The sequence below is a fragment of the Neoarius graeffei genome, chromosome 24, assembly GCF_027579695.1.
Source record: "Neoarius graeffei isolate fNeoGra1 chromosome 24, fNeoGra1.pri, whole genome shotgun sequence".
NCBI classification, from domain to species: domain Eukaryota; kingdom Metazoa; phylum Chordata; class Actinopteri; order Siluriformes; family Ariidae; genus Neoarius; species Neoarius graeffei.
The window spans coordinates 25486973-25775330 of record NC_083592.1 but is presented as its reverse complement, the minus strand read 5'-3'; positions in this window follow the sequence as shown (position 1 = coordinate 25775330).

Below are 288358 nucleotides of genomic sequence, written 5' to 3'. Positions count from 1 at the left end.
TTATCATGGTGTGAGACAGACAGAACCAGGTCAAGCTTAGAGGCAAAGCTTAGCCTGTTGTTTCTGACTCCCTGCTAAACCTGGGTTCAACACTTTCTAAAGGATTAGCAGAGACAGGATGTACTTGTGTGTGTGTGTGTGTGTGTGTGTGTGTTTCCTCACACTTCCCAATTAAGATGACTCATACTGCTCCCTTGCCTCTCTTCCACTAACACACATACACTTCCTATTGAGCTGAATAAACCTTCAGATGCGAGGGCTTTCCAGCTGACATTTTTTATTTGTTTTTTTCTTCTCAAGCTGGTCAAGTCACTTGATTTGTAGTTTAACACGTCTGTCGACCACAAACACCTTGTCCCAGAGGTATCTAGAGACTGAACAGTGACCCCACAGCCTGGGCTGATCAGTGTGTGCCTTGCCTGTTCTCGCCCCCTTTGCCCAGCTGGTCAGCATCATGCTATCACTTCACACCCTCTGAGTGCTTTCTCTCTGTGTCTGCACTGTGAAGGATGTGAACATATGCTTCACACATTCTTTTACAACTAGGTAACTTGTCAATAATGGCCCTTTTCCACTACCCTTTTTCAGCTCACTTCAGCTCACTTCAGCCCGACACGGCTCGTGTTTCGACTACCTCAGAGCAGCACGGCTCAGCTCGCTTCAGCCCTACTCAGCACCCAAAACTCGCACGGTTTTGGAGTGGGGCTGAAGCGAGCCAAACCGAGCCGAGTGGGGCTAGGGGCATGAGGAGACACTCCCCTGTGCACTGATTGGTGAGGAGGAGTGTCCTCACATGCCCACACACGCCCCGCGAGCACGCTGGGATCTGTAAACACCGTAAACCCGGAAGAAGAAGAATTACGAGAATTTCTGAAGCCTTATGCACCTCGCCTCATCTATACGCTCTTGCCAGTATCTGTTGGCGTTGTCGGTGACAACAAGCCACAGCACCAAGACCAGCAACACTAACGACTCCATGTCCTCCATGTTTATTGTTTACTATCCGGGTCATGAGACTACCACTTAAAAGGTCACTGATGTCACTGTTTGCGCCGCCTAACGACATCACGTGACGTCCACCCACTTTCGCTAACTCCACCCAATGTGTCCACCCACTTCCAGCCAGCACGGTTCAGCGCGGTTGTAGTCGAAATGCAACTCCAACAGCCCCGCTCAGCTCGACTCAGCCCAACTCAGCATGGCACGGCTCAGCCCAACTCAGCCGCGTTGGTAGTGGAAAAGCGGCATAAGTGTGTGTGATATTAACCACAGAAAAAGCTATGAATGATGAAACTTTACTATGACTAATTAACAATGGTACTACTGAAATTGTAAAAAGTTTGCTTTTGGTACAACCAGTGAATACAAGTAAATTCTTTGGAATGAATAGATGTGTTCTCAACAACTACAGATACAAATAGCAGGTGCACTTAAAAAAAATAAAGCTAGCCAAAAATGTCCACAGGGCATTTAATTGAGACTAGAGGTGTATATCAAGGGATGCAACAAGAACTTACTGTAAGACAAGGACAAGACATACCTCTTCCTGAAGTACTTAAATTAGTACTTAAATGCACTCAAAAATTAGAATGCAAATGGCATCAAACAAAATTTGGAGTATTCCAATTAGCATGGAAGGAGAGCCTCTTGAAGTATTGAAAAACTCTTAGTGCTATTTGATTAATGTGTATCTCCACCCTAATAGAAGGTAACAAATATAATTCTAGATTCCTATTTTACACTGTAACAAATTAACATAAGATAAAGCCACCACAGAAACATGCACACCTTCAATATGTAGTAGCAACAACTTCATGCTTTTTTTCAATGGCAAAATTGAAACTACCAGGCAAAAAAAATTCAAACTATTAATTTAAAGCCAGTCAATTTGCTAAGTAAACCTGTAGACAACAATATAACTATCAGGTTGGTGATTAGAATGTTTTACTCTACTTAGAGAAACCTTCCGAACTTCACTAATTTCCTCACCAAAATCTGAGACTTGTGTACCACATCCCTTACTGACATGATTCTTCAAACAGATAATACCAAAAGCAATCAAACTTCTTCTACAAATAACCAATTCTTACCTTAGCACAGGCTATGTACCCAAATACTTTAAACTAGCAGGTATCAGACCCCTGATTAAAAAAGTTGACCTTGACCCCAATCAGCTATCCAATTATATGCTAATATCAACCTCCCCTTTATCTCCAAGATGCTAGAAAAAGCTGTGGCTCAGCCATTATGCTCATACCAACACAGGAATAACATTCATAAAATGTATCAGTCAGGATTTTGACCTCATCATAGCACAGAGACAGTACTGGCTAAAGTAGTAAATGAACTACTACTGGACACTGATGAGGGTTGTGTCTAAGGCCCTGTCCACACGGCAACGGATTCAGGTGACTCTGATACAATTGCTTATCGTTTAGGCCTGACGTCCACACGGCACCGGCGTTTTGGGTGCCCAAAACGCAATCTTTTTGAGAACGGGTTCCAGAGTGGAAAGATCTGGCAACGTTGCCGTTGCGAAGTCGTCTGGATGAGTAGAACGGATTTGTTTATGATGACGTCACAACCACATGACTGTGAGTGCTTCACGCCGGGTAGAAGTGTAACGAACTCGATGCGAGTTGTCAACAAATCCTATAACTTGGTTCATGAAACGCGCTTACAAAATATTTTCACTGTGAATATTTATTGTGTAATGGTGCAAAGTGAGAGAGAGAGACAGAGAGAGACTCTGCCCTTAGGGCAGAGTCAATCCCGCCAGCAAAAATAGGGAAAAAAAGGAGCGATCTCACCTCTTCAGATGTTGATTTAAGTCCTACAATACATTCCTCAAAAAGGGCGTAGAAGAGCAAATTAATCCATCAACGTGTATCATTCAATTTATTCTGGACCATTAAAGACGCCGCCTTCCGCGTAGAATCATACGTCATCCTCGCCGCCATATTGGATAGGTCAAAGCGGAGAATAAAGATTCATGCGCTGCCTTTAACTGTACCAACAGGTTTACCGTCCAAACGAGATCACATGGGATTACCTTTCACAGGTGAGAAACAACAAATTAATCCATCAACGTGTAGCATTCAATTTATTCCGGACCATTAAAGACGCCGCCTTCCGCGTAGAATCATACGTCATCCTCGCCGCCATATTGGATAGGTCAAAGCGGAGAATAAAGATTAGCTGCGTTTAACTGTACCAACAGGTTTGCCGTCCAAACGAGATCACATGGGATTACCTTTCACAGGTGAGACTGGAAAAATACTTTTCATTGTATTTGGTCATTATAATGTAATTTTACGAACAGATTTTCCTGACTTTGTGGCTAATATGAAGTCCCGCGCATAATAGTTTATGCACATGCATCCTTACTTCTTCTATTGTTCTGGTGTCTCCGAAGGGACCGTCTTACAGCGCCCCTAGAGGTGTGGCATGTGTATTGCATCGTTTTCAGGAAGCGTTGCGTTGCCATATGGACCTGATATTTTACTGATCGTTGCCCATTTGGACACGATATATTTTTAAATAACATCTCATTGCCGTTGTCGTGTGGATGTAGCCTAAAATGCATCCAAACTGCATTGGCTCCCAATTAAATTTTGTATTCATTATAAAATACTACTATTGGCTTATAAAGCACTGAATGGTCTTGCACCACAGTACCTGAATGAACTTCTGGTTTTTATGACCTGCCACACTATCAGTAAACCCGTTGAGAACAACAGCAATAACCAGACTACTAACATGGACTCTTTGAACTACAACTCCCAAGAAACATAGCACCCCCTGTCACCAGCTTATTGATGGCAGTTGCCACTCATTTACGACTCATCAGCCATGCTACTTAAGCCTCTCCCACACCCATCTTTAATGAGAAGTATTGTTCTGTGTTTCTCCAGTTCATACTAAGCGGTTCATTCTTCTGACCCTCACTTATTCTCTTCATTTATGTTACCTGTCTTGCCTCTATTACTCTGGTTGCTGATTGAGCAACCCTTACCTGCTTTCTGACTACTCTTCCTGTCTCACAATTTAGCTTTGTCAACAATTTGTGCCCTGCTCTCACCTGCATATACATCTGTAAGTGCCTGCACTCTGACACACATCAACTTAGATCAAAAGGTGTAGGCTATTTATTGGTACCTGAAATAGTGAAGGTTACAGCAGGGGGCAGAGCCTTCTTTTACAAAGCCTGACAATTATGGAACAGCCTTCCAAGTAGTGTTCAGGACTCAGACAGTCTGTGTTTAAGGTGGGGTTTACATTAGACCGTATCAGCGGATCATCAGATTAACGTTTTTAAAACGATTAACATGCACACAGCAACACCAATACACGATTCGCCTGCACACAGCAACGCCAATACACGGATACGCTCGACTCCGCAGGCATCCTGCGCTCCAAATCACTCTGCCCTGAACAGCGAGTGCCCTCTGGAGGGTGCGCACTCCGGCCCTGCGCAGCTCACAGAGTGCGCGAGTGAAGTGCACGAGCAGTAATTCGGGACTGAGCCGCTGTGTGTGTGCTCTCAGTGCATATCGGGTATGCGCGTCACTTACTACTTGCAAGTGGAAGGATGGCAAGCCTAAAGACAATCATAACTACACAATGGGCAGTATTTGCATCAGTATTTGCAGTATTTTCATACTTTTATACTCTAATGAAAGGTGATACAAGGCGGAAGTCCGTGCCGTTTTTCAGCAGTCGCGTCACATGACCAACGCCAGCGAATCAGGAAGGTGGATGTCACAGTGACGTTGTCCAATGACGATGCCAGCTAGAGCTCAGCACAGCGTATCCGCGTATTCTCAATGTTTACACAGCACCGGAGCTGACACGATCTGGATTGAATACGTGGACGCTGGCGGATTCCTGTTTCCCGGCGTTTTAATGTAAACGGACAGCGCATCCGCGAAGAAAACGAGACAGATACGGTCTAATGTAAACTTGGCCTAAGTCTAGGCTGAAAAAGTTCTTGTTAACCTCTCTTGCTCACCCGACCTGCCAGATACATCCTCATGCCATACTTCTGTCTGGAGAATTTGTCACCTCACTCTTGTGGAGGATGGTCCTATACAAACAGTTTTGCTAGGATGGATTAGGACTCCAATTGCAATAATGACTTTAGGACTGCAGTTGTCATGAACGGTTTTGCACTCAAGTCTCTGTCAATAAACAGTTGGCAACTTCAACAAAATAGACTTCATGTTAAAAGTATAATGAATTTCCTGGTTACACAGTTGCACTTTTTAACCATATAGGACATACTTATAGAAGCAAGTTGTTCATACTATCTGTTATCACCCACATGAGGATGGGTTTCCTTTTCAGTCTGGTTCCTCTCAAAGTTTCTTCCTCATGTCATTCCAGGGAGTTTTCCTTTGCCACCATCACCTCAGGCTTGCTCATTAGGGATAAATTTATTAATTCATATGTTTAAAATCTATATTTTTTGTAAAGCTGCTTTGTAACAATGTTTATTGTTAAAAGTGCTGTACCAATACATTGACAAGTAAATTATCACTTTTATCTCATCTCATTATCTCTAGCCGCTTTATCCTGTTCTACAGGGTCGCAGGCAAGCTGGAGCCTATCCCAGCTGACTACGGGCGAAAGGCGGGGTACACCCTGGACAAGTCGCCAGGTCATCACAGGGCTGACACATAGACACAGACAACCATTCACACTCACATTCACACCTACGGTCAATTTAGAGTCACCAGTTAACCTAACCTGCATGTCTTTGGACTGTGGGGGAAACCGGAGCACCTGGAGGAAACCCACGCGGACACGGGGAGAACATGCAAACTCCACACAGAAAGGCCCTCACCGGCCCCGGGGCTCGAACCCGGACCTTCTTGCTGTGAGGCGACAGCACTAACCACTACACCACTGTGCCACCATTATCACTTTTATTTAAAAAAAAAAACTTGTGTTGTCTTTGTGCTTTTCTTGATATTACCTCTTCAACAGTTTTTAGAATGATGCTATTCTTAGTCCATAACCTATGTTAATCAGCATCAGGGCATATTTATCAATAGAGACTTCAAAGCACTTGTGTAAGTTGCTCTGGATAAGGCATCTATCAAATGTCATAAAATTAAACTTAGGTGAGTGGTCCGATATGAAGCTTGTGGGACAAAGAAAGACCATGTCCATTAACATGAATGTGAGTTGCTGCATGCTGGGTTAATTTATTCATGCTTGGTAACTTGCTGGTCAGGGTTGTGGTGGTTTAAATTAGACTGATACACTGTTTATATTTTGTAGCACAACCAAGTAAATTCATTTAAAAATATCACAGGCAGGTACAAGTCAGAATTACGGCACGGTGGAGCAGTGGTTAGCACTGCAAGTGGTTAGCCTCACAGCAAGAAGGTTTCAGCTTCAAACCTCATGGATGACAGGGGCCTTTCTATGTGGTGTTTGCATGTTCTCCCTGTGTCTGCATGGGTTTCCCCTGGGTGCTCCAATTTCCTCCCATAGTTCAAAGACCCAGCCACTTGGGTTGCGTCAGGTATAAAACCTACACCAAATCAAATATGCAGATCATGATGATCCGCTGTGGCGACCCCTAATAGGAGCAGCCAAAAGAAGTAGAAGAGGTACAAATCAGAAATACACAAGCAGGATTAAAAAAACCCTCAGGTTTAGGCAGCACAAAATTTAATTAAATCCAATTGACTAATTTACATTACCCATAACGCTTTGTGCCTTGGGGGGTTACAAAAATATAAACAAACTAAAACATGGCATTGCACACTGACACTAGGCATATCAGATGCTCGCTGGCCATGGTGTGAAAATTGTGCATGCAGACACTCATTTAAGTTTTCAAATCTGTCATTGCATTCAATATTTTCTATCATGAATATCATTAAAAAGCTTATAATTTCTGCTTTCAAAAGAAATGTATCTCATTAAGATCTGTTCAGTACTTTTGGAGTAACGGCAGGTACAATAGAGTAAAAATTCTGCTCACATGATGTCGGGAAACTGCCGGTGCGTTCTAGCCTGGCTAACGCGACTTCAAAGCTCTCTGAGCATTTGGTCTGGCCAAGCTATTAAGCCAAACCGTTTCCCAGAGCCCGTGGTTGACCCGCCTCCCTGAAATGCCTCAGTTTGCTACTGGTCGAAGCCAGAAAAGGCTGTGATGAAGCTTAAAGGATATGGGACATGAAACATAAAAGCACGCTATATCAGTTTCTTTCCATTAAAAATATGAATTAATTGCATCAACAAATACAAAATCATCTATTAAATTCAGCAAAATTGTTATATTCGTGATGATTATATGGCATTTCTACTCGACTTCCGATATGCATTTTTTGCAACCGGAAGAGCCGCTGTCACGTGATCATACGTCACAAAAACTTTCGGGCACAGCACAAGCGGGTAGATGAATGGAGAAGTGGATGACAAGAAAATTGTTTTTATAGTCTTTAAAGTACATTGGACATCATGGTGTATTGTGCTGCTTATGGTTGCAATAATTCCAATGGGAAATGCCCTGGAGTAATTTTTTTTGCATTCCCCAAGGACCAGAAGCTGAGGAAAGTGTGGGCTCACCTGCGCATGCGCAGTAGGCTTCGCGCATGCACAGTAGGCTTGGTAGGACAACTTTACAGAACACCTGTTGAAAAAAACTTTGCACCTACTGTTTCCCACAAACTGTGTTCGGACCATTTCACTGAGGATTCTTTCAACATTAATACTCAGGTACTGAGCGATATTAATTCATGAAACAGGAAGCATAAGGATGAGAAAAAAAAAACAGTTCAAATCGGGAAGCCGCGCACACCTGCGCCAGGCTGCACAAATGCGCGCAGCTTCCTGACCCAAACCGCCTCTCTCTCATCCTTACACTTCATGCCTCATGCTCCATGAACCAACATCGCTATTTTTTTTTTTTAAATCGGATCTGCGCGATTCAGCCGTGAAAAAGGCGGCATCCGCCGAAAGGCGCACTGTTTGCATCCCTGCACGGAGGCCAGGGGACAGGGCAGGAATATTTTTGTTGATACGAGTGATCCGGTGCGATTTCATGACCCCCCTGTTGAAGACCTCTGCGCTAAGCGACTGAAAGCCGAGGTAAGGATTAGTATTATAATTTTGGGTGTATCAATTATTGATTATCATAATTCTGACTCGTTTCGCCATTTTGAATGTTTTCATCTCGGACTCTGGAAGCATTGTATCTCAATCAATCTCGAAAAATATCAGCAAAAAAAAAACTAGCTTGCAACGGACTTTATCTAGATCTATGATGAACTTTCAATGTATGATACAAAAATAATACTTCTTTCAACAGATCATTAGCCTTTGAGCAGAATTGTTTTTAACTTACCAGGAAGTGTTATCGAGCCGACCGCTTTCAGTTTCATGAGGGCTGAATGAACTCTCACTCTCAGAATCATCTGACCCGTCAGAGTAAAGACAAGATCTATGTTCATGTGAATTTCCAGCTATCGGTTCGAATTGATAGGGTCTAACTTCACATCTCTGTGAAACATCGGGAATATCACTGTCGATGGTGTCCATTTCGGTAACCTGTTTACATTAGATACCCAAGCGCTGGCTCCTTGGAAAGTTTTTGTGACGTCACGGGTCATGTGACCACCTAGCTCATTAACGACTCCTTGTTTTACGCTGATGTATAGAAAAACTTGAATAATGTGATGATTTTCACATTTTTGACGCCCTGCAGTGATTTAGATGGCATTTCTTATGTCCTTTATACATAATTATGCCCAGGTAAAAATCCATGTCCCATATCCTTTAAACCAATCACATCACTCTTTCCTCTGACGTATGTGACGCGACGGGGCTAACTGGTAGATTAAACTCTTACCAAAGCCGGTCGGGAGCAAGGCGAAAACGTCCTTCCTTTCAATAAATACCTCCAGGGCTGCTCTTTGCTCCATTTTCAATGAGAACTTCCCGTTGAATGCTTTCAATACAGCATCTACCGCTGTGTTAAAGGCTTGCCGCTGCTCCATGTTCGTGATGTGAATGAAGCGCTTCCGGCATAGATTCTGTAAACAATCTATGGCTTCCGGTCGCAGTTCTACTACGTCACTGCCTTGAACACGCCTCTACCCAGGGCCGTTGGAGATGCTCAAAGTTGATTGGTTCCCGATTTTTCGGGAGCTTGGAAATGCTGTAGATAGCCTGCCTGGCCAGACTAAGCTCGGAACAGGCCCTCGTGTTGTGTCACGCTTAGGATTAGCAGGCCCAGGCTAGGTGCTTTCTGAGTCATGGGAAAGCGGTCAGGCTCTCTCTCTTCTGATCGTTTTCTGACTGGATTACTCATGGATAGCAATCAGATAACTTTTATAGGGATGTCCTCTCACTGTTTCTGATGAAGTATTCAGCAAAATTTTCCATCAGCTAGTTTTGATGTTATGATTCATCGGAGACTTTGAAGTGAGATTTCATAGCTTTACCTACTTATTTTTTCAAATCAAACTGATTCATGTAAATAAATAAGTATTTTAGAATATAACTGGAGTTGTTTTCATGAAAAATATTGAGATCTTAAGTGGTCAGAATGAGATTTAAAAAACTGGAAGTCAGAAACACGAGTATCAATTTCAACTCCGTTAACAGGAGTTGTTTATTGGATGTGGCTCACACAGTTTTTTTTAGGTTAGCCTTGAAAGCTGTGAATATTAATTGAAATAATCATTTATATTCTTTCATATAAACACTAGTAGGCCCTACTTATGAGAAATACAAAGGCACAAAGAGGATATTATAAATAATTTTTTATTACTTTTTTATTTTGATAGTGAATGGTAGATGTGAATGACATTCAATGCTTATTTATGCACATTTTATAATTATATTTGTAATTTGTAATTAACATTGATTTCTTTCTTTGTGATGTATAAATGAGAGTTAAGATCAGCTTTATATTGCACAAATAAAGCCATTTAGTGAAACTTTGAAGAAGTGTACCAATTTTGTTTTACCTAATTAGCATAATTAATACTAATTAAATACTAATTAACATAAGTTGTTTTTCATCTCTCTCTCTCATTATCTCTAGCCGCTTTATCCTTCTACAGGGTCGCAGGCAAGCTGGAGCCTATCCCAGCTGACTACGGGCGAAAGGCGGGGTACACCCTGGACAAGTCGCCAGGTCATCACAGGGCTGACACATAGACACAGACAACCATTCACACTCACAATCACACCTACGGTCAATTTAGAGTCACCAGTTAACCTAACCTGCATGTCTTTGGACTGTGGGGGAAACCGGAGCACACCCACGCGGACACGGGGAGAACATGCAAACTCCACACAGAAAGGCCCTCGCCGGCCCCGGGGCTCGAACCCAGGACCTTCTTGCTGTGAGGCGACAGCACTAACCACTACACCACCGTGCCGCCCTAAGTTGTTTTTGCAAATTTTTTAAACTTTGTATTCAGTATATAACCATCTATGTGCCTGCCCATTTCCATGTAAATATCTTGAAAAATAGAAAAGTTATTAAGAAAAAACATTTGATCTCATTGGTTAATGAGGCCCATTTTGGACCATGTGATCCTCATACAGAATATTACAGGAGTTTTTTAAAAATTAAGCCATTTTTTCAATCTTTGATTTGTAATGTCTCAAGAATGGATAAACATATTTTAATTCTGTAAGAAGTATGTTCATTCAATTCTGAATTCAGTGAGATCAGTTTCAAGCAATTTGGATTGAATTTGACTTTTCACTTGATATACCTACTCACAGTAATCCTTCAAATTTAAATCTCCCTAAAACCGTAAAAGGAGTGTCAAAACTCACTAAACCAAAGGTTAAAGAAATCTGCAAAGCCTTTTCTGTGGACTTTGAGAAATCAATCGGGTAAAAAAGCACTTGTAAATATTGTATCGAATGCTTTGAGCATCTCCACTTTGGGTGACAGTCAGCAGGCTTCTTCATCTGTCAACACGGGGGTTCCAACAATTACTGACCTGCAGAAGGTAAAAGATTGGCAGAAGAGCTTCGAAAGATCAACAGTGATCATAGAAGAATCCACAGTGAAATGGTTTTTGCTGGGTGCTGGTTATGATGAGAAAGCCGTAAGAAAATACAAAATGGTTCGTGCATGAGAACACAAGCAAGGAATTCACTCAGTCAAGTCAGTACTGTAAACACAGCAGGACTGTCTAATTTATTTTTTAAGTTGAAGTTTAATTTGATTTCCTTCACTCTGATTTTCCTTGAGCTCATATGCTACCAGATTACTACAATCTTTGGGCTGTTAGATGAAGCTGTTAGGACTCATCTCATTATCTCTAGCCGCTTTATCCTTCTACAGGGTCGCAGGCAAGCTGGAGCCTATCCCAGCTGACTACGTGTGAAAGGCGGGGTACACCCTGGACAAGTCGCCAGGTCATCACAGGGCTGACACATAGACACAGACAACCATTCACACTCACATTCACACCTACGGTCAATTTAGAGTCACCAGCATGTCTTTGGACTGTGGGGGAAACCGGAGCACCCGGAGGAAACCCACGCGGACACGGGGAGAACATGCAAACTCCACACAGAAGGGCCCTCGCCGGCCCCGGGGCTCAAACCCAGGACCTTCTTGCTGTGAGGCGACAGCGCTAACCACTACACCACCGTGCCGCCCAGCTGTTAGGACTACAGGGTCAAATACTACATTCAATCTACCTACATAAACACTAAAAGCAGAAGTACATGTAAGCTTACTTACACTGTATCATTTGCACTTTGCTTTGGGAGTTGATCCTTCAATAAAGTCGTCCTTTTCAGTTCTTTGACTCATCCTTGTTTTTTGGCTTTCGCACTTTTTATGACTAAACACAAAGACAGAGGGGTTGTAGGCTTTGTGACTTGGATCATCAGACTTTACTCCACCACTGAAGTGTGTAGAACACAGTCGCGTGTTGTCTGTCAGTGCAAAATTTTGATGGCGAATTCTGTTTAACCACACTTTTCAATGCTTAGCTTCTTGAGGGATTCTATACAACTTTAAATCAGGAAAATTAATTTTCCCCCATGTGAATTCGAAGAAATGACTGAGGTTATCTGACTTAATAAAGAAATATAGTACTTGGTTACACCCTGCCCCCCCCCCCCCCCCAGGTGCAAGGCATTATGGGTATGTGAAAGCAAAGAATTACAGATTCACATATGAATATTTGGACCATTAATCAGATACAGGCACACTGCAAAAAATTACATTGTAGCAAGTGGAACTAGTCACTTTATCTAGTATTTCATATTATAAAATTAAAATAAATAAAATATACAATTATTAGACTTCTTTCTAGACATTTTAATAATTTCCAGCTTTAAATTATCTTATTCTATTAGCTTTTTATTAGCTAATTTTGCTTCTTTCTCAAAATAAATGCTTAACACGAACAACATTATTTACCAATTGAACAGCAAAGTAGTAAAAATGTCTATAAGCAGGTTTAATATTTTATAGGTCTTATACAGTCACTGTCTCTAATCAGTTGTCTCAGCAGCCAATCATGTGGCAGCAGTGCAAAGCAAAAAGTCATTTAGATGCAGTTCAAGGGCTTCAGTTAATTTTCACATCAAAGATCAGAATGAAGAAAAGGTGTGATCTCTGTGATTGTGGCATGATTGTTGGTACCAGACAGACTGATTTAAGTAACTGGACAGTTGAATTTTTTTTTTTTTTTTTTTTTTGGGCTGGTATTTTCCAGCCTTCAACCATCCAGTTTCAATGAGTCTATACTCATGGGCAGCATGGTGGTGTAGTGGTTAGCACTGTTGCCTCACAGCGAGAAGGTTCTGGGTTCAAACCCAGCGGCCGGTGAGGGCCTTTCTGTGTGGAGTCTGCATGCTCTCCTCATGTCTGCGTGGGTTTCCTCTGGGTGCTCTAGTTTCCCCCACAATCCAAAGACATGCAGTTAGGTTGACGTGGGGTGGCCTTGGGCTGAGGTGCCCTTGAGCAAGGTACCTGACCCCTGACTGCTCCCCGGGTGCTCTGGTGTGTGTTTTCACTGCTTCAGATGGGTTAAATGCAGAGGATGAATTTCACTGTGCTTGAAGTGTGCATGTGACAAATAAAGGTTTCTTCTTCTGATAGACTCAGATTCCTGCTGTTGGTTGACAGGAGCGGAACCTGATATGGTCTTCTGCTGTTGTTGCTCATCCACCTCAAGGCTTGATGTGGTGTGTGTTCTAAGATGCTTTTCTGCTCACCTGCGTATACAACTTACTATAGGCTTCCTATCAGCTCAGACTAGTCTGGTCATTCTCCTCGTTTTCTCTCTCATCAATAAGGTGTTTCAGCCTACAGACCCTCAGCTCACAGGATGGGTACCCCCACTACCACCATTCTGTGTAAACTCTAGAGACTGTTGAGTGTGAAAACCCCAGGAGATGAGCAGTTTCTGAAATACTCTAACCAGCCCATCTGGCACCAACAACCATGCCATGGTTAAAGTCACAGAGATCATAATTTTTCCCATTCTGATGGTTGTTGTAAACGTTAACTGAAGCTCTTGACCTGTATCTGCATGATTGTATCTGCATGATCATGTTGCATTGTGCTGCTCCAACATGACTGGCTGATTGGATAATTGCATCAATGAGCAGGTATTCAGGTATTCCTATTAAAGTTGAAGGTGTGTTTTTGGTTTGTAATCTTATAATAGGAAATACTAGATATTTTTGGCTATATACTATGTATTTCCACTTGCTAAGGTACCATTTTGCAGTGTATAGTGTCACTGTTGTCCTCCAACATACACAACATTTTTGAAAAATAAATACAAATCAGAAAATATGGACAAATGGATTCATTTGTTTACTCCAGTTGTTTTTTTCCTCATCAATTTATGTCCATTGTACAGTCATGTGTGCTGCTCTGCTCCACTCAGTCAGAATAAGTGCTAATGGCTGCATGTCACTAACACCTGAGCTCATATGCCTGTTTGTTTGGCATACTGTCACTTCAAATCACTGGCAGGAAGCAGGAATACACACTGGCATAATGCCCTGAGGGAAGTAATAAACAGTCTCTCTCTCTCTCACACACACACACACACACACACACAGAGTTAACTCTCCCATTACAATCAGCATGCCACAGCCTCTCAGTGCTTATTGGAGGTCATCGCAGAATGATAGCCGTCACTGCTCCCTGATTGCCCCTGTGCGGGAGGGAATTAAAGACAAATAAACCACTGGTAAAGGGTGTGTGTGTGTAGACAGAGACAGAGAAATGGAGCGAGTTATTTTCATTATGAAATTTTCATTTTCAGTAAATGCAGGACACAATTAATATTAAAATAATAAATTAATAAAACAGTAAACTTATCAAGGGTATTTTTTTTAATTTGAGAACTGATGTTTGCCAACATCACCAAATAATATATATGACATACTGTCATTATAAGGTTTATATAGCTCATTAATTGTTCCATATGATATTTCTATTCTGTCTCAAAGGAGGCTCAACTGCGGAAATACACACCAGGAAGAGTACTTTGGGAATTTTTACATTTCTAACACACATCATTCTGAAAAATGTTGAAAAATCCTGATGACGTTCAACTTAATCTGTGTAACAGTTTATACCTGAAAAACAAAAAGCCTTTCCCTGGTGTCTCTAGTAGGTCTAGATCTGAATGATCCTGAATAATTTTGGTCTGTCCCCATATTACTTCACAGTTATTTTGAAATTATCTAAAATACCTGAGGCTTGTGGGATCTGTGAGGAAAACTGACACAGCCAAGCAAATGGTTGAGGTCATAACTGACTTGAAATTTACTAAGTTGTTCCCTAGATTGTAAATCCTTCCAGAAACATTCATTTTCCATGAAATCATCCATCATTCAGTCTCAGTGAGACATAAAGGTAATTTGAATCATTTTTTCATTCATACTCAAGCAGAAAGCCTAACTTCACTGAAAAAGCTGTATCATATATACTGTACGTCTAGCCAGACCCTTTCCTGCTTCATCGCCCCTTGAATAAAATATGTTTAAAATGGTCCAAAATATGGTCCAAGTAAATCTTTCTTTATTCCTTGGGCATTGTGTCTGTTGTCAAACGGGTTGAAAATCTGAACCGATATTAAAAACACCCATAGAAAATATAATAAAAGAACTTACAACAAGTGTTTTAACCAAAAAAAAAAGAGTTTAGTGTTTAATGGAACGCCAATTAATTCCAAATTAAAACAAACAAACAAATACACACATAAATATGCATATGCATTACATTACATTTACAAGACGCTTTTATCCAAAGCGACTTACAATAGAGGACATAAACATAGCATATAACACTTGCAGATACAATGTGCACAGGAAATATACAGAACAATAGGTGTAATTGCCAACTGGGGTTAGTAGTTTTTTTTTTTTTAAAGTGAATATGAAATAAATGAATATGGCTATGGAATAAATCCTTAAATATGCAAATGAGAAAATAAATATATAAATACATGTAAATATCAAAATATAAATGAGTCAATATATTTCAATAAATAAACAAATACATTAATTTAAATAAATGAGATACATTAAAATAATTTAAACTAAACATAATAAACAAATACATTTAAATACATAAAAGGATTTAAAATTTTGGGCGGCACGGTGGTGTAGTGGTTAGCGCTGTCGCCTCACAGCAAGAAGGTCCTGGGTTCGAGCCCTGGGGCCGGCGAGGGCCTTTCTGTGTGGAGTTTGCATGTTCTCCCCGTGTCCGCGTGGGTTTCCTCCGGGTGCTCCGGTTTCCCCCACAGTCCAAAGACATGCAGGTTAGGTTAACTGGTGACTCTAAATTGACCGTAGGTGTGAATGTGAGTGTGAATGGTTGTCTGTGTCTATGTGTCAGCCCTGTGATGACCTGGCGACTTGTCCAGGGTGTACCCCGCCTTTCGCCCGTAGTCAGCTGGGATGGGCTCCAGCTTGCCTGCGACCCTGTAGAAGGATAAAGCGGCTTGAGATAATGAGATGAGATGAGATTTAAAAATTTTTTATTTTAAAATGACATTTTCCAAAGGACTCATTTCATTTATTTTCGGGGACTTTTATTTCATAATTCTACACTTAATCTAGGGCGGCACGGTGGTGTAGTGGTTAGCGCTGTCACCTCACAGCAAGAAGGTCCTGGGTGGGTTTGAGCCCAGTGGCTGACAGGAGCCTTTCTGTGTGGAGTTTGCATGTTCTCCCCGTGACTGTGTGGGTTTCCTCTGGGTGCTCCGGTTTCCCCCACAGTCCAAAGACATGCAGGTTAGGTTAACTGGTGACTCTAAATTGACTGTAGGTGTGAATGTGAGTGTGAATGGTTGTCTGTGTCTGTGTCAGCCCTGTGATGACCTGGCGACTTGTCCAGGGTGTACCCCGCCTTTCACCCGTAGTCAGCTGGGATAGGCTCCAGCTTGCCTTCGACCCTGTAGAACAGGATAAAGCGGCTAGAGATAATGAGATGAGATGAGATTTTCCAAAGGACTCATTTCACTTATTTTTGGGGACATTTATTTCATAATTCTACACTTAATCTAGGGTGGCACTGTGGTGTAGTGGTTAGCACTGTCACCTCACAGCAAGAAGGTCCTGGGTTTGAGCCCAGTGGCTGACGGGAGCCTTTCTGTGTGGAGTTTGCATGTTCTCCCCGTGTCTGTGTGGGTTTCCTCTGCACTGTAAAAAAAGAATAGTTGAGAATACTTGAAATTTCAAGGCAACAGTCTGCATTAAGTATTTTATGTTTTGCCAATGATGTGCCCATGATAATCCAAACTATGATAAAACTGTTATCTTTATTACGAATTCTTAATTAAGTCAATTTTCAATTCCTCATTCTGCCAACATAGATTTCTCTTTTTGCTGAACAGTGGCATTCACAGTAGTACAAAAAGGCAATTGAGGTTATCAGACTTTTTTGGGGGGCTTTTTTCACCTTTATTTGGATAGGACAGTGTAGAGACAGGAAATGAGCGGGACGGAGCAGGAAATGACTTTGGGTCAGAATCGAACCTGGGTCCCCGGATTTATGGTATGGCGCCTTATCCACCTGAGCCACGACGCCATACCCACAACATGGGTTTTAAAAATTTTTTTAATTGTGTAGAACAATGAAAAAAGGCATGTATAGTTTAATGATAAATTGCGATAACCTTGGGGGTGTCATGGCTCAGGTGGATAAGGCACCTTACCATAAATCCGGGGACCCGGGTTCGGTTCCGACCCGAGGTCATTTCCCGATCCCTCCCCGTCTCTCTCCCGCTCATTTCCTGTCTCTACGCTGTCCTATCCAAATATAGGTGAAAAAAGGCCCCCCCCAAAAATTGTGATAACCTCAATTGCCTTTTTGTACTACTGTGAATGCCACTGTTCAGCAAAAAGAGAAATCTATGTTGGCAGAATGAGGAATTGAAAATTGACTTAATTAAGAATTCGTAATAAAGATAACAGTTTTATCATAGTTTGGATTATCATGGGCACATCGTTGGCAAAACATAAAATTCTTAATGCAGACGGTTGCCTTGAAATTTCAAGTATTCTCAACTATTTTTTTTTACAGTGTGGGTGCTTTGGTGTCCCCCACAATCCAAAGACATGCAGGTTAGGATAACTGGTGGCTCTAAATTGACCGTAGCTGTGAGTGTGAATGGTTGTTTGTCTCTAGGTGTCAGTCCTGCGATGATCTGGCGACGTGTCCAGGGTGTACCCCGCCTCTCGCCCATAGTCAGCGGGGATAGGCTCCAGCTTGCCCGCGACCCTGCACAGGATAAGCGGTTACAGATAATGGAGGGATGGATGGATACGTTTAATCTATTTCAGGGGACTTTTATTTCCTTATGCCACATTTATTCTCCAGCTCTTTAATTTCCATCTGTTATATTCAAATGAATAGGGTGAAGTTATCTCACATTCACTGTGCATTGAATCAGTGTTGCTGATTTACCGAATTTTAGCGACATTTCAGAGAGTCAGTCGTGACTTCTGGTGAGAATTTTTTGGTAACACTACACCGACTCTGTATATGTAAGCTGTTGTGTGGACAATATGGAAGACACATAGGCTCTGAGATATCATGGTATCCTTAGCAGATCAAATTAATCAACATGGTTTATCAGCAAATACTGTTTTGGGTGGTATCGAAGACTTTTTAGAAATATTTTGGCAATATCGCTTGCAGATGAACAATGAACAACCACCATGTAGCCTGCTGTCCTTCCATCTGCCAGAAATTTTCCCGGCCTTCACAGATTTTCAGTGCTGCTGTATATTCAGTCATTTTGTGCAGTTCTGTTGCTGTTGCTTTGGTCTGGATCTGTGAGATAACCACATCCCATCCATATGAATATAACAGATGGAAATAAAAAAAGAGCTGGAAAATAAATGTGGAATTATGAAATAAAAGACCTCTAAAATAAAGTAGTCCTTTGAAAAAAGTCATTTTTAAATAAAATCCTATTTATTTATTCATTGAGCTATACTGACTCATTTAAATATTTATATTTACATTTATTTATATATTTATATTCTCATTTATTTAAATTCAGGATTTATTTCATAGCTTTATTTGTTTGTTTGTTTGTTTATTAACTAACTAACCATTGACTTAAATGGCATTCCACAGTCACACACACACACATCACATTATCTCTAGCCGCTTTATCCTTCTACAGGGTCGCAGGCAAGCTGGAGCCTATCCCAGCTGACTACGGGCGAAAGGCGGGGTACACCCTGGACAAGTCGCCAGGTCATCACAGGGCTGACACATAGACACAGACAACCATTCACACTCACATTCACACCTACGGTCAATTTAGAGTCACCAGTTAACCTAACCTGCATGTCTTTGGACTGTGGGGGAAACCGGAGCACCCGGAGGAAACCCACGCGGGCACGGGGAGAACATGCAAACTCCGCACAGAAAGGCCCTCGCCGGCCCCAGGGCTCGAACCCAGGACCTTCTTGCTGTGAGGCGACAGCGCTAACCACTACACCACCGTGCCGCCCATTCCACAGTCTTTTTCCATATATCCAAATTGCTTGTAATTAACACCAGCTCATAATTTAACATGCATTCATCTAAGTTTTGATTCCTATTTTAAGATCCATTTAACTGTGTCACTGTGTAATATAAAGGTGGTAGATGGATGTAATCACTAGAATATTTTATTAAAAGTGTGCTGGCAAACATCCAAACCACTGATCAAAGGCAAAATCATTAAACAGGCAATGGTCAAGCGAGGCACAGACAGAATATGTCTGTGTACAGAGTCCTTATAAGCTTGCATTGTGATTGCGCTCTAATCAAAAACAGGTGCATATTAATTAGCTCTAATGGTGTTGCATGTGAGTTGCCATGTGCAGTGTGCACTGTGCTCCAAGTGCCTATGCGCACGGACATGACAGAACCCCCCCCAAAGAGCTCCCTTCAGGAACTAAAAACCTCCTTGATCAGCCCCAGGGATGATAACCTGGAGCTGGACGAAGTCCTCTCGGTGCTCCGCTCTGGCTTGTGAAGGACATGGCACCAAAACATGGGCTTAGACAGATGTTTGGGTTCTGGTTGGGCTTTGTATGGGAGCATGGAAGCAGGTGGAGGCTTTGGTTCAGCCTTGGCTTGGTACTGGGCTGTGGATGCAGATGGAGGTTCAGGCATGGATTTCGACATAGACATAGGCCTAAGCATGGTCATGGGCTCAGGCATGGGCATGGACTTGGGCATAGACTTAGGTATAGACATGGGCATGGACATGTGCTTGGGAATGGACCCTGGCATCAGCATGAGCTTCGGCGTGGGCCTGGGCTCTGGTGTAGGCAGGGATTTGGGCTCCGACATGGGCTCAGAGACAGGAATAGTCTTTGTTTGAGTGACAGCATCCTCCCTGAAACCCAGTGGCAGAGCAAAGATCTCTTCCTACCTGAAGCCAGGCAGCAGAGCGAAGATCTTGTCTTCCCTAAATTCTGAAGCAGAGGCCACCCTGTTGGCCTCTGGTGCAAGTGCTGGTGCAAACTTTGGAGAGAAGGCTGCTGTGTCAGCCTCTGGTATGAGCTCTGTAGAAGAGGCCGCCCTGTCAGCCTCAGGAGTGAACTCTGGAGCAAGGTCTGGAGCATAGGCCTCCCCGTCTGCCATTGTGTCAGCTTTCAGAAGTACCAGCCCCCCCCCCCCCCCCCCCCAAAAAAAAAATTTACTTCTCAGGGACTCTCCTTCCCTATAGCTTGGTACAGGCAATTAAGTAAGCCATCAAAAATCATGGGGTCTTGGAGGCATAGGTGCTCAGTGGTAAGCAGATACTCAGCCCACTGGCATGCTGGTCCAGTGAGCTAATAAATCATGTACTCTACCCATAAGTTCTCAGCAGGTTTGGGCTTCACCAGGTCTTCACAGAATAGTCTGCACTGTAATAAAAATCCATTGGGTGGCTTGTTTACTCCATTGTAAGGTGCTGATATATCCAACCCAAGCCACTGGAGGAATCTTACCAATCTCAATTTAGCTACAGTGACTCTGACATGGCATTACTCAGCATGGCTACACTCTCCCACTACATCCATTTGGTCTGCAAAGTATTCGGTCATGTAACTGATGACAGATGGATGTAATTGCTGGAAAATTTTATTTAAAAACACACTGGCAAACAGATCCAAATTAGTGATCAAAGGCAGAGTCCTTACACATGCAATGGTCAAGTGAGGCACAGACATAAAATAAGAGAAAATAAAGGCAAAGTCCAAAATATAGAAGTGAGTCAAAACCAGGAAAGCAATATAAAGAACAAAGGCTTGATAAAATGCGACACAAGGTAGAGCATGTACACTCTGCAAAGTCTATGTGTAGAGAGAGTCCTTATAAGTGTGCACTGTAATTGCACTCTAATCAAGAACAGGTGCATGGCCATTCGCTCTAATGGCGCTCTAATTGAGTTGCAGTTTGTGTTGCACACTCCAAGTGTCTATGCACGTGGACATAACACACTGATTATGAATAGCATTATTTTGATGTTGCCATGAGCTCTGATTTATTACAATTAATCCTACATGCAGTTAAATCTGGACAGAACTGAAAAGTGTTCATCAGCACATAAACACTCTACTGTACTACTCTCATCACACCCTACGGTACCTCTATCACATGACAACTATCAATCAGGGAGGGTGGTGCAAACACATTTCCTCAAAGACACATGAAGCCACTTGCCACATTTTGACATTGGCAGTCTTTTTTCTGAGACCAGAGCAAATTCAAATGTCTCCATCTATGGCGTCTAAGGTCTGCCATTCTGCCTCAAATTGCTTCCCACTTCTCTTCAGTTTCTCCTTCAACCCATTTCTAATCATATAAACACTTTGTTCAGCAACTTTGTGTTTGAAGAGTGGTATTATTGTGCACAGCTAGTAAAAGCACCTCAACACTCAGTTCACCCACCGTTGTTGTTTTAGAAAGCAACATTGGTATACTTGGGGTATTCGTATTTCTGGGGTGCACCACGTTACACGTCACACAAGATCCCGATGCTCCATTGTGTTACATGTCGCACCTCTGGTTGTGGAACAGCAAAACGCTATGTAAATACACACACTGGTGCAGTTTTATGCCACCTTTGTTTGGTTCACTGTAAACAACTAAAGCCAGTATATTTATGGGGTCTTCTTAACGGCAACATTGTGGAACATCTGTGTAAAAGGGGCTCGTGAGAAGGTGAACACCTGTTTCATTGAAACATTGGATTAGATACTCTGATTCCTCAAGGTATGAATGAGTGTGTGAAGGTATGTGTGTATCCATGATGTGTTCCTTATACCCAGCGTAAATCCACTGTGACCTAAGTAGTCAAATAAATAAATGAATAATCCTTTATAGAGCATGAAAATCCTGGTTCTAATCTTTTTTCCTTTTTTCTTTTGGCAGTTGATAGCTGATAGGTGTTGTTATTCTCCAGTTAAATCAATACAAATGTCCAATTGTGGATAATCATAAAAAGTAATAGTACATGTTGAACAGTATGTCCTGATCAATAAGCATGTTTGATGTCAGAAATTAATTCTAGAGTATAATTTGTGGCAGAAATTATTCATTCTCTCTCTCTCTCTCTCTCAGATTGCATGTAATAAGATGCGTCTTATTTCTTATAATTCTTATTATACTTTTCCTAAGCATATATCATTATGAAAAAAAAAAACCCTGTAAAAAATGATGGGCTCATCTCATCTCATTATCTGTAGCCACTTTATCCTGTTCTACAGGGTCACAGGCAAGCTGGAGCCAATCCCAGCTGACTACAGGAGAAAGGCGGGGTACACCCTGGACAAGTCGCCAGGTCATCACAGGGCTGACACATAGACAAAGACAACCATTCACACTCACATTCACACCTACGGTCAATTTAGAGTCACCAGTTAACCTAACCTGCATGCCTTTGGACTGTGGGGGAAACCGGAGCACCCGGAGGAAACCCACGTGGACACGGGGAGAACATGCAAACTCCGCACAGAAAGGCCCTCACCGGCCACGGGGCTCAAACCCAGACCTTCTTGCTGTGAGGCGACAGCGCTAACCACTACACCACTGTGCCGCCCAAAACGATGGGCTGATTTTACTTAAAAAATTAGTGCAATATTTTTGCATCCATAATAGAAAATGCATACATTTTTGAGTCATTTTTACACATGAAATTAAGCTGACTTTACTAAAAAAAATCTGAATTTCACTTCATGTCTTTACTTAAAAATATAGGTTTCTCCAGCCAGTAAAATGAAGCTGTTTCATGTAGATTTTCTTAATATTTTAAGTTGTATATGTGCAATATCTTGGTTAAACATTACCACTACGAAAACTACTATTACTACTATCGCCACTGGCGCCATCTGCGGGGGGCACGGACCTTTTTGACCCCCCAAAGATAAAGTTGGGGGGGCAAAAACACCCCAATAATGAAAAAAGTAGTAAACAGTACAGATGAACTCATGTTAACTGACGATTGAAACCACCTAAACAAATAATAGCCTAGCTTTGAATGCAAAATAAGTAATCTATAGAAACGTCACCTAAAATGTTATGATCGGACATGACCCGCCCCCTTTTTCGCTTGCAATATTCCAATGGTTGGCAGTGAGTGATTGACAGGTTGCACTACGCAAAATGTACACATCCTTTAGTGCTTTGCGCAGACTTAAGACCTACCTCCGGAGCACCATGACTGCTCCGAGACTGAATTACTTGGCTGTTCTTTACACACACAAGGAACATACAGACCACATTGATTTGAAAAAAAAATTACCAATGAGTTCAGCGCTTGTGACAGAAGGAGTGATGTTTTTGCGAAGTTTTAGGGCTGATGGGCTATTAGGGTGAATATGATTTTCTCATGTTCATGAATATGATTTTCTCACTGCCTACTTGTTAATTTCCGTCGCCATGAAAGAGATGTGTTGTTAAAGTTTGTAAGTAAGATTAAAATTAACTTTGTCATATCCATTAACTCTTAACAGAAACTACATTCATGTACGGTTGTCTGCCGAATTCATCTCAAAGAAAATTGCATGAAACTAAATTTGTTTATTGAATAAATTGTGTTTCATACAATGTTTAAAGTCGTGAGATTTTTTTAATGCATCATAATAAGTTATCGTTAAAATGGGCGCTTCCCACTTGCAATGGTGAATAGTAATGAATGAAAATGACTTACAACTGAGTCTTTGATATTCAACTACATACACTGCCGATGTCATGACGTCACGGTGCAAGAACATAATTCTGACCCCTCAATGTTGACATGAAGTTGGCGCCTATGACTATCGCTACTTCTGCAACTGTGAAAATCTATAGCACACAGATTTTCTTATATGATAAATAAATTAACAATCACTGTACAATAACAGAACTTTCAAATCATTGTGTCCAGAAAACTAGATCAACGGTACTGTTAACTAGCAAAAGCACACAGGTGCAAACTTACGGTACGTCAATGACCGACTTCACAATATAAACAAATAAAACCAGAGGAGTTCTAACACAGGCAACACGGTGGTGTAATGGTTAGCGCTGTCGCCTCACAGCAAAAAGGTCCTGGGTTCAAGCCCAGCGGCTGACAAGGGCCTTTCTGTGTGGAGTTTGCATGTTCTCCCCATGTCTGCGTGGGTTTCTTCTGGGTGCTCCAGTTTCCCCCACAAGACATGCAGGTTAGGCTAATTGGTGGCTCTAAATTGGCCGTAGGTGTGAATGGTTGTTTGTCTCTGTGTCAGCCCTGAGATGACCTGGCGACATGTCCAGGGTGTACCCTGCCTCTCGCCCACAGTCAGCTGGGATAGGCTCTAGATTGCCCGCAACCCTGCACAGGATAAGCAGGTACAGATAATGGATGGATAGAGTTCTAACACGGTAGTATTTAAAACATCTCTGATAAAAGACTGAATTAATTATTTGAAAAACTGACCCCACTTATGCCGCTTTTCCACTACAAACGCGGCTGAGCCGTGCCGTGCTGAGTTGGGCTGAGTCGAGCTGAGCGGGGCTGTTGGAGTTGCATTTCGACTACAACCGCACTGAACCGTGCTGGCTGGAAGTGGGTGGACACATTGGGTGGAGTTAGCGAAAGTGGGTGGACGTCACGTGATGTCGTTAAGCAGCGCAAACAGTGACATCAGTGCGCTTTTAAGAGGTAGTCTCACGACCCGAATAGTAAACAATAAACATGGAGGACATGGAGTCGTTAGTGTTGCTGGTCTTGGTTCTGTGGCTTGTTGTCACCGACAACGCCAACAGATACTGGCAAGAGCGTATAGATGAGGCGAGGCGCATAAGGCTTCAGAAATTCTCGTAATTCGTAATTCTTCTTCTTCCGGGTTTACAGTGTTTACAGATCCCAGCGTGCTCGCGGGGCGTGTGTGGGCATGTGAGGACACTCCTCCTCACCAATCAGTGCACAGGGGAGTGTCTGCTCACGCCCCCAGCCTCACTCGGCTCGGTTTGGCTCGCTTCAGCCCTACTCCAAAACTGTGCGAGTTTTAGGGGCTAAGCGGGGCTGAAGCGAGCTGAGTCGTGCTGCTCTTTGGTAGTCGAAACGTGAGCCGTGTCGGGCTGAAGTGAGCTGAAGTGAGCTGAAAAAGGGTAGTGGAAAAGGGCCATTAGATTTTGTCACAGTCCAGTCCAGTCCATCCATGCCTGAGTTTGTGGGACTTCCATGCTGACTCCAGGACGGGAATCCAGTCCTGCCCTGCTGTAGGCCATTTTCCCTGAAGTGGCAGTCCCTGCTACCACTCCTCTCCCATCAGCCAGGGCCTTCTTAAGAGCTGTTTGGAGCTACTGCAGTTGCCAGACTGTTTCTTGCAGACTTTTCTCACCTTACTACAGCCCTTTAGTATTGTGACTTCTTGATTCCCCCTGCCTGTATTGTTCTGTATTGTTGTTTTTTTTTTTGTTTAGTTTTCTGTCCAGTTTTTGCTCCTGTTTACCTGCCTGTTCTTCTGGATTGTGTTTTTTGCTTCCTCTGCCTGGGTTTCCCTTGTCCCTGTTTTCTTCAGTTTTTGTGAAAGGTTTTTCTGTCCTGTTTTTGTCCCTGACCGTGCCTGCCTGCTCTTCTGTGTTTTGACCTCTTGGCCCGTTCTTTGACCACTGACTTTTGCCTGAGCCCTATTGTACCTCTGCCCTCAACTTCATTAAAGAAGTTCTTTTCTATACACTGCCTGTTTTGAGTCTGCTCTTGGGTCCTCACTTCACCTCAGCTTGCCACTTCTGACAAGATCTGCTAATTTATCAGTGCTATCTCCACTTTGCTAGCCGAGGCTGCCTCATGTTCCATGCCTTGCAGTCAAAACACCTTTTGATGTAGATAAACACCCTGTAAAACATTACATGTCAATTGTTTGAAACAAGCCAACAAAAAAAACTCATAACTGTAAATACATAAATTAACAGCCTGATGTGCTCTTACCTATGCAATTCTTCCTTTTGGTGTCATGGCAAACGGTCCAAATGCTTTGAAGTTGACGGAGTACAGTCTAATGGTGTGGCGTCAGAAGATCTCAAAATATTTAGTTCAGTGTTCCCAAATCTCCTGAACGTAGGTATTGCTAAAAATTATAGACAATGTTTATGCCAAATCTTAAAAATGCGTAACACACAAAATAATGAGCTGTACTTATTCTTTTAATTGAGCCAAGTTCAGATAACAGCCTTTTAGGTAAAATCTTCTCTAGTTTATGAGCAATTTTTACTGGGCTGAAGAATAATTTTTTAGAGTGTAGTCTTTTATGAGAATAATCTGACTATTTTATTTACCCCAAAATTGCTAGTCTAATAAGTGATAGTGTGGCTGTTGGTTTCTGTGTTTTCAAGGCTAGTATACTACACAATGTATTTTTTTTTTTTGATTGGTCCAAATTTTATCTTTTTGAAACACCTGCAAGCTTTCCAAGTAAAGTAGAATCCAGTGCTTGCAGTTTAGTTTTGATGGAGAAGAAGGGTATGGCATGTGGATTACCATTTTATTTTTTATATATAGAAATCAAAATGGAGTGGCACAGTGGTGGAGTGGTTAGCACTGTCACCTCACAGCAAGAAGGTCGTGGGTTCGAGCCCAGCAGCTGGCGAGGGCCTTTCTGTGTGGAGTTTGCATGTTCTCCCCGTGTCTGCGTGGGTTTCCTCCAGGTGCTCCGGTTTCCCCCACAGTCCAAAGACATGCAGGTTAGATTAACTGGTGGCTCTAAATTGACCGTAGGTGTGAGTGTGGGTGGTTGTTTGTCTCTGTGTCAGCCCTGCGATAACCTGGTGACTTGTCCAGGGTGTACCCCGCCTCTCACCCATAGTCAGCTGGGATAGGCTCCAGCTTGCCTGCGACCCTGTAGAACAGGATAAGCAACTACAGATAATGGATGGATGGAAATCAAAATGGATCCATTATTAAATTTGCCAAATCTTACTCTTGTAGTTAACAGGAATTGAACGACAGCAACTGAATTAAAATGGTTGAAGAGTCCACATGGATTAACTTATCTTGAGCAACCAGGAGAAATATAGTTCATATACTGTTGCAATGGGCTTTCATCAGGGACTTCTTTTTAGCGTGGCTTGCACTGCAAGTGCACTCTGTGCTTAACACGTGTTCTGGGTGGTTAGCATGCAGGACGGGCACTGTGCCATGGTGACTTCTGACCCCAGTGGAGAGTTGAGTGTTGGCCCCTGAGGGATGGCCAAGCCATAATGGTAATTTTAGTGGGAAATCTGCTCTCTGGAAGAAAGGTCATGGTATCTGCATAAGCCTGCTTGAGCTGGGCTTAAGGTCCTGTCGGCCTTCCAGTGCGGAGCAAACACCCGTTTTGTCTCTGCAAATTCTTCAGCCATCACTTCTGCAACCCTCCCCTCTCCCCATAAACCCAATAGCCAGGCAGTGGAATCAGATGAAGGTCGGAGGTCAGGTGTGTATGAATGTGTGTTTGTGTGTATGCATTGTGGCTGTTGCATGCAAAATCTGAGCACGTTTTTTTACATCCTAAAGGGGCTTACAGTGTGCTTGACTGTCTGGGTGATCAATGTTGTATTTAGCCCCCCCACACACACACATAGTGTCTCAGTGTGCTTCAGTAATGAGCCTGTAGGCTAGAGGCTGGCAGATGGGAGGCCACTGCCACTGCAAATGTCACTCAGCTGTGGCAAGATGTATTAGAGAGGAACAGCTCCTCAAATCACAAGAGAATAAGCATATGTTGTTTATGTCCCTTTGTTTGCTTTTTGACTGGAGACCCCCCCCCCATCCCGCCCCCACTTTTTTTATTTATTTGTAAACTTGCTGTCATGTGCTGGGTCGTCAACAGCTGGCTCTGTTAGAACGATGTGTACTGGGTAAACTCAGCGAAAAGAGTCTGAAACTTTACACAATGCAAAAGAATGACAAGTCTGACCATAAGGGTGGTGGAAATAAGGAACACATTGTGTCTGGGCCTACGATACATACATACTGGTCGATTACTACCTGTGGTCGATTCTGTACAAACAAGCTAATATTTTCTAATATGCTATTGTTTCTATATTAACTACTCAATATAATCTAAGACTAATAATAAAATTATTTTAAAAACACGTTATTTAACAAATAAAAATGGTAATCATTGATTTTTTTAAAATGTTTGGATGGAGTTTCACTTTGTAACTGTCAATATGTTTTGCGTCATGGGAAAGTCTTCAGCAGAGAGTACTTTGTGCTATCTGGTTTCTTGGTAACATGATAGTCTGGTTTTTTTTTGAGAGAGAGAAGATGCTAGTGAGGTAATTACTGTTCCTTCACTTTAGCTGCGATGAGTAACTTGTCTCTTACACATTCCAAATCACTAAATGTAACCAGAAATGGTTAAAAGTGTTGCATGTCAAAAATTAATAAATGAAAATTTGTAATTATGAGCAAATTGAAAGGAATCACTGTCCAAGTGGTAAGAGCAATGCAAGAATTTACTGGTGGTAAGACTTGCTCTGCTTCACATCAGGAGACAGGACACGGCCTTGTTGTTGATTATTTTCCTATAACAGCACAACCCTGAGGTTTTTTTTTATTCCTAACTCCTTATTTGTTACTTATCTATTTTTGTACTCTATGAGAAAGTCTTGCATTGGTACTGACTATAGGTTTTAGTTTAATAAGAACAACACTTTCTCATATGTAATGCAGTATTGTGTTAGTAATAGAAGTATAGTCAGTACTGAAGTTCATCTACACAAGTGCTCCAGAGTTTCAGAGAGACAGATAGAAAGAGGAGGGGGTGTGAAAGAACGAGATAACTATTAATTTCCCCTAGATCGCGTCATTACTTAATCATTCATACTTGACGAGAGCAGTCCCGTTTAACAAGAGCTTGTTTAATTACAGAGAAACATATGTGCTCCTATTTGGCAAGAGCCACCCACAGGAAGCTTGAGAGTGAGAGAGACGAAGAGAAAGGGAGGGGAACCAAATCGTTTCAGCTAGCGTCACAGAGAGCGACAGATTTAAGGGCCATGGTGACTGAGGGAGTCGAGCCCATCTTAAATTGTGTTTTCATAACAAAAATAGTGTCAGGCTTAATTTCCCCCTCTGAAGCCATTTAACAGGGGAGTGTTTTGAAGTGGTACAGAAGGCTGCCACGAAACGTGATCCCAGGAGCATTAACCATATTTTCAAACATGTGGGAACGCTTTCTTTCTGACATAAAAGCCGACCTGTTCCCGAGAGGCCGGGACACGTCCAAACGATGTTCGCTTTGACAACACTCTGTGCTGCTTTGTACGGATTTAGCCTAGAGTCTACGAAGAAACTTTGAAGCCATTGCTTTGTCGTCAGGGGAGAGGCCCTGTAAAGGTCAATACCGCCACTGATTATGGTGCTATTAATGAGAAGTGGTCTGTAAGCCTCTGCTTCAACCCCATTTTAACACTAGTGATGTCTGAAAGGTGTGAAAAGACTTGAACCCTACTTGAACCTTAGCTTTTCATTTGTGAAAGGATGGGTAAACTATGATTAGGTGTGCTTTGGCATCATGTGGCCTGACAACATTACAGTGCAGGATCCTCTGCTTCCTGACATCATTGACCTATTCTTTATGGAACAGGAAGGTTGCTTTATGACTGTTCTTCAAGAAATTACTGAGAATCTATCTATCTATCTATCTATCTATCTATCTATCTATCTATCTATCTATCTATCTATCTATCTATCTATCTATCTATCTATCTATCTATCTATCTATCTATCTATCTTCAACATACTAACACACACACACACACACACACACACACACACACACACACACACACATGCACCAGCCATAAAATTAAAAACACTAGCAGGTGAAGTGAAATACATTGATTATGTTGATACAATGGCACCTGCTAAGGGGTGGGCTAGATTAGGCAGCAAGAGAACAGTCAGTTCTCTAAGTTGATGTGTTGGAAGCAGGAAAAATGGGCAAGTGTAAGGATCTGAGCAACTCTGACAAAGACCAAATTGTGATGGCTAGATGACTGGGTCTGAGCATCTCCAAAATGACACATCTTGTGGGGTGTTTCCAGTATGCACTGGTTATTACCTACCAAAAGTGGTCCAAGGAAGGACAACCGGCAACAGGGTCATGGATGTCAAAGGCTCAATGATTTGCATGGGACACAAAGGCTAGCCTGGATGGTCTAATCCCACAGAAGAGCTACTGTAGCACAAACTGCTGAAAAAGTTAATGCTGACATCTTTCTGTTTTAGCCAGCATGAACTAAAGTCAATGTTAAAGTCACTCAAATCCTTACACTTGCCCATTTTTCCTGCTTTCAACACATTGACTTCGGGAACTGACTCTTCTCTTGCTGCCTAATACAGGGTTAGTCAAAATTATGTCAACACTTAAATGGTAGAAACCATTAATTCACAAAACATACATCATATGTGCAAGATGATTTACAGGACAGTCTCAACTTGTTCGCCATCGTGTTCAACACACAAAAACCAGTGAGCAACAGTACCATTTAACCTGTCACCTCTGGCCTACATCTATCTGCAGGAGAAAAATAATCCATTAGTGTTAACATAATTTTGACTAACCCTGTATATCCCATAGTCTGGTTAACACCAGACCATATCACAAGTGAAATATGGTCTGGAATCCGCCTACTGAATTTCTCGTAGGGGAGGTGTGGTTTACGATTGTCAACGGCCGTTTATTGGACGTTGCGAATGTCTATCATTTGGCGTATACGTAGCCCATGGCCAATCATGGCAGTTGTACCCGGTGACGTAGTTAGAGCGATGAAGAGGCGAAGAAGAGAAGGAAAGAGAAGGCAAAACAAAAATAGGAAAACAATGGCACCGAACGATTACTGCTGTTTGTGCAAGACAAAGCTTGATCGAAAGTTTGGTTCGTATCGCTCGCCGCCATGTTAAATGTGATCCATAAACAGTCCCAAATAAACTACAAGCTTCCGTTTGTCGAGTAGTATGCGTCACCGTCTTTCCACCCCTCCCCACTCTCTGATTGGCTCCCTAACTCAGGCGAGCCTTTAGACCATAGTTTCCATGCTGTCTTTTCAGATCGGAACGATTGTGCAAAGCAGCATGGGATTTCCCAGGCTATATATCCCACCCCTTGACAGGTGCTATTGTAATGAGATAATCTATGTTATTCACTTCACCTGTCAGCGGTTTTAATTTTATGGCTGATCTGTGTGTGTGTGTGTGTATGTGTGTGTATATATATATATATATATATATATATATATATATATATATATATATATATATATATATATATATATTTTCCCCCTCCACAATCATTGGCGCCTTTTGTGAAGATTAGTAAAAAGGGTTAGAAAAAATGAGGAAAAAAAATCAACCTTTTGGTGAAGTTGCTTCATCTCGCACTGAAAAAAGATTAGCAAAATCCAACCTTTAATTGAAATATATGTATTCAGAAAAAAACAAATCCCTCAATAAGAAGTAATTATTTTCAACAAAAACACATGTTCCACTATTATTGGCACTCCTGCATGTAATACTTTGTACACCCTCCCTTTACCAGTAAAACAGCACAGAGTCTCTCCTGTAACATTTTATAAGGTTGGAGATACAGAGCAGGGAATCTGAGCCCGTTCCTCTTTACACACCCTCTCCAGATCATCCAGGGTCCTCGACCCTCTCTTGTGCTCTCTCCTCTTCAGCTCACCCCACAGATTTTCAGTTTTTGTGTTGATTTGGACATATGCTTCAGATCATTGCCCTGCTGAAAGATCCAGTGACGACCCAGTTTTAGTTTCCTAACAGGAGCAGCCAGATTCTGATTTAAAATGTCCTGGTATTTTATGGAGCCCATGATGCTGTGTACCCTAACAAGGTTTCCAGGTCTTTGGAGGAAAAACAATCCCAAAACCATCACAGAACTTCCACGATATTTTACAGTTGGGACTGGGTTCTTTTCATTATAGCCATCCTTGTTTGTTTTTTTTGTTTTTTTTACACCAAACCCACCTTGAGTGTTTATTGCCAAAAGCTCTATTTTTGTTACATCAGACCAGAGAACACAGTTCCAGTCAAAGTTGTAGTTGTGTTTTGCAAACTTCAGGCTCTTATGTTTCTAGTTAACTGACAGAAAAGACTTTTTTTTTCTGGCAAACCTTCCAAATTATTTGCTGGCATGGATGAGGCATCTGATAGTGGTTTTGGAGAATTGGAAACCCCAAGGTTTTACTTTTTCCTTGTAATTCACCAACAGTGATCATTGGGGATTTTTTTTGCCTCTCTCACCCTCCTCCTCACTGTACATGGGGCCAAGTTTATTTTATCGCCATGTATAGCTCGTCCGTTGTAGTTGACAGGCTTATAAGCCATCAGAGAACCCACGATCCCACCAGAAACTAAATGCGATGATGCTGACTGTCATTGTTGACTACAATGGACGAACTATACATGGGGTCAAAATAAACTTGGGCCCTCTTCCAGGCAAGTTTGTAACAGTTCCAGTTGGTGTCCACTTTTTTTTATTATTGCTCTAACAGTAGAAATGGACATTTTCAGACAAGCAGCTATTTTTTATAACCATTCCCTGACTTATGAAGGCCAACACACTTCTCCTGAATTTAGTTTGTATGTTTCTTAACTTTCCCATGTTGATGGATGACTAAAGGGAATTTGGCCTCTGTGTCACCTCATATTTGTATCCCAGTTAATCAGGAAGTCATGGATTACAGTTTGAAAGTTCCTACACACTCCAATCAAGTCAAAAATGTACAATTTAAATGGGAAACATGCTTCAATTACATTGTATTCACTATAATTTCCAGGGGTGCCAATAAAAGTGCCAAATGTGTTTTTGTTGAAAATAATTATTTCTTGATGAGGGACTTGTTTCTCTCTGAATAAATGTATTTATTCATGTAAATGTATCCATTTATGGACCACAATGGCAATAAGTGTTTTCACTTTCTTGTGTCATCCATGTATTTTTATGTATTTACAATTGTATGTATTTACATTGAATTTACTAAATAAAATCAATCAATCATTTCAATTCAAGGTTTGATTTTTCTCAGTTTTTCAGGGTGAGATGAAGCGACTTCACCAAAAGGTGGATTTTTTTCTAACCCTTTTTACTAATCTTTACAGGGGGTGCCAGTAATTGTGGTGGGTACTGTATGTTACTGATGTGCTGTTGTATTAGCTACCAACATTAACTTGATCCATGTGACTAACGTTACCATTTGCCTGTAGATTGGAGTTTGCATGTTCTTTGGAGTTTGCATATTTTTAGAGTTTGCATGTTCTCCCTGTGTCTGCATGGGTTTCCTCTGGGGCTCTGGTTTCCCCCACAGTCCAAAGACATGCAGTTAGGTTAATTGGCTACTCTAAATTGCCTTTAGGTATGAATATCTGAGCTGTGTTCTGAGGTCAGACATGAGTAGTATGGCGGCTGCCAGTGACGCTTTTGTATGCCTTTGATTCAGTCATGTTGAGCTGCGTCCTTCATAATTCAGTTATTCAGCTGCAAGAAAGGATGATTAGCCATCCCAAACTACTTGTAAACCATTAGATTCATAGTTCTCCTGATAAGAATACCAAGGTAAACTTCCTAAACACACTCACATACAAAACACACCACACATGATATTATGGTAGATGGCTTTTTTTTTTTTCATTTCACTGGGTGAATGGAATAAATTCCTTTCTGTTTATGGTTAAAATGGAAGATGTAGCTTGAGGATCATATTTCTTTCACATTAGATAACAGTTCATCTTCATTTGCCTAAGGCAGCCTTTTGACGGCCAAACAAGTTGGCTTGAGCATTTGATGTTAGATGTTGATCTATAGGCTACCACAGTGTGTAAGGAGTGAGTTGTGTCGCTGCAATTTTGATGTTGGAAGTATCACTGCTGTTTCCAGGTTAAAGATATGCACTAGTGATATCATCCAAGATTTGGAGTAGACTGATTTTTTTTTTTTTGCCAGAAAGGTTCACATTGTATCTGGTTAAGTTGAGACTACAGATGCATGTCACATGACCAGGATGTTTACTTTCATGCAGGCAAGTGGTCAGATATTAAACTTGCATGGAAAAATAGGAAACATTAATAATGTGTATTACATTATATTAATAAATGTGAAAATGAACAATATTTTACAGTATTTATTCATTCATCCATTCAGTTTTCATTAGCAATGACCTGGTCAAGGTCAACATGGTTGAAATTTGGCTAATAGTTTGCATAGAAGTAGAATTAACTTTAGCATGTGTGAAGAGGCAGGATACATGTGAATAAACTCAGCATGGTGTTTATTCAGGGCAAACCAATAATCATCATAATTCCAGGGCAATAATAGGCTAAACAGAGAACAAATGAACACCAACCAATGACAAAACAGACAGAAGCAGGAAAGTGAAAACAAAACAAATGCCACTGTAAGAGTCTAAGCAGCACACCTCGCATTGTGAACTATGCTGTTCACTGAAGGGATTGGTGATGGGAAAATATCGCAGACAGGTGCAAACAAAACTAATAACTGTGTGAGTGTGGGGAAAAAAAAGCCCTGGGCACATCTCTAAAAAAAATTGCATTATATAATACCTTCCATTTTAGGCCACACCCACTTTATTTTGAACATGGATACAGATAGAGATATGAATATTTAATGCACAAACAGATACCGTTACTGATTGCATTACACCCCTAATACATAATAAAGGTAGAAAAAAAGATGCACCATCCAAGTGATAAACAACCAAAGCACCATTTGGTACCTTTGTTTATAAGAGTGCATGAAGAAATATAAAACATGTTCCATGGAGTTCAGTGTCTTAACTCTTTGAATATATCACTGTGCATAGCCAAGAAAAGGCTGTCTTCTCATATCACATCTTTAAACACAAGGCAGGAACAATTCAATAAAGCACACTGAGTGAAACATTGCTTGGTATGGAAAAAGTCAATGGGCTCCAAAATCAATGTACTCGTAATGAATGACGATAGATTGCTTGGTTTAATATTACACCTACCGTTTTGGGAGTTACAATACCTCCACAGAATAAATGTTAACCTATAATACCTCCACTAGAATCTGCAGTATTGTTTGCCGCCTGCTCCCTACCCCGATATGTTAACATCGATTGTCTTTTATTGAATGTCCAAATGCCAAATGCAACTAGATTGATCATTACTAATTAAAAGAACCATGAACATATTCTTTTATACAACTAATCATTTCCACTCATATTGTAGTAATACAGAAACAATTTGTAGGAGAGGATGTGAATTAGGCAAAGCATTTCAATTTAATTTGCCATCTCTCATTTATTTTCTTCTCTTAATTTTGCTGAGGCAATGCAGCAGGCTTGACCCCGACCCCTGCTCTCAACCTCTAACCCTTGACCCTGACACATATGACCAGTCACCACTTTCAGGGCAGCAAATTAATAGAAAAGCCGTGCCTTGTTAATTGTCGAAGAGATTGGCTAACTGATTCATCACCTCAGTCATGGCCATTGCTTTGGGTTGACCCCTGTGAGATCCCATAGGTCATCTGTAAGCAAACCCAGCTGTGTTCTTGCCTATAGCAGACTAGCCTCTGCATGTCTGAGCGATAATTATTCAGTATTGGCCCCCTTATTAATCAAACCGATGGCCTGCATTTTAAATGGAAATTGCGGGATTAATATAAGCATTCATTTTGTCAGGGGAAAACGTGATGGGTTTAGCTCTGCTGACCGTATTGGAATAAAAAAGCAAGGCAAGTGGAAGATCTGATTGAATTAAGAACAGACAACCCACCCACCAACACGAGCGCACGCATGCACGCACGCACGCACGCACGCACACACACACACACACACACACACACACACAGTGGTCATATGGCTGTTGGCTATCTCAATCTCCATTCGTAAATAATGAGTTATCTTTTCTTTGCATGATGATGCAGTACGTACCAGTGATGATGATCAGTGCAACTTAGCAAATGAAGAAATCATGCCAATAATGACACACAAAACTTGCCTCATTAACTTATATCTCTCTCTAAATAAACTCTGAGCCAATTAAAGGTTGTGCCAAGATGACAGAATGGTCACACCAATTATCCCTTCGCCTAACCCCAAGATCAACAAAGCAAGGCAGTCATAAACAACATCAACAAAGTAGGACAGCTCACTGAAAGACTGCTGTGTTCCAGATTCAAGGATTCTATTTTCGAGACAGTGAAATCACATGTCAGGATTGGCTCTGCTGGCGTGCAGGTCTCGCAATAAATAAACAGTCTCATTGCATTATGCATTCTGTGATTGATTAGATTATGAACAGGTGGGCATGCATAACATCATTGATTTTCTCATTGTTCACCCCTGACAGCTTTGCCTTGCCACCCCCTAACTCTCTCTTATGACACCCGACAATCTCAAACACACACGCAAACACACAGACCACAGATTGACGGACAGATCAGATCGGACACAGCTGACAGCAGCATGTGCGGTCCTATCTGGTATTTGGAGGCCCTGTTTGCTCAAAATGACAAAGATGCAAAGCACTCCCTGTGTATGAGTTGCCTTCAGTGCAGGGAGATGGGCGATAGCAGGGCTGCCAGCTCTGCAATCCTGCTCTCTGATTACCATCAGGTCGAGCTGAGGTGCTTTTTCAAAGCCTGTCATTTCCTGTCATTTGTTTGTCAAGTGAGGGCAGGCTAACCCCCGCACCATGAGTATCTGTGCGGGAAAACGCATTGAAGTGCATCCCCTCTCTCCTTCTTACTGTTTGTCCTCGTTCAGGTAGCATTTCCTGTACCTGACATGGTATTTGACACTTTGACAGTATTTGGTGGGCAGGAAATACGAAACAGACAGAATTAGAAAACACAGAATTATAAAACAACTTGTTCAAGATGTTGTCTGGTGCCATGGTGTGTCACAAGCTATCACTGAAGTTAGTGTACCCAATGCATTAACAAAAAAAAAAGTTGATATAACAAATAACATATCACAGACTTTACAGTTATACAAAAGTAATCCACACCATGGTATTATGATACCACAACAAAGAGGATTATTTTTGTATACTGGCACAGTCTTGAGTGTGTTTTTTGGCTTATACCACAGTGAATTGTTGATGATTATGATGTTTAATTTATTGATGAATCACAGGTCGTGTCTCTCTCTGAAAAAGAACAGGTTGATATTTTACCATGAAATGGGAAAGTATAAAGTCCTCTGTCCTGAACACTTTCCTGTGCTGGGAAACTTTACAAATGACCTAGACTGTTACAAAGTGCTGGCACCCAAGAATCCTTCCATAAATGTTAAATAAATATATAATAAATATATAATGTAATAAATATATAATAAATACTATTATAGACATACATTTACAGCATTACAGCCAGAACTACTGCCCAAGCTGTGTGGGTACACTTATCAGGAATGTATACCCTGCCTTGACAACTTGACAAACTCCTGGCAGAACCTCCTTCTTCTGAGCAAATTGAAATTATCGAGGGTCTTATCAATAGTGCTATTTGTATGGCCTCAACTGAGACCATTCCTCTTTTACAGAAAGACCGCAACATGAAACCGTAGATTAATGAAGAATTCTTAGCTCTTGTTGAAAAGAGGTGAAAGGCAAGGGATCTCACAACTAGGAAAGAGCTAACCCAACAAATAAACAAATTACAGCTTAAACTTAAAAGTGCCTACTTTAAAGACAAGGCTGATAAGATCAACGTTGCTAGTGAGCAAAGAAATACCGAAGAAAAGTTTCGACTAGCTAAGAACTACACTACAATCTCAAAGCTAAACAGACAATTCATCAAACCTGAAAAACTAGAATACTTTGCCCATCACTTAGGTGAAAGGGAATTCGATAGACAGCCAGAATTATCTAATCCTAGGACTTTCCCACACATTAACACTCCTGGAAACATTGAACCAATTGATGAGTCCCCTCTGATATATCCGAGATAGAAGACTGTATGTCAAAGTTCAAGAACGGCAAATGTCCAGGAACTGATGGAGTCTCTGGTGAACAGTTGAAATATTCTGGCTCCAAGAGGCTTCTCTTCTATCTGGTTTTACTGATGGGGTTAATCTGGGAACTCAAGACTATTTCTAGCACGTGGCTTCTATCCTTTATAACATGTTTCTACAAAAAGGGCCTGAGAAGTTTGGCTGAGAACTATCGTGGGTTGTCAATCATTGCCACAGTTTCCAAACTGCTATCCATGATCATTGTTGAAAGAATATGAATAGTCTATGAATACATTTTACTACCAACACAATTTGGTTTCAGGAAGAATCGTTCCACCTGTGACGCCATTTTTATTATTACAACCCCGATTCCAAAAAAGTTGGGACAAAGTACAAATTGTAAATAAAAACGGAATGCAATGATGTGGAAGTTTCAAAATTCCATATTTTATTCAGAATAGAACATAGATGACATCAAATGTTTAAACTGAGAAAATGTATCATTTAAATAGAAAAATTAGGTGATTTTAAATTTCATGACAACAACACATCTCAAAAAAGTTGGGACAAGGCCATGTTTACCACTGTGAGACATCCCCTTTTCTCTTTACAACAGTCTGTAAACGTCTGGGGACTGAGGAGACAAGTTGCTCAAGTTTAGGGATAGGAATGTTAACCCATTCTTGTCTAATGTAGGATTCTAGTTGCTCAACTGTCTTAGGTCTTTTTTGTCGTATCTTCCGTTTTATGATGCGCCAAATGTTTTCTATGGGTGAAAGATCTGGACTGCAGGCTGGCCAGTTCAGTACCCGGACCCTTCTTCTACGCAGCCATGATGCTGTAATTGATGCAGTATGTGGTTTGGCATTGTCATGTTGGAAAATGCAAGGTCTTCCCTGAAAGAGACGTCATCTGAATGGGAGCATATGTTGCTCTAGAACCTGGATATACCTTTCAGCATTGATGGTGTCTTTCCAGATGTGTAAGCTGCCCATGCCACATGCACTAATGCAACCCCATACCATCAGAGATGCAGGCTTCTGAACTGAGCGCTGATAACAACTTGAGTCGTCCTTCTCCTCTTTAGTCCGAATGACACGGCGTCCCTGATTTCCATAAAGAACTTCAAATTTTGATTCGTCTGACCACAGAACAGTTTTCCACTTTGCCACAGTCCATTTTAAATGAGCCTTGGCCCAGAGAAGACACCTGCGCTTCTGGATCGTGTTTAAATATGGCTTCTTCTTTGAACTATAGAGTTTTAGCTGGCAACGGCGGATGGCATGGTGAATTGTGTTTACAGATACTGTAATGTTCTCTGGAAATATTCCTGAGCCCATTTTGTGATTTCCAATACAGAAGCATGCCTGTATGTGATGCAGTGCCGTCTAAGGGCCCGAAGATCATGGGCACCCAGTATAGTTTTCCGGCGTTGACCCTTACGCACAGAGATTCTTCCAGATTCTCTGAATCTTTTGATGATATTATGCACTGTAGATGATGATGATATGTTCAAACTCTTTGCAATTTACACTGTCAAACTCCTTTCTGATATTGCTCCACTATTTGTCGGCGCAGAATTAGGGGGATTGGTGATCCTCTTCCCATCTTTACTTCTGAGAGCCGCTGCCACTCCAAGATGCTCTTTTTATACCCAGTCATGTTAATGACCTATTGCCAATTGACCTAATGAGTTGCAATTTGGTCCTCCAGCTGTTCCTTTTTTGTACCTTTAACTTTTCCAGCCTCTTATTGCCCCGTCCCAACTTTTTTGAGATGTGTTGCTGTCATGAAATTTCAAATGAGCCAATATTTGGCATGAAATTTCAAAATGTCTCACTTTCGACATTTGATATGTTATGCACAGGTGTCAGTGTTTTGTTTCTTGAAGCACTTCATTCTAGTGCATTCAAAATGTCTCACTTTCGATATTTGTCTATGTTCTATTATGAATACAATATCAGTTTTTGAGATTTGTAAATTATAGCATTCCGTTTTTATTTACAATTTGTACTTTGTCCCAACTTTTTTGGATTCAGGGTTGTAGACACATACTAGAGAAAGAGTGACACCCACTGTTTGTGTGTTTCATTGATTTAAAAGCAGCATATGATTGGAGCCAGGGGTGTCACGGTGGTGTAGTGGTTAGCGCTGTCGCCTCACAGCAAGAAGGTCCGGGTTCGAGCCCCGTGGCCAGCGAGGGCCTTTCTGTGTGGAGTTTGCATGTTCTCCCCGTGTCCGCGTGGGTTTCCTCTGGGTGCTCCGGTTTCCCCCACAGTCCAAAGACATGCAGGTTAGGTTAACTGATGACTCTAAATTGACCGTAGGTGTGAATGTGAGTGTGAATGGTTGTCTGTGTGTCAGCCCTGTGATGACCTGGCGACTTGTCCAGGGTGCACTCCGCCTTTTGCACGTAGTCAGCTGGGATAGGCTCCAGCTTGCCTGTGACCCTGTAGAACAGGATAAAGCGGCTAGAGATAATGAGATGAGATGAGATGATTGGAGCCCACGGGATGCTTCGAGTTCTGGAGATCCGCCTTCGGAGCCCAACACTCATCTCCATACTTAAAGCTTTATATAATGGCACTAAAGCTTGTATAAAGAATTTAGGACATTATTTCAATACGTATATAGGATGCTGACAAGGACCTCTTGAAAGTCCTACTATCTTTAACATCTATTTGGACTTTGTGATGCGTTGCACCAAACTTGAAATATCTTGAGTCTTTCCTGATACTGGAGCACGAATAGAATTCGCTATACCAAACAAAGTATCACCTCATTGCCTCCGTACTAGTATCTCGCATGGCATAATCAGAGTTTCTGAGCTGATGTATGCAGACGAAATTGTGGTGTTTTCTGAAGACCTGGATGAGCTGAGAAGAATATTGGAAATATATGATAATACTTTCAGTAGATTTGGGTTGAAAATGCCTCATCTCATCTCATCTCATTATCTGTAGCCGCTTTATCCTGTTCTACAGGGTCGCAGGCAAGCTGGAGCCTATCCCAGCTGACTATGGGCGAAAGGCGGGGTACACCCTGGATAAGTCGCCAGGTCATCACAGGGCTGACACATAGACACAGACAACCATTCACACTCACATTCACACTTGCGGTCAATTTAGAGTCACCAGTTAACCTAACCTGCATGTCTTTGGACTGTGGGGGAAACCGGAGCACCCGGAGGAAACCCACGCGGACACGGGGAGAACATGCAAACTCCACACAGAAAGGCCCTCGCCGGCCATGGGGCTCGAACCCGGACCTTCTTGCTGTGAGGCGACAGTGCTAACCACTACACCACTGTGCTGCCGGGTTGAAAATGTCCAACAAGAAAACAGAAACTATGGCTTTTAATGTAGATGAGAGCATTAAAGAACAGGACAGCCTACTAGCCATTAATGGAATGTCTATAAAGAATGTGAGAAAATTCAGATATTTGGGATACCTGATCTCCAACCTTAACAATAATTTATCGGATTTCCTGCATATCAGAATAGCATCAGCCTATGAGAAATGGAATGAGTTAAAGGACATCCTCACAGATCGCGAGATATACCTCATTACCCGTATAAAAATCCTAACAGCATGTGTCCGATCTCACTTATTATACAGTGTCCAAGCATGGGAACTGACCACTGTGGAACTTAACAAGATCAATGTGCTCTGGAACAACTTCTTAAGGAAAATGATCTCTGGATGATTTGCCTGGAGGAATGCACCACCATCAAGACAACGGAGAAATGGAGCTGATCCAGAAATTCCAGTGGATGGAGAACCTGATTGGGCATACAATATATCCAATACTAGACTGCATGAGATTTGCCAACACAACCAATATCAGATTTTTGCCGCATACAACATTTAAATTATATTGCACATGTCTGCTGCATGAATAATGATTCCATCCAAAAGCAATTGTTATTTGACAAGAGACAGCAGTGGCATAAGCTTGAGGAGACCCTGTACAAGGACAGGTCACAAGTACTACGTAGTATGATGCACAAAGAGGACTTCACGCGCCTGTTGGGTAATATTTTTCCAGCACCCAAGTGGGCGCACCCCAAGGCCAATCGCGTCCCATGAGGGAAAAACTGATGATGATGATGATGACACTAAAATAATTTACACCTACTGACACTGGAACAAAACACTGACACTGGAATAAAACATGAACAGGGGAACAAAACACTGACACCTGTACAAAATACTGACAATGGAACAAAAACACTAACACTAGAACAAAAACAGTGACTTGTACAAAACACTGACACTGAAACAAAGACACTGACAGTGGAGCAAAACACTGATACTGGAAAAAAAACACTGACACTGGAACAAAAACACTGACACCGGGGGAAAAAATGCTGACAATGGAACAAAATACTGACACTGGGAAAAAATACTCACAGTGGAACAAAAACACTGGCACTGGAACAAAACACAGACACATACAAAACATTGATACTGGAACAAAAACAATGACACCAGAACAAAATACTGATGCTAGAGACTCCTTCCATAAATGTTTAACAAACAACAAGTTTCACGATATATAACCCCAATTCCAAAAAAATGTTGGGATGCTGTGTAAAACATGAATAAAACAGAGTGTGATGATTTGCAAATCATGGGAACCTTATATTTCATTGAAAATAGTACAAAGACAGCATATAAAATGTTGAAACTGAGAAATTGTATTGTTTTTTGAAATATATATGCTCATTTTGAATTTGATGTCAGCAACACATTTCAGAAAAGTTGGGACGGGGCAACAAAAGACTGAAAAAGTTGTGTAATGCTAAAAAAAACCAACCTAATTAACTTTGGTTAATTGACAACAGTTCAGTAACATGATTGGGTATAAAAAGAGCATCCCAGAGAGGCAGAGTCTGTCAGAAGGAAACATGGGGAGGGGTTTTACTTCTGACAGGCTCCATAACCAAAGAGTGAGCCTGAGGCAGCCCCCAAAAGTTCACTGGTTCTACATGCTTGGAGATGCATTCTAGTGCATTTCCTGGCATTTGCAGGCCTCCCTGAAAGTCACTCTTTTTTGGTAATATTAATGAGATTTTTTTTTTTTGCCAAAAGTTGCTGTGATTGTTTTTGATTGAAGACTTACGTATTATAGTTAATATTCAATTATATTTGTGACATATTTATGGAATAAGAATAAAACAACCAGTTGATGTTCACCAGGTGTCAGCTTTATTTTCAGCTTTAGCCATTCAATTACAATACATGACTATCCAGATTTAACTCGGGGACCAGCACGTATGACGTGCATGGCAGGTAAGCGCCTCTTAACACAGAAGACACTTTACTGTGAACACAGCATAAGGAAGGAGGTAAACCAGACTAGCATGATCAGTGTCAATCTCCACACAGAACTACTTGGGCAGCTATGCACTGGGCGCTTACGTGGATGGGGAGTGGAGTATGTCTGAATGTAGAACATTTTCATGCCGGCGCTCCGTCACCGCTGCGTGGGGATAATAAGAGAAAATTCAACAAAAGACCACATTTTCAAGATTGGCAAGTCTTTTTATTAGTGTAGCAGTAACTTTTACAGGCATGTCGGCAATATTGTGGGCGTAGCGGTAAGGAAACATTCCATATCAGACCAATATGCTGAAAAGACCTAGTTAGAACCCTGGCTGTGGTATAAGAGAAACATATTAGACAAGAGGTCAGTCCTTTGCTTTAGAACAAGTGCCTGGATTTGATTACTTGTGTTTACATTAAGTTAAAAACATTTAAAAGTGAAGTTATCTGTTATCTACATATAACTCATGGGGGACGATGACAACATCATACCAATCAATGCTGCATAAGAATGTAGCCTGTGGAGGTTCACTCTGACAAATGTGGGAATCTCTTGGTTTGCAGCACTTTTCTTTCCATGGAAACTCCAAGAGGAGGAATCTAAAAAATATACATATGGATGAGTGTTTGGAGATGTTTTGGCCCAGTTGAAACAGTCTTCCCATAGTTTAGGACTGATAAACAGTTATCTCAGCTTCTTGTCACATCAATCATGTCTTGTTCTGTTTAGATGCTGGTGCTTGTGCACTTGGAGTAAATTGTGTATTACCAAGACAAATGAAGGACATGCTGCATTCAGAGAATGAATATGATGCTTATTTCTGTAAAAAAAAAAAAAAAGCTGGCATGTAGTTCAGCTCTACTGTGGCTGTATGGAAGTCCATGTCTATCAAGGTTGCAATAACAGCACACACCACAAGAGAGAAAATCTGCACAGCTTCACTTCTTACTAATAAACCTGTTCTTGTGCAAATGCTGTAGAGATTTGTAAACAGAGATGGTCAGATTATTTAACCTTGATGTTATGTAGGTTAGTAATTTTTTTGGCTTGGGAAAGAATAGAGTATATTTCAGTGAATCATCAAGAGATATTCAGAAGCTCCTATTGACAGAGTCTTTTCTGAGCACTCCAGCAGAAAGGACTAACCACAGAAATACACATTTATCACAACAATATAACAATAGAATTTCAGACGATGTTATGATGTTTATTATTGCACCTTGTAACTTTTAAATTTGACGGTATAACAAACTTTCTAATGAGTAATTTGGGTTGCATTTGTCATTGAACTTGTCAGCTAATATCACAATATCTATGAAAATAAAGGGAAAACAGAAGAAGAGAATTTACTTTTATTCTTCTTTTTCTTCTTCTTCTGATCATTAGAAAATGTGGATGATGCAATTCCCCATTGTGGAATGTTCCAGATATTTCATAGGGGTGAATGTGTTTTGGTAACAGTCTTGAGTTAATGTTGTAGAACTATAATGTACATTTTGCATAACCTATGGCTCATTTGAATGAAGTAAATGCACATTTTTCACACAAAAGTATATTATTTTTTTTCAAGGTAAAGGACATACCAAGGTATAGCAATGTGGGGCAGCTAAAATGTTTTCTAAGTAGTGTAGAGGGGCTTTTATTAATGTCTTAATCTATTTATCTAATTCATGCACATTTAATTGAAGTTTGCATGTGGAACATAAATGGTTGAGTTCCAGTAATGTAGCTCCTGCAAATTTCCATTTATGCGAAATAGCTGTTTACATCGTTTACAATGTAAGTTCAAGGATGTCAAGGCTTTGTTAAACTGCATTTCAAAAGACTAATCACTGCATGCAATATTTCCAACATAGCACAGGAAGAAAAAGACTCAGAAATGTGTACGCAGCCCCAACACACTTCCTCCTGACAAATGCTGTCATTAATGTCAGACTATCAGTGGACATGACTGAGGAGAAGCTGGGCCTCACAGAACACCCCTTACCAGACAAAAAAAAAAAAAAAAAAGCAAGCTGAGCGAGAGAGAGCAAGTGAAAGAGAACAAATAGTTCTGATTAAAGTCAAGGACATTCCATACAAGTCTTCCGTCGAAAGGCATTTATCATGGGTGATGTTGATCCTCCCAACACTGTCTATCCTGCTCTTGGTGGTTGAGGGGAGAGAGCCTTGTGCTAACAGAGACATAGTGCTGTGCTTATGTGGTCAGTCAGCACGTAGTCCACGCCAGGCCAATTGGAATATATGAATCCCAAGTGGGTGTTTAGAGATGCTAATGGAATGGACGCTGGCGTAGGGTTTCTTCACTGATGTATAGTTTATTGCGGTTTCAGGAATTCCCATGCACTTACTGCACATAGTGAGAGGTGAGATTTAGTAAGCGCCTCATTCAATTACACAGATTATATCTTTATAACTTATTAGAACTGCAGTGACAGTATGGTAATTGACAGGCAGTGATGGCGTACTAACCCTTTCTCAAATAGCATCCAGGAATGTTGTGACAGCACTGATATGCCAGCTGCTACCAACTCAGGAAATTGGGCCTAATAGCTTTATGGCAGTTTTTGTATTATCCAGAAATAGATAGAAAAAGTGCCAAATTCTGCCTTACTGAAAGATTTACCAATTAAGGTTAAGCATAGTATACTCTGCCTGTATACCCTCACTTTTCATCACGCAGGGAATAATAAGCCCTGAGAGTAGTAATATTTTCTCAGTACACAAACACACACACTTACCCTCACTCTGTAGCGATAGCTTTCCATGTCATGCTGTGTAATATTACCCGCAGAGAATCATAAAGAGATAGCCAAAATTGAAATTCTGTCATAGTTTACAAAGTCTAATCCAAACATCTGTTCTAATGATGGGGGATTTGTGGTGGATCTTCGAGGCTATGGGAAAAGCAGGGCACTTCACTCCGCTCACATAGTTTGATCTAAGAGCCAAAAGCTTCCTGCTAATGTAAGCAAGTTTCCTTTGGGATTGCTCGAACTAGAGCCACTCTCTATGACAATTCAGTCTTTCAAACATGGGCTACAGGTCAAGATGAAGAATAACAATCATCCACAAAAGAGCACACACACACACAAAAAATTATATATATATATATATTTTTTTTTGGACATTCCATACAAGTAAATGGGTGTGTTCTTTTGTGGATGATATATCTTTTGTGGATGGATATCCATCCATTATCTGTAGCTGCTTATCCTGTTCAACAGGGTCGCAGGCAAGCTGGAGCCTATACCAGCTGACTATGGGCGAGAGGCAGGGTACACCCTGGACAAGTCGCCAGGTCACTGCAAGGCTGACACAAACAACCATTCACACCTATGGTCAATTTAGAGCCACCAATTAGCCTAACCTGCATGCCTTTGGGGGAAACCAGAGCACCCGGCAGAAACCCACGTGGACATGGGGAGAACATGCAAACTCCACACAGAAAGGCCCTTGTCGGCTGCTGGGCTCAAACCCAGGACCTTCTTGCTGTGAGGCAACAGTGCTAACCACTACACCACTGTGTCACCCCTATATATATATATATATATATATATATATATATATATATATATATACACACACACAGACACACACACCAATAAAGACACCAATAATAATAAACAAGAAGCTAAAAGAGATTCAAGAAAAAAGAGAGTGCTGGCATAACAGATAAACAGATAACAGGACTGAAAATAACATGTTCCTCAAATAAATAAAGTGAAGTGTCTAAAAAGTATCTATGAGTAGCCTCTGCGTTAACAGGAATATGTCTTGCTTATCTACAGTAATATTCTATTTTTACGGAGTCATTATTCCATTCCCAGTTGTAAATCCTCTTTTTAACTTCCAGTGTCACAGAGGGAGAGAGACGTATGTGATTTTAATCAGAGAGGCCTAAAGACTTTCCCACTGCCTCACATCTTCTAGATGTGGATGCCAGACTGGAAAAGGTTTTTACATTGAGTCAGCCATGTCTAACAGAAAGTCAAGTGGGAGATTATTGGGCCACACTCAGTGGTGCTCCTAAACACCCGGCGTGCTCAAATATTTTGACAGTCATAAGAGAGGCAGAATGGATCAGTTACTATGCAAAACCAAAGAAGTGTGTGTGTGTGTGTGTGTGTGTGAGAGAGGGAATGAGTAAGAATGTGTGGTCTATGTCTGCAGAACTTAAATGAGACAGAGGCAAATGAGGTTGTCATTTGTGTAACCGTAACAGTAACATAATGTAGTAAGACCCTGATGTGGGTGGAATACTGAAACACAACATGCGGGAGATGATGTTAACACACAACTTTATTTTTACTTTTTTGTAGCTTTTCAGCTCTATTTTGCTCACTGACAGACACACGCACACACCACACAGACATGTGCTCTGTTTGGGAGAGAACCCCTCTCGTTGCTCTCTACCTCCTTTTCTACCTTCCATCCTCACTGCAAAACACACACAGACACAACATTAATTGACAACAGATGTATTGACTTTGTCACACACCTTCCCTAGCCCCACCCTCCATTTACAAACCAATGCTTGGCCACGCCCCTGCTGCCACATATCCCACAGCCTGACTCAGGCCAGGGACCCGTATGGCCTCCAGCGGACTCCCCCTCCTGACTGGACAGGAAGTCCGCCACCACCATCTGTGCCCCCAGCCTGGGGACCATCTCAAATTTAAATGGCTGGAGGCCAAGATACCAATGGGTGATCCACGTTTTGGCAACCTTCATGTGGTGGAGCCACTGGAGGGGCAAGTGGTCCAAACAGAGGGTGAAAGGGCACCCCAGCAGGTAGTATCGGAAGGTGAGGACTGCCCACTTGATGGCCAGGCACTCCTTCTTGATGGTACTGTACTTACTTTCACGCATTGAGGGCTTGCGACTGATGTACAGCACTAGACATTCCTCGCCCTCCACTTTCTGGGACAGAATGGCTCCCAGCCCTCTGTTCGATATGTCTGTCTGTAAAATAAAAGGGAGTGAGAAGTCAGGGGAGTGTAGAAGTGGCCCCTCACACAGTGCAGCTTTTACCTTGGTGAAGGCCTGTTGGCACTGCTCCATCCACTGGACCAGATCTGGTGCTCCCTTTTTAGCAAGATCAGTCAGCAGGCTGGTGATGTCCAAATAATTAGATATGAACCTGCGATAGTAGCCAACCGGCCCCAGGAACTGTCTCACTCCCTTTTTGGTCTTGGGCCTTGGGCAGGCCACAATCGCTGCAGTCTTGTCAATTTGGGGATGTACCTGCCCGTGACCCATGTAGAACCCCAGATACTGTACTTCCACCCTCCCAATTGCACACTTTTTTGGGTTAACTGTAAGACCTGCATGCCTCAGTGACTCTAGGAGAGACCTAAGGTGTTCTAGGTGCCAAGGCCAATCGTGGAGTGGAGGCCTCCGTCAGTCATAGTCGATTATGGGCACATCTCATCAGTTGCTCTTGGAGCATCTTCGGCAGTGGCTGAAGAGCCCGATCCTGGACTGGCAGGCATGGTTGCAGATGTTGCAGACAAAGGTGGCATCGGTGCATGGTGTCATATGCCTTTCTTTCCTTTGGGCCCACTTGTCCTCAGCAGCATTAGTGAGCTTTTCTTCACCAAGCATGGTTTGCTGTTTCACTGCACCCCTCCAATTGCTGCGGTCAGCCGCCAGCTCTTCCCAGGAGTTTATGTCGATGTCCAAAGCCTTCAGGTCCATCTTGCAGACATCCTTGTACCGCAGTTGGGGGCGGCCAGTTTTCCTTTTGCCAGCTGCGAGTTCACCATAGAGGCTGTCCTTTGGTATGCGACCATCCTCCATGCGCCATACGTGACCCAGCTAATGCAGGCGGCATTGCCTGAGGAGGGTAACCATGCTTGGGAGACCAGCTTGAGATAGGACCTCGGTGTTTGGCACCTTATCTTGCCAGCTGATGTTCAGAATGCAGTGAAGGCAGCATAGGTGAAAGGAGTTCAGTTTCTTCTCCTGCTTGGCATATGTGGTCCATGTCTCACTGCCATATAGTAGTGTACTAAGGACACAGGCATTGTCTACCGCCATCTTGGTCTTTGTAGACAGCTTAGGGTTCTCCCAGACACGACCGGTGAGGCGGGCAAGAGTTGTTGCTGCCTTTCCAATGCGCTTGTTGACCTCTTCGTCCAAAGACAAATTGTCTGTGATGGTGGAGCCCAGGTAAGTGAACTGATGGATGACTTCTAGTAGTCATCGATGGAGATGGAAGGTGGGGCTGCAACATCTTGACCCATCATGTTTGTCTTCTTAAGGCTGATGGTGAGGCCAAAGTCCTTGCATGCCTGGGAGAACCGAGACATGAGTGCCTGAAGCTGCTCCTGTGTGGGTTGCCACTGTGACATCATCAGCAAACAGCATGTCTCTGATGAGGGTTTCTCTCACTTTGGTCTTGGGTCTCAACCTGGCCAGGTTGAAGAGTTTTCCATCTGACCTGGTGTGAAGGAAGATGCCTTCTGTTGCTGTGCCAAAGGCATGGCGTAAGAGCATGGCAAAGAAGATTCCAAAAAGCGTTGGAACTAGAATGCACCCTTGCTTAACTCTACTGTGTATGTCGAAGCTCTCGGAGCAGTTGCTGTTGAACTGCACAGTCCCCTTCATATTGTCATGAGACAGTCATGCTCAACAGCTTTGGTGGGGAGCCTATCATGGGCATTATCTGAAATAGGCCCTCTCTGCTGACTAGGTCAAAGGCTTTGGTGAGGTCTATGAAGGCAACATAGAGTGGCATCTTCTGTTCACGACACTTTTCCTGGAGCTGATGCAGGGAGATCATGTCAACTGTCGACCTCTGGGCACAGAAGCCACACTGTGACTCAGGGTAGACACGATCTGCGAGCTTTTGGAGCCGAGTCAGCAGTACGTGAGCAAAGGCTTTGCCTACTATGCTCACTAGGGAGATGCCCCTGTAGTTGTTGCAGTAGCTCCTGTGTCCTTTGTTTTTGTAAAGGGTGATGATTTTGGCATCGCGCATGTCCTGAGGTATGGCGCCTTCCTGCCAGCACTGACAGAGAAGCTTGTGTAAGGGTTGGAGAAGGGCAGTCTTGCAATGCTGGAGGAGGTCTGGTGATATGCCATCGCTGCCTGGGGCCTTTCCTGTGGTCATGCTGTCAGTGGCTTTACTCAGTTCACCCAGGGTGGGTTCCTCATACAACTCATGCATAGTTAGGTCTTCGATGGCTGATGTAGAGTTCTGAGTAGTGCTCTGTCCATCTGTTTGCTCCTGTCCATAATGACCTCCCCATTGGTGGACTTTAATGGTGCCATCTTGCTCTGGGTGGGTCCTAAGGCTTTCTTTATGCCATCATACATCCTCCTGATGTTGCCTGACAGAGCTGCAGTCTGGATACTCTCGCTGAGCTCTATCCAGTACTCGTTTGCACAGCATCTGACTGTCTGCTGAACCTTGCTTCTTGCAGCCCTCAGGAGCTGTAGTTTGCGCTGGTTTGGCTGATGCTTATACTGGGCTGTAGCGGCCCACTTGGCATCAATGACTGGTGTCAGCTCGCTTGACCTGGCTTCATACCAGTCATTGGTTTTGGAAGATTTCTTCCCGAAGGTGGCCATGGACATGTGGTGTATGACCATCCTCAACTGCTCCCATTTCTCTGTAGCTGTGCCTTTGAGTTCATTATAGTTGAGCTCACTCTCAAAGGACTCCACGAACTGCACCTGAAGATCCTGGTGCTGCATCTTGCTCACATTGATGCGTGGAGCTCCGTTCTGCTTGGTATGGTGGAACTTTGTGGGCTGCATGCAGATCTTACAGCACACTAGAGAGTGGTCTGTGTCGCAGTCTGCACTGTGATAGGAGTGGGTGTGTTGGATGCACTTGAACAAGGAGCGTCTTACCAAGATCAAGTTAAGCTGGTGCAAGTGTTTGGACCAAGGGTGTTTCCAGGAGAAATTTGTGCTGTGGTTTGGAATCAAAGTATGTATTTGTGACACAGAGAGAGTGAAAGGTGCAGAGCTCAAGTAATCGCTGGCCATTGTCGTTGATCTTGCCAATTCTAAAGTGCCTGATGCAACTAGGCCAGGATGTGTTGCCAAAGCCCACTCGTGCATTGAAATCACCCAGAATGATGATTCCTTGCTGGGAATGCTGCTGATAGTGGCTAACAGGCTCTCTTAGAATGCGTCCTTAGCCTCTGGGGTAGAGCAAAGAGTGGGTGTGTAGGCACTGACCAGGGTGACAGGGCCATCAGATGTGTTCAGGCGGAGTGTGAGGAGACGCTCTGAGCCATTGCTGCCTGGTTCTATCATCTTCAGCAGTGCATTGTTCACTGCAAAGCTGACACCATGCTCCCTTGGCTCATTTGGAGGTTTTCCTTGCCAGAAAAAAGTGTAGCCTTTTTCTCTGATGGTAACAGAATCTGATAGCTGTGTTTCCTGAAGACCAGCAATGTCCACCTTTAGCCTGCATAGCTTGCCATTGATAATAGCTGTCTTCCTATGACTACTGATATCCTGAAATTTGTTGTAGAGGCCGGTAAGCATTGTCCGGACATTCCATGTTCCCAGTTTAAGAGCTGGTCTCTTTTTCTTACTGTTGTTGCCTGGTGCACAAATGTCTGCCTGCTGTTTGGATAGCTCCTATCCCTGTGCACCCAACGAGGAAGGCAGGCATGGTGGGATGGCACCTTATTGGCTGGGGGCTGCCCAGCTTGAGGCAGGCGGTAGCTGTCCAGTGGGATCCTAGAATCCCTCCCACCATCAAAAATGGCCCCTGGCGCCCTGCTCTATGCCAATCGAGCAGTCTGGCTTATACCCAGTAGACTGCTGTTTTCCATGTTGTGTCCATGCTGAGGCAAGGCTGAAGTGTCCTCTCCAGTTGAAGATGCTCACTAAGAGCAAAAGATGAGACAAGATCCTGGGCGAAAGAGCTATGGAGGGAATGCTGTTGCCCATGCAGCAGACCCCCCCCACACACACACACACACAGCTGGTGGACCCAAAGGAATGACAAGAGCTGATACGATTTGGTACCAGCAGTGTTGCAGGAGTTGCTAGAGTGAATCTGCATGCAGTGACAGAACTGCCTTAGGGACTCCGACTCCCGATTTGTCTGTCAGGGTTTACTCCCTTAGCCTTTGCCTCTCCCAAAGCACCCACAAGGCAGTGGGACTATTTGCCCATAGCTGGGGGTCTGTTCATAGGCATCAGGGCATGTCCACTTGCCGGTGGGCCTGGCATACCATATGTCTGGGAGCAGACCTCATCCGAGTCCCCTGCAGTTCAGCCTGAGGCCCTAAGGTGCTCAGTTGATGTGTATTGCTGTGTGGAGGCACTGCATAGGGCTTGTTCACTGAGAGACTATAGACTGGCAGGAGAGACTTATGCACTCGGCTCTCTTTTCGCATGGCTAGCCAGCAATGGAGGCTGAAAGCGGAAGGTGACAAGCACACAACACACCTGTGCACCACACTTGGTGCATCAATGAGCCATTTGACACACTGAGGCCAATCGCTGCTATATATAATAATGTCATCGAGGTAGGCTGCAGCATAGGTGGTGTGGGGGCAGAAGATCTTGTCCATGAGCCAGTGGTACGTAGCAGGAGCCTCAAATAACCCCAAAGGAAGCACAACAAATTGGTGTGGAAAAGGCCATTTTCTCTTGGGATAGAGGAGTCAAAGGGATCTGCCAATATCCCTTTCTCAAATCCAGTGCTGAATAAAAGCAAGCAGTGCCTAATCGATTGAGCAACTCATCAGTGCAAGGCATTGGGTATGCGTCAAATTTAGACACCGCGTTGACTTTTCTGTAGTCCACACAGAACTGGATCAACCCGTCGGTCTTGGGAACCAGGACCACCGGGCTGCTCCAGTCACTGTGGGACTCCTCTATTATGCCCATTTCGAGCATGGCCTTGAGTTCATCCTGAACCACCTTTTTTTGTGTTTGGGTAAGCGGTATGGGCAGCTACACACCACCATCCCTGGGGTCATTTCAATGTGGTCTTCTGTGAGGTGGGTGCAGCCTGGAAGGGGTGAGAACACATCAGAAAATTCCTTTTGCAACCTGGGAACCTCTGTGAGTTGGACCAGTGAGAGGTGGTCTCCACAGGGGACCGGAGCAGTTTGAGTAGTTACTTTATTTTTTACCTCGGGCCCTAGCTCCACCTTCTCCGGAACTACCAAAGCCAATGCCACAGGGACCCCTCGTTCTGATGTTTTAGCAGGTTGAGGTGGTATATTTGTAGTGCCCCACCCCTATCTGTTGACCTCACCTCATAGTCGACATCCCTGATTTGCTGCGTGACATTGAAGGGCCCTTGCCACTTGGCAACCAATTTGAAGCTCAAAGTGGGCAATAATACAAGCACTTTATCTCCTGGGGTGAACTCTGTAAGGCATGCGCTCCTGTTGTACAACCAGGCTTGACATTCTTGTGTCTGCCGTAAATCCTCTTGGGTTAAGTGCATGAGGGTGTGGAGCTTTGTGCACAGATCGAGAATGTACTGAATTTTGTTTTAATAGTTGAAGGTCCCCCTCCCAGTTTTCCTACAGCACATCCAAAATGCCGCAAGGCTCATGCCCATATAACAATTTGACCAGTGAAAATCCCATGGAGGCTTGCGGGACCTCTCATACTGCAAATAACAGGGGCTCAAGCCATTTATCCCAGTTACATGCATCTTCGCTTAAAATTTCCGAATTAGATTTTTAAATGTTTGATTGAACTGTTCCACTAAACCATCTGTTTGTGGGTGATAGACACTGGTGTGGATGGATTTAATTCCCAATACAGCTCACGAAGCATTTGTGATATAAACATAGTGCCTTGGTCAGTCAGGATTTCTTTGGGAAATGACACAGAAGAGTGCCTCTGCAATACTCCATGCTGAAATATTGTGGAGAGGCACTACTTCTGGATATCGCGTTGCATAGCCCACCAGGACTAAAATAAAGTGATATCCTCATGCTGACCGATCTAATGGCCCAACGAGATCCATGCCAATTCTCTCGAAGGGGGTCTTGATGAAGGGAAGAGGGTGCAAAGGTACTATTGGGGTGGCCACTGGATTTACTAGTTGGCATTCGCAGCACGCCGCAACCACCAATGGACATCCCCATGAATCCCTGGCCAATAGAACCTGGCCATTATTCAGGCAAGTGTTTTATCCTGACCTAAATGTACAGCCATCAGATTAAAGTGAGCTGTGTGGAATATGAGTTCCCTATGGCTGTTTGGGATTAACAACTGGGTTATGTGTTCACCAGTTTGAGTGTCCTGCATCACCTGGTACAGCCTATCTTTAATAACTGTGAAGTATGGGAAGGAGGGTTTCGCATTTGGCTGGAGGGGTTGACCACTGATTACTCTCACTTGGTTGAATGTATGCTGCAGAGTCTCATCTTGTGTCTGGTCCTATGGGAAATCCTCAGGGGAGTCCCCGAGAAAGGGAAAGGGGGTGGGCTGCTCCCCACCCCACATATCTCCCTGACATAGACGGCTTTGTGACAGCTTCCCCAGTCAATGCCACACTGGGATCCCCTCATGATGTGTTGCTGCAGGACCCACCCACTACTACATGCTCCATTAAACCTCTAAACCCCAGCCAATCAGTTCCCAGAATCAGTGGGTGGGTGAGACGTGGGTTAACATGCTTTTCCCCCCAAAACAGAATGTGGACAGACACTAGTGGATATTTGTGAACATCCCCGTGCACATACAAAACCTTCACCACTTGTACGCTCCCCAATGCCTCACCTTATACCAGACTTTGGTGGATTGAGGTCTGATTACAGCCAGAATCCACCAATGCATGATACCTTTCCCTTTGAACACTCATTAGTATACAGTACGCGCTGGCCCAATTCAAGATCTGGACCACAGCTCCCATCTCCATAGCAGAGCACTGGCTCTGGAGATGCCTGGGCTCCCTGCAGTGCCAGCATACCGGCCCAGGCTTCACTTCTGCACCGGCAATATGGGAGTCACTTATCCGGGGGAGAAGACACAGACACAGAAGGGGAAGATGGGAGGGACACACCATGGGTGCAGTGGGCCAGCTGGGGGGGAGTTGGCCCCCGCCTCTGTGTTGGGGGAATGGGGTGGGGATGGGAAGAGGAGAAAGGGGAGAAAGGAGAAGGAGGAGGAGAGAGATAAAGATAAGAGGAGGAATGTCTGCCTGCCGCTGGAACCACTGCCAAATAAGTCCTCCGGCAACTCGATAGCTTGATCCAGTGACGCCAGGCGGTGGCACTGGACCCACTCCGCTGTTCCTTCTGGAAGTCACACAATAAACTGCTCCAATGTCACCAGGTTGATGATTCCCTTGGCGTCGCAGTTGTCCACCCTCAGCCACCACCAGCAGGTGTCCTGGAACTGTTGGCTAAATGCAAACAGCCAGCCAACTTCCTCCAATGTCAACGTCCAGAAGCACTGGGGATGTTGTTCTGGGGTGCAGCCAACATGCTGCAGGATGGCTCACTTCAGGTCAGCATAGACAAGCCGGCTGTTGGTGGGGAGCTGTTGCATGGCGAGCTGCACCTCTCCTGACAGTAGTGGTAATAGGTGTGCAGCGCATTGCTTGACCGGTCACTCCCACGCTTTGGCCACTTGCTCAAAGAGCACTATGAAGGCCTCTGGATTGTCATGCCGCCACATCTTGGTGAAGGTGACATGGGGATGGTCCGCTGCAGTGGCAGTCGAGGACCCCACTGATGTGAGCAGGTGTCGGAACGCCTAGCAATCTTTATGCTGGGCCAGCAGCAAGGCTTCAAAGTGTTGTTCCTGTTCCTTTTGGAGGGTAATCAGCGCTTGGTGCTGGCTTTGTTGGGTGGCAGCGAGGGCATGGATAAGGTTCTTAAGTGGGGAGGACTCCATGTGTAGTTCCCTTCAGTATCCTAGGTTTCGGCACCACTGTAGTAAGTCCCTGATGTGGGTGGAATACTGAAGTGTGGCAGGTGGGAGATGATGTTAATACACAACTTTATTTTTACTTTTTTTGTAGCTTTTCAGCTCTACTTTGCTCATTGACACATGCGCGCGCACACACACACACACACACACCACAGACAAGTGCTCTGTTTGGGAGAGAACTCCTCTTGTCACGCTCTCCCTCCTTTTCTACCTTCCATCCTCACTGCAAAACACACACAGACACAACATTAATTGACAACAGGTGTACTGACTTTGCCACTCACCTTCTCTGGGCCCGCCCTCCATTCACATACCGACGCTTGGCCATGCCCCTGCTGCCACACATAGCTTTTGTCTCAAAATAGAAAACTTATGTCAGACTTACCAGGCATATAGTGATTTTTTTTTCTGTCTCCATCACATTTGAATTTGCTCATGCTCTGTTCAGTTTAAGCAAAATTATTTTTTTAGAATAACATCTCAAATATATCAATGACTTTACTGAGTATGTAATTCCTGGCTCATCAAAAATTAGTATTTTAAAATTAGTACTACTTAACTTGAAACTGAATGCAAGCATTAAATACAGAACACGGTTATATAAGTATGCCATGTTTTATCTCTAACTTCATTTTCAAAAAATAAAGAATTAAAATTCTGTATTACTCTGATAAATTCATTGAATGATTTGTTTACAGGTGTGCCATAATGTCAGTGACAGTAATGAATGGCAAACGTTGAGGGGAAATAATAGACTTGTCTTTAGATGTGCAGGTGTCATTTATAACGTCACCAGATATCTCTGGGAAAAGAGATTGAGATACTAGTACTAATAAACCTATTTTATTTCACATCGCTGACTCTTGGAAAGGTGTGTTTAGCTTTAATCTTCCTTCTCTGTGTCCTATATAGAAATGAAGGTCCACTGATTAAGTCCAGTGACAAGTAACCAAGCCAAATGATGATTTTATAGCACTGATGTCACAACATTGTATTTTGTTATATTATATTGTAAAAGAGTCTTTTTACCTCAAATATTAGGAAAGTAAATTATTTATAACAGCGCTAAAGCCAAAGGGGATGCCTCCACTGACAACAAATCTAGTCATTCTTGTTACTAATTTTATGACTCAGGCACCCTTAAAATACTGTATACATCAAACTTGAAGAACGCTATTGAAAAAAAAAACTATTTCAGACACTTGACCTTGCTGTGACCTTGATCCTGTTTGGATCAAATCCAAAATGCAATCAGTTCCTCTGCTGGTTACAGAGATAATTCCATATAAATTGTACAAACATCGTACAAACCATACATTCTTGAGATATTGTATTAATGAGAATCTCAGATGGACATGCAAGGCAGGCAATTGTTTGGGGCCCTGAGCTTTGTTGAATCCCTCTGAAGGCTGCATTCAGCTTACCTCAGAAATGGTTAATCAGAACTTGAAATCATGCCAATTTCTGCCTGTTTAGACAATATTACAGATGTAACAAGCGAATAAGTCTGTATGTTGAGCTCAAGCAAGATGGGAAATTCCAAGTTACAACCTTTAGCTGAACGCAGCATTAGTCCATGAAACTGTCAAATCTCAAAGAGCAGAACTCCACCAAACTCTCTGATGAGTAATGTCCAATATCATATCAGGAATACCAATAATGCGACTTGTGCAAGTTTATTTTGAATTGTTGTGCTTTCTAAATGAAGTGAACTTACCTGTTACGGATATCATCTGATACCATAATAAAGATGGCAACTGTAGCCTAAGCCATAAAGTCACGTAACTCTCGTCCAACATCATTTTGGGATGCAAGCGGCTAGCTAAGAGTTGGCACTCGGTTTGGAGCACATAATGCCAATTACTTAACAAGCTTTCTTGGTAGGATTTGTGCTGAAATTGTCTTCATAGCTTTGGTCACTTTACCAAAGGTATTCAGCTGTAGTTTATGGGATGCAATGATGCTTTATCTAATTGTGAAACTTGATGAACCATGGAAAATATAACACTAACACTTAGTCCCTACATTGTCTCCACAGTCATCCCTGCCCACGATGTCATAATAGGGAAAGAAAAACATTTCAGTTCTTGACTCTTGGTTCACATTTAATAAGATCACTTATTAAAAGGACACTTTAACCTGAACAGAATAAACAGATTAAGAAGAAAATTTATACATTATAATACAGTACTTCAAATAACCCTTAGCAAAAAGAAGTTTATTCAAGTGTACTATGAGTATATTGTACTTATTTTTTATTAAAACTGAGGAAGTATACTTGAAGTTGACTTTATATAAACTATATTTTATATACTTAAGAATAGTATAGTGAAGTATACTTGGCTTATACTGAAAAGTATAAACAAAAGTCTAAGACTAAGTACAATAATACTAAAACTTACACTTATACTTTAATACTAAAACTTATACTTTAGTATACATTTTACGTTTTTCTGCCACAAAGTACTAATACTTGGTATATCTTGCTCCAAGTGCATAATAAGGTCAAGTCATTGACTCATGCTTAACATTTAATTTATATATTAATATAATATAATGCTGGAGTTTAAAACTTTACAGTATATAGTATGTGTGCTCAATTGCATTATCTTTATGTACCTTAAAATCATACACAAAAACAGAAAAACTTTTGATTTGACTTTATTGATCAAGAGACCATTATGTTTACATTTTTACATGCAAATGTGCACTTTTTCCTTTCATTTTCTCCAGTAAGGAAGGACTTGATTTCATAGGTCTTTGTTTTTGAAATGTTTGAAATGCCTGAAAATATATCAAACTTGTTTTCAACATTCTGTCTTGTGATTTTGTAAACTGATCACACTCTTGTGCACATACAGTATGAGTAAACTTTAAGAATACTTTAAGGAGTATATTTCCAGTATATAAATAGTAAGCTACAAGTAATATGCCAAGCAAACTTAAAGTATAACAAGTAAACTAGTGAAATAACCAACGTTTATAACAGTATACTTAAAGTATACAATAATAAACTAAAAATAGGGACTTGAAGTATATAACTAGTACAATGGCAGTATATCGATAAGTGTACTTGTGGTATACTTTAAGCATACGAGAGGGATATACCAAGTACATTGATAGTATATAGATGAGTGTACTTGTTGTATACTTTAAAGTGTACTTTTGCAAACTTAAAATGAACTTTAAAGTATACGTTTATAAACTTGAAATGTTCCAATTTAGTCTGAAAAAGTATTAAATTTGTATTCTAGTACACTAAAAGTACATGCTCTGTAGTATACTTGCTGTACTTATACTCATACTGAAGCATACTTAATAAAATGAACTTTAAGTATACTACTTTTTGCTAAGGGAAAGCTCACAGTGAAGTTTCTGTGAATGACTGTTGTTTATTTAGCTTGATCTTTGGATCTAGTATCACCAGTTTATGAAACTTTGTCTTTTTAGAGACCTTAGACTGCAGATAAGCAGGCTTGGGTTAATAAAAGTGCATCCAGATGATATGACATCTAATAAAGTGGAAACTCTGTATTTTAGTGCTAGGTATCAGATCATCAAGTAATCTTCATCACCTCTTTCATCCAGCAAGGAGAGTTAGAAGGATTGGCTGATGGATTGATTGATCTTAATTTTTACTGAAGAAACGTACAACCCCAAAATCAGAAAAAGTTGGGACCATATGTAAAATGTTAACAACAACAACAACAACAACAAAAAGCAGTGATTTCTAAATTTACTTTGACTTGTACTTCATTGCAGACAGTATGGGCCCAAGATATTTCATGTTTTGTCTGGTCAAGTTCATTTTATCTGTGAATATTCCTGTTTCAGGCCTGCAACACGTTCCAAAAAAAGTTGTGATGGGGGCAATTTAGGGCTAGTAATGAGGTAAAACAATTTAATAATGGTGTGATTTGAAACAGGTGATGTCAACAGGTGATTGTAATCATGATTTGGTACAAAATCAGTATTCAGGAAAGGCCTAGTGTTTGAGGAGAAAAGTTGGGCCGAGGATCTCCAGTTTGTCAACAAATGTGTGAGAAAATTATTGAAGTATTTAAAAACAATGTTCCTCAAAGAAAAATAGGAAGAGATTTGGATACATCACCCTTTACACTGCAAAATATCATGAAACAATTCAAGGAATCTGGAGGAAGCTTGGTGCATAAAGGGCAAGGGAGCAAGCCTAAGCTGAACACCCGTGATCTCCGATCCCTCAGACAGCACTGGATCAAGAACTGTTCAAGAACCATCAAGAACCACTGATATGACCGAATGTGCAGATTACTCTGGCAAACCTTTGTCAGCCACTAGAATATGGAGTTACATCCACAAATGGCAGTTAAAACTTTAGTGTGCAAAAAGGAAGCCTTATGTTAACTGTGTCCAGAAGTGCCTTCAATTTCTCTGGGCTCGGAGGCATCTGGGATGGACCATCACACAGTGGAAATGTGTATTGTCTCAGATGAATCAGTATTCCAGGTCTTTTTTCTAAGACATGGACACCATGTGCTCCAGACCAAAAACAGAAAGGGCCATCCAGACTGTTACCAGCAACAAGTCCAAAATCCAGGGTCTGTCATGGTTTGGGGTTGTGTCAGTGCCCTTGGCAAAGGTAACTTACACTTCTGTGATGGCAGCATTAATGCAGAAAAGTATATTGAGATTTTGGAGCAACATGTGCTGCCTTCAAGATGACATGTTTTCCAGGGAGATTTCAGCAAGACAATGCAGAACCACATTATGCTCACATTAGAAAGGCATGGCTGTGGAAGAAGAGGGTGTCTGTCCCCTCTGTCCCCAAAAGAGAATGTGTGGCAAATAGTGAAATGCAAAATATGTCAATGATGACTCTGTACTCTTGCACATCTTTAGACCTGTTTGCAGGAGAAATAACATCTGAAATGCTTCATCACTTGGTGTTGCCAGTCCCTAAATGTCTTTTAAGTGTTGTGAGACAGAATGCCAACATTATAAAATGGTAAATGCTTCACTATCCCAACTTCTTTTGAAATGTATTTCAAGAATCAAAATTGAAATAATTAGTTATTTAAAAAATGTTAGCCCTGTGATGACCTGGCAACTTGTCCAGGGTGTACCCCACCTCTCGCCCATAGTCAGCTGGGATAGGCTCCAGCTTGCCTGCGACCCTGTAGGACAGGATAAGCGGCTACAGATAATGGATGGATGGATGGTTATTAAAAAAACAACAACAATAAAATTCACGAGGTAAAACATCAAATAATGTGGTCCTGTGTTGTTCTCAGTTTAGTCCATATAAAAGATTATTTGCAAATCATTGTTTTCAGTTTTAATTTAATTTAAATTTCAACATACCATCCCAAATTTTTCTGATTTGCAGTTGTAATATCTCACTACATAGAGCAAATTTACAGCATATTAACCAAGACATGTCATACCAATTCCTCACAAACATGAGCAGCTTTGTATTGCAGTTTATTTATTTATTCATTCATTTATTCAATTTTTTACATATGTTTAAATATGTGTATTAGAGAGAGAAAAATAATAAAAAAGTATGAAACAAAGTCATTCTATCTGTAGATTATGTACAGTTTAGTGTTTTTTTTTTAATGACTGCATTTTGAAAAAAAAGTCATTAATCCAGATTATTTCAGAGCATGAGGTCTGATCAGAGGGAAACAGATAACTCAGAAGAAAACCACCCACAGCATCTCTGAACTCTGTGCTGGTGGTCTGAGCATCACTTAATCTACAATAAAACAAGGATGCAGCAGGAGGTAAAGAAGCCCAACCAAATCAAATATCAGCTCTGTTGACTTGCATGACATCATTTAACTTCTAGATGAAAACATTCATATATTCATCGTCAGTTAGTCCTTTTTCCTCGCCATGGTCACACTAAGCCTGTCTTTATCCCTAGAGTCTATCCTGGAAACACTGGAGATGAAGCAGGAGTACGCTATGGATGGGTCATGAGGATGTCAGAGGGTATCATTCACACAGTCATTCAGAAGGGCAGTTTTGTGTAGCAATCCTCCTTTTAATTTCTGGACAGTGGGAGACAAACAAAGAACCAAGAGGAAACCTGTAAGAACATTGTGTAAAATGCATAGAAACGCCACACAGACAATAACTGAAGCGCAGGATCAAACTGGAGACCCTGGAGCTGTGAGGTGGTAATGCTACCTGCTGCAGCAATGTACAACAAATTCAATATTTACTGTATACAGGATACATATACTAAGTTTGCTAATAGTTGCTGTAAAAATATAAAGATATATGAGGCAATCTAAGTCTACTCAATAATATAATTATAAATCAATAAATAAACAAACAGCTTTCTTATGCAGACATGCCCATATCTCTCAAAACATTCTGAACACAATTTAAGAAGAGGTACAGAACCCTAGCCCTGACAACAAGCTCATTACTGAAAGAACAAAATGTCATTATACAAAGAAGTGAAAAAGAAAAATGGTGATACAATGCATATTATCACAAGCACTCAGTCTCTCTCTCTTTCTCTCTCTCTCACTGACAGCCAGTGCTTTTTAATTCAGCAATCCACCCAGACAAGATGTGATAAAAACAGCAGAAGAAGCTGCTCCTTAATTGCTTACTAATGGTTATGACAAATATCTGTCTGTGTTGTTCTCACACACGTATCCACACAGACACACCAACACAGTAACTAGCTGTGAGCATTAAAAACCAAAACAACAACAACAACAAAAAAAAAAACAAGGACACAATGTTTAAGAGTACGTCAAATATTTTCTGACAAATTTGAATTATTTTTGGCAATTTCCTTTCATTCATTTTATACCACAGCACTGTGGCATGCTTGAATTTGATTGGTCAGAAAGTGTCAGTTGCTTTTCTATAATAGCTGCCCTGACAGTAGTGTCAGCTGTAGGACAGATCACAGTTTTATATTAATGTACTCCTTCTGAAACATTATTATAGGAACGAATTTGTGTCATGGACATTCCACAACATTAAATGCAAATATAAAAGGAGAAAACTATAAAGGATTAAATTGTAATGGTATATGAAAAAAATGAAACACTTTAGGACATGCTTTGATAGGAAAATCATCAGTTTGTATTTGATTATTTTCCAGAGCACAATGTGTTTGATTCCTGATAAATACATCAATTGACATTTGTTTCCTTCACTGCAGATGTAATGCAACATCTGTATAATAATATGACAAAAATTATTCTCTGTTTTGTTTATGTGTTTCGTAATCAGGCACAGCAGGGTGATCCTGTGAGCTTTTTCATAAGAAGTATGTCATTATAAGAGCTGCACAAAAATGGAAAAAATACTGGGGAAAAATAATCTCTTTGACATTTCATTTAATCAGTGTTTAAATCAACATAAACAAAGTGAAATCTATTAAACATTTATAATCAGTTACCCAAATGATTTGCCAATTAAAGTAAGTTTCATAGTCTCAAAAAAGCAAATAATTTAATCAAATAATAATCAAGAACAATACTCTCAAGAACAAAATCACACCACTTGGTAAATCTTGGTCAATTTCATTAGCTTTAATAATAACACTAATGCTCACTCCAATAGCTCTCAGAAATTTAAAAGTGTATCATCCTTGTCCAATGGCAAAGATTGTCAGTGAGTATAATGCTGTGCAAAATCAAGCAATTTAAACAGAAGCTAGCACCGAAGAGAATTACAGACGAATCCGTGGAAGTACCACAAGTAGACAAGTCGCCATTACCAGTGCATCTCAAAAAATTAGAATATTGTGAAAAAGTTCAATATTTTCCATCAGTTATTACATATAAACTAAATTGTTTGAAGTCATTTTCTAGTTTAATTTTGATAATTATAGTCAACAGTGCAAAACAACACAAAACAAAAAAATCCCAAAATATGAGAATATTTCATTTCGAGTTTGAGTAAAGCAGTATAAATCCTGTGTATCTCTTGGTCTAGTTCACTACACACAGCTACAATCATGGAAGACTGCTGACTTGACATTTGTCCAGAAGACGATCATCGACACCCTCCACAAGGAGGGTAAGCCACAGAAGGTCATTGCTGAAAAGGCTGGCTGGAAAAGGTGCACAAGCAAGAGGGATGACTGTAGCCTTGAGAGGATTGTCAAGAAAAGTCAATTCAAGGACTTGGGAAAGCTTCACAAGGAGTGGACTGAGGCTGGTGTCAGTGCATCAAGAGCCACCACACACAGATGTCTTCAGGAAAGAGGCTACAACTGTTGCATTCCAAATATCAAGACACTCCTGAACCAGAGACAACTAATGTAATTCGTCTGTAATGGTTAAATGCAACTTGTGAATGATTATGCTAGCTAGCTAGTACAGTGATGTTAGCACAGTATATTCCACTTCATCACAAGAAATGTGGCAGATGGTCAAGTGGTCCATTTTTTCTCTATTTCTGAGTATTATTGTAACTGATTTCTAACTAATATGTAAATTTTGAATAATGTTAAGCTTGCCATCCATATAAGATACCTTCATCAGTTACTGGGGGCCACTTCCTAACATCATCAATGCACCTACCATGCTGCTGTCTCTGTCAACTGGCAGCAACAGACGCACAGTCACTATGACTTTCTACCACAGTAATGGTGGTGCAGAACACACAAATCAGGTGCTGGATTTGTCAAGTCCCTGGACTCACTAAACACAACTATGCAAGAGATGAGCAAATATTGCTTCAACTTTTTTTTTTTTTTACATTAATAATATTACACTGCAACCCCACTATAATAAACTCCTTGGGAGGGATGTTTAAATAGATTGTTATACCAAAAAAGTTTGTAATACTGAAATGGTCCCACTTGCCACAGCAAACACTTATGTTATATATGAAATTTTAGGTACGTTCTCCTTATCACCAGTTTCTCCTTCCGAGTCACTATCACAGTTTACTGACTTAGTTAAAGGATCATGAATGGAGGTGATGATTTCTTCATCTGTTATGGAAATGACAGAGGTTACTGGCGTATTGTTGTCAATATCCACCCACTTACTCACTATTTTCTAAATCTTCATCATTCAGTTCATTCATGTGTTGCAAATCACTGGTTATGTCATTTATGTCACATTGTGAGTAGGGCTGGGTATCACCAGATACCTCACGATACGATACTATGGCGATATTTTGCCCACGATAACGATAATATCACGGTATAGCGATTCTGCGATAATCGATATATTGCAAGAAATTTCAAACACATCACGATATCTGTGTCACTGAAGAAAATCAGAATTTATTGACCACTGTAAAATTACATTTCACATACATAACTACACACTCTTGCCAGACATATATTTGTCTCTATTCCACTGCTGGCAAAACCAAGAGTTGCTTCACTACAACATACAGAAAATTCCCATTTCTGTGCTAGTATTATCAACTTTTCTGTAAGCATGGACACATCAGTGCTGCTTAACAAGCAAAATCAAATTGTTTTATGAAAACTTAAAACTTGCACTGCAGACTGCACATACATTTCAGTGCTAACACTAATATCAATTTGTTCTTTGTAAACTTGAGAACATATACCTGAGAACATTTAACTTGTGCTTATTTTGCAGGAACAACACACTGTCTGAAACACATTGAAAAGTGCAGTGGGCATCTTAGTCTCCCTGAGCACAATAATGAAACAAAGTGCAGTGTGGGTCAGTGTCCACACACTGAAACTGAACTGAAACCTCAGTGAATCACGTTTCTTCTGAACTTAGAGTAAATACTCAAAATAAAATGCAGTGTCTCACACACACTAAAATTGAAAATGCAAGATAAAGTGCAGCTTCTTGCCTTTGACCTTAAATGACAAAATTAAGTTCACAGTTACAGTAAGTCACACATCACTGAAGTAGATGGGAGGACTTTGGCGCTGTCCAGTGTAGTTTGCTTCGGGTTGGGTTTCGGTGGCTCCGGCTGAGCTAATATGTCGGGGTGGTGTCGTGCTAAGTAAGTTCGCAAGTTTGTTGTGTTACCTGAATATCTAATTGGAGCGAAACAGGTTTTGCAGAGTGCATACTCTTTGTCCGGCTCACTGTTTTTTTCTCCTTTCCTTTAGAATCCAAAGTGCCTCCAAACATCTGCCTTAAAGTTCGGCGGCGTCTCTAGGTTTACGTTAACAGCCATGCTTGCTTGTTTTTTTTTCCTCACTGCAACCGCCGGGGAAAAAAGAGAAGATGAAGAGTGCCTTGCAGTGAGGGAGCGGCACAGTGGCACCTCGTGGAGCGGAGGTGCGGAAGTCGTACTGGATTTACAACCTGTCTGAAACATGATTTATTATTTGAAAAAATATCAATATTCAAATTTTGAGTATCGATATTGAATCGGAAGACAAAGTATCGCGATATATCGCCGTATCGATATTTTTGCACACCCCTAATTGTGAGGCTGGGCGGGGGTATAAAAACACTGCAGGTACACTTTAAATAGGTGCTAAGTTTAGCAGTATCAACAGTCATGTGTGACTGCAGTCCTTAAATAGGGTGTGCTGATTACTGAGGATACAGAACAGGTGTGGCCTCAATCAGAACTCGGGAGGGGGAGGGTGCTGTGGTGCTTGGGAGTTTTGAAGGCTGCCACGAACTTATATTATCAGTGACAGATTCCCCTAAGGCGCTCACTCTGGGAGCACTTTCCTTCCTAGGACATCCTTCTGGGTGCTTGCTTTTTGGGATGCTGAGCATGAAATTCCTGCATCAAAAGTGGTTCTAAAATGTCCCTGGCAGGTACCCAACTGCGCTCCTCTGAACCATACTCCTCCCAATCCACCAGATATTCTAGGTTTCCTTGCCTGCAACTAGAGTTGAGTATTTTATTTACTTGGTACATTGATCCTCCTTCCAGCTCCAGAGGTGATGGGTGTTCTGTGGCTGGTGTGTTATCAGCAAGAGGTCCAGGAAAAGCAGGTTTGAGACATGATACATTGAATGTGGGTTATAGGCTGCAGTGTTGTGGTAGTTCCAATCTGTAGGGAACCTCATTGATCTGATGAAGGACTTTGAAGGGACCACTGTACCTGGCACTGAACTTCCTGCATGTGCTGGGATCACACAGGTCCTTGGTGGACACCCAGACTTTGTCCCCTGGTGCATACACAGGTGTCTCCCCTCTGTGCTTGTCTACATACAGCTTATATCTATGGGCTCGAGTCATTGGTGAACACTCTCTCATACCTGTTCACTTCTCTTAAACCAGGCATCGAATGCTAGGAGTGAGTTCTGTGCATACTCTACCAATGGAAAAAACTGGAACCAGTCCTTGGTGTTCTCTAAGCAGAACACCGTCAGGAAGCCCCCAATCTCCTGGTTGGTGCATTCTACTTGACCTTCTGGTCCACAGAAGTCAGACTTGCAGATACTCCAAGTTTGTCCATGAATCTAGCCCATAATCTGGATGAGAATTGAGGTCCCTGATCACTCACTATGCCCTCAGGGATCCCATAGTACCTGAAGACATAGTTGAATATGAGCTCTGCTGTTTCAAGGGCTGTGGGTAGGCTGGGCAAGGGGATGAGTTTTAGTGCTTTGAAAAACCAATCTATAATTACCATGATTACTGTGTTATTTTGTGATTTGGGTAGATCTATGCTGAAGTCAATAGCCAGGTGTGACCATGGTCTCTGGGTTGTGGGTAATGGCATGAGTTTACCAGTGGGCAGAGCTTGGGGCACCTTGGCTCATGCACAAGCAGAACAGGAACTGGTTGATGTTGGATCTCATGTTCTCCCACCAATATTTTGTCCTGATAAGCTGATAAGTGCTTTGGATATTTGGGTGTCCCGTGGCAGGAGACGAATGTGCCCGTGTGATCAGGGGACCTCTGTACTGTGATGGAATGAATGTGAGACCCAGAGGACAGGTTTCAGGTGGGTTGCATGGTTGGTTCTGGGATAGTTTCTTGTTAATGTCCCAGGAGAGAGTGTTCACAAAGCACTTGGGCAGCAGGATGGGCGTAGACTCAAGGTAGCTTGTCATAGATGCATGAATTTGGGACAGCACGTCAGCTTTTGTATTCCAGGATCCAGGACAGTATGCGATGGTGAATTGGAATCCAGTTTAAAAAAAAAGTGCCCAACGTGCCTGTCGTGGGTTCAGACACTTGGCTGACTTGAGGTACTCAAGGTTCTTGTGATCAGTGAAGATGATGAATGGATGTGTGGCCCCCTCCAGCCAATGTCTCCACTCTTCCAATGCCAGCTTAACGACTAGCAGTTCCCAATGTCATAGTTTTGTTCACTGGGCTAAAGTTTCCTCAAAATGAACACCACTGGGTGTAGCTTGGGTTTCTCCCTGAAGTGCTTGGACAGGACTCCTCTGACTCCAGTTTCAGAAGCATCTACTTTTACAGTGAAGGGTTTAGTGGGCTCTGGGTGTTTCAGGATGGGTGCTGTGGCAAACTCTGACTTGAGTTGAGCAAAAGCTTCCCACTTGGTTCCACTGTAGGCACATAGGACCCTTCTTGAGTAGAGCAGTGAGTGGAGTAGCAATGGTGCTGAATTTCTTGATGAAATGTCAGTAGAAGTTTACAACCCCTAGGAAACATTGGAGTTCCTTGTCAGATGTGGGTATGGGCCAGGAGGTGGTGGTGGACACTTTGCTTGAGTCCATACTAACCACTTCAGTACTAATTATGTACCCCAGGAATGAGATTTGGGAGACGTGGAACTTGCACTTTTCAGCTTTTACATGCAACTAGTTTTCCAGGAGTCTAGAGAGTACTAACTTGAAGTGTTCATAGTGAATGGTTTTGTCCGGGGAGTAAATCAGAATGTCATCTATATAGGTGATAACATAGCATACCAGCATGTCCCTGAGCACATCAGTGATCAGGCACTGGAACACACTGGGCATGCAAGCTAGTCCATGTGGCATGACCAGATATTCAAAGTGACCAGAAGTGGTATTGAATGCTGTCTTCCACTCATCCCCTTTATGAATACACACCAGGTTGTAGGCACTCCTGAGGTCAAGTTTAGTGAAGACACGGGCAGATCGTAGCTGTTCCAAGGCAGAGAATACAAGGGGTAATGGATATGGGTATTTCACAGTTATCTGGTTCAATCCTCTATAATCAATGCTGGTCCAGAGGCCTCCTCCCTTCTTTTCCATAAAGAAGAAACCTGTGGATGCTGGAGAGGTGGATGGAAAGATGTAACCTTGTTGTAATGCTTCTTGTACATACTCCTCCATAGCAGATTGCTCCGTAATCAAGATAGGGTAGATACGGCAGCGTGGAGGGGTAGTGGCCAGAAGGAGGTCAATTGTACAGTCATAAGGTCTATGAGGAGGTAGCCCACTGGCCTTTCCTTTACTGAAAGCCTCACTGAGTTCATGGTAGCATGCTGGGACTTGTTCGATGCCCCCAGGAGAGGGACTGTCCACAGATGTGGAAGCCAGAGTGAGTTGGGGCAATTGCGGGAAGTTCTGGTGGCAGGATGGAGACCATTTTAGAATCTCTCTATGTTGTCAGGAAATGAGGGGATCATGAAGCTGTAACCATGGGAATCCTAGAACAATTGCATGATTGGATGTTTGAGTGAAGTACAATGAAATGTGTTCCTTGTGTAGAGCCCCAATCTGAATCTCAAGTGGCATGGTGCGTCTGGTGACCAATCCCTCTCCAATGGGTCTGCCAACTATAGCTTGGAGACTTACTGGTTACTGGAATTCTTCTGTTGGCAACACAAGCCTTTGCACAACCTTGAGGTCAATGAAGTTACTCTCTGCCATGCAGTCTAGTACTGCAGGAAGAACATGGGAAGACTCTGATATGGATAACAAGATATTGAACTGAAGGAATGGGTCAGTAGGAGAAGGTTTGTGACTTACCAGGGTGTTGGAGTGGTCTTCCTGTCTGAGGTGGTTATGCTTCCTGGTGGTCACTGGCTGGATGGGACACTGGGCCAGCAAGTGACCAGGCTCACCACAGTAAAAACACAGTGCTTCCCGGTGAGCAGTTAATGTGAGGAAACCCACCAACATCCCAGAGTTGAAGCTGTTCTGTACGGAGGAATGGGCTAAAATTCCTCCAAACTGGTGTGTAGGACTGATCAACAGTTACCGGAAATGTTTAGTTGCAGTTACCGCTGTACAAGGGGGTCACACCAGATACTGAAAGCAAAGGTTCACATACTTTTGCCACTCACAGATATGTAATATTGGATCATTTTCCTCAATAAATAAATGACCAAGTACACTATTTTTGTCTCATTTGTTTAACTGGGTTCTCTTTATCTACTTTTAGGTCTTGTGTGAAAATCTGATGATGTTTTAGGTCATATTTATGCAGAAATATAGAAAATTCTAAAGGGTTCACAAACTTTCAAGCACCACTGTATCATTGCTCATCTCATCTCATCTCATCTCATCTCATCTCATCTCATCTCATCTCATTATCTCTAGCCGCTTTATCCTGTTCTACAGGGTCGCAGGCAAGCTGGAGCCTATCCCAGCTGACTACAGGCGAAAGGCGGGGTACACCCTGGACAAGTCGCCAGGTCATCACAGGGCTGACACATAGACACAGACAACCGTTCACACTCACATTCACACCTACAGTCAATTTAGAGTCACCAGTCAACCTAACCTGCATGTCTTTGGACTGTGGGGGAAACCGGAGCACCCGGAGGAAACCCACGCGGACACAGGGAGAACATGCAAACTCCGCACAGAAAGGCCCTCACCAGCCATGGGGCTCGAACCCGGACCTTCTTGCTGTGAGGCGACAGCACTAACCACTACACCACCGTGCCGCCCTGTATCATTATTATTCTTATTTATTATATGGACACAACTGTCCCACTACATTTCATGTATGCTGAAGAGCATTCAGCTGAAATTTCTACCTTCACTGAAACATACGTAAATTACACCTGAGTCTACCAATGTCTGCCTAAGATGCAATACTTGGATATTAGGTTGGGAATTGTGCAGTTGACAAGAATTATGAATTTACTTTTAGTCTTCATCACTTAAGGAAAACTGTAGTTATATTTTAGCCCCATTTTAGTCTTTTTTGTTGTTTTTGTTTGAGTCAAGATTTAGTCAGTGGAACTCAGTTTTAATTTTAGTCTAACATTACTCAATGGTTTTTTTTAAATAATTTTCTCAGACAGTTTCATGATACTGGTTGTAAAATGTACTCTATACCTTTAACAGGGGCTATTACAGGAAGGGTACTGTTGGATGTTTCTTTTTTTCCCTCCTTTTTTGGTATGTGACTGTTGTTGTTGCTATATGGAAGTTAGCCACGACACTGTTATTGTTTTGCTCGTTATTTTGTAAAAATGCCTCTTTTTACACTGTGGTGGTGATGACCACTAATTTCAATGAAAAAGGTTACTTCGTTCAGACCAATGTAACCTTTCATTTAAAAATTGAACCTTTAATTGAAATATATTTATTAACAGAAAAACAAATCCCTCATCAAGAAATTATTATTTTCAACAAAAACACATATACCACTATTTTAGGCACCCCTGGAAATGATAGTGGACACAATGTAACCAAAGCACGTTTCCCGTATAAACTGTACATTTTTGAGTTGATTCAAGTGTGTAGTAACTTTCAAGCTGTAATCCATGACTTCCTGATTAACTGGGGTACAAATATGTGGTGACACAGAGGCCAAATTCCCTGAGTCATCGATCAACATGGGAAAGATAAGAAACACACAAACCAAATAAGGAAGAAGTGTGTCGACCTTCATAAGTCAGGGAATGATCACAAAAAATAGCTACTCACCTCAAAATGTCCATTTCTACTGTTAGGGCAATAATTAAAAAAAGTGGACACCAGCCGGATTTGTTACAAACTCAGCTGGAAGAGGACCCAAGGTTATTTTGCCTGATTGTGCAGTGAGCAGGATGGTAAGAGAGGAAAAAAAAAGAAAAGAAAAAGAAAAAATAATAATTAAAAAAATCCCCAATGATCACTGTTGGTGAATTACATGAAAAAGTAAAATCTTGGGGTTTCTAAGTCTCCACAAATCACCATCAGACTCCACCTCCATGCCAACAGATTATTTGGAAGGTTTGCCAGAGAAAAAAGCATTTTGTGCGAGTTAATCACAAACATAAGAGCCTGAAGTTTGTGAAACGCTACTACAACTTTGACTGGGACTGTGTTCTCTGGTCTGATGTAACAAAAATGGGCCTTTATGGCAATAAACACTCAAGGTGGGTTTGGCATAAAAAGAAGGATTGCTATACTGAAAAGGACCCAATCCCAACTGTAAAATATGGTGGAAGTTCTGTGATGTTTTGGGGCTGTTTTTCTTCCAAGGGCCTGGAAACCTTGTTAGGGTACATGGCATCATGGACTCCATGAAATACCAGGACATTTTAAATAAAAATCTGGCTGCTTCTGTCAGGAAACTAAAAATGGGTCATCATTAGATCTTCCAGCAGGACAATGATCTGAAGCATATGTCCAAATCAACACAAAAATGGTTTGCTGATCACAGAATCAAGCTTCTGCCCTGACCATCTCAGTCCCCTGACCTGAACCCCAGTGAAAACCTGTGGGGTGAGCTGAAGAGGAGAGTGCACAGGAGAGGGCTGAGGACCCTGGATGATCTGGAGAGATGGTGTAAAGAGGAATGGGCTCAGATTCCCTGCTCTTTATCTTCAACCTTATAAAATGTCATAGGAGAGACTCAGTGCTGTTTTACTGGCAAAGGGAGGTTGCACAAAGTATTAAATGCAGGGGTGCCAGTAACAGTGGCACATGTGTTTTTGCTGAAAATAATTATTTCTTGATGAGGGATGTTTTTCTCTGTATAAATTCATTTCAATTAAAGGCTGGATTTTTCTCATTTTTTCAGTGTAAAATGAAACTACTTCATTAAAAGGTGGATTTTTTTTCAGACCCTTTTTACAAATCTTTACAAGGGTCGCCAATAATTGTGTAGGGCATTGTACCTGTTAGAAGCCAGGAGCATTGTGAAAGCCATGGGAGAATCTAAGCGGGCAAGCCTAGTGAATCGGATTCCCCTGTTGGCCAACTACAGTCAGGAATGTGAAACAAGGAAGGTAACATACTGGAATGGATTTTGCTGAAGGATATTTCTCCTGGCTTCAAAAATTCCCTTGGGAAGTAAACTAGGTCGTCTGTCCAAATTATTATTATTATTATTATTATTATTATTATTATTATTATCTTTACTAGTCAGGGCATAATGAACAGAGATTTTGATGTAATTTTATTGTCAAATATTTGTTTATTTTCATTTACGGTGTTGGTACACTTTAGTCATGAAATAAAAAGTTGTCAGTGAATACTTGTCAAAATTTTCATTGACAAAATTATCACTGGAATTGTGTTGTGTGTTTTACTGTGTGTGTTGTAAACTGTGTTGAAACATCAAGCATGTTTCAACAGAAAATACAAATACATGTAAATGTATAAGTTCATTTTCTCATGATTTAATTCAAAAAGGTAAACTTTCATGTCTTCTATATTCATTACATGAAAAGTGAAATATTTCAAGCCTTTTTTGTTTTAATTTTGATGATCATGGCTAAAAGCTCATGAAAATCAGAAATCCAGTATCTCAACTCATCTCATTCTCATCTCATTATCTCTAGCCGCTTTATCCTGTTCTACAGGGTCGCAGGCAAGCTGGAGCCTATCCCAGCTGACTACGGGCAAAAGGCGGGGTACACCCTGGACAAGTCACCAGGTCATCGCAGGGCTGACACATAGACACAGACAACCATTCACACTCACATTCACACCTACGGTCAATTTAGAGTCACCAGTTAACCTAACCTGCATGTCTTTGGACTGTGGGGGAAACCGGAGCACCCGGAGGAAACCCACGCGGACACGGGGAGAACATGCAAACTCCACACAGAAAGGCCCTCGCCGGCCACAGGGCTCGAACCTGGACCTTCTTGCTGTGAGGCGACAGCGCTAACCACTACACCACCGTGCCACCTGTATCTCAACTTATTAGAATATTTCCTAAGATCAATCAAAACATTTACATTTACAATACAGAAATGTCCAACTTCTGAAAAGTATGTTCATTTCTACACCTCAGTACTTGATTGGGGCTCCTTTACCATGAATTATTGCATCAATGCGGCGTCCATGGAGGCGATCAGCCTGTGGCTGATTAAAGTCAAAACAATTAATGAGTGAGGATATTGAAAAATATGTCACGGTTGTAGTTCTTGATGTTCTGGATGTAGTTCACATGAAAAATACGAGTATATATATATATATATATATATATATATATATATATATATATATATACACGAGTATGTGTGTGTATATATATATATATATATATATATATATATATATATATATATATTACACACACACACACACACACACACACACACACAGGGTGTTTCAAAAAAATTGATATTATTTGAGATGTAAATATCCCAGAAACTGCATAGTCTAGGCAAATGAAACTGAACAGGCGTAATGTTGAGCAATATAAAATTTATTCCTCAACATCTGAAAAAGAAATTCAAAGGTATGTGGATTCCATGAATGATTTCATAAATTTTCAATATGTGCACCGCCTGAGACACAGACACACACAAACAGCCTTCCTCATTGAACTTTTTGTGCTATGTCCAAATCTGCATTGCAGTTGGTGCATTTTTAGAGAATTCTCTCATAAACGCACGCTGCACAGTTTTGTTCGACTGTGTTCAAGGGTAATCTAACACACAAAACACCTTTTCTTTTCCAGTCAATGGCATTTCTATACCTAAAAAGATTTAAAAAAAAACATTAAACATAAAATTTTGACTTGTTTCCACACATGCTGTTAAAATTTGAGGTCAATTGAATGAGAATTGGCAAAGTTATTAGATTGTGGAATATCAATTTTTTTTAAACACCCTGTACACACACACACACACACGAGGGGTTTTCTGGTAAATACATTCATTTATTTGTGCGACCATGTAATATCCTCAAAATATCTCTGTTCCATCTGTCAAGTTTTCTAGATATTTTAAGAACATTACCAAAACCCAGAAATAATTTCTGCAACATGGCTGCAAAATATTTATTTGTCTAAAAAAAAGGTTTCTTTTTGCCTACCTAAGAATGTCACAGTGTCTGAATTTCCATATTATGTCCTCACTGTGGACATGTACCTCCATTCTGAATATGGTCCTAATTTATGACCTAGCAACAGAGTCAAAAGTGAAAAATAAAATAGCAACACACTTACATTAACCAGAAAATTACACCTTGAGACCTCAAAGCCTTAATGATTTGGTCAGCTTGAAAGCTATGTTGCTTTTAGAAATTTTTCCATCCTTTCCTCATAGCTTATGGAGCCCAAAGTAGGGCACACAAATCACTATTGTCTCACTGTTATTTTGCAAGGATAGCCAGAGAGAGACAGGGAGGGTCACTTTATATTCAGAGTAATAAAGATTTATTTTCTGGCCTTCACAGTTATGGGCCTGTTTGAAAGTTCCGACACAGCAAGCTGACAAATGACACATACTTCTGCCTGACGAGAACACTGTAGCCAAAATGACCTTCTCTGTGAGGACAAGCACCCTGCTCATTCTCTTGCAGTAGGCACATAGATGCTGCAAGTCTGGAGCTTAATAATGAAGAAAACAAATAACCTTCAGTGGCATTGACATTGCCCTTTGCATTCATTGTGTTATAGAAGTTCCTACAAGGTATGATATGTACTTTTGCAACATGGCCGCTAAGTTATTGCTTTTCTCACATGTCAATTCTGATCTATGGTGAGGAATAACTGTTTGGACAATTATTTAAAATACCTCCAGTGCAGGGTGGCATGGTGGTGTAGTGGTTAGCGCTGTCGCCTCACAGCAAGAAGGTCCAGGTTCGAGCCCCGTGGCCGACAAAGGCCTTTCTGTGTGGAGTTTGCATGTTCTCCCCGTGTCCACGTGGGTTTCCTCCGGGTGCTCCGGTTTCCCCCACAGTCCAAAGACATGCAGATTAGGTTAACTGGTGACTCTAAATTGACCATATGTGTGAATGTGAGTGTGAATGGTTGTCTGTGTCTATGCCCATGTTTACATTAGACTGTATCAGCGGATCATCAGATTAACGTTTTTAAAACGATTAGTGTGCACACAGCAACACCAATACACGATTTGCGTGCACACAGCAATACCAATACACGGATACGCTCGGCTCCGCAGGCATCCTGCGCTCCAAATCACTCCGCCCTGAACAGCGAGTGCCCTCTGGAGGGTGCGCACTCCGGCCTTGCACAGCTCACAGAGCACACGAGTGAAGTGAACAAGCTATGATTCGGGACTGAGCCGCTGTGTGTGTGATCCCAGCGCACATCACTTACCACTTGCAAGTGGAAGGATGGCAAGCCTAAAGACAATCATAACTACACAATGGGCAGTATTTGCATCAGTATTTGCAGTATTTTCATACTTTTATACTCTTTAATGAAAGGTGATACAAGGCGGAAGTCCGCGCCGTTTTTCAGCAGTCGCGTCACATGACCAACGCCAGCGAATCAGGAAGGTGGATGTCACAGTGACGTTGTCCAATGAGACGCCAGCTAGAGCTCAGCACAGCATATCCGCGTATTCTCAATGTTTACACAGCACCGGAGCTGACACGATCTGGATTGAATACGTGGACGCTGGCGGATTCCCGTTTCCCGGCGTTTCCAGGCGGTTTAATGTAAACGGACAGTGCATCCGCGAAGAAAACGAGACAGATACAGTCTAATGTAAACATAGCCTATGTGTCAGCCCTGTGATGACCTGGCGACTTGTCCAGGGTGTACCCCGCCTTTCACCCGTAGTCAGCTGGGATAGGCTCCAGCTTGCCTGCGACCCTGTAGAACAGGATAAAGTGGCTACAGATAATGAGATGAGATGAGACAACCACGAACTTAAAAGTTTTTTGTTGAGATTTTATGTGATAGACCAACACAGAGTAGCACATAATTGTGAAATGAAATGAAAATGATAAAAGGTCTTCAAAATTTTAAACAAATAAAAATCTGAAAAATGTAGTGTGCATTAGTATTCAGCCCCCCTGCATCAATACTTTGTAGAGCCACCTTTTGCTGCAATTACAGCTGCAAGTCTTTTGTGGTATGTCTCTACCAGCTTTGCACATCTAGACACTGAAATTTTTGCCCATTCTTCTTTGCAAAATAGCTCAAGCTCAGCCAGATTGGATGGAGAGTGTCTGTGAACAGCAATTTTCAAGTCTTGCCACAGATGCTCAACGGGATTTAGGTCTGGACTTTGACTGGGCCATTCTAACACATGAATATTATTTGATCTAAACCATTCCATTGTAGCTCTGGCTGTATGTTTAGGGTCATTGTCTTGCTGGAAGGTGAATCTCCTTCCCAGTCTCAAGTCCTTTGCAGCCTCCAACAGGTTTTCTTCCAGGATTGCCCTGTATTTAGCTCCATCCATCTTCTCATCAACTCTGACCAGCTTCCCTGTCCCTGCTGAAGAAAAGCATCCCCATAGCATGATGCTGCCACCACCATGTTTCACAGTGGGGATGGTGTGTGCAGGGTGATGAGCAGTGTTAGTTTTCTGCCACACATAGCGCTTTGCATTTAGGCCAAAAAGTTCAACTTTGGTCTCATCTGACCAAAGCACCTTCTTCCACATGTTTGCTGTGCCCCCTACATGGCTTCTGGCAAACTGCAAATGGGACTTCTTATGCCTGTCTTTCAACAATGGCTTTCTTCTTGCCACTCTTCCAAAAAGGCCAGATTTGTGGAGTGTATGACTTATAGTTGTCCTGTGCACAGATTCTCCTACCTGAGCTGTGGATTTCTGCAGCTCCTCCAGAGTGATCATGGGCCTCTTGGCTGCTTCTCTGACCAGTGCTCTCCTTGCTCACTCTGTCAGTTTAGGTGGACGGCCATGTCTTGGTAGGTTTGCAGTTGTGCCATACTTTTTCCATTTTTGAATCATGGATTGAACAGTGCTTCTTGAGATGTTCAGAGCTTGGGGATATTTTTTTTTATAACCTAACCCTGCTTTAAACTTCTCCAGAACTTTATCCCTGACCTGTCTGGTGAGTTCTTTGGTCTTCATGATGCTGTTTGTTCTTCAGTGTTCTCTAACAAACCACCGAAGCCTTCACAGAACAAGTGTATTTATGCTGAGAGTAAATTACACACAGTAGGACTCTATTAACTAATTAGATGACTTCTGAAGGCAATTGATTGCACTGGATTGTATTTAGAGGTAACAGAGTACAGGGGACTGAATACTAATGCACACCATATTTTTCAGATTTTTATTTGTTTAAAATTTTGAAGACCATTTATCATTTTCGTTTCACTTCACAATTATGTGCTACTCTGTGTTGGTCTATCACATAAAATCTCAATAAAAAACTTTTAAGTTCGTGGTTGTAAGGTGGAAAAATGTGAAAAAGTTCAAGGGGTATGAATACTTTTTCACGACACTGTATCCATGTCATATTTCCACACATAATACCTTTTGACTTTGTACTTGTACTACAGGATGTATTCATAAGTAGCAACAAAGATATGTTTAAAGACACAAAATTCATAGGAAAAAGGTATTCAGATACTACAAAATAAGAACATTAGTACTTTGTTGCACAACTGTTTTCTGCAATCACTGCTTTGAAATATCTATGGTAAGAAGTAAGTAGGTTTTTGAAACATTGTGATTGCATTTTGGCCCTTCTTCTTGGCAAACAGTCTTCAGTTCCCCAAGGTTACAAGGGTCCCTCTGATGAACTAGCAGTTTCCTTCATACATCAAGTCAGGACATTGACTTGGCTATTCAAGCACCTTTCCCTTCTTTTTGAGGAACCAGTTTTGAGTTATTCTGGCTGTATGTATGTTTGGGGTCATTGTCTTGTTGAAAGATCCATCTTTTCCAAAGATAAAATTTTCCTCCAGTACATCACTCCATTCATGTTTCCTTTGATGATGTGTAATGCCCCAGCACCTCTTGCAGAGAAGTAGCTCCATATCATGATGCCTCCACCTCTGTACTTCACTGCTGGTATGGTGTTCTCAGGATCATATGTGCAACTTTTTTTTTTTTCAAAACAAGCTGAATTAATTGTCAAAGAGTTCTATTATTTGTTCCAATAGAGTTCTGATTTGTCAACAACCCCAAGTCAGAAAAAGTTGGGATAGTATGGAAAATGCAAATAAAAAAATAGAAAGTAGTGATTTCTAAATTTACTTTGATTTGTTTTTGATTGCAGACAGTATGAACACAAGATATTTCATGTTTTGTCTGGTTAACTTCATTTCATTTGTTAACATGCATCCATTCCTATGTTTCAGGCCTGCAACACATTCCAAAAAAAGTTCAGATGGGGCAATTTAAGGCTAATAAAGAGGTAAAACAATTAAATAATGATGCAGTTTGAAACAGGTGATGTCAACAGGTGATTGTAATCATGATTTGATACAAAATCAGTTTCCAAGAAAGGTCTCATGTTTGAGGAGCAAAGATGGGCTAAGGATTTCCAGTTTGTCAACAAATGTGTGAGAAAAGAATTGAAATGTTTAAAAACAATGTTCCTCAAAGAAAGATGTGAAGGGATTTGGAAAGTTCACCCTCTACACTGCAAAATATCATTAAACAATACGGAGTTACATCTACAAATGCCAGTTAAAATTTTACTGTTCAAAATGGAAGCTTTATATTAACTGTGTCCAGAAACAACTTCTGTGGGCTCAAAGGCATCTGGGATGGACCATCACACAGTGGAAACATGTATTGTGGTCAGATGAATTAGTATTCCAAGTCTTTCTTGTAAGAATTGGACACCATGTGCTTTGGACCAAAGAAGAAAAAGGACCATCCAGACTGTTACCAGCAACAAGTACAAAAGCCAGAGTCTGTCATGGTATGGGGTTGTGTCAGTGCCCTTGGCAAAGGTGACTTACACTTCTGTGATGAAGCATTAATGCAAAAAAGTACATTGAGATTTTGGAGCAACATATGCTGCCTTCAAAATGACATCTTTTCCAGGGAGATTTCAACAATGAACAAAACCACATTCTGCTCACATTACAAAGGCATGGCTGTGGGTGAAGAGGGTGCCTGTCCCCTCTGTCCCCAATAGAGAATGTGTGGAGAATTTTGAAATGAAAAATATGACAACAATGACCCCGTACTGTTGCACACCTTAAGATCTGTTTGCAGGATGACTGGGACAAAATAAACACATGAAATGCTTAATCACTTGGTGTCTTCAGTCCCTATACATTTTTTAAGTGTTATGAGAAGTAATGGCAACATTATAAGGTGGTAAATGCTTTGCCAACCTGACTTTTTTGAAATGTGTTGCAAGAATCAGAATTGAAATGTGTTCATTTGGGGGGAAAAATCATGAGGTAAAACATCAAATAATCTGCTGTTGTACTGTTTTTAGTGCAATACATGTCAAAGATTATTTACAAATCATTGTTTTTGGTTTTAATTTTGATTTCAGCATACCGTCCTAACTTTTTCTGATTTGGGGTTGTAAATGCTTGTTTGCAAAATATGAGTTTTGCATGGGGTTGTAAGAATGCAGATGATTGTAATGCAGTTCATTGCTTATTGTTCTCTGTGTAAGTATTGACCCTGATGCCTTCAAGTTGTCCTGCAACTCTTTTCAAGTGATTTCTGGCTTCTCTCTTACTTTTCTTATCATTAGTCTGAAATCATTTGTGGTGAGCCTGTCCAGGGACAATCAGTTGTGTTTCCATGAATTTTTCACCTGCATATTATTATCAAACCAATTGGCCTGACAGGGACATTTAAGGTTAGAGCATTTTCCATTCCAGTTTTGGTTAATAATGTTTAGAAACTTTAAGAAGCTTTTCCACCTTCACCATGATTGCAGCCTGTTGTATGAAATTTTCCAAAGCAATGGTAACATCTTTTATAGCCATGGCCTAATGGTTAGTGAAGCAGCTTTGGGACTGGTTTGTCGCTGGTTTGATTCCCTGGACCAGCAGGAATGGCTGAAGTACCCTCAAGCGAGGCACCTAATCCCCAACTGCTCCCCAGGCTGCCCTGGTTATATTGTACATCACTCTGGATAAAAGTGTCTGCTAAATGCCATGAATGTAATAATGACACGAGGTGCAATTTGCATGAGCATATTTTTTACAGCATTCACTTTTGGTGTGCCACTTCTGATATAAAACAAGCTTTAAATTCAATTAAGCATATGTTGAGCTCGGTATGTGTTGAGATGGCTGGTGATTCCATACACCTAGAAATATGGATTAGTACAGCAAGCTGCAAACCAGTACTTCCTGGCCTGTGAAAAGTACCTACACTGAAACAGGAACTAAAGAAGTTCATGGAAAAAAAAAATCAGCCCTGTGCCTAAGATGACTCAGACCCTGACAAAGTACCTGGGTTCCTGCAATGGAAAGATATCCTATTTGGGTTTAGAAGATGTACAATAGTTAAGGTAGCAGATGTCAGCGAAAGGAGGCTGTTTCATGAAGCCAATTATTCCACTCCAGGTGCTGCACCATCTTGAAGCTGAATCTTTTTTGCATGACAAAGCATACATAAGGTTTATCCAGACTGCATGTGGTCACCAGGATGAAACAGCACACAAGCTCCTTTAAAGCATTCCCTCATCTTGACCCGTCTACGGCAACCACTCTGAAGAAACAAAACTTGCTCATCTTCAAAGCACTTAAAGCGGTGCCAGCAATGAGACAAGCTGCGATACAAAATTGTAGGAAACCAACAGAGACACCCCCCATCCCCCATTCTTTTTTTTTTTTGAATGCTGAATCAAAACAAGGCACTGCCAACATGGCGTCTCCCAGACGACACCTAAACAACTTCACAGATAATTCAGCATAACAAAAAAAAGAGTGAAAAAAGGAGTCTAAATGAGTCAAGAGATTCCGAGGTCAGTTTTCACTAATCGTTCTCCGTAAAAAAATAAATCAACTGCAAAAGGACGTGACCTTCCCTTGACCCCCACAAAGTCTGCAGAGAAATGGTTTCCTGTAAAGAAGTTTATCCGAGGGTACGCAAGATTAATGAGAATATTTTCATTGGACGCCTTCGTTCCTCGCCTCGCATACTTGGAGGCGATAAGATCAGATTATTTATTGGGCTCTCTTCTCCAGGTCATTTGCTATGTTAATTTTTATGAACTTCATGTTGGCTTTGTCTCTGCATTTGCTCTCTTCTCTGTGCACACCTCAGGCAAAGGCAGGAAGAAAGAAGGATTTGTGTACTTAGCTAACGCTCTGCCAAATTAGTCACCCATGCCGATTATTTCTGCCATTCATGGCTGCTACGCAATGTCTAATTTAAGTTGCACTGTGTGAAATTCAATTCTATTAGCAGAGCCAGGAAAATAAGCACCATGTTTGCAGCACCTTCTGCTTGTTTGTGAGGTGATAATGAATCGTTACTTGTAACAGATCCGTTTGACTTGGGTCCTAAAGGCAGAAGAGGCATTCTCTGGTTAAAGTACTGTATTTGAATCAGTGTGGTTTAAAAGCAATAATTTATAGTGACATGATGTATTATAGTTTAAACCAAAGTAAATACAAAATGGTACTGCTGCTTGTAAAAGAGGTGAAGTTGGCACCTTCTAATGCTTACTAAAGCACAGCGTAGCTGAAAAAAAGGGAACAGTGAGGGAAAGCAGAGTGTCAGTCATCTGGCACAGACAAACCTGTTTAAGAGGATAACTTTAGGATCCAAGCCTTCATGGATAATTCATGGATAATTACAGAAAACTTTCAAACAGGTTTAAATCTTGGTTCCTTTCACTTCTTCACATTCACAAAAAAGACACACACACACACACACACACACACACACACACACACACACACACACACACACACACACCATCATCACAATAGATTAAAAAAAATTGTTTAAGCCAGGGTTTAGGCACCCAGTGCAATTAATAGTGAAAATATTATGAATATAATGAGTCAATTTGAGAATGTAACTCTCTCTCTCTCTCTCTCTCTCCCCCCTGTCTTTTTTATCTTTGTTATTTCTCTTCCCATCGCTTCATGTTCTCTTTTTCTACTTCTTTCTTATCATGTTCATTGTTTTGTTGTATAACTCTTTCATTTGACTTCATTTATTTTCATATTCTCATTCTCTTTTTCTACTTTTGTTCTGTTGGTGGTAAAAGAGAGCAACTGGACTTGCTTGAAGATTCTTGAAGACGTTTCACTTCTCATCTGAAAGGCTTCTTCAGTTCAGCTTTTCGGATGAGAGGTGAAATGTCTTCAAGAATCTTCAAGCAAGTCCAGTTGCTCTCTTTTACCACCCACAGTTTACTATGACCTGGATGACTGAGAATCTTCACAGACATCTTTTGTTCTGTTCTTTTTACCATTTCTTCATCTCTTTTTCTCTCCTTCCTGTCTCTTTTTCCATCTTTGTAAACACACATGCACGCACACACACACACACACCATAATCATTGTACCGCACACTGTTAATTTCAGCCTCATTCACATCATGCCTAATAATCAAGACCATGCAGCGAATTGTGGCGGAGGGATGGGGTGTGTGTGTGTGTTTGAGTGTGCGTGTGGGTGTGTTTACGAGACAAAAGAGGTTTGCCTCAAGGTCAACTACAGGTGAATGTAGGGTCACCCAGAGGTCAGCCAAGCTTCTAGACGGGTCAATAATGTCCCTGTCCTCATATGTGGGTTGCCTTGGCCTCTCATCAATTGGCCAGCCAGCAAAAGTGGCAATAAAAGAAAAACATATACAAAAGAAACAGAGTGAGAAAGGGAATAGGGGGACAGGAGAGAAATGAAAAATGAAAAAAAGAAAGAAATATACAAGATGATTGCACAACAGTGCTGGCTTTCAACTGCTAACTCTTTTTCATGTACATGTCTCTGTCTGACACCTCCTGTGCATCCCTTTCCCTCCTCTGTTTTACAGAGAGAGAGAGAGAGAGAGAGAGAGGAAGGAGCAATGAGCCACTCGTTGGGGTTGGCGAAAGGTCAGAGCTGACAGGCTGCAGGGTTAAACTGCAGACTTAAAATACTGTTCATGACCCAGTACAGCCTCCAACCACATTCCCCCTCTTTTGTGTCACCGTCAGCACCCAGCATCAATATTCTCCCCGTGCAGATTTATTAGACATTGTTGGGCAAGGGAAAAGGGCTCTTTTATGTACAAAAGTCACATTGATGTAATGGCTAATTCAGCTCGGCTGCCAAAACAATCACAAAGCACTGCTGTGCTGTTTCAAATGAGCCTAACTGTGTGATCGTGTGCATAGGCTTGCTCCAGTGGGCAGTGTGTTTATGTAAGGACTGTAAATGCTGTGGTTTGTGTTGTCACAGACCAAGACATAAACAAGAAAAAGCTAATTACAGTGGCATAATATGTGAACATATGTTCCTGCTCCACAAAGGCTTCAGTAAACTGCAGAATTGTTGCATACATTTTTCAGAAATTCAGCAAAAATTATTGCACAAAATAAAAATTACACACAAACATTTAAATTTGATACGAACAGTTGACAAAACTACTTACCTTTCTTCTATCTAATACTATTCTCATGAAAACAACAACAACAAGAAATTAGTATTTCTCCTTAAACATGTATGGCAAAAATAATGACATCCCTAGAGAATCAGGACGATGGAGAGCTGTACTTTTTAAATTAACAATATATCATTTTGCCATGTTTGCCTTAATGAATATGCAATTTGGAGCATTTCTACCTGTAAGTGCAAAATATAGGATGGAGTCAATGCAAATAGATTAATTTAGCACCTGCAATGTTATTTAATAAACCTGATGACCACAACTAGAATGGCAATTAAGTAAGTAAATTAATATGACTGATGATCAGGTATTACATTTGGACAAGCCTGTGTATGCTAGTGTTATCAAAATAAACAGGTTTATTTAAAACAAACAAACAAACAAACAAACAAACAAAACCCTTGTGATTATTTTCAGTATGTGATGGTTTCATATTCAAGGCTCCCATACAGTGCCCTCCACGATTATTGGCACCCCTTGTAAAGATGAGTAAAAACAGTTAGAAAAAATCCATGTTTTGATGAAGTCACTGCATCTCACGCTGAAAAAGTGAGAAAAATCCAACCGTTAATTGAAATAAATTTATTCAGAGAAAAACAAATCCCTCATCAAGAAATAATTATTTTCAACAAAAACACATGCCATTATTATTGGCATCCCTGGAAATGATAGTGAACACAGTGTAACTGAAGCATGTTTCCCATTTAAACTGTACAGTATTTTTGAGTTGATTGGAGTGTGTAGGAATTTTCAAGCTGTAATCAATGACTTCCTGATTAACTGGGGGACAAATATGAGGTGACACAGAGGCCAAATTCCCTTTAGTCATCCATCACCATGGGAAAGATAAGAAACACATAAACCAACTGAGGAGAAGTGTGTTGACCTTCATAAGTCAGGAAATAGTTATAAAAAAATATTCACCTGAAAATGTCCAGTTCTACTGTTAGGGCAATAATAATTAAAAAAAAAAAAAAAAAGAGAACACCAACTGGAACTGTTACAAACTCTCCTGGAAGAGGACCCAAGTTTATTTTGGCCCCATGTACAGTGATGAGGGTAAGAGAGGCAAAAATAAATAAATAAATAAATAAATAAATAAATAAATAAAAAATCCCTAAGGATCACTGTTGGTGAATTACAAGAAAAAGTAAAAACTTGGAGTTTCCAAGTCTCCAAAACCACCATCAGACTCCACCTCGATGCCAACAGATTATTTGGAAGATATGTCAGGAAAAAGCCTTTTCTGTCAGTTAATCCCAAACATAAGAGCCTGAAGTTTATGAAACGCTACTACAATTTTGATTGGAATCGTGTTTTCTGGTCTGATGTAACAAAAACAGAGCTTTTGGCAATAAACACTCAAGGTGGGTTTGGTGTTAAAAGAAGGATGGCTATAATGGAAAGAACCCAATCTCATCTCATTATCTCTAGCCGCTTTATCCTTCTACAGGGTCGCAGGCAAGCTGGAGCCTATCCCAGCTGACTACGGGTGAAAGGCGGGGTACACCCTGGACAAGTCGCCAGGTCATCACAGGGCTGACACATAGACACAGACAACCATTCACACTCACGGTCAATTTAGAGTCACCAGTTAACCTAACCTGCATGTCTTTGGACTGTGGGGGAAACTGGAGCACCCAGAGGAAACCCACGCGGACACGGGGAGAACATGCAAACTCCACACAGAAAGGCCCTCGCCGGCCCCAGGGCTCGAACCCAGGACCTTCTTGCTGTGAGGCGACAGCGCTAACCACTACACCACCGTGCCGCCCCAAGAACCCAATCCCAACTGTAAAATATGGTGAAAGTTCTGTGATGTTTTGTTGCTGTTTTTCCTCCAAAGGCCTATAAACCTTGTTAGGGTACATGGCATCATGGACTCCATGAAATACCAGAACCCCAGTGAAAACCTGTGAGGTGAGCTGAAGAGGAGAGCACACAAGAGAGGGCCGAGGACCCTGGATGATCTGGAGAGATTGTGTAAAGAGGAATGGTGTCAGATGCCCTGTATCTCCAACCTTATAAAATGTTATAGGAGAGACTCAGTGCTGTTTTACTGGTAAAGGGAGGGTTGTACCAAGTATTAAATGCAGAGGTGCCAATAATAGTGGCACATGTGTTTTTATTTATTGATGTATATGTTTTTCTTTGTATAAATTCATTTCAATTAAAGGTTGGATTTTTCTAATTTTTTCAGTGTGAGATGAAGCAACTTCACTAAAAGGTGGATTTTTTTCTAATATTTTTATTGACACTTATAAGGAGTGCTAGTAATTGTGGAGAGTGCTGTAGTTGTACCCTTTTATGCCAGTATGATTAAATTTATAACATGCAGTACATACAGTACTTAAAAGTTTGTACTACTCATTCATCAATTTTTCTGTATTTTGACTATTTTCTACATTGTAGAACAACACTGAAGATCTCAAAACTATGAAATAACATCTGGAACAAAAATATAACTATGTAGTAAACAAAAAAAACTGTCAAAAAACAAAACATGTTTGATATTTTAGATTCTTCCATAGCCAGCATCTACCTTGATGATGCTTTGCACACTATTGGTGTTATCTTGACCAGCTTCATGAGGTAGTCACCTGGAATGCTTTTCAATTAACAGGTATGTTTCATTAAAAGTTAATTAGTGGATGAGTTTCTTGCTTTCTTAACGCGTCATCATCAAACAGTAAATAATAAAAAGACAGTAAATAGCTCTATTCCACAACTGTATTAATCCATATTATGTCAAGAACCACTCAACTTAGTAAAGAGAAATGACATCCATCATTACTTTAAGATATGAAGTGACTTTTAATTCATAAAAATAAAGAAAAAAACACTGAATTAGAAGATATGTCCAAATTTATGACTGGTACTGTACATAATATTTACTTTGTGAACATAATGCACACTCATGTCTACACTATTTAGTTTAATGAGTGTTATACAATTTATACATATTTTAGTTCATTGTCAGAGACCACCAGCTATCAAGAGCACAACAGTCTCATTTACATGATGTTCTGGAGCCAATCCCAGTAACACTGGTTGCATGGTGGGAGAATTCACTTATTATTTTGCTGTGATGTAATTCAACTCATTATTCTTTATAATTCACCCAAAATACACTTACTAATAGCGTATGCAATTTATCCAACTACACACACAAATTAATACTTGTTTATTTGGCCCTCTGTCTCCAAGACCTTTGACCATTTCCTGTTTCCATATGATATAAATATGAGGTTGCACACATCTCAAATCCTTTTGTCTTCGAACATCATGGGGAAAACCAAAAAGTAAAGGTAATGGATATTAACAAAATAACTATAAGCTTTTTACATTCAAGAAAATATTGTTTTAAAACTATAGAATGTCACCATTTTTGTGTAGTTGCATTTGTTAATTGATTCAATATATTTCTAATTTTCAGCAAATTCTGCAGATAATTCTGGATCCATTTGTACGTCCTATAAGTTCTACTCACACTACTGAAATTGAAGCATACATTCATAGGACGATATGGGCATTGAGTATATCTCATCAAAGTGAGAGCATCCCTCTTTCATTAGTCATTACAGCCTCCTAAATAACTGACACATTTAAACACATCCGAGCATGTTCTGGGCAAATTAAAACACTTCTAATTAATGTTATGCAAAACACAGCCCTAAGTTGATTACCTGATTTATCTTTGTTCTACTTTAGAAGGACATAGTCGGCCCAGCAATTCATCTTCTGCTCGCATACTTAAGATTCAGGGTGTGTTTAAATGATTTATTTAAAAAACTAAGTGAATAAATCACCTCAAAGCTAATTTCCCTAATGATATTAGAAATGAGTAACTGTACAAATTGTGCAAAATATGAGCCTCTATTAACCTGTGGCACCTTTCATTTGCTGAGGTCAAGATGGCCATCCGGTTTCATTTTTTTGCAAAAACAAAAACATGATTAAAAAGAAGTGACATTTGACATGATTTTCACAAATATATCATGTTGCCTACCATGGACTTATGCACAGGGCGGAATGTGGATGATGTCGGTAATACAACAAATAACAGGATGTGCTTCATTTAGGTCCAAATGTGGAAGCTGTCCAAATACAAATAAATTGCAATTAATTCAGTTGGCGCAGAGTTTATAACTTTATCTTAAACAGATGACATTAATATCCATTTTAGGTGTTAAGTCCCTTGGGCTCAAGGGAAATAAATGATAGTACTTTAATATTAGGAGATAAACATAATTTCCCAAGCTAGGTCCAATATTCAGTCACCTGACCATGAGTGAGCAGCCGACATGCACTAAAACGTTTCGCATCTGCGCGCATATAGGGGGCATAAATAATTCAGAATTAATCCCTGCAGAGAGAAGGATGATGGGAATCGTAAATTATCCGTGCACAATGCCTTAACGTGGGCACTCTGTGAACCCATGCTAACTAGTCTGCTTCCTCATTACACACTAGACACAAGCCTCTTAACCTCTGAATATTAATTTGGCGACAGCTGCACAAAATAGGTACAATGGGAGTGAAAATGTTGGTAGGAGTGGAGGACGTGTATACATGCTACCTGTGTAATCTGTTTAGATCTGTAAATAGTTTTGTAAAATGCTTTGTGTCTTTGGTTGTCAAAGATAGACAGACATGTCAAGAGCAACTGAAAATGGAATATGTTGTAAATGATATTCTCTGTAAAATATCTTTTAAAAAATACTACTGTTCAATATTAAGGTTTCAAGAGACACAATAAACTGGATACTGCATGTATTGTCTAAAAGGTGTTGTAAAGTGAATCCGGATATAACAAGCAGCAGTACAGAGTGCATTAAATAGGGAAGGATGAAAAGAAAAATCTCATAAATGTACAGAAGTTCATAAATGATTGTGGCATATATGGGTCCCATGATTGCACTAAGAACTTCATTCGTTAAAAGGAAAGTCAGCACTATGTCTACTGATCAAGTAGATGGAAATTGAGCAGGACTAAGGAAAGAGTTCTTGTCCAGGAATATTTTTGAGAAGAAGCCAAAAGAAAGTGTGGACTCACAGGATTTTGTGTTTCATATAAATCTGGTGAATAATCTTTCAAAGGAAAGGGAAGACATTGCAGTTTTTACCTAATAGATCTCTTGTTAATAAGGCAGAAACAATAAAAGTAGTTATTACCATAGACTTATACTATACATGAAGGAATTGGTTCCATATGGTATAACAGTAAATATGTCACACTGTACAGTGAGGGGAGCATTCAGACATTATATATATATATATATATATATATATATATATATATCATATCATATCATATCATTATCTCTAGCCGCTTTATCCTGTTCTACACAGCAAATTCCTCAGTGTTGAATTAACACTTTCAGAGTTAATTTATGTCCAATTGGACCTATATAAACACAGTAGGGTGTTAAATCAACACTCTGGGTGTTAATTCAACACTGGGGATTTTGCTGTGTACAGGGTGGCAGGCAAGCTGGAGCCTATCCCAGCTGACTACGGGCGAAAGGCGGGGTACACCCTGGACAAGTCGCCAGGTCATCACAGGGCTGACACATAGACACAGACAACCATTCACACTCACACCTACGGTCAATTTAGAGTCACCAGTTAACCTAACCTGCATGTCTTTGGACTGTGGGGGAAACCAGAGCATCCGGAGGAAACCCACGCGGACACGGGGAGAACATGCAAACTCCGCACAGAAAGGCCCTCGCCGGCCACGGGGCTCGAACCCAGACCTTCTTGCTGTGAGGCGACAGCGCTAACCACTACACCACCATGCCACCCTGCACTGGAAGTATTTTAAATAATTATCCAAACAGTTATTCCTCACCATAGATCAGAATTGACATGTGAGAAAAGCGCTAACCACTACACCACCGTGCCGTGCTCTCTCTCTCTCTCTCTCTCTCTCTCTCTATATATATATATATATATATATATATATATATATATATATAGCGCCACATTCACTGGATATGAGCAATCGCATGCTGAATACTAGGCTATTAGCTCATATACCATGAGTAGAGAAAAACAAAATGGCAGAGTGTTTTGCTGAACCAATCAAGGACGAAATAAAAACTCTACTTGAAAGCAAAACCCCCCAAAATACAAAAAAGCTACAAAATATAGAATAAAAGTATTTGATGGAAAGAATTTTTTTTCAAGAATTATTATTATAGCATTTTTCACAAATTGCTATTGTCATTTCACTGGTTTGTTTACATTCGAAGTGGAAATGATTTTGCCAGACGTTTTGTATAAAGTTTTTAGTTACTGAATTTACAAAAAATAAAAATTCCCTGTTTCTCAAAATCCAGTAAATGTGGATAGAATAAAACAGGTATTCCAGTCAATTTCATCGTATTACATGCCTCACTGGCTATCAGCTCATGTATCACTCGATTTTGTGGAATAATTGTTATATATATATATATATATATATATATATATATATATATATATATATATATATATATATACAACCCCGATTCCAAAAAAGTTGGGACAAAGTATAAATTATAAATAAAAACGGAATGCAATAATTTACAAATCTCAAAAACTGATATTGTATTCACAATAGAACATAGACAACATATCAAATGTTGAAAGTGAGACATTTTGAAATTTCATGACAAATATTGGCTCATTTGAAATTTCATGACAGCAACACATCTCAAAAAAGTTGGGACAGGGGCAATAAGAGGCTGGAAAAGTTAAAGGTACAAAAAAGGAACAGCTAGAGGACCAAATTGCAACTCATTAGGTCAATTGGCAATAGGTCATTAACATGACTGGGTATAAAAAGAGCATCTTGGAGTGGCAGCGGCTCTCAGAAGTAAAGATGGGAAGAGGATCACCAATCCCCCTAATTCTGCGCCGACAAATAGTGGAGCAATATCAGAAAGGAGTTCGACAGTGTAAAATTGCAAAGAGTTTGAACATATCATCATCTACAGTGCATAATATCATCAAAAGATTCAGAGAATCTGGAAGAATCTCTGTGCGTAAGGGTCAAGGCCGGAAAACCATACTGGGTGCCCGTGATCTTCGGGCCCTTAGACGGCACTGCATCACATACAGGCATGCTTCTGTATTGGAAATCACAAAATGGGCTCAGGAATATTTCCAGAGAACGTTATCTGTGAACACAATTCACCGTGCCATCCGCCGTTGCCAGCTAAAACTCTATAGTTCAAAGAAGAAGCCGTATCTAAACATGATCCAGAAACGCAGACGTCTTCTCTGGGCCAAGGCTCATTGAAAATGGACTGTGGCAAAGTGGAAAACTGTTCTGTGGTCAGACGAATCAAAATTTGAAGTTCTTTATGGAAATCAGGGACGCCGTGTCATTCGGACTAAAGAGGAGAAGGACGACCCAAGTTGTTATCAGCGCTCAGTTCAGAAGCCTGTATCTCTGATAGTATGGGGTTGCATTAGTGCGTGTGGCATGGGCAGCTTACACATCTGGAAAGACACCATCAATGCTGAAAGGTATATCCAGGTTCTGGAGCAGCATATGCTCCCATCCAGATGACGTCTCTTTCAGGGAAGGCCTTGCATTTTCCAACATGACAATGCCAAACCACATACTGCATCAATTACAGCATCATGGCTACGTAGAAGAAGGGTCCGGGTACTGAACTGGCCAGCCTGCAGTCCAGATCTTTCACCCATAGAAAACATTTGGCGCATCATAAAACAGAAGATACAACAAAAAAGACCTAAGACAGTTGAGCAACTAGAATCCTACATTAGACAAGAATGGGTTAACATTCCTATCCCTAAACTTGAGCAACTTGTCTCCTCAGTCCCCAGACGTTTACAGACTGTTGTAAAGAGAAAAGGGGATGTCTCACAGTGGTAAACATGGCCTTGTCCCAACTTTTTTGAGTTGTGTTGTTGTCATGAAATTTAAAATCACCTGATTTTTCTCTTTAAATGATACATTTTCTCAATTTAAACATTTGTTATGTCATCTATGTTCTATTCTGAATAAAATATGGAATTTTGAAACTTCCACATCAATGCATTCCGTTTTTATTTACAATTTGTACTTTGTCCCAACTTTTTTGGAATCGGGGTTGTGTGTGTGTGTGTGTCTGTCTGTGTGTGTGTGTGTGTGTGTGTGTGTGTGTGATTTGCATTCTTATTTATAAATATGAACAAAAAGTATATATTCATAAGCTAAAAAAGAAGATATAAAGTTGATAGAGATAAAGTATTCAAACACCTGTCAGTAAACCTGTAGAAAAGGAATGAACTACAAACATGGACACCTTGAACTAGAGTTCCCATGAAACACAGTGCCCTCTGTCTCCAGCCTAATGAAACTCAGCTGTCTCTCATTTCCTTAATCACCTGTCCCTCTATTTAAGCTCCCCAAATAAACACACCAGTGCGAAGTATTGTTCTGCCAGCTCAGTTCATATCAGGCGTTGTTTCTTTCTGACTGCTTCTTGTATTTCTGACCCTTTGCTATTTCTCTCATGTTTTTGCTCTTTGCCTTCTCTTTCCTACGTTGTTTGTCGATCGCCCAACCCTTGCTAGTTTACCAACTCTAATTCTAGTCTCTCGTCTTGGCTTTGTTGACAGTCTGTATCCCACTCTCCTCTGCGCATACATCTATCACAGGAGGACAGAGGACGGGAAGGAGCAGTAGCCTAGCCTAACAATAAGCAATACTGGACAATGTGCAATATAAAGTGCAATATCTCTCCTGCTGCCCCCCTTCTCCCCTTTCCCCCCTCCTCTCTCTCCCCCCTTCTTCTCTTCCCCATAACTTATTTTTTTTATATTTGTATATGTAAATACTTAATTTATTTTAATTAATCTAGAAGTTTTCTCTATTTTTTTCTCTGTTTATCTGTAATGACGCTGCTGGAATCTTAATTTCCCTGAGGGAACCCTCCCAAAGGGATCAGTAAAGTTTTATCTAATCTAATCTAATCTAATCTAATCTAATCTAATCTAATCTAATCTAATCTAATCTAATCTAATCTATAAGTGCCTGCACTCTAACAGGATACTTCGCCTAGCATGGATGTAGTGGAGGATGTTAAACAGACTGCTCTGAATGTGCATTTGCTAGGAGAACATCAACAGATGCTCGCCGACCTCACCATTCGGATGACACAACTCACAACTGTGATGTCGCAGGCCCTCCTAGCACGCTCTGAGTTTCCTCCTAGCCCAACGCTGCAACTCCCCACACCAGAGAAGTTCGCCAGAGACACCATTGCATGTAAAGGTTTTTTACTTCAATGTTTTATGTATTTCGCCACCACACCTAATCTATCTGATGAGCACAAAATTGCTAAATTCCTATCCTTTCTCACTGGCAAAGCACTCCACTGGGCAACTGCCATTTGGGACAAGGGTGGTGAGCAGACCACGTCATATGAGCAGTTTCTCTCCCTATTCAAGAGTTATTGACCATGAACCAGAGGTGATTGAGGTTGGGGAGAGTCTACTTGCCAGCTCTCAAGGCTTTCGAAGTGTTGCTGAGTATGCCCTGGACTTCAGGACATTAGCGGCTGCCAGTGGATGGAACGACCCAGCCCTGAAAGCAGTTTTTTGCCAAGGTCTGCGCCCTAAGATCATTAGTGAACTGGCCTGTAGAGATGAGAATCTCACTCTGGACTCCCTCATTGACCTAGCTATTCATCTCGACCAACTGTTAAAACACCGACCCTCTATCCACAAAGGTGCCAGGTCTGCTCAGCCTTCTGAGGACAGCTCACCCATGGAGGTGTCATGCACCAGGTTAGCCTGTGCTGAGCATGCTAGACAACGTAAGGAGAGTTTGTGTTTCTACTGCGGGAGCTCCGAGCATAACATCCGGCAATGTCCTATCTGTCCAGCCCGTGTCGCTCCAGCAGAAACACCAGCAAGATCTATGAGTCCAGTGAGAAAATTCAGCTCAAAATCCTTTCAGATTCAAGTCTTACTAAAGGTGGTGTCCTCCACATACATCCTTTCTGCTTTTGTTGATTCAGGGGCAGAGGGGAACTTTATCTGCAGAACCATCGTTCAGAGGCTCAATCTGCCTACCACCCCTCTGCACAGTGCACTCAGCATTAGGACCATCAATGGAGGACCCATAGGTGATGGTCTCATCACCACACTCACCAACCCAGTTCAGATTCAAATGGGAGCATTGCACAAGGAATTAATTTCCCTGTACATGACCACTACAGTTGATCATGACATTATCCTTGGATATCCCTGGCTACAGCTGCACGACCCTCTGATCTCATGGCAAAGTAAGGAAATTATTCAGTGGTCACCCACATGCTTCCAGAGCTGTCTCTCTCATCCTCAGGTCAAAGTATCTTCCACCTCAGTGGAAAGTCCTCAACCAGACTCCATGGACAACGTTCCTGACTGTGACTGGGACCTTTCGGAGGTCTTCAGTAAGGGGAAGGCCTGCAGGCTACCACCTCACCAGCCTTATTACTGTGCAATTGACCTACTGCCAGGTATGTCACCACCATGTGGCCGTATTTATCCTCTATCCCAAAAGGAACACGTTGCCATGGAAGAGTATATTCAGGAGGCCCCCAAGCAAGGATATATCCACCCTTCCAAGTCTCCCGCATCTGCTGGTTTCTTTTTTGTGGAGAAACGGGGAGGTGGACTAAGACCCTGCATCGATTACAGAGGTTTAAACCAGGTCACCGTAAGATACCCTTATCCTCTTCCCCTCATCCCAGCGGCTCTGGAGCAACTCAGATCTGCTCGGATCTTTTCTAAGCTTGACCTACGCAGTGCATATAATCTGATCAGGATAAAGAAGGGCAATGAGTGGAAGACAGCCTTCAGCATGACTGCTGGACACTTCGAGTACCTGGCAATGCCTTATGGCCTTTCTTCAGCACCCAGCATGTTCCAGTGCCTTATCAATGACGTGCTACGGGACATGCTGGGTAAATATGCCATTGCTTACATTGATGATATCCTGATATAGTCCTCAAATATAAGAAGTCACCAGGAACATGTCAGAGCAGTTCTTAAATGTTTACTGGAGAACTATCTCTATGTCAAGGATGAAAAATGTGAGTTTCATCAAAGCCAAATCTCCTTCCTTGGCTATATCATCAGCGTAGAAGGAGTAAGCATGGAGTCATCTAAGGTATCAGCTGTCACTTCCTGGCTGACACCCAAATCTGTAAAGGACCTTCAACGCTTCTTGGGCTTTGCGAACTTTTACCGCTGGTTCATTCGGGGTTTCAGTACTTTGGCAGCTCCCTTAACAGCGTTGCTGAAGAAGGGTCCCAAGTGCCTACAGTAGAACCCAGAGGCAGAAGAAGCCTTCAGTCAGCTCAAGCTTGCCTTCACTTCGGCCCCTAAACTTCAGCATCCCAAGCCTACTAAGCCGTTCATTGTAGAAGTCGACACGCCTAATACAGGAGTAGGGGCAATACTTTCACAAAGCTTTGGGGAGAAACAGAAGCTACACCCAGTTGCTTTCTTTTTGAAGAAGCTATCTTCAGCAGAGAGGAATTATGACGTGAGGACCAGAGAACTGCTCGCCATTAATCTGGCCCTCGAGGAGTCGTGACATTGGTTAGAGGGAGCTATTCACCCCTTCGTAATCCTCACGGATCACAAAAATCTAGAATATCTCAGGAAAGCCAAAAGGTTAAATCCATGTCAGGCCAAGTGGGCACTATTTTTCACCTGATTCAACTTCACAATTTCATTCCATCCAGGTTCCAAGAATAGCAAAGCAGATGCCCTATGCCAGGCTTTCGGTCCATCCCACCAAGATTCAGTTTTTCATTCTATCCTCCCACCACAGTGTTTCGTATGATCCATCACCTGGGAGCTGGACAAGGAAATCAGGAAATCACAGCCTCAAGCCAGCCCCATTCATCTCCCACCTGGGCTTCTCTACGTACCCACGCAGCTTTGCAGCAGACTCATCACCTGGGTGCACGCATCTCCTGCAGTCAATGCACTCACCAAATTTTAAAGAACAAGTACTGGTGGGAGAACATGCTCATGGATATCAACCAGTTCATTGCTTCATGTTCAGAGTGTGCCCAAGTGAAGATTCTTAGACCACCACCCACCCCCGCTGGCAAATTGTGCCCTCTCCCGATTCCTCAAAGACCCTAGTCATACTTAGCCATTGACTTCATCACTGATGCCCTAGTCATACTTAGCCATTGACTTCATCACTGATGCCACCCACAAGGTAACACCACTATAATGGTGACTATTGACTGATTTTCGAAGGCACTTAACCTCATCCTGTTGCCAGGCATCCCCACAGCTTCTCAAACTGCAGAGCTTTTGTTTCAACAAATCTTCAGGTAATATGGCATCCCCGAGGATATAGTCAGTGACTGGGGCTTCCAATTCATTTCACATTTTTAGACAAGTTTCATGGTGAGGTTGGGAGTATCTTTAAGTCTCACATCAAGCTATCACCCCCAGTCTAATAGCCAAGTAGAGAGAGAAAATCAGGAAATCGGTTGTTTCCTGAAGATCTACTGCATGCATAACCAGGGGGACTGGGCATGCTTCCTTCCTTGGGCCGAGTATGCACAGAACTTGCTCAAACACTCAGCTGCCCAGTTAACACTGTTTCAGTGCATACTCGGTTACCAACCACCCCTATTTCCCTGGGACGATGCACCCAGCCAGGTACAAGCTGTAGATGACTGTTTCACACATAATCAAACTATCTGGGAGGAGGTCCATCAGTGCCTAGAATCAGTCAGTGCTAAATATAAAGAATATGTAGATAAACATAGAGGAGAGACTCTGAGCTTTTCCCCTGGTGACAGAGTATGGGTGGCCACAAAGAACCTGAGAGAACCCAACACCTGTAGAAAACTCCAACCATGCTACATTGGGCCATTCAAGGTTTTGCACCACATTAATGAGGTATTGTACCGTCTTGAACTTCCCCCTCACAGCCAAATATCTCCTACCTTCCATGTATCACACCTGAAGCCTGCTATCCTGGGCCCCCTTGCCAGCAACACACCAGTCCAGGAGCACCCTACACTCAATCTCAAGGGAAAGCCCATCTACCAGGTAAATAAAATCTTCGACTCGACTGCTTCTTGTATTTCTGACCCTTTGCTATTTCTCTCACATTTTCGCTCTTTGTCTTCTCTTTCCTACATTGTTCGCCGATCACCCGACCCTTGCTAGTTTACCAACTCTAATTCTAGTCTCTCGTCTTGGCTTTGTTGACAGTCTGTATCCTGCTCTCCTCTGCACATACATCTGTAAGTGCCTGCGTTCTAACAACACCACAGATTACCAAGATTAATCCTTTGTTGCAAAGCTGTTATCAATTACAGCTTTGAGTTTTCAGTAGAAGGAACTAGGCTTAATTAGTTTTGTTTTTGCAGCATTGTGGCTCAATTTTGGCCCATTCTCTTGCCAGGTCCCCAAAGTTACATCTTGGGTCCTTCCAATGCACTCGCAATTTCAAAATCCTCCAAGAAACTCAATAGCATTCACATCATGATGCAAGTACCTTTATTAACTTTGAGGACTTTAGCATGCTCCTTGACCTTACACCATGATTGCTACTTGTTTCATGAAATCTTCCCAACCAATGAGCACAGCTTTTATAATAATACCATAATGATACCAATAACTTTTACACACACACACACACACACACACACACACACACACACACACACACACAATCAAAAAAGTTTGAATACTTATTTCCTCTGTACAGCTGTGGATAAATCAGTAGTCACAATTAAAACTGTAATATTTTTTCTATAGCTGTACATTTGATTTGTGTATCACCATTATAAAGTATGACTCATCTGCACTGATTATCACACCATTTCTTTTAACACACCAGAAAAAAAAATGTATGCACAAAACACAAACCAACCTGAGATATGACGTGAGGAGAGCTTAATGCAAATAAGTAGGTATGCTCTGTTAATACTGCCAATAACACCTCTACTGGCTGTGTGGACTCAAAAGTATGAAATAGCAACACACCACCTACCTAATAATTCAGAGGAAAAATGGCAGCCTATATCAAAGCTCTATTAGATGAGACCTGAAGAAGCAATCCTGCTCGAGAGAGACATGAATACTTAACAGATCCCTGATAAAAAGCCTCAGGCAGCATGAGTGGTATTTGGAAGGAAAAAATATCCGATTTGGAACCTAGTTTGAAATATACATATCAAAGACACACACACAGACCCCAAGATTCCTTTCTCATGTACATCATATCTCCATATTTTATTCCAATGACAGGCACCACCAGTCCATTTCCCAAAAGACGTTGCCTGTTGCAGAGTGGGGGGTAAAGACGAACGATCTGCTTAATATGCGCTCTTCTTTTATAATCCAGAAGTTCTATTAGGAGATTAGGAGCAGGGGAAACTGGAGGTAAGACAGAAAGCAGGGCTGCGTGTGCCAGATGGGACAATGCTGTCTTCAGTCAATGCCACATTCATACAAGGAGAGAGAACATGAAAGTGCCGCAACACAGCTGCTTGTAAGATGAAACTAATACTCGTTCTGTGGTTCACGTGAATGGCTTAGTTTAAAACTAATATTGTCAAACGCATGGAGTGATAGTATAAAATGGCCTACAGATCAATAGTGTATGCTGACACATTATTTATAAAGATGCACTCAGTACGTTCTTTATCTGTCCTGTCTTGTTCATTCTTACTCTCTTATACACTATATCACCACTGAACCTCCTTAAACTTGCCCAAGCTCTGATTTCTAACATGTCAGGGACCAAATATGCAGTGCAACACATTACCCATACACATATTTGCCTATTGCCTATTAGAGATGTAATGGCAATGCTTCACCTTCTGATTTTCTGCAGGAGCAAAAGGATTTGTCAAGGGAGCAGGCAACCGGCTTTATTGCTCCGAATTTCATCACAATAAAAGCTTATGGGAGAGGTGGAATAATCGTCGCACCATATAAATGCCTCTCTGTAGATTACATGCTTCTTGCCTAGCTAATCCTGATAATTGATGAACTCCTATGCCGATGATTTCCTTCATATTATTTGTAATTCGTTTATTAATTAAGAGAAGACTTATTTTGGGACATGAACCAAGTAAACACGATTATGTGCTCGGCAGGGTGAGAGAAAAAAAAAGAGCTTCTCCATGAATCCTCTCACCGTTCCCTGTGTGAGCGAGGTTTCCGGAAGTGCATTCAAATGTACCCTAAACAATGCTAAAAATACACATACTTGATTGGATGAGAAGAGGAATGTTATTGGATTGGCAAATTAAATAAGAGGTGTAAATGACTCCTTGTTGGAGTGGAGAATAAGGAGTTGGGTTTGGTTTATCACTTTTTTTTTCATCTATTGCAGTTTTATAAAGCATATAGAGGAAATTTTAAGCCTAGATGAATCACATTGCCATTTAGTGTGTATACACTCGCAGTTGAAGATTGGTAAAAGACCAGGAAATGTTTTTCCAATCTTCAGCTCTTCAGTTTCAGTAAGCCCATGCTCACTGTTCTTATTCTTGACTGACAGGAATAGAATTCAATGTGGGTTTTGACATGCATTCTGACATGCTTTTCTGATCACCATGGTTGTAAAATAGTGGTTATTTGAGTTACTGTAACCTTCCTATTTGTTTGAACCAGTCTAAGTCTCTCTGTACATTATGTATGTTTCCAGAACTGGATGTTTTTTGTTTTTCGCCCCAGTGTAAACAGTCTAGAGACTGTTATAGATGAAAATCCCAAGAGATCAGCAGTTGCTCAAACTAGCCCATCTGGCACTAACAACCATATCATGGTCAAAGTCACTGAGATAACATTCTCCCCCATTCTGAAGCTCTTGTTCTGTACAGTAGCTGCATGATTTTCTGCATTGTGCTGCTACCACATGATTGGCTGACTGGATGATTGCAAGGAGGCAAGAATGAGCAGGTGTACAGGCTTTCCTGTAAAGTATGAAATAAATAAATAAATAAATAAATAAATAAATAAAGTGGTCAGTGTGTGTATATTAGTAACATCTATCCATCCATTATCCATAACCGGTTATCCTGTGCAGAGTCGTGAGCAAGCTGGAGCCTATCCCAGCTGACTATGGGCGAGAGGCGGGGTACACCCTGGACAAGTTGCCAAATCATTGCGGTGCTGACACATAGAGACAAACAACCATTCTCACACCTACAGTCAATTTAGAGCCACCAATTAGCCTAACCTGCATGTCTTTGGACTGTGGGGGAAACTGGAGCACCTGGAGGAAACCCACGCAGACACGGGGAGAACATGCAAACTCCACACAGAAAGGCCCCTGTCAGCCACTGGGCTCAAACCCAGAACCTTCTTGCTGTGAGGTGACGGTGCTAATCACTACACCACTGTGCCACCCTTATTAGTAACATTGACATTAGTTTTCACCCAGTTTGAAAGGCAATAGTTACTTTTATTATTCTTTTGTAACAAGATTTAAACACACGGTGTGAGTTAAACAGTGGTGGGTTTCCCAAAAGCCTCTTAATACTAAGAGCATCTTAACTAGGAGAGAGGGTGTTCATTGTGCTACTGGCTCTACCATTTAATGATTATCTTTGTGCTACAATGTTTTTGGGAAACTCGGCACAGGTCAGTTAAAAAAAACAAACAAACAAACAAACAAAAAAAAACAAACCAAAAAAACCTTAATGATAGTTTACTGGTAAAGGGAGTTGTAAAAGAGAATACACTTACAGAAAATTCAGCTTTTTACAAAATGCCTGGAATATAAGTGTGTTCACCACATTAGATTAAGGAAACTGTCGACGAATAAATATGTTCACTACATCATCAGTATTCGCACACTATCCATCATATCCACTGTGTTTTAGTAATTTTACAGTAAACTATCTAAATTGTTCATTAAGGACTAAAACTTATAATGAATAACAGTTATAATGGACATGTTAAAGGATTAACAAGGATTCTGGATATTAGGCAAGTGGATAGTATGATCTTTTACACCACAGCACTGTGAATTCTCCAGCAGAAGGTGATGATGATTCATTTTCCATAACAGCAGCTTTGATAGTAGTTGTATCTGCTGTTATTCAAATCACAAGTTTATACTAAACTTGTAACTCCACTTCAGCTCAGCTTGGATAACATCACACCACCCTGATGTTCCAACAGCATGCGCCATTATTTTTTCCCCCCGACATATCCTCATATTTTTGTATTTGATTCAGCTTAGTGTTTCGTTTAGAACATGATTAAGACAACATCTTAATCTGTAATTACTCCTCTTTGGGTCTGCATCTAACAATGTTCTTCCAGGAAGGCTGAGTGGCTGGAACAAGCATCATTACAGCGTCTGGGTGAGATTCTGGAAACAGCTGGAACTCACATGTGACCCCCAACCACTCTGTGGATTTAACTTTGGTCATTGTGATCAAAGACTCTGGACCAGCAGCTGGGACTGGCAATTCAAACACTGTGATTCAACAAATAGGGCTGGTTAGTGTGTGTATGCGTGTGTGTGTGTGTGTGTGTGTGTGTGTGTGTGTGTGTGTAAGTGGAAGTGCAGACAAACCAAGAATAACCCATTATATTCATATGTTAGTAAAGTCTGCGACTCCATTGTAGAAAGTACTTTTGTCTTGGTAGCAAGGGTGGATTTGAAATGGCTTTTTTTTCCCTCCAGATGTGGTGTGCTGTTTTAAGCAGTATTTAAATATTTTATGGCAAGCTAAATGCCAAGTGGAAAGCTTTATGTCTTTGGCGCCGACCTAAACATTTGTACACAAAGAAACATATGTCTATACTTCATTGGAAGCAACATACAGCGTAACCAAAGTATAATTGTATATCTTTTCTTGGCCAGTGTACGGGAGTCATGAAGGGAAGTGGTCAGGGGAAACACTTAGATGTGGAAACGCTGAGGTCAGAGCAAGAAATCAGTGTAGCAAAGAATTTCATCCCCCTCTATAGTTCCCTTTGCTTTGACACTGCACTGTTATCTGAACCTATGTTGAAAAGACTGAAAAAGACCTTTTTTCTAAAGGCATTTTTTTTTTAACCAAAAGCTGAGAAGCTGTTAAATCTCCTGTTTGGTTTGCTGTACCTTGATATACAGTCTTCAAGCCTGCCTATTTGCCCTTACTTCTTTTTTGTTCTTCAGAGCACCAGTGAAAAAGCGAAAGGTCTTGGCCGCATATAAACTAATTTCAAATGTCATGTCTTGTACAGCTTAAATGAAAGGAAACCTCTTGCTCATTTGCCAGGGCCCGACTCAATGAATTTGTCAAAAATTTTATGATAATTCATTCAATTATTCCTCAGACATTTAAATGATGGCGAAGGCATTGAGGTTAGACGAGAGGCAGAGGGAAGCAGACAGCTCTTCTAATAATCCCACTCCTGATATTAGAGTGCCTCCAGAGGGCTTTTAAGAGCTCTATATCTTAGTGAAGACTGCTAAAAGCTCACTCCCTCACATATAATGTGGCAACATGCTCCTCCCCGTAACCAAGGATATGTTTACCCACCTAGCTAGCACACACTCACATCTCACACTAAGTGCATAAGCATTTGGTTACACTTTCTATGACATGCATATCTATTCATAAAGCATTATAAATGCTTTTATACCATTACATGGCATACAGGAATATCTTATAAATTCTCAGAAGTAGCTATAGTTACAGGTATAACATTGAATAATGCATAAGTATATGACTCTATAATGCAAGGTTATATAACACATTATTTGTTATATAGCACATTATCTATTCATAAGAACACGGTATACACTGTTATAATGTGCTATAACATACATATTGGTTTCTGAAACTGGAAATACAGTATATAAAGTATTATAATGAATTATGTCAGGTAATTACAGGTTATTTAATTAAAAATCAAGATTATTTGCTTTTGAGATTAACATGTTAAAGTGTATTTGGAGCACATTTAAAAGCAAGCAAACAAACAATCTAATAAATAAAGTATTAAAAGTAAAAAAAAAAATAAAGTAAATGTGCTAAATAAATAAAAGAAGAAATAAACACATAAATATAGGTGCATAATAAATAAAATAAACAAATCTTAAACAAATGAAGAAACAAACAATACATTTTCCTAAATATATTACACCAGTGCCTGTGTTATGATGCATTGCAACTTTAGTGTCTATGATGTTCTTATAAACAGATTTCAAGCTGCAGTCTTTCATTTGACATTATGAAGTCATACAGTAAGTCATATACTGATACTTTATGCATGTAATTATAACATCAGAAATTACATGCACTTATTTGAGTCATTATTCACATTATGAATACACAATTCTTAAAAAAAAAAGTTTAACCAAACATATCTCCTTGACAGAAACACACTCATATTGAATAAATAAATGAATAAATGAATGAATGAATGAATGAATGAATGTGTCCAAACGTTTGACCCATTTAGAGAGAATGACAATAAGATTGGCTCTCTGTTCTTCTCAGCCCTCTACCTTTGCCCTCTCATCATCCTGGTGCTTGGAGTTGGTGGAGGTCCAGCCTGCTGAGCCCCATTTCAATCCAGTGCAGAGGCTCCTGTGCCATGGCTAAGCTCCCCCTCTAGTGTTCATATGTCTACATTCCTTACAGCTACACACACAGATGCAGCCCTTTGGTGTTCAGCTCAGTCCAGAGCTACAGATTTCCTCGCTCTACTTGCATTTACATTGAACATGCTTCCAAACACCAGCACCTGCTCTGCTTGAAGCTGAAACATGTTTTTTTTTTAATCTTGATAAATAGCAGATGCTGCATTTGCTATTCTTTCTATCCCATTTTTACACATGCCATATCATGTTTTCTGAATGCCTCTCGCGATGCTGGTTATTTCAGATACCAAGCTGGGGGAAAAAACAAAAACAAAACAGAAAAGATAAAGGAAAGTGTGTATGTAGTGTATATATATCAGCATTCACTGCATGTCAGATCACAGCAACAAAATAAATCAGAAGACTAAAAGAAAGAAAATCATACCAAAATATATAGTCTGTCTCCTAGCAAGCTTTGTTACACCAGCTGGGGTGTCAGCTTACTTCCCCTGTCCCTTCTCACCGGCTGCTGTGGTGGAGAGCTTTACAGTGACACACACAAGCTAGCCTGCGGGGTTGCTAATTACGCTTTCACTCTCCAAATTAACCAACTTTCACTGGGACCCAGCCTTCATCTGATGCTCTCGAAGAGAGGGGTGCCAGGGTGGGGGTGAGAGAGAGAGAGAGAGAGAGAGAGAGAGAGAGAGAGAGGCAGGCTAGAAAATAGAAACAAACCAATAATCTTGTACTTTGCCTCTTGAAGGCAAGAGCCCGGCGCCTCTAATGTAGACAAGTCATTTTGTACAAACCACAAGCGCCCATGGGGGACAGAGGAGCACATTGCAGGCCGCCTCATTTCAAAGATCTTTTGCAATCGGCAGCACAATGGAGGCCCTCATTTTATGCTGCTACATCATAAAAGTGGTTCTTTTGTTACATTTCCATCCTTAAAAGGGCCTTAATCCCTTTCTTTTCAGGCAAGTCTATGGCAAATTCCACAGGGACATCCCATTCGCTGCGAGGGCTGGAGTGACCCACTCAGAAAGCAGCATGCGAGGCTTTGAGCTTTTCTTCTGCTGCCACTCTCCTGAGAACATTAAATCGTACTTTTCATTCCCCTCACTGTAGGGGGACGCCCCTTAATGATGACAGAGAAAGAGAAATTCCTCCACTCGGGTCCTATGATACCATTCTGCTGTCAAGCGGGCGTCTCGGTGGACAGAGAATCAAACATGGCTTCCTGCGGGTGGAGCGGCGCTGAAGGTCACGCCACAACCCGAAGGAGCAGGGGGAGAGGCAGCACTTCAGAGGAGCTGCCAGCTTTCCCACACCAAATTAAGTCATCTGTGAAGACGCACAGCTCCTCGGCTTTTTCATCAGCATTAGGGGTTTGTTTCTCCCTTAATTGTTTCTGCTTAGCACAAGTGGGAATTTCATCTTCTTTTGCGCACAATATTTTAGAATCACTGCATACGGCAGCAGGAGGGCCACAGTCTGGCCTCTGTGAATCTCATTAGCCTGCTGTGCTCTGACTCATACCTTATTGCTTGTTATTATTTTTCAATTTCTCTTTTATTTAAACAAAGATTTGGTACAAAAACTCCTTGCTGGTGTGGTTTAGCTTCCAGAGCATTTCTGTTGCTGATTAATCAGTTCAAAAGTGAAACATGCAGCTCCCGTCTGGTCACTCAGTACTGAGTGCTTCAGTAAGAACATTGTACTGATATAAAACATATGTCAATCAAATTGTGCTCTGTGCATCCCAAGATTCTGAAATGCTATAATGAATTGTCAAATAATTCCAGCACATGTGCCTTTCTCTGTGTAGCATGTAACACTAATGATGAATGTCAGATTAATGGTGAACACAGGCCCCATATCCCAAAGCTTCCCATACTTCCTCTAGAAGCAAATTTCATTGCTGTCGGCTCTCGTTTTATGACTGGCATACTGGCCTACACTGCAGAACCCTAAGCACATACATGCTGTTACACACAGTGCTAATTATTTATCTACTACACGGTTCCTAAAGAATTTTTAACTATTACGGGGACCAAACTGGTCTGTGTTGGATGAAAATAGTAAACATGGGTGCATTATGTATTCAGGCCATGGGTAGAGACCCCTAGATGCTTGAGGCGTAATGCAATGGGATTTGACCAGGTGAAAAAGTCAGACAATGTTCCTGCAGCTACTTGAGCAGTGAGCTCAAGACAGTGTGAGCTTAGGGAGCATTTTTGCAACAAGCCTCACTCCTTTGTAATGGGTTTTTTCTGTCTCCTAAGAGTTAGTGAGCAAGACTGAAGGAAACGTGTTACTGTGCATTGTGTTCGCCAAAATGCAATTTCCACATCCTTATTTTGTGATCCCAGCTAGCCGGCAAAGCACAGCCACATGAGAGCCTTACAATATGCTTGCATTAAAAGCGTCCTTGTTTGTCATGGTTTGCAAGTACACTAAGGACTCAGCGACCTTGAACTGAACTTTTTTGCTTGTTGCAATGATGAAAATACAGCAAAGACACCACCATTAGGCTTATCATATCAGCACTGACGCTTAAGTTTATTAAAGGTTAATGAATCATTGATCATAGTTCCACTTTCATTCTAACATCCTTGTGTTGATGTTGCTTCAGCACAATGGTCACAGTGTAGCACTAGCACATGACCACAATGAGCCATTATGCTAGAGATGACCACATCATTTGGCAGGAGAGAGAGAGAGAGAGAGAGAGTAGATTTTTTAATTCACACCTACATGCTGGTGCTAGTGGCCTGCCTCTTCACCCGCCATCACCTCTAGAACTTAAATGGCCATGGCGATCAGTGACAAATGTGATGGATGAGGTGTTGAAACACAAACATCATCCTGCAAATTCATGACACACCCCTTGTAGGTTCATACCAACTGCCAAAGAAGATTTAAGCAGGTCAGATTTTCTCTCTCTGTATGTTTGCCTTATTTTCAACTGACCTGCTTGCACATTTAACAAGCTGTGGTCCATGAAGACAAAGGTCCAAAGATGGAACATTCATTTCAAACCACGCCATCATCATCATCATCATCATCATCATCATCATCAGGTACCATACCCAGACTGAGCTTTGACTGCCATGACCCACACACTCCTTTTTCAGGTCAAGTGGATCAATTAATTGGTGTTCATTCTCTGGCTGCTGTCTCCATCATCATTTGTCTTTAGCTTCCTCTTACTTTCTAACCTTCAGTCTTCCCCATAACTCCCATGCATTCAAGCTCCTCTTTCCTAGTCACATGTCCAGTGAGGTTCTGTTACCTCTTTATGATCTCATACAAATTTTATCTTTTTGTTCTTGCTCTGTTCATTCCCTCATCGTTACATGTTCGTTTCATCCATGATATTCTTTATTAACTACTTATTAACTGAGCATGAGGTCTTTATGAGAAAATATCAGACCAAGGTCTTGACAGTACGGTCCGTACAAAAAGGCTGAGGTCTGATATTTTCCCATAAAGACCAAACAAGCAAGGTTAATAAGGATTTTGTTATACGGATTTTTTATTTCTAAGATTAAAATAGATGGTCATTATAATGAGGTGTGACACTACTTTCAGTCATGTCATATTTGTAACTTAGTTGAGTCACGTTTATAGAATAAACGGCTAGTGGTTTCAAAACTGAATTTCTGTTAGCGGTTAGTGGTTTCTGAATGCTCTTCATTGCTTATTTTTTGAATAACTCGGTGACTCTTGTTTGTCTTTTGTGTTTCAGCCATTTTTGATTCTGTTTTGATTGGATTTCTGTTTTCCAATTAATCTTTTTTGTCATTTTGTTTTTGGTTTTGTTTGTTTTTTGCAACATTGAAAGCTGGCAACTTGGAAAGAAAGTTCATAATCGCCCACTGACATTATGGGAAAATTATGTCTGCCAAGGAGCCAATCAGAAAGCAGAATTTTACCAGAAGTAGCTCGTGCCATATAATAAATCCTCTTAAACACCACATCTCTGCTGCTTCAGTTCATCTCTTCATGTTGCTAGATATCGTCCAACATTCTGACTTGTATAACATAACTGGATAAATGTAACATTTCAATACTCTGAGGTGTGTTGTCATGCCTAGTTTAGTGTTGTTCGTATACTCTTTATTTTCATAAAGGTGTTGTTTACCATCCCTACTCTTCGTCGCACCTGCCATCTGAGGGCACCCAACTTCCTAAGTAGCAAAAGTTCTGTACTTATTTTATATCTTCCCTGTTTATTTTCATCCTGCAGACAGGATAGGATTCACCTTTTTTTTGGATATCACCATACATTCTGTCTTCTTTCAATATTTTTCCACTGTGAGGCACTGAAAAGGGTCAGTATCTTCATTTTTTTGTTGTTGTTCTATAAGCACCCTTCAAACATTCTATTAATACATTTTGGGTGACCCTAAAACAGGTGTGAATAGGCTTAAAGCTGTCTTGGGACACATGTGACCATGTTAGAATTCTAGTATGAAAATTAATGTATCTCTCTCTCTCTCTCGCCATCAAAAGGCTATCTAATCACCAGTGTTGCCAGGTTTGTTGTTTTCACACAGTATAGTCTTTTTTTTCATTGCCCATTCACACTGTTGTGTCTAATACAGTTTTTCAATGGGTTGATTTTTTTTTTTTGTGGTTTCAGTCCAGGCTTGTAGTACTTGAGTCCAGGAGTTGGACTTGAGTTCGACTCATGCCCTAATTTTAAGGACTTGTGACTTGACTTGGACTTGAGCACTGATGACTCGGACTCGTGCATTCACTGCATTCAGTCTCGTAAACTGGAGATGAGAACTCAGATTTTTTCTTTATTTTTTGTAACATGACATAATAATTTGGCATAAGATATTTATATATGCATTAATTTTATACTAATTTCGTGCAAGAGTATGCACATTCACCTGTTCATACGTCATGTTCAGGACCAAACTAACGTTAATGGCGCTAAAATGCCTGGAGAGACGCCCCTAAGATTGTCCACTTTGCTTATTCAGACTTCTCGTGCAGTGGGAAAAAATGCACTGCTATGTGTTCCATATGTAGAAGAACTATCGAGGAGATGACGGGGACAACCTTGAACTTCAATCATCATTTGGTAAGACTCCACCCAGAGAAGGAAGTGACATGCTATGTTCATTGCTCTTTTGATAGCAGGGCTTGCTTGCTGACCGATGAACTAGCTAGTGTTAACCATCTCTCATGTTATTTGCTCTGTTGATAGTGGGGCTTGCTGAGCGATGAACAAGCTTTTTATCTGTAGCCTGTTAACTAAAATGGGGCAGTCAAACAGTAACTTTAGTCCAACACAGTCTATATTTCAAAAAAAAGAAAGAAAGAAAGAAGGTGTAAGTGGTTAGCAGTGTCGCCTCACAGCAAGAAGGTTCTGGGTTTGAGCCCAGTGGCTGACAGGGGCCTTTCTGTGTGGAGTTTGCATGTTCTCCCCGTGTCTCCATGGGTTTCCTCCGGGTGCTCCAGTTTCCTCCACAGTTCAAAGACATGCGGTTAGGTTAACATGGGATGGCCTTGGGCTGAGGTGCCCAAGAGTGGCAGAGCGCACGTATGCAGCAGCTTTTCTCTCCTATGATGAACTAAATTTCGTTGTACATTTGTGCAGTGACAATAAAGGCATTCTGTTCTATTCTAGCAGAGACGGTTTCACATAAAGGCAGCAACAGCCACCATCAAATGGTGCGGTTGGAGTCTTGTTCTTGGACTAGTGGACTCAACTCGGACTCAACTTGAAATTTTCTTTAAGGACTTGGACTTGATTCAGACTTGAACACTGGGGACTCAAGACTGGACTCAGACTCGAGCTTTAGTGACTCGACTACGTTTCAGTCTATATATTAAAACATTTGATAACGGACGTGCAATGTCTCCTGTAACCATTCTCAACATAAGTCCTATTGTATGAATGTAAGGAGTGGTTTGATCCTGAGCTTTGGTTATTGTCCGTGTGGAGCTCCAGATGTTCTTCCCATGTCCATGTGGATTTCTTCTGGGTTCTTCAGTTTCCTCCCACCTGCCAAAAATATGTGTGTGTGTGTGTGTGTGTGTGTGTGTGTGTGTGTGTGTGTGTGTGTGTGTGTGTTACTTTATGATGGATTGATGGACTGCAGTCCCATCCAGGGTCTACTCCTGTCTGACACCCAGAGATCCCACAATAGGTTCCAGATTCAATAAAACCCTGAGCAGGATTATAGGGTGACTAAAGATAAATGAAGGAATGTATTTGTGTCACTGAGTTGCTCTTCATTTTCATTCTCATGTTAGTAATAGAATTATAATATAGCTAGAATAACACAAGATCAATTTATCACCTATAACTATTGAAGGATTTTCAAGGACGTACTCACTCCTGCTCCATTAAGAAATAATGGCACTATTTTTTATATATTACAAGCTATTTTGCTATGTTGGTCTTCCATCTGGCAAAATTACTGCCTGACATTTTAATTGAAATGCCTAAATATTAACTTCATATATAAGCAGGATTACAGTACTATTGTAACAACACATCATCAGTAGGGTAAAACTAACCTGTCTCACAACAGTCTAATATACTTCAGTGCCAAACTGTACTTTTTATATAATTTGGTATGGGCTAGTATTTTGAAGCTCATTTAGAAATAAGATCAGATTGATTGATTGTTTTTTTTTTTTGTGGGTGTGTGATTTAGCAACAAGACTCCTGACAAAATGTGAAGTGCTCAATGATGATGCTTTAAAGACACATGAACATACCATGTGTGAATGGATGTCTACTGTGATTGGATTACCTGAGACACAAACGTATAAATACCAAGTCTGAATAAATCCTGAGAACAGTCTCTCCTTGCTTACTCATCCCAGCTTTCCTTTCTTTTTAAAGAAAAAAAAACTATGTTTGGATGCTCTTGTTTATTCATAATAATGTTAATGCTCTCTTGTAGGTCAGACGCTCTATCGAGCTGCCGCAGATGCCAGCTCATTTTCCATACCGTCTTCTTCATTTTATTTTCCTACAATTTATTAAGCAATTAAAATTCTCCTATTACACACCTTTTATGCTGTCTTTTTTTTACCAGGCAGAAATTATGACACCAAATTGTGCCGTAATTATCATAACATTACACTAATTCCCAAAGAAGTATTTAAATTATATGGTTGGTTGATTGCGTGATGAATTAAGGAACCGTTCATGAGGAATGCTGAGAAAGAGGTTCATACAATTCAAATATGGATTAGACCTTAAAACAGAGGAAAGGAACAAGGCCGGCTTTGCACAATGAAGTGGGCTATAAAGTAATAGTCTTTAAAGGCAGTGTTTCATTAAAAAGGCCTCAAAATGACACACAAACATTAGTGGCTATTATTTCAAATGACTAAACTAAGTGTCCTTTCCAATAATTGTCCATTTCACTCAACTTGCAGTTAAAAAGAGGATGATAATGTCCTCATCTCTACATCTGAGAGTGTCATCAACTCCATTTTGCTCTGATTGCTCTGATGTCCAAGTACTAATAGGGAGAATTTCATTCAGAAAACACAGGCTACATCCACATGACAACGGCAACGAGATTTAAAAAAAAAATATCGCGTCCACATGGGCAACGGATCAGTAAAATATCAGGTACATACGGCAACGCAATGCTTGCTGAAAATGATGCAATACACATGCCACACCTCTAGGTGCGCTGTAAGACGGTCCCATCGGAGACACCAGAACATTAGAAGTAGTAAGGACGCATGCACATAAACTATTATGCGCAAGACTTCATATTAGCCACAAAGTCAGAAAAATCTGTTCGTAAAATTACGTTATAATGACCAAATACAATGAAAAGTATTTTTCCAGTCTCACCTGTTAAAGGTAATCCCATGTGATCTCGTTTGGATGGTAAACCTGTTGGTACAGTTAAACACAGCACATGAATGAGGCATCTTTATTCTCCGCTTTGACCCATCCAATATGGCGGTGAGGATGACGTGTGATTCTACGCGGAAGGCGGCGTCTTTAATGGTCCGGAATAAATTGAATGCTACACATTGATGGATTAATTTGTTCTTCTACGCCCTTTTTGAGGAATGTATTGTAGGACTTAAACCAACATCTGAAGAGGTGAGATCGCTCCTTTTTTTTTTCCTATTTTTGCTGGCGGAATTGACTCTGCCCTAAGGGCTATTCTCTCACACACTCTCTCTCTCTCTGTCTCTCTGCACCATTACACAATAAATATTCACAGTGAAAATATTTTGTAAGCGCGTTTCATGAACCAAGTTATAGGATTTGTTGACAACTCGCATCGAGTTCGTTACACTTCTACCCGGCGTGAAGCACATGTGGTTGTGACGTCATCGTAAACAAATCCGTTCTACTCATCCAGACGACTTCGCAACGGCGCCGTTGCTAGATCTTTCCACTCTGGAACCCGTTCTCAAATGATTTCGTTTTGGGGCACCCAAAACGCCGGTGCCGTGTGGACACCAGGCCGAAACGATAAACAATTTTATCAGATTCACCTGAATCCGTTGCCGTGTGGACAGGGCCACAGAGTATTTGCTCACTTTGCACTGAAGCTGTGTTGTCGTAAAGATCTAATTACTCTTGCCTTATACAGGGAAAGATTTCCTCTAGATGTCCCAGTCAATACCATCAAACCTAGAGCACTGGAAATCTGAATACTTATATTCTCAAAGTTCTTATAAGCACACTTTACATGCTTTTTTACATGCACAATTTTTTACGTTTTACAAGTAAAACAACAACAAATGCTTAGAAATCACTTTGCACAGGGCAATCTAAACTCTGTTTTATATTACAATCATAGTTAAGAGGAATAAATGTATGTAGAAGGAAACACAGTCCAAATACACCCTTAATGCAGACAATGTCCAAAATACAGGAAAGAAAGAAGCATTCTTAATATATTACAGTCTGATTAAGGACTTGCTGTGCTCACCATAAGAGATTTTGATCAAATAATTAGTCATTATTTAAGGTGAATTTAATGAAGCACTTGCACGTGCACACACACACACACACACACACACACACACACACACACACACACACACTCGTACTTCTATCTTTGTGGGGAGCTTCATTGGCATAATGCATTCCCTAGCCCCTTAGCCATCACACCTAAATGCCTAACCCCAACCCTAACCTAATTCTAACCTGAACCCTAAAATTAAAAACAGCACTTTGAAGAAGTGAGGACCAGCTAAAATGTACTCACTTTCCAAAAATGTCCATAATCTGTTGGTAATAAACATATTCCGGTTGGCTTTCACACTCCCATTCCTCTGGACTTCCCCTAAATCACACTATAACAACCTCCGGTTTGCCTCATAAGGGATGCGAGCTGCACTGAAAACCCTTCAGCTGTGAAATCTGCTACTGTTGTAAACATGGTACTTTGCTACTTCTGCTGCTACTCATAGCATGTTCATAACTTAATCAAGTCAAACATGATAGTTATCAAACACACACACACAAAAAAAAAAAACAGCACTGCTGACAAAAATTAAATAAAACAACTATCTATTTTTGGCTAAACATTAGCATTATTTTGGCTCCTTTCCTTACAACCACTTGCTCTTTTTAGCTTATAAGAACAACAGGACAGTCTAAGAGATTTTCTCAAAAAAAAAAAAACCCATCAACTCAAAAATATATATCGAAGAAGGAACTATTTGCGTATTTCATCTTTTTGTTTCCTTTTGACTTTTGTTATATGTATAGATGCCCAAATACACTTTGGTGAATTAACACACACATACATACAGTGAAACCATGATATTTTTAGATTGTTATCATAGTCTGAATTTTTTAACTGTAACACCCTTAATGTCCTCACTACATCATGTAGAATAAATAAGGTCAAATCTCTGCTTGTTGAATTTGTATGAGCATTACCCAAAGTAAGAATCTTTCCTAAGACAACACCAAGGATAATATTTATTTATTCAATTACTACGGTATTTCAGAAAAATCTATAAGTATATTGTGTGTCTCTCTTCCATTTCATTCTATATCGAGTGTAATGGCTCCAAAAACACGGCAGGGAGAAACTCCAGCCGCACAATGCTCAGTGGGCCTTCGTATTCACTTACACCCCCTATTGCTTATAGAACTGAACAGGGCTTTGATCCCCAAATCTAATTGTTTAATGTTGCACAAACCAATTCCAAGCCTGATTGACTGCCTGGCCAAATAACTTCAAACAAGACCTCAACTTGAGGGGAGAAATGAGGGTATACACATACAGTACGTTACCATACAAAACCATATGCAATCCATACTGAAACTTTTCATCTCCGATCACATGAATTATGCAGATGTTCCCATTTGCATTATCACTTTATAATATTTAAGAGACAAATTTAGTGAAGAATTGAATACGTAATTAAGAAACAAAGCAGACGTCTGAAAACAGCTATTAGTATCGGTATTAAGCACTTACAAAGCTGTCTCAATGCAACCCTTCAAAAAAAATTCTACTTTCATTACATTGTGAAGTACAGCTGAGCAAATTGAGCACATGGAGGGTGTTTACGTGGCTGTGTTCCTGCAAACAGTGGCAGCACAAAAACAACCGCCGTGTCTCATTGTGCACGTGTGGGTGAAGGGGCTTTTTCGCACCATTGTCCAGTGTGTCAGGCGAAATGAGAGAGGGCCGTTAAGAGGCGCAGAGATGCAGTGGCACACCTGCTGGGCTGGCCCAAGCACAGCCGCCATTAAAGGCCGCTGCTCGCTGCTGGGCCCCCTTTGTTGTCAGTGAGCTGTTGGTGGCGACATGTTTGAAGTGTCACAAGTGTCACAGTCTTTATTAGATGCAGCACGACGCTGGCAAACGAGTGCCAGGGAAATAAAGGATCATTTATAACAGACAGCTCAGGCCACGCAAGAAAAGTGATTTAAATGAACAAGCTTGGCAAGACTACCTGTACAGTGCAGTTTCAGCATTAAAGTTTGCTAATGTCAGATGTGAAGGATAGGCGATGACGCCATTTGGTCCAGGATCATTATTTATGCACCAATATCTATCGGTGTGTTGATTAAATTGTCTTTTGAATTAACAATGACAACGAAAGGGGATATGATAGTGTCTTCTCTGGCAGTGACTATGCAGGATGTTTGCCACTCAGAAGAATCCACATGCTCTTATTAAAACAATTCAGTTTTTTTTTTTCAGTTTTAAACAGAATAAATTCATCAGTATTTGACAAACATGAAAATGCTGAGACCAGTTTTTTTTATTACATTATTCATCAAAATCAATCAATAGGCCACACTGAAATATGGTAAAATACATCCACACCATTTGTTTAATTATTTTTCAAATTGTTCTAATGACATTTATCAAATGTTAGCACAAGTATGCCTGTGGTATACCATACCTGTGGTAGCACAGGTATGGTAGCAAGGTATCTGATGCTTTGGAAGGCGTTTTATCAGGTTTGATACTATCTATCCATTATCTATAACCGCTTATCCTGTGCAGGGTTGTGGGCAACCTCAAGTGTATCCTAGCTGACTATGGGTGAAAGGTGGGGTACACCCTGGACAAGTTGCCAGATCATCACAGGGCTGACACATATACCCCTTTTCCACCAAATCAGTTCCAGGGCTGGTTTGGGGCCAGTGCTGGTGCTGGTTCACAACTCGTTCAACTTGCGAGCCAGCTGAGAACCAGTTTGCTTTTCCATAGCTCACGGTGCTAAGCGGAGCCACGTCATTACATCGCTGTATACGTCATTATGTCGCTGCATACGTCAGTTACGGTGCTACGTTTACATAAACCTTGGCGCGAATATCAAAGCAAAAACAACACGGAAGAAGCAGCAGCAGCAACAACAACAATAATAATAATGGATGACTTCGCGTTTGTACAGCTGCTGCTTCTCGTCGCTTAAAAATGGCGATCTTTCATGGTCTTGTTATTGTTGTTGCTCTTAACAACTCCCCCCCGCTGACGTAAGCGGTTCTTTCCTCTGGCCCAGCAGAGAGCTGGTGCTAGCCTGGAACCAGTTTTTCTGGCCCCAGAGCCAGTTATTTGTCAGTGGAAACAGAAAACCCAGTTCCAAACTAAGCACTGGCCCCGAACTAGCCCTGGAACTGCTTTGGTGGAAAGAAGAGACAAAGAACCATTCACACTCACATTCACACCTACTGTCAATTTACCATAGAGCTACCCAATTAGCCTAACCTGCATGTCTTTGGACTGTGGGGGAAACTGGAGCACCCAGAGGAAACCCACGCAGACACTGGGAGAACATGTATACTCCACACAGAAAGGCCCCTGTCGGCCACTGGGCTCAAACCCAGAACCTTCTTGCTGTGAGGCGACAGTGCTAACCATTACACCACTGTGCCACCCAGTTTCATACTAACTTATGGGGAAAAATCATTAAGTAGAGAGGAATGTTTTTACTTTCATGTAATGCAGGTTTAAGAATGAAGTATACAATTATCATGCTTACATGACAAAAAGGGTCACTAAGGAGAACATGTGTAAGACATGTTTATATGGTATATCATAATATGTTTCTGTATATTTTGGGAAATACCATAGAACCAACTACATTGGTTAGAAAGTAATGGGGGAAGGTACAAACAAAAATAATAACTGCACTATCAGGAATTTAAAAAAAAATTCAAAATGATTGAACTTGGGCAAGTCAGAAATTTTTGTACATACTCTGTATATTGATGAATATTTAGAGGACTAAAGAGAAGCAGATACAGACAGTCCCATTATATTACACACCAAGTGTTAAAGAAGAATATTTAAATCCATCCATCCATTATCTGTAGCTGCTTATCCTGTCCAACAGGGTCACAGGCAAGCTGAAGCCTATCCAAACTGACTATGGGTGAGAGGTGGGGTACACCCTGGACAAGTCACCAGGTCATCACAGGGCTAACACATAGACACAGACAACCATTCACACCTACGGTCAATTTAGAGCCACCAATTGGTGGCCTAACCTGCATGCCTTCAGGGGAAACCAGAGCAAACCCACACAGACACAGCATACAAACTCCACACAGAAATGCCCTTGTCGGCTGCTGGGCTCAAACCCAGGATCTTCTTGCTGTGAGGCGACAGTGCTAACCACTACACCACTGTGCCGCCAATATTTGAATCTAGTTTGGTAAATATAATTCAATAATGTGGGAATAATTTTTATCACAGGTCATATAAAACTCTTATATATTCTTGGTCATAGACTGAAATGTTTGGACCCTTCTGTATTTATACCAAAGTCCTTACAGGCAAGACTTGTCATTTGGCAGCCATCCTGGTAATGTGTCCGGACAGTTATTTTGGGCTAAAAAGATCAAGCCCCTATCAAAATTAATATATGGCCCTTTTCCACTACCCTTTTTCAGCTCACTTCAGCTCACTTCAGCCCGACACGGCTCGCGTTTCGACTACCAAAAACCAGCACGACTCAGCTCGTTTCAGCCCTGCTTAGCCCCTAAAACTCGCACCGTTTTGGAGTGGGGCTGAAGCGAGCCAAACCGTGCCGAGTGAGTCTGGGGGCGTGAGCAGACACTCCCCTGTGCACTGATTGGTGAGGAGGCGTGTCCTCACATGCCCACACACGCCCCGCGAGCGCGCTGGGATCTGTAAACACCGCAAACCCGGAAGAAGAAGAATTACGAATTACGAGAATTTCTGAAGCCTTATGCGCCTCGCCTCATCTATACGCTCTTGCCAGTATCTGTTGGCGTTGTCGGTGAGAACAAGCCACAGCACCAAGACCAGCAACACTAACGACTCCATGTTTATTGTTTACTATCCGGGTCGTGAGACTACCGCTTAAAAGCTCACTGAATCAGTGACATACAGAGCATCGTGGATGAGTTCGCGGAGCGCAAGGCTCGTCGTATGCCCTTCAAATAATGCGCGCAGTAGGCTATTGATGTTTTATTATGAGCCATGTACAGTATGTCGCCTAATGTTTTTTTGTTTCTGAGTTACATGTTTGTTTGAAGGACTTAATGTACAAAATAACATAGTTGCACCCCGGAGTGTTGAAATTGGTAAACACAGTGCATTCAGTGAGGTTTGCACCGCCCTCCTTTTATTTCTGACTCTTCCTGCCACCACTCTGAGCGCTCATTCGTATGCCCTTCAAATAATGTGCGCAGTATAGGCTATTGATGTTTTATTATGAGCCATGTACAGTATCCTAATGTTTTTTGTTTCTGAGTTACATGTTCGTTTGAAGGACTTGATGTACTAAATAACATATAGTTGCACCCGGTAGTGTTGAAATTGGTAAACACCGCAGTTGCGGACATTTTGTAGCCTAAAATGATGTTATGATAAGCTTTAATAAAGGGCCCGGTCATTTGCCCCGCCCCCGGCCCGGCTCTGACTTGTTCCGCCACTGTCACTGATGTCACTGTTTGCGCTGCTTAACGACATCACGTGACGTCCACCCACTTTCACTAACTCCACCCAATGTGTCCACCCACTTCCAGCCAGCACGGTTCAGCACGGTTGTAGTCGAAATGCAACTCCAACAGCCCCGCTCAGCTCGACTCAGCTCGACTCGGCACGGCACGGCTCAGCCGCGTTTGTAGTGGAAAAGCGGCAATAGAGAGAGCTATAACTGGAGTTTTAATGGCCACTGTGACAAAGACTGCATGTATAGAATCAGCAGTCAAATCTGATTAAAAAACAACAACAACAAAAACACTTGAAACATTTGGTGGCTTTGCATCAAAATAGAGTTTAATAAAAAGCCCCCTTGGTGGCACGGTGGTTTAGTGGTTAGCGCTGTCGCCTCACAGCAAGAAGGTCCGGGTTCGAGCCCCGTGGCCGGCGAGGGCCTTTCTGTGTGGAGTTTGCATGTTCTCCCCGTGTCCGCGTGGGTTTCCTCCGGGTGCTCCGGTTTCCCCCACAGTCCAAAGACATGCAGATTAGGTTAACTGGTGACTCTAAATTGACTGTAGGTGTGAGTGTGAATGGTTGTCTGTGTCTATGTGTCAGACCTGTGATGACCTGGCGACTCATCCAGGGTGTACCCCGCCTTTCGCCCGTAGTCAGCTGGGATAGGCTCCAGCTTGCCTGAGACCCTGTAGAACAGGATAAAGCGGCTAGAGATAATGAGATGAGAAAAAGCCCCCTTTTGTTCCACAGGTTGTACTTCTATTATACATGTGCAAGATTGTTATGAGGTCAATTTACTTCTACTACACATGTGTGACTGTGTGTTTGCATCAATGCAACAACATGATTGGCTTTATATGGTTACTGGTTTGGCAGACGATTGGCTTTTTGGGGAGAGGGCCAGGATATGTGCATATAACCACCATCTTTGGCATTACAGACTTTTCCCATAGATTTCTATTCAGAATTGTTCATGTGGTTTGCCTTGTCCCTTATAACATCTCTGTTTATGCTATTTTTTCCCTTTATGCTGTGTTGACACCTGATATCAAAATGCATCACTAGTAATTTAATCTAAAGTGGTCAGTGCTACGTTCAAGTGTAAATGAAATCATTTAAGAGGCACTCTGTTCTTTCACTCAGACCATATTCCATGGTGGTCAGGGATGTACAGTATATGGTCACGGTGTATTTCAAAGTCAAAGTCAAAGTCAACTTTATTGCCATTCCTTCTCATCACAGAAGTGTTGAGTGAGGGATGAAATATAGTCACTCCAGCAGCAGATAACAGTGCAAACAGTCAGACAATAGATTATACACAACACTATACTGTATAACAATTTGGGACAGAAAAATAGACTCAATAGCCAATTTAATAGGAACATATTTACACAAATAACTAATTAATCTGACTACACAATACACTACATAATAGACTATAAACAATGCTGTGCAATAAATTAGTTGGGTAAATGCTAATCCCAGACGACATTGAAAGATACGCTGGAGTTCAATGAAAGATGTCTCAGTACAGTATTAGAACACTTTTAAATAAGCGAAAGGGCCATATTCATCAATATACATGTACTAAATGATGAGAACCAGTGTAGTGATGAGTACTGGAAGTAATCCTGTATCACATTTACTCCTCAATACACAGTGGACTCATGAAGAGTGTCTATTGATTGACATTTGTTGCCAGCATTCATGCACAAAAGCTCAGTGCTGACAGAAAATACCCATAATTGCTCTCATTGCCACTTCATTTGAGGCAGGCAATTTTAGCAAGAGGCTCAGCGTGACCTTGTGCTTATTTAATTCCACAGTAATAAGTCCAGGAGGATATGATCACTGAGGCACATAATGACATTCTTATCAATACATGGATCCATGCAGTATGGCTAGTGAAGGGAGCTATGAAACATGGCAAAAATACATGCAACACTCACTCCATGTTCAGTGGAGGTTGTTGATAAACCTCGGGTGAGCGCATTTGGGCTGTTCACCAGAGCCCCATATGGTATTCCTTCTCTGTGTCATTGCCTTGTTATACAGTTCTGACCAGCAGCCAGAGAGAGAGAGAGAGAGAGAGAGAGAGATGGGCCACTGAAGACAGTGCTCCGAAGCTGAACAGGCTAGGGTCAACAGTGCCATAATTACTTTCAAATGTCAGCCTACAATAAAATACAACAGTTCATCTGGCAGAGAGCAAATTAGCTTTGACCATGGCATAATTACCCTTTCTAGGAGAACCATTAGGAGAGATCAAATCTGCCCATCCAGGGTTTGAGGAAAGGCCATCAGAGTACACTCCACCTGACAAGGATGCACATTTGCCATTTGGCACGGTAATTCATTGTCCTTGTAATAGAAAATTTTATATTTGACTCTGGAATTGAAAAGTGTAATAACCTGCCAGTTTTATCCTAAGCATTTAAGAGACAGGGTTGGGTGATTCTTGGGTAACTTACACCTGAGAAATGGAGCTGAAATTTCAGCAATCATGACAATCGAGGCTTCATTCTGACATTTTCCCCTAAAAAATACTATCGCTACATTTTATCTTCCTTTGTATACACACAATACCATAGATGCTCAGATTTAACACCAAATTAAAGGCTCGTTCCATTGGCCATTACAGAAATCAAACCATCACAGACAAGTATGAAGTGGATTTGGGTCTAAGTGGACCAATTTCAAGACAATTAACCTGCCCATCACTCAAGTATCCTGCACAAGCTCACAGTGACCCATTAGATACCGATAACCTTAAATCACTAATCGCTAGCCAGCTGTTCAATTCTCACCTAGATAAAATCAACCAGACACCCATTAGACACTTGAAATCGACTTTTTCAGAGACACAAGGCAAAGATAACGCCTTAATAGCACTGAAGATGTACCACCATCCTCATCTTTTTGAGAAAGCAGATAAAGCACAATGTCCAACCTCGACTTCTTTATTTATTACCAGTGGTGCATTAAGGTGGACCCTTTATAAGAGGTAATTATGGTCGGAGTGCACTTTCTCTCAGTCGGACTCACACAAAGAAGCCAGAAATGAATAAGGCGGGGAAACCATGTCTTCTTTGTTCTCACCATCATCCAAACCAATTAGAAGTATTGCAATCTCTAATTAGCTAATGCGCTTGTGCTGACCTTATATAGAACAGCTGCTGGTTAAGTCTGGGAATGGTTAACGTTTCAAAACCTCTGTCTACAGATATGATCATCGCACGCCCCTTTTTGTGTATGATAGAAGAAAAAGCAGATTTAGTGCTTGTGCTGAGAAGAGGAATCAAGAACAACTCCAAGGTTTTGATTATAAATGGAAATAAAGCAGTGATGGCTTGTCCAAGGGGGCTGGTAGGGTGCAATCGTGGGGCAGTGAGCTCACAGCCCCATTACAGCTCGACAGATTGTTCAAAAATGTGAAATGGAGCAAGTACTAATAGATGTCCATTAGGGCAGGAATCACTGTCCCATGCTTATTCTCCATCAACATTTTCAGTGGAGGAGGAGCAGCATTTTATAACAATAATTTGGGCTAATATTGGGCATTGCACAATTTTTTTGGCCTAGTTTCAGGTCTTCTGTGTGGCTTTTAAGATGTTGTTGGGCTGGAAATTGGTGCATCAAAATGTGTTGTATCAAACATAGCTGAACAAAGGTATGTTTGATACATGACAATGAGATGACTTTATGTTGTGTATATTATGGATTTACTCTAAAATTCACTAGATAGTAACCTATAGCATGAGTCAAGTACGCACTGTAAATAAAAAGGGGTTAGACATGTCTTATTGAAATGCCCCTAAATGCCTTGGGTATTTAAAAATACCTGGAAGACATATCTTGTGTCTACTGATAGACACCAGTGTCTTTTATAATAGACGTGTGTTTTCTTGCATCCTCCAAATATACCCATGTCTTCCTAGAAGACAGTCAAAGTCTCCCATATGCGTTTTCATACGTATGTTGGGGAGTGCCTGTTAGAGAGCACACTCTGTCTAGGCCGTCGGCATGGTGAGGTAGGGTGGCCAATTCCTTTCCTCGCCGCCTTTTAACTTCCCCAGTGTTTCCACCAGGTCCCCATTCACTGCTGGGTGGACAGGAGGCGAGCCCCAGATCACCGTCCAAGGCGAGGCTCGAACCGGGGACCATTCGCTTAGCGGTCAAGCGCTCTAACCACTTGGCCACTTCGCCTCTCCTAGAAGACACTGAAGTATTATTTAAATACCCTGGAGTTTCATGTAAATACCCTAGACGTGTCTTATTTTTTTAGTGTGACTAGCCTCTCAACTGAATTTTGTTTGAAGCTGTGCCATTATTAATGTCATTCTGCCCCCCAAAATCTATGGTCATGAGCCGCTGCTGAAATAAAGGTCTATCTAGACCATTTTATACATGTATGTATACCCTTCATTATTCTCAAACAGATTTAATTAGGAGAACATGCTGGTGCTGACCTCACTGAACCACTCATTCATTTACTACAATGCTACGTAATGCTGAGCAGTCCAAAATTATGCCTCCTCCATGGTATATCACACATTGCAAACATCCTCCCAACATATGCAAACACCCTTCTTTGGCAGTGTTTATGGGATTAGGGCATTATACAGGCACGACAAAGAGACTGCAATGTGACCTGCTTTTCTTACAGTACCTAAGAGTGAGGCACGAAGCCTCAGTAATCACAGTGAAAGGCATTACGATCAATTTCTGAAATCTGATGTGTGTTTAACAACATCTAGGTGCTGCTTATTTTGCAGCTGATTATTACTATAAATTCATGATGCTTTTTACTGCCGTTTGCTGGCACGCCAATAAGCAGGTGAGAGATGCATGATGAAAAATAAGATGATTGGCTTGCCAGTTGGAAGCTTTTGGAGTGCTGAACAGGAAGATTACACTCAAGAAGCAGTGTGTGTGTGTAGACAGGAGGCAAGGAAGAGCACCTCCCAGGTACAAACCCTGTCCTTGCTTCTCACTTTTCTCTTGAGAACCGCAGCTTTATCAAATTACAGTTGGGTTGACTGTCAGCAAGGCTCCTGATTTGGCAGCAGCCACTGTGATTAGTCATATTGAATCATAAGTTCTGACAATGGCCTTTCCAAAACATACGCACACACTTCCTCTTCCACAGTTCTCAATCCCCTTTTCCTGCATTTATCTTTAGTGACACACCGACACAGATGCAGGTAAACAGGATTATACTGGGCGTTCCGCTGTCAAACACACTGCAGATTGTAATTCTCATGCCTTTCTGACAAGCTTGGTGGCTCTTGAAGTCACCTAACATTTTACATTGGCACCAAATAAAGGTCCAGGTACAAATGAGGCCATTAGCTATTATACATACAGTAAGCAATTTGGGACAGAAAAATAGACTCAATAGCCAATTTAATAGGAATATATTTACGCAAATACACAATTAACCAATCATATGGCAGCAATGCATAGAATTATGCAGATACAGGGCAAAAGTTTCAGTTCATGTTCACATCAAACATCAAAATTTGAAAAAGGTGATCTCAATTGGGCTGGTTTGAGTCACATGGGCTGGTTTGAGTATTTCAGAAACTGCTGATCTCCTGCAATTTTCACACACACCAGTCTCTAGAGTTTACACAAAAAGGTGAAAAAAAAGTGAGAAGCATTGCTGAAGTTTTATTAATTAGAGATGTCAGATGTCAGAGGAGAATGGCCAAGCTGGTTGGATCTGATAGGAAGTCTACGGTAACTCAAACAAGATCGTCAATGATGGTGTAGCTCACTCCAGCCCCAGAAAAAATAAAAAATGGTGAAGAATTGAGGGAGAAGAAGCAATTTGTTTGGAAACTGCTCGCTAGGGCTTAATTACTCCATACCTTCATTATTAATTGCAATTATGCAAATTTAGGTAGAAGCTACATGCACCCCAGGCAGACCTACCTTCCTGCCAAAAAAGAATAAAGATTGGTGAGAGAAGAGGCGATTTTCATGAAATGTGGACGACACCGGATGGATGTCGGGCAATGGACAACAGATCCTGTTGGCTGGATGAGCTAATAACTACTCCTTATAACTGTGGTGAGCAGAAAAGCATCTCAGAAAGCACAGTACATCTAACCTGTCATCAACAAGGATGTTTTTGTTTTTCTTACCATAATACAGTCAGTCACTGACATATATATATATATATATATATATATATATATATACACACAACCCCGATTCCAAAAAAGTTGGGACAAAGTACAAATTGTAAATAAAAACAGAATGCAATGATGTGGAAGTTTCAAAATTCCATATTTTATTCAGAATAGAACATAGATGACATATCAAATGTTTAAACTGAAAAAATGTATAATTTAAAGAGAAAAATTAGATGATTTTAAATTTCATGACAACAACACATCTCAAAAAAGTTGGGACAAGGCCATGGTAAACATGGCCTTGTCCCAACTTTTTGAGATGTGTTGTTGTCATGAAATTTAAAATTGTGAGACATCCCCTTTTTTCTTTACAACAGTCTGTAAACATCTGGGGACTGAGGAGACAAGTTGCTCAAGTTTAGGGATAGGAATGTTAACCCATTCTTGTCTAATGTAGGATTCTAGTTGCTCAACTGTCTTAGGTCTTTTTTGTCGTATCTTCCGTTTTATGATGCGCCAAATGTTTTCTATGGGTGAAAGATCTGGACTGCAGGCTGGCCAGTTCAGTACCCAGACCCTTCTTCTATGCAGCCATGATGCTGTAATTGATGCAGTATGTGGTTTGGCATTGTCATGTTGGAAAATGCAAGGTCTTCCCTGAAAGAGACGTCGTCTGGATGGGAGCATATGTTGCTCTAGAACCTGGATATACCTTTCAGCATTGATGGTGTCTTTCCAGATGTGTAAGCTGCCCATGCCACACGCACTAATGCAACCCCATACCATCAGAGATGCAGGCTTCTGAACTGAGCGCTGATAACAACTTGGGTCGTCCTTCTCATCTTTAGTCCGAATGACACGGCGTCCCTGATTTCCATAAAGAACTTCAAATTTTGATTCGTCTGACCACAGAGCAGTTTTCCACTTTGCCACAGTCCATTTTAAATGAGCCTTGGCCCAGAAAAGACGTCTGCGCTTCTGGATCGTGTTTAGATACGGCTTCTTCTTTGAACTATAGAGTTTTAGCTGGCAACGGCGGATGGCACGGTGAATTGTGTTCACAGATAACGTTCTCTGGAAATATTCCTGAGCCCATTTTGTGATTTCCAATACAGAAGCATGCCTGTATGTGATGCAGTGCCGTCTAAGGGCCTGAAGATCACAGGCACCCAGTATGGTTTTCCGGCCTTGACCCTTACGCACAGAGATTCTTCCAGATTCTCTGAATCTTTTGATGATATTATGCACTGTAGATGATGATATGTTCAAACTCTTTGCAATTTTACACTGTCGAACTCCTTTCTGATATTGCTCCACTATTTGTCGGCGCAGAATTAGGGGGATTGGTGATCCTCTTCCCATCTTTACTTCTGAGAGCCGCTGCCACTCCAAGATGCTCTCTTTATACCCAGTCATGTTAATGACCTATTGCCAATTGACCTAATGAGTTGCAATTTGGTCCTCCAGCTGTTCCTTTTTTGTACCTTTAACTTTTCCAGCCTCTTATTGCTCCTGTCCCAACTTTTTTGAGATGTGTTGCTGTCATGAAATTTCAAATGAGCCAATATTTGGCATGAAATTTCAAAATGTCTCACTTTTGACTTTTGATATGTTGTCTATGTTCTATTGTGAATCAGTTTTTGAGATTTGTAAATTATTGCATTCCGTTTTTATTTACAATTTGTACTTTGTCCCAACTTTTTTGGAATCGGGGTTGTATATATTCCATATTCTAAAGTCTGGTGCAAAATGACCTGAATTTCTTGACCTGTAGCTCCATGATATTATGCAATGCACTGCTGCTACATGATTGGGTGATTGGATAATTGCATGAAGAGGATATAGCTATTGCTACTATACTGGACAGTGATTGTATTTCTCATGTCTGATGTATGTGTTCATTAATTTACTCATATTATTTCAGTGAACTGAAGTGAGAGGCCACTGGTACACAATCTTGCAGCTCACTGTCACCCCAAGAGAACTCTCCCATTCTTCAGCAGCGCTCAGGCAGCTAAGCGATTACAATCCTCTTCATTAATTTTATCTCGGACATAAACTTTTAATAAGCCGACAATCAGTGGATGGGACTTCCAGGGCAGTTTAAATGACTGCAACCTATAATTACAGTTCCAGAACTTGATTAGAATAATCTGATTGCAATTATTCAGTGATTTTCAACACAGGCCCCAAGCTACATAACTATAATTCAAGTACATGGTCCTGGCTGGCTGTAAAACGATGTTCTAATCCAGGAGTCATAGAAACTGCACAGAGGTGAGGAAAGTGTAATATAAATGTGTAGTATGTATGTAGTATAGTAGAATAAGGCACACTGGGGTGTGAATTTAATTAATGTGCAAGCTCTGTAGAGGGCATTATGGATCAAGGGCCACTGTGGATCAAGGCTCTACCCTATTCAATAGTAAGTAGAGTGATACACAGCCCAGTGGCATGCACTACAGTCCCTGCACAGCTAATAACAACAGCTAGTCTCAGTTAATGGCTGACAAAAAAAACCCCAAACACACCCTTGCTAAAGTGGATAATCGCACCTGGATACTACAGACTAGTACATAAAAACTACTGCTGCACTCATAAAGACTGTCCTGAGCTCATTCCAGGAACCTTATTCACAAAACACTCATATTGAACATCCTTTCAGCATACTTAGTACTGTTTGATTTTATGGTATAGAGTTGTAGAAGAGTAATGATTTCAGGTCATCCAGAAGGGGATGGGCTTCCTTTCTGAGTCTGGTTCATCTCTGGATTTCTTCAAGTCATCTACAGTGTTTTTTTCTTGCCATGTGACACCAGGCTTGCTCATTAGGGATCTTAATATGCATGCAGATTTTTTGAAAAATAGAACAGAATTGAAATTAATTGAATTAAATTTAATGGAATAGAATAGGTTAACATGGGCGGCATGGTGGTGTAGTGGTTAGCACTGTCGCCTCACAGCAAGAAGGTCCGGGTTCGAGCCCCGTGGCCGGCGAGGGCCTTTCTGTGCGGAGTTTGCATGTTCTCCCCGTGTCCGCGTGGGTTTCCTCCGGGTGCTCCGGTTTCCCCCACAGTCCAAAGACATGCAGGTTAGGTTAACTGGTGACTCTAAATTGACTGTAGGTGTGAGTGTGAATGGTTGTCTGTGTCTATGTGTCGGCCCTGTGATGACCTGGCGACTTGTCCAGGGTGTACCCTGCCTTTCGCCTGTAGTCAGCTGGGATAGGCTCCAGCTTGCCTGTGACCCTGTAGAACAGGATAAAGCGGCTAGAGATAATGAGATGAGATGAGAATAGGTTAATTCTTTTAATGTTACACATTACTGAAGTGTATGTACCTTTGATCAGCTACAACACACACACTTTTGTGCTGTGGGTTACAGTGAAGACAAAAGGAATACTGGAATACTGTCCCAACGTAAATATCATTTTTGGCTCTAACACACATGGTTTCAAAATACATTCTGTGGAAGCCATTTACTTGGGCTCAATTACAGTCATTAAAATCTTAGAAGAAACATTACACTAAGGAAATGACCTAGAGGTACATGGTAGCTCATCTAAACCATGATGAAACAGTGGAAACCCAACATCATCCAGCCGCTTTTGTAAAGAGGCTAATTAACAAGGACACAACGGATCTTGACTTAAGGGTCATTTCCACAGCCAATATAATGACTAGATGAGTCTGGCTTCCCTCCCAGTGAAAGTACATGTAAGTAGGGTGATAGTGGCAGACATGCCAACCTTCACACATTTTGAATAGGAGCTGCATATTTTGACACTGGAGTATACTGCTACAAGTTCTTACATAAAAAATACACCAAAACAGCAGTCTCCCCCCAACCTAATAAAAACAACAGCTGAGCCAGTTGATGTATGAATCTGCCATGATTGACTGTGTAAGTGTTTTGAATGCTCCAATATTAACTGACCTCTGTGGAAGCTACACCCCCTTCTCTGTCTCTCATGTCGTAATCTTTTGGCCAGTAGTCTTGTCTCAACTCTGTTTCCTCACTGAGGTTTTTCCTGCAGTGACACTGTGCCTTTGCTTTCTATCAAGATATTAAAAAAAATATTTTGAGATAAATAATGGGAAATAAAATCTTTCAATGTATGTTTGATCTAACATTAGACATGTACGTTATATGGTTAACAATACACAGACATTTCCAGAATATGGTTAAAAAAATGCATTTTTGTTCTTCCAGGGAAAAAGAGAAAAATAGCAGTGTTTAATTTTATTGTTGATCATACCCAGTCAGTAGAGCCACAGTTAAAGAGTTTAAGCAACAGGTCAGCAGTAAACATGTCACAGGTGCAGAAGCATTTCACAGTTTCTACAAGAGACATTAAACAAGCAATTTGTAAATGGACTGACTTTATCAATAAGGATTCCCCCCCCCCCCCCCCCCAAAAAAAAAAAAATATCTCACAGAATTTTTTTTCAGAATCACTATTGCAGAATGGGTGACATGGTGGTGTAGTGGTTAGTGCTGTCACCTCACAGCAAGAAGGTCCTGGGTTCGAGCCCAGTGGCTGGCGAGGGCCTTTCTGTGTGGAGTTTGCATGTTCTCCCCGTGTCTGCATGGGTTTTCTCCGGGTGCTCCGGTTTCCCCCACAGTCCAAAGACATGCAGGTTAGGCTAATTGGTAGCTCTAAATTGACTGTAGATGTGAATGGTTGTTTGTCTCTGTGTTAGCCCTGCGATAACCTGGCGATTTGTCCAGGGTGTACCCTGTCTCTCGCCCATAGTCAGCTGGGATAGGCTCCAGCTTGCCCGCGACCCTGTAGAACAGGATAAGTGGCTACAGATAATGGATGGATGGACTATTGCAGAATCACTATTGATGTTTTGTTAATATGTTCATGAGCAGTAAACCTGTTTTGATCCTGATTTCAGAAATCATTAAATCTGGAATAAATGGAAAATGTGCAGCATTATTCCTTTTCAGGGTTGTCAGGTCTTCAGTTGTGCATTTAACACTATTCTGAGCAACATTACAAATTATAGCATGGAGAATCTCTATAATGAGTGACACACTCTTAACCTTGGCAGACTTGGATAAGAGAAAACTGAGGGATAAAAAAAAGCAAGTAAACTTAATAGGACTGTAATCTCATTAGCATGTCCCATACGCATTTACATGTGCGACTGCTAATCCATGGTGCACTATCAGAAATATGAGTGTAATCCTGCAAAGCGAACAAGGAGCAGAGAGAGTAATTTAATTGTGGTTGGTCTGTAGGTCAATTAGTTTAGTATAATCCTTCAGGATGTAAGGTATAAATGCTATAATGTGTAGTTACACATCATGAACGTGTCGTTTCACCTCTTCTGAAGAGATTCGAGAAAAAAAAGCAGATAGGGTTGCAAAAGAATTTCAAACTCCTTTCTTGTCAAAGCCTTATATGGAAATCTGAGAATGTACGACTCACCTTTCTTATAAATGTCACACTGGCATATAAATGTCTACATCAAAACTAGAGGAAATGCTTTAAGAAATGTTCAGCCCTGCTCTATAAGATCCCTTACTTTCAAAGTCATCCGAACTTTTGAGAACATCTTTTTTCTCTTCTCTTTTGGCCCTAAGAAATACACTGCGATTAAATCAGGATCAACGTTGGAAGGAGAGAGAGAGAGAGAGAGAGAGAGAGAGAAAAGGAAGACCTGGAGTACTGCCAGGACATACACAACCAGCTGGTCCCTGTAAGCAGCAGCCTGATCATGGCCTCCTGATTTCTGCTCCCTCAACATGGTAAAGCCGGCACACACCCGCCACATCGAAACTCTTCACTCCTCCAACTGCAGCACAAATTAGCTGTTGAACTAATGCCATGGGTCTGCAGCTTGTAGCTTCTTTTACTCTTGACCTCTTCTATGGGCTACCAATTCATCGCAGGATTCCCTTGTCCTGTGTCCTACATTTGCTCAGGTGGCCATTTAGGATTCTGTGATCTTAAATGTTGGAGGAGTTGATTCTTTTTACCGTTAGCGGCTCTGACGGTAGTATCGGCTACAAAGAAAATAACAAATTTATATTAACGTGCTTATCCTAATATTGTTTTTATAGTATTCGTGTAAGTTTTATGTAAAAAGAGATTTATTCAGGGGAGGCACGGTGGTGTAGTGGTTAGTGCTGTCGCCTCACAGCAAGAAGGTCCGGGTTCGAGCCCCATGGCCGGCGAGGGCCTTTCTGTGTGGAGTTTGCATGTTCTCCCCGTGTCTGCGTGGGCTTCCTCCGGGTGCTCCGGTTTCCCCCACAGTCCAAAGACATGCAGGTTAGGTTAACTGGTGACTCTAAATTGAGCGTAGGTGTGAATGTGAGTGTGAATGGTTGTCTGCGTCTATGTGTCAGCCCTGTGATCACCTGGCAACTTGTCCAGGGTGTACCCCGCCTTTCGCCCGTAGTCAGCTGGGATAGGCTCCAGCTTGCCTGCGACCCTGTAGAACAGGATAAAGCGGCTAGAGATAATGAGATGAGATTTATGGAAGGAGTCTCCAGTGTCAGTGCTGACAGTTAATACGGTTCCATTATGGGAGAATCTTCAGGACAGAGGTGTTTGCACTTTGTGGTTTTCTTAGTAAAAAGAAACTACTTATTTTTCCTCCTTATTAATTGAAATAAAGAGGGTAAAATGAGGCTGGTGAATAATTTAGCTTAATTTAAAGGAGAACTAAAGGCAATCTTTTTTATTATCAAAATTCTATTTATCTCATTTTATTAAATATAGGAATGCATTTTTGATATCTATTTTGTCACTGCTATAGCAAGTTATGAGTGTTTGAAATATGCTCTGTAATATATCAGTCCATATGTCAAAGCGATGGCCGTAAACGAGATGCTTTGAGACCTGTGCGAGACATCGTAGGACGGAAATTAAATGCACAGCGGAAATCAAAGTGATCAACATCTGCCAATGTTGTCAAAAGACACGCGCACCCTCTTTTGAATGCTGATGTAATCAAGCTGGAAGTTTTGTTTGTTTTCATAGCAATCAGGAAAGTTTGAAAAAAGTAGGCAGTAATCGTCATTTAAACTCGTTTTTGTGCAATATTTTGTTTGGAAAACAGTTTTCAAAATGGCGGCACTGACACCTGGCTGACACTTCATGTTTCGAAGTCTCGCACAAGTCCCATGAAGATCGCACGGATAAGCGACGCCTGCCGTGGACCAAACGAACTACATTCAACACGGCTAAAAACTGAACAGGCCGATAAGTATAATATTTAATTGCAATTAGTTGGCAATACGAGTCACGATATAAGGTAACTAAAACCGAAAACGTAATTGAATAACACGTTAATTAAGAAATAAAGCAAATTTAAAAATGACTTCAGTTCTCCTTTAATTTAACTGAAAATTTAAAGCTGCTATAACATGAGTGACCTGTAAATGTAACTATAAATGGATCAAAAGTATGATGTTCTAGTCATCAATTAATAGATGCAATCATTGGTAAGTTTCTGAATACATTTCTCGATAAGAGGAATAAAAACATTGCGATGTGCTGTTATGGGAAAGTAATTAAACATGTTGGGTAACTGAACATTAACTTTAGATCTTTCTGAATGATTGGTGCTGTACATGCTGTATAAAGTTATTGTACATGCTATACAGTATAACATCCTGCAAGTAAGTCTATGTCCTGCAATGTATCTGTGATAAACCACATGACTTCAACAAATGTAACACTGAATGATGACTGAATCTGATCCAATAAGTCTCTGACACTAAAGTTAATGAGGAGTTGACCAGGTTGGCATTACAAACACGCCACTCATCCAGGATGTATGAACCCAACATACTTAAGCCATCAGAAGACCAGTGATTAATTAGATCATTAGGTGCCTGTCACTAAGGCCTTGGTGCTGCTATGGTTTTTAGTGTTGATATGACAAACTAGAGGATTCCACCATGTGCAAATTGGAATTTTTACATCTACAGTGGTGCTTGAAAGTTTGTGAACCTTTTAGAATTTTCTATATTTCTGCATAAATATGACCTAAAACATCATCAGATTTTCACACAAGTCCTAAAAGTAGATAAAGAGAACCCAGTTAAACAAATGAGACAAAAATATTATACTTGGTCATTTATTTATTGAGGAAAACGATCCAATATTATATATCTGTGAGTGGCAAAAGTATGTGAACCTTTGCTTTCAGTATCTGGTGTGACCCCCTTGTGCAGCAATAACTGCAACTAAACATTTCTGGTAACTGTTGATCAGTCCTGCACACCGGCTTGGAGGAATTTTAGCCCATTCCTCCATACAGAACAGCTTCAACGCTGGGTTGGTGGGTTTCCTCACATGAACTGCTCGCTTCAGGTCCTTCCACAACATTTCAATTGGATTAAGGTCAGGACTTTGACTTGGCCATTCCAAAACATTAACTTTATTCTTCTTTAACCATTCTTTGGTAGAATGACTTACGTGCTTAGGGTCGTTGTCTTGCTGCATGACCCACTTTCTCTTGAGATTCAGTTCATGGACAGATGTTCTGACATTTTACTTTAGAATTTGCTGGTATAATTCAGAATTCATTGTTCCGTCAATGATGGCAAGCCGTCCTGGCCCAGATGCAGCAAAACAGGCCCAAACCATGATACTACCACCACCATGTTTCACAGATGGGATAAGGTTCTTATGCTGGAATACAGTGTTTTCCTTTCTCCAAACATAATGCTTCTCATTTAAACCAAAAAGTTCTATTTTGGTCTCATCTGTCCACAAAACATTTTTCCAATAGCTTTCTGGCTTGTCCACATGATCTTTAGCAAACTGCAGACGAGCAGCAATGTTCTTTTTGGAGAGCAGTGGCTTTCTCCTTGCAACCCTGCCATGCACACCAGTGTTGTTCAGTGTTCTCCTGATGGTGGACTCGTGAACATTAACATTAACCAATGTGAGAGAGGCCTTCAGTTGCTTCGAAGTTACCCTGGGGTCTTTTGTGACCTCGCCAACTATTACACGCCTTGCTCTTGGAGTGATCTTTGTTGGTCAACCACTCCTGGGGAGAGTAACAACGGTCTTGAATTTCCTCCATTTGTACACAGTCTGTCTGACTGTGGATTAGTGGAGTCCAAACTCTTTAGAGATGGTTTTGTAACCTTTTTCAGCCTGATGAGCATCAACAACACTTTTTCTGAGGTCCTCAGAAATCTCCTTTGTTCATGGCATGATACACTTCCACAAACATGTGTTGTGGAGATCAGATAGATCCCTGTTCTTTAAATAAAACAGGGTGCCCACTCACACCTGATTGTCATCCCATTGATTAAAAACACCTGACTCTAATTTCACCTTCAAATTAACTGCTAATCCTAGTGGTTCACATACTTTTGCCACTCACAGATATGTAATATTAGATCATTTTCCTCAATAAATAAATGACCAATTATAATATTTTTTGTCTCATTTGTTTAACTGGGTTCTCTTTATCTATTTTTAGGACTTGTGTGAAAATCTGATGATGTTTTAGGTCATATTTATGCAGAAATATAGAAAATTCTAAAGAGTTCACAAACTTTCAAGCATCACTGTATGCGACTGACACAGAATTGCATAGCAGCTACTCAGGCAGTGAAAAAGAGCATGTGTTATAAGTGGCATTTTGTGGAATGTCACAATGATCTTTGCATATCATCAGTGTTATTTATACACAAATTATTATGTTTTATGAACAATATTTTCATGCATGAAGTCTTTAGATGCTTTTGGATCAAGATACTCATCTAATTGACTAAACATACATGATTACACTGAATAATATACTCACACTTGCTGCAGTGCAGGATCCTTTGCATTTCATGCAAATTAGACGTGTAACACAATGTCAGTATATCTGTATCTGTTTAAAGGGCATATCAAGGGTAAATTCAGGAGCAAGATCAATGTAATTCTCCTATTTTATATTAAACTTTGGTCAAATATCTGTAACATTCTGCATTCTCTGCAATTTTTTTACCTTGCGCAATACTGGAAAAATTCAGTTGAAATCAAGCCATTTGAGGCGAATTGGTCCGCCTCTGAAAAAACTTGGCATTTGAATTTCCTGGGAAACATTGAGTTTTGTGACGTCATCTGCAGGACACTTCCCTCTGAATCCTACGTCAGCGCTGGATTGTTTATGAGAAAATGACTTGGTGGTTTTCTGCAAATTTCTTCAATGTTATCACGTAATTATTAAAATGGTTAACAGCTGTATCGTAGGAGGGTGTAGCAACGCCAATCTTGATGGGATTAGTACTCATCGTTTCCCAAAAGCTCGGACAATGAGAGAGAAATGGGAGCGCTTGGTCTACACAGGCTGTGCACTGAAACCGTGCAAGCTCTTGCAGCCTGCTGGCGCTTCCACAGATATTACAAATCTGGCTCCAGACTCCCTTGGGATTTTTCCAGACGCGTTTTGTTATTTTATTTTTTTCTTCTGTAGACAGATGGCCTTGTGCAAAATTACCCTTCTGGATGAGCGTGTAAAGGGACATACTTTCATATAAAAAAAACGAAATTGGTCCAGAATATGCCCTTTAATGCTCCAAATATCCTTACCTGTATCTGGAGTTAAGCCCAAAGTGGCTGTGGCCTAAACCTTAAAGGGGTATCTATCTATCTATCTATCTATCTATCTATCTATCTATCTATCTATCTATCTATCTATCTATCTATCTATCTATACCCCCCTTTTTAAATAGAGATTGGCACGAAACAGTTTTTTTTAATATCCTGCTCACTCAGTTATCATTTTTGCTTGTAACAATGCAACATTTTCTAACAAATTTTGTTGGTCCTATTTCTCTGTCAGTAACAGTGCTGAAAACCTGAGTTTGGAGCGGCCTCCAAACATGGCTGCTCAGGACTACACTTCCCAAGAGCCATAGCACCCCCCCCCACCATAATTCTAATCACTTCACTTGCAGCCAATTATCCCACAATCACCAACCCCATATAAGCTCAGCAAACACTCACTCCAGTTGTGAAGTATTTTTCTGTGTCCTGTACCTGACTTTACTAAGCCTTCTGTTTATCTACTGACTTCCTGTTAACAACTTTTGTTCCTGATCTCATTCGACTTCATCTTCTCGTCTGCTCTATGCTGTGCTGTTCGCCGATCAATTGACCCACGCCTGTTTCCTTACTACGATTTCTGACTTATGTTTTGGCTGTGTTTGCAGTTTGCGTTGCACCTACTCTCCCCTGCATTTGCATCCTGTGAGCTGACATTCCAAAATATCAACTAACTAGCAGCTTAACTTAAACCACTCTGATCCTGACAAGGCAGCCACTAAGAATGAATGAATGTCCACTGTATATGTATAGTCCATCTATCCATTTTCCATGACCACTTATCCTGGGCAGGGTTGTGGGCAAACTGGAGCCTATCCCAGCTGACTATGGACGAGAGGCAGGGTACACCCTGGACAAGTCGCCAGGTCATCGCAGATGTATAGTTCATGTTTATGGATATGCTCTTACTTTGTCCCAAATGCTTTATATGGCCCTGCACACCTATAGTCTCAATCAGATGTCCTGTGAAACTTTGCAAAAAATATATAAATAAACAACCAAACAAGCAAATAAATAAAAGAAATAGTGTACATCCTATTTGTATCTGTATTGTCTGTTTGTAACAGACTGTCTCTGTTATTATGAATAATGCTACCCATGAATTTCTGTTTTTGAGCAGGTGAACAGTGAAAGCAAACATAGAGAACTGTCGTGTAACAATGATGTAATATACTTGTTGACATGAATAAAAAGCTCCACACTACTTCAGCAAACTCAGTCATTTGCCAGATGATTAATACAGTATAAGTGCATATTTACTGAGGTATTGAGGCAGAAGGAGAAAAAAGTGAAAGGATTCTCGATCAATGAACTTATTACACTCTTCTTCTGAAATAACCATAGAGAGCTGGAACAAAAATAATTCAAAGAAGAAAAGTGGGGTCCTGGAATCAAAAGCTGTCACATCAAGGGCCTGTTTTCGGCCATAGAATTCCTCGCAAGTGGTTCTTACCCACATATAAAGACAGAGGCAGTGTTTGAAAGAGAAGAAAGAGAGAAGTGAGGTGAAAGAAAGCTAGGGTGAATACGTTATATGGTATAGCTGCCTTTGTGTCTTTTCTGAGGGGTGGGGTCTTCACTTCACAATTAACCTGTTTCTGAATAACCTACAAGAAATAAAAGAAATGTAACTTTTCCAGCAAGAGCATTTTTTCACAGCCTAGAACACACACACACACACACACACACACACACACACACACACACACACACACACACACACACACACAAAATCTAGGACTAAAAAGACAAAAGTATTGGCTTCATTGTACTGGCCCACTTAAATCTCACTTCCAATTCACTAAATGTGCTATTTGACTTGGCAAGTGCATTGGTATGTGCTGTAAGCCAGAAGGATGTCTAATCATGTGGAGTGCGAGTTTGTGGGCAGCCCCTTCTGGGCGGCATTCGCCTCAGCTCATGACCTTAAGCTAAGTGGGTGGTTCAGCCCATGAGAAAAAGAAAAACAGTGCATAGTGTTAACCTTCTACTTGAACCTCATACTCCGTTTTTGAATTGCCGACAATGTAGAAACCCAGTATTGTAGGGGAAAAGTGTAAAAGTGTTAGAGGGGGAGATTTGTTTGAAGGGAATTGGGTACTACTAAAAGAGTTGGCAGGGATTGGTCTGAGGAAATGGACAGGCAAACATTGAAAGTACTTATGTTTTCATTTTAAACATTTACAAAAGGACTTCTGAAGTGATGGCCCAAAATTATACTGGAATATCAAATTATTACTTTAAGAAAGGCAATTTGGAAAACCAAATAAAACAACTCAGTGCCTGGCTCAGAGCACCAAGACGTTTTTCTGATCTATATTTGGTAGTGGATCCAGTGTTTACGAGAGTATCTGTCAACTCTTACAGTTAAAAATTATTTATTAGTCTCCAAATATAACCACAGAGGACAATAAACCAGTAGAAGGTGACAGGGACAGAGAACACTATGTCCAATTGCTACCCCTTCTTTTATACTAAAAATGGTTCCCCTTCATCTCTAAAATCCTGGGAGCAATAACATGACGTCAGGATCAAAATTCATGAGAGGCATGAATCGTTCACTGCTGAAGACAATATTAATGATTTCAAAAATTTGAGGAATTTTGGAAACCAATCCAACATGATCAGTGAGAAAGGAATCAAAACACCCTCATATAGTATAAAACCCCAGGAGATTAATCCTACAGGACAGTTGTAACAAGTGGCTCATCATCAGTAAGTGCTTTATCATCATCAGGGCCATGGTGGATGTACGGGATGCCAGTCCATTGCAGTGTACCATGCACCACACATTCACGCACTTATTCAAATATAGTGGCAACTTAGAGTCACCAATCCATAGGGAGTTGGAAGGAAACCAGAGAACCTGGAGAAAACCTACACGGACCCATAGAGAAGATATAAAACGCCACACAGGGTGACTCTGGAGCTTAAGGGGATGGCAATGCTACAGGTTATGCTATATGCTAGAGAAACTTACACTTCTAAAAACACTGATTTTTTTAAAAGTAATTATGATTACCCCAAAGTACAACCACATTCCTCGCTCCTGTTGCTCTCACACATCCCACTGGAGCCTTTTATGCAGAATAGAAGAAGAGTCATGAGAACCATACAGCACTGATCCCAGTGATAAGCTGCATGACTTGGTGTATTTGTCAAATAAAATGCTTAAACACACAATATCCTTGTCTGCGATGTAAATTCCTCTGACAACTGTATTTCATCCATGTCTTATTTTACTATGCGGTTCTTGGCAACAGCCTTTACTGAAACCCAAACACAGTTATTATGGAACTTCGCTGGCTTATAACAAGACATTTGTCAATGCAAATGTAAATCTGGTAAGAGCAGGAGAAGGAAAAGGCTCTTCGTCGGGTTGGGAGCAGCATGCACTCTGTAAAAATACACATCCAAGGCTAATGCATATATTTTGTACCAGTGTAGCAGAAAAAAAATGTAACACATTTGTGTGAAAAAGGGCACTACTGACAATGAAAGCCACTTTAAAGTCATGGTCATATGGTTTGATGTGTGAGTATTAACTATGAATGTAAGAAAAACATTTCTTTCCTTAATAACAGAATAACAGGATGTTCTTTAACCATGACTGATTTACGTGTAACTCTTGGAATGGCTTGTGGAAATGAATGTTTCAGTGCCTACACACACACACACACACACACACACACACACACACACACACACACACACTTAGCTGGATCTTCAAGAAGATGTGTCTAAATACACCGATTTATATCAACCAATTTATATCAAGCCTTGCATCATATCATATCCATTATGTTCTTTATATTCTTTCATCATATTTATGGTGTGCTGATTTGTTTCTGCATTTAGACAGCCTTGTATTTCATTTCCCATAATTATATAAACATTGTATGCCTGAATCAACAATCAGCAATGAACAGACTTTCTTTTATTACTGGAAAAAAAAACAGAAAAGTCAACAACAGTTAAACACACAATAATGTCTGCCTGTGGTAAGACTCAGACTGACCCCTGGGACAGCTGTGGCTTTGTTTTAGGGATTATTGATCAAAGCTACAAACTGTGCTATTGGCTTTTACTTATTTAACCCACATTCCACTTATATTAATGACTGTAAAACTAAAATGAAATGCATATCCAGGAGGAGTGTAACTGAGTCCATGTCCATGGTCTGTGGTATGAAGGTGGGCTGTGCTGACAACCTGTCTCAGTTCAAACATGTTCTCTCAAGTGGCTTCACAGCACATATGTGTATGCCTGCCTCTCATTCCTGAGAGGATAGTGTAGGAGTGCAGGATAACTGAAAGGAAGACAGTCTGGAGCATTTTAATACTGACGGGAGGTGGGCCTATACAATGAAAACAACTATACTGCCACACAAATTAATTAGATTCATTAGAATGAAACATCTGTGTGTCGACGTACATGACAAACGAGTGCAAATGTTATTCTGTCTAAATCAGGAACATTCGCAAAAAACTTATATGAAGATAATGTTATGTCGTAACCTGGCTCAGAGACTTGCATTTAAGAGAAAGTGGCATGTATGTGTTGAAGAAAAGGTTATGTCTGGATATTTGGAATGATGAACAAGGTAATGGTGGATGCGAACACCAAATGTTTTAAATTAGTTATTTACATATGTAATGATCAAATTTATTGAGTGACGGTTCACTGTTGGCTGTGCTTGAGATTTTTAAGATTTCTACCTTCATTCAGTAAATGTTCGTTTACATTCTGCCATCACGGTATTTCTGACCAATCAAACAAGGAGTTGTATGAAGACTTTTTCAGACTTACACACACCTCAGCCAATGATCTGATTGCTTTTCCAGATGTTTAATTATGTGCAGCAGCATGAAACCAAACCAAACCAGATAAAATAAATAAATAAATAAATAAATAAATAAATAAGATAACGAAATAAAATTTCATTCTGATTTGTATTCGGTAAACAGACTAATAGGTTTGAAAAGTGACACAGTGATTTTAAAAGTCAGGGACATCTGGCAATTACTTATGCCCCTAGAGTGTAATCAGATCTTTACTATTTAAAGTAAGCTTTCCTGGCACAACCTTCATCACCCACTTGCTTTGGAGTCTCCAGCTCTTTCTCTCTGTTCATCCCTACCAGCTGCTGCCAGTCAGGGAAGACAGCAGTGCCAGGCGGTGTTGGTTTAGTGGAGCCCACCGGCACATCCACCCCCCACCTAACCCCCCCGAAGACTGCAGGTCCTCCACAGTCTCGATACAGTCTGCTCCACTCGGCTGCACACACAATCTGTTTTCTATATTACTAGCTGGTATCACTGTACTATGCACTATAAAACAGCAATTGAGCAGGAAATTAAGTTAGGTATTTGGCAGTGGCAAGGCGCTCTGTGGTCTTCCCCTCTGCATACAAGGATCATTAAATACCACAAAAGTTTCTTGATAAACTTCCATTGTTTCTCACATACCCCCACCTCCGCTTGCTGGATTTTTTTTTCTTTTTTCATTACTGTCAGTGCGTATGGGAAACAAAATATCCTAATGGGTATTTGAACAGCTTGAGATGTGTCGGCCTGGGAACTCACTTCCCTGTGACAGTGAGCACTAGCAGAGATTTTTAAACATCACTGTAGCTAAATATGGGACATTCTCTCTCTCTCTCTCTCTCTCTCTCTCTCTCTCTATATATATATATATATATATATATATATATATATATATATATATATATATATAGATATATATATATCTTCTCTCACTTGAAATTTCTCTATTTTATATCTCTTATTCTAACACTTCTCTCTCCACCAGTCTCTCTCTCTCTACCTCTCTTTCCTTCTTATTCTGTCTCTATATCTATACCTTTGTATCTTTGTATCTCTTATTCTAACACTTCTCTCTCTCTCTCTCTCTCTCTCTCTCTCTCAAGCTTTCTATCCCTCTTTATCTCTCTCTTTTTTGAAACCAAGCCAAGAAGCCTTTATTTGTCACATGTACACAACACACTTTTCTCTCTTTCACACTCATTGTTCTGTCGCTCCCTTTCATTTTATATCTTGTTCTCTCTCTCTCATATATATATATATATATATATATATATATATATATATATATATATATATATACTGTGTATATATATATCGCTCTTTATATCTTCTCTCACTTGAAATTTCTTTTTCTTTATTTTTATATCTCTTATTCTAACACTTCTCTCTCTACCGATCGATATATCTCTCACTCTTCCCTCTCTATCTCACTCCCCCTCTCTCTTACTACCTTCTCATTCTGTCTCCATATCTATATCTTTGTATCCTTATATCTCTTATTCTAACACTTCTCATGCTTTTCTTTCTCTTTCTATCCCTCCTTCTCTCTCTTTTTTTCAAAACCAAGCCAAGAAGCCTTTGTCACATGTACACTTAAGACACACTTTTCTCTCTTTCTCACTCATTCTTCTGTCGCTCCCTTTCACTTTATATCTTTATATCAATTGTTTTCTCTCTCTCTCTCTCTCTCTCTCTCTCTCTCTCTCTCTCAACCACTCTAATCTACACAAACAGAGTACAGTGTATTTAAACTAAGCTACTTTGGATTAACAGATGTGTAGCCATTTCCCCCCCTACCCCTTTCTCTCACTCCCACATCTCATTTCCTTTCTGTTCTCCTATCCCCTTTTCTTCTGTTTGTTTTCTCTCCATCTCTCTGACATCCTTTGGTTCCAGTTTCCATTAGCTGGAGCGAGTGAGGACTGGCTGCAGCGTGCACAGTGGATGGTGGATGGTGTTGGCATGGTGACTGACAGTGTGAGGGCTGAGTGAAGTGTAGTGTGTGCTGAGCAGCTCATCACTCACATGGCAGCTCTGAGCATGAGGACTGGCTTTAGGAGACTGGCTTCCTCTTGAATGAGCAAACGTAGTGCACTTTTCTCCACTGTCATTACCTGGGAGAATATTTTACCTGGGATAGGATTCAGCCGAATGACAAACTGAGCTATGATGCAGAAGTCTGATGCAGCTTGGACAACTTACTGAAACAACAGTCAATACACAGCATTTCATATCACTGAAGGACAGTTCATCCAATTCTTTATTTCTGACACATTTTCAAATTATCATTCCTTTTAATATAGGATAACACATTTGGGATTTAGTCAGAATAAGTCTTTAATGCCAAGAGATCATACATTAAGTTCACAAGAAACCACAGAACAAAAACTTCTCAAAGCTGATGGAATTCCATGCTGTGCTGTAAAGTATGCAAATAAATTATTCTCTTATTGCAGAATCGCAGAGGCATACAGTCATGCTCCTTTCAGTCTTTTCAGAACACACGCTCTAAAAATATTCATACTGCAGAAAGATTACCAACTTGTACATTGTATATCAAAGCAAAAGGCCATGCTGATGCAAAAATGTTTTAGACTTGTGATCAAGGTTTAATTATTTGTTATAAAAATATTCTGCATGGAGGATTTCTGGATAAATGCTGTCTAGTTGATTGTTCACAGCTTAAGCATTCCTCCCTCCTGCTCCATTTTTCTCCTTTGTGAACATTTCCTCAACACAACAGTTAATATTACAGGAACCATGCAACTGATGATAATTAGTACTTACAGTGCAATTTAGAGAACTAGACTAATGTATGCATAGGTGCACAAACATACATATATTTCCAAACCTTTATTGCACTGAATCCAATTTACAAATGCCTTATAATAATAATAATAATAATAATAATAATAATAATAATAATAATAATAATACACTTGCCACTCAGATATCTCCAGCTGTTACTGAAACACTGAAGGTTTGTATAAATGATATACTTTCGAGTATTTTTCACTCACCATGTTAATTTGACTTTGACAAACAAATTTAGATCACAGAAAGCCTCAGGACAACAAATATTAAAGAATAAACATTTTGGTACATGCTGTTATAGAAAAATAATCAAAGAAAGGGTGGTGTGATGCTGTTACCACCCCAGACTTGAATACTTTTTTTTCCAGTCACAGCACAGAAGAGTTTTATTCCTCTAATACGACAGCAAGTCAAGTGGCACAACTTTCTGAGCTGGTGTTATACCGTAGAAAATTAATCAACACATTCTGACCAATTGGATTTTCATCCATCCATTATCTATACTGCTTAAGGTCTTTACACATACAGCACGATTTGTTATGATTTTTTCATCCGAAAATCTATTTTTTGAATGATTATCTTGTAAATGAACACTTTCACATCAAAGGCGAATGTTCAGGTGTATTTTTTTTCTCACAACACGTTACATTTTTCTATTATTTTGTCCATGAACTGAACAGATTCAACCAATCAAGGGAAATATAATCACATTGCTGCAGGCTTAGCCGAGTCTCTTATTCATTTTCAGTCTCAAAACTCAACGCTGTTTGACAAGGGCAACAAAAATTATAAAGATAATGACAATGTCTAGAAAAAAATAGATAGGAGCTTGACAATGAAAGTGGTGGGTGTAGAGTTTGTGGTCTGTAGCCTACTTTGTGATGTAGTGAAGTTTGCTATTAGTCTCAGCAGCTCCTGAACCAAACAGTCAAACTCCCCACATTCTCACCTACTTTTCAGGAGAGGATGTACACCAAATGTTCTTTTCCCCTCTTTTTTGTAAAAGAATAAGTACAAGTTCATCATCGCTTGTCAACTCCATTGTCACATGTTTGTTTTTGTGGAATGCTCACAAAATTGCTTCACATTTAATGTGAATATTAATGTTGTGTTAAATTCGAAAATGAGTTTTCCCCACTTTTGCATAATTTATTCACATCATGCTGTATGTATAATGACCTTTATCCATCAGGTTTGCGGTGAAAGCTGGAGCCAATCCTGGTTGACTTCATGCAAGAGGTGGGGTTCACCCTGGGCAGGTCACCTATCTATCGCAGGGCTAACACAGAGACAAACAACCATTCACACTCACATTCACACCTATGAGCAATTTAGACTACATCCATATTAATACACTCACCGGCCACTTTAATAGGAACTGTTCTCATCTGACAGGAGTGGAACCTAATGTGATCTTCTGCTGTTGTACGCTGAGATGCTTTTCTGCTCACCACGGTTGTGAAGAGTGATTATATGAGTTACTATATCCTTCCTGGCAGCTTGAACCAATCTAGCCATTTTCCTCTGACCTCTCTTATCAACAAGGCATTTCCACCCACAGAACTGTCACTAACTCAATGTCTCTGAAATATTCAAACCAGTCCATCCAGTCACACTTTGAGATAACAATTTTTCCCATTCTGATGTTTGAAGTGAACATTAACTGAAGCTCTTGATTTGTATCTGTATGATTTGCTGCATTGTGCTGCGGTCAAGGGATTGGCTGATTAGATAACTTCATAAAACAGCAGGTATACCTAATAAAGTGGCCAGTGAATGTACATTTTAGCTTTAAAACGAAATGATCTCTGTCCAGATGAACATTTTAGCTCTGTATCAGAAATAATCTCCATCCAAACTAACATGCCTGAAAACACGTATCACATGATCATTTATATAAAAATCATTTATGTCATGATGCCGATATAAACAGCCAATGCTGTTAATAATAAATAATAATAAGTTAAATTTATATAGTGCCTTTCTCACACCCAAGGTTGCTTTACAATTAGGGAAGGAAGGAAAAAAAAGTCCACCAAAAGAGGGGCAGGATGTAATTCCAATGGCGTAGCTACCACAGTCCTACCAAAAGGCGCACGCAGATAAATCCCACACCGCCTGCATAACCACCACGACGCTGCCAAGAAACATCGCTTGGAACACCATGCCATGGATCCACAAACCGAGCACAGAAGCACCGTCACACAGAGCGCTGGTATGTCCTAAACCACCTGCACAGTCACCGTGACGCCACCAGGCAACATCGCTCAGAACACCACGCCAAGTACAGAAGCCCCGCCACACAGAGCACTGGACAACCCTGATGTTAAAGAGCAATGAACTCACTGCAGTCCATAGTGAGGAGCACAGGCATTACCCATGGCGCGCCAAGGCCTGAAGGAAACCGACTCCCAAAACTGGTTCCAAAGCTATACCACAGCCGGTGGACAAAATGTTCAAACAAAAAACAAGCATCAAACTATACAAACATAAAAAGAAAAACAAAGGAAAGAAAAAGAAAAAGCTCCGGTGAGAAGTGGCAGCCAAAGTGCGCATGGCGTACTCTTGACCAGAAACTGAATCATTGTTTTCTTCCAGGAAAGGGTCACATGATAGGAGCGTGATGAATCAGGGAAGGATACGTTGTGAGAGATAAGACCCAATGAGGAAGCAAATGTGGGTGTCTGTGTCATTGTTTCCAAAAGTCTCTGTTTTAGTGGCTCGAAAACTCTGGAGTAGTGTCTACACCAGGCGTAATCATAGCAAAAATGATGGGTTTTAAAACTAAAATGTGTTAATGTGGCTGTAGCTTTAGAGTAGTCAGTTGACCTAATTCACATGTCTTTGGAAGGAAACCCATTGCAGGCATGAGGAGAACATGCAAACTCCATACAGAAAGGCTCCAGTCAACCATGAGTTTCAAACCTGGAACCTTCTTGCTGTGAGGCAACAGGGCTAACCACTGCACCAGCATGCTGCCAACTCAATCTGATTTGCGGATTCAATTACATTGTGGTGTAACTGTTAACATGTTATAGACCCTTACATTTGTTTTCTATAGAATCAGTGATCTACTTCATAAGAGCTTAGAGGACAAAGTGAACAGGAAGCAGGATAACCACTAGGATACCACTCCAGATCCCAATATAAAAGCAAGGGGAAATGTGAGAGTGAAATGAAGAGTGTAGCTACCTCTCAATCCTATTTCTCTCACACATATGACCACGCACACACACACACACACAACCTGTTGTTGCCTCCAGGCCCCATCCAGCCAGCAGAGATAAGAAGGCAAACAGGGGATAAATCCCAGCAGAAGCAGGGGCTTGATGGACAGACAGGCCACCATTTACAATGCCAGGTCTTGTGAGAGCAGCGTGCTGATGGAGAGATACCCTGGCATTTGGCACCACTAAGAAGTGGCCCTTAAAGATTTCACACTTCCAATTTCTTTGAATTATCAGCCATCTCCTGCCCATCAGTCAGCATGAGATGTCGAAGTCAAGTCAAGCCTGGCAAGTTTATTGACAAAGCAATTCAGAGGTGATGTTGCACAGCTTGATAAAGCATCAGCATAGCACCAGGACAATATCCAGTTAACGAGAGGAGCCACACTTAATTACTGTAGCTGGAAAACAAAAAGAAACAGTCAATTCAGTCCAATGGAATTCAATCATAGGTGGCACGGTGGTGTAATGGTTAGCACTATCGCCTCACAGCAAGAAGGTTCTGGGTTCAAGGTGGCCGACAGGAGCCTTTCTGTGTGGAGTTTGCATGTTCTTTCCATGTCTGCGTGGGTTTCCTCCGGGTGCTCCAGTTTCTCCCCACAGTCCAAAGACATGCAGGTTAGGCTAATTAGTGGCTCTAAACTGACCATAGGAGTGAGTGTGAGTGTGAATGGTTGTCTCTATGTGTTAGCCCTGCAATGACCTGGCAACTTGCCCAGGGTGTACCCTGCCTCTCAGGGTGCATAGTCAGCTGGGATAGGCTCCAGCTTGCCCACAACCATGTACAGGATAAGCAGCTACAGATAATGGATGGATGGATGGATGGATGGATGGATGGATGGATGGAATTTGATAATTGCCCCCCCAAACAGCTTTATTATTCAGGATTCTTCATGATACAGCAGGATATACTTCTTCTTCTTCTTCTTTTGGCTGTTCCTCTTAGGGGTTGCCACAGCGGATAATGTCCCTCCATCTCCTCCTGTCCTCCGTATCTTCTGTCACACCAATCATGGCCTCCTTCACCACATCCATAAATCTCATCTTTGATCTTCCTCTTTTCTTTCTACCTGGCAACTCCATCTCCAGCATTCTTTTCCCAATATACCCTCGATCTCTCCTCTGTATGTGTCCAAACCATCTCAATTTTGCCTCTTTCAGTTTGTCTCCAAGCCTTCTTACATGTGCCGTCCCATCTAACGTACTCATTTCTAATCCTGTCCAACTTTGTCAAACCTCAAAATTTCAACATCTTCAACTCCAGTTCTGCCTCCTGTCTTTTTGTCAATGCCACTGTCTCCAAGCCATACACCATAGCTGGTCTTACTACTGTTTTGTGCACTTTCCCTTTCACTCTTGCTGGTATTATTCTGTCACAAATCACTCCTGACACTCTCCTCCATCCATTCCAACCTGCTTGCACTCTCTTCACTTCTCTTCTGCACTCGCCATTACTTTGTACAGTTGACCCCAGAGTAATGGCGAGTTCGGAAGAGAAGTATAACAGGTGTACAGCAGTATACACTTCTGATTAATGTGATACATGTAGTGCAGCTTTTGGGGACTTGAATGACGTTTGGCATTTCAAACAACCATCCCGCAGTGACACAACACAGAATTGTGCTCACAATTTTTTCATAAATTACACAACTATTTCACCTGCTCCTTTTAAAGGACCATATTTATAATTGGGTTAACTGCATCGTGAGGAGTCAGTAATGAAACTGCATATGTTGGTGTTTAGAAATCAGATGTTCAAAGTTTTCACCACAACATGTTACCCTAAAGCATATTAGACAATGTACATCCACTCAAAGGACTGTGGAATGACATTTGAAGGCAATACTAAATACTCAGATAAAACATGACCACAGTTCATGACCGACCACGGAGCTCAAAAGAGATAAAGAGACGTCAGTTTAATCCCAAGCTCAGACTCAGTGGTGTGGGTTTCATTTCAACTTTGGGAGACACACACTGCTCGTATTACCTAATCAAATGTATGAATAAAGGTTCTACATCATCAACCAATCATGTATCAGCAGCACAATGCATAAAATCATACAAATACAGATCAAGAGCGTCAGTTAATGTTCAGCTCAAACATCAGAGTGAAAAAACAAACAAACAATGTAATCTCTTTACAGTGTTTGACTGTAGCATGCTTGCTGAGGCCAGATTCAAGTTGACAGGAAGATTACACTCTCAGAAAAAGAAGTACATCACTGTACCTTTAGGGGTACAATGGCTTGTCACTGGGGCAGTACTCTCTAAGGTACTCATTTGTACCTTTTATATACTGCTTGGGAGCATATGTGTACTGTTTTTGGTCCTAAAAAGGAACACATAGTTACCTTGAGGTTTTAATAATAAACACTAGGGGGTACATTAATGTAGATTGTACCTTGGGGGACATAAATGGATACCTACTCTACCCTTATTTCTGACAGTGTATGGTAACTCAAATAACTACCCTCTACAACTGTGGTGAGTAGAAAAGCATCTCAGGCCCACTTTACACGGGGACAGTCTGAAACAAAAATGCAAAAGTCCGTTTTCGTTCTCACTTTTTTCCGCGTCTACACGACCGTTTTCAAGGAGGAAATCTGTGTCTATACGGTGACGCATAAATGTGTGGAATTCAATTGGATGTGCATGCCAGGTTGCTAGGTGGTGCTGTGAAAGACCTCCGCTATGTCTGCACGCATGCGCAACGTCTTCCGTCTTATCTGATCTGACTACTCTGGCTATGGTAAGTAAAAAAGTAAGAGCATACTATACCTGCCTCTGTTCATTAATGGTATATGTGCAGATTCGGTATAGATGTTCGAAGGACTCCTGGACGTTTATTAAAGCTGCCAGAGCAGCTTGAAGGTCCGTTGGATCGATGTAATCAGACATGCTCTTACTTTTTTACTTACTTTCTTACTTCCCGGGCTGGCATGTACAGTATATGACATATGTATGACGTAAACGCGTACCCGACGTGAGCAGAGCAGAGTTTCGCGTATTGGGTAGTTTAGACGGATATGCAATGGGGGCTGTTTTTAACTTATCCACTCTGGAAGGCATTTTCAATTTTTTCCATTTTTCAGCCTCGGAAACGCCGTCCCCGTGTAGACGAAAGGCACTTCCGATAAAATATTTAGTCGTTTTTACCCGACAGTGTCCTCGTGTAAACGGGCCCTCAGAATACAAAAAAATGTCAAACTTTAAAGCAGTTGGCTTTCAACAGTCAAAGATCACACCAGGTTCCACTCTTGTCAGCTGAGAACAGGAAGCTGAGGCTACACTTGGCACAGGCTTCGCCAAACTGGACAGCTGAAAATAAAAGGAAGAAAAGAAAAAAATTGTCTGGTCTTTTCTCAAAACTGTTTCGTTTTGGTGAGCAGGCTGGATAAATCAATGAATGAGCTTGTGTATATAGCATCTAATGTGAATGAAAAAGAAAGAGAAGAACGCACAGGGTAATTTCAGAGTGCAGGTAAAACAAATCAAGTGTTCTGTGAAAAATATTATGTTTTCTAACATAAATGCCTAATGGCTTTCTGTGCATTTGTATCTGTGTTAGTGAAATTAAAATAGTCTCTCCTCTTCAGCCTCCCATCCATTATCCTAACACTAACCACTTCACCGCTAAAACCATCCTGTTCATAAATTGACTCTCAATTCTAACATGAATGTGCGACCAAATAATCCACTTTCAGAGATCTACTTGCGCAGCGTTATGTTTAATAGAGTTAATAATAGGCAGCGTTAGTAATGTGTGGCAGAATGACTTTGCCCAAGTGTTGTGTTAAAAGGATTGATGGGTTTGCATACAGAATTAGGACAGGGGGGCTCCAGATGCAGGCTAGTGCTAACCGCTAACAAATGGCTGCGCTCAGCAGAGATTGTGGATGGGCTGGGGCAGACTGGGGGGCGATGGAGACATACATCAGGTGGGCAGATGGGAACATTCATCAGAGAGCCATGTGTGTAGAGTTACTTTGAAGTCCTCTAGTGAGAGGTGAGAAAGAGAGCATGGCCTAGACCTTTGTGTTTATGTAGCCATGCTGTGGCTGCTAGCACTTTTAATGAAGGATGGTGATATATGAGGCTGCCCTGTTATTGAGAGACACATGAACACACACACTCACACAGGGTTAGAGGAAAGGTGTGGATTATTAAAACTTTGTGAGGGTGAGTTTTCTGTCTTTTATGGAAGACAAAATTGCAATTCATGCAGGAAAAATTTAAAATACAGATATACATTTAAACCCCAGGTCATCTCACACTGTAATAGTATTTACAGTGGTGCTTGGAAGTTTGTGAACCCTTTAGAATTTTCTATATTTCTGCATAAATATGACCTAAAACATCATCAGATTTTCACACAAGTCCTAAAAATAGCTAAAGAGAACCCAGTTAAACAAATGAGATAAAAAATATATAGTTTGTCATTTATTTATTGAGGAAAATGATCCAATATTACATATCTGTGAGTGGCAAAAGTATGTGAACCTTTGCTTTCAGTATCTGGTGTGACCCCCTTGTGCAGCAATAACTGCAACTAAACATTTCCAGTAACTATTGATCAGTCTTGCACACTGGCTTGGAGGAATTTTAGCCCATTCCTCTGTACAGAACAGCTTCAACTCTGGGATGTTGGTGGGTTTCCTCACATGAACTGCTTGCTTTAGGTCCTTCCACAACATTTCCATTGGATTAAGGTCAGGACTTTGACTTGGCCATTCGAAAAAAATTAATTTTATTCTTCTTTAACCATTCTTTGGTAGAATGACTTGTGTGCTTAGGGTCGTTGTCTTGCTGCATGACTCATCTTCTCTTGAGATTCAGTTCATGGACAGATGTCCTGACATTTTCCTTTAGAATTTGCTAGAATAATTCATAATTAGTTGCTCCATCAATGATGGCAAGCCGTCCTGGCCCAGATGCAGCAAAACAGGCCCAAACCATGATACTACCACCATCATGTTTCACAGATGGGATAAGGTTGTTATGCTGGAATGCAGTGTTTTCCTTTCTCCAAACAGAATGCTTCTCATTTAAACCAAAAAGTTCTATTTTGGTCTCATCCATCCCAAAACATTTTTCCAATAGCCTTCTGGCTTGTTCATGTGATCTTTAGCAAACTGCAGACGAGCAGCAATGTTTTTTTTGGAGAGCAGTGGCTTTCTCCTTGCAACCCTGCCATGCACACCAGTGTTGTTCAGTGTTCTCCTGATGGTGGACTCATGAACATTAACATTAACCAATGTGAGAGAGGCCTTCAGTTGCTTTGAAGTTACCCTGGGGTCTTTTGTGACCTCACTGACTATTACACGCCTTGCTCTTGGAGTGACCTTTGTTGGTCGACCACTCCTGGGGAAGATAACAATGGTCTTGAATTTCCTCCATTTGTACACAATCTGTCTGACTGTGGATTGGTGGAGTCCAAACTCTTTAGAGATGGTTTTGTAACCTTTTCCAGCCTTATGAGCATCAACAGTGCTTTTTCTGAGGTCCTCAGAAATCTCCTTTTTTAGTGCCATGATACACTTCCACAAACATGTGTTGTGAAGATCAGACTTTGATAGATCCCTGTTCTTTAAATAAAACAGGGTGCTCACTCACACCTGATTGTCATCCCATTGATTGAAAACACCTGACTCTAATTTCACCTTCAAATTAACTGCTAATTCTAAAGGTTTACATACTTTTGCCACTCACAGATATGTAATATTGGATTATTTCCCTCAATAAATAAATGACCAAGTATAATATTTTTTGTCTCATTTGTTTAACTGGATTCTCTTTATCTACTTTTATGACGTGTGAAAATCTGACAATGTTTTAGGTCATACTTATGCAGAAATATAGAAAATTCTAAAGGGTTCACAAACTTTCAAGCACCACTGTATGTATACACTAAATGTCTAAGATTTAGTAAATGATCAGATTAGACTCAAGGTGATTTAGATTAGATTACACTCCTTTACATTTGAGGTAGTTTACCTTATATTGGACTAGACGAAGGATGGTTTAGTTTAGCTTAGATTTGATTTGATTCACATAAATTCAATTTGATGTTGTTTCCATTACATTACAGGATTATTCAGGCATGATTAGATTAGTAGTAGCCTGGATTAGATTAGACAAGACTAGATGAGATTGAGTTTAGAAAAGATTTGATCAGTTTCAATTGTCTTACATCTATAGATTACAGTAGATGTGTTTTACATTATATTAGATTAGATGTGATGTACATTAGATTGAATTAGATGAGAAGTGATTTAGTTTAGATTTGATTCAGTCAAATTCATTTCGATGTGGTTTACTTTACATTAGATTCAATCAGAGGTTTAGATCAGTGTCTTACGTCACACTGGAGATTAGACTAGACAAGCTGTGATTTAATTGATTATGATGAAATTCAATTAGATTAGAATCTAGAGTTTAATTCGAGTTAAAATGGAGCCTGCACAGGATAAGTGGTTATGGATAATGGATGGATGGATGGATGGATAGATTAGGTTAGGTTGAATTTATTTGTATAGACAATACTCATACCTTCACACAATGATGCTGGTCTCTGCCATGCTTCTCATGCTGCTCTCTATAGTTGGTAAACAACAATAAACTATGAAAACACATATATTGTGCTACATGTTTTACCGTTTATGTTTGAACTTTGCATTATGGAGAGTCATGTGTACATCAGCTCCTGAATTACCTTGTCACTTGTATATTGCACTAGAGGACACTCATAAGAGTGGTTATGATAATCATAACTTGACCTTTCTGGGACCACTGGACATACCTGCACCTGTACCATGCTGCAGAAACGGGACTCGGATCGCTAGTATTCTCCCACAAACATCTCCACTGGAGCACTTAGCGTCAACCAAAATGATCATATGTATAATCATATAAAAATTCCTCACATTCCTCATAAATAAAGTATTTTCCTGAAGAGGAGACAGACTGAATATCACCTTTATCAAGTTACTTTCATTGTAAGAATGAATCACAAGAAGAAAAAAAAACTGCTGAGGTTTCTATTTGCTCCCGTTGTCATCCTTGTTCCTGAAGAGCAATTGTGAACAAGAAGCTCTATCATTTTCTGCCCAGCAACTCATCCATTCTGCTGTCAGAGTGACCCATCGAACTCCTTCTCCAACACGAATCCAACCGCTGTTGTCCTTGTTGTGCAGTTGCTGCCTGCCGATAAATTATGAATGCAAGGCGGGAAGCTGTAAAATTTGTTGTATCTTCTATTATCTCCATGTTAAAGGCCACAAAAGCTCTTCAGTGAAGTCAGCCATTAAGCAATGACAGGTATTGCTATCAGCCTTCTTTATAGCCTATTACCTGCGATGACAGCAGCTGCTGCGCAACCACTGTACGGCCTATCACATTATTTGCAGCTAAAGTCAGCTACTGTGTCATTCCGGCTCATTTTCTTGACAGTGCTATCATAAATCCTTTGGGCTGCGGGGGGAAACTGTCGGCCAGCTCGATTATCTCCAGAGCCCGAATGGATCCTGAAATGTATGTAACAGGCAATGACTGTTATGGATCAGCCAAGCCAGGGCCATTCCATCTCTCTCTAGACCTTTCAGTCGTTCACTCATTCTTTCCCTCTCTTGACTGAGAGCTGACTAAGAGGCCAGGGGGTGTGTCTGTCTACAATTTTATTCCATCAAAAAGATGAAATGGAGGAAAGGGATACAGGTTCACAAATGATATGTTTACTGACTCTCACCTTTCAGGGAAATTGCTGGGGGTGGTGGAGGTACTGTAGGCACATACTGTATACCTTAAACTCCTTATAGCACTTTGTGTCTATTTGTCATTACTACTAATAAAAATAAATAAATCCTGGGAAATGGGAAAAAAATCACCTGTAAGTTTAACCAAATTCTTGGACAGGTAAATTACTGCATGCACTTGGATACAGTCAAACATGTTAGGATTGATAAATCTAGACACTTACATGTACCTATAAATTCAGAAACTAATATATATGTAACTGTTAAATTCATCTTATGGATAGGGTAAATAATTCAAGAACAACAAATCCAATAGGTAGTTGTGCCATTTAGCTGTTGTCAATTTTAAACATTAAATTTAAGAACATTTATTTAACCATTCAAAAAAAAAATCTTAACCCATTTGCTCACAAGCTTTTTGTTTTGCTCCTAAATATTACTCACAGAGTTCAGTTTTTAGCATAAAATATGCACAAAGACAAACTGTGGTTGACTCAGGCTACATCCACATGACAACGGCAATGAGATGTTATTTAAAAATATATCGCGTCCAAATGGGCAACGATCAGTAAAATATCAGGTCCATATGGCAACGCAACGCTTGCTGAAAACGATGCAATACACATGCCACACCTCTAGGGGCGATGTAAGACGGTCCCTTCGGAGACACCAGAACAATAGAAGAAGTAAGGACGCATGCACATAAACTATTATGCGCGAGACTTCATATTAGCCACAAAGTCAGGAAAATCTGTTCGTAAAATTACATTATAATGACCAAATACAATGAAAAGTATTTTTCCAGTCTCACCTGTGAAAGGTAATCCCATGTGATCTCGTTTGGACGGCAAACCTGTTGGTACAGTTAAACGCAGCTAATCTTTATTCTCTGCTTTGACCTATCCAGTATGGCGGCGAGGATGACGTATGATTCTACGCGGAAGGCGGCGTCTTTAATGGTCCGGAATAAATTGAATGCTACACGTTGATGGATTAATTTGCTCTTCTGCGCCCTTTTTGAGGAATGTATTGTAGGACTTAAACCAACATCTGAAGAGGTGAGATCGCTCCTTTTTTTCCCTATTTTTGCTGGCGGGATTGACTCTGCCCTAAGGGCAGAGTCTCTCTCTCTCTCTCTCTCTCTCTCTCTCTCTCACTTTGCACCATTACACAATAAATATTCACAGTGAAAATATTTTGTAAGCGCGTTTCATGAACCAAGTTATAGGATTTGTTGACAACTCGCATCGAGTTCGTTACACTTCTACCCGGCGTGAAGCACTCACAGTCATGTGGTTGTGACGTCATCGTAAACAAATCCGTTCTACTCATCCAGACGACTTCACAACGGCAATGTTGCCAGATCTTTCCACTCTGGAACCCGTTCTCAAAAAGATTGCGTTTTGGGCACCCAAAACGCCGGTGCCGTGTGGACGCCAGGCCTAAACGATAAGCAATTGTATCGGAGTCACCTGAATCCGTTGCCGTGTGGACAGGGCCTCATATTCATGCTAATGATGTGAGGACATTAAGGCCATTTAATTATGTGGTTGACTCATATTCATGCTAATGATGTGAGGACATTAAGGCCATTTAATTAATAGTTTACGTTAAATCTATACTTTGGATGATGGGGCATGGAACTTTGTAAGTTAACATTATTGAAAATGCAGAAAAAAGAAGAAGAAAAAAACAATGATAGAACACTTTTTTCCTGAGCATGATGTTTGGAAAATTTGCATGATGCAACTTCCTGTTGAACCTGTGACTTGTGGAAAATCCCAAATATTTCATCAGGGTGAATATGTTTAGATCACAGAGTTGGATATGAATGTTGTAAGACACAAGAATGTACTAAAACCAATAACTTATAATGGATGAATCAAGGAAAATGATATTTTATGTTAAATGGATTCAAAAATTAATGTAAAAATAATAACATTTGAAGTGCTAGGACAGACAAATGTGCTTTTGTCTACAGATATGCTTTTTGTTGAGGGGTTCTGTTTAAATGTTTTGCTATTTATTGAGAATATGCACATAAGTTGTTGTGAAGGACACTTTAGCCATGTTTAAAATGGCTTTTACATTTACTTTACAGACAAATGGCACTCCAATCACTGAAACACTGAAAAGCATGTAAGCTTATGCATCGTTTAGATGGTGAGGGTACTCGTCTCATACTACTTCAACTTCTGAAGCTATTATGTTGAATTAGTTTTATGCTATAAGTGTAGATTATACAATCATTAAATGTAAGTTAAAATAACTACAACTTTTTTCTCCTCATTTCATCACTACATAAATGAGAAAGCAGCCACCATCTGAAATCATTTTCTCCACACAAAGTCGTGCAAAGTAGCATCTGCCACCTTTATTGCATCTGTTCTAAGTCCCATTCAGCTCTTTGTCCTTGCTTTGTGCTCTACTGTTGAGTTCCAACTATTTAAACTCACCTCCTACCTCCAGCTCGCTTTGTTCTCAAGCCTCTATAGGCTATAATGAGCCGAGTAGCACAAAACCAGGAAAACTTAATGAGTCATTACTACTGAGGCCTGCAACCGCTCTCACCCATCCTCCTTCACACTCTTAATCCTTCTCCCTCTCCCTCGCTCGCTCCCTCCAAGCCTGTGCTTGCAGAATAGGCCTCTACACCTCCCTATCAATTAGAGACAATTAGGGCCTCACAGCTCCTGGTGTGGACTCAAATGGACTTCACAGCTCAAGGGTTCACAGCTCAAAGAGTGGCCAAGCTCAATGAAGAATGTAGAGGTGGCCCTTTCACACCCCATTTCTCTCTCTCTCTCTCTCTCTCTCTCTCTCTCTCTCTTTCCCTCCTCTTTCAGAAGGAATAAGTCCATGAAAACCTCGGATTTGTCAAAAAGAAAAAAGAAAAAGAGGACAGAGTGGCCTGACTCAAAGAGTCCAGGGTGTTTTATTTTTCTCTAACATCTTGTTCCCAGGCTGTAAAGTCATATTATATCATTGCAGCTGATTGTTGGGGTAAAGTGGTGTGGCAAAGTGCCATAGAATGACCTAAAGTGGCAGAAGGTGAGGCCTGATGCCACTGGAAAATATAGATGTGTGCTAACAAATCCTGTAAATCAGGATAGATGTGGAGCAAAAATGTTGGTAAAAACACACATAGATTTTGAAGGGGAAAGCATCTCTTAAGTCATTTATTCCCTCTATGTCAGCAGAAAGGAGTGTTTCTGTTTCTCCAAAACGAATCTGCAAGCTGACAAATGATAAAAGTGACAGTTTGTTGTAGGTATTGATTTCACACTGAATCTCAGGTACTTTGCTTCAAAAGTGCTTATGATATCCCCAAGGCAACTCCAGCTTCATAACCCTTTGTTTTACAGCAGAGAAACAGATGCTCACTCAACTGAGTTTTAGTATTTAAGAAGGAATTTGCAGTTTTCCAAAGGCAAAAAACAAAAAAGACCTCAAAATTTATTCTGTTTATTGGCCTTTGAGGCTGTTTCAAGCCAATCCCTGTGAGGATAAAATGAAGGAGATCACTTGGGTTTGAAAAGGTTTCAAATGGCAATGCCAGCTAAAGGTGTCATTTCCACCTTCCAGACATCAATCTCATGTCTCACTTCCCCCAAGAGAGATGGCAGATTGCTACAGATTCCCCGACAGGAGCTATGGGCTTTTTTGGGATCGAGACACACACTCACATATAAAGCATGTGGATAAAGAGGCATTTGGTACACACACACACACATTTATCTTACTATCCTTGTGAGGACCTTTCACTGACATAATTGTTAATGTGCAACTATTTAATGCTATGTACCCCGAAATGTAACCTTAACTTCAGCACCCAAAAGGTTACTCTTTTTTCTTTATTTTTTTTAATTAAAACAAAAGTTTTCCTTGTGAGAACAAGACAAATGCCCCGGGAAATATATTAAAGTCTGCCAAACATCAAATACACACATGGAAAGAAAAGGAAGAACTAGGTACTGCTTGTCTAGGTAATATTAATAACAAAACCCCAAATGCTAATAAATCTATAAAGGACAAGCAAATATATAACTTGTTTTGGAATACAAAAAGGATGAGTTATGATCCGTTAAATAATTTACTTCCACACTCTGAATAATAAACTGTCCGTTTTCTTGTTGCAGGAGTGATGCCCTCAAGGGTGCATCTTTTATATCATTAAAATGTATTTTTACAGGATATGTGTACTTTTAAAAATGAATTAAGGTAATTGTGGCAGCAGGGGCGTGGCTGAGCGTTGGTCTGTGAATTGAGGGCGGAGTCAGGGTAGGTGAGTGGTTGTGTCACTACACCTGTTGTCAATTAACGTGTATTTGTGTCTCCTTCAGTGACCGTGCCCGATAAAAGGAGAGCGAGAAGGGGAGGTCAGGGCCGAAGGCTCGTTGACAGCCTGTATGTGTGTGTGCATGCGAGTGTGAGAGTTTTTTGGAGCCCTATGCTGAAAAGCTATCAAATAAAAATCCCTCTTCAACGTAAACCTGCCAACAAAAGCCTGCCATGCTTCTGTGCTCCACCCACACCTGAATCTTGCTACAGTGGTGCTGAAACCTGAGATAAGTGCAGAAGGGAACAGCCCCATGGAGTCCTTGCCATTCAAAGACCTCATTCATGCCCTTGCCACAGCCCAGCAGAACCAGCACCAAGCGCTGGTCGCCCTCCAGAAGGAGCAGGAACAACGGTTCGAAGCCTTGGTGCTGGCCCAACAGGAAGACCGCCAGGCGTTCCGGCACCTGCTCATGTCGGCGGGGCCCACGACTGCCACCAGAGCGGACCCTCCCCACCTCACCCTAACGAAGATGGGTCCGCATGATGACCCGGAAGCCTTCCTCACACTCTTCAAGCAGGCAGCAGAGGTGTAGGGTTGGCTGGTGGACCAGCTGTGGCAGCGGGGGCGTGGTCAAGCATCGGTCAGTGGACGGAGGGTGGAGTCAGGGAAGGTAAGTGACAGAATCACTACACCTGATGTTAGTTAACCTGTGTTTGTGTGTCTTCCCCAGTGACCGTGCCCTATAAAAGGAGAGAAAGAGCAGAGGAAGGCAGCTCTCTCCCCAACCAGACAACTGATGTCTGTGTGCGTGTCTGTGTGGCTGGGAGTTTGCGGACGACTGAAAAGTGTCACAATAAAGAGTTTTTGTAACTCAGTTCTGGCCTGCCGTACTTTTGTGCTCCACTCACCCATTCTAAGTACTACAGTAATGCTGAAACCTGGGACAGAAGTACAGGTCGCGTTCGGGCAGCAACTCCGGGACGCCTGCTGGCGGTGGCTGAGGGCAGACGACCGCAACACCGAGGGAGTGATCGACCTGGTGACACTGGAACAATTTGTTGTGACTTCCGGAAGGAACGGCGGAGTGGGTCCAGTGTCATCGCCCAGCATCGCTGGATCAGGCGATTGAGCTGGCAGAGGACCACATGGCAGCAGTTCCGATGGCACGAAGGCGTGCCTCCTCTTCTCCTCTCTCTTCTCTCTCCCCCTCTCCCTCTGCTTCCCGTCCTTGCCCCATTTCCCCACCGCGGAGGCGGGGGCCAGATCCCCCCCAGCTGGCCCGGCGCACCTGCGGTGTCCTCCCGTTTCCCCCTTCCTTGTCTGTGTCTCCTCCCCCTCAGGTGAGTGATGTCCATAACACCAGTGCAGAGGGAGAGCCTGGGCCGGTGTGCTGACGCTGCGGGGAGCCGGGGCATCTCCAACATCAGTGCTCCATGATGGAGGTGGGTGCGGTGGTCCAGGTCCCCGACGCACCAGAAGCCGCCCTCGATCGGGCCGGAGCATATCGAATACCGGTAAGTGTCCAAGGGGATACGTATCAGGCTTTGGTGGATTTCGGCTGTAACCAGACCTCAATCCACCAAAGCCTGGTGCAAGGTGAGGCATTGGGGAGAGCACGAATGGTGAAAGTGTTGTGTGTGCACAGGGATGTTCACAACTACCCTTTAGTGTCTGTTCCCATTCTATTTTGAGGGGAAAAACATAGTGTAAAGGCGGTGGTTAATCCTCGTCTCACCCACTCACTAATTTTGGGGACTGATTGGTCCTGCCATAATTCAGCTAGGGGAAGCCCCGGAGTAGCATTGGCAGGGGAAGCTGTCACAGAGCCATCTACATCAGCACCGCATCAGGGCGATATGCGGAGTGAGGAGCACCCCGCCCCTCCTCCCTCTCTCAGGGATTCCCTTGGGGACTTCCCATTAAAGCAGTTGCGAGATGGGACTCTGCGGCATGCATTTGACCAAGTGAGAGTAATCGATGGTGAAATTCTCCAGCCAAATGCGACGCCGGCCTGCCCCGACTTTGCTATTATTAAGGATAGGCTATACTGAGTGACGCAGGACACTCAAACTGGTGAAAAGATAACACAGTTGTTAACTCCAAAGAGCCACCGGGAATTCATATTCCAGGTGGCTCACTTTAATCCCATGGCCGGACACTTGGGGCAGGATAAGACACTAGCTTGAATAATGGCCCGGTTCTATTGGCCAGGGATTTGCAGGGATGTCCATCGGTGGTGTGCGGCATGCCGCAAATGCCAATTAGTAAATCCCGCAGCCACTCCAAAAGCGCCTTTGTGCCCTCTCCCTTTAATCGAGACCCCTTTCGAAAGAATTGGGATGGATCTCGTCGGGCCATTAGATTGGTCAGCACGGGGATATCGCTTTATTTTAGTTCTGGTGGACTATGCAACGTGATATCCAGAAGCAGTGCCTCTCCACAATATCTCAGCACGCAGTATAGCAGAAGCACTCTTCCGCTTTATCTCCCGGGTCGGGATTCCAAAAGAAATCCTGACAGACCAAGGCACTGCATTCATGTCATGCACACTGTGTGAACTGTATGGGTTACTGGGGATTAAGCCTATCCGCACCAGCGTTTATCACCCACAAACGGATGGCTTAGTCAAATGGTTTAATCAAACCCTCAAAAATATAATTCGGAAGTTCATAAGCGAAGATGCACGTAATTGGGATAAGTGGCTCAAGCCCCTGTTATTTGCAGTATGAGAGGTCCCACAAGCCTCCACAGGATTTTCACCATTTGAATTGTTATATGGGTGTAAGCCACATGGTATTTTGGACGTGCTACATGAAAATTGGGAGGAGGGACCTTCACCCAGTAAGAATGACATTCAATATGTTCTCAACCTGTGTGCCAAACTCCACACACTCATGCACTTAACCCAGGAGAATTTGCGGCAGGCACAAGAACGTCAAGTCTGACTGTGCGACAGGGGCACGTGCCTTAGGGAGTTCACACCGGGAGACAAAGTACTCGTATTGTTGCCCACGTCGAGCTCCAAATTGGTCGCCAAGTGGCAAGGGCCCTTCGAGGTCACACGGTGAGTCGGGGACATCGACTATGAGGTGAGGCGAACGGACAGGGGTGGGGCACTACAGATTTACCACCTCAATCTGTTGAAACATTGGAATGAGGAGGTCCCTGTGGCGTTGGTGTCGGTAATTCCGGAGAATGCAGAGCTGGGGCTGGAGGTTCAAAAAAGAAAACTGACAACGCCCACTGCTCCGGTCCCCTATGGAGACCACCTCTCCCCGACCCAGCTCATGGAGGTAGCCCAGTTGCAGAAAGAATTTTCTGACATGTTTTCGCCCCTGCCTGGCCGCACCCACATCATAGAACACCACATTGAGACACCCCCGGGGGTGGTAGTGTGCAGCCGCCCTGACCGCCTGCCTGAACACAAAAAAAAGGTGGTCCGGGATGAACTTGAAGCCATGCTCAAAATGGGCATAATCAAGGAGTCCCACAGTGACTGGAGCAGCCCAGTGGTCCTGGTCCCCAAGACCAATGGGTCAGTCCGGTTCTGTGTGGACTATAGGAAAGTCAACGTGGTGTCTAAATTTGACGCATACCCAATGCCTTGCATTGACAAGTTGCTCAATCGAATAGGCACTGCTCGTTTTTATTCGACACTGGATTTAATGAAGGGATATTGGCAGATCCCCTTGACTCCTCTGTCCCGAGAGAAAACGGCCTTTTCCACACCGTTCGGTTTACACTGATTCGTCACACTTCCTTTTGGGCTGTTTGGGGTGCCCGCTATGTTCCAGTGGCTTATGGACAGGGTCCTCTGCCCCCACACCACCTATGCAGCCACGTATCTGGATGACATTATCATCTATAGTAATGACTGGCTGCAGCACCTTGAACACCTTAGGGCCATCCTAAAGTCTCTGAGGCGGGCGGGTCTCACAGCCAACCCAAAAAAATGTGTGATTGGGTGGGTGGAAGTACGGTATCTGGGTTTCCACTTAGGCCATGGGCAGGTGCGTCCCCAAATTAAAAAGACCGATTGCGGCCTGCCCGAGGCCAAAGACCAAATAGGGGGTGAGACAGTTCCTGGGGCTGGCTGGCTACTATCGGAGGTTCATACCTAATTATTCAGATGTCACCAGCCCGCTGACGGATCTCACTTAAAATGGAGCACCAGATCCAGTCCAGTGGACGGAGCAATGCCAACAGGCTTTCTCTAGGGTAAAGGCTGCACTATGTGGGGGGCCACTGTAACACTCCCCTGACTTTTCTCTCCCCTTTATTTTGCAGACAGATGCATCAGACAGAGGGCTGGGGGCCGTTCTGTCCCAGAAGGTGGAGGGGGAGGAGCGTCCCGTGCTGTACATTAGCCAAAAGCTGTCAATGCGAGAGGGCAGGTACAGCATGATTGAAAAAGAGTGCCTAGCCATCAAGTGGGCCGTCCTTGCCCTCCGGTACTACCTGCTGGGGCACCCTTTCACCCTCTGTTCGGACCACAGGCCCCTCCAGTGGCTCCACCACATGAAGGATGCCAATGCGGGATCACCCGTTGGTATCTTGCACTCCAGCCATTTAAATTTGAGGTGGTCCACAGGCCGGGGGCACAGATGGTGGTGGCAGACTTCCTTTCCCGTTGGGGGGGAGTCAGCTTCAGGCCGGACGGCTCCCCGGCCTGAGTCGGGCGGTGGGGATATGTGGCAGTGGGGGCATGGCCGAGCGTCGGTCTGTGAATAGAGGGCAGAGTCAGGGAAGGTGAGTGGTCATGTCACTACACCTGTTGTCAATTAACATGTGTTTGTGTCTCCTTCAGTGACCGCGCCCGATAAAAGGAGAGCGAGAAGGGGAGGTCGGGGCCGAAGGCTCGTTGACAGCCTGTATGTGTGTGTGCGTGCGAGTGTGAGAGAGTGAGAGTTTTTTGGAGCCCTATGCTGAAAAGCTATAAATAAAAACCCCTCTTCAATGTAAACAGCCGCCTGCCGTGCTTCTGTGCTCCACCCACACCTGAATCTTGCTACAGTAATGTAATTGTTTTTTGAGTACAGCTTTAAAGGTACACAATATGTAACTTGCCAGGTAAAACATACATGCAACAAACACAAAAGGTGTATACCTATGGGCTACTACCCCAGCAATCAGGATTGTGCAGCTTCGTACCCTTTTTACAAAAAGAAACAAAATATGAAAAGTGTTTTATAACCACAAATCAGAAAAAGTGGATGGTATGAAAATGCAAATAAAAAAATGCAGTGATTTGCAATTTGACTTTGACTTGTATTTCATTGCATACAGTATGAACCCAAGACATTTCATGTTTTGTCTGGTCAACTTCATTTCATTTGTTAATATGCATCCATTCCTGTGTTTCAGGCCTGCAGCACATTCCAATAAAAGTTTGGACTGGGGCAATTTAAGGTTAGTAATGAGGTAAAACAAATAAACAATGTGATTTGAAACAGGCGATATCAACAAGTGATTGTAATCATGATCAGGCATAAAATCAGTATCCAGGAAAGGCCTAATCTTTGAGGACCAGAGATGGGCTGAGGATCTCCAGTTTGTCAACAAATGTGTGAGAAAATAATTGAAATGTAAAAAAAAATGTTCCTCAAAGAAAAATAGGAAGGGATTTAGATATTTCAGCCTCTACACTGCAAAATATCATTAAGGAATATCATTCAAGGAATCTGAAGGAATTTCAGTGCATAATGGGCAAGGGCTCAAGCCTAAGTTGAAACACCCATGATCTCTGATCCCTCAGATGGTACTGCATCAAGAATTGTCATTCATCTATAGCTGATATAATCACATGGGCTCAGGATTACTTTGGCAAACCTTTGGCAAACACTGCAATATAGTTATATCCTCAAATACTAGTTATAACTTTACTGTGCAAAAAGGAAGCCTTATGTTAACTGTGTCCAGAAGTGCCATCAACTTCTCTGGGCTCTGAGGCATTTGGGATGGACCATCACACAGTGGAAATGTGTATTGTGGTCAGATGAATCAGTATTCCAGGTCTTTTTATGTAAGAAATGAACAGTGTGTGCTCTGGACCAAAGATGAAACGGACCACCCAGACTGTTACTAGCAACAAGTCCAAAATCCAGGGTTGTGTCAGTGCCCTTGGCAAAGGTAACTTACACTTCTGTGATAGAGCATTAATGCAGAAATTGAGATTTTGGAGCAACATATGCTGCCTTCAAGACGACATCTTTTCCAGGGAGATTTCAACAAGGCAGTGCAAAACCGCATTCTGCTCACATTACAAAGGCATGGCTGTGGAAGAAGAGGGTGTCTGTCCCCTCTGTCCCCAATAGAGAATGTGTGGTGAAACACTTCATCACTTTGTGTCTTCAGTCCCTAAAAATCTTTTATGTGTTGTGAGAAGGAATGGCAACATTATAAAGTGGTAAAGGCTGTACAGACCCAACTTCTTTTGAAATGTTTTGCAAAAATCAAATGTGAAATAAGTTTTTATTGTGAAAAAAAATCCACGAGGTAAAACATCAAATAATGTGCTGTTGTATTGTTTTGAGTGCAATTTAGATAAAAGATTATTTACACATCATCAATTTCCGTTTTAATTTCAATTTCAACATACTGTCCCAACTTTTTCTGATTTTGGGTTGTAAAAATAAGGACAGAAGGTTATTTATTTATTTATTTATTCTTAGTATACACACAGACACACACACAGTATCATAAAGGGTGGTTGTGGGGATTCTTGATGGTTATACACCTACTGAAAATACCTTCATGTCCAACAAATCCTCAGTGGTGTGACATGAAGACACTTAATAACTTCCTGACATAAGCCTTTTCCACAAACTTCTCAGTGACAGCAATAAAAGCAGACAGCCACTTTAAGATATAAAGTGTACATCGTGAAAATGTTAGACTCAATGTCATAATATACAATGCTCCATAAAATATTAATGCATGTGCTAAAATTATGTTAGTTCCAATATATTAAATTGTCTATAAACTCAGTACATCAGTGTTCATTTACAAGCAGCGGTGGGTAGTCTTCAAAGCTGATAGCAGGTTGTGACTTCGTTTGAAGTTGTGTTTATGAATACTGACTCAGTAACCTCCATAAGTGCCTATAAATCTGTGCAGGAGTGCGGCAAAGTTGATTTTGAGAACATAACTAACAGCATCACTGTCTTGTCTACTCCTAGTAGTTTTAATACACTGTATTTAGGCTGCATGCAGGTTTAAAAATATGACATGTCTGGAGTAAAGAGGGTTTTCAGTGAAATGGTTAAAGTTAGTCAAACTTTAAAGTGCAATATAGTTTACCTTTATGGCAAGTAGGATTTAAATAGGAGTAGCAGGTCAAATCTAAGAAAACATTTGATGTGAGAAAGTAGTCTGTATTATTAATGTCATTATTTCATGTCTATATGCGACGATATAATATAATATAATATAATATAATATAATATAATATAATATAATATAATATAGGGCGGCACGGTGGTGTAGTGGTTAGCGCTGTCGCCTCACAGCAAGAAGGTCCTGGGTTCGAGCCCCGGGGCCGGCGAGGGCCTTTCTGTGCGGAGTTTGCATGTTCTCCCCGTGTCCGCGTGGGTTTCCTCCGGGTGCTCCGGTTTCCCCCACAGTCCAAAGACATGCAGGTTAGGTTAACTGGTGACTCTAAATTGACCGTAGGTGTGAATGTGAGTGTGAATGGTTGTCTGTGTCAGCCCTGTGATGACCTGGCGACTTGTCCAGGGTGTACCCCGCCTTTCGCCCGTAGTCAGCTGGGATAGGCTCCAGCTTGCCTGCGACCCTGTAGAAGGATAAAGCGGCTAGAGATAATGTGATGTGATGTGTGATAATATAATATAATATAATATAATATAATATAATATAATAAAGGGCGGCACGGTGGTGTAGTGGTTAGCGCTGTCGCCTCACAGCAAGAAGGTCCGGGTTCGAGCCCCGTGGCCGGCGAGGGCCTTTCTGTGCGGAGTTTGCATGTTCTCCCCGTGTCCGCGTGGGTTTCCTCCGGGTGCTCCGGTTTCCCCCACAGTCCAAAGACATGCAGGTTAGGTTAACTGGTGACTCTAAATTGACTGTAGGTGTGAATGTGAGTGTGAATGGTTGTCTGTGTCTATGTGTCAGCACTGTGATGACCTGGCGACTTGTCCAGGGTGTACCCCGCCTTTCGCCCGTAGTCAGCTGGGATAGGCTCCAGCTTGCCTGCGACCCTGTAGAACAGGATAAAGCGGCTAGAGATAATGAGATAATATAATATAATATAATATAATATAATATAATATAATATAATATGGGCGGCACGGTGGTGTAGTGGTTAGCGCTGTCGCCTCACAGCAAGAAGGTCCTGGGTTCGAGCCCTGGGGCCGGCGAGGGCCTTTCTGTGCGGAGTTTGCATGTTCTCCCCGTGTCCGCGTGGGCTTCTTCCGGGTGCTCCAGTTTCCCCCACAGTCCAAAGACATGCAGGTTAGGTTAACTGGTGACTCTAAATTGACCGTAGGTGTGAATGTGAGTGTGAATGGTTGTCTGTGTCTATGTGTCAGCCCTGTGATGACCTGGCGACTTGTCCAGGGTGTACCCCGCCTTTCGCCCATAGTCAGCTGGGATAGGCTCCAGCTTGCCTGCGACCCTGTAGAAGGATAAAGCGGCTAGAGATAATGAGATAATATAATATAATATAATATAATATAATATAATATAATATAATATAATATAATATAATATAATATAATAATAAAGGGCGGCACGGTGGTGTAGTGGTTAGCACTGTCGCCTCACAGCAAGAAGGTCCGGGTTCGAGTCCCGTGGCCGGTGAGGGCCTTTCTGTGCGGAGTTTGCATGTTCTCCCCGTGTCCGCGTGGGCTTCCTCCGGGTGCTCCGGTTTCCCCCACAGTCCAAAGACATGCAGGTTAGGTTAACTGGTGACTCTAAATTGACCGTAGGTGTGAATGTGAGTGTGAATGGTTGTCTGTGTCTATGTATCAGCCCTGTGATGACCTGGCGACTTGTCCAGGGTGTACCCCGCCTTTTGCCCGTAGTCAGCTGGGATAGGCTCCAGCTTGCCTGCGACCCTGTAGAAGGATAAAGCGGCTAGAGATAATGAGATGAGATGAGATAATATAATAAAATATAATATAACAAGCAAAGACTGGATAAATCAGTATCAGGAACATCTGACAGCTGATCCACTATAAGCTTATAAATGTGCAGTAAATGCACTAGGGCTAAAGCAGTGGTGTTGCCTTCGCTCGGCTGCATCATGCTTTTAACTAGCTGACACTGGAGATCTGTTCACACCATCCGCCTGCAGTGAGAGGTGTTAAAGCACTACTTCAGCATGTGTCACAACACCAACTACAGAGCTTTCTGCTCCTGGACACCAGACCACTGCAAACTCAAACACATATACTCCACTAATTAATGATATTTTCACCACATGTGCAACCGAATTAAAGCAAATAAACCTATTTTATATGTCTGCTTATTAGTTTTTATTGCGATCTTAATAAAGTTAAGGATCTTGTCTAGGATGAAACAATAATTACCTTATTATGAATATGTTCCTCAGACCCACCATTTTTAAAGTGGTGCCCATGGAACCCCAAGAGTCTGGGGTGGGTATGTATGTATGTATGTATGTGTGTGTGTGTGTGTGTCTGTCTGTCTGTCTGTCTGTCTGTCTGTCTGTCTATCTATCTATCTATCTATCTATCTATCTATCTATCTATCTATCTATCTATCTATCTATCTAAAATTTACAATGGAATCACATCTCACCATTATGGAAGTATTTAGATCTAGTATTCTTATAATTATAACCCTGTTTTTACTCTTCAATTAAATTAATTTAATCTAAACCTCAGTAACTCAAAAAGAAGCCAGCTTGTAAATAATGTAATAAAAAAGTGTTAAGTAGAAAATTCATGGATAAAAAAAAAATCTATAACTCCAACTGTTAGACAAAATATATTGTTCACATTTAAATAATATGAGTAATATTAAAAGAGTTGGTTTATGTTCTTAAAATAAATCAGGGAGGATCTGTGACATTTATAATTACTTGTTTGTTTGTTTGTTTGTTTGTTTGTTTGTTTGTTTGTTTGTTTGTTTGTTTGTTGTACAGTTAAAGGGGTCCAAGGCTGTGAAATGTTTATGAACCTCTGCATGTAAGTCATCTTAACCCATCCCACTTTCATGAAATGTTAGAATTTCAGTAGAAAATAACTATCCATGATGTCTTAAAAAGTTGAAGGCACTAATGTTTTCTTAAACATTCTGTTTAAAACTGAGGTAGAAGGAAATTAGCAGGGCTTCTCACATGAAGAGCCGACACTTTCCCCAGTGTTTACACTCATTGTTATCTAGTAATTAGCATGTCGTGCATTAAATGGCTAATCAGACTTCATTACCTGTTTGAAAAAAAGGGTGAAAATATGGCACTCTATGTTTAACTAAATAGGATGGTGAAATTAAAAATAGATTGGACCCAAGTGCAGGAAATGATCACATTACAGTGGTGTTAGAGCCGATTCTGCAATCTGATCCAGCATTGTATTTTTATGTAATATTCTTTACAAAAGGTATATAGTACAAGTTGGAATATGAGCAAATAAAACAAACTCAAGGTCATGGTTTTTAGAAGTAAATATAACAAAAATGAATATGTGATATATATTTCACTGATAATTCTCTTCATGTGTAATGACACTTGAAAGAGGTGTGTGTTGCACCGAGCATCAGCTCATCCGCTGACTTACTCCTCAACTCTGTCTGTCCAACTCATTTAGCTGGAAGGCAGAAGCTGATAAAGAGCAAGAAATTCTTACTGTAAAACCAGGAACAGGCCAAAATCTGATATAATCCAATCTGGCATGTTTTCATGAGCTTTTTATTTTTTTATTTTTGTGGTACTTTTAGACTTCTGTTTCCTTCCTGCACAAAGTAAAAATCCTGGAGCGATACAAATCGTTAATACTTGTATTCTGTACTGACACCAATTCAACCAGCTTTTCTCGACTAAAACTCTTGATAAGCTCCACACACACCTACACACTGACATGTCAGTCAACTCTATAACACTCAGACTAAACAACTGAGAACAAAAGACAGTGGTAGAAATTGTGTTTGCTTGTTTTTATTTATTTAAAAGAAAATATTTTTCTAACCATGACCATGATCAGGATACAGTAGTTATAAGAATGAATGAGCCAACACACACACACACACACACACACACACACACACACACATATATATCTCAGCTCATTATCTCTAGCCGCTTTATCCTGTTCTACAGGGTCGCAGGCAAGCTGGAGCCTATCCCAGCTGACTACGGGCGAAAGGCGGGGTACACCCTGGACAATTTAGAGTCACCAGTTAACTGGACAGTCACTGGACAGTCAATTTAGAGTCACCAGTTAACCTAACCTGCATGTCTTTGGACTGTGGGGGAAACCGGAGCACCCAGAGGAAACCCACACAGACACAGGGAGAACATGCAAACTCCACACAGAAAGGCCCTTGTTGGCTGCTGGGCTCAAACCCAGAACCTTCTTGCTGTGAGGCGACAATGCTAACCACTACACCACTGTGCTCTCTCTCTCTCTCTCTCTCTCTCTCTCTCTCTCTCTATATATATATATATATATATATATATATATATATATATATATATATATATATATAAACACACACAATGTACTTATACAGTGCCTATTTATGATGTTATTATTTACAATTTTGCATGTTTTATGTACTATTTTGACAGTTGTTATGTACGACGGTGTAGTAGGGCCATTGTAGGCTTAAAAATAAATGAAGTTGAGGGACGGGGGGATAGGTATTATTTTACTATTAATTGCTATTCTGAGGGAAAAAAAACACAATTTCTGGGATTAAACTTGGAGATTTATGAGAAAAAAATTTAGATATTCCCTGAAAATATGAAATCATAAATTTGTGAGAAAAAAAATCAGAAATCCCAAGATTAAAATGCCACATGGTAGTTACAAGAAGTAAGAATATTAGTTTTTTTTTCCTTTTAAATCTGTGACTTTTTAATCTTGGAATGTCTATGGTGTTGTTTTTTTCCCCTCAAGATTTCTCTGTGTGTGTGTGTGTGTGTGTGTGTGTGTGTGTGTGTGTGTGTGTGTGTGTTTTCTTGGAATTTCTGTGGGTTTTTTTTTTCCTCTGAACTTCCAACTCAGAAACTTCCAACTCAGAATTTCTGTGATTATTTTCTAGGAATTTCTGAGGTTTTTTCTTGCAAATTTATGACTTTATAATTTCTGAGAATATCAGAGTTTTTTCTCATAAATGTACTACTTTAATCTCAGAAATTGAGTTTTTTTTCTCAGAATATTACTCCCCACCCTGCCTAAGTGCCTTTTTTTTAGCCTACAACAATGGCCCTTACACACTGTCATAGGAATGAACATTTTTAATGAAACAGAAGTGCTGTGTAAGGTGCTCAAAAGACACACACACCCCTCACTCCTCCTTAGACTTTACACCAATAAATATCCTGTTTCCCTGAAAATAACTTTTTAACATCCACCATTTTTACTCTGTCCATATATGCCCACAATATAATGTGTACTCACACACACCCTCACACACACATCATATCTTTTATAAAGGTGAAAGTTCTCAGTCTACTTCCTCACAAGGCTAAGATACATGTTCAATAAATGTACAGATTTTTCTTTTGCAAAAAAATAGAAGCTGACTAATATTTTGCTACATTGTGTTCTACAGAACGTGTGTGCTGAATCGTTAGCATGAAGAGCAACAGCACAATGATTGTCAAAACACACTTGGGCAATAAGCATTTGATCTACAGAGGCTTTCAAGACCTCTTGTAATCTTCCTGCAGTCAAGTCAATGTTACAGTTCTACATGCACACACAAGCATGCCGAAATGCAAACATCGTTCAGTTCACAATAACACAATAACACACCAAACTCAAAAGTGGAGTCAGAAACGAGAGGCTACACTGATATATCGTTCCTCCAGCATGTATACATTCCTTTAGGATGAGCATCACTGCTGTACACAAACACAAGCAGGTTCATGGAGGAATGATGAAAAGCTCTAACACCTATTATGAGGCAAAATAACAAGCTCTTATGAGCAGCTTGATTGTTTAGTGAATCATCGATCTTGGAGGTGTGTAAAGTAGAACTAAGTCTCCATTATGGGCCACCAGCACTGTGGTGCGTTTGATTTTCTGTCAACATTCCTCTTATAAAATCCTAATGCTCTCTGTTTAGAAAATATGCATCAGGCTAAAAATGGATTGAAGCTATCGCTCTTTCATGAGACCTTGAATGTGTGTAAACGGGTTTGAGCCGTTACTCACTTTCAGTTTAATGACTGTTAGTCCTTAGTTTTCCTTTCATGTCATGGTGAGAAAATCATCAGGATCAAAATTGCTGTGCTGACAAAAAGGTTCAGCACGAGTCAGAAATGCAACGTCATGCCAGATGCTGTTTATACACTGAGCTCTGAAGGTAATTGGCATTAATTGAGAAATGTTTAAACATCTAAAACAACAAGATTAATTCATGTAGGTTTGTTATCAGGTCAAATTTGTCATTTATGCCATTAAATATAAAATGTCCTGTTTTGAAAATGATCAGATTTGCTGTTTTAGTTCATATTATTTTGCATCAAACACTGTCAGCATTTCACATCTTGTCTGTCTGAATGTAATCATTTTCAGTGTGTGTTGATAGAAGGACAGAGATGGGCAGAGAGATGTGGCTATGCCCTGGGTTGGCACACGGGCTCAGACTCCTGGGGAGCAAAGAACAGATGGTTATGGAACACTCCACTAGTATAATGGAGCTGAAACTAAGATGCCAACCATTCTCATCAGTCTCAGTCTCTCTCTCTCTCTCTCTCTCTCTCTCTCTCTCTCATCTGCACGTTTGTCCTCCACCTGCCCTGAGTCACAACCCTTCCGTCCTGCCTAAGTACCATAATAAATCCACATGTAATGCTCTTCAATGAGGTCTCGTTGTATCATTGTATCATTTTTCTTCTGCTATATTTATAATCTGCCACTTTAGCCTTGATTAGCAAATGGTACTCAAGACACCTGGGTGAGATTCTTCGTGACGAATGAGGACGAGCAAAGAGTCAGGGAGTCTAAGCAGGCGAGTTGTCCACAAATTACATACAACAGCACAATGTTGGATTACTATAAAGAGGTGAGGATTATTATACAGTGTCATTAAAGACTGCATTGCAGCATCTCAAACCATAATTGTGCAAAAAATAAACAATAATTTCAAGGGGCAAACTGAAGCTACTAATACTGTGTATATGCTGTAAAGTTGAAACTATGAGTGAACTTTAACTAATAGAAGATAGTAACCGTTTTCTCGTCTCCACTTTCTTTTCTCTGTCTCTCTCGTGTGTGATACTTTTACTCCAGCTCACCTCTACTACATGGTGTTCATCACGTGAGGTTAATCTTCCTATTGTTAAATTTATAGTGCATTCTTCTGCATTCCTCATTGTTTTTGGCAAAGCCCCATTTAGCTATTCATTATCTCAACATGCAAACTACTCTATCCAGCTACACTAAGCCTCATTTTATTCCCTTTAATACATTTGAAAACACCTTCATTATAATAATGTACATTATTTTGATTAATGGTGTTTATAGCAGCGCCAGGTCACGTAAACTGCTCACCCATAAATTAAACTAATAAAAGGAACTTGATAAAATATTGTGCAGATGTACAGCATTTCAGTCCCTTTTCAGTATCATCCATCTTAAAGCAAAGCACACACAAAGTATACATCCGTTCTTAAAGAATAAACATGAATCAGTGATGGAACTAAATAACACAGTAACTCCATAGAAAGATTCATTCATGCACTCATCTTCAGTAAGAGCTTTATCCGAGTCAGGGTCGAGGAGGATCTGGAGCCTATCATGGGCGTGAGGTGGGAATATACCCTTGATGGGAAGCCAATGCATTAACACACACACACACACACACACACACACACACACACACACACACACACACACACACACACACACACACACACACACATTTACACCAAGGCGAACTTTAGAGTAGCCGATCCACCTCCTGGCATGCTTTGGAGGAAATTGGAAAACCCTGAGGTTTTCATTCACACACTTAAAACTTCACACAGACAGTAACCCAAGTTTAGGATTGACCCGAGGACTCTGTTAGATAGTAACTCTATCTCTATCCACAGAAAGAAAACAAATCTATAATACATGATCATGTACCTAGTGAGAAGATCTGCAAAACACTCCAAAAGATGAAGTATGCATGAACTAACAACCAAACAAATAATCTCACAGTAGGTGTTTATACAGGTGCTCCTGGTGTGCTCTTATTGCACAAGGTCATAATTACTCTGAATGTTTTTCTTATAATGCAGACCTTCCCATTGTCAACAATCAGTGAGGTTCTATTAATTCTAACTAATTTCCACGAAGACAAATACATCACTTCCTGTAATTATAGACGCATGTACTTGGGACTGTGCACTGATTTGGAATGCGTTCAGAAGGAAATTACATCGATACACACAACAATATAAGCAATGTGCTTTTTAGAGCCATGCAAAAATGATTACGCCATGATTTCATTTGTTCTCTACATGCACTAAAGCAGAACCGTACCACCCCAAAGCATGCTGAGGAAATTAGCCAGAACGACTCTTGGTGAAATGGAAGTTAAATGCTGTGCAGACTTTCGGTGGACTAATTGAACTCTGAAACCAATGAACCTCAACAGTTAAGCAAACAGGTCATGTAAATATGAGCAATAATTCATACCCCCTCAAAAATGCAATACAGCTGTACTGCATGGCTTTTATAAAATGACAGTACTCCATGGTTATATTGTGCACACAGTAGATAACCACTTCTAATTATTTTCAGCACTGAATAAATCCTTCCCAAGGTTTTGTAGTTTTAATGGAATGGATCATGTCTTAATGAAATTACACAGAAACACATTCCTGGTGAATAAAATGAAAAGGAACGATGCTGCTACATGTAGTCTGTTTCTATAATCTATAGTCTGTCTTTTATTCAATTTATTATTTTTCCCTTTTAAATCCCAAGTTTTAGTGTATCATTCAGTTATTAATCTTAAAACATGTTATTCAGTAAGTCCTGTGATTTATTCATTAACGACACTAAAGTGTATAGTGTGTAGTAAATGAGGGAGGAATTTATATGTGGACCCGCCAAAGGGTCCTGCAAGTTTAAGGGTTTAATTTAACAAAACCTTTTCTGTTCTCTCACCACACAATTTATTCTTTAACCACAGAACTATCCCTTACAGAAATATCACGTACATTTCACAAGTGATTTTCTCATATGAATAATTGATTACGTGAATTATATGTGATCATGTGTGAAAATGAAATATTCATTTTTCAGGAGATTCATATGAGGAAAATGAAAAATGAAGGTGCATGCCATACATGTGAAAAATTAACCTGTGAACTGATTTGCTACGATCTGATGTACTACGATACGATTTGATTTGGCAGCCTCCAATCGATATGTGACCAGCTTTATTCAGAATCTGGGGTATGCCAACTGCTAATTTGAGACAATTTTTCATCTCAGAGTTATAATGGAGTCACTTTGTTAGCCTATTTTCCACTTTAAAAACACCAATTTAAAACGTAACATTTAAAAATATCAGTTGTCTGTTCTTTTTTTGATTTATAATGAATTATCATCATTGCCAGTAGATTTATGATTGTTGCCTTGATTAATTTTAATCGTCTCTTTTTAAATCAATGCTTTAATCTAAAACCACCAAATCATTACACTGCTACTACTGTAAGGGTTTAAAATCACAATGAATAATGTGTTTATTATAGTAGTACAAGGCCTTATCTTTGCTATCTTATTTAACACAACATCATACAATGAAAACAGATGTGCAGCTGAGGATTTTCGTCACGTCAGCATGTTATATTGTGGGTTATGACTAAGCAAATATGTGAATAGTTTGAAGTGTAAAATGAGATTTTTCTTTAATTATTTCTTTAAAAACCATGCATAATCTATGACTACCAATCATTTGTACTATTATCTCTCCAGTTACTTATCCAGTTAATGTAAGATGAAAGGCATGCTTTTTTTCATGCAGATTTCTAATTGGTGTCTAAACTGTTGTAGTATCCATGTTAAGACAAAGCCAGCTTACCCCAGCGGTAAATGCTAAAGATAGCTAAAGAAAGAGAAAAACATGGGGTAAAAGCTTTGTTGAGGGAGTCGAACATTTAACATTGTTGTATTTCATCTAAAATCAGTGACAACAAAATTGCCTCGAGCGTGCTTTTCTCCTCTCTCTTCACAAACTTAACTATGACATCTGGCATGGGTTTATGAAAGGCAAGACAACAGACAATTCCTGAAGCTCAGCAAATGTGCATCATGAAAGAGAAAGAGAGCGCTCTTACTGGAGGGTCCAAATCTAAAGAGATCGGTAATTACCATTATTTAAACAGCTTCAAATAACACGTGGATTATGCCTCACTAGCCTATTGTCAGGTAAAAGCGCTTTTTAACTATGATGTAAAGCTTTTTGCAGTGGAAATTCCCAGAGATATAACACACAACAAAGTCGAAATAGGAACAACAACTTGATCAAAAATCCTTCTACCATATAGATAGATGGACACATCCACCAAAATAAAAAAAAAGCAAGTTAATCAAAAGAATTTTAATTTTGAACTGGTTTGCCATTTTGACAACGTGCACCTAGTCAGCGGGAAAACACTGGGAGTGACAACATCAGAGTGAAATATCAGGAATTATGATACATACAAGCCACTTTTTCCATGGAATAAAAACATGTATTCTATTCCCTTCTAGCGGGTTCCATTCATTTGGTTTGAAGGCATGCAATATTGTTAGCATATCACTTATCCTAAGTGTATTACGTCAATCTACCCAATGGAGAATGAGCACTGAATATGGTTTACGATATTGCATGGTTGTCAAGACATGCCATGACATCACACGTTGGAACTGATGCGAATATTCAGTGAGAAAAGTTTCTAGTGCGCATAACAGAAGCATTTCTTAGTTTGCCGGCAGCGCCCACAGTAAACTGTCGCAGTGAATTGAAAATGCCATAAGATACGTTTTACACATAAAACTTCTGCACTAGCGAGCAAATGTGACAAATCTATAATTGTTCCACTGAATGTGCATGTATAATAATTATAATATTGGCTGCCTTTTTTTGTGGTATATCAGATATATTCCATTCAGCTGGCATGATATTGAACTCATCTTCGATTCGGTCAATATCATGCTAGCTGAATGGAATATGTCCAATATAACACAAAAAAAAACAAGCCAATATTATTTAAATATGTTAGTCAGATCTGTTATGTATTTCATATGAAAAATGCGAGTTTTTCAACACGAGAAGATAAACTTCATATCTTCAAGCCAACTTATGATTTTCTTTTTATTATATAGACACATTCACAAACAAATAGTGCCCAAATTATCATTGCTTTCCTCACAAGTGACATATGGAGATTTATGTCACGGTTTTTGTTCTCCACGTCCCAGGTGTAGTTCGTATGAAAAATATGAGTGGTATATTTCCCAGTGAAACACTCATGTCCATATATATATATATATATATATATATATATATATATATATATATATATATATATATATATATAAGGGGATTTTTATAAATATGTATAATTGAAAATTATATTGCAGAACTCTACTAACAATAATACATTAAGTTCATTATGTTATAATGTGGGGAGGCACAGTGGTGTAGTGGTTAGTGCTGTCGCCTCACAGCAAAAAGGTCCTGGGTTCGAGCCCAGCAGCCGGTGAGGGCCTTTCTGTGTGGAGTTTGCATGTTCTCACCGTGTCTGCGTGGGTTTCCTCTGGGTGCTCCGGATTCCCCACAGTCCAAAGACATGCAGGTTAGGCTAATTGGTGGCTCTAAATTGACCGTAGGTGTGAATGGTTGTTTGTCTCTATGTGTCAGCCCTGCAATAACCTGGCAACTTGTCCAGGGTGTACCCCGCCTCTCACCCGTAGCCAGCTGGGATAGGCTCCAGCTTGCCTGAGACCCTGTAGAACAGGATAAGCGGCTACAGATAATGGATGGATATTATAATGTGATGATAAATGAATAAAAGAAAAGGATTTTCTACTCGCCAGTCCGTTGATAACACATCTGTTAATATTTATGAATATTAACTTGCCCACTACTTTAGTCATGCATACATCAGCATGTCCAGTCATACTTTCTTAAATTCATGTAAATGTAGGAATTCTTATGTGCCACGATGTTGCTATATGATAAAACTGATCCATCATTATGTTCAATGCCAGTGGGAGCAGATTCATTGTGCAATGGATGTGTGTATAATAATGATGTAGAGATGATTTTTGGATCTGTATGTTTTTTGTTTGTTTGTTAATTCTCAATATGCATGACTAATGGTATTTCTGTGGTCGTCAGTGTGTGTGTGTGTGTGTGTGTGTGTGCGGTTTTTTGAGTGTATCTGAGATGAACAGGATCTTTATCCTGCACATATTTGTGTTATGATTGTCATGCATCTCCCTCTTGTGGACCAAGGTGGAACTACTGCCTTTTCACATCCTTACCTTTCTCTCTCTCTCTCTGCTTCTGTGAGAAACACAGATCTTGTTGGTCTTCCCCTTCTCCATGCTCCTTCTGCATGTGCAGCTCATGTCTTGCACTCATGCCGCTGAGCTCTTGCTCAAATATTTAGATGTTCGATCGCCAGGCCCTTTAAGGAACTCTTTGGCAACCTTCGCCATAAACAAATCAATGGGCCAAGTTCAAATGGCACACTGAAGACGAGAATGTAAACAGGTTCCATTAGCTAGGACACATCCAACCCAAGTGCTGTGGAGTGAATAGGATGCAAATGTATGCATAGTCATATAGTTTGCATATGCATACAGAGCAGGAGAGAATATAGCCAGAATTCAGCTCCTAAGATTGGAGACAAACATTTGGTGAACATTGCAGGGAAGTAACAGAAAAATAAAGACCCACGGCGGGTGGAGATTATACTGTAGTGGGCTGTTTGGTGTTTAGTGAGCATGAACCTCTGTAATATTTGCAGGCAAGGCATACACATCACGGCATGCATTCACACAAAAGCAGAGATAGCTGGCCACTGATATGCTATGGCTTTTATACAATGGTCACATTGCAATATTTCATAGGACTTGTGATAAAGATTCTGGGTGATAATTGTGCACTACCATGTCATGGAATGTGCCGGAGAGAATGATAAATTCTCTGTGACCCCGCGTCAAGGCCGGGGGAAAAGGACAGCATGCCCTTGCTGTTCCCTTAAGGGATACACATCTCACTGCACCCCCAACCTTGGCCCTCATGTTCATGGTATTAATATCCTCACACCAGAACCTGACAGTAGACCTTTATGTATGGTCCATGGATGGATATATTCTGTGATCCATATCCATATATATATATATATATATATATATATATATATATATATATATATATATATATATATATATACACACACACACACCTCATTCTTTTCCTGACTGTTTGAACAGGAGCCAGGAAAATGACACAAAAGCTGCAGCACTTCTCAATTAATGCCATTTTATTTGTTTGTTTGTTTGTTTGTTCAATCATTATTAGCTATTCTCAGTTGTTTGGTGATGCCTCATGCTGCCATAGACAACCATTTGTGTTTCTATTGCATGTGTGCCTTTTGTCTTAACTTGCAAGCCATAGCTATTACCTGTAATATTCACACTGGCTTGTTCAGCTGCACCTCTAAATGGAAAAAAAGGGAAAAAAAAGAAAGAGAAAAAAACACCTTTAAAATGCTGTAAGAGATTGAGAATGGACAAGTCAACAGCAGGCACGGTCAGCTGAGTCAGAGACATATTACCGTGTCTCTAAACGGAGAGCATGTGTGGTGACACCAGGCCTGTCCACATATCGATTGCTCCACTAGCAACAACACTAATAGTAGTGGAGAGCCATTGAACTTTAAAGCAAATAGTCCTTCTTCCTGCCCAGGGCAGATCAATACATCACAGTCTAGCCATGCAGCATGTCTGGTAATGCCTCTGTCTGTCTCGACTAATGATCTGAACACTAGTTACTGAGAAACATAAAAAAGTCCTCCTCCACCTGACTAGAAAAACAATAAAAACTATGCACTTACAGAAAATTTAAATAGTTATTCTGCTAAATAAAAATAGTGAAGAATATATATTTCTATCAGGGCAGCATGGTGGTGTAGTGGTTAGCGCTGTCGCCTCACAGCAGGAAGGTCCGGGTTCGAGCCCCGTGGCTGGCGAGGGCCTTTCTGTGCGGAGTTTGCATGTTCTCCCCGTGTCTGGGTGGGTTTCCTCCGGGTGCTCCGGTTTCCCCCACAGTCCAAAGACATGCAGGTTAGGTTAACTGGTGACTCTAAATTGACCGTAGGTGTGAATGTGAGTGTGAATGGTTGTCTGTGTCTATGTGTCAGCCCTGTGATGACCTGGCGACTTGTCCAGGGTGTACCCCACCTTTCACCCGTAGTCAGCTGGGATAGGCTCCAGCTTGCCTGCGACCCTGTAGAACAGGATAAAGCGGCTAGAGATAATGAGATGAGATGAGATGAGATGAGATGAGATGAGGTGAGTAAGAATTTCAGAAATTTCCCACTAATGAGCAGTGTCTACTCATTTTATCTTAAAAATGAACAAAAAGAGCAAGAGAATGATATTTTTAAATACTTTTATACAAATTATATCACTCCATAATGAATAGGGATGAAACCGAATACAAATTCAAATACTTTATTTGAAAAGAACAGATAATGTGTTCTAAATAGGAGGCTCACTATTTTATTTATTTTTTTTTTTACTTATTATTATTTTTTAAAGAAAGCTTACATCATGACTGGGATCTTACGGGACACAAAAATCATGCAAGGTTTCCAGTTTTGTCCGGACGAGAGCAGGACAAACAAAGACCACATTCATTATAATGATTTTTTTTTTCAAAGTAGGCCATGCCCACTTCAGAGTTACATCCAAATACAGATGCACAGACATACTGTATAGTGGCATCGTGTTTCACCTCTGTTACTGGCCAAGTATGTAATTTTGGACCAAATATTTTTGTCTTTGAATGGCATGGAATAATTAAAAAAAGAACACAAGAGCAAGGCTTTCTATCCTGAGGAAAAAGTTCCCTTCTCTTTACTGTATGAAAGTACCATGCCTTAGACTGGACTCAGACCAGAAACTGGCCAAAATTTCTCTCTGTTGTTCCATTTAAGGGCATTCTGACAAAACAGCTGCAGAAAGGTTCAAACCTCAGACAAAATCTCTTTTCAACTAGAAAGATTTGATCCCTGTCCCATGTTCATCTCCCTCAGAAAGTAAGTGGAACACAGGAAGAAAGAAGAAACCAAGTATGCAGAAAAGTGGAAAGTAGAGCAAGCAAACAAAATGGCTGATGTCAGAGAAGGGGAGTAAAGGGCTTGGAGGGCTGTGTGGAGAGAATGTGAGGCTGAGAGTCTTTTCCCCACCTGATCCCTACCAAATCTGATCTGAGCCCTGTACTGCTGACCGACGGGGAATTATTGCCATCCTCATGGCACAGTTATGCAGTGGAAGTGTTGGACAGCTGCAGTGCTGATGCATATTTCACACTCCATACACAAGCTCTCCAGAGAGCAACACAGAATGATCGAAATCTTTCACCACTGATACTTTCAGCAGACCATTACATATTCTTCTGAACTGAATTCCCAGACTCAACTAGCCAGAACTCTGTATGCCCTGTGTCTGTAATAGACAAAATGCAGTGATAGAAAATGGCCCAAATGAGTAATTCCATCACACTGAGAATGAGGAGAATATTCTGAATTCAATTTGAGTGTCTGATGGGTCCGGCCTCCTCATTTCTTAATGTCACTTTAACGTTGCGCGTGTTAATGAAGAGACAGGAGGTTAGGCCTAACTCAGAGCCATTATCCACTTATTAGAAGCATTGACCCTAATGCTCCCCACTCCATTAAACTGTATGAGGACGTGTCCCCTGCCACGAGCCAGAATGAGATAGGCATGTGTGGAGATGAGAACCATCAAGCGTTCAGCTTGACTGGGCTGAGCTGAAGTGTGAATGCAACGCCGCCCCTGTCTATTCTGACACCGTTGGAGCAGGACACCCCAAATTCAGCGCCCACCAAGCGCACACACACTGGCACGCTCGCAACAGAACTACTGACATGGGTCACTAGCTCCTCTCATCCTCCCACTTATCTCCTGACAGGATGTATCTGTCAGGTTGCGGGCGAGGCAGGGTGGTCGTAATAGACAATTTGAAAGTGTGACGAGCGTTGGGTGGATATGAGCGGCTGTTAGAAATGGGACTGGTTTCAATTGTATGTAAGACCGCTATCCATAGAAAAACCCACACAAAACATGCCATTGCTTCAGTGAATGCTTTGCATTTTGTGAACAAACCAAAAAAAAATGTGAATTGAAAGCTTTTAGAGCTATACACTGTATTAATATTTATTGAATATCTAACATCTAATACAAGCTCTATCCATCATCCTACAAACTGACAATGTCAGTTTTTTCAAAGGCCAGAGGAATTATGTGATTTCTTGCACTTGAAGGTTATTTTTATGTTTGGAGTTTTTGTGTTGTAATTTGCATTATGATAAGAGCTACTCTAATTAATAAACTAATTACCCTGAAGAAAAAGGAAAGAGTTTGCCACTGTAAGGACAGCATTAGCTTATAATACTGTCTTGGATCTGCATAATCACACAGCACTGCCACTGTCCCGTACCTGAACACAAACTCTGCTCATCACAAATCATTTGGAAATTAATAAATAATGAATAAATAACCCCATGGATTGGATGTGTAGGCCAACAGTGTGCAGAGCTCAGGTCTGGAACACTCAATACAGAGTTACTGTTTATTAATACTGCTGCCCCTCAGTCATAATAATGTCTCTTATCACTTGCAAAAAAACAACAAACCAGCTAGATGACTATAGGGTTCAACATGTCGACATTTGAAAAGACAGGTTTTATGTTTTGGCTACACTTGCATTTGCAGTCTGTTTTCCAAAAGTTTCCCATTCACAATGAAAAAAAAAAAAATGATGGAACATCCTGGGCATGTACATTGGGTGTCTGACCTGTGACCTTTACATCCCTTTTCCACCATTTTTGTTTGTTCTGATAACATAAAACTCGACCAATGTACAATGCAGTTCCTTAATTAATACTTGCTTAATGCAGGAGGTAATCAAGTCTTCCTCCATAATTACTACTCACTGTAATAATCTACTATGCTATTGCATTGAGCATTGATGAATGAAATACTGATAATTAATTAATGTTACCCGACAAGGAAAGCAATAAATAAATGCCCTTACACTTACTATTGAATCATGAGTGACCAGTATCTAAAAATGGGTAAGAAATCATTACAGTGTTGTCAGCATATTAGTGATCTCATCTCATTATCTGTAGCCACTTTATCTTGTTCTACAGGGTGGCAGGCAAGCTGGAGCCTATCCCAGCTGACTACGGGCGAAAGGCGGGGTACACCCTGGACAAGTTGCCAGGTCATCACAGGGCTGACACATAGACACAGACAACCATTCACACTCACATTCACACCTACGGTCAATTTAGAGTCACCAGTTAACCTAACCTGCATGTCTTTGGACTGTGGGGGAAACCGGAGCACCCGGAGGAAACCCACGCGGACACGGGGAGAACATGCAAACTCCACACAGAAAGGCCCTCGCCGGCCACGGGGCTCGAACCCGGACCTTCTTGCTGTGAAGCGACAGTGCTAACCACTACACCACCATGCCGCCCTCATATTAGTGATGAGTAGGCCAATTTATTTAGGTACCACAATCCTGACCATTTTGTCAGCATGGTAATTTGATATTAGTGAGTAAATCATTACACCTTAGTCAGCATAATAGTTTATTTTGGTGATTAGTAATTATTGAGAAACTATTAAGCATTTATTAAGGAACCATGTCGTTGCCCGCAAATGTAAAAGACAGTCAAACATGACATGACAATAAATATAAAAACTAGTATCACTCTGCTATCTTGGAATATTGTGTGAATTCACAGGACAGTCTATCAGAGGAGCTCGCATTATTTTACCTAGACTATATCAGGGACGGGGGCTTGTATTATTTCAGCTTGCATCAATTCTCCGGAAACACATTTCTAGTTAATGTATGAGATTAAAAATCTTATAAAACTAAAATTAGAAGGATGAAAGTATTTTGCATCAGACATGTGACTATGAATTGTACTGAATGCTCCTGCTTTCTATTTATTTCCAATAAGTCATATATGCTCTACCCACATTCACTGTGTATAATGGATATGATATATTCTACTGCTAGGATATTAGCTCATATACTGTGAGTAGAGAAAAAACAAAATGGCGGCTTTGTTATCAAGTATTTAAAAGAAACAGAAATAGCTAAAAGAATATAGCCCCCCCCCCCCCCCCCCCCCCCCCCCATTCTGTTCCACGCTCCAGCCCAGTCAGTGGCAGTAATGCACCTTTCAATTAGTTTGCCAACCACCAAAAAACCCTAAAGAAGAAGGATAACAAAATGGTGGCGCATGTTGCTGAACCAACTGAGGATGAAATAAACACTCTACTTAAAAACAACAAATGACAGCAAAATATGGAATAAAAGTATTTGATGGTAAGAACATATCTTTTTTTTAAGTTTTCAAGAATTATTATTATAGCATTTTTCACAAATTGCTACTGTCATTTCGCTGGTTTGTTTACATTCTAAGCAGAAATGATTTTGTCAGATGTTTTGTATAAAGTTTTTATTTATCGAATTTCCAAAAAATAAGAATAAAAATGCTCTGTTTCTCAAAATACAGTGAATGTGTGTGTGTGTATATATATATATATATATATATATATATATATATATATATATATATATATGGGGGAGAGAGAGGAAGAGATTGCAAATAATAAAAAAATTTAATTTATAGCTACACTTTTTCTCGTCATCTGAATTAGTTGATATGCACAGCATGAGTATATTGGTTTGCTACCTCTCTCCATCTGTCTCTAACTCAAAAGATAGATAGATAGATAGATAGATAGATAGATAGATAGATAGATAGATAGATAGATAGATAGATAGATAGAGTGTGGATGGAAGGGAAAGAAGAAAATATTTGTTTTCAAATTTAACTGCATCAGTATATAGCGGTGCTTGAAAGTTTGTGAACCCTTTAGAATTTTCTATATTTCTACATAATATGACCTAAAACATCATCAGGTTTTCACACAAGTCCTAAAAGTAGATAAAGAGAACCCAGTTAAACAAATGAGACAAAAGTATTATACTTGGTCATTTATTTATGGAGGAAAGTGATCCAAAATTACATATCTGTGAGTGGCAAAAGTATGTGAACCTTTGCTTTCAGTATCTGGTGTGACCCCCTTGTGCAGCAATAACTGCAAATAAACATTTCTGGTAACTGTTGATCAGTCCTGTGCACTGGCTTGGAGGAATTTTAGCCCATTCCTCCGTGCAGAACAGCTTCAACTCTGGGATGTTGGTGGGTTTCCTCACATGAATTGCTCACTTCAGGTCCTTCCACAACATTTTGATTGGATTAAGGTCAGGATTTTGACTTGGCCATTCCAAAACATTAACATTATTCTTCTTTAACCATTCTTTGGTAGAATGACTTGTGTGCTTAGAGCCGTTGTCTTGCTGCATGACCCACCTTCTCTTGAGATTCAGTTCATGGACAGATGTCCTGACATTTTACTTTAGAATTCGCTGGTATAATTCAGAATTCATTGTTCTATCAATGATGGCAAGCTGTCCTGGCCCAAATGCAGCAAAACAGGCCCAAACCATGATACTACCACCACCATGTTTCACAGATGGGATGAGGTTCTTATGCTGGAATGCAGTGTTTTCCTTTCTCCAAACATAATGCTCCTCATTTCAACCAAAATGTTCTATTTTGGTCTCATCCATCCACAAAACATTTTTCCAATAGAGATCTTGCAGTCACGTGACCTGGGATGTAGTGGTGCATAAACGCACATAAACGCCGTTTACCCACCTCCAGATTTTAGGAAATAGCGTTTATGAACCTCTAAATATAGTTTACGCACGTCCAAGCATAGTTTACCCACCTCTAAATACAGTTTACGCACATATGTCTCTTGTTTTATACAGATATTAAAACAGCTTTTCCGTTATTTTTCAATTGCCTACACCTAGTAGATCCTGCACAAGTTCTTGTGGGTTTTATCAACACTGCATAGCCTACGCGTAGTAATTGTCTGTCTACCGCTCGCCCTCTTGCGGGAGCCAGCAGACTGCGAGATTCATTAGTCACTGATTACGTGTGTGAAGAAATGGTGAAGAAATGGATATTAGGCGATTTCTGAAGCGTCGGAGCATCACCCTTCCAGCTGATACCAGCAAAACGTCTCGACACAGTGAGTCCAAAAAGAATCCTGAACTTCACGTTTTTAGGATAAACTCCCCATCGTTTTGGTTTGTGAACCATGCCACTAACTAACGTTAGGTTGTTAACTTGTGCCAACAAATTAGCCTACCTTTCTGGCAGACAAATGACGTTGTTAGTGCAGTCTAAAGTTTTTGGTAATTATTATATCAACATAAATTCAGTATTTGTAGCGCATTGTAAGACAAATAGTTGTCATTTCATGTTAATCTCGAAGTCATGATGACAGCATGCTAGCTTCATGTCACGGACATAATATAGAGAACTTAACCTAAAGTAATGTTAGGCAAGTCACTCCTCCCCGCCCTTCTCGGTGTGTGGGTGTGTGTGTTTATTTTTTAAAGAAGGCTATAGCATTCAGATTGGGCAGAAATACTTGTCCACATGATTGGTGTACTTAGCCGTTTTAATTTAATTTTACAGATAGTGGTGGAGAGACAGACAGTGTTGCGGGGCCAGGAGAAACAGCAGGAGGAGAGACTGAAGGAGGAGAGAGTGAGAGGAGGAAAATAGGGCAAAGAGAGGATGAAACAGGATCAACTACAAGAGGAGAAAAGGGAGGAAAAGAGAGAAGGCAAATGGATGGAGAATCAGATAGGCCTTTAAGAGAAACTTTGATAGAGGAAACTGAGGGAGAAACAGAGAGAGGAGAAAATGAGGGAAGAAAAACAGAAATAGATGGAACAGAAGGAAGAGAAAATGAGGGAGGAGAATCAGACAGAGAAGATGCAGAGACAGACGAAATGGAGGCAGAGGAAACTGAGACAGTATCAGAAAGCATCAGATGCCATCCACACATCTGGACTGAAAGTATGTGTAATTTGCCATTCTTACACACAGTCTTTATTTTTCTCTCTTTATTGATTATTTAGATTTCATAAACACCACTCTACTTGGTGTCACACACACACACACACACACACACACACACACACACACACACACACAAATGCTTGGACTCACTCACACATGCACACAAGTAAACACACATGCACATTCACACTCACACACACACACACACACACACACACAAACACACACACACAAACACTTTCATACACACACATACAAAAGTTAACATTCTTCTAGTGCAAGGTCTACTGCTGTGATATATCTGTCAGCTTATGGATTTCATATGGCCTACTGTTGGTATGTGTAATTTGCCATTCTTTCACACTGACATTATATTTCTCTTTATTAAGATTTAATAAACCTCAAACATACTTATTGTGTATCTTGTTTTATGAATGATATAGAGACCTCAGGGAACCCTTGTCACACACATACATACATGCACTCACACACACAAGTACACACACATGCACATTCACAAACACTCTGTCATATACACACACACACACACACACACACATGCACTGTCATGCACACACACACACACACACACACACACACACACACACACTCCTATGTGTCAGAAAAGTTGTTTCATACAATACGCATCGTAGCATCCTTGCGTCATGCTTGCGTCGACTATGAATTGGCCCTTACAACGTCGTGGTCCCCCGATCCCAAAATTTATAGTTTACCCACCTCTTTTTTTACCACTACACCCCTGCACGTGACCGGAAAGTACACAACCCCCATCTTGTCGGTCAAAAACACCGCTGAATACTGCTGCACTCGTGTACAGAATGGATCAATTTCAACCGACGGACTACACGGCTCATTTTTCTAATGAACAGATAACTAGATATATGTCTAAAATAAACGATCTACAGATTTGTGACCCTTATGGCTTTCCAGACGGAGTTTTCACGACCGGATTTTGAACTGCGGGACGTGTATGATTACCTCATCAACTTTCCCTCGCTGTTCAGTGGTGAAGCACTGCGTGCTTATAAATCTCTGCACAGTTATCTTTACAGAAATTCAGGATTTGTCAGCGACTCAGATGTGGCATCTTGTAAACAAGAAAATAACTATCCTCATTGGATGGGTAAGTCACTTAAGTATTGAGTATAGCACTGACCAGCCGATTATAGAATAGAATAAGGTAATTCCAAATCGTCCGTCTTGTTTACATGGATCTGGCGTTGGAGAGGTAGAGGCTTGGCAGTGGAGGTTTGAGTAGCTGTTTTCTGAGCTTAGTCAACAGGCCGGCTCTGCCTGTAGCCTCGCTTTTGCTTCTGCTCCCGGTGCTGCCTCCTTCGCTTTGCTTCCAATAACAATCCACGGAGACCTCGCTGTCTCGTCCGGAATGTTTTTTTTTTTTTTCTCGTCCAGAATGTTGTGCATGCGATGGAAATCGCTACAAACCGTCATTTTCTGCTGGAAACCAATGTCCAGTAAGTCCATACGGTTGTAGTGGATATTGAAGTCCGGTACAGACGAACAACACGCAAAAATACACACAAAAAACATAAAAAACGTGCACAGGTAGGGAGAGCTTGTAGCCGCAGCCGTTGTAGTAGAATTGTATATAGTAGGGTTTTCCAGAAGAAAAGGTAGAAGTAAAAGCAGAAGTAGAAGTAGAAGGCGGAATATGGCGTTTGACCGACACGATGGCGTCTGTCACAATCTGGATCGGCTGTGACGTCACATGCAAGTGCTCCATAGCCTTCTGGCTTGTCTTTAGCAAACTGCAGACGAGCAGCAATGTTCTTTTTGGAGAGCAGTGGCTTTCTCCTTGCAACCCTGCCATGCACACCATTGTTGTTCAGTGTTCTCCTGATGGTGGACTCATGAACATTAATATTAGCCAATGTGAGAGAGGCCTTTAGTTGCTTCGAAGTTACCCTGGGGTCTTTTGTGACCTCACTGACTATTACACGCCTTGCTCTTGGAATGATCTTTGTTGGTCAACCACTCCTGGGGAGGGTAACAATGGTCTTGAATTTCCTCCATTTGTACACAATCTGTCTGACTGTGGATTGGTGGAGTCCAAACTCTTTAGAGATGGTTTTGTAACCTTTTCCAGCCTGATGAGCATCAGCAATGCTTTTTCTGAGGTCCTCAGAAATCTCCTTTGTTCATGCCATGATACACTTCCACAAACGTGTTGTGAAGCTCAGACTTTGATAGATCCCTGTTCTTTAAATAAAACAGGGTGCCCACTCACACCTGATTGTCATCCCATTGATTGAAAACACCTGACTCTAATTTCACCTTCAAATTAACTGCTAATCCTAGATGTTCACAAACTTTTGCCACTCACAGATATGTAATACTGGATCATTTTTCTCAATAAATAAATTACCAAGTACAATATGTTTTATCTCATTTGTTTAACTGGGTTCCCATTATCTACTTTTACAACCCCGATTCCAAAAAAGTTGGGACAAAGTACAAATTGTAAATAAAAACGGAATGCAACAATTTACAAATCTCAAAAACTGATATTGTATTCACAATAGAACATAGACAACATATCAAATGTCGAAAGTGAGACATTTTGAAATTTCATGCCAAATATTGGCTCATTTAAAATTTCATGACAGCAACACATCTCAAAAAAGTTGGGACAGGGGCAATAAGAGGCTGGAAAAGTTAAAGGTACAAAAAAGGAACAGCTGGAGGACCAAATTGCAACTCATTAGGTCAATTGGCAATAAGTCATTAACATGACTGGGTATAAAAAGAGCATCTTGGAGTGGCAGTGGCTCTCAGAAGTAAAGATGGGAAGAGGATCACCAATCCCCCTAATTCTGCGCTGACAAATAGTGGAGCAATATCAGAAAGGAGTTCGACAGTGTAAAATTGCAAAGAGTTTGAACATATCATCATCTACAGTGCATAATATCATCAAAAGATTCAGAGAATCTGGAAGAATCTCTGTGCGTAAGGGTCAAGGCCGGAAAACCATACTGGGTGCCCGTGATCTTCAGGCGCTTAGATGGCACTGCATCACATACAGGCATGCTTCTGTATTGGAAATCACAAAATGGGCTCAGGAATATTTCCAGAGAACATTATCTGTGAACACAATTCACCGTGCCATCCGCCGTTGCCAGCTAAAACTCTATAGTTCAAAGAAGATGCCGTATCTAAACATGATCCAGAAGCACAGACGTCTTCTCTGGACCAAGGCTCATTTAAAATGGACTGTGGCAAAGTGGAAAACTGTTCTGTGGTCAGACGAATCAAAATTTGAAGTTCTTTATGGAAATCAGGGACGCCGTGTCATTCGGACTAAAGAGGAGAAGGACGACCCGAGTTGTTATCAGCACTCAGTTCAGGAGCCTGTGTCTCTGATGGTATGGGGTTGCATTAGTGTATGTGGCATGGGCAGCTTACACACCTAGAAAGACACCATCAATGCTGAAAGGTATATCCAGGTTCTAGAGCAACATATGCTCCCATCCAGACGACGTCTCTTTCAGGGAAGACCTTGCATTTTCCAACATGACAATGCCAAACCACAAACTGCATCAATTACAGCATCATGGATGCGTAGAAGAAGGGTCCGGGTACTGAACTGGCCAGCCTGCAGCCCAGATCTTTCACCCATAGAAAACGTTTGGCGCATCATAAAATGGAAGATACGACAAAAAAGACCTAAGACAGTTGAACAACTAGAATCCTACATTAGACAAGAATGGGTTAACATTCCTATCCCTAAACTTGAGCAACTTGTCTCCTCAGTCCCCAGACGTTTACAGACTGTTGTAAAGAGAAAAGGGGATGTCTCACATGGCCTTGTCCCAACTTTTTTGAGATGTGTTGTTGTCATGAAATTTAAAATCACCTAATTTGTCTCTTTAAATGATACATTTTCTCAGTTTAAACATTTGATATGTCATCTATGTTCTATTCTGAATAAAAAATATGGAATTTTGAAACTTCCACATCATTGCATTCCGTTTTTATTTACAATTTGTACTTTGTCCCAACTTTTTTGGAATTGGGGTTGTAGGACTTGTGTGAAAATCTGATGATGTTTTAGGTCATATTCATGCAGAAATATAGAAAATTCTAAAGAGTTCACAAACTTTCAAGCACCACTGTACCTGTATCTGTACTATCTCTCCAGAAACAAAGACTGCCAATAATCATGTGATTTCTGCAACACCCTGAAGAATAAAACATAAAATCTGGTGTGACTGCTGTATTATTGTGATCCAAACTGGACCTACATGTTTACTACAGTACTTGCTGACTTTAATGCCTTGTAACAGTATTTTAGTTTTGCTCTTTATTGTGCCAATGAGAGCTGAAAATGACTACTGTGTTGGTCTGTATGTGGGGAGCAGGGAATTTGGGATTTCCCAGGAGGTGAACCTGTCCTCTGGCTTGATGGAGCATGTGCAGCTCTACATCACAGCAATCAGTGGTGCTACAGCTGCTACACAAACAAGCAGTTAACCCACAGCCTGTCCTTTTACGTGTCGGGATTGAATTAGCAAACTGATACACTTTTCAGCTGTCTGCTGTTACTGTTCACTTTATATAACACACTAACATGATTCTGAAGCAAAGAAAAAAGAGAGAGAGAAAGAAAAGGGCATGACAGCCAAGACAATAAGAGATTATAGTGAAAGGTGGCGATACAAGCAGAGTTGTCGGTGCTAGTGCTTTTCCAGCCTCTGGTTATAGGAGAGCTGGAGAGGCAAGATCTATCTGTAGCTCTTAGCAGGGATTACAGAGGCCACTTGTTCAGCAGAGCCCACTTCTCATTACCCCAGCCTGGCTCAGACACAAGCATGCCAGCAAAATCTGTCACCAGAGTCCAGCACAAGTGGCAATCCAAATTGAAAAAAGTCTGCCATGAGTGGAGGAAAGGAGAGAGAGAGAGAGAGGAAAAATGTGGTCGGTCATCAATTGTTGGCAGTAGATCGCAGGCGAGGATTATTGGAAGGCAACACTGGAGCAGATGTCTGATGAGTGTCTATTAACCTGCTTCCTAAACGCGCACACATGTACATGCAGGCGTGCACACACACACACACACACACACACACGCACTAGCTCGTACTTCCTGATTCTAGCTCATCATGATGTCAGACTGCAAAGACTTGGCCATTCTTATGGAGGGGCACTTAATCCCTGAGAAAGAAAATGAGACCAGGTTTGCAGCACTGTTGATTTGTTGGACTTATTTCATTGGCAGCTGACTCAAGCTGAGGCATGTCACTAAAGCCAGTAGTCCTTCAGAGAATCCCTGTCTTCTGTCAGAACTGAGCTCACAGCAGACTAGGAAAGGTTACCTCTGTGTCAGCCATCTTGGAGCACTTCCCAAGTGTACACACTACCCTGATATATTTGGAACAGATTTGTGTCTAATTGATAAGTGCTTACAACATTCAGCTCAACATAAGAGATTTGGTGTGCTTAGTGAACTCACAGAGGCCCAAGAGGCTTGGCTTTAGTTCTGTCTCAGCTTTGGCCGAGCAGTTGCCATATGGAATGTACTATAGCCCAATCCCACAGCAGAGATCTCCTGTCCAGATCCCTCAGGACAAACATTCAGACTAAAATGAATATAACAGATTCAGAATCCCAGGATTCCCTTAAATAGCTCTGGAATGGCCAATGGGGCTTTGGAACAAAAGTCAAGCATCGCTTTCCAGACAATCCAGCTTATCAACATATTGTGATGCAACGTCTTAAACTGAAGCTCTCATGGAACCATTGTTTTATTTTCAATCTTGCTTCCATGTCAGTCTTGTCACATTTCAGTTTTAACTCAGGTTGCAACTGTGAATGCAACTGTCAAGACTGAGTAACACTGATGACTGAGGTATGAAAATTTACAGTTGCGTACAATAGTATGCAAAAGTGTGAAAGTGAAAAGTGCCCCCTAAATCTCATTACTTTAGTAGTGGACCAGACTGCCAGAAAGACTGCCAAATTATAGTGATACCATTCTTAAATGATAGCATTTAAAATAACTGTAGCAATAGTTACAGTGCCCTCCAGAATTATTGGCTCCCTTCGTAAAAATAAGCAAAAAATGTTTGTATAAAATAAACAATGGATATAATACAAATGTTTAACAGTAGGAGAAACTATTTGTCTTTGTTGCTGCCTTTAATCATGTCCTGTTTACTGGGGTATGATTATGATGTTGTAAACATGTAAAATCAAATTTTCCTTCATTACCATGGGAAAAACCAAATAACTTTTACCACCATATAGTACAATAAGGCAGCATGGTGGTGTAGTGGTTAGCGCTGTTGCCTCACAGCAAGAAGGTCCGGGTTTGAGCCCCGTGGCCAGCGAGGGCCTTTCTGTGCGGCGTTTGCATGTTCTCCCCATGTCCGCATGGGTTTCCTCCAGGTGCTCCGTTTCCCCCACAGTCCAAAGACATGCAGGTTAGGTTAACTGGTGACTCTAAATTGACCGTAGGTGTGAATGTGAGTGTGAATGGTTGTCTGTGTCTATGTGTCAGCCCTGTGATGACCTGGCGACTTGTCCAGGGTGTACCCCGCCTTTCGCCCATAGTCAGCTGGGATAGGCTCCAGCTTGCCTGCGACCCTGTAGATCAGGATAAAACGGCTAGAGATAATGAGATGAGATAGTACAATAATTCTGAAAGGCACTAAATAACTTAAATTCTGGATTCTGGAAATTCTGGCAGAAGTAAGTTATTTATAATCACAGTATTTGTAATCTATAATCTATAATCACCCAAACGAGGATGGGTTCCCTTTTGAGCCTGGTTTCTCTCAAGGTTTCTTCCTCACATAGTCCCAGGGAGTATTTCCTTGCCACCAACAACTCAAGCTTGCTCATTAGGGATAAATGTATTAATTCATCTATTTAAAATTAATATTTTCTATCAAGCTGCTTTGCAACGATGCCTATTATTAAAAGTGCTATGCAGATAAATTGACATGAATTCTAGAAAACTGTTTTTTTTTAATGCATCTATCATAATGGCATTCAATGTCATTTCCCTACACACACACACACACACACACACACACACACACATTTGCAGACCATGGACAGAGACCATCTGAAATACAAATCATCTCCACCCAATCATCAGAGCCTGGCCAGTTTTCTTCCATTAAATTTATTTTTACAAGCACGCAATAAGCATGACCTGGACTGATACGGCTGGCCCGGAGCAATATGGTGAGTGGGGTTGGCTGGGGTGGGGTGGGGTGTGGGGATGAGGAGAAACTGAAAAAGAAGAGAAGAAAGGCTAGAGAGGAGAGTCTAACCCTTTCCACATCTGGCGCTGTATTAAAGTCATATGGACTGGCCCAGTGCGGCAGCCCAATCAGGCTTGATCGGGGTGATGTCATGGCCCCCATTGTTGCCTCTGACCCCCACCTCACTCACTCACTCACTCACTCTCACACACACACACACACACACACACACACACAAAGTTCTGCAGATCAGCACTGTCAGAGCGCCAGTGAGCTGTCATCAACAGAGCCCGAGCGAGGGATGAGGAACGAAGGAGAGGGATAAAGGGATAGAGGAAGATAGGGATAGGCAAATGTAAGGAACAGCTTGGGATATTTCATCCTGGCAGACAAAAGACAAGCAAGAGACAGAGGGACATAAGAGAGAAAGAAGAAAAAGAAAGAGCTAGAGACAGAGAAACTGCTTTAGTCCCCCCCCATGTGTTTCCATGCTTTAGTATTTTTATGATGATTATTTCTGTAACCATCCTGTATCATGTAAATAGCACATGTATTTTAGCTACATGGCATTTGCTTTATTTTTTTTAAGCTATCAAACAAGCATTTAGTACATTCAGCATGTTTCTAGTCATTGCCAGATGACTTGAAAAGCCTGGACCAAACCAGTAATTCTACTGAATATTGTATAACATGACATCCTTCAGGTGCATGTTATATAAATCTTTAGGGTTTAGCAGGAAAAAAGGGGTAAATCTAAGATCATGGCTTTTATTTATTTATTTATTTATTTATTTATTTTATTTTTTAGAATTTGAATTGCAGCAAGTCAAACATGTTTAAATTCAATTTAATCATAAGGCTTTAGAAAGAAACTGAACAATATGCTTAGGGAACAGGTATATGGGCAGCATGCTGTGTAACAGGCAGCATGGGAGGTCTGGAGAAATGCACTATGGGCTCTTTCAGATGAACACCGCTTTAGCCGCTGAGAAGTGACCCCCATGGAGCATGTCATTTGGATGTAATGAGGTCAGATTACAGGTTGGGTGGCAGGTTATCCCTCGTTCGTTAAAGCCCCCACTTTGGGATGGAAAAAGGGCATCTGTGTGTGTGTGTGTGTGTGTGTGTGTGTGTGTGTGTGTGTGTGTGTGTGTGTGTGTGTGTGTGTGTGTGATGGAACTCAATAACACTTGATTCAATATAAAAAGAGCCTTGGCGCCACCCAGATGCACACAGGCCGGATGTTGGAGAAGGCCAAGAGCAGCAGGAGTTCAGTGTCCAAGCCGCCGAACAAGCCGTGCCTTGTTCCCCACTTTAAAGAGCAAAGCAGATAAATCCAGAGCAATGCAAGCTCAGTGACTAGGAAAACCTGAGCACAGGAACACCTGGGGATCAATAGGGCTTAAAGAACTACAAGAAAGAAGCTGGCTAAAGGACAGGATGTCTGGCCTTATTTTAAAGTTCTACCTATACACTCTTTCATTCATTCATCTTCAGTAACCGCTTGATCCTGGTTAGGGTTGCAATGGATTTGAAGTTTATCTTGGGAATACTGGGTGTGAGGCAGGAATACAGCCCGGCTGGGAGAGCAGTCCATCACACAGCTCTATGTACACACACATTGAGACACTCATTCACACCTGGGGCAATTTAGTGTAGCTAATCCATCTATCGGCATATTTTTGGGAGGTGAAAAGAAACCAGAGAACCTGGAGTAAACCCATATGGCCTGAAGAAACTCTGTATAGACAGTAACCCAAATTTATGACTGAACCAGGGACCCTAGGGCTGAGGGGGACTGTAGCACCCTAATCTGTACACAAATCTGTACACTTCATAATGAAAATATTTAGCAAAATATAATTTAGAGTTAATTAAGGCCTACTCATATAAAAAGTTTATATATTTACTGAAAAAAGTATATAACATTCATCATCTTCAGTTACCGCTTTATCCTGGTCAGGATCCCAGTGCTCCCAATCTGGAGTCTACCCCAGAAACACTGGGAGCAAGCCAGGAATACACCCTGGATATGACATCAGTCTACTGCAGGATACCGTGCATGCATACACATTCACACACTCTTGGGCAAATCTAGAGTAGCCAAATGAAACATGGGAGATTAAACTAGAGATCCCAGAAGAAACCATAGATATACTGAGAAAATGCAAAATTCACAGACAGTATGTAATAGTGAAGTCCTATCTAAACATTGACACATTATGGATTCACACTATTCCAAACAGAATATCTCCCTTCTTAATCAAGTGGCATGATGAGTCTATCTTTCCCAATTTCCACACTAAACAGATCACTTTCTAAGCCCAGGCCAGCATCTGTGCTGAATGATGTTTATAGAGCTCAAGTGGAATCACCGGGGTTACCTTCGCAATTATGGCCCCAAAACTCCATTATCAGCCACCATCATCATATACAGTTTTCCACACTTAAAGTCTCAGCCGCCTCGAATGCCAGAGTGCCTTTTAAGTTAATCCCTTAAGAGGCCTAGGCTGTATAAGAGTTAATGAAAATGAACATGCTGAGAAAGCCACACGAGCCACTGCATAAATCAGAGCCCAGGCCTCTAAACTCTCACTTTCCATCCTGCGTCAATGCTGTAATGCTCCTTCTGATATTATGTAGGCTGTAAATAACAATGAGGCATGATGTTTCTTAATGCAGCTTTATAGCTCCACATAGACTGGGCTAATGGCAAGCTATATACTATGTCTATTATGTGTGGTGCTAATGCATATTATACTTAAGCTGTACATGAACATGTAGTAATGTAATTCACTTACAGCTACAAATGATTATTTCACTGTTGAATCATTAAAAACAGGGATGAAAATTAAATTGATAACTATACAGATTCTTAAACACGTTGGTGGCTTTGTGATAATGTGTTTAGAGAACCACAGCACTGGATATAGGAATAACTTGGCTAATGAAGACAGTTCTGCTTCGTCCCTGCCCCCACCGCTTTTTCCTCCTTATTAGAGAAGCAGAGCTGAGGCGCAGTGGGTGCAGTTGATATGATCAGCCCTCTGACCTCCGCAGCTGTTGAACGTGAATCTCCCAGGGCGGAGCTGCAGCCAGGTTCATCTGACCTGGGCAGGCTCGGGTGACTGATACAGCCTAAGCTAATAACAAGGACAGCGGGCTGACCTGGTGGGGGAGAAGTGCTGTCTGGGGCAAATATATTCCAGACATCCAACAACACAGTGTGTAACTGGCTTTCTCTTCTATGTTTGAGGAATTCAAATGTGTGAAAGCCATAGGCACTGTGAATTCCTTGTTATGCTTTAGAAAAGGTTTCGATGTGGTCAACAACAACAACAATGTTAACTCAAATCATGTCCTTTTAAACAATGCTGTTGAAATCCAGAATCTGATTTGTCAGAAGGTGTTGAATAATTTCCTGTAACATCATGGCTCTACATTTTTTAAATTAATATACTAATATTTATTATGTTGGGCGGCACGGTGGTGTAGTGGTTAGTGCTGTCACCTCACAGCAAGAAGGTCCGGGTTTGAGCCCCGTGGCCGGCGAGGGCCTTTCTGTGCGGAGTTTGCATGTTCTCCCCGTGTCCACGTGGGTTTCCTCTGGGTGCTCCGGTTTCCCCCACAGTCCAAAGGCATGCAGGTTAGGTTAACTGGTGACTCTAAATTGACCGTAGGTGTGAATGTGAGTGTGAATGGTTGTCTGTGTCTATGTGTCAGCCCTGCGATGACCTGGCAACTTGTCCAGGGTGTACCCCGCCTTTTGCCCGTAGTCAGCTGGGATAGGCTCCAGCTTGCCCGCGACCCTGTAGAACAGGATAAAGCAGCTAGAGATAATGAAATGAGATGAGATTTATTATGTTATGGTTTCTATAGTAACAGCCCATTCACACCACTAAAACCAATGCCTAATAGTAAAAGGTTAAAAAAAGTTATTTAATAAGAAAAACGTACATCCTTGATACAGTGAAGCTTTCACTAAATAAGTTTATTTAACATTTATAGAAGGAGGATTTCAAGGATCCAAGGCTTTATTATCGCATACACATCAACACTGCGAGGCAACTCAGTGAAATTCTTAACCTTCTCATTCCCCTATGAATATAATAAGACAAACTAGGAATAAGAATAAAATATGAATAAGAATATATAAATACATGGTCTCAAAAAGAATGAAACCTCAAATGTGGGTAAGGAGAATAATAAGGTGCAAAGTGATAAAGTGCATGATTTGTGAACCAAGCTTAATGTCCAGTCTGATACCCTAACTAATGACAGAGTTCAGTATCCTGATGGCTTGGGGATAAAAACAGTCTCTGAGCCTGCTGGTTCTGGACTGGATACCCTGTACCTCCTGCTGGATGGTAGTCAGATAAAGAATTTGTGACCAGGGTGGCTGAGATCCCTGATGATCCTTAGGTTCTTCCTGCTGCTGCTACTCGTAGTGTAGAGTTCCTCTGTGGTTGGCAGTTGGGACCCAGTGATGCAGCTGTGTAGCTCTGACCACTCTCTTGTGGTCCTGCTCAGAGCTGCTCCCATACCAGGACTTGATGTCTCTAGCCAGGATGCTCTCGATGCTGCACTCCACCATCAATGATCTATAATCATCAGTAAGTTTTCCGATTTCTTAATAACAAGACAAGGTTTTTTTTTTTGGTTGATGTTTTTTTTTAAACGTGTGTGTGTGTGTGTGTGTGTGTGTGTGTGTGTGTGTGTGTGTGTGTGTGTGAGACTAACTTCAAGAGAGAGAAAAAGAGAAGCTGGTAAAGGAATGACTGTTTAGAACTGCCATAATGTGATAACTTACATTAGGGGAAAGCGGGGAGACTTGGGAGAAGTTTTTAGCTTCCGTAAATTGTGTAAAATTCTTTGCAGGTAGCATCATATTCATATTGCATAAGAGACTATACCCTCTTACCACAACATTAGTTTCTCAGCTGGTCACATATTCTGGCCTTCAGGCTTCACTTTTTCTGTCATTAGTTTTTTGAGGGGAGACATGGGACATTACGTTGGGAGACTTAGGACATACTGGGGATACATGGGACAAAAATAAAATACCTAGGCTGACATGTTTAATTTTTATTTATCATCAAAACTGGTAACACATGAACTGTATGAACACACAGTGCTGGTACAGTGATAGAAAAATGTAATTTTACCCAAAACCTGACTAGACAAAACAGTTCCATTCTCAAGAAGGAATGAAATAAGGTTAATCCTCCTACAGGTACACTCCGACATTTTTAACAAACATTTTTTAAACAATTTTATATTTGTAAACCACAAGAAAAAATCCTGTAACATGAACCGTTCCAACTCTCCCCATCTGGCCATCACATGACCCGTCCGTGTATACTCCGCCATATTGGACGGCTTCAGGATTGTTTACCTTGCGCGAGCATAATGGATCCAGGGAGTAATCCCCAAGAAAATTCGGAAAATACCCCATCTACATTGCGCGATAACTTGTCTAAGTTTGTTCAGCATCTTGAAGGTGACGTGAGGCAGCGTTACGTGGAAAAGTGTTCCAGGTTGGGGATTGCAGATCCGTACAACTTGCCACAATCCTTGTTCAGGGAAATTCGGAGCTGCGGTGCCGGCGATTTGCCCGATCTGGCCTACCACGACATTTATAATTTTCTTGTTAATCGTGAATCGTGTTACACTGGCAAAGCCCTCAAAGCTTACAAGAGCCTGGAAGCTTATAAATATTTTGTTGCGGGATGGGTATCCCAACTATACCTCTGGAAGGTTCCGAAGAAGAATGTCTACTTGATAACCTCACGGGTAAGTGGCATTAAGACGTTTATCATAAAGAGACTATGCAGGACATCTTATCGTAAGAATGTTCGAAATCTAAACTCAGTTCCAGATATGAGAAGAAAACAGTAAATCAGAAAGCTGCGCACATTTGCGCAGCTTCTGCGAAAACGTGCGCAGCTTTCTGATTTACTGTTTTCTTCTCATACTTCCTATGCTTCATGGACTGTAACGGCATTTGCTTATTTAGTAATTTTAATACAGAATTTACTCTGATGAAATTATTCAGACACTCCAACGCTCCCCCTAAAAAAAAATCGGATCTGCACGATTCAGCCGTGAGAAAGGCGGCATCCGCGAAAAGGCGCGCCGTTTGCATCCCTGTTTAAACTCCTAGGTTAACCGACTTTAACCGGCTAATGAGGCTCGGTGGTCGGTCAAGATTTTTTTTAGTTTTTGCCATCCCTACTATGGATTGGCCTTTCAAAGGCATATATGAGCCAAAAAGATAAAACATTGTCATAGACTAGGCCAGGGTAGTAGGGCTAGGCATAGCCATTTTAAACGTCAGAGATCAAGCGGACTGACGGCCACAAACACTGTTCTGTCTAGTTTCTAAGTATGCAGTTATCATTCAATCCGAAAATCAACTTAACAGATGTACTAGGAGTATTGAATTAGAAGATTACACCTACCTGATATGAAGTGTTCACTACAAATTCAGCTGGTAGAACTGGGGTACCAGTTTTCTCTTCGCACAGTGGACACCCATTTTGCACGTCTCTCCTCGTCTGCGGGGAATCTATAAAATGACAGGCCCTCCTTTTGGCCCTGTCTATTGGTACAACCAAATGCTGAACAAGATATAACCATTCTCGAAAGATCTACTCCCACACACTTGATAATTAGAACGGGTTTGTCTAAGTTCTATGCACGGCCATGCCGTCCAAGATGGCAGATAAACAAATATCACGTGACCTTGTGACGTCACGTGCACGCTCTCTATACAGCCGAATGCACCATTCTCACTGCAGCCTATTGACCACAGCAATAAGCCATTCTATAAGGGGTATTAAAGTCATTTTCCACATACTACCTCAGCATCACTCATTGTTCATGCAAGCTCCTGCTCACCATGGGGTAGAGAGCAAGAAAGAAAGAAAGAGAGGAAAAAAGAAAGACAGAGAGAGAGAGAGATGGCAGAAGGCAGTGAGAGAATTGTGGGAGAAAAAACCTTGTGCACTCTCAACTAAATTGCAACACTTTACACTGTTACACCAGTTAAAAGCACTCCCTCTGACGGAATTGTTTTTCATTCCTTTCTTTTTTCCCCATTCAGTTTCTGTCGCTTTCAGCTGTGAAAGGCACGGTGATTATCATGGTCACTCGAGGGGCAATTTTAGCGCTGTCAGAAGCGAGGCTGGAAACAGCTCGCAACCCTTTAGAATATATGCTGACTGCACTAGAGTGCCTGCGCACTTTAGCAGCGGATGCTGTTCTGTAGAGGCCACGCTAATGTGAAATAAAGGGGGGGTCTCGTCAACACACTGATCTTGTGTAACGTTTTCTGAGGCTCATCTGCGTACTTCAGATACTCTCAGTGTCAAAGGTGCTGGTGGAGACGTGAGGAATGTATCCAAAGCCACTTTAGTGAAATCTGCTCTGCAGTGAGCCTGTGTGACAAATGATTCCAATCTAGGCTGCGCGTGCCCTTGACTTGACCCTGACCACCGCTCACAACCGAGCAAGTGCAGTCACCGGAAAAGATGTTGTGCTCTAATAAAGCTCCGGTCCAGGTGGTGGACGAATGGAGAAGTGAGTGAATGAGGGATGGGGAAGGGGGTTGGACATCTCAGGTGCAGGTGGATAATGAGATCGCTTGTTTGCTCACTGAAAATTACCTTACAAGACCTTGCACTGCAGTGAGGCCATCACACCCACCTTATGAATTGGGCTAATTCCACAAGGTGTGTGTTGTGTCAAGGACTGCAATCTCTTTTTACACAGCAGCTGTATAGTGCAAACATGGAAATGGGCTCTGGTGGTGCTCTCTTTCTTGCCAATTCCCTTTACAAAGCGTTACCCTCACCTGAATCATAAAGTTAACGTGCCAAGCTCAGTGGTGGCAATACACATCTCTCCGGAAAAGTCCGGATGGCATGCTGGGTATGCAAATGAAAATTCTCTTTCCCTTATTTTCACCTCATACCACCCTGCTGGCAAAGCAATCCCTCACTTCTAATCCTTCACTACTCTCACTCTTACTCACAGAATCACACCACACAGCGAGTGTCTGACAAAAACATGCCAATTCAGGGGCTAATGTTAAAAATGGAGCCGATTCAAGCTGAACACACACTAATGCACTGAAGTATGAATAAAAAAGCAAAACATGAGGGCTCTCTTTCTTCTCTGTCAGACATTTTGTTTTGAATTATCACAAAGGCGATCTGAATAAAACATCAATTTGCATAATGTCTGCTTTTCTAAAAACAACAACAACAATACATAAAATGATGACGAATTGTTGAAGATTGTGACTTGCGGCCCTGGCTGACTCTGCCTGTATAGCAATGAAAGGTGTTCAAGATACTGTAACATCTATCCACATAAGAGCAACGTGTTGAGTTGCAGCAGTAAAGAGAGCAAGGTCAGGAGACACCACAAATTCAGCAGGCGTGTACAATGCGATCTGAGAGCTCAAGATGAAATCCCATTAAGTTCTATCTGGTCAACAGCTTTAACAGAAGCGACATTAGCATTGTGTTGACACACCACAGATCCTGCTCAGGAGCTGGAATGAACCGACAAGGCGCAGGAGCAGCGAGACAGTGTGTTCTTGAGAGCAGGCGAGATTGAAAAACATGTCACATGCTGCAGGGAAAGCAGGCCGTGCGTGACATCAACAGTAGACGGGGACACGCTTTGCTTTGAAAGCTGCACTTCAGAGCTTGGGAATATGTAGGCGTGCAAATGCACACAATACGTGACAAATAGGGGTCATATTAATAACAAAAACAAACCAACAAACAAACCATAGACAAGTACACAGTTTTATTCCTCACAAATTATTTCTGATCATCACATGGAGCAACCTAAATAGAACTGACCCAAAGGTGAAAACATGCCTGAATGTAATTACATCAAGACTAATCAACCTAAATGCATGCACTGACTGTAGTTCCAGTTGTAATGCACATAAGAGGTTTATGTTAATGGACTCATTATTTCTATAGTAACCACTTACTCTACATAGGGACATGTATGATGGAAGTTCTACATAGATTTAAAAAAAAGCAGCCATTGTTTTGTAAGCGGAGATGGTCATTTAGCATTTTCAGAAGGAGTCTCTAGTGTAAGCACTTTGTAACAGTCAGAGCTAAAGCTGTTACTTTAAGTTTCCCAACAATGGAAAGTCTTCAGGATGGAGAGCTTTGTGGTTTCTTGGTAACATGACATGCTGTTTTATTCAGTTCAAGAGAGAGAAGAGAGAGGTCAGTGAGGGAATGACTTTATGTATATCTGTTCCAGTGGAACTGATGACAGGAACTAATTTGTTTTGCAGACATTGCACAAGATTAAATTGAACTATAAGCAGATAAAATGTGTTGTTAGTTAATAAATAAAATTGTTGGCGTCTGCAAATTTGTGGTGTAAGAAGAATAAAACACATGCTGATATTGGAAAAATAATCAACTTCACATGGTAACAGTAACTCTGCATCATGTCAGGCCATATCACATCATATGTAACAGCATGCCCTGTCATGTTTTATTCCTTAATTAATGAAGCATATAACAGATAAACTAGGCGAGAATTGAATGCCTCTTCTGATGCATATGCAACTAGACAGCACATATTGTTTAGACTACAGTGCATGAAGTCCAGCCAAACTCATACCGTCTAAAACAGAAATCAGACTTTCTGAAGAAACATTTTTGACTAAAACAGATGTCAGTCACTTTGTTGCAATTGTAATTGTTAGTGTAAGACTTTTTTTTTGGGGGGGGGGGGGGCAGTATCTACTCTGAGCTGTATCACTGTCTAAATATCTCTTGTAATCATAAGGTTTTGTCCTGAACTTCAAAGTAAATACACACAAGACACAAAAGTCTGATATTTGAGAGCAAATAAAATATATAAACATGACATTTTATAAAGTAAGTGACTGTATGAATAATTCACACTCCTCCCAAAAGCATGCATTGTTTTTGTCCCTAATGTAATGATGTTTAAATAGTGTGTGTGTGTGTGTGTATTATATTATATTATATTATATTATATTATATTATATTATATTATATTATATTATATTATATTATATTATATTATATTAGATTAGATTAGATTAAACTTTGTCATTGCACATGTCACAGGTACAAGGCAACAAAATGCAGATTGCATCTAACCAGAAGTGCATAGCAAGAAATAACATAAGTGTAATATACATAAATATAAATATAAATGTACAGGAATTACAGGGGGCGGCACGGTGGTGTAGTGGTTAGCGCTGTCGCCTCACAATAAGAAGGTCCAGGATCGAGCCCCGTGGCTGGCGAGGGCCTTTCTGTGTGGAGTTTGCATGTTCTCCCCGTGTCCGCGTGGGTTTCCTCCGGGTGCTCCGGTTTCCCCCACAGTCCAAAGACATGCAGGTTAGGTTAACTGGTGACTCTAAATTGACCATAGGTGTGAATGTGAGTGTGAATGGTTGTCTGTGTCTATGTGTCAGCCCTGTGATGACCTGGCAACTTGTCCAGGGTGTACCCCGCCTTTCACCCGTAGTCAGCTGGGATAGGCTCCAGCTTGCCTGCGACCCTGTAGAACAGGATAAAGTGGCTAGAGATAATGAGATGAGATGAGGAATTACAGGGGGCGGCATGGTGGTGTAGTGGTTAGCGCTGTCGCCTCACAGCAAGAAGGTTCTGGGTTCGAGCCCCGTGGCCGATAAGGGCCTTTCTGTGCTGAGTTTGCATGTTCTCCCCATGTCTGCATGGGTTTCCTCCAGGTGCTCCGGTTTCCCCCACAGTCCAAAGACATGTAGGTTAGGTTAACTGGTGACTCTAAATTGACCGTAGGTGTGAATGTGAGTGTGAATGGTTGTCTGTGTCTATGTGTCAGCCCTGTGATGACCTGGAGACTTGTCCAGGGTGTACCCCGCCTTTCGCCTATAGTCAGCTGGGATAGGCTCCAGCTTGCCTGCGACCCTGTAGAACAGGATAAAGCATAATGAGATGAGATGAGGAGGAATTACAGGGTATGGAATGGTATAATGATATGATAGATATTTACAGTATGTTCAAAATGTGCAATATGAATGAACTGTAGTGCAATGGTATGATACATAGATATTTGCAGTATATACAAAACACGATATGAATAAATAGTAGTGCAAATGGTGATAGTGCAATGAAGTCAGTTCAAGTCAATTCAGTTTGTTGGGGGGAGGGGGTTGTTGATGTGTGTGTGTGGGGGGGGGGAGTTCAGCAGTGAGACAGCTGAAGGAAAAAAAACTGTTCCTGAACCTGGTGGTTTTGGTCCGAAGGCTCCTGTAACGCCTTCCAGTAGGCAGGAGAGTGAACAGTTTGTGTGCTGGATGGCAGGAGTCTTTGATGATGTCTATGGCTCTCCTGAGACATCGCTTCCTGTAGACATCCTCAACAGGAGGAAGCGAGGCTCCCACAACATGTTGGGTGATCTTCACCACCCTCTGCAGTGCCTTCCGGTCCCAGACAGAGCAGTTCCCATACCACACTGTAATACAGTTGGTTAGGATCCTCTTGATGGTACAACGGTAGAAGTTCACCAGGATGTCTGAAGAGAGGTGGTTTTTCTTCAGAGTCCTCAAGAAAAAGAGACTGGTGAGCTTTCTTGACAAGTTGGAGCAGTTGGTTGTCCAGGTGAGGTCCTGCGAGATGTGGATCTCCAGGAATTTGAAGCTGGTCACATGCTCCACTGATGCACTGTTGATGTGGATGGGTGTGTGTGTGTGTCAGCATTCCTCCTGAAGTCCACAGTGTACAAGCCTACAGTACAGCCAGAGCTGACCTGAAGCATGGTATCAAGAAGGCCAAGCACTGCTACATGAGGAGCATTTCTCCAACTCCAACCCCCAATGTATGTGGCAAGGCATTCACACATACACACACACACATACACATATATATATATATATATATATATATATATATATATATATATATATATATATATATAATTTTTTTTTCTCATTGCGATATTACAACCCCAAATCAGAAAAAAAGTTGGGACTTAATGGAAAATGAAGCAGTGATTTGTAAATTGACTTTGACTTGTATTTCATTGCAGACAGTATGAAACCAAGATATTTCATGTTTTGTCTGGTCAACTTCATTCCATTTGTTAATATACATCCATTCCTGTGTTTCAGGCCTGCAACACGTTCCCAAAAAAAAATCAAAATAAAAAAAAAGTTGGGACAGTAATGGGTAGTAATGAGGTAAAACAATTAAATAATGATGTGATTTGAAACAGGTGATGTCAAGAGGTGATTGTAATCATGATTTGGTATAATATCAGTATCCAGGAAAGGCCTAGTCTTTGAGGACCAGAGATGGGCTGAGGATTAGATTAGATTAGATTAGATTAGATTAGATTAGATTCAACTTTGTCATTGCACGTCACAGGTATAAGACAACGAAATGCAGATTGCGTCTAACCAGAAGTGCATAGCAGTAAATAACATAAGTGTAATATACAAATATAAATGTACAGAAATTACAGGGTATGGAATGGTATAATATGATATAGATATTTACAGTATGTACAAATGTGCAATATGACTGTACTATAGTGCAATGGTATGATATAGATATTTGCAGTATATACAAAACACGGTATGAATAAACAGTAGTGCAAATGGTGATAGTGCAGTGATAGTGCGGTGAAGTCAGTTCAAGTCAATTCAGTCTGGTCCGGGGGGTGGGGGTTGGTGAGTGTGTGTTTGTGGAGGGGGGGACCGTGGGGGGGGGGCAGAGTTCAGCAGTGAGACAGTTGAAGGAAAAAAACTGTTCCTGAACCTGGTGGTTTTGGACCGAAGGCTCCTGTAGTGCCTTCCAGAGGGCAGGAGAGTGAACAGTTTGTGTGCTGGGTGGCAGGAGTCTTTGTTGATGTTTATGGCTTTCCTGAGATATCGCTTCCTGTAGATGTCCTCAATAGCAGGAAATGAAGCTCCCATGACACGCTGGGCGATTTTCACCACCTTCTGCAGTGCCTTCCAGTCTGAAACAGAGCAGTTCCCATACCAGATTGTAATACAGTTGGTTAGAATGCTCTCGATGGTATAGCGGTAGAAGTTCACCAGGATGTCTGAAGAGAGATGGTTTTTCTTCAGAGTCCTCAAGAAAAAGAGACACTGGTGAGCCTTCTTGACTAGGTTGGAGCAGTTGGTTGTCCAGGTGAGGTCCTGCGAGATGTGGATCCCCAGGAATTTGAAGCTGGTCACATGCTCCAGTTTGAGCTCCAGTTTGTCAACAAATGCATGAGAATATTTTGGAAATGTTTAAAAACAATTTTCCTCAAAGAAAGATATGAAGGGATTTGGATATTTCACCCTCTATGGTGCATAATATAATTAAATGATTCAAGGGATCTGGAGGAATTTCAGTGTGTAAAGGGCAAGGGTGCAAGCCTAAGCTGAACACCTGTGATCTCCAATCCCTCAGACAGCACTGCATCAAGAGCCATCATTCATCTATTGCTCATATAACTACATGGGTTCAGGATTACTTTGGTAAACCTTTGTCAAGCATTACAGTACGGAGTTATATCCACAAATGGCAGTTAAAACTTTACTGTACAAAGGCCTTTTGTGAACTGTGTCCAGAAGCACTCACTACGTTTACATGCACATAGAGAGAATCGAATTTCTGCCGTTGCTCGACTGAAATCGAAGTTCAAAATGCCATGTATACACCTTAATTCGGCTGAAATTGAACCGAACTTGATTTCTCGGAATCGAGCTACACGACCTAGATTATGCAATTTCTGCCGAGCTACTTTGTGCATGTATACCCTATCGAGCTAGTTGTCGAGCTACTTCCGGAAGTGACGAGTGACGAGACCACAAGCGGGAAACACAACAGCCTCGGTCGGCATGACAACGAATCATGACAACGGCATGAATCTTTTCTTTTTGTGGCATTGTTTGCACTGTTAAAATTTAGCTCACTTACTGTATCACCAAATACATCTGTACAGCTGTTGCATAGCTGTGAATTGTGTATATAAACAAGTCATTGTATTTGTGTGTGTGTATAGATGTCCAACATCTGAAGAATGTCAATAAAAACAAAACAACTGAACTTTTTGTGTGTTTATTAAGACATAAGTTAAATTGTAAGCAAAAAAAAATATTTTTTTGTAAGCAAAAAATGGACTTTAGAAAAATATTATTGTGCAAAATAAGTTTTCTTACAAAACAGTGGTCTGCGCCGGACAGTTTGTAGCCATAGTCTGTTAGAGCAAGCCGAACAGCTTGAACACGGAACTGCTAGTGTTGCCAGATTGGGGGTTTTAAGTGCATTTTAGCGGATTTGAACATGTTTTGGGCTGGAAAACGTCAGCAGCATCTGGCAACACTATAGCTCTTCTTCATGACGACAACCGGAAGTGTACCAACACGATGGGGCGTGTAGCGCCACGTGTGGCTCGGGTGCACAATGCACCTTGCACAATAGCCCGATTTCACTTGTGCATGTAGGATTGGATCTCTCTGGCACCCCTGCTGGGACCCTTTGCTCGATTACCAACAGCAGCTCGATTTGGACGTGCATGTAAACGTAGTCACTGTCAACTTCTCTGGGCTCGAAGGCATCTGGGATGGGCCAACTAATAGTAGGGTCATTCCATGCCAAATCAACAAATATCTGACAAATTTATGCTCGACCATCTCAGATTTCAATGAAATTTGGAGGGCTCAGAGATACTATTAAAAGAAGTTAATCCCCCAAAATTGAGCTTCCTATCTCCAACGGTTTCAGAAATACAGGCATTTGAATTTTTTTTTTATTTTTTTGCATTTTGCTCAAAACATACATATTTCAAAGTGTAATATAATCTTTATTATGCAAGATAGAAACCTAAAATTTTGCACAGAGAGACTCAATGTCTTGTACTACAAGCTTCAACTTAGAATTTCAATGGTCATTGTATATTAGATGGTGATTTTAACAAGGAAATTAAAAAGACAAATTTGCATATTTTGCATTTTTAACTCATTCTGGAAGCTTGCCTGTGGCAGTAATGCTTAAACTAAGAATGTTATTCAAATCTACACAGAAATATCTACCAATTTCAGTTTTACCAAGTCTCCACTATTCCTAGTTTGTCTGTAATAGGGTTTTGAAATTCGCCGATTTCTAAAACATGCCATTTTCAGTAGCAAGAAATCCAATGTGGGATAGCAGTTAGGAACTTGTAAATTTTTTTCAGTAATCCCCAAGACCCATATTTTATATTTCCACATTTTTGTTCTGTGTCTTTCAAGTATTTTTAAACTACAGGGGTTTAAAAAATCCATTTTCACCAAATTCGAATTTTTGATATATTTTCATATAACTGATATTTGAGGGTTAATAAATGCTTCAATAAGGCTCAAGTAGGTTAGGAGACATGTTTCTTCCTCAATTTTAAATAAAATTTCAATTAATGCTCAGTATTAATTATTTGTAAATTGATTTTAATCTAAGACTGTGTAACATTAGCAATCAATGACCAGCTATTGTGTACCAGTCAACAGCCAGCCTTATCAATATCAGCACAGCACAATAGGTGACCTTTGATACCAGAACAGGTGGCTCATATCTTATAGTTTTAGAGTCTGTAAACTGCATACTTGTTCAGATAACATTATATTGCTTGGATTATATTAAATACATTGTAATACAGAGCACTGAGAAAATTTACCAATGTTATTAACTGAATGTGTTTCTTTGCAAGGATTGGATATTTTGAATAGTTGACTAGGGAATTTAATTGTAGTTGCTTTCAATTTGAGATCAGTATAAATGAGTTTGTTCTTAGACATCTAGAAATGGCTGAACTTCCTCCCTGTTCTATAGGAATTGAACTAAAGAAAGATTCTGACTGCCATAAAGTAACATACAACAGAAATTGTAAGTTAAATACACTCTCTCAGTATAGTTTGGATCTGCCAATATCCCTTCGTCAAATCCAGCATCGAATAAAAGCGAGCAGTGCCGAGTCGATCGAGCAACTCATCAATATGAGGCATTGGGTACGCGTCGAATTTAGACACCGCATTGACTTTTCTATAGTCCACACAGAACTGGACCGACCCGTCAGCCTTGGGTACCAAGAACACTGGGCTGCTCCAGTCACTGTGGGACTCCTCGACGATGCCCATTTCAAGCATGGTCTGAAGTTCTTCCCGAACCACCTTTTTTTTGTGTTCAGGTAGCCTGTAAGGGCGGCTACACACTACCACCCCTGGGGGCGTCTCTATGTGGTGCTCTATGAGGTTAGTGCGACTGGGCAGGGGCGAGAACACATCCGAAAACTCGGTCTGCAACTGGGCGACCTCCGTGAGTTGGGTCGGGGAGAGGTGGTCTCCACAGGGGACTGGAGAGGTATGTGATGCCAATGTCCCTTTTTGAACCTCCGGCCCCAGCTCCGCCTTCTCCGGAACCACCGACACCAACGCCACGGGGACCTCCTTGTTCCAGAGTTTAAGCAGATTGAGGTGGTAAATCTGTAGCGCCCCACCCCTGTCCGTTCGCCTCACCTCATAGTCGATGTCCCCTACTCGCCGTGTGACCTCAAAGGGTCCTTGCCACTTGGCGATCAATTTGGAGCTCGACGTGGGCAACAGTACGAGTACCTTATCTCCCGGTGTGAACTCTCTAAGGCGCGTACCCTTGTTGTACAGGCGGGCTTGCCGTTCTTGGGCCTGCCGCAAATTCTCCCGAGTTAGGTGGATGAGCGTGTGGAGTTTTGCGCGCAGGTCCATAATGTACTGAATTTTGTTCTTGCTTTGTGAAGGTCCCTCCTCCCAATTTTCCCGCGGCACGTCCAGGATGTCGCGCGGCTTACGCCCATATAATAATTCGAACGGGGAGAACCCCGTGGAGGCTTGGGCGACCTCTCGCACTGAGAACAACAAGGGTTCGAGCCACTTATCCCAATTACATGCGTCCTCACTTATGAATTTTTTAATAATATTTTTGAGGGTGCGGTTGAACCGTTCCACTAAACCGTCCGTTTGTGGGTGATACACGCTGGTGCGGATCAGCTTAATCCCCAATAACCCATACAGTTGCCTCAGGAGTGGGTCCAGTGCCACCGCCTGGCGTCGCTGGATCAGGCAGTCGAGCTGGCGGAGGACCATTTGGTGGAGGACCATTTGGCGGCTGTCCCGGCGGCAGGACAACAGATGGCATCTTAGACGGCTTTGTGACAGCTCTGTGATGGCTCTGTGATGGCTCTGTGACAGCTGCTCCCGCCAAAGCGACACCGGGACCTCCCCCTGTCAAATGGCAGGACCCACTCTTTACTAGGCGTGTCATTAAACCCTGAAATCCCGGCCAATCAGTCCCCAAAATTAAAGAGTGGGTAAGGCGAGGATTAACTGCCGCCTTCACTATAAATTTTTCCCCTCTGAAAATAATGTGGACCGACACCAAAGGGTAGCGGTGAACATCCCCGTGCACACACAACACCTTCACCCCTTGTGCTCCCCCCAATGCCTCGTTTTGAACCAGGCTTTGGCGAATTGAGGTCTGATTACAACCAGAATCCACCAACGCCTGATATGTAGCTCCTTGGATACTCACCGGTATGCGATACGCTCCAGCCCGATCGAGGGCGGCCTCTGGCGCGTCGGGAATCCGAACCACCGCACCCACTTCCATTGCCGTGCACTGCTGTTGAAGGTGGCCCAGCTCCCCGCAGCGCCAGCAAACCGGCCCGGGCTTTCCCTCTGCACCGGTGATCTGGGGCTCACTCACCTGAGGTGGGGGAGAGACAGACACAGAAGGGAGAACCGGGAGGGCACCGTGGGTGCAGTGGGCCGGCTGGGGTGGTGCCGGCCCCCGCCTCCGCAGTGGGGGAATGGGGCGAGGACGGGACACAGGAGGAGGGAGAGAGAGAGAGAAGAGGAGAGAAGATGCCATCTGCTGTCCTGCCACCGGGACAGCCGCCAAATGGTCCTCCGCCAGCTCGACTGCCTGATCCAGCGACGCCGGGCGGTGGCACTGGACCCACTCCGCGGTTCCGGCTGGCAAGCGCGCGATGAACTGCTCCAGCACCACCTGATCGACGATCTCCTCGGCGTCGTGGTTGTCGGCCCTCAACCACCACCAGCAGGCGTCCCAGAGTTGCTGGCCAAACGTGAACGGCCGGCCGACTTCCTCCAAGCACAACGCGCGGAAGCGCTGGCGCTGCTGTTCTGGTGTGTGCCCCACGCACTGGAGGATGGCCCGGCGGAGGTCCTCGTAGGCCAGCCGGTGGTCGGCAGGGAGCTGTAGCGCGGCCAGCTGTGCCTCTCCCATTAGCAGGGGGAGGAGGCGCGCTGCGCGCTGCTCCATCGGCCACCCCGAGGCTTCGGCGACTTGCTCGAAGAGCGTGATGAATGCCTCGGGGTCATCCTGCGGGCCCATCTTGGTGACGGTGAGGGGAGATGGGCCCGCAGTAGGAGCACTGGTGGACCCTGCCGACACGAGGAGGTGCCGAAACGCCTCTCGATCTTCTTGTTGAGCCAGCACCAGGGCCTCGAATCGCTGTTCTTGCTCCTTTCGGAGGGTGAGTAGCGCCTAGTGCTGGCTTTGCTGGGCCGTGGCGAGGGCGTGGACCAGTTCAGCAAACGGGGAGGACTCCATGGGGCTGTTCGGCTGCTGTGCTCCAGATCCCAGGTTTTGGCACCACTGTAACGTTTCTGTGTAGGTGGGTGGAGCACAGAGGACGGCAGGACAGAGATAAGGTTTGACAGACCGTTTTATTTTCACTTTTCAGTGCAAATGTTTTCTACTCTCAGCCACACACGCACACACATTCCAGTCATCTGGTTGTGGAGAGAGCCCCTTCCGCTCTCGCTCTCCCTCCTGATATAGGGCGCGGTCACTGGGAAGACACACAAACACAGGTTAATTGCTCTCAGGTGTAGTGATTCTGCCACTTACCTTCCCTGACTCCACCCTCCTGTCACAGACCGGCGCTTGACCACGCCCCCGCTGCCACAGTCACCTATTGTGCTGTGTTGATATTGATAAGGCTGGCTGTTGACTGGTACACAATAGCTGGTCATTGATTGCTAATGTTACACAGTCTTAGATTAAAATCAATTTACAAATAATTAATACTGAGCATTAATTGAAATTTTATTTAAAATTGAGGAAGAAACATGTCTCCTAACCTACTTGAGCCTTATTGAAGCATTTATTAACCCTCAAATATCAGTTATATGAAAATATATCAAAAATTCGAATTTGGTGAAAATGGATTTTTTAAACCCCTGTAGTTTAAAAATACTTGAGAGACACAGAACAAAAATTTGGAAATATAAAATATGGGTCTTGGGGATTACTGAAAAAAATTTACAAGTTCCTAACTGCTATCCCACATTGGATTTCTTGCTACTGAAAATGGCATGTTTTAGAAATCGGCGAATTTCAAAACCCTATTACAGACAAACTAGGAATAGTGGAGACTTGGTAAAACTGAAATTGGTAGATATTTCTGTGTAGATTTGAATAACATTCTTAGTTTAAGCATTACTGTCACAGGCAAGCTTCCAGAATGAATTAAAAATGCAAAAAATGCAAATTTGTCTTTTTAATTTCCTTGTTAAAATCACCATCTAATATACAATGACCACTGAAATTCTAAGTTGAAGCTTGTAGTACAAGACATTGAGTCTCCCTGTGCAAAATTTTAGGTTTCTATCTTGCATAATAAAGATTATATTGCACTTTGAAATATGTATGTTTTGAGCAAAAAACAAAAAAATCGAAAAATTCAAATGCCTATATCTCTGAAACTATAGACCCTTCCCACTGACGTCACCGGAAACCGGAAGTAAACAGACCCTGCGCCATATTGGAAGACCAACAAACTCGTGATCAGGGGGAAATAACGGCAGCGCGCGGAATTTAAACCCACGAGGCACTTGATTCATCATAAACCTACAATGGTAAACTTTTGTGCTGTGTTAGGGTGTTCCAACAAAGCTGATGGGAAAGGTGAAAAGAAGTCGTTCTTCAGAATACCAGCTGTGATTGAGACACAAGGGGAGCAAACTAAGGAGCTTTCTGCCAGGAGACAGAGAATAAGTGCATTACTGAGTGTCTGTGAGCAAAGGAGAGCCTGAACGTTGCAACCTACCTATTGGCTGTTTATTGGCTGTTTGTAAAAATGTATCAATTGTTGCCCTTCATCGCGGACTCGAGAGACGAGACCTGACGAGTTAGTTCATTGGTAGCAGAACAAAATGTCTGGACACAAATTGGGTTTTCAGAAAAGGAAAGAAAATAAACGCAGGGTCAAAAATACAAAAAAGGAGGCAGAAAATGCAAAACGAGTTTTAAGGTAGGACAAATGGTTACTTTTCTGAGGCAGCCCACCGTGGCTGCAGGCTTTCAGTTGTGTCATTGAATGGTTACTTTTCTGAGGCAGCCCACCATGGCTGCCTGCAGGCTTATTTATTATAGCCCATTTAGTTAAAATAGTTGATCTAAAATGTTTATAGTTATAGTTATGTGATGGTTGTCCTCAGTGTTCGAACTATGCCGATATTTTCGGGGGGTCCCTTTTTTTCCCTGGGGGGTGCTTGCGCTTGTCTCGGAGCGCGGATCTCCAAACACATGAGAAGCCTATCTTACGCACATATCACGCGTACTCCACACCTTCACACACGCATCGCATCTGAAGTCATAACTCATCAGGGGAAATCGTGTCCGCATTGGCATGTTCAAAAAACAACCTCGCGTCAACAATGATACCACACGCAAGAAAAAAAACAGTCAGGCTACTCAACAACCAACCTGGCAGCAGCAGTTGTTGTCATATCGGTTTATTTTATCTTTGATGTAAACACAACACTTCGGATATGCAAATGCTTCCCATTACACACGATTGCTATGTCAATAAACATCATTTTGCCAATATTTTAGAGACCCCCCAACATTTCCCAAATCATGTTTTCAAGGGATCTCATGTCTGTTTCAGGGGATCTCGGATCCCCCAAGTAGCCCCGTAGTTCGAACACTGGTTGTCCTGATTTAGACTGGTGTGTTGTTTTTTTTTTTTTTTTGGGGGGGGGGGGGGGGGGGGGGGGGTTGCGCGATGTTGCACCCGGGTCCAGATTAGGGCAGAACCGGCCCTGGCTACATTTCAGGTGTAGTTTGTTTTAGGTATGTATGTACTTGCATAGATGTGTACTTGGTCTTCCAATATGGCGACTACCGAAATCTCGCGGCGCGGTGACGTCATGCGGGATCCCTCTATTGGTGATAGAAAGCTCAAGTTTTGGGGATTAACTTCTTTTAATACTTTTTTTAATATCTCTGAGCCCTCCAAAAGGGGAGTCCCATATACGATTCGTACATTGGGGGAGTGCCTGTTAGAGAGCGCACTTGTCCTGGGCCATCGGCATAGTGAGGTAGGGTGGCCAGTTCCTTTCCTCGCCACCTTTAACTTCCCCAGTGTTTCCACCAGGTCCCCATTCACTGCTGGGTGGACAGGGAGCGAGCCCCAGATCCCCGTCGAGCCGAGGCTCGAACCAGGGACCGTTCGCTTAGCGGTCAAGCGCTCTAACCACTTGGCCACCTGCGCTCCCTGAGCCCTCCAAATTTCATTGAAATCTGAGATGGTCGAGCATAACCTCTTGTTGATTTGGCATGGAATGACCCAGTACATCTACATCTTGACACCATGTAGGCCAATTGGTCTGTCAGTTGCCAGCCTCTTACAAGGCTGTCTGTGTCTATTGAGAGCACACTTTAACTACTGCTGGCTTGCTAGGCCTGTCGCAGCTTCCCACACAAACAGCCATTTACACACACATTCATACACATTGGCAATTTAGAGTAGCCAGTTAACTTAACTGCATGTCTTTGGACTGTGGGGGAAACCAAAGCACCCAGAGGAAATCCACACAGACATGAGAACATACAAACTCCACACAGCATGGCCCCCATTGGCTGTGATGTTTGAAGCCAAAGCCTTCTTGCTGTGAGGCAACTGCGCTAACCACTGCACCACTGTGCTGCCTGATGGACCATCACACATTGGAAATGTGTATTGTGGTCAGACGAATCAGTATTCAGGGCTTTTTTGGAAGAAATGGATGCTATGTGCTCTGGACCAAAGATGAAAAGGACCAACCAGACTGTTACCAGCAACAAGTCCAAAAGCCAGGGTCTGTCATGGTATGGGGTTGTTTCAGTGAACTTGGCAAAGGTAACTTACACTTCTGTGATGTCAAAAATATGACAACAATGACCCTATACTGTTGCACACCTTAAGACCTGTTTGCAGGAAGATTGGGACAAAGTAATACCTGAAAAAATTCATCACTTGGTGTTGTCGGTCCCTAAACATCTTTTAAGTGTTGTGAGAAGGAATGGCAACATTACAAAGTAGTAAATGCTTTATAGTCCCAGCCATATTTAAAATGTGTTTCAAGAATCAAAATTGAAATTAGTGATTATGTTGAAAAAAAAATTATGAGGTAAAACATCAAATAAGGTACTCTTGTATTGTTTTGAGTGCAATACAGGTCAAAGATTATTTACAAATCATTATTTTCAGTTTTAATTTCAACTATTTCTGATTCAGGGTTGTACAATTCTGCTTTATCAGTCTGCATCTTCTATCCATTTTTTTCAGGCTTAAAAGCAAGTGCTATTGAAATTCTCCTTTTCTAATACCTTTACATAAGAAAAAAAATCCCTGAGAAACTACTGATGTATCTTTTAAACTTAGTTCACCAACTCTAACAAAGGCCCACAGTTAGAAAACACACACATACACAAACAAACAAACAAACAAACAAACAAACAAACAAACAAACAAACAAACAAACAAACAAACACTATAATGTGAGCTATGAGAGATGGTGATGTACTATTAAACAGAGCAAGTTTGAAGAATCATCATCTGATAAATCACTTAAATTGGTCGAAACCAAAAACACATAACAAAAAGAAAAAAAAAAACACCACCAACAACAAAAAAACCCAAACCCAACAACAAAAACTCTTTGCTCACTCTGTCAGTGTCATAGCAGAATGCAAGAGATGCAATTTCAGAGAACAACGGAGATGGTGTGTGTGCATGTGTGTGTGCGTGTGTGCGTGTGTGCATTTTTTTGCCAATGCAGAGGATTACATCAAAGAGGTTTCTTTTGCCCTCTTAAGATGATGAAAATAAGGTGGACTTTAAAAAACCTGACCCTTGCGGAACAGTGAACCTGCAGGTGGGAAGAGTAATTCCGGCACAAAGTCAGCACTCAGACTTATGCGTATCAATGGCTTTTCAATTCACTTATGCTTTATAACAGGCAAGGTCAAAAAGCAATTTGTGTAACATGAGAAATAAATAAAATATGCTGGGACTAAATGAACTGAAATTGAGCAAATTTCGAACTGAGAGGACAAGAAAGGAGGAAAGATGGGTGAGGCACAAATATAAAAAAATTTCAGCTAATTTAGAGAGCATCAAGATTTTTTTTCATTTGCTTAATATGAATTGACTAACAAGTTGATGCCATTAGCATGGACTTTGTTTTGTATGTTTTTTTTCTCTCTCTACATCTCTACACATGCATTCTTCCAGTCACAGTCCTACTGCTAATAATCTAATTCATATTTTCTAAAGCCTTGCGTATTACTGTATTATCATTTTTACCTGTTTAATTTTACTATGGTCACACTGTTTATTTTATATTTTGGATAAAGATTATGCATCTGTTGTAATTCTGCCATTGTTTCACTGTATACTGCAGTCAAGTCATAATTGCTTACATTAAATTACAGGCATTTAGCAGACGCTTTCATCCAGAGTGACGTACAACATACCCAGAGCAGCCTGTGGGAGCAGTTGGAGGTTAGGTGCCTTGCTCAAGGGCACTTCAGCCATTCCTGCTGGTCCAGGGAATCAAACTGATGACCTTTTGGTCCCAAAGCTGCTTCTTTAACATTTAGGCCATGACTTACATGATTTATTTCACTTAAAGAAGCTTTATGGTATGTGGGATGTTATGTTTTCCAGATATAAAACAATCTGCAGAGCAAACTTTATGACATTTTCCCAAAGTAACTTCCTAAAACTTAATATTTTATTTCCTAATCAATGGTAAATGAGCTGACGATAAACCAATACTAAGTGACCTCCTCACCTGTAGCCCAGACTGGCTTTCACTGGATTCCTCAGCAGTCTTCATGCCCCTTTACATTGTTGAAAAGAGTCACATATTGTACATACCCTGCCTCCATATTCCACCATTATATGCATATATAAAACCAGAATAAGCAGTGTGGCATGTGGATTCAGAGTGTATCAAGCAGCCTGCAGCAGGACTCAGTCTGGAGTGTTATATAAATCTAGGAGTGGAAGTGTGTCAGGGATGATCCCCTTTTCCTCCCTGCATGAGTCTTGGTGTGAGTCAGAGGCTCAGGATGAATGGGGGAGATTTTTTTTTTTTGATGGGCTGTTGAGTGCATAGAGCAAGTCATGATTCATGTAATCTACTCTAAACTGTTGCCAGCCATTCACTTTTTTTTCCTCCTGTCATGTGTATAGCAAAATTTACTTTTTCTTTTTCTTCCATTTAAAATGATCTACATAGCAGGGAGCACATTAGGAAGCAATTAATAAATTCCATAGTTGTTTTGTTTGCAATAAATATACTCAGAATTATTAAAAATAGTTTGCCACACTTGCTGGATTGTTTGTTTATATATATATATATATATATATATATATATATATATATATATATATATATATATATATATATATATATTGTGTGTGTGTGTGTGTGTGTGTGTGTGTGTGTGTGTGTGCTAGAATAGGAAAGAAAAACCCACCCCTATATAAACTATCCCGAAATAGTCTGACAAGGATGAAAACATTACATCCTTCACAGGCATCAAATCACAACCATTGGCACACTGATGAGAGATTTTGTAGTGGTGAGTTTTACACTGTTCTTCAGAATCATCATCAAAATGCTGATCAGGTGAAAGGGGAACTGAAGTCATTTTTAAACTTGCTTTATTTCTTAATTAACATGTTATTCAATTACGTTTTTTGTTTTATTAACCTTATGTCGTGACTCGTATTGGCATATTATATTACAGTTATCAGCCTTTTCGTTTTTTAACCATGTTGAATATAATTCGTATGGTCCACAGCAGGCGTCACTTATTGCGCGATCTTCACAAGACTTGTGTGAGACTTCAAACGTGAAGTGTCAGCACCATCATTTTGAAAACTGTTTACACAGCAGCCAGATCACCATATCATTCCAATTTAGATTAATTCTGAGATTTGCCAGCTTCATCAGTGATGGCGTGTCACTCCTACACGCTGTGGTGTGTGCACCTGAAGACGCGCCTTGGCCTGCATGCATGCCGAGTGGACTCCAGCACGCGCACCGTGAGCAAGGCGCACCTGAGCTCAATTAAGGAACTACCGGTATGTGTTTGCCTATTTAAGGACTGTGCTGATGCATATGCATCGCAAAAATATTACGATACGCATGTACACATTACCGAGCCTTTCTACCCGTTGTCTTGATTTCCATGATGCTTGTGCCTGTTTCTTGTTCTTGTCCTCGCTTAGCCTTTGATGTACTGTTTGCGCCTCCACTGACCCTTTTGTCTATATTCTCGTTTTTGATCTAGCCTGCCGTTTTGGATTGTTTGCCTGTGTATATAATCTCTCACTGTATATATATATTCTGCACTTTATTAAACTGTATACTTCTGCACATACATCCGGCTCCCTCGCGTACGTGACATGGAGATTATTCCATACAACTTCGAACCAACTGAGAAGAGTTGGTAAGATGACAGGATAAGGACTAGTCCGTCGCGCTGGTATTTGTCATTACTGTTGCACAATTAAAACATGCCAGATCAGGCAGCTGGTGTGTTTTCAAAATAATAAATACATGCATGTATTTTTGTGATAAATGCATATTATACTGAGCGTATTTCTCACATAATCTTCACTAAGGTTTCGGACAGCACTACAAAATGGCATCCCCACTATATAGTGCCCTATATAGTGAGTAGGGAGCGATTTCGGACACAGGGAAAACTTCCGGCTTGATTACATCAGCATTCGAAGGAGGGCACGCGCGTCTTTTGACAACGTTGGCAGATGTTGATCACTTTGATTTCCGCTGTATGTTTTACTTCCATCCTATGAAGTAGGGCTGCGTACCGGTATTGGACTGTATCGTGAAAATCGATTCGGTACAGGTCCAAAATACCGGATCATGAAGTACTGGTACTGTTCCGATATAAATTTACACCAAGTATATGTTCATTTTGTGACTGAAGATGCGTAAATCCTACCACAAAGACGAAAATTTAGCACTGGAAAAGACATAAAATGCCGCGCTGAAACTTGAAATCAGAACCATCTTTGATTTGAGATCCTCTCGCCACAGTCTCACGAGACATTGCGAGAGCTTGGCTGATCCAGCATTCTGATTGGTCAAAAAGACTCAAAAGCAGGTCAGCCATTTTTCCTTTGCTGGCATTGGTGGCCTTTGTTGCTTTGTGTAATTTTGCCGCGTAAGTTAAAGGCTGCGGACTGCGCGGAGTGAATTTGTTTGTCATGCCACGTGGGAAGACCAGTAAGGTCTGGGATCACATAACAAAGCTTTCAGGGGGCCAGAATGCAAGTTGTCTTGCTGTGAGACAACTTATGACTTTTTGTCCCAAGTTAACGAAGTGTGAGACTGAGAGGGTGACTGAGAAGTGAGGTAGGAAACCTAGTTATGTTCGGTTTTCTTTGAATAAAGATACTGACAAGTTGTCAACAGTTTATTAATGTTTCTGTCATTATTGAAGAAGTTCAGAAGAACACATGTTAATTTGTCAAATTGTTCGGGTACAGGTCCGGATCTGTACCGGTACCTGATGTTATGTTAAGGTACGCAGCCCTACTATGAAGTCTTGCACAGGTCTCAACGAATCTCGTTTACGGCCATTGCTTTGACATATGGACTGATATATTACATACAGTAGCATATTTCAAACACTCATAACTTGCTATAGCAGTGACAAAATAGCTGTCAGAAATGCATTCCTATATTTTATAAAATGAGAAATAGAATTTTGATAATAAAAAATTGCCTTCAGTTACCCTTTAATATTCTTTGGAAGAAAGGGGTTCACCTGTCCAGTACAACTGTAGAGACTTGAGAAGGCGCAGTGAAACTGTACTCAAGGCTCATGGTGGCTCAAACATCTTACTAAGACTTTATATGTTGGTTTTGCCATAGTACGTATAGTATATGTACAGTGGGGCAAAAAAGTATTTAGTCAGTCACCAATTGTGCAAGTTCTCCCACTTAAAAAGATGAGAGAGGCCTGTAATTTTCATCATAGGTATACCTCAACTATGAGAGACAAAATGAGAAAAAAAATCCAGAAAATCACATTGTCTGTCTGATTTTTAAAGAATTTATTTGCAAATTATGGTGGAAAATAAGTATTTGGTCAATAACAAAAGTTCATCTCAGTACTTTGTTATATACCCTTTGTTGGCAATGACAGAGGTCAAACATTTTCTGTAAGTCTTCACAAGGTTTTCACACACTGTTGCTGGTATTTTGGCCCATTCCTCCATGCAGATCTCCTCTAGAGCAGTGATGTTTTGGGGCTGTCGCTGAGCAACACGGACTTTCAACTCCCTCCAAAGATTTTCTATGGGGTTGAGCTCTGGAGACTGGCTAGGCCATTCCAGGACCTTGAAATGCTTCTTACGAAGTCACTCCTTCGTTGCCCGGGCGGTGTGTTTGGGATCATTGTCATGCTGAAAGACCCAGCCACGTTTCATCTTCAATGCCCTTGCTGATGGAAGGAGGTTTTCATTCAAAATCTCACGATACATGGCCCCATTCATTCTTTCCTTTACACGGATCAGTCGTCCTGGTCCCTTTGCAGAAAAACAGCCCCAAAGCATGATGTTTCCACCCCCATGCTTCACAGTAGGTATGGTGTTCTTTGGATGCAACTCAGCATTCTTTCTCCTCCAAACACGACAAGTTGAGTTTTTACCAAAAAGTTCTATTTTGGTTTCATATGACATTCTCCCAATCCTCTTCTGGATCATCCAAATGCTCTCTAGCAAACTTCAGACGGGCCTGGACATGTACCGGCTTAAGCAGGGGGACATGTCTGGCACTGCAGGATTTGAGTCCCTGGTGGTGTAGTGTGTTACTGATGGTAGCCTTTGTTACTTTGGTCCCAGCTCTCTGCAGGTCATTCACTAGGTCCCCCCGTGTGGTTCTGCGATTTTTGCTCACCGTTCTTGTGATCATTTTGACCCCATGGGGTGAGATCTTGCGTGGAGCCCCAGATCGAGAGAGATTATCAGTGGTCTTGTATGTCTTCCATTTTCTAACAATTGCTCCCACAGTTGATTTCTTCACACCAAGCTGCTTACCTATTGCAGATTCAGTCTTCCCAGGCTGGTGCAGGTCTACAATTTTGTTTCTGGTGTCCTTTGACAGCTTTTTCATCTTGGCCATAGTGGAGTTTGGAGTGTGACTGTTTGAGGTTGTGGACAGGTGTCTTTTATACTGATAACGAGTTCAAACAGGTGCCATTAATACAGGTAACGAGTGGAGGACAGAGGAGCCTCTTAAAGAAGAAGTTACAGGTCTGTGAGAGCCAGAAATCTTGCTTGTTTGTAGGTGACCAAATACTTATTTTACTGAGGAATTTATCAATTAATTCATTAAAAATCCTACAATGTGATTTCCTGGATTCTTTCCCCCCATTCTGTCTCTCATAGTTGAAGTGTACCTATGATGAAAATTACAGGCCTCTCTCATCTTTTTAAGTGGGAGAACTTGCACAATTGGTGGCTGACTAAATACTTTTTTGCCCCACTGTATATACACACTCACTGATGGGTTGTTTGAGTATTTCAGAAACTGCTGATGTCCTTGGAATGTCTGGATAGTGGACAGTGGAAGATTACAAAAACTTTCCCTGGTCTTTTTGTGCCCTCTATAGCAGCAGATTGCTGTTCTTGGCTAATAGGAGTGGATCCTGATGTGGTCTTCTGCTGTTGTAGCTTATCTGCCTCAAGCTTGAACACGTCTTGCATTCTGAGATGCTTCTCTGTTTATCATGATCATAAAGAGTGGTTAATTAAGTTATCATAGCCTTCCTGTCAGCTTGAACCAGTTTGGTCATTCCCCTCTGATCTCTCTCATCAGCAAGGTGTTTCTGCTTGCAAACCAGCCTGTCTGGCATCATCAACCATACCACAGCCAAAGTCACTGTTATCACATAATGAGAACATAGGCTCTGGTCCTGTATCTGTATGGTTTTATATGCATTGTGTTACTGTGTACAATCATTTCTAACAAAGTGGATGGTCAGTGTGGGGGTGAGTAAAATGAAAACCTTAAAAGTGTGACATAAATTAGAGACACAGTACATTAAATTAATAGCTGCAAAAGTTAAAATGTACTGCAGGTCCATTGTTTCCAATAGCCCTGCCTACTGCTATCTTAAAATTGTTACACTTCTGTAACAATTTCTGCTCACCAACACCAGCAAATAACATGGCACTCCAAATCATCATAGACTGCAGAAACTTCACACTGAACTTCAAATACTGTGTCAGATTCTGTGTCTCTCCATTCTTCCTTCAAACTCTAGGACCTTGATTTCCAAATTAAATGCAAAATTTACTTTCATCTGAAAAGAGGACTTTGGACCACTGAGCAACAGTCCAGTTCTTTCTCTCCTTAGCCCAGATAAGACATTGTCTCTGGTTCAGGAGAGGTTTGATATGAGGAATGCAACAGTTGTAGCCCCTTTCCTGAAGACGTGTGTGTGTGGTGGCTCTTGATGCACGGACACCAGCTTCAGTCCACTCCTTGTGAAGCTCTCCCAACTTCTTGAATTGACTTTTCTTGACAATCCTCTCAAGGCTGCGGTCATCCCTGTTGCTTGTGCACCTTTTTCAGCCAGCCTTTTCAGCAATGACCTTCTGTGGCTTACTCAGGTGGCATGGTGGTGTAGTGGTTAGCACTGTCACCTCACAGCAATAAGGTTCTGGGTTTGAGCTCAGTGGCTGACTGGGGCCTTTCTGTGTTGAGTCTGTATATTCTCCCCATGTCTGTGCGGGTTTCCTATGGGTGCTCCGGTTTCCCCCACAGTTCAAAGATATGCAGTTAGGTTACCATGGGGCAGCCATGGCTTGAGGTTGGGCTGAAGTGCCCTTGAGCAATGGCACCTAACCCACAACTGCTCCCCGGGCACTGTAGCATAGCTGCCCACTGCTCTGGGTATGTGTGTGTGCTCAGTGCTTAATTGTGTGCGCATGTGTGTGTTCACTGCTTCAGACGAGTGAAATGCAGAGGTTAAATTTCACTGTGTGCTTAAGTCTTTGCTTGAGTGTATGTGTGACAAGTAAAGGCTTCCTGGCTTCTTCTCCTTGTAGAGGGTATTGATGATCATCTTCTGGACAACTGTCAAGTCAGCAGTCTTCCCCATGATTGTGGTTGTGTGTACTGAACTAGACTGAGAGATACACAGTATTTATACTGTTTTACTCAAACTTGAAATGAAATTCTAATATATATATATATATATATATATATATATATATATATATATATATATATATATATATACACCCTGTTGAGTTCATCTGCCACATTGCACCAAAAATCAAGGTAATCAGTAGATAAATGAAGAATCTAAAATATGAAACATACTAGTGCATCTCAAACAATTAAAATATCATGAAAAAAGTTCAATATTTTCCATCAGTCATTGAAGAAAGTGAAAATTTAATATATTCTAGACTCATTACACGTAAACTAAAATGTTTCAAGCATTCTTCTATTTTAATTTTGATAATTATGGCCTACAGCGCAATATATATATATATATATATATATATATATATATAGGGCGGCACGGTGGTGTAGTGGTTAGCGCTGTCGCCTCACAGCAAGAAGGTCCTGGGTTCGAGCCCCGGGGCCGGCGAGGGCCTTTCTGTGTGGAGTTTGCATGTTCTCCCCGTGTCCGCGTGGGTTTCCTCCGGGTGCTCCGGTTTCCCCCACAGTCCAAAGACATGCAGGTTAGGTTAACTGGTGACTCTAAATTGACCGTAGGTGTGAATGTGAGTGTGAATGGTTGTCTGTGTCTATGTGTCAGCCCTGTGATGACCTGGCGACTTGTCCAGGGTGTACCCCGCCTTTCGCCCGTAGTCAGCTGGGATAGGCTCCTGCGACCCTGTAGAAGGATAAAGCGGCTAGAGATAATGAGATGAGATGAGATATATATATATATATATATATATTGCCATATATATATATGGGATGGCCATAATTATCAAAATTAAAATAGAAAAATGCTTGAAACATTTTAGTTTACGTGTAATGAGTCTAGAATATATTAAATTTTCACTTTCTTCAATAACTGATGGAAAATATTGAACTTTTTTCATGATATTTTAATTGTTTGAGATGCACTAGTATGTTTCATATTTTAGATTCTTCATTTATCTACTGATTACCTTGATTTTTGGTGCAATGTGGCAGATGAACTCAACAGGGTCAATGGCATACCACCTGATGGCATGTGGAAGAGCCACTCAAATGGCCAATGGATGGCATCACTCAGCAAGTTAGTTGTCACTACAGGGCAACTTCCATACCCATAAGGTCTGTGGCATGTTTGTGCACCACTTGGCATCAGGTCTGGCGGTCCAGAGAGACAACACAATGGGGGCATGACATCGTTTGTCTTACCTTACTGCACAAGGCACTTCATTAGGAAAGGAGAAAGAAAGCCCTGTGGCAATGGAGTAAATGCGACAGCAGCAGGTCTGAGAAGCTGGAAGTTGCTAGTGGGAACTTCTCACACAGGCGACTCACATTTGATGGTTGCAGCCTCACTGAAGATCTGGGTAACAGCGGGCTGAGGCAGCATTGCGGGTGTTCAGGCAGCCCTATTTAGGGTGAGCACTGCCTGTCCTGGAAAGGGAAGCCCCTAGAAAAGGAGGGGTAAAGAACACTTACCCAGTCCTTACAGTGCTGGCTCACCACAGCCAGCAGGTCTCCATAATAATGGTAGAAAGACAAAGAATATGAAATTGATAGTTGGGACTTGGAATGTCTGCACCATGTTGGACAATGATAAGAGACCTGAGCATAGAACAGCTCTGATCACGAAGGAACTAGATCGCTACAGCATAGACATTGCTGCACTCCAAGAGACAAGGGTTGAAGGCCAAGGACAAGTGCAAGAGAATGAATACACCTTCTTCTGTTGTGGGAATATGGACAGAAGAAAAAATGCAGGAGTTGCTTTTGCCATTTCGAATAAGATAGCTAGCAAACTACCTTCACTACCAGTGGGAATATCTGAGTGAATCATAAGTTTACATGTACCCACAGGGAATGATCGTTACCTAAACCTGATCAATGTGTATGCACCTACCATGACCTATCCTGATGAAGAAAAATAAGTCTTCTGTCACCAATTAGCTGACGTGGTAGACAGGGTACCTCAAGTAGAGAAGCTTTTGCTACTGGGAGATTTCAATGCAAGAGTAAGGAATGATCACATAACATACAAAGGCACTATTAGGAAATTTGGCAAGGGAAATAGGAATGCAAATGGTGAACTCATGCTCAACTTTTGTACTCAATGTGAACTATGCATCACAAATACCTACTTTTGCAAACCAGACAAAAATTACTTCACCTGGTGCCACCCAAGATCTAAACACTTACATCTCCTTGATTATGTCATGACTCGCAGATCCAACACAAAAGAGATTCTGTCAACAAAGGTAACGCAAGGAGCTGAATGCTCAACAGATCACTATATGGTCCAATCAAAGCTGAGACTCAGACTTGTATTTCCTAGATGCAAGAGAGCAGCCTCCACAACAAATAAGAAACTAGACATAGAGAAGTTGAAAAATGGTGACACAGCACAAACTCAAAATAGCTATTACAATTGCTCTACAGGAAAACGCCCCAATAGAGAAGACACAGAAAATGTTGACATGTTACAGCAGCTGAAAGATATTGTGTACACAACTGCAAGTGATATACGTACTTGGACAGCAGAAGAAAAGTACACCAGACTGGTTTCAAGAACAGGCTGATTCTATCCAAGCTTTGTTAGAAGAAAAATGCAAAATTTACAACCTACATCTAAAAGAGAGCTCCGATAAAAGCATGAAAGCTTTCTAAGATATTAAAGTGAAAGTTCAATGAGAAATCAGAGCTATGAAAGAATGATGGTGGTGCAAGAAAGCTGAGGAAGTACAGGAGCTGGCAGACAGAAAGGACTACCATGGATTATTTGCTGGACTGAAGACTCTCTATGGACCAAGAAGCAATGTAGTGGCACCAGTGAAAGGTGCTGATGGAAGTATACTCCACACAAAATTGGAAGACATAAAAAGAAGGTGGAAGGAGCATTTTTCCAATCTCCTAAACCAGCGAGGGTCAGCCGTTCCTGAGGCATGTCGCTGGCTTGAGAGGAGATGAACAAGAGAAGATCTGTGTGTACCCATTACATCAAAGGATACTAGATGTGGCAAGGCACCCGGCCAAGATGGCATCCCAGCTGATGTGCTGAAGCAAGGTGGCCTCAGCCTAACAGCTGCACTCTTAAAACTGTACAATGCATGTTGGGAGAACATGTGTCTTCTCCAAGACTTCAAAAATACACTAATTGTGACCATCTACAAAAAGAAAGGAGAAAGGAGCAAATGTGGAAACCACCATGGCATATCTCTGCTTTCTATTGCAGGCAAGATTCTAGCCAAGATATTTCTAAACCAAATTAAAAAATATCTCAGAAGGTGTACTTCCAAAAAGTCAGTAGGGTTTCAGCACTGGCAGATCTACCTCAGATATGATCTTCACTCTGAGACAACTCCAAGAGAAAGCCAGTGAGCAACGTCAACCTCTGTACATGGTTTTTATAGACTTCTCAAAAGCCTTTGACACCATTGCCCAAGAGACACTTTGGAAGATACTAGAAGTGTACGGATGCCCAGAAAGACTGATACGGCTCATTAAGCTCTTCCATGAGAACATGTCTGGGAAGGTATCGATCGGAGAAGACATTAGTGAAAGTTTTCCTGTCAATCATGGTGTCAAGCAGGGATGCATTCTTGCCCTGACATTATTTATACTCTACCTTACAGCAGTCCTAGAGACTATGGGCACTCACCTAGATAAAGAAGTCTACATCAGAATTCGATCGGAAGGCAAACTCTTCAATCTTGCTAGAATCAAGTCCTCAACCAAAACTTGGCAGATTTGCATGTGAGAACTGCGGCACGCAGATGACTCTACATTTGTAGCAACAGATTTGGATGACATGCAGGAAATCGTTGATTGCTTTGCCACAGCTGCAACCCTCTTTGGATTGAAAATCAATACCATGAAAACAGAACTCCTGTACCATCCCTCACCTGAGCCACAGGCAAGGTCAAACAACTTTGTTTTGGTCAATGGAATGCCTCTTAGGAGTTCTGAGAGTTTCATCTGCTTAGGCAGTGCAGTTACCAACACAAACTCATCAGACTTGGAGGTAGACTGTCGGACTCAAGCTGCCACCAAAGCCTTTGGTGCATTACAAAAGCAACTATGGTCTTACCATGACATCAAGAGAACCACCAAGTTGAAAGTATACAATGGCGCAGTCTTACTATCTCTGCTTTACACCACCAAATGCATGATGCTCTACTGTAAATATTTCAAGAAACTGACCAGGCTACAACTCTGACACCTGTGTCAAATCCTCAAAACAAGATGGAAGGACAAGGTCCCCGATGTAGAAGTCCTCAGGCGAGCCAATACAGTCAGCGTGGAAGCCCTGATCACAGCCTCCCAACTTTGTTGGGCTGGATACATCTGGCACACGCCTGACACGCGACTACCCAAAGCCGTTTTCTACAGAGAACTGAGCCTTGGAAATAGGATACAAGGAGGACAGAAACTGAGGTACAAAGACGTCCTGAAGAGGAACATGAAGAATGTTGGAATTATCGATCAGATGTGGGAAAGGGATGCCTCGGATAGACCAACATGGCGAAGCACAGTTAAAAGCTCAGTGTCTACAATTGAAGACAAGCGTCAAAGGGAGTATACAGGGGCTCATGAAGCCAGACATTCCATGGCAGCTCAGCCAGGCTGTTCGTGCCACTGCTGCGGATGACTCTGTCACTCTGGTGGGGGCCTCGTGGCCCATCTGGGTTTCTGTGCATCCTAATGAAACAGTCATCATCGCTAGCGATGGACAGCCGATGTCAACGATGATGACCTTCATGACAGCTTTGCACACTATTGGCATCAAACAGTAAATAATAAATAATAAATAATAAAAATACAGTAAATAGCCCTATTCGATAACTGTAATAATCCATATTATGTCAAGAACCACTCAAATAAGTAAAGAGAAATGACATCCATCATTATTTTAAGACCTGAAGTGTCTTTTAATTCATAGAAATAAATAAAACATTGAATTAGAAGGTGTGTCCAAACTTTTCACTGGTACTGTGTATGGTGAAGCCTTATAATTCAGTGCAATAGCTGGCCCACCTACATCAACAGAGAATTCTTCAAGATTAGTGTGCTCTCCCCATTGCACACACCACGGGACATGTTTATTTTGCCCCAAGCTTCAGGAGGAGGGACTCCTCAGCTCATCCTGGGACACCTGCACTTTTATTAAGCATCACCTCCATGACATTTGTGCTTCCAGAGCAGAAAGTTGTTTTCTAGGATGACTTTCCACACTATATTTTTAACTGCAGTATTTTCCAGCAAGGAAAAAAAAGGGGGGGAAGTAGTTTATTATTGTTTAGCAGCATCCTTCTGTAGAGGAGGAGAGTAATGAAACGCTGTGGGGTCAATATTTTACACAGGGATGCATTTTTTTTAACACACCTCTACAGGGTATCTGAGAAACAATGGGTGTTATAACCGAAAAAGCTGTGTGTTATTAATCTCTCCCTGCTCCCTAATCAATCTGTTTCCCGCACCGCAACACTGTAGTGCATTACGGCATTAAACGAAAGTCCATTTTTCATCGGTGCACAAAAGCGTGGCGCAGGAGGTGATGTCTTCCTCACACAAAGCAGCCATGCATTACAACTAAACAGCTTCCCCAATGTTGTTATATACATTACCAAGCAATTTCGGTCTAAGGGAGAAGTACAAACACTGTAATTTATGTCAATTTATTTCCATTGGCTGACATGCTGAATAAAATAGGCAATACCGTAGCAGGTGTAGTAGAAATCACAGTTTAATAATAGCAGTTGTATTTATTGTAGGACTCTGAACATGATATCATTTGTTTCATTTGAAATAAAAGCACATTTGGAACTCTTATTCATGAAGCATGGACTATGTCACTATACACTTCAATAGTAAATAGTATGACAATCATAGCACTTATTATTTTGACGTACTATTTAGTATGGTAGTATGAATTTATGGATGTTGCGATGCATTTGCCTTTTTGTCGTTATATGGTGAACATCATATTTTCTCAGATGAGGACAAAATATTCAGAAAAAAAAACCCAAAACAAAACTGCAAAGCACATGAGAAGCACTTTCTCAGGTCTCCTAATGAGGAAACGTGATGGGTAATGGACTGATTAGCTTCACTGTACATGTCTAAAAATCCAATTCAGGTACATCCTTCAAATACATTTCAGATATTTCAGCCATTTTCCCCAGACATTTTTTTTTAGAAAGTAAGCAGATTTTTCCCTCAATCATTTGATGATAAACAAGCAAAACACCAGTGAGCTTGCCATTATAGAAGCTGCCAAAGACAGATCAGGCAGTGAAGTGGAGCCAGGTACTCTCCAATTAACGTTTTGCGTAAGTTAATGCAAACTGCTGGCAAGCGGGAAGCTGCGTCCAAGCGCTTGTCACCACAGTTACACACATCCGCCCTGAAATCTACTAAAGCATCCTGATTTGTTTTGCCTTCCTGAGCTAGCGTGAAAGTTGAAATGAGACATCTAGGCACATACGCAGGCCCTGTTGGCACTGCCGGCTAAACAGCTTGGCTTCAGCACTGATGAAAACGCTGTGGTGGCTGGCTGACACTCGATGGCTAGCAAGCCTAAAACAACATTTGAAATCATCGTTTTGTAAGGTACATCAATTTGCAGAAGATCTCTGTATAGCAGGGCTCATCTTGTGCATTTTTCTCAGAGAAATAACCACAAAGTGTTTACACTTCAGGGATGCGCTGTGCCAAATGTCAATTTACACAGTGTATTGGTTTTGCTCTGCATCTTTAAATCAGAATGTTAGAGAGTCCAACCAAATTGGATACAGAGATATTTTATAACACATAAAGATACATTTCTAGTCATTTATTTTTTCCCTGTCTTCCTGTATAATGTTTGCATGTTGATTTACATCAGTTTTTCTAATTTAAAGTTTCCAAGCTTCACATATAATTAACAAGACAAGACTTAGAGATCTGTTTAAGCTTTTCCAAGTAACATTTTTTTCTCTCCGTAAGGAATATCAACATAAATACAAATCTTGGATGAGAGTAACATCATATTTAAACCATTATTTTGTCTCTGATTCTTCCTTTTCGCCTTTTTTTCTAAAATTGAGAGCAGACATTTCTGAGAATCTCCACAGGATGCGGTGTCTGGCACAGACTGCATAATTGGGATTTGGTGGTGGCACAAAAGGAGACAAAAGAGGGGGAGCATGTGAGGCTTCCTCCTCTATCCTCAGTGAGTGATTTTCAGGCCTGCTGCCCAAATTTTAAACTTTATTAGAGCAGTCAGCTCACAGTAGAAATCCAACACAATGTGTTCTCCTGATCATCATCATCATCATCATCATCATCATCCCTCCTTCTCTCTCTCTCCATCTATCTGCCTTGTTCTCTCTGGCCTTCACCCTCTCATTTTCTGTAGACACTGTGCATGACAAAGAACATAAAACTGTGACATGTGTACTGAATTAGTTCGAGACATTTTCCATGCATGATGAATGGCGTAATTGTTTCCACTCGTGCCATTTGGTGAAGTGGAGATGAGAGAATATGAAGCAGTAGGAGTGCAAGTTTGCTTATGCAGTAATAATAATGACAATAAACATGCACAGACCCACCGCTGATGGACCATGTGGAAAGCATTCCATTCTCACACACTAATATCGATGATGTATATTAGCCACAGTAACTAGCACCTTAATCGCGGTTAGTCCACCCTATAAGCTTTAGCACCAAATAAACTATATGTTCAATCAGCACAGTAAATTTCAGGCCTTCTCCCAGATGAATGTTTTCATGTAAAGGTTTGTTTGTGTGCTGTTCCCCCTCCACCTTTAGTCCAGACATTCCATTAAATGCCAATTAGCCTTTGGTTGTATTAACAGTGGTTGTGGCTTGGAACAGGTCTGTGGGAAGGCGCTTATTGGTCCCAAGGCTCCAGTGATGGGGTTGTGGAAGGTTTGGAGCACATACTGACCATGTCCCTGTTCCATACAGTATCAGTAGGGAGTCTAGTCTTCCTGCTTTCACTGTTGTTAAGGCTGTGAGCTTATGTTCTTATGAAAAAACAACAACAACCTTGCAGTGATAATAGTGATGGTTGTTGAATTCTTTACTTTTATTAAGTCAGAAAGTGCTGATTCATTCCTGACAAGTAGTGTCGGTTCCACGGTAAATCAGCTACTTCAACTAATTCAAACACACTGCATTATTTAATGTGGCCTAACAAGCTGAAACAAGATAAAAGCATAATCAGTGATGAGTCAGAATTTATGTAAGGAAAATGTTTATTTAAAGCTTATAGAAGAAAACTTCCAGCTGAGCACTGTATAAGAGTTAAATCCTGTTTGTTTAAGTTTTCTATCATAGGGAAAGTTAAGAGAAAGAGGAAAAAACAGAGGTGAGAGATTCACCATACAAGCTGCTATGATATAAGTGAGAGTAGGTTCTAACTTCCATAACTATAACTTTAACTATAAATGGGTAGAAATCATAATGTATTAACTAAAAAAAAACCTGCCAATTGTCACAGAGGTATAAGAAACATAAAGTATCCCATTACATGCATTTAAAAGATTTTAATATTATTTAATATTACATAGTAGAGATCACACAAAGTTTTACAGCTCAGGACCAGGGGTCCATGAAACTTAAACAGAGGATGTGTGATTTTTACATTTTGTTTCAGTGGTTGAAATGCAGCACTGTCGCCTCACAGCAAGAAGGTCCTGGGTTCAAGCCCAACAGCCGACGGGGGCCTTTCTGTGCGGAGTTTGCATGTTCTCCCCGTGTCAGTGTGGGTTTCCTCCGGGTGCTCCGGTTTCCCCCACAGTCCAAAGACATGCAGGTTAAGTTAACTGGTGGCTCTAAATTGACCGTAGGTGTGAATGTGAGTGTGAATGGTTGTGTGTCTCTGTGTGTCAGGCCTGCGATGATCTGGTGACTTGTCCAGGGTGTACCCCGCCTTTCGCCCGTAGTCAGCTGGGATAGGCTCCAGCTTGCCTGCGACCCTGTAGGACAGGATAAGCAGCTAGAGATAATGGATGGATGGATGGATGGATGGATGGATGGATGGATGGTTGAAATGCACCATTATCAAATTGATTTTAGGTTATTACCATTTTATTAGAGTTTTATTTTTAATATATTTGTTAGCCAGGTCACTTGGACTGAGTGGGTTTAATCCAAATCTCAATAAAGGAAAAAATGAAAAGGAAAAAAAGGCATAGAAATAAAGTCAGCTTGAGTCAAATTACAATTTTAATCAAAACAGACATATTGTGCCTGTGGAAAGTTCTATAGAGATCTTGCAGTCACGTGACCGGAAAGTACACAACCGCCATCTTGTCGGTCAAAAACACCGCTGAATACTGCTGCACTCTTGTACAGAATGGATCAATTTCAACCGACGGACTACACGGCTCATTTTTCTAATGAACAGATAACTAGATATATGTCTAAAATAAACGATCTACAGATTTGTGACCCTTATGGCTTACCGGACGGAGTTTTCACGACCGGATTTTGAACTGTCAGCGGAATACCCGGACGTGTATAATTACCTCATTAACTTTCCCTCGCTGTTCAGTGGTGAAGCACTGCGTGCTTATAAACCTCTGCACAGTTATCTTTACAGAAATTCAGGATTTGTCAGCGACTCAGATGTGGCATCTTGTAAACAAGAATCCTCATTGGATGGGTAAGTCACTTAAGTATTGAGTATAGCACTGACCAGCCAATTATAGAATAGAATAAGGTAATTCCAAATCGTCCGTCTTGTTTACATGGATCTGGCGTTGGAGAGGTAGAGGCTTAGCAGTGGAGATTGAGTGGCTGTTTTCTGAGCTTAGTCAACAGGCCGGCTCTGCAGCCTCGCTTTTGCTTCCGCTCCCGGCACCGCCTCCTTCGCTTTGCTTCCGATAACAATCCACGGAGACCCCGCTGGTCTCGCTATCTTGTCCAGAATGTTTTTTTTTTTTCTCTCGTCCGGAATGTTGTGCATGCGATGGAAATCGCTACAAACCGTCATTTTCTGCTGGAAACCAATGTCCAGTAAGTCCATACGGTTGTAGTGGATATTGAAGTCCGGTACAGACGAACAACACGCAAAAATACACACAAAAAACATAAAAAACGTGCACAGGTAGGGAGAGCTTGTAGCCGCAGCCGTTGTAGTAGAATTGTATATAGTAGGGTTTTCCAGAAGAAAAGGTAGAAGTAAAAGCAGAAGTAGAACCAGAAGTAGAAGTAGAAGGCGGAATATGGCGTTTGACCGACAAGATGGCGTCTGTCACAATCTGGATCGGCTGTGACATCACATGCAAGTGCTCCATTGTGCCAATAAACAGCCAGAATGCTATTGTACACATTTAAATAATGACCCTAATATTTAACTAGTTTGATTATGTTGATAAAATGAATCTATAATGAAGGGGTGTGTGAAATTTACTTTCACAGTTTAACAATTTTGGGAACCCCGATATAAATATATTTTAAAAAAAATTATTTTTTTAAAAATATTTCTCGTCAGTCATGCTAGGCAAGTATTACATCTCCAGTTTACTTTATAAATTCTGTGAGTTGCTTCATCTCACTATTTGCTCGATGTATAAAGTGAAGCCTTATTTTTTCAAAAGATTAAAAGTTTAATAGTTGAGAGCCACTCTGACATTCACTAAAACTCCTACCGTGAGCTCTGTAGCTGTAAGTGCTGGGATGTAAAGAGCGGCATCATTAGCAGACAACGTTACTCCAGCACCACAGGCACTTGCAAAAATAGAAAAAAAGTAATGGTCCAGGACAACTCCCTTGTGTGACACCATAATGTACATGTCTATTATTAAAATATCTGCCAATCAAGTACACTAAATTGGACCACATTTGGTTACTGAAGAGTTCTACAAGAAAGTCTATCAATAGCAAAACATGATGTGACTCATTAAAAGCTACTCTAAGGTCCAATAATATAACTCTCCTAATATTATCCATTAGCCATAAATCTGTAATTTGTACTTTTTCCAGCAGCATGCTGAAAAATCCTCATGTATGGCTGTAGGAAAAATACGTTTACAGTTAAATGACACTTGCTTTCAGTCAGTTTTATTAAAACTTGCAATAAACTGGCTGAACAATAATTGACTGGGTCTTATGTCTTTAGTTTTGATTCCTTTTACACAGCATTTAGTATCTGTATATTGGAGTAAGACTAAGCACAGTCTATAATATCTTCCTTATATCGTCATCATATACACTTCAGAAATAAGAATTTATATGTTAAAGTGTCTAGTTTTATAGAAGAGAAAGATATAGAAGATATGAAGTTTATCTTCGAGTGGTGAATAAATAAATAAATAAATAAATAAATAAAATCTCATTATCTGTAGCCGCTTTATCCTGTTCTACAGGTTCACAGGCAAGCTGGAGCCTATACCAGCTGACTACGGGCGAAAGGCGGGGTACACCCTGGACAAGTCGCCAGGTCATCACAGGGCCGACACATAGACACAGACAACCATTCACACTCAGTTTAGAGTCACCAGTTAACCTAACCTGCATGTCTTTGGACTGTGGGGGAAACCGGAACACCCGGAGGAAACCCACGCAGACATGGGGAGAACATGCAAACTCTGCACAGAAAGGCCCTCGTCAACCACGGGGCTCGAACCCAGACCTTCTTGCTGTGAGGCGACAGCGCTAACCACTACACCACCATGCCGCCCATATATATACCGTATATAAAATGAGTGAGCAAAGCGAACGAATGAAAATATTTTTCAACATGAGAAGATAAACTTCATATATTTGCGCCACCATGCGTTCTTTTTAATTTTTATTTTTTTAAATAAATTAAAAAATGCATGTAAATCAAAAGAATTTTAATTTTGAACTGGTTAGCCATTTTGACAATGTGCATCCAGTCAGTGGGAAAACACCGGGAGTGATGTCATCAGAGTGAAATAAAGAGAAATATTTCACTCAGATCTGCCATGTATTTCATCTGAAAAATGCGAGTTTTTCAATACAAGAAGATAAACTTCATGTCTTCAAGCCAACATGTTCTTTTTATTATATAGACACATTCACAAACAAAAAGTACCCAAATTTAACAACAGAAACAATTCATTGATTTGCTCACGAGTGACATGTAGAGATTTATGTCACGGTTTTGGTTCTCCGTGTCCTGGATGTAGTTTGTATGAAAAATACAAGTGGTGTATTTCCCAGTGAAACACTCATGTCCATATGTGTGTGTGTGTGTGTGTGTGTGTGTATTTTTTTTTTACAATTTCATATCAAAAGATACAGTAAATGCCATGATCACTTAGTAGTCAAAGGCTTTTAAATTATAGAAATTATTTTTATTTATGCTTGTTTCTATAAGGATGTGATATTTCTGCTACAAAGTGTTTTATATTTAAATAATATTGGCTGGCTTTGAGTGGTATATCAGATATATTCCATTCAGCTAGCATGATACTGAAGGAGTTGAAGACGAGTTCAATATCATGCTAGCTAAATGGAATATATCTGATAGACCACAAAAAAGCCAGCCAATATGATTATTATTATACATACACACACTCTTCATATCAGCATTGTCAAAGGCCAATGCTATCTTAGCCATGACTAGGTGCTGTTAGCGTGGCAGTCCAGTTACCTTCTAGCTGGTGTACTGTTAGCACAGGCCAATGCTAGCGTAATCAAGCCAAATATTATTATTATTGTTATTTTCCCTGTGTAATTTACTTAGTTACTTTTAGATTCAACATCAACAGCTACACACAACGGAGTGACCTGGCAGCCAAAATTCACTCAAAATCTTCTGCTTTTAACAAAGCAAACCTCGTGGCCATGTTTGTCTGCAAACTGTCACAGTCACTCACTAGCGCAGAAGTTTTACATCTCTGATGTGTCTCTTTTCCAGTTTTTGATGTCTGTTGGTATGTTTTTCTCTTGTAAATATGCGGGAAAAACATATAATGAAGTTTTGGTAGCCTTTCGGGTGTTCAGCGTGTCTTCAGCCTCAGTTTTTAGTTTATTTCTTTAGTGCATAAACGTAGCACTGGATTAGCCTCATCTTTTCTCTTTCCCAGCCAAAAAAGAAATGATTCTGTGCATGTGCAGCAGAAAAATTTTATCACTGGATCTTCACATGAGCTCCAACGTGTGATGTCGTGTTGTCTTGACAATGTGCAATATTGTAACAATATTGCACACCATCAATAAACCCACTAGAAGGGAAAAGAATACATGTTTTTATTCCATGGAAAAAGTGGTCTGTATGTATAATAATATACAGTATTGTCTAATATATATTTAATTGTATATTCATTAGTTTTACAAGTTTTGTCTGTGTTCTCTTCAACATACAAAACATCTTAATTCATGCATTTGTTTTTCATGCAACTGTTTGTTTGTTTGTTTGTTTGTTTGTTTGTTTGTTTGTTTGTTTTAAACTAACCCAAAGTGGCCATGGCCTAAAACAGATTTTTTTTCCTATGCAAAAACAGAGGGGAGTGTGAGCATTGTTAACATTTAAATTCTAGCTCTGATAGTTCGTCAGCTTCAGCTACATCATAATTGTTCACAATTAGAGATGCATGGGACTTTTTTTTCACCTGGAGTTATTATTTTTGTCTATAGCTGCCTGCAATATTTTCTAATAAATTTAGTTGGTTTTATTTTCCAAAAATTAAAGAGACTAGCAGCCTGATTTAAACTACTGAAAATCTGAACAGGCAGTTACTAAGGATGCAGTATGTGCTTTTGGTTCGTCCCATGAACTTCATGTCTGACCACTCACTCATGCCTGCATGAAAGTAAAAACCTTGTGCTTGCACAACTTTTTAGTTGCATCCTGTGGGATTTAATCCAGAAGCACATTTCTACTTTCAATCAGATGCCCTTAAGAGTTTAACTCTTTACCCCTTAATGACAACATATGATGGCCCCGTGTATATCCCATAATGACGACATATGATGACCCCGTGTATATCCCATAATGACGACATATGACGCCTTGTCTAAAGCCTTGTCAAAACCTTGTCTTTAGACTATTTTTCTTGTAAATATGTTCTAAGGGTGAACAGTATATACATATACAAGGGTGGCTGTAGCAACTGCTTTAAGGGTAAAGAGTTAAAGCACATAAACTGTTCAATCCAAATAATATTATTGCATTCGATGATGCCCCTATTTTACATGCATTCTTTTCAGTTTCCTGACTTCAAACAGACTGATGAATGAAAGAATCATCTGAGAAAGGTTTAACAGCTAGGGCCCAGATCTAAGTCAACATCTCACTCTGCACTCTCTGTCAAATCAATATCTGCAAATAATAAATAAATTCCCAAAGGACCACTCCAAACCCCACAACACACCCCAGGCAAGTCCACTGTTGGTCCACTCCATTGCAGATAAGCTTCAACTACATAGAAAATCCTTAGCACTCTATCCTAGAAAATTAATGATGCTCAAATCAGGATAAGGATAAGGATAAGGGCACCCTGAGGGTTACTTAATAAGCCTTGTTATAACTGCAGTGTAGGTCATGTAATCTTAATATATGGCTTGCAAAGCTATACAAAGGTTATTACTTACACAGGAAAACAAGAAAGAATGTTGTATAATGCCAGCAAAACACCAATAAAAATCTAAATGAATTAATTACAGGCAAGATAACAGTACAGTGATGCACTGAGACACTGCTGAAACTCTAAGATCTATAAACTCCATCTGTGGGATATGGACAGTTCTTATAAATAGCACAACAGATTGTGGAGCTAAAAAGTGACAAAATTCAACCAGATCATGTCTTTTTACACTCCTCCTCTGACTGGTAATGAAACACAACACTGATTTCCTACTGCTCTCGCTGGTCTGTCTGTTTTAAAAGACAGGTGTGTGTCTGTCAGTGTGTTTATGTGAGCATATTCCTCCCCTCGTGTGGTGCTGACTAATCAAGCATGAGCTAAATCTGAAAGTGTGTCTGAACACAGTGTCACACTTACCCACAAACAGCAGCCCTCCCATCCTCCAAAACACTGTGCCGATCGCCACAGGCCACTTAACCCACTCTCTGAGATAGAAGACTCTGGAACAAATATGGCCTCAGCAAAAAAAGGAACAAAGTTTGGATTTCAAGCAGCAGTATCCATCAATCCATTGATTTCTTTGTTCTCCGCATGACAAAATTTCCACAAAAATATTCATGTAGAAAGGATGAAAAACCTAGAGGAAGAAGAGGAAAAAGGAAAGACCAAGGGGAATAAAGAGAAGGAAGAAAAAGTCTGAAAATCAACTGCAGACATGGAACTGTGTAGATCCATGGTTTGGAGTTCATCTATGGGTACGCACGTCTTTCCCGGAGACCTCTGTAAAATGAAAGAAAGCAAGAAGTACCAGCGGGTTCCTCATCATGCGCTTGTTAGCTTGTCCAATCTATGGCAATCAGCACCATCCCTGGAGTTTGAAAGGAACGAGACGTAGGCAAACAGGGGAAGCAAAAGCTGAAGAAAGATCAATACAGCACTGTGAAACAAGAAGTGCAGGCTATTTACTTTTCATTGATCCGATGATGCAGGAGAAACACCTCAGACTGCTGTTAAATTGAAGGAATAAGTCTTCTGGGTTGGCAGGGTTTCACCGCCTCCCATGGCTGCTAGGGTCAGAAGAGCTTAACGCAAACAAGAAACAGAACAAAAACAGTACTGCAGTATAGGTAATAGAAATTTATTATTATAAATTAAGGCAAGTTTATATAAGACATGGTTGATGAATTGAATATTTGTACAAGTATCCCAAGCTACCGTATAATGCAGGGAAGGAGACAGGGATTTATAGACATTTACATGAACACATCTATTTAATAGATGTACAACTAGTGCTGTATTAATGGAAATCCCTCTCTAATATTAACATCAGCAATTTTTTAAAATAGTGGGTAAAATTGTTCATTTATACAAAACTGATTTACAAACAGTATAATTGTGCAGATAAAAATGGTCTATTATAGCAATATGTACAGTGATGCATTTGCCATGCAACTCACAAAATACAACCACATTTTGAGGCACTTGCTTGCCTTATTAGCTAATCACAACGCTAAAACATTCTCCTGATTGCTTGTGGTTTTCCAGATGAAGTCTTTGATTACCAATAACCTCTTCATGACCAGCTGAAGCCACCAGGTTCAATAATCTATGAATATACTAACATATCTAAAAGTCTTTTTGTTAGATCAAAATGCTTAGACAAAAGGACTACAGTCATGGGAAGTACAGTAAGCCATGAATAAGCCATGAATCTTGAATAGGTCATCAAGGATGATAAAAATGAACAAATATTTCTTTGCTATAAGTGATTTACTACCCCACCCCACCCCTCTCAGTAGTCACATTTTAGAATTGTCAGAACAGCATGAGGGAATTAGTCATATATACAAAAGGGAAAAAGTGTTTATTTACTTGAATGCCATAGACTACCTTCTGTGATTGCTGACGTGAGAACCGTTCAGATTCAATAATAATAATAATAATAATAATAATAATCTCATCTCATTATCTGTAGCCGCTTTATCCTGTTCTACAGGGTCGTAGGCAAGCTGGAGCCTATCCCAGCTGACTGTGGGCGAAAGGCGGGGTACACCCTGGACAAGTCGCCAGGTCATCACAGGGCCGACACATAGACACAGACAACCATTCACACTCACATTCACACCTACAGTCAATTTAGAGTCACCAGTTAACCTAACCTGCATGTCTTTGGACTGTGGGGGAAACCGGAGCACCCGGAGGAAACCCACGCGGACAGGGGGAGAACATGCAAACTCTGCACAGAAAGGCCCTCACCGGCCACGGGGCTCGAACCCGGACCTTCTTGCTGTGAGGCGACAGCGCTAACCACTACACCACCGTGCCACCCCCATAATAATAATAATAATAATAATAATACAATATTTCCCAATTTAAATATCCACACAACACACATTTTCACTTAACCCTGTATACCGCAAATATAGGGAAAAAATTAGCACTTTTTTTCACCTTTCAGGTGTTGTTGTAGGAGAGTTTTAATTTTTTTTAAATGTTTTAATACGTTTTTAGGAAAATGTTGTAATATTGCAAGATGATGAACTGCAGAGGTGCAAAAAGGTGGTGTGCAACAGTATAAAGGCGCTATGCCAGTTAAAATAGGTACATGCTATATTATAGACATATTGTATGGACAAGACAGGGTACTTATTCATTACGGCTGAGGTCCAATGACTGCAGTAATCATGAGTTAACTATAAAAAGATAAAATATGACATCCATCCATCCATTATCCGTAACTGCTTATCCTGTGCAGGTTTGCGGGCAAGCTGGAGCCAATCCCAGCTGACTATGGGCAAGAGGCAGGGTACACCCTGGACAAGTCACCAGGTCATCGCAGGGCTGACACATAGAGACAAACAACCATTCACACCTACGGTCAATTTAGAGTCACCAGTTAACCTAACCTGCATGTCTTTGGACTGTGGGGGAAACCGGAGCACCCGGAGGAAACCCACTCGGACACGGGTAGAACATGCAAACTCCACACAGAAAGGCCCGCGTTGGCCACTGGGCTCAAACCCAGAACCTTCTTGCTTTGAGGCAACAGTGCTAACCACTACACCACCGTGCCGCCCCATAATAATAATAATAATAATAATAATACAATATTTCCCAATTTAAAAATCCATATCCACTACACCACCGTGCCACTCATGAATGAAAATTTTGTGATAAAAGATTTGAGAGTATGAGGCTTTGTGGCCCCCTGTGATCGAAGTCCTAAACTTGTCATGACAGAGAGAAGGAGTTGTGATTGAGAAAGCTCACAAGAAACTGTCATGAGCACAGGACAGGAAAAGAAATAGTGAAAAGGAGAAAGAGTGTGAAAGAATGAGAGAAAAATTGTCTATGTGGATAAAAGACTGAAGGTAGGATATGAAGTAGCACATCAGTGAAAATCTTGAGAGGGAAGCTGGAAGTTTGAAGTTGACATTTTCTAGTTAGTTTAACTAGACAGCTAATGTTAGCTAACATTAACAAAGGTTAACTTAGGTTAATGTAAGGTTAATGTAGTTTTATGAAAAATGGGAAAAGGCTAGATAGCCTACAGCTCTGTATTGCCTCAGCATGTTGAAAATGAATGATGTTGGTTACCTGAATATTTTGGTTGAATCCAATGGTTAAATCCCAGTATTTTATTAGGACAGGTGCAGTTTGATAAAAACAAACTGGAAAACGTGGCCAACTGTTTTCTTAGTTTTCCTGCCTTCATCTATAGCTACATTAAGTTATTCCACTGTACCAGCTTTCCTCAAATGTGAAGTTGGTGATCAGCCTCTCTCATTCAGTACTCTAAATAACATGGGCTAGACAGGTTTTCTTGTGTTTATACCAATCCGTTGCTAATTTATGGTACTAATGTGCTGTTATAGACAATCAACCAACATTAACTTGTTCCATATTGTTAACATTACTATTTAACTGTAGATTCATAGTTCTCCTTATAGGAATACCAAGATAAACTTCCTAAACAAACTCACACAAACACACACCAGACACAATATTATAGTAGATGACTTTTTTTTTCTTTTTTTTTTTTCATTGTTTCACTGGGTGAATGAAATCAACTCTTTTCTGTTTATGGCTAAAATGAAGATGTAGTTGGAGGATAATATTTCTTTCAAATTAGGTGATGGTTCATCATCTTCCTAAGCCTGAGGCTGCCTTTTGATGGCCAAATGAGGTGTCTTGAGCATTGATGTTACAGTGGTGCTTGAAAGTTTGTGAATCCTTTAGAATTTTCTATATTTCTGCATAAATATGACCTAAAACATCATCAGATTTTCACACAAGTCCTAAAAGTAGATAAAGAGAACCCAGTTAAACAAATGAGACAAAATATTACACTTGGTCATTTATTTATTGAGAAAATGATCCAATATTACATACCTGTGAGTGGCAAAAGTATGTGAACCTTTGCTTTCAGTATCTTGTGTGACCCCCTTGTTGCAGCAATAACTGCAACTAAACATTTCCAGTAACTGTTGATCAGTCCGGCACACCGGCTTGGAGGAATTTTAGCCCATTCTTCCATAGAGAACAGCTTCAACTCTGGGATGCTGGTGGGTTTCCTCACATGAACTGCTCGCTTCAAGTCCTTCCACAACATTTCCATTGGATTAAGGTCAGGACTTTGACTTGGCCATTCCAAAACATTAACTTTATTCTTCTTTAACCATTCTTTGGTAGAACGACTTGTGTGCTTAGGGTTGTGGTCTTGCTGCATGACCCACCTTCTCTTGAGATTCAGTTCATGGACAGATGTCCTGATATTTTCCTTTAGAATTCACTGGTAGAATTCAGAATTTATTGTTCCATAAATGATGGCAAGCCGTCCTGGCCCAGATGCAGCAAAACAGGCCCAAACTATGATACTATCACCACCATGTTTCACAGATGGAATAAGGTTCTTATGCTGGAATGCAGTGTTTTCCTTTCTCCAAACAGAACGCTTCTCATTTAAACCAAAAAGTTCTATTTTGGTCTCATCCATCCACAAAACATTTTTCCAATAGCCTTCTGGCTTGTCCACGTGATTTAGCAAACTGCAGACGAGCAGCAATGTACTTTTTGAAGAACAGTGGCTTTCTCCTTGCAACCCTGCCATGCACACCATTGCTGTTCAGTGTTCTCCTGATGGTGGACTCGTGAACATTAACATTAGTCAATGTGAGAGAGGCCTTCAGTTGCTTAGAAGTTACCCTGGGGTCCTTTGTGACCTCGCTGACTATTACACGCCTTGTTCTTGGAGTGATCTTTGTTGATCTACCACTTCTGGGGAGGGTAACAATGGTCTTGAATTTCCTCCATTTGTACACAATCTGTCTGACTGTGGATTGGTGGAGTCCAAACTCTTTAGAGATGGCTTTGTTACCTTTTCCAGCCTGATGAGCATCAACAACGCTTTTTCTGAGGTTCTCAGAAATCTCCTTTGTTCGTGTCATGATACACTTCCACAAACGTGTTGAGAAGATCAGACTTTGATAGATCCCTGTTCTTTAAATAAAACAGGGTGCCCACTCACACCTGATTGTCATCCCATTGATTGAAAACACCTGACTCTGATTTCACCTTCAAATTAACTGCTAATCCTACAGGTTCAAATACTTTTGCCACTCACAGATATGTAATATTGGATCATTTTCCTCAATAAATGAATTACCAAGTATAATATTTTTTGTCTCATTTGTTTAACTGGGTTATCTTTATCTACTTTCAGGACATGTGAAAATCTTATGATGTTCTAGTTCATATTTATGCAGAAATATCGAAAATTCTAAAAGGTTCACAATTTTTCAAGCACCACTGTGTGTATACACACACACACACACACACTGTGTGTGTGTGTTTACTTTACACAAATCAGGTACTATGTTCAGATTTGACAGAGATACAGGTAAGCAACTGAGTATAAACACTATTGAAAACTGGTACCAGCTGAACCTAATAACCAGATGAGATTGAAATGTAAAGGCAACCCAAAGTAAAGACCAAATAGTGTAAGTCAGAAGCCAAAATGCTTAAAACCTTGTTTTTTCATTTATAATCTGCGTGCAGAAAGGTGTGGGTTTTTTTTTTTCCAATGAGTCTCACCATATTCTGAGTTGGGCTAAATATGTAAAGTCAAGTCAAAACCCCTCCCATGCCAGGATCTGGTCTTCCCAGTAAGTCTCCTGTTCCAGTAATAATGAGCTCTTGAGGTGCGGCACCGAGCTCCATTTTAGCAGCCCTCAGCTTCTCACCTAGATAGCTAAGGTTATAGCGGGGGGCTAGTCCTCTGGGAACCATGATAGTTTGACTCCCCACTCACATCTATATTGCAGCGTGCCTTACCAGAAGGTAGTAGGTACCATTTTTATGATGGTCTTTCATATGTACCGACCACGAGTAGAACTCACGATCTCCAGGTTGAGAGGTGGACATGCTAACCACTATGCCAGCTCATGGTACAGGCTAATCATGTAGTGATACCAAAATTGTGAATATCAGTATTCAGATAAGAGGTTTCAACTCATTGTCAAATTGAAATGTCAGCTAAACACAATTTATTACATTATTGTATAAAATAAATAAACACAATGTAAATAAATCTCATTGTGTCCCCATGGCCAATTATTGTGGGTGAAATCCAATGACTGAATGAACTTTATAGTCAGGAATAGGAAGATTTATATCTTTCAGCCTCAATATGGTCATTATATATCTATATACACACATATACAGTGTGTGTGTATATATATATATATATATATATATATATATATGTATATATATATATATATATATACAGTGCTCAGCATAAATGAGTACACCCCCTTTGAAAAGTAACATTTTAAACAATATCTCAATGAACACAAACAATTTCCAAAAATGTTGACAAGACAAAGTTTAATATAACATCTGTCTAACTTATAACGTGAAAGTAAGGTTAATAATATAACTTAGATTACACATTTTTTCAGTTTTACTCAAATTAGGGTGGTGCATAAATGAGTACACCCCACAACAAAAATTACTACATCTAGTACTTTGTATGGCCTCCATGATTTTTAATGACAGCACCAAGTCTTCTAGGCATGGAATGAACAAGTTAGCGACATTTTGCCACATCAATCTTTTTCCATTCTTCAACAATGACCTCTTTTAGTGACTGGATGCTGGATGGAGAGTGATGCTCAACTTGTCTCTTCAGAATTCCCCAAAGAAAATAATTTCTTTACACCTCAAAGGTGAAGGCTACAAGAAGATCAGCAAAGCTTTACTTATCAGTCAGAATACTGTAGCAAAAGTGGTACAAAAATTGAAGAAAGATGGAACTGCAACCATCTCACAGAGATGTCCAGGTCGTTCACAGAAGTTAACACCTCGACAGGAGTGTCTTCTGATGAGAAGGATTGAAGGAAATCGGCTTGCAAGTTCACTGCAGTTATCTAAAGAAGTAGAAAGCCAAACTGGGGTGACTATTTCCCGTGACACAATACGGCGTACGCTGCAGAGGAATGGCATGCATGGATGCTGTCCACGAAAGAAGCCTCTCCTAAAGCCCAGGCACAAAAAAAGCCCACCTACAGTTTGCCAGGACTCATGCTGACAAAGATGAAGACTACTGGGACTCTATACTCTGGAGTGATGAGAACAAGATAAATGTTTTTGGAACTGATGGCTTCAAAACTGTATGGCGTCGCAAAGGTGAGGAATGCAAAGAAAAATGCATGGTGCCTACAGTGAAACATGGTGGTGGCAGTGTCCTTATGTGGGGCTGCATGGGTTCTGCTGGTGTCGAGAAGCTGCATTTCACTGATGGCATCATGAATTCACAGATGTATTGCTCTATACTGAAAGAGAAGATGCTACCATCACTCCATGCCCTTGGTCATCGTGCACTTTTCCAACATGACTAAACACACATCCAAGGCCACTGTTGGATTTCTGAAGAACAGAGTGAAAGTGATTCAGTGGCCAAGTATGTCTCCTGATCTGAACCCAATCGAACACCTATGGGGAATTCTGAAGAGACAAGTTGAGCATCACTCTCCATCCAGCATCCAGTCACTAAAAGAGGTCATTGTCGAAGAATGGAAAAAGATTGATGTGGCAAAATGTCGCTAACTTGTTCATTCCATGCCTAGAAGACTTGGTGCTGTCATTAACAATCATGGAGGCCATACAAAGTACTACATGTAGTAGTTTTTGTTGTGGCGTGTACTCATTTTTGCACCACCCTAATTTGAGTAAAACTGAAAAAATGTGTAATCTAAGTTATATTATTAACCTTACTTTCACGTTATAAGTTAAACAGATGTTATATTAAACTTGTGTATATACACATTCACAATTGTGTGTGTGTGTGTGTGTGTGTGTGTGTGTGTATATATATATATATATATATATATATATATATATATATATATATATATATATATATATTTATTTATATATATATATATATATATATATATATATATATATATATATATATATATATATACACACACACACACACATACACATTCACAATTACTTTCCCTCATGTACCATAACTACTGCAGCTACACCAACACTAAAGCTTTCCAATGACTCCAAAAAGGCCTTTCTGTCCCTCACTCTAACATTCCCTCATTTTCTCTCTCTCTCTCATCTCCTAATGAACCCTCTCTAATCGCTTAGATTACATTAGCTTTGAGCTGCCTTACACCCTCTGCCGGACTCACACATGTCAAACAATGAAGTCTGCCTTGCTTTACAAATCCCCCCTTCAGCCAGACACAATTATGAATTCAAACAGGCCTTATTCAAACTCTCTCATCCAGCACACCTCCTCTCCCATGACAAACAGCCATAATGAGGAACCGAAGCGGGACCACACAACAAGAGGGTCGACTACACGGCTCATGGGCCATTCACAAAGCCAACAGTTCAATTTAGGTGTTGAAGTGGCCAGGCTACTGGGGCTGACGATAACACTATCTTAACACTTCAATTAGCTTCCCCAATGGAATTTTAATTACTTCAGGCTTCAAGGAAAGCGTTAGGGAATTTTTTATTATTATTTTTAGTTCAAATTAAATCAAACTTTATGATTGATTTGTTTTATGTTAGTATGTTTAGTATTTCAGTATATTTTTATAATGAATATTTTTTTTTTTTACTTTTAGGAAAATGCTTGCACTGATTTGATGTGTTCGGTCACAAACTAAAATGCAACAGTTTTACTCGTTTATCTCAAACACTTGACCACCGGACAATGAAATTTGTATCTTTATTTACACAAGATAGATGGCTTTTTATCCAGTGCTTATTATTAATTTTCTTTTAAAAGATAACGTGGGATTATTTACTAACACATTTTACAGAAACCATTCAAGACAATTTCATATAAAACTAGTTAAAACAGTTTCATTAGTCCACTAGTTTGTTGAACAGTTGACAGTTTCTGTCATGTATGGGCGGTAGACGGATGTAAGTGCAGGAAGAGTTTTATTGAAAACACGCTCACAAATAGATCCAAAATGATGACAAAGGCTGAGTCAAAAAACAGGCGGTCGTTGAGTGAGGCACAGACAGGATATCAGAGGTAATACAATGCTCAAAGTCCAAAAAAAAAAAAACGGGGCCAAAACCAGAAAAGTGATACAAAATGCAAGGCTTTCGCAAATTCTGTGTGTTTGAGGCCAAGTTTACATTAGACCATATCTGTCTCGTTTTCTTCGCGGATGCACTGTCCGTTTACATTAAAACGCCTGGAAACGCCGGGAAACGGGAATCCGCCAGGGTCCACGTATTCAATCCAGATCGTGTCTGGTCCGGTGCTGTGTAAACATTGAGGATACGCGGATACGCTGTGCTGAGCTCTAGCTGGCGTCGTCATTGGACAACATCACTGTGACATCCACCTTCCTGATTCGCTGGCATTGGTCATGTGACGCGACTGCTGAAAAACGGCGCGGACTTCCGCCTTGTATCACCTTTCATTAAAGAGTATAAAAGTATGAAAATACTGCAAATACTGATGCAAATACTGCCCATTGTGTAGTTATGATTGTCTTTAGGCTTGCCATCCTTCCACTTGCAAGTGGTAAGTGACGCGCATGCCCGACATGCACTGAGATCACACACACAGCGGCTCAGTCCCAAATCACTGCTTGTGCACTTCACTCGCGCGCTCTGTGAGCTGCGCAGGGCCGGAGTGCGCACCCTCCAGAGGGCACTCGCTGTTCAGGGCGGAGTGATTTGGAGCGCAGGATGCCTGCGGAGCCGAGCGTATCCGTGTATTGGTGTTGCTGTGTGCCCGCGAATCGTGTATTGGTGTTGCTGTGTGCACACTAATCGTTTTAAAAACGTTAATCTGATGATCCGCTGATACGGTCTAATGTAAACCTCACCTGAGAGTCCTTATATGTACACGCTGTGACTGAGCTCTAATCAGGAACAGGTGTATGCAAATTAGTCCTAGTGGTGTGCATGTGCTTTACAGTCTGCGGCTGCGCACTGAGCTCCAACGTGCGTGGACATGAGAGATGTAACCAGAAAACTGTTTGACATATCAAGTTTGATATTTGCTCATAACTATACAGTAATGATGTAAAGTGAAAGCGCTGGTTCACTGCTGTCCACCAGGCACCCAGCAGAGTCACACCATTATAAATGTTGTGGTATTTTTTTGGCGCCTGGTATGTGGTGTCAAAAAAAGCAATAAACATGTATTAATAACTTTGATGTGTATCTCATTATTGATATCACTGTCACAAGACAATGCAGCAATCTACTGATGTGAAATACACGACACTACACAATTCGATGGTTCGTATGCTATAATATTATTATTCTATTCAGGTTGATTTTGTGCTCTTGCAAATATTTTGCTCATACATTCATTGGGGGCTCCACTTTTAGGCAGTAACAAAATATCTGTATTATACAACACTAAAGTGGAGGTGGAGCACACAATGAGAGACCTTTTTCCAAGCATCCATGAAACTGTTACACCCAATGGGATTATAAAATAGAAATAAATTGTAAAAAATTTACTTTTTTTTTAATCGGAGGATATTTTTCAAGCACTGAGTGGGATAATGTACAAATCATAATGAGAGCAGATACTGTGGGAAAAGGAAAAAGGTGGTAATCTCTTCAATGTGACTCTAAATTGGTACATTTGTAGTGAAAAGGACATTCTCATGTTTCTTTGTCCGAACAAGTAATTTTGCCCCTTTCCCTCTCCAGTACAGCTTGCCATGGCAGCAATTTCTGCAACACAGAGCGCTCTGCTTTCTATTTCAATAGGACAGCTCATTTGCTAGACTGTGAGCTGAACTGCTGACTGAGCGTTTTAGACGCTTAGAGAGTGTGAGAGAGAGGGAGAGAGATCCAGGTGCTTGAAGAAGGACAGATTGAGAAAGAGTATTGTATCATTACAACACTGAGAGATCATTAGATGCATAAGTGGTACACTAGGCAAGGTCGTGGCCAAGAACTATGTCCACCCATGGCAGGACACACGAGCTCCATCAGCTTGATTTTTACATTCCACCTCTGTTTACACCCAGGTATGTGTTCAATGACATTACCTACCTAACTCCCGTGAGAGGAAGTGAGCGAGAAAAACACTGTGTGTGACAGAGAGCGAGAGAAGAGAAGAGTAATGATGGGTGTTGGGATCTGGACTGGTCTCATTACCGGAGTGAGCCTCTTGTCTTCTTGTAGCCCTGAAAAAGCAGGTGCAGCACATCCATGTGTGGCGATGTGAATTTCTGTGAGTCGTTCAGTATGCTGATTAAATCCAGCCTTTTAAGAAGGTCTGGAGCTGGCAAAATGCCCTAGGACAAGTCCTTGGGTGAAGAAAGGAAATGGGCAAACACTCTCTCTCTCACACACACACACACACACACACACACACACACACACACACACACACACACACACACACAAGCTGAACCCACTTAATGTTGTGCATAAAACCACTCCCACCCCTCCCCAACAACACTCCAGAAGTCCCTTCAAGGACATATATCTCACCCTCGCTAACAAGTGTGCTGTTCAATTAGCCAGTTCATCAAAATAACGAGAAACACCCCATATCCTCCATTAGTAGACTTGCTACCACTATACAGAGACAAATACCCCACACATCCCCTTACTCGACACACTTCATCACGTTGCTAAGACCAGAAATATCCCGTTCCATCACAATGGTCTGAATTTATTTCCAAGAAGAAGACCAAATCAAAATGGTAACACACAAATGATTTCAACTATGCAGCTGTAGATCAATGACTTTACCCTACAGCTGGCTAATGAGAATGAAAGACAGACATTGCAGAGTGTCACCCCTTCTTTTTTAACTAATTAGCCTAATGTTATTTTACAAGACACTTGAAAATGTCAGCACATTGCTGGATTTAGTGTAAACCTAAATTCCATTACCTAGCAGGCATTAATTGCTCGGCGAGCTTGGGCTGATCTCTCCCAGGGGCCTGATACATTTCCCTGGCGCTCTGTCATCTCACTAACTGTTCTGTCTAGACCAACTCACAGGCTCATAATCCACCACAGGGATCAATAAACGGCACATAATTCAGGGCTAATAATGAGCTTTCACTTCCACGCAAATGGTCACCCACTCTGAAAGAATGGCGGGCGTAAAATGATAATGTAATTATTAAAAGGACAGATAAAATCAGGAGGCACTCTAGCGCGAAGAGTGGACGAGGCTAAGCTCAATTAGCAGTACTTTAAGTTATTGTTATTCCAAAGCTGAGTGATTGGGGAGGAATTTAATGTATCCGGTGCTGAAGGTAATAAAAGGACATGTCTTGATGTGTATTGTGTGGACATTAGTCAAGAGTAACAGCGGTACATGGCTTCATACTGTAGCTGCTGTGGTTAGGCGGCTAATTGCCACCTCTTATACTGAATTTTCCCATCAGCTTTATATTAAATGGGTTTTTTGTTTGTTTTTTTGAGCAAAGAAAACTAGCACTTTTGACATTATTACAATGCATAATTTGATTTAGTCTCAAACACCACAGAGCAGATGAATTCTCAGATTGAAAGGTGTGGATTAATTTTCTATTACAGCACGGTCCTGAATACAGTTACTGCACCCGTCTTAATGGGTTACCGTTTCCATAGTAACAGTGTATAAACAGCGGCCTGTATGCTGGATGCTCTAAATCATCTGAGGTTAATAATAAACAGATTTGTAAATGAAAATATGTTGTTATTTAACAAAGTAAAATTGTTGACCTGGTGAAGTTTTCTGTAAGGAGATGTTTGTTTAACAATAATATTTGGAAGGAGTCTCCAGTGTCAATGCTTTGTAAAGGTCAGTATGGAGAGGACACTTTGTTCTTTTCAGTTTCTTGATATTTCTTGATAACATGACAAGCTTTTTTTGTCTTATTAACAAAGAAGAGAGGCTGGTGAATGGGCAACTGTTTATAGCTGCTATAAAATATGTTGTTGATAACAGGAACCAGTGTTTCTCCCAGAGACACCTTATAGCAACTATTTGTTTCCCTTTACTTCTAATTATTTGGTTTTCATGGCAGATTGAACTGTTATACAGGGTATGAATTAATGTACTTCAGAAATTTAAACTGCATTAAGTCCTTTTCATGCACACAATTCATCCCTTATCCAGAGCCATAGATACTTGTATGAGCTCAGGCTCACATGAGTCGACTGTATATTACAGCGGCATGGAGAGCTGTGGGTGCGGAGTGCAGTCTGACCCCAGGGTCCTCCACCAAATGAAGGCTTTTTGATTATGTGCATCCTTGAACTCAAAACTAAATTAAGATGAACTTCAGATACAAGGCAAATCAGAAGATTCATGCTTGGCTTGCCTCTTTGGTTTATCTGCTGGTGACATTTGCTTGTGAGGCCCCAGCAGCAGGATAATTACTCAATTTATTCATCAAACAAAAAAAGTGTCCTCCTTGCGGGAAGCCACCTTGAGTAAGGTTGCAGGCCTTCCAGTGACATTTCAATTTAGGGATCAGCACCCATTCACTCAGTGAAGCACACTAGCTCTGACAGAAATTAGCAAAATCCCAACTCCAGAGCAGAAAACAAATAAATCAACATTATGCCATTTGACCCACGATGGGAGAAAACACAGAAATGGCCATGTTTTCCATCAGGCTGCTTCTTTCTAAAGCGCTAAAGTCAGAATGTAGTCAGAATGTCACCCTTCCCATAGAGGACTGACATTTGAAGTGGGTTCCACAAATTTCCCCAAAGCCAGAGTGCTAGAGGCAGATTGGACTATCTGAATCTGAGACTGGAGGAAAGAGAGAAGTCTGTCTGTTGGAAAGAGCATCAGACGGCATCAGAGAGAAAGGACATCGCACAGCTACATCACTCAAAAACAGCAAGGACAGCTCGTTTTCGGCTCGGCTGACTATGTCTGTGCCAGCAGGGTTTCAAAGTGTGGCATGGTGCTCTCAGGCCGCTCCCGGCGTCTGATTCACAGGCTGCCAGAGGCCATGATTGAAGCTCTTCTCTGAGCCTAGCAGCCTGACAGGATAATGGGACATCTGGAACAGATGTTTACTCCCCCATTTGTTAAATGGTGTCGGTTATGGGTGAATTATTATGCTAATTCAAACCAGGACACACCCACATTTTTGCATAGACTCAGCTGCCAATTAAAAGTTTTGTTTTTTGTGGGCTTATTAAAACTTAAGGATAATGGTAACCAAGGAACCATGCAAAGTTTTGAATGTAAACAAGTCTGTTTCCTGTTTTGCTCTTAAACAGAGTTGCCAATTAAAAGTTATTTAACTGGTTGTTGTTGTTGTCACTCCTATTTTCACACTGCAAGTCTTTATCCAACATGTAATCATATGACTGTCAATGAAAGTCAACACAGATGGATGGAAACACAAATGTAGACTTGGAGCTCTTACCCGATAATGAGCATCACATGATGCACATATTCCCTCTTCCCCCAGCCTTCTCCATGTTTATCCTGTAATCAACACCCATCTATCTGCAAGGCTGTAATTAGCATAATTGCTGTACATTACATGCTTAATGTAAAGTACATTTTTAACCACTATTCTTCACTTGAAGATCTCATTGTGACAAAGTTTTTTGGAGGCGACCTCTTGATTGAACATAAATTTTCGGGAGCTTTTTGGGGAGTGTTAATAAGAGGATTAGCTCACAATGAGCAGTGTTGATGTCCAGGTGCAGGGTTCAAAGGTCACACAGCCTTGCTTTTATGTGACAGAAATAGTTTTGAAACACCTGGAGGAAAGGCAGCAGTTTAAACGCGTGAGTGAACGGGCACGACACTGTAGCCACTTCCAGCTGCTCCAAAATAGCATAAATTGGACTCGATTAGAATTAATAGCCTTTAGAGGATTCCCATTTACATACAAAATCCAGAAGACATCTGTTATAAAGTCAAGAATTAAGAGCATGAAGTTGGTCATGGTTTCACAACAAAGGGATGATGGGAAGAATTTTAACATTGCCATTTTAAAATCATCGGGATTGACGGAGGAGTGAAACAGGCCTGCAAATTGTTCCAGAAAGAAGAAAACCATATTAATATTGGATTGTTTGAAGCACAAGCCACAGAGCATCATCAAAATTCTGAACATGCAGCATAATAATACGGTCCTGCTAAAATAAGGCTCATAAAATGACATATGCCTCCCCCCCCCCTTAGTGAAAAATGAAATATGCAAAACAGCAGCTTTCAAACTTGTATTTAATTGTATGGCGTCATGGGTTCGGGACTAGGGCACTGTTGCTTGAAGTATAAATTGGATAATTCAATTAAAGTGCCGTGCAAAGACATGCAATAACGGATGGAGGACGATACTAACCCAGGCTTGAACCTCGTGTCTCTCCCGTATTCCTGGGCCTCCCTGACAAATGGCTGCCAGTTAATAATTGAAACACATGGCTGCCAGCATAGGTCAATAACGCCTTCTCCTCTTTCAGCATGGGTGAATAAACCAGCTCACCCTCTTTATTACAGCCTGCCTTATTTCCTCTTCCACACAGTTAGTGTGCAGCCACTGATTAGCCACAAAAGCCTGCCTTATCGTATAAAAAATAAACAGGTTTAGTTAATGGCAGTGCTGCTGTGTTTGCACTGCTATGGGTAATGTAGACCAAAGCAAAGAGCCAGGCACACTGTTTGTTTGTCGCGTCCATCAAAGACAGAGACAAGTTGACAGTTTGACAACAGTGGAGAATCACTGTGTAGAATAAAGCGGCAAGAGCCGGAGGCTTGAAGGTCATTTTAGGTAGGTAGGAATGTCAGGGGATTTTATAAGAGAGGGGGCATTTCTATATTATTCTATAAATCTAGGGAATATTTTTATTTTTCAATTTAATGGCTCATATAATAAAACTATATAAAAATTAAACTAAGTGATGGGGCAGGATTGATGAATTACCATTCAAACATGCTTTGTTATTAGTGTTATATAAACACATGAATTCTTTAGAACAGGTTGATTATTAGAAAAAAAAAATAGGCTGCTAAAATAATGTGTACACACAGATGCTGTGTTCAGATTGTCCACTCACTCACTCACTCACTCACTCACTCACTCACTCACTCACTCACTCACTCACTCACTCACTCACTTGATAGTGTTTGTCACATAGAACACTCACAAGGGGATAAGGGCAGACAACTGTTGATATATATGTTGTTCTGTGACATAATTTTGCACTGGATATTCAAAATTATTATCTCTCACAAAAGCAAACGCCAGAACTCTGGCACCAATGTTGCTATTTTTGGATAAGTACACACTGTAATTGACGCACAGTACCAATCCAAAGTTTGAACACACCTTCGAATTCAATGTTTTTCCTTATTTTTATTAATTAAAAGACAATTCATGTCTTTAAGTAATGATGAATGTCGTTTCTCTTTACTTAGGTGAGCAGTTTTGACATAATATGGATTATTACAGTTGTGGTGTTGAATAGGGCTATTTACTGTATTTTTATTATTTACTGTTCACTGTTTGATCTCAAATGCAGTAAGAAGGAAAGAAATTGCACTACATGCATGTCAACCCCTATGGTTTATCCGTATTTAGTATGGATTTGGGGCATTTGAAATTAATACGGGTGTATCAGTAAAATACTATGGAAATTATGCTTTTCCATCCATCCATTATCTGTAGCCACTTATCCTGTTCTACAGGGTTGCAGGCAAGCTGGAGCTTATCCCAGCTGACTATGGGCAAGAGGCGGGATACACCCTGGACAAGTTGCCAGGTCATCGCAGATTATGCTTTTACCCTAAAAAAAATTCAAAGTTTTGGTTCACAAACATCACAGAAGACACCTTCATTTACATTTGGAATTGCTCGATCTGCATTTCCGGAATAACATGAATTGAGCCGAATGTCCACACATGCGCAGTTGCAAAAGTAATCACCTTCCAGCTGAGCATGAATTTTTCAAGCACATGAGGTGAGTCATGGTGGAGGTCCCACCAAAGAAACGATTGAAGACAAAATCAGGGGGTCGTTTTCTTCCAGAATGGACGGAAATGTTTGATGGAATTATTCTTCTATTGAAACTAGGAAATGATTATGCCAATTGTTCACTTTGTAATTGAGACATTAAGGTTGTGGCATCAGGGTTGTATGACCTACAAGAACATATGAAATTGAAGCTTCATCAGCAAAATGCAGCAGAGAGAAGGAATCAGCGGGCAATACATTTTTTTGGTCAGAAACAACCTAGTAAAGTTGGTAGTGACAATGTAGTGAAATCCGAAGTTGTGTTCTGCAATTTTATCGCACAACACAATCTTTCCATGTTGGTTGCAGACCAGTTTACAGAAATTGCACCCCTACTCTTCCCTGACAGCGAAATGGCAAAAAAAAAAAATCAGCTGCAAGCGAACTAAAGCCACTCAAATTATCAGGAGGAGTCTTGCTTCAGAGGCGACAAAAAAATGTCATCCAACACTGCCGATCGTCACCATATTCGCTCATGATTAATGAATCTAACAACAAGACGTCCGACAAGAGGTTGGCTGTGTTTGTTCTAGTATTTGACACCAATGAAGGAGCCAAGACGAGAATGCTAGACATGCCAGTCTGCAACACTGGCACTGCGGAGGAGATCTTCTAAACACTTGATCAAGTTCTAAGGTTAGTTAATTTTTTTTCATATTTCAAATTCAAGTGCAATAAAACTGATAGTAGTTACTAAGGATTTTTATAGAAAGTAAGGATTTTGAGACACTGTAGTACAGGTGACATCTGTTTGGGGTTGACATGTATGGCACTAATTAACTTTTGACGAGACACATCTGTTAATTGAAAAGCATTCCAGGTGACGACCTCATGAAGTTGGTTAAGATAATGCCAATAGTGTGCAAAGCGTCATCAAGGGAAACAGTGGCTACTTTGAAGAATCTAAAATATCAAATACATTTTGTTTTTATTTACCACATAATTCCATATATGTTCCATGTGTTATTTCATAGTTTTGATGCCTTCAGTATTGTTCTACAATGTAAAAAATAGTAAAAATACAGAAAACCTACGAATGAGTAGGGGTGTACAAACTTTTGACTGGTACTGTTTCTCTTCACAACACTGAAATAAAAACAAGATAAAACTTATAAAAACTCTTGATAAAACTCTACAACTCACTTGACAGGCTGCAATGCATGATGGTCTAAGTTGACTGATGTAGGGTTCGGCTTCTGTACACTACATTTTGGTGTGCTTCATGGTGATTTTTTAGTGCATTATAGAGTGAATGAAATTAACACTTGATAATTTGAACAGCATTACAAAATGGCTGATATTCTGAACACACCAACACACTGATTTTCCTTATTGTTATTTTGTTTAATCGTAGTAAATTAGAGCGAAACTGAAAAAAAAAATCTATAATACTTTCTCTGAAGTCCATATGTATGACCTATGAATACAGTAATACCATGTTTTATTACATGGCTCATTTGAATACTTGATGCTGATTGGCTGGTTACAGCATTCTACAGTCTTATTTCTGTATGGAACAGATCATTGCTATGGACCACATCATGAGCAGAAGCAATAAAATAATTTAAAATTCAAATAAAATCATTTTCAAATCAATATTTTGGTTCTAATTATTGATTTCTCTAGAAATTAGCCATATAAGCAAGATAATATATAGCGACCCCTATCATTGTTGCAAAAAAAAAAACCTTCAGGGTGATTCGACACCCCTCCACTTTGTATTGGAGTCCTGCATCACTCTCATCTCATCTCATCTCATCTCATTATCTCTAGTCGCTTTATCCTGTTCTACAGGGTCGCAGGCAAGCTGGAGCCTATCCCAGCTGACTACGGGCGAAAGGCGGAGTACACCCTGGACAAGTCGCCAGGTCATCACAGGGCTGACACATAGACACGGACAACCATTCACACTCACATTCACACCTACGGTCAATTTTAGAGTCACCAGTTAACCTAACCTGCATGTCTTTGGACTGTGGGGGAAATCAGAGCACCCGGAGGAAACCCACGCAGACACGGGGAGAACATGCAAACTCCACACAGAAAGGCCCTTGCCAGCCACGGGGCTCGAACCCAGACCTTCTTGCTGTGAGGCGACAGCGCTAACCACTACACCACCGTGCCGCCCCTGCATCACCCTCTCTGGGTTTATTTTGCAATAATGACCAGCTTGCTGTACATTATTCCTTACATTACAAATTTATAAGGCATTTAACACATTGTTCTAAATACTTATTAAAATACATTACACTTCACAGCAGTCACTTATGAATTGTTAACAGAATGTATGTTTGTGAAAATCAGGTTATCCAATCACTGATCACCTGGTTCCCTCCTGCTGATCGGGCTGGGATCACATGCACTACCATGACTTAAGTTTAGTTTTGACACTGTATTTTAGGACTACCCAGAGCATACCTGTACTGATGACATAGTCCACAAAATGCTCCATCAGATCATCTTTCATTTTTTTGTAAACAGATGTAGAAGTGTGTAAATGAAGTCACGAAAACTATGGTTCATCAAAGTCATTGACACATTATGTGAAGATAAGCTTTAATAGTGTCAAATCTCATTTTATTTGTTAGTTAATACAATTGCCTGTATCACTTGTTACTTTCAAGTAATTTAGAGCATCATCACATCTTTTCTGAGGCTCATACAAATTGGATGTCTCAGTAGAAGTTGCAGAAATCTGGCTGGAGTTTGCCATTGAAACAAATAAATCAGTTACTCATGATTTATATTAATAATATCATACGTTTTATGTTTTTGTGGAAGCTTATGTTGTTTATTATTGCTTTACAGTCAAATTTATAAAAATAATGAGACAATTGAAAATTTTGACAAGGATCATCTATTGTATGGTGAAAATTTTGTCAATAAATTCCAAGTAGTATGGAAATTATTTTTAATTTATTGTCAATTAACTAGTTTTAATGAACTAATTAATTAAATAGTAGATATTAATTAATACAATAAATGCAATTATTTTTCTGGACTTTAAATTATTTGGTACACCCTTTTTAATTTATCGAGCAATGTCAAAAGATTTAGAAGTTATAACATTTAGAAGGGAATCTTTCTAGGGAAGTGGTCACCTTCTCTGATCATCTGATCATTTGCTTTTTTTATGTCGAACAGTAGCCTGATTTGTCAACATTCAAAGTGACATAACTTTGTTCATATGTACCACAGAAAGAAATTGCAAACACAACTTTAAAGTTTATTTCAAGTGCTTTTCAGTGGTACCATTCATGATACAGACCATATTTCCATTTTTTTGTCACATACCTACAGAATGCATTATCTCATCTCATCTCATCTCATTATCTCTAGCCGCTTTATCCTTCTACAGGGTCGCAGGCAAGCTGGAGCCTATCCCAGCTGACTACGGGCGAAAGGCGGGGTACACCCTGGACAAGTCGCCAGGTCATCACAGGGCTGACACATAGACAACCATTCACACTCACATTCACACCTACGGTCAATTTAGAGTCACCAGTTAACCTAACTTGCATGTCTTTGGACTGTGGGGGAAACCGGAGCACCCGGAGGAAACCCACGCGGACACGGGGAGAACATGCAAACTCCACACAGAAAGGCCCTCGCCGGCCCCGGGGCTCGAACCCAGGACCTTCTTGCTGTGAGGCGACAGCGCTAACCACTACACCACCGTGCCGCCCAGAATGCATTATATACTGTATAATGTTCATAACACATTATAACAAAAGTGACAGTATGTATGTACATCTAACATGTAATTGCAGATAAGTGACAGATATATCATATTGTAACCTGATTATAATGCTTAACATGTTGTATTTGTGAGTTGTAAGTAAAGTGAGACATTTTAACAAAAAAAACCCAAAAACAAACAAAAACACAATGGCGATGTTCTATTTTCTGATGAAAACTCCAGTGCAGGTCATGGTGCCTATGAAATGCAGAAAAGGGTTAAAAACAAGGGTAATTTATTTTCATAAGGAAATTATAAATGTTTACAATGCCTTATGAATGCTTTATAACATATTAAGAATGTGTTCATAGTTCATTAAAGACATGACCTTAATAGGAAGCGTTACCAAATGATCTTATCTGAAATTGACTAAAGATTACCTACAGCTAACAAGTTCCAATCTCACCTATCTCATTTGGACTGGAGTAAATAATTACCTGCTATTTCTTGGTGGCATTTTCTCCATATGTATAATAACCTATAAATACATTTATAACATTTTATAATGCATTAATAAGGCAATATACACGTTTTAATAATTATACTTTTCATTTCTGAGTGTAGTGGTGGCACGGTGGTTAGCACTGTTGCCTCACAGCAAGAATGTTCTGGGTTCGAGCCTAGTGGCTGTCGGGGGCCTTTCTGTGTGGAGTTTGCATGTTCTCCCCATGTCTGCATGGGTTTCCTCCAGGTGCTCCGGTTTCCCCCACAGTCCAAAGACATGCAGGTTAGGCTAATTGGTGGCTCTAAATTGACCGTAGCTGTGAATGTGAGTGTGAATGGTTGCTTGTCTCTGTGTCAGCCCTGCGATGACCTGGCGACTTGTCCGGGTGTACCCTGCCTCTCGCCCATAGTCAGCTGGGATAGGCTCCAGCTTGCCCGTGACCCCACACAGGATAAGCGGTTATGGATAATGGACAGATGAATGGATTTCTGAGTGTAGTGTATTGACAGACATAATACCCAAGTATAAAAACTGATGAGTTGTATTTGTGAGCTCTAACCAGTGACATTGTGATAAACTTATGAAATGAAAAAAAAAGTATTAAATCAATGATATTTGCAATGTTGCATTCCTCATGACGCTATTGAGCTCAAGGCAAGACAACAGCTGTATATGTACAGATGTTGAGAACTATGAAGACATTTAGAAAAGTTGTCATTAAGATTGTAATGTTGCTACCGGTATACTGTAAGTCAAGTCAAGTTTATTTGTATAGCGCTTTTAACAATAAACATTGTCGCAAAGCAGCTTTACAGAATTTGAACGACTTAAAACATGAGCTAATTTTGTCCCTAATCTATCCCCAGTGAGCAAGCCTGTGGCGATATATAAGGTAAGGTATAAGGTATATATTGTAATATGATATCTCGATATCTGGTGTATTTATTAAAGAAACAAAACCAAGGCTCATGATGCACTATGCAAAGTGTTCCTGGGTTTCTTTGGTACTGAAGGTATAACGTGTTATGAACTTTGCTTATAATACACATAATGCACAATGTGGTATGATAAAGTTCTAAGTGTAATGCATTTTCATAAATAATTAAAACAATGTGTATAAAGCCTTGAATTAATGCATCATACCATGATATGAATGCATGCACCCTTCATTAGAAATATGAGCATCACAGAAAGTGTTACCAATTTTTTAAATGAAATAATTACCTAGTAATAACCTAGTAATAGCATAAAATCTTACATGAGATTTGAGGTCACTCAAAACATTTATTGTTCATGCAGGTGTCACATACAACAGATCCCTAGAAAAGGAATTAAACAAAATATATTGTTAAATTAAATTTAAATTGATTCTTAATCAGATCGGTTGTGGGAACATGCGTAATCCATTGTGGGCGATTGTTCTTTGGCTCGTGATGAACATACTGTAATCTGCTGTGCACAAATGGCAGCTCCATTGTCTGATTGACTGACAGATTTGTTTACAGTCATGCACCAAACCCAACAGATTAAAACACTATTACAGGGAAGATAAACACGGACACGGATGTCTCACTGTCACAAACCTCCTCAAACCCTCCCTTTAAATCAGAAGAGGGAGTCAAATGGAACAATGCCTTTTAATCCATTCCACCCCTCCACAAGGTCTATTTGACATTGTTCTGGTGAAGCCCACACAATCTCCACATTTCAAAGTGTGTTTCGTGAAGAGCGAAGGATCAGAAACAGAGGAAGGTTTTGCCATTCAGCTGAACTCATGCAAATGATTGCTCCAGCGAGGAGTCGGTGTCAGAGTGGCTTTTGCTGAACCTTCATCAAAAGGAGGATTTGTTTCTCTCTCTGTCTCATGCTGGCTCAAAGCCCACAGAACGACGAAGAAACGTTTGCAGTGAGAGACGTCTATTTTATTTTTGTTCCGTCATACTAGTGACTTGAAGCAAAGATGTGACCTTATACTGTGTTAGTGAAATATCAAAACATTTCAGCTTGCGGAAAAGAGTCTTTGGGGGAAAAAGTCTATGTGCAGAATGACGACATTATGAAAGCATGCATTTGAAAATGGCTAAGTGAAAATATAAGAAACATTAAAGATTGCATTACATCAACAGGTCAAGACCGTATCAGTGATGAGAACTGTGCTATTACTAGAAAATATATCAATCTTCAACAAATGGAACAAAGTACCATTGGATTTAACACTTGTGTTATACAAGCACTGTGATGGCGTGAATTCAATAACAACACTAATTCTCCATCTTGTTGGTTGGTACAGCCTATTTGGTCAGTGTTTGTGAAATGGTTCCTGAGTAAATCTTAGCAATACTTTAGAGACGTGTACATACTCACACTGGGAACAGCTGGCTTTCCCACTGAAACTCTTTCCCTCATATTGCTGTGGTAAAAAATGATCACTGCCAATTAAATGGCCATTAATTGTGCAAGCATGGGATCCCACCAGATGTTTACATTAGAGAAACTAATAGCCAATTTTATTTATTTTTCCACAATAGCTGTATGTGCAGTATAGCTCTCTCAGAAAGATTAACAGGAACACATATTTTCACAGGATTACATTGTCCTTCGGACATAACACATAGTTCAGAACTTTTTAGTCCATGTGCCCAAGACTGTGCTTTAACCAACAGAGGAATAAAATGAGTTCCAAAGACTGACTGCAATTTATGGACATACCGTACATGCAGTTTAAAGGCATTTTTCAGAGGACAAATATAATATGATTTATGAACTCCATGCCACACCTGATTAATGCAATGCCGCTATGCCCAATTGCCAAAAATAGAAGCCTTTTGAAAAAGCGCTGCCCCAATTTTCACTATTGATATATCCACAGCACAATTGGAAAAAGAAATCTAGGTCTTTCAAATGGAGACTATAAAAATCTATTGCAAGGACATGTACAAGCATATGAACCCAAAAGCACTCCAAAGACAGACTCTGACTCTCCAGAAGGACTGTAATAAATGACTGCTGGGCACTCGAACAATCTGCTCTATGCCTGTTCTGACCTCGACACAATGGCCAGAAGAGGCCAGCTGTGGCCCAGACCGGCTCCGGCAGCTGAGGGTGGTGTTCTAGTGCACTCCGCCCTGACCTGCCTAAGTCTGGCTCTTCCTCAGGCCAGCACTTTTTAATTCCCAAAAGTAGGAACTGCAGAGCTGCGTGTCCTGGCTAAGCAGGTGAAGCATCCATTGCGTGTGTCAGGAGTCACACCGCAGGCTCACTTGCTGACCTCAATTAGAGCAGTGGAGCTTGGTCTAAAAACTACTGCCCTGACCTGTTGGCTAAGAACAAACTGTACAAAAGAGTGTAATAGGCATGGACATTGCTATTATGGGCTAACTGTTGTCCTTTTGCTAAGCTACAGGATGCATAAAAGCACTTATATTATTAGTTTATAAAATAAAATCCATATCCTGAGTACCTGATGACATCACATCTGGAATGCAGTGCATATTTGGTTATTCCAGTGGTGGAATCACATCTGGAATTGCAGGCTAGCCCTAAATCAGAAGCTTCATGTCTGACTGAGAATCTCAGAATCTCGAGGAAAGAAAGAACCTCATCATCTGCTCCATCACCAACACTTTGACATTGGGAGGACAGAACAGATTTGTGAGGGTCATCTGCCTATTCTGACCTTCATACGCATCCACTGGCTTGTTTTAGCTAATGCCATTAACCTTGTGGAGGAGATGAAGGGGGGTACAGATGGGAGACAGAATGTGAGACAGAGACAGAGAGGATATTAATATGAAAGAGGAGAAAGAAAACAGAGGTCAAAGAATAAATAACACTATGCAAAATGCATAGGAAGAAAAAAGGCACCAGAGAGCAAAAAGCGATGGGATGAGTCAGTGTTACAGGTAGAGGTTGTGGATTGAAAAAAGAAGAAGTGGAAGAAGATAAAAAAGGATATAACATACCTAGAACAGTAGAAATCAAGCAAAGCATGCACAAGACATTCAAAATTATGGTATGAGTGAGAGATACAGAGAGAGAGAATGACATAAAGGCCCTGATTTATTAAGATCTAAAATAGTATGCACTATTTTGCATGCGCGTCTGGACAAATTGTGGACATGTGGAATCTTCACACAAAATAATTACATGAACTACATCAGACGCGAAGTCATGTGAGAAAACAAAATGTAAATAATGTTTGTTGCATGTGCTAAATGTTCCTGGTGAGTTCTATTATCAAGAGACTCAAGAATGAATAATGTGAACTCAAGTAAAATTCATACTAATAGCAGAGTCTGGAAAACTGATCAAAATACGCTATGAATAAATGCTTAAAAGAGCAAAAATACACGTGAGTGCATGACTTCTTCAACTGGTTCAACCAGCCCACGTCACCCCCACCTTCCCCCTCACTGCAGCCATCTCTCCTTCTTCCCTCAACATACCTCCCCCCAGTCATCGCAGCAGCCCCCTCCTCCTCCACCTCAACACAGACTCCTCCATGCATCACTGCAGGCCAGGTCAGAGGTCAACTGAGGAAGCTTCACCCCAGGAAAGCAGCAGGCCTGGACAAGGTGTGTCCCCGACTACTGAAGACCTGCGCTGATGAACTGGGTGAGCCACTCCAACACATCTTCAACCTCAGCCTGCAGCTGGGGAGAGTGCCCACCCTCTGGAAGACATCATGCATTGTTCCAGTTCCCAAGAAGAACCGGCCCAGCAAGCTGAACGACTTCCGACCGGTGGAACTTCACATCTGATGAAGACGTTTGAGCAGCTCTTCCTCAGCCTCCTCAGACCCCAGGTGCAACATGCCCAGGACTGTCTGCAGTTTGCGTACCAGGCAGGTGTTGGTGTGGAAGACGCCATCCTCTACCTGCTACACCGAGCCCACTCGCATCTGGATAAGGGAAATGGCACAGTGAGGATCCTCTTCTTGGACTTCTCGAGTGCCTTCAACACCATCCAGCCCCTTATGCTTCAGGACAAAGTGAACAGGATGCGAATGGACCCCTGCCTGGTCACCTGGATCCCCAGCTACCTCACTGACAGGCCGCAGTACGTCAGGCTGAAGGACATCACGTCTGACACTGTGATTAGCAGCACTGGAGCACCCCAGGGCATGGTGCTGGCCCCTCTTCTCTTCACCCTGTACACCGCGGACTTCTGCTACAACTTGGAACTGTGTCACATTCAGAAGTTCGCTGATGACACAGCCATCATGGGGTGTATCAGGGATGACAGAGAGGAGGAGTATAAGAGCCTGGTGAGGGACTTTGCCGTTTGGTGCAACAGGAACCATCTGCAGCTCAACACCTCGAAGACCAAGGAGCTGGTCATTGACTTTGGGAGGTCCAGACCAAGGTCATGACCAGTTCTGATTGAGGGATTCGAGGTGGAGGCTGTGGATTCCTACAAGTACCTCAGGCTGTGGCTGGACAGCAAGCTGGACTGGACTTGCAACACCAACCACTTGTACAAGAAGGGACAGAGCAGGCTATACTTCCTGAGGAGGCTGGGGTCCTTTAACATCTGCAGGAAACCCCTGTTGATGTTCTATCAGTCCGTGGTCACCAGTGTCCTGTTTTACACCATGGTGTGCTGGGGGGACAGCACATCCAAGAAGGCTGGACAAACTGATCAAGTGGGCTGGCTCTGTGGTCGGCATGAAGCTGGACTCTCTGGTGATGGTGGTAGAGAAGAGGACTATGGACAAACTACTGAACATCATGGACGATGCCAGTCACCCTCTGCAGACCGTCATCAGCAACCAGAGGAGCCTGTTCAGTGACAGAATGCTCCTTCCCAAGTGCAGGACTAACAGACTTAAAAACTCCTTTGTCCCTCACGCCATCAGACTGTACAACTCCTCTCTGGGGGGGAGGAGGGGTAACAGGAGGACAGAGGATGGGAAGGAGCAGTAGCCTAGCCTGACAAAAAGCAATACTGGGCAATGTGCAATATAAATGTGCAATATAATGTGCAATACCTCTCCTGCTGGACTTTTTCCCCCCATATCTTATTCTTTTTTTTATATTTGTATATGTAAATACTTAATTTAATTTAATTTAATTTATCTAGAAGTTTTCTCTATTTTCTATTCTCTGTTTATCCTGTAATGATGCTGCTGGAATTTTAATTTCCCTGAGGGAACCCTCCCAAAGGGATCAATAAAGTTCTATCTAATCTAATCTAATCTAATCTAATCTAATCTAATCTAATCTAATCTAATCTAATCTAATCTAATCTAATCTATGTTAATAATGCACAGTATTTGTCAATAAAACACTTTGGAATGGCTGTGTTTAAATGCTGTATGAATTAGATGTGCAGTTGTGCCATGCACATCTAAAATGAAACCAACTTTCTGATTATTTTATTAAGGTATGATTTAGATACATATTCTCATTACTAAGACTGAGTAAATAGTATTGTTTTGTCTTCATCTGGCAAAATCAGGCATCCAGAAATTCAATACATGCTCTTGAGGTGTATTCATTTGCGTATGTTCTTTCCAAAATGTACTATATTTCTTTGACATCTTGTATCTTTAGTTATTAATACCCCGAATTGCATATTCATTAAGTAAAACATGTGAAACTTTCAATATGTGCTATGTTGTCCATGTGAAAAATTAAAATCCTTTTCAGATTGCTTTTTTTTGGGGGGGGGGGATGTTATCAGTTTGCACTTTTTTACACACACAAACCTTTAGTAACTCTAAAAACGTGAGAATATGACTATGTGTTATGTTGCTCATGTGAAGATTAATTATCTGTAAACCTTGTATTAATAAATCAGCTTGCACTTTTTTGGGGAGTGTTATCAAGTTTTCACTGTTTTTTTTTCTTTACACACAAACCTTCAATAAATCAGGGCCAGTGATGGAAACAGAAGTGTGTAGGTGTGAGGAGCTTAACTCATAATGATGGTGGAGTAGAGGAGCGCTGAGGAGACACTCTGTCCCTCCTCAGGGAGCAAGAGGTTGGGAGCACATGTCTCACCGATGAGGCAAGATGAAGGGCCCATGTCAGGCTGGCTTTTAATGGTCAGAAGTATGCTTAGTTCCAGAGTCTCAGCCCTCTCCCCCATGGCTCTGAGTCCACTTCATCTAACTGGCCATAATTCACCTCGTTTGGCAGTTTGGGGTCTCAGAGGTGCAGGCTAAAAAGTGCAGGGAGCAGTAATAGTAGCAGAAGCAGTCGAGGGCATGTCCATGATACCGGGTAGGGCAGGGGGAAAAGACTCCTACAGCTGGACCTGCAACTCAACGCTGGCCATTAGGAGCTGAGAAGAAACTCAAAGACAAAAACACTGAATGTCAGGAGTCACTAACACAGTTTAATAAAGCTAACACGACTAACACAAGGTTTATTCGACAGGATTTATATTTACCTCCGCCACCTTTGTTGGAAGAGGTTATGATTTTGCCCCAATTTGATTTTTGTTTGTTTATTTGACTTTTCTCAACATTACTCAAAAAGTATTGACCAGATTTAGACGAAATTTTGAGGAAAGGTGGGCCATGGGCCAAGGAACAATTGATTAGCTTTTGATGCAAATCTGAATATATGGCTTGGCGGAGTTATGCATTCTACAAAGTGCCCTTCTAGGTTTACACTGTGTTAAGATGTAACAGATACAGCCCTCAACCAGAAATAGCCCTGGTAATCTGTTCTTGTCTGAACATTTATACCAAATACCAGATACCAAACTGATAAACAATCTAAAGCCACGATATGTTTCAAATAATACATAGTAATTTGTGGGTGCAAGAGGATGAACTGAGCAAAAAAATAATGTTTTGCAGGTAATTTACCAGCAATAATTTTGTGAATTATGTCACTTACAAATAGTGTTAGGGCAGCACAGTGGTGCAGTGTTTAGCACTGTCACCTCACAGCAAGCAGGTTCTGGGTTCGAAACTTTTGGCTGAGTGGAGCCTTTCTGTGTGGAGTTTGCATGTTCTACTCATGCCTGTGTGGGATTACTCTGGGTGCACAATCCAAAGGCATGCGGATTAGGTCAGCTGGCTACTCTAAATTGCCCATTAGTGTGAATGTGAGTGTGAATGGCTGTTGGTTCACCCCATGACAGACTGGTGACCTGTCCAGGGTGTAACTGGCCAATACTCATATGGGATCATTTGCTCCAGCTCACCCATGACTATCAGTAGGATAAGTGATATAGATAATGAATTATGGATGGATGGAAATGTAATTAGAAAATAATATGTAAAATTTGTTTAGAATAGCTGTGGTGAGTTCAAATCTCTAAGAAAAATTAAACTTAAATTGCACATTCAGTTTAACACCAATTAAAGTCTGTTGTATGCACTGACACAATATTATATACATACTAATTGAAACAGTGTATGTTTAGTACATAAGGTATGTGTGAATGCAAATCTTTGGACAGTCTATAAATTCTGTTCTGTTCAGAGGTGTGAATGTGCAGCAAATTGGTCCATCCATGCATTATCTATTGCTGGGTTTTGCGTGATGTCACATCTACCTCATTAGTTATTCAAAACTTTAGCTGATGGTCTACCAAAGCTCAGTTGACAAAGCGTTTGTATGAAGAAGGTGCATTGCTTACATGAAAAATGCCTTACGCTTCCATTGTTTTAGGTTGTTTGAATCGATCAAACTGTGAAACTGATAAAAGTTTCTTCAGGTTTCCCCGTGAAGTAATAAAAAAGGGTGCATGAACACAGGATTTCACAAAAAGACATCGAGAAAGGTGGCTTTTGAACCTCTCACTGAAATCGAAGGGAGCCGGGTTGAAGCATGTTTGAGTTTGCAGTGATCACTTTGTGCAAGGTTTGTATCTCCCTCTCAGCTATGTCATTAGTGTTTTCCAGGTACTTTTCTTGCTATGTGTCGTTATTTTACGGTACTTCCTTTAGTCACAAAGCGCTAAAGTCCCCTGTTTCTTTGTTTACTCCTCACTCCTCACAAAGGCCATATGCATGAAGGTTGCGACAAAATTCTTACACAGCCATAAAGTTACAATGTGCTGTGAGCACTTCTCCGTCTTGTTTAAAGGGAAACTAAGGTCATTTTTAAACTTGCTTTATTTCTTAATTAACGTGTTATTCAATTATGTTTTTGGTTTTACTAACCTTATATTGTGAAGTATTGGCATATTATATTGCACTTATCGGCCTTTTCGGTTTTTAGCCATTTTGAATGTAGTTCATATGGTCCATGGCAGGCGTCGCTTATCGACGCAATCTTCACGAGACTTGTGCGAGACTTCAAACATGAAGTGTCAACACCGCCATTTTGAAAAGTGTTTATACAGCGGCCAGAGCGCCATATCATTCCAACTTAGATTAATTTTGAGATTTGCCAGCTTCATCAGTGATGGAGATTATTCCATATGACTTTGAACCAATGTGGAGTAGAGAAGAGTTCAAAAGATGACAGGATAAGGACTAGTCCATCGCACTGGTATTTACGTCATTACTGTTGCACAATTAAAATATGCCAGATCAAGCAGCTGGTGGGTTTTCAAAATAATAAATACATGCATGTATTTTTGTGATAAATACATACAACCCCGCTTCCAAAAAGTTGGGACAAAGTACAAATTGTAAATAAAAATGGAATGCAATAATTTACAAATCTCAAAAACTGATATTGTATTCACAACAGAACATAGACAACATATCAAATGTTGAAAGTGAGACATTTTGAAATTTCATGCCAAATATTGGCTCATTTGAAATTTCATGACAGCAATACATCTCAAAAAAGTTGGGACAGGGGCAATAAGAGGCTGGAAAAGTTAAAGGTGCAAAAAAGGAACAGCTGGAGGACCAAATTGCAACTCATTAGGTCAATTGGCAATAGGTCATTAACATGACTGGGTATAAAAAGAGCATCTTGGAGTGGCAGCGGCTCTCAGAAGTAAAGATGGGAAGAGGATCACCAATCCCCCTAATTCTGCACCGACAAATAGTGAAGCAATATCAGAAAGGAGTTCGACAGTGTAAAATTGCAAAGAGTTTGAACATATCATCATCTACAGTGCATAATATCATCAAAAGATTCAGAGAATCTGGAAGAATCTCTGTGCGTAAGGGTCAAGGCTGGAAAACCATACTGGGTGCCCGTGATCTTCGGGCCCTTAGACAGCACTGCATCACATACAGGCATGCTTCTGTATAGGAACTCACAAAATGGGCTCAGGAATATTTCCAGAGAACATTATCTGTGAACACAATTCACCGTGCCATCTGCCGTTCCCAGCTAAAACTCTATAGTTCAAAGAAGAAGCCGTATCTAAACATGATCCAGAAGCGCAGACGTCGTCTCTGGACCAAGGCTCATTTAAAATGGACTGTGGCAAAGTGGGAAACTGTTCTGTGGTCAGACGAATCAAAATTTGAAGTTCTTTATGGAAATCAGGGACACCGTGTCATTCGGACTAAAGAGAAAAAGGATGACCCAAGTTGTTATCAGCGCTCAGTTCAGAAGCCTGCATCTCTGATAGTATGGGGTTCCATTAGTGCATGTGGCATGGGCAGCTTACACATCTGGAAAGACACCATCAATGCTGAAAGGTATATCCAGGTTCTAGAGCAACATATGCTCCCATCCAGACGACGTCTCTTTCAGGGAAGACCTTGCATTTTCCAACATGACAATGCCAAACCACATACTGCATCAATTACAGCATCATGGATGCGTAGAAGAAGGGTCCGGGTACTGAACTGGCCAGCCTGCAGTCCAGATCTTTCACCCATAGAAAACATTTGGTGCATCATAAAACGGAAGATACGACAAAAAAGACCTAAGACAGTTGAGCAACTAGAATCCTACATTAGACAAGAATAGGTTAACATTCCTATCCCTAAACTTGAGCAACTTGTCTCCTCAGTCCCCAGACGTTTACAGACTGTTGTAAAGAGAAAAGGGTAAACACAGTGGTAAACATGGCCTTGTCCCAACTTTTTTGAGATGTGTTATTGTCATGAAATTTAAAATCACCTAATTTTTTTCTTTAAATGATACATTTTCTCAGTTTAAACATTTGATATGTCATCTATGTTCTATTCTGAATAAAATATGGAATTTTGAAACTTCCGTTTTTATTTACAATTTGTACTTTTTCCCAACTTTTTTGGAATCGGGGTTGTATTATACTGAGTGCATTTCCCACATAATCCTCACTAAGGTTTCGGACAGCACTACAAAATGGCGTCCCCACTATATAGTGCCCTATATAGTGAGTAGAGAGCGATTTCGGACACAGGGAAAACTTCCGGCTTGATTACGTCAGCATTCAAAGGAGGGCATGTGCGTCTTTTGACAACGTTGGCAGATGTTGGTCACTTTGATTTCTGCTGTACATTTTACTTCCGGCCTTCGAAGTCTCGCACAGGTCTCACACAGGTCTCAGCGAATCTCGTTTACGGCCATTGCTTTGACATATGGACTGATATATTACATAGCATATTTCAAACACTCATAACTTTCTATAGAGGGCTCCGAGATGATGCTAAAAATAGTAACACTGCGCGTGCGCAGCCATCTTGGAAGTCACTCGCTCCAGAGCGCTCATAGAGTACACATCATAGAGTACACATTTAGCGATTCGTTTCCGCGTTAGAGGGCTTAAAAGCTTGGATTTTTTAAGAATTTAGACATCTGAAGTGATGGAGCACTACTGTGAAAGTTTGGATAAGCAGGCACGGGAGCGTTATGCTGAGAAGGTACGTTTCATTGGGACTGTAGATCCATACACTGTTAGTGAGAAGGAATGGAAAGCTGACCCCAGCTTGTTGCCGCATTTAACATACATAGATCTTGTGAAATATCTAGTGTTTCACCCAAGTCCATTTTGTGAACTAAAGGATTTCCAGAACTACAAGAGTATGGAAGCATACGATAGATTTGGGTCCGCGATGTGTCGGTGTTTACTGCTGAAGACGGAGAGACAAAAGTGATCAGAGGGAAAGTGTCACACTCGCAGAGTCTATCCCAGCCTAGTCTACACCCCTGGATAATAGTTGACAAGAGACATGCTATTTTGTGTGCACATTGCAACTGCATTGCTGGACTTGGGGAATGTTGCTCCCATGTTGCTTCCCTGTTGTTTTATGTTGAAGCGGCCACGAGACTGAGGGAAAGAACGACGGTCACACAACAGCCGGCATACTGGATGCTACCGGTAACTATGAAATTAAAATAACTATTTTAGTAACTATTTTAGTAACTATGAAATTCAAGACAATATTAACCTACCTGTCACAAAGTGATCAGAACAAATCCGGATACAGTCAACTTGTCCTAAATTTGATCGGTTAATGGCAGCCAGCCACTGTCGTCTCCTCCGCTCGCTTTTCTCCTGTGCTGCAATTCCCTGGTTAGTCACGACTTTAGGGAGTCTGTGGAAGCTTTTGCCACCCTTTTCCCCTCGGTTACTACAGCCAACAATGACGCACGTATTCGGCATTGTCACCCCTTTTTGCTTCGCTGGACAACAACAATGCACTGACACAGCGCGCTTTGACTTCCAATATGGCCGCCGCCGGGTTCGCGCTGATCTCGAAGCACTCTATAGCAGTGACAAAATAGCTGTCAGAAATGCATTCCTACATTTTATAAAATGAGATAAATAGAATTTTGATAATAAAAAAATTGCCTTTAGTTCCCCTTTAACTAAGATCCAGGTCTTTAAAGGGGTTTCTGATTATCTTTGTGAATGCTTTACCTGAGAGATAAGAGCCAACACAAGTGAGAATCAAGCAAACTGTTGTTTGTTTACACTTCAACTTGCAGCACTTCGTTGTAAAGACACGAACAGAAAGCTTAAATAAAACATATTTACACTGGCAAAAACAATACAGGATTCATTTAGCAGCGACTTGATAGTGAGGTCCTTTACCCAGCCACATACAAAAAAGTCATAAGCCTCCATACTCTTCCACGCTTTCATCTGTTTTGTGGTGTAGAAGGACGTCTGCAACACCAGATAGTTTGAGATGTCAGGGAACTCGACTGAAGGGTAGTTTTTGAGATTGTATGACAAATCCTTCTTTCCCAGACTGTAGGGATTGATTCCACTGCACATAGCAATCTTCTGAATATATCTAAAGTGAGCAGTGGCTTCTAGGTTACGAGCATACTCTGATAAGTTATCGCTAGTTGTTTGCACTACGGCAGCCGTTTAGACCACCAGCTATTTCACTTCTAGTAAAACCACTAAGAAAAGTCATGTGACTGAAATCCAACAATACCACTTACAGTGGTGCTTGAAAGTCTGTGAACCCTTTAGAATTTTCTATATTTCTGCATAAATATGACCTAAAACATCATCAGATTTTCACACAAGTCGTAAAGGGAGATAAAAAGAACCCAGTTAAACAAATGAGACAAAAATATTATACTTGGTCATTTATTTATTGAGGAAAATGATCCAAAATTACATATCTGTGAGTGGCAAAAGTATGTGAACCTTTGCTTTCAGTATCTGGTGTGACCCCCTTGTGCAGCAATAACTGCAACTAAACATTTCCGGTAACTGTTGCTCAGTCCTGCACACTGGCTTGGAGTAATATTAGCCCATTTGTTCATAGAGAACAGCTTCAACTCTGGGATGTTAGTGGGTTTCCTCACATGAACTGCTCGCTTCAGGTCCTTCCACAACATTTCGATTGGATTAAGGTCAGGACTTTGACTTGGCCATTCCAAAACATTAACTTTATTCTTCTTTAACCATTCTTTGGTAGAACGACTTGTGTGCTTAGGGTCGTTGTCTTGCTCCATGACCCACCTTCTCTTGATATTCAGTTCATGGACAGATGTCCTGACATTTTCTTTTAGAATTTGCTGGTATAATTCAGAATTCATTGTTCCATCAATGATGGCAAGCCGTCCTGGCCCAGATGCAGCAAAACAGGCCCAAACCATGATACTACCACCATCATGTTTCACAGATGGGATAAGGTTCTTATGCTGGAATGCAGTGTTTTCCTTTCTCCAAACATAACACTTCTCATTTAAACCAAAAAGTTCTATTTTGGTCTCATCCATCCACAAAACATTTTTTCAATAGCCTTCTGGCTTGTCCACATGATCTTTAGCAAACTGCAGATGAGCAGCAATGTACTTTTTGAAGAACAGTGGCTTCCTCCTTGCAACCCTGCCATGCACACCATTGTTGTTCAGTGTTCTCCTGATGGTGGATTCATGAACATTAACATTAGTCAATGTGAGAGAGCCCTTCAGTTGTTTAGAAGTTACCCTGGGGTCCTTTGTGACCTCGCCGACTATTACACACCTTGCTCTTAGGCCCTGTCCACACGGCAACGGATTCAGGTGACTCCAATACAATTGCTTATCGTTTAGGCCTGGCGTCCACACGGCACCGGCGTTTTGGGTGCCCAAAACGCAATCTTTTTGAGAACGGGTTCCAGAGTGGAAAGATCTGGCAACGTTGCCATTGCGAAGTCGTCTGGATGAGTAGAATGGATTTGTTTACGATGACGTCACAACCACATGACTGTGAGTGCTTCATGCCGGGTAGAAGTGTAACGAACTCGATGCGAGTTGTCGACAAATCCTATAACTTGGTTCATGAAACGCGCTTACAAAATATTTTCACTGTGAATATTTATTGTGTAATGGTGCAAAGTGAGAGAGAGAGAGAGAGAGAGAGAGAGAGAGAGACTCTGCCCTTAGGGCAGAGTCAATCCCGCCAGCAAAAATAGGGGAAAAAAAAGGAGCGATCTCACCTCTTCAGATGTGGGTTTAAGTCCTACAATACATTCCTCAAAAAGGGCGTAGAAGAAATTAATCCATCAACGTGTATCATTCAATTTATTCCGGACCATTAAAGATGCCGCCTTCCGCGTAGAATCATACGTCATCCTCGTCGCCATACTGGATAGGTCAAAGCAGAGAATAAAGATTCATGTGCTGCGTTTAACTGTACCAACAGGTTTACCGTCCAAATGAGATCATATGGGATTACCTTTCACAGGTGAGAAACAACAAATTAATCCATCAACGTGTATCATTCAATTTATTCCGGACCATTAAAGACGCCGCCTTCCGCGTAGAATCATGTCATCCTCGCCGCCATTTTGGAGAGGTCAAAGCGGAGAATAAAGATTAGCTGCGTTTAACTGTACCAACAGGTTTGCCGTCCAAACGAGATCACATGGGATTACCTTTCACAGGTGAGACTGGAAAAATACTTTTCATTGTATTTGGTCATTATAATGTAATTTTACAAACAGATTTTCCTGACTTTGTGGCTAATATGAAGTCTCGCGCATAATAGTTTATGCGCATGCGTCCTTACTTCTTCTATTGTTCTGGTGTCTCCGAAGGGACCGTCTTACAGCGCCCCTAGAGGTGTGGCATGTGTATTGCATCGTTTTCAGCAAGCGTTGCGTTGCCATATGGACCTGATATTTTACTGATTGTTGCCCAGTTGGACGCGATATATTTTTAAATAACATCTCGTTGCCGTTGTCGTGTGGATGTAGCCTTAGAGTGATCTTTGTTGGTTGACCAGTCCTGGGGAGGGTAACAATGGTCTTGAATTTCCTCCATTTGTACACAATCTGTCTGACTGTGGATTGGTGGAGTCCAGTCTCTTTAGAGATGGTTTTCCAGCCTTGATGAGCATTAACAACGCTTTGTCTGAGGTCCTCAGAAATCTCCTTTGTTCGTGCCATGATACACTTCCACAAACATGTGTTGTGAAGATCAGACTTTGATAGATCCCTGTTCTTTAAATAAAACAGGGTGCCCACTCACACCTGATTGTCATCCCATTGATTGAAAACACCTGACTCTAATTTCACCTTCAAATTAACTGCTAATCCGAGAGGTTCACATACTTTTGCCACTCACAGATATGTAATTTTGGATCATTTTCCTCAATAAATAAATGACCAAGTATAATATGTTTGTCTCATTCGTTTATCTGGGTTCTCTTTATCTACTTTTAGGATTGTGTGAAAATCTGATGGTTTAGATCATATTTATGCAGAAATATTGAAAATTCTAAAGGATTCACAAACTTTCAAGCACCACTGTATCTGTAGCAGCTCTAGACAATCCAAGCTGATTTCAAGCAAAAGACACAATTCACCCTGGGCAGATTGCCAGTGTGCCCCAGGGCTAACTCAGAGATGAACATTCACACTCACAGTCACACCTCTGGGCAATTTGGAGTAGCCTCTTGACTTAATCCACATCTTTGGACTGTGGGAGGAAACTGGAGCACCCAGAAGAAACCCACACAGGCATGAGGAGAACATGCAAACTCCACATAGAAAGACACTAGTTGGCTGCAAGGTTCGAACCTGGAACTTTCTTGCTGTGAGCTGACAGTGCTAACCACTGTACCCACTGTACCATCCCCAAATTGGTCCATCTAATATAAAATTAATAATATTAATTCATCATTTTAAGAATGTTTTTCATCATTTTGAGAGCGTGCAGTAACTTGATAAACCTTTTCATTATTATAACCCAGTAAAGGGTAGAAATTGATTCTGCAAATACATTACTGACATTTGGTTGTATTAATTTGAACTGGATTCAGAGTTGAGTTATGTTTAATGACCATTTAATATCAAAATTCTGCACATCAGGATTCAGAGCTTATATGTAACTACAGACTTAGGCCCTGTCCACACGGCAACGGATTCAGGTGAATCCGATACAATTGTTTATCGTTTAGGCCTGGCGTCCACACGGCACCGGCGTTTTGGGTGCCCCAAAACGCAATCTTTTGAGAACGGGTTCCAGAGTGGAAAGATCTGGCAACGTTGCCATTGTGAAGTCGTCTGGATGAGTAGAACGGATTTGTTTACGATGACGTCACAACCACATGACTGTCAGTGCTTCACGCCAGGTAGAAGTGTAACGAACTCAATGCGAGTTGTCAACAAATCCTATAACTTGGTTCATGAAACGTGCTTACAAAATATTTTCACTGTGAATATTTATTGTGTAATGGTGCAAAGTGAGAGAGAGAGAGAATAGCCCAGTCAATCCCGCCAGCAAAAATAGGGAAAAAAAAGGAGCGATCTCACCTCTTCAGATGTTGGTTTAAGTCCTACAATACATTCCTCAAAAAGGGCGTAGAAAAACAAATTAATCCATCAACGTGTAGCATTCAATTTATTCCGGACCAGTAAAGACGCCGCCTTCCGCGTAGAATCATACGTCATCCTCGCCGCCATATTGGATGGGTCAAAGCGGAGAATAAAGATGCCTCATTCATGTGCTGCGTTTAACTGTACCAACAGGTTTACCGTCCAAACGAGATCACATGGGATTACCTTTTACAGGTGAGACTGGAAAAATACTTTTCATTGTGTTTGGTCATTATAATGTAATTTTACGAACAGATTTTTCTGACTTTGTGGCTAATATGAAGTCTCACGCATAATAGTTTATGCGCATGCGTCCTTACTTCTTCTATTGTTCTGGTGTCTCCGAAAGGACCGTCTTACAGCGCCCCTAGAGGTGTGGCATGTGTATTGCATCGTTTTCAGCAAGCGTTGCGTTGCCATATGGACCTGATATTTTATTGATCGTTGCCCATGTGGACGTGATATTTTTTTAAATAACATCTCGTTGCCGTTGTCGTGTGGATGTAGCCTTAATCACTATTCAGAAGCTATGCACATGAGATAGAGGTGGACTAAAATAGAGACTTGTCTCAGTTACTCTGTGTTTGATTCTGAACTTGAACTTAAGCTAATTTTTCTCAAGTGATATCAGCCTGAACAAGCAGCAGTGTGAAATCCAGAACCACTGTATGATAGTTAAATTTTTAAGCACCATATATCATGCTGAAATGTATTAATTTATTTTGAGCTATATTGACATCTGAAGCCAATGTTAAGGACATAAATATAACAACATCATTTAATTATAATATCCATTAAATTGCATGAAAAGTCCCTCCTGATGGAGGACATTAGAGGGGGCAGCATCATAATCAGAGATGAGTGCTCAGTGAATTTATCCTTTAAATGTTGGCATATTTTCTTTCCAGGGTAGTGCGATGAATTAACAAATTAAAATCTACATTACTGTATTAATTTAATAGCAAATTAGAATGTGATAAAAATAGCTGATATCCCAAGCACACATTATGATTTCATGACCTTGATTTAGCATCATGTGACTTCATTAAGTTATGCACACAAATAACTGTCAGAGCACAAAATTAAAAAAATAAATAAATAAAATGCAAAATAATAGGATGTGCATGATCAAGTGCTATTTTTTAGAAGCCAGGAAAGAGGTTGGAAGCCATATTGTTAAAATATGGCAAATTTGCAGTGATTAATGGGAAAATTACTACTAGGGCTATTCATGCAGTAATATATTGTCGGTCTACTAAACTCCTATTTTAAAAAAAATTATATTAATATTTCATTTGACATAAAAGCAAAAAAAGTTATTTCCTTCTTCAGTCAATATTTGGTTGATTCCAAAGATTCGATCAAAGAATTATCAGAAGTAACAATCATTTAAAACAGTTGAATATTTTAAATAGTTTACACACACACACACACACACACACACCACGAGGAGATAGACAAGGAGGGAACAGGAGAGAGACACTCTGACATGCGCTACTGCCTCCTGTGGGCTTTAATTGGGGTACAGAAGTGGCAGAGGCAGCTAGACTTAGGACAGCGCCTCAGTCTAGCCTGGACATGTTTAGTCTGGATCACTGAGGGGGAGACAAACCCCTTTTACCCCCCCATCATGGGGCAAGTATGGACAATACAAACTACCGCTGAGCAACGTCCTGCTTCAATTTAAGGGTGCAAATCAAATTTCTACCCTATCAAGAACCTCATTGATGAATCTTTTAGCATTGACATTTCATCAGTGCAAGCCAATAAAAAGAAGCAAAAAAGAAAAAAAATCACCATAATCAGCTGGTCCCCTCACAGGATGTGTAGTAAACAAAAGCAATTTAGCTGTAAGCTTTTTTTTTTTTTTTTAACTATGAATTGGATTTAAAATCTTGTTTTGTAGCAAGAACAAACTTGATTGTCCAATTTTGCTTGTACCTCTGATACTGGTCTGGTTTTAAAAACTTGGACAGTCAACTAACAAAGATCATTCTTTCCCCAAATGTATCGCATGTATGATGCAAAGCATAGCATTTTGTCCATGCAGCTGAAAGAATGCATGTTGCCTTGTTTGCATTCTATCATTCTCATGGGGGGAAAATAAACAAATACTGAGCCTTGCTTTATTGTAGTCTCTGGGACTTTGTATATAAAATGCTATTATTGAGCACATTCACCTTGTATATCTGCATAGTGATTTATACTCCTGCCATTCATTCAAAAGGAATCCATCAAAAAAAGAAAGAAAAAAGAAAAACAATAACTCCAGCAAACCAGACAGCAAATTCCTGGTGTGAATCAGACAATAACAGTCCTGAAAGTTTGGTAAGACTGAAATGATAACCCCACCCCTCACCATCACCTGAAAGTAGAGTTATTTTGAAATTATGGATCTCCTATATGATAGTTTTGGGACACATATAATTTGAAGGTTAATTATAGTGGGTATGGCTCGTCAGAGCAGGCAATCACAATCAGCTCTGGGACAAAACAAGTGGGTCACGAGGCGAACTGCTGATTGAAATCACATTGATTATAGTCTGGGGTTACGGCTCCTGATTTTGAGAGCTGGCCCAACATCTGTTCACTTCAAGAATAGGTACAGAAAAAAAATACAAACTAAAAAGCACAATGGCTGCACCTGCAGATGCATATCTCTCTCTCACACACACACACACACACACACACAGGTCAAGCCAAGAACAACCAGTAACAGGCATTTAACACAATCCAAGGAATCTTCTAATAGAGCGAGAGACATGTCTGAAGTTGCAGTAGAAAAGCAGCTAATATTGGTTTAGATTTGCATTAGCAGTGGAGCTTAGCATATGAAATCTACTCTGTGTGTGTGTGTATTAACCTGAATGCTTGGCTGAATGGCATATGGGCTGAGAGAGAGCAAGAGAAAGAGAGAGAGAGCTGTGTAAAACAAAATTAACACATGGGGGTGTATGTCCATCCAACTTGTCCATGTTGACTGCAGTCTTAGTTGGTGAGAATTTTTAGTCGTTAAAAAAAAAACAACACTAATCAAATCTATATACATGTATTGGGAGGTAGGAGGAAGCTGGAGAACTTGAACAAGCCCATGCAGCAGACAGAATAGAGAACATACACACCTCAGCATAGACAGTACTCCAGGATCAAACCAGGGTGTCAATAAATTTTACGGGGAAATTCCCCCCCCCCCAGAACATGTATATTAACCTTTATAATTAACTTGTGACTTTCAGTGGCATCCAATATATATTTTGTAATGAAATTTGCGTTTACATTGAGTTTAAGCCTCTACGCAATATTCATTTCTTCTTAATATGACATTGAACATCACTGGGAAATGATGATTAATAAAAGAAGCTGTTGCTCATTTATTTTTAGGAGCTAACAGAGAACCCTGACCATCACTTTATATTGGAGATCCTTCATTGTCTTTTCTCATAATCATCATTGTAACTGCATTAGCAAAGTATCTCAGTGAGGTCAGAGAGACACACAAGCACTAACATCTCATAAGGATAAGGAAAATAACAAACAAACAAAAAAAAACAGAGTGGACACTTTCTCTATGATTCTATGAAAAGCAAAAGCCAATGCAGAAAAGTCGTGTCTGTGCTAATCAACGGCAACATGGAATCAATATCCAGCTGGATATGACAGGACGAATCATCATAGTAAGGCAGTTATTGGCGTGTAGAAGTAATTTACACTTGCCATTACAAGATGGATTGGGGCGATATTTAAAGGGCTAGAGAGCTGGCAACAAGACGACGGTACAGCAGCTGTTCCGGTTGCCAGATGCTGAAAATGCACCCTCAGTCCATCAAAGCCCCTCCCTTGATGATTTCCTCCTTGTTGCAACCTGACAACCTTAAAACAACTGTATAATTAGAGCTGCATCTGCCACGGCATGTCACTCTCTGGATTGATCAGGCAGCTCAGGACCAAGACAGACAACAACTTGCAGAAATGAACCGGCTCAGTCTGCTGGGAGATACTGTATGTTTTATTGTGGTGTATATATAGGCTCTTAAAATAATAATAATAATAATAATAATAATAATAATAATAATAATAAATCAACTGTGCAGTTATTAGGAAAGAAGCTGAGGAAAAATAGCACTTTGAAAAAAAAGCAGACAAAACATAGACAACGCTTATTTTTTTATATTTCTGAAAAGAAGATTAGATTTCCATGAAAAACTATGTAAAATTTTATGCACCATTATTATATGTGCACTTCATATTTGATATTAATTCAAGATTCAATGCTTTACATTCTTTCACAGTGACTGTAAAGCATGACAGTGAGGTGATGTGGTTAACTCCGTACCACATCTTATCTGAGAATAGTGACTTATAATAAAGGACAGAATGTAAACTGTCATAGCAGAGCATCCAGATGAGAGGAAAGAGACACAAGCACAGTGGAGAACAAGAGAGAGGCTATCTCTCTCTCTCTCTCTCTCTCTCTCTCTCTCTCTCACACACACACACACACACACATACTATTTATATATAGGTAAACACAATCATAAAGGATAATAATACAGGATTACACTAACAACTTTAACATGGCGTTGAACTACAAATCACAAGACAGTGGAACAACACTTCAAAAGTTATATCTATACATTATTAGTCACGTCTAGGTTCAGGAGTGCAAACATAAGCTTGTAGGCTATTATTATTAACGTGGATGAATAATAGACATTTCACGCCATGCAGAAGTCACACTGCACCATTTTGCTCTATTCATGTATTTAATGAAAAAAAAAGGAGATCATCACTGGCAGCATGTCTGAGCTTGTTCACTGTGATTAACACACTGCGGCTCAGGCTTCGAGCAGCAGAATTAACATACTCAGAGCTTCTGTATTACTGAAGGTGGATGATTTCTTCAGGAAAAAAATACAAATAATAAAAAAAACCCAGAATAAATACCTCTCTAGTTGTAGTGTAGTTCCTATAGCAGAGAATCTTACATGGAAGAACCATATTTTTTTATAAACCATATGATAAACCTATGATGTTGTGTAATTAAGTTTGAGTTTCAGCTAGTTTTTAAGTGCCGATGGAAGAAAAGAAAAGAAAAGAAAAGAAAAGAACAATATTTAGTAGGCATTTCACTATGAAGGTGTCATTTAGGTTCAGTATATTACAAGCTCCCCCTAGTGGTTAAGGATGAAAATATATGCATCAACAACAGTCAAAAGGCCAAATAAAACCAATCATTGAACTGACAATTGTTGCAAATGAAGCAAGTATGTTGACTTTGTGATGCTGTAAAAGAGATATCTAAAAATAAATAAATAAATCCATTTGACAAATCATGACATCTTATATACACACACATTCCCTTATTTTCCATTCCTTCCTCATGCTTGAAAGTTCTGGCACACACTTCTTAGTCAGACACAATGATCCACGTTAAGAAAAAAAACAAGAGTGAAAGGAAGAAAATGAAGAAGAAAAGAGCACCCTGCAGTGCAGCACACGTCTTAAATTAAAATAGAGGGGGTGGGGGATTCTTCAAGGTTAATTACATGTAGATCTTCCCGGTTTGAATTAAAATCACTAGCTACATGCAGCACTAACACAATCACAGCCTGCAAGCACACACATACCTCAGGATAATTCTTACACAACACCATGTCCTTAACTCTGAACTCTTTGGGAACGGAAGCGTAGAGATTACAGGATCGTTCTGTCTGTTTTGAAAGGAGGAAAGATTGCGGGTCAGTTGGTGTGTGTGTGTATGTGTGTGTGTGTGTGTGTGTGTGTGCTGTGAATAACTGTTTCTGAATAATGATTAAGTGTGCCATCTACATGAAGTTGTAGTTTATTCGCATGCGTTTGTATACAGCACAAATTCTAGGTCACGTCTGAAAGCAGTAAAAGGAACATAGTAGAGAAAAGTGTTACGGAAAGTTCAGTGATGAGGCTCGCCAGTACTAAGGCTGGGTTCATGGGTAGTTTCTCAGACAAGAACCACCTCCTCCTTTTCCTCTCCTACACTTCTCCAACCCCCTCTCCTCTCCTCTTCTCTCCTCCATCTCCCCCTTCCTTCATACCTCCCTCCGGCTGAGAGCGCCACAGAAGAGAGGAGATGCCCAGAGAGACAGAGAACGAGAGAGTGAGGGGGCGAAAGGCAACACAAATCTTAGGCTGGAAAGAAAAGAGAGAGAGAGAGAGAGAGAGAGAGAGAGAGAGAGAGAGAGAACATAAGGCATCAGCAGATAGGAGGAGAAGCAGGAAGGCACTCTTCAACTTTCACTCCCGTTCCCAGCTGTGTTACAGGCCAGAGTTAGCCTTTGAAGAGCTGGTGGCAAAATACACACACACACACACACACACACACACACACACACACTTTGCAGTGCGTTCACAGATTTTCCCCTCCAGATAACTAAGCAACTGTTCCTTCGCTGGCCTCTCCCTGACTTTCCCTCCTTTTTTTCTTCTTTGGTTTGTTTGCTTTTAAATAATAAATGATTCTATGCCTTATCCTGTCTATTTACATTAAATCATTAAATATAGAAAAAAATACAAAAGCATACAGTTTTCTCATATGGTTTAGGTGGTGAACTTCAGATCGCCCACACACACACTGTCTGGTGCATGGCTAGGTCAGAAAACAACCTTCACAACGGCTAAGTAAACATTTACTATTATCAAGTTGGGACCCGAAGAAAGAACAAGCACCCAGTGAAACCTCATTTACTCGCATGTAGTGATTATAATGGAGTGTTTTTTTTTTCTTTTTCATTTTTATTATGTCTTTCACATCTACATATATCCCTGTTGTAAATTCTCGGATTACACAATATCTTATATAGAAAACACCGCCTAAGGGTTAGTCCTCTCTTGCTTCATAAGCCTTTCTCTTTTTTTTAAGTAAATTCAATTCAGTAATTTATATTTGTGCTTGTGTTTTTCCTCGTATGATTACTAACTTTTTGAAACTTTAAATACAGTGTCAAAAATATGCACAATCAGAAATTACAGCTTGCACGCCTCTTAAATGATTCAGCCTTCTGCGTCTCATAAACTAAAGAGGGTCCATCACTCACACACCGAAGGATGCAAAAGAGAGAGAGAGAGAGAGAGAGAGAGAGAGAGAAGATGAGGTGTCGATTGCTAGCCGTCATCTCATCAAATGTCCTCCACGCTTGCTCACGTGTGAAACCTTGCTGTAACTTTCGCCAGGGACGTTTTTTGACGGCCAGTGGGAAGAGCCGGTGACAGATCGGGGTGATGGCGGGCCGCCTCTCGGCCATTTGGCATGCGCTGGGCGTCTGGCGCACTGGAGACGGCCTGTCAAATGCCTACGACTCCATAGAACAGTGCGGGGGGAGCCTACGGAGCACCAGATGGGCCATTAAGGTAGTATTAATGTAGATGCCGTGGCTTTTCCCGCGCTGACTGCGACGCGCTCTTTAGAACTGCAAGCAGCTGCTGCCATTTACTCCGACAGTTCCATGCTAACTTTGAGCCAACTGGCAGAGTTGGACTCTTTGTACCTGTATGGGCAACTCAGAGACTACTTTGAACTGGCACACACACACTTATAAGCATACCCACCTCCACTGCTACATTGGCCTTAAGCAAAGGAATGAAAGAGCACGCATTCAGACGAGCAGCAAGAGCACAGCTTAATACAACATAAAGACTTAGATATGTGCTTTTAATACCAAGTACACATACCAAGTCACACAGCCAATTCCTCCATAAGGCTCTGCATACATATGCACAAATATTTTTTTTTCTAATCATTAGCACAAAACATGGCACATTAATGCAATGTTTTCATAGTCATTTACTCTCTAAGCACTAATATCATGCTTTAATTGAGAGAAAATTGGCTGTTGGTGAAGAAATAAAGAATAATCGGGGGGGGGGGACAAGCATAGATAAGCACTCCAATCAGTCACATTCTACTCCACTAAATAGACTGAAATGGTATATTTTCAGACCATTAACAAAATCACATAGACAAAATCCTATTAAGGCAATTATTTCTTTCCTCACTACAATTTACAGAATTAGAGATACACTGCCATGTGCTTCCATGGCATGTTAGTACACAAACACGTTCCAATTAGGCAATATATCCAAGAAAACAGCTCAATTTTTAAACATATACATTGACACTGAAGCTATTACACAGTAATCAAAGTATGACCTGTTTTATTTTTTATTTTTTTATGTGAAGGTATAAAGTAACTGGCAGAACTCTGAAGGTGACTGAAAATGTCTTGATCACTTATACAGGTCGTAGTATGTATAGACATGAAGTGACTTATATTTAAAGCATGTGGCATATATGTGACACAGTGTAAAGATGATCCACTGAATTTCACCTGTAAAATGCTGTCCAACAAGCAGGGAATAAGCAGGGAATATAAATAAGATGCTTTTTGTTCGAAGTTCGAAGAAGAATTTCTATGTGGAATGCAGACGCTAATCAAGTGTGACTTGAAATTGAAGGCTAACCACAGAGGGATTCAACATTTCTGCGGGGACGTTTAGACAGACGCTCTTTGTCTTTGAATGCAATACTAGTCAGTTGTGTCCACCAATCATTCTCTTATGATGATTATTGAAAGCCCATGAAAGAAAGTGACATTATCTCCCACTGCAACTCATTTTACTGAGATCCTCTTGACAATTAAAAAAAAAATCGAAAGGCTCTGGAGAGTACTCTCACAAGAAAGCCAAATATATCTCAGAAATCAGTGGTAATGGGACAGTAATGAAGGACGTAGTTCTAATGTTTTATCTCTGTCTTTGTAGATGATATGAATGAATTGTAAGAAATGCGCATAAAGCTGTTAAGAGTCTCATGCGCCAGATGGTTGTTAGGAATTTAGAAATACATGGACTGACACCAAATACATGTGCTACAAAGCAAAAATACAAAGCAAGAAAGACAGGAAGAGCGCTAGAGTTTAAGAAAGACAAAAAACAATAATTGCATGTAGCTTAGCGAATAGCTTTCTACAAATGCGTCATTATTTACAAGGTCATCGCTTTCCCAAATCACAAATATATTCAATGTCACTCGAATGCCATGTGATTGTTGTGTGTTGAGCTTGTGTACTGTGCACTACAACAAACAAGCAAGGCAAGGCACAACTCTGCAACAAAGCATCTTGTGCATGTGGGTGTGTAACAAATAGGTTCTTTTGGAAGAATGGAAGCATTAAGCATCCAGTGGAAGTGCTCTGTTATATCCTAACAAGACGATTAACATGAAAAGGAAACGGTAAATGTTATTTTCCGGAGCAGTGCGACAGCAGAAAACACATTAATCATATTATTTCTGTTCACATCAAGATCAGTGAGAAGTAGAGCCATGTACTGTTCCAGTCTTTACAATGCCTAGCTTTAGGATTCACAGCAAAAACAGTTCATGCACTCAGGTGTGGGGCAACACAGTATCCTAGAAAACTGTCATTGCTTGTGTTTGATTGATTTTATTTCTGAATTAAAAAGTAAAAATTGACTTTTGAGACATAATGTAAGCATAACACACACACACACACACACACACACACACAGGCATCCCAGTGTCTTGCTCTTGGTTCTCGCGTCTCTGCCTGTGCCTGGCTTGGTTATGGCTGAGCAGGCACACTTGTTTGAATGTCATATTTACGGCGGCGCTTTGTCAGGAAGCGTTCTTCGTCGTGTGCGAGCGGGAGAAGCGAGCATATGGCCGTGCCACTCTGGGGAGGTGTGACAGCCTATCGGAGCGGGCACGCCACGCTGCCCGGCCAGATGCTCTGGGCTTCTCGCCGATTAAGTGGAGATCATCACTGTTTTCTTTGAGCACCACTGTGCCTTGTACTCTGAAGTGTTTGGTTAATCACTGTCTGCATTCGACAGAAGCTGCCAAAATGCTCATTAAGTCGGAATCCTTGCCGACATGTCATGCACGAATGATGGACTTTTTTTCCCCTCTCTCTCTCTCTCTCTCTTTCACTGTCTTGCTCTCTTTTCCTCAAATAAGGCCCATCTTGCATTAGAGTATGCACATGCAAATATACTGTGTATGTGTGCTTGTGTGTTTGTGCACCTATGTGTCATGTTGCACAAATGTGGGCATATGTTATTGAAATGCTAAAAGTGTGTGATGAGATTTTTGGGATGTTTTTTAAGCTGCTGTCCTTCTTTGTTTTGGCCTGTCTTTTGTGCACTGAGAGCTGTGTGTGTGTGTGCGTGCTGTCTTTGCTGTGGCCTCAGAGGGACAGGGCTCTTTCTTTTCTCATCTGTTCAGCTGCCGAGCTTCCGCGTTCTGCATGTTATTAGCAAAACGCTCCAAGACACAGCCTGTGTGAGACAGCTCTATGTGTGTACGATTTTGCTGTTCCAAAGTCTTTTACATGTTTAGCTCTTGGACACAGTTCCCACATGCACTTTTACACATATACAGTGGTGCTTGAAAGTTTGTGAACCCTTTAGAATTGTCTAT